Source organism: Paralichthys olivaceus, chromosome 14 (assembly GCF_024713975.1).
Source record: "Paralichthys olivaceus isolate ysfri-2021 chromosome 14, ASM2471397v2, whole genome shotgun sequence".
Classification (NCBI taxonomy): domain Eukaryota; kingdom Metazoa; phylum Chordata; class Actinopteri; order Pleuronectiformes; family Paralichthyidae; genus Paralichthys; species Paralichthys olivaceus.
The window spans coordinates 1,276,333-1,563,535 of record NC_091106.1 but is presented as its reverse complement, the minus strand read 5'-3'; the positions used below and the strand labels follow the sequence as shown (position 1 = coordinate 1,563,535).

At 40.6% G+C, this 287,203-nt stretch overlaps 17 protein-coding genes across 29 annotated transcripts in view; 3 read left to right on the top strand and 14 right to left on the bottom strand.

The window, feature by feature from the left end:
- Positions 1-27,997, bottom strand: part of piezo1 (piezo type mechanosensitive ion channel component 1 (Er blood group)) — a 76,283-nt gene extending 48,286 nt beyond the window's left edge. The window contains exons 1-2 of the mRNA XM_020103574.2: positions 27,614-27,997; positions 7,005-7,100 (exon numbers count right to left, since the gene is read on the bottom strand). Of these exons, the coding sequence (XP_019959133.2) occupies positions 7,005-7,100; positions 27,614-27,677 (160 nt within the window). The 5' untranslated portion in view covers positions 27,678-27,997. The remainder of the gene's footprint in view (positions 1-7,004; positions 7,101-27,613) is intronic.
- A 1,863-nt stretch (positions 27,998-29,860) lies between these two features.
- Positions 29,861-35,770, top strand: cdt1 (chromatin licensing and DNA replication factor 1). Of its 2 annotated transcripts, none has more exons than XM_020103576.2 (10): positions 29,861-30,479; positions 30,888-31,010; positions 32,396-32,688; positions 32,838-33,032; positions 33,555-33,700; positions 33,911-34,011; positions 34,133-34,321; positions 34,512-34,655; positions 34,857-35,058; positions 35,200-35,770. In XM_020103576.2, exons 1-10 carry the CDS (start codon positions 30,021-30,023, stop codon positions 35,361-35,363), a joined length of 2,016 nt encoding a protein of 671 aa, XP_019959135.2. In that variant the 5' UTR covers positions 29,861-30,020; the 3' UTR covers positions 35,364-35,770. The 2 variants fall into 2 exon arrangements, with proteins under 2 accessions (XP_019959135.2, XP_019959134.2); XM_020103575.2 differs by having other exon boundaries at positions 29,885-30,479; positions 30,885-31,010.
- Positions 35,771-37,585: 1,815 nt separating this feature from the next.
- aprt (adenine phosphoribosyltransferase) lies at positions 37,586-53,094 on the bottom strand. Its single transcript, XM_020103526.2, has 5 exons — positions 52,935-53,094; positions 51,343-51,446; positions 46,556-46,689; positions 39,955-40,033; positions 37,586-38,529 (listed from the first exon to the last, which is right to left on the bottom strand). The coding sequence occupies exons 1-5, from the start codon at positions 53,021-53,023 to the stop codon at positions 38,390-38,392; spliced, it is 546 nt and encodes a 181-aa protein (XP_019959085.1). The 5' UTR covers positions 53,024-53,094; the 3' UTR covers positions 37,586-38,389.
- A 1,399-nt stretch (positions 53,095-54,493) lies between these two features.
- On the top strand, positions 54,494-61,462 carry tk2 (thymidine kinase 2). Of its 3 annotated transcripts, XM_069539062.1 has the most exons (11): positions 54,543-54,855; positions 54,944-55,459; positions 55,983-56,098; positions 56,327-56,401; positions 56,705-56,758; positions 57,367-57,456; positions 57,607-57,680; positions 58,315-58,403; positions 58,713-58,792; positions 58,893-58,973; positions 60,373-61,462. In XM_069539062.1, exons 3-11 carry the CDS (start codon positions 56,042-56,044, stop codon positions 60,457-60,459), a joined length of 687 nt encoding a protein of 228 aa, XP_069395163.1. In that variant the 5' UTR covers positions 54,543-54,855; positions 54,944-55,459; positions 55,983-56,041; the 3' UTR covers positions 60,460-61,462. The 3 variants fall into 3 exon arrangements, with proteins under 3 accessions (XP_019959137.2, XP_019959138.1, XP_069395163.1); XM_020103578.2 differs by lacking the exon at positions 54,944-55,459 and having other exon boundaries at positions 54,494-54,855; positions 56,061-56,098; XM_020103579.2 differs by lacking the exon at positions 54,944-55,459 and having other exon boundaries at positions 54,511-54,855.
- A 1,442-nt stretch (positions 61,463-62,904) lies between these two features.
- LOC109639855 (uncharacterized) lies at positions 62,905-68,571 on the bottom strand. Its single transcript, XM_020103535.2, has 6 exons — positions 67,108-68,571; positions 66,225-66,334; positions 65,998-66,124; positions 65,390-65,512; positions 64,751-65,261; positions 62,905-63,935 (listed from the first exon to the last, which is right to left on the bottom strand). The coding sequence occupies exons 1-6, from the start codon at positions 67,642-67,644 to the stop codon at positions 63,502-63,504; spliced, it is 1,842 nt and encodes a 613-aa protein (XP_019959094.2). The 5' UTR covers positions 67,645-68,571; the 3' UTR covers positions 62,905-63,501.
- Positions 68,572-68,998: 427 nt separating this feature from the next.
- Positions 68,999-88,678, top strand: nvl (nuclear VCP like). Of its 3 annotated transcripts, none has more exons than XM_069539061.1 (24): positions 68,999-69,142; positions 69,940-70,014; positions 71,105-71,175; positions 71,432-71,484; positions 71,762-71,852; positions 72,460-72,520; positions 73,168-73,413; positions 73,650-73,755; positions 74,185-74,261; positions 74,807-74,941; positions 76,296-76,397; positions 76,582-76,699; positions 77,256-77,400; positions 78,691-79,000; positions 79,714-79,935; positions 80,754-80,858; positions 81,261-81,323; positions 81,604-81,723; positions 82,359-82,458; positions 84,196-84,302; positions 85,247-85,323; positions 85,496-85,587; positions 87,184-87,281; positions 88,498-88,678. In XM_069539061.1, the coding sequence occupies exons 2-24, from the start codon at positions 69,958-69,960 to the stop codon at positions 88,540-88,542; spliced, it is 2,601 nt and encodes an 866-aa protein (XP_069395162.1). In that variant the 5' UTR covers positions 68,999-69,142; positions 69,940-69,957; the 3' UTR covers positions 88,543-88,678. The 3 variants fall into 3 exon arrangements, with proteins under 3 accessions (XP_069395162.1, XP_069395161.1, XP_069395160.1); XM_069539060.1 differs by having other exon boundaries at positions 69,010-69,142; positions 73,653-73,755; XM_069539059.1 differs by having other exon boundaries at positions 69,010-69,142; positions 79,717-79,935.
- A 1,226-nt stretch (positions 88,679-89,904) lies between these two features.
- On the bottom strand, positions 89,905-96,774 carry degs1 (delta(4)-desaturase, sphingolipid 1). Its single transcript, XM_020103564.2, has 3 exons — positions 96,423-96,774; positions 92,011-92,753; positions 89,905-91,384 (listed from the first exon to the last, which is right to left on the bottom strand). The coding sequence occupies exons 1-3, from the start codon at positions 96,502-96,504 to the stop codon at positions 91,238-91,240; spliced, it is 972 nt and encodes a 323-aa protein (XP_019959123.1). The 5' UTR covers positions 96,505-96,774; the 3' UTR covers positions 89,905-91,237.
- A 3,582-nt stretch (positions 96,775-100,356) lies between these two features.
- Positions 100,357-109,540, bottom strand: fbxo28 (F-box protein 28). Its single transcript, XM_020103570.2, has 5 exons — positions 109,329-109,540; positions 105,848-105,957; positions 104,136-104,274; positions 103,116-103,311; positions 100,357-102,490 (listed from the first exon to the last, which is right to left on the bottom strand). Exons 1-5 carry the CDS (start codon positions 109,515-109,517, stop codon positions 101,985-101,987), a joined length of 1,140 nt encoding a protein of 379 aa, XP_019959129.1. The 5' UTR covers positions 109,518-109,540; the 3' UTR covers positions 100,357-101,984.
- Positions 109,541-111,145: 1,605 nt separating this feature from the next.
- On the bottom strand, positions 111,146-117,954 carry polr1c (RNA polymerase I and III subunit C). The gene is made up of 9 exons (XM_020103527.2): positions 117,800-117,954; positions 117,413-117,484; positions 115,626-115,733; positions 115,082-115,214; positions 114,054-114,185; positions 113,762-113,914; positions 113,258-113,407; positions 112,074-112,190; positions 111,146-111,680 (listed from the first exon to the last, which is right to left on the bottom strand). Exons 1-9 carry the CDS (start codon positions 117,869-117,871, stop codon positions 111,562-111,564), a joined length of 1,056 nt encoding a protein of 351 aa, XP_019959086.1. The 5' UTR covers positions 117,872-117,954; the 3' UTR covers positions 111,146-111,561.
- A 763-nt stretch (positions 117,955-118,717) lies between these two features.
- LOC138413676 (uncharacterized) lies at positions 118,718-128,525 on the bottom strand. 2 transcript variants are annotated; one of them, XM_069539035.1, is made up of 3 exons: positions 128,328-128,525; positions 127,880-128,203; positions 118,718-124,236 (listed from the first exon to the last, which is right to left on the bottom strand). In XM_069539035.1, the coding sequence occupies exons 2-3, from the start codon at positions 127,927-127,929 to the stop codon at positions 122,664-122,666; spliced, it is 1,623 nt and encodes a 540-aa protein (XP_069395136.1). In that variant the 5' UTR covers positions 127,930-128,203; positions 128,328-128,525; the 3' UTR covers positions 118,718-122,663. The 2 variants fall into 2 exon arrangements, with proteins under 2 accessions (XP_069395136.1, XP_069395135.1); XM_069539034.1 differs by having other exon boundaries at positions 127,880-128,525.
- A 3,219-nt stretch (positions 128,526-131,744) lies between these two features.
- ndst2a (N-deacetylase/N-sulfotransferase (heparan glucosaminyl) 2a) lies at positions 131,745-153,285 on the bottom strand. Its single transcript, XM_020103556.2, has 15 exons — positions 152,929-153,285; positions 150,244-150,301; positions 145,137-146,783; positions 144,925-145,012; positions 143,688-143,842; positions 143,117-143,302; positions 141,719-141,847; positions 139,070-139,252; positions 138,444-138,540; positions 138,234-138,357; positions 137,575-137,749; positions 137,251-137,421; positions 134,503-134,612; positions 134,260-134,362; positions 131,745-133,743 (listed from the first exon to the last, which is right to left on the bottom strand). Exons 3-15 carry the CDS (start codon positions 146,208-146,210, stop codon positions 133,618-133,620), a joined length of 2,721 nt encoding a protein of 906 aa, XP_019959115.1. The 5' UTR covers positions 146,211-146,783; positions 150,244-150,301; positions 152,929-153,285; the 3' UTR covers positions 131,745-133,617.
- A 3,725-nt stretch (positions 153,286-157,010) lies between these two features.
- On the bottom strand, positions 157,011-187,877 carry zswim8 (zinc finger, SWIM-type containing 8). Of its 4 annotated transcripts, none has more exons than XM_020103549.2 (26): positions 186,226-187,877; positions 178,293-178,446; positions 175,590-175,684; positions 175,101-175,273; positions 174,504-174,611; positions 174,309-174,390; positions 173,963-174,083; positions 173,338-173,539; positions 172,494-172,669; positions 170,943-172,281; positions 169,882-170,013; positions 169,438-169,617; positions 168,524-168,707; positions 168,086-168,184; positions 167,767-167,891; positions 166,946-167,267; positions 166,495-166,650; positions 166,043-166,265; positions 165,070-165,359; positions 164,720-164,943; positions 163,850-164,347; positions 163,092-163,320; positions 162,766-162,930; positions 162,543-162,662; positions 160,628-160,806; positions 157,011-159,095 (listed from the first exon to the last, which is right to left on the bottom strand). In XM_020103549.2, exons 1-26 carry the CDS (start codon positions 186,401-186,403, stop codon positions 158,892-158,894), a joined length of 5,958 nt encoding a protein of 1,985 aa, XP_019959108.2. In that variant the 5' UTR covers positions 186,404-187,877; the 3' UTR covers positions 157,011-158,891. The 4 variants fall into 4 exon arrangements, with proteins under 4 accessions (XP_019959108.2, XP_019959110.2, XP_069395148.1 ...); XM_020103551.2 differs by having other exon boundaries at positions 163,092-163,269; XM_069539047.1 differs by having other exon boundaries at positions 168,086-168,194; positions 168,525-168,707.
- A 2,428-nt stretch (positions 187,878-190,305) lies between these two features.
- LOC109639869 (neurotrypsin) lies at positions 190,306-209,382 on the bottom strand. 2 transcript variants are annotated; one of them, XM_069539049.1, is made up of 14 exons: positions 209,161-209,382; positions 203,288-203,327; positions 201,463-201,705; positions 199,991-200,129; positions 198,824-198,999; positions 198,149-198,296; positions 196,947-197,122; positions 196,390-196,531; positions 194,362-194,576; positions 194,081-194,222; positions 193,579-193,857; positions 193,303-193,425; positions 192,600-192,880; positions 190,306-192,201 (listed from the first exon to the last, which is right to left on the bottom strand). In XM_069539049.1, the coding sequence occupies exons 1-14, from the start codon at positions 209,230-209,232 to the stop codon at positions 191,882-191,884; spliced, it is 2,496 nt and encodes an 831-aa protein (XP_069395150.1). In that variant the 5' UTR covers positions 209,233-209,382; the 3' UTR covers positions 190,306-191,881. The 2 variants fall into 2 exon arrangements, with proteins under 2 accessions (XP_069395150.1, XP_069395151.1); XM_069539050.1 differs by lacking the exon at positions 209,161-209,382 and adding an exon at positions 208,944-209,059.
- A 5,410-nt stretch (positions 209,383-214,792) lies between these two features.
- On the bottom strand, positions 214,793-219,445 carry chchd1 (coiled-coil-helix-coiled-coil-helix domain containing 1). The gene is made up of 3 exons (XM_020103553.2): positions 219,056-219,445; positions 217,816-217,934; positions 214,793-215,075 (listed from the first exon to the last, which is right to left on the bottom strand). Exons 1-3 carry the CDS (start codon positions 219,192-219,194, stop codon positions 214,965-214,967), a joined length of 369 nt encoding a protein of 122 aa, XP_019959112.1. The 5' UTR covers positions 219,195-219,445; the 3' UTR covers positions 214,793-214,964.
- A 2,313-nt stretch (positions 219,446-221,758) lies between these two features.
- cdk1 (cyclin dependent kinase 1) lies at positions 221,759-228,178 on the bottom strand. The gene is made up of 8 exons (XM_069539046.1): positions 228,063-228,178; positions 227,507-227,549; positions 227,157-227,313; positions 225,465-225,588; positions 224,534-224,704; positions 224,173-224,336; positions 223,286-223,427; positions 221,759-222,176 (listed from the first exon to the last, which is right to left on the bottom strand). The coding sequence occupies exons 2-8, from the start codon at positions 227,541-227,543 to the stop codon at positions 222,060-222,062; spliced, it is 912 nt and encodes a 303-aa protein (XP_069395147.1). The 5' UTR covers positions 227,544-227,549; positions 228,063-228,178; the 3' UTR covers positions 221,759-222,059.
- Positions 228,179-230,065: 1,887 nt separating this feature from the next.
- On the bottom strand, positions 230,066-269,109 carry LOC109639848 (heterogeneous nuclear ribonucleoprotein L-like). Its single transcript, XM_020103525.2, has 14 exons — positions 268,736-269,109; positions 258,754-258,872; positions 255,608-255,717; positions 255,141-255,268; positions 254,518-254,603; positions 254,325-254,421; positions 251,323-251,395; positions 243,208-243,279; positions 240,704-240,918; positions 238,492-238,613; positions 236,909-237,110; positions 235,197-235,254; positions 234,961-235,059; positions 230,066-233,674 (listed from the first exon to the last, which is right to left on the bottom strand). Exons 1-14 carry the CDS (start codon positions 268,940-268,942, stop codon positions 233,619-233,621), a joined length of 1,644 nt encoding a protein of 547 aa, XP_019959084.1. The 5' UTR covers positions 268,943-269,109; the 3' UTR covers positions 230,066-233,618.
- A 3,637-nt stretch (positions 269,110-272,746) lies between these two features.
- galm (galactose mutarotase) lies at positions 272,747-285,369 on the bottom strand. Of its 3 annotated transcripts, none has more exons than XM_069538983.1 (9): positions 285,256-285,369; positions 283,903-284,101; positions 283,239-283,393; positions 281,946-282,059; positions 281,582-281,674; positions 280,171-280,252; positions 274,066-274,216; positions 273,775-273,949; positions 272,747-273,195 (listed from the first exon to the last, which is right to left on the bottom strand). In XM_069538983.1, the coding sequence occupies exons 1-9, from the start codon at positions 285,328-285,330 to the stop codon at positions 273,118-273,120; spliced, it is 1,122 nt and encodes a 373-aa protein (XP_069395084.1). In that variant the 5' UTR covers positions 285,331-285,369; the 3' UTR covers positions 272,747-273,117. The 3 variants fall into 3 exon arrangements, with proteins under 3 accessions (XP_069395084.1, XP_019959106.2, XP_069395086.1); XM_020103547.2 differs by having other exon boundaries at positions 283,903-284,096; positions 285,255-285,350; XM_069538985.1 differs by having other exon boundaries at positions 283,903-284,096; positions 284,326-285,286.
- Positions 285,370-287,203: the final 1,834 nt, after the last annotated feature.

Here is a 287,203-nt window from a genome sequence, read left to right as displayed (position 1 = left end):
TGAAAGAGGTGCTCAGAATTAACATGTAGGGCACCACTTGACTGAGGACAGAGTATGTCTGGTCACAGTGGTGCAGTCACAGCAGCTTCCCCTGCTGCTGTTTGTATTTCCAGCCCCGGCCCTCTGGGTGGAAAACACCCCCACACCAAGTTACAACCATTCTTTTATGTGTGTGTGTGTGTGTGTGTGTGTGACTCAGTGTTACTAAACAGGACTGTAGCTTTAATAGTTTCCTCAGGAGGCAACATATAGTATTGGCTTATAGTCTGTGTGGTCCTTTTTTATTGTATCTATGTCTCTACCTTTGCATATTACTCATATATATCTCTTATCCTTAAAAACTGACAGAGCAGTGTGACTCAAATCTGTAGAAAAAAACAACACGTATACGACAAGTATATGACATCACTTTTTCCTTACCTTGTAAGTCAGTAGGCATTTAGTGCAGCAGGCAGAGCTGAGCTGCCACAAGCACAGCTGACTGTCATAAACTAAGACAATCGAAGCCATCACAGCTCAACAATAGAGATCTCCTAACTTCTCGTGGGAAACATGATTACATTCAGTTCATCACGTTCAGTTCATCATGTTCATCTCTGGCACACTATTGCAAAAAAGAAAAAAATGAAAATCTGTTTACTGTGTATGTGTGACAAAGAGAGAGGCATTTCCTTTCAGTCTAGTCTCCCTAAAGCACAAATGATTTAGGAAGTTGCAGACAACATGAGATTGGCGACCCATTCTCCATCCATTAGCTCCTGTATATCCTGTTATCCTCTGAAGGCTCACAGCTGGAGCTCGGATGAGTCACAGGACACAGAACACAGAGATAAAGTATTTATGCTCACAACAATGGGCTGTTTAGAGTCTCTAATTTAGCAGAGTTAAATGTCTATAGAGTGGGAGAGTGTACCACACAAACAAAAGCAGAACATATGGACACAGATATTAAGAACTCAGAACCTTCCTGCTGTGAAGCCATGATGTGGCCCTACACGTGTTCTCCTGTGCTTCTATACTTATTCACAATTTTTTAAGGACTAAATGCAAAAACCTTCAGACACCAACAAACTGAATAGATATGAAAACTGGAAGATCACTCACTATATACTGTAAATGCATGTCCCATTTTTGGAACAATAACTAGTTCTATGCATGACAGGACTGAGACAGAGACAGAGCCAGAGCGGACAGAGAGACCAGGAACAGTTATACACCATCAGGTTTTAACTCTGATTAATGAATTATCAATTAATCCCATAGGGCTGAACAAGGTGTGACATTCTCTGTCCTTAACCCTCAACAAGAGTGAGGAAACACTACCCAAAAAAACCTTACAGGGGGCGAAGAAACTTCACATGTGAGGGATCCCTTATTCCTCCAACTTCCCAGATAAATGTTCTCATAAATTTCATCTTTTATTAGGTATGATGTTTAGATTTCTATGGTCTATTTTACACAAACCATGGACTGTTTCCAAAACAAGCAGCGAGAGTCTTGATCTTCTATCACCCTGTAAAGTGTTAGCAGACACAGAGCAGAAACCTGCACTGAGCTTCTATTAACAATGACTGAGTCTTAAAACACTTGAGCAGTCTTCTTCCAGTTGGCCTTGAATCTTATTTAGACTAGCTTCCATATGAAACACAATTGGAACCACAACATGGCAGCATGCCCCACTATCTCAGTTATCATCAACATAGCTGACAATTCTTTATCTTGTTGTCTGAAGGTACACACAGTCTGTTACATTACTGTATTACAGCAGTGTTTGGTCATGACTCTCCTATAATGACTTCCAAAGGTTTCAGAGTGGCAGAGAAAGTGTGGAGACACAGGGGTCTGTCAGTGTGTCTGAGCTGTGACAGCAGAGGGGGGAGAGGGTTGATCTCACTGAGGCAGAACGAGACATGCATTTTATTTGTGTTACTCTGACAGCATTATGTTAGACAAAAGTCAAGTTGAAGCATTAGAGAGTTGCTGCATGTCTGACCTGCTCAGACTGCTTTTGTAACTTCTATGATGAGACCAACATGTTAAACTGACATTATATTTATGAGGTGCATGCTGGTTAAAGAAGACACATATGGTGCACCATGATATCATGACATGTCTTCATCGACCTAAAGAGCTGTCATATCTCCTGTCCACTTATGGCTTTATGTTACCAGTTCTTGTTATTTTTTATGTTTGCTGATATGGTATGCAATGTGTATGAAACATGTTATATCTCTTGTCTTTTTCTTTATGTGAAGTGTTCCTATAGACCAAGTGGACTGACACTATACATTTTATTGTATCATGATACAATGACAATAAAAGCATTCTATTCTATTCACAATCCATTTAATGGTGGAGCTATACCGTTAGCTAGACGGTGGACATACACTATTTCACACAACTAGAGATACAGCACTGCAGATGTATGATTTCACCAACCAGTGCAGCTTCCGTCGAAATACATTTTTCCAGATTAATATCAGGTCACTGTGACTTTGACCTTTGATCACCGAAATCTGATAAGTCAATCTTTGAGTACAAGTGACAACTGATCAAAGACTGAAAAAAATTCCCTCAATCACATTCAAGAGGCCTAAAAACATGTTTTGTGAGGCCACCATGACCTTGACCTTTGACCACAAAATTCTAAGCAGTTAATCCATGAGATCACAAAAATGTTTGTGCCAAATTTGGAAAGGATTCCCTAAAGGCATTGGGGAGATATCGTGTCGGAAATGCAGAAATGTGCTTTTCGAGATCACAGGACCATAAAATCTAGTGTTCTGGAGATATCATGTTCACCACAATGGGATAAACGGACAGACGGACAACCTGAATACTCACATAAAACCTTCTGCCACTGGATCTCGCTGGCGTGGAGGCATAATAAATACAGGTTGACAGCAGCACGAGAGAAAGCCAGCCTGCTATGAACATTCGTCATGTGCATTATCCCTCCTGTCAAACTGCCAGACACTCGCTCTGTCTGTATGTTCCATCAAAGTCTACTCTACCCACTTTTTTCCACTCATCTGATCTTCATCTGCCCACACTCAACCTCACCTCTACTGTACTTCTTCATTATGTACCTGCTAACTTCCATTAGTTCTCTGTCATGTTGCCTACTATGCATAGCATCTTAGCATTCTGTTTTACCTGCCTGTTGTGTCAATTTGCCAGACACATTTATGGGAGTGTGTCCTACCTTAAAAACAAGGGAACATATGGATGGATGTAGCCTTAGTGTCAGTGCCTTTACAGCAGGGTTTAACATTAACCACTTAATGCTAATTATTTAACCCTCCGATGATTTCAAAAGATACATTCATACTAACATGGTTGAGTTTAAAAACAGCTGCAACACTTTGTATTCACCACTGTTGAGTCGTGACTGATAAGACCCAATCAGGGAGACAACATGGGTGTCAGCATCATCGTTTTCTGTACGTCCAGACTAAAACACAACTTTTCAAACTAAAACAGGGTCAGCAGCATTTCCACAGCTCTACATTTTAGGAGCTGGAAAACTGTGCGGGAAACCAGATGTAAACGTAGTAACAGTGATGATTTTTAAAACAAACATTTATCAATGCGGACGTAGCCAGACATTTCTTTCTCACCCAACTTTGTCACCTAACTCTGATCATCAGCAGGAGATCAAAGTATCTTTTAATGCAACCTTCCAAGTTTACAAAGTGGTAAACTCACTTCACACAGTATGACTTATTACAATTCAGGGACCTGATGATCTAATAAGAACTTTTTTTGATGTAACTATTTATTCAGTGATGCTGCTTTGTAAATAGCCCCACACATGTGCATATAATTACGCCTATTCAGTCACTGAAACTCTATTTGGAAGTCAGAGGCAGCCACTCATGACTAAACTGCAGTGATGTATAATGGAAACCTGGCAGGGAGTGAGATTTTAGCACAAGTACACAACACTGGGGCCAAGGATTTTTTTTTTGGGTGCGTCAGGGGTTTAACCCAACAAATATGAAAATGTTAGTGTCGTATTTTCACACTGAAAAATGAATTTTAATGTGATGGTGGCATAAAAGGAAAAATCAAGGGCTCCTAGAATTTTTCCTAGGACCATGACTCTATGAACAATGTGACCAGGAGCTACAGAGATTTATGTTCTGCTAAACAAAAATTATCAACCCCCTTCTTAAAGTATAACCATAGAGGGATAGGGGTCTTTTACATGCTGCATAACACTATGATTGAATACTTGACATCATGCCAGTTGTTGAGTAATCTGTAACTCTAAAAACTGTCTCTTAATTCTCCTCAGAGCCCAAAGCTGCTGCTTCCAATTAGTTGCTTGAATTTTTCCCCCCGCTCAATTTATACATCTGTGTGTGTGTGTGTGTGTGTGTGTGTTTGCGCACGTGTCAGTGTCTTGGCAGGCCAGAGGGTTTTCCATTTGGGGATCTCCCCTCTGCCCCCCACCCCCACCCCTGCACACCTTTAACTTTACCCACTCTCCCACCAAAATAAAAGCCTCTCCACACATTTTGATCATTGGATCATAAAAAGTGTCATTAACAGAGACAGAGGAGAGGACTAGTAAAGAGGGCTAATTACTTTTGTCCTACTACTAACTAGGACTAAAGATCAGGATTTTTCTTGTCAGCATCGAGGTAATTATTAATGGAAACTTTGGAACTTTGTTGGAACAAGAAGAGGCAGTGTGACCACTTGCACGAACTTAAGCAAACAGCTGTAAACACACAGTTTCCTCTCCGGGTGGTACAAACTAATGCAAAAATAGGTCTCTATTAATAGAGAGTGTTTTAACAGTAGTGAAAAAGAATCCCATCTTGTTTGACCCCCAGTTATGTACTGAGGCATATTCAAGAATAACTCACACACGTCTGTACATCTATCTCTGTGAAAACACTAATTGGCATAACGCATTCCCTAGCCCCTTACCCTAACCTTAACCCTAACCTTAACCATGCAAACTAAACTTAACCCTCAAACAGCCCTTTGAAAAAGTCAGACAGCCCAAAATGTTGTCACTCAGTAAAGTGTCTATGCTTAAAATGGTCCTCTATAAGTAGAGGAAAACACACACTTTCATTAGCTGTTTGTGGCTAAAAGAACAGACAGAAAACATAAAATAAAATGTGACTAAATGTACAATAAGCAGTACAAGATGGAGCGCGTGGGCCCTTGGACACACCATAGTGTGGCTATGGCTGCTAGCTTAACCACTTCCTATGGACTTTTAGGCTTAAAACACAGTGTGAATGATTTTGAGTTGAATACGAATGGCGGGGCTTGCAGACACAGCACAGGAGCAGTATGGAGGTGTTGTGTTTTTGTGTTGTTTTATTACGTCTGAAGGACACACCATTGACTTCAACTGTATTGGATTCTGCTGCAACAAAGTGTTTTGTGGAATCAAACACTTCACCCACCCCTCCACTGGCATAATGAGTGAAATTTCATTCTTCAGTGAACTATCCCTTTAATGTCTGATGTATTTTGACACAGCTATAGGTTCTTACAGTTGATGTCACAGCCCATTACATCCCATGTAGACAGGTATAAAATATTCTCTGTCCTGGTTACCAGATACACCAATACTGACTGTTGAGGTAGGTTCACGTGAGACAATCCACAGTTACACTTCCTTTTCATCCCTTCATTTTTACATTTCATACTTAAGACACACCCTCCTTGAGAGACAGAATTTTGGATTTGTTGAAAGATCCAGCCATTACATACATTATGATCAATCATAACATCGGTAATATACATTTATATTGGTTTTGTTTAGGTGGGTACGGTGTCAGATTATCAATAATTAGTCTCCTACCAGCATCAAAGCCCAGGGTCCCATCATCTGTCTATGAGCATTGAAGCTCTGACCTTTCAGATGCCGTGCAGGCTATTTATGTTTCTATGAGTAAGTATTTATATAACGTATCCATTGCTGAGTACATATCCACCCGGAACAGAGAACTGCTGGGATCATTCCATTTCTTCCATGTAAAACATTTAATCTGGACAAAAACATGGTGAACTAACAATCACATACTCTGCAAACTGTCTGACAGTGTTTCCAGTGATTGGATGTAACAAAGCACTTTTCACTTTTACTTCACTACATCTATCAGCAAATGTTTGCACAATCTAATCCACTACATTTTTTTCACTGCATTGCAACAAATGTTCAAATTGTTTTAACATTTTTTAATGTAATCAATAACGAGAGGGGAATTGGTCCACTGATTCAGTCAGAGCAGGCGCCGCAGTAGTAAACTGCAGTAGCAGCAGTAGCCCGCATGGTGAAGAAGAAACACATAGAATGGATTTGGAAGAGGCCACTCCCGAGACTCAGCCATGAAGATGTAGTATTCTCATTAGGAAAAATGCTATACTCTGAAAACACTTTTACTTGTGTCTTAAAACTTGATGTGGTACTTTTACTTGAGTAAACACTTTGAGTACTTCCTCCACCACTGGGTGTTACAGTCACACTTAAAATTAAACCTCTTAATTTCCATTCAAAGCTATTACTAATGTTCCCCAATCACCACCCACTGTTGAACTCACCCCTTTCATTTTCCCTGATAAAATGAAATGTAACCTTAATCCCATTGAAAATCTTCAAAGAGCAGATATATGACAACTGCTGCTGGTGGATGAACGCCATCACTGAATATTCACTTCTCCTGTCAGCTACAGAGGTAGAACTACAACGCAGAGTACCTCCTGCCCAGTGGAAAATGTTCTCTTTGCTACCTTAAACTCATATCACCTTTTAAGGTCTTGGCCTTCTATGAAAAGTGCCTTGAGATAATGTATATTATGATTTGGCGCTATACAAATAAAATTGAATTGAATTATATATGTACAGTTGATTACAGGACACAGGAGAGAAATTGCCCCCAGGACTATTATAACCAATAATTTGAAAACCCTGCAGTCCAAGGAAGACAAATGGGTGTAAAATGCCATAACAATACATAGACAGATGGGCTTACCTCGGATTGTGTGTTTATTAGGACACAGGAACCACGGCAGCAACAGCAGGTAGAGGAAATACACCAGAGACAGGATGTTGTAGCGAAAAAGAGAAGCTGCAAGACAACAAACAATCGAATCAAAGCACAGCAATTATTCAGACATAAATTCACACATGTATCTGCGTCTGCATGTATGACAAGTGGCGTCTTAATAATCCTGATCTTAAGAGAAACATGTATTTGAGGTATGAACCAGTCATGAGCTTATAAATATACAACTGGAGACTGAAAAAAGACCAGATTTGTTGTTTTGGAATGAGAACATTTTGAATAACAGCAATGAATGTATTCTATTTAATTGATGTCAAATATTATATGGTTTGTTTTGATCTGGTATCGTTATTTGTTGGTGTTTTTTATCATTCATAATTGTATATATAATTTATGATTATGTGATCATGATAATTGATAAAGTTGATGTTACGTGGGTGGTGCTTTTTTTGTTTTTTTTAATTGAAAAATACCAGGCATTACAATTGCAATTGCACACATTTTCTTACAACATTCCATATCCAGCATTTTGCATTTTTAAACAAAACCGAACTGGGAAGCTTGTTACCTGTTATCTTCCCAGCAACACATACAATATGAGTGAGGGAAAGATGTATGAGTTAGAGACCCATAGATAAAACTAAAGTAAATGAAATTAAAACAAATGTCTAAAAAGGACACTGGGGCAAAATATCATTACCAAATCATATGAAGTCCGATCGTACAGCTTTTACATACTCAGTCCATTTTGACCAGATCTGATAAAGTTATCTTTTCGCAATTTGAGGGAGAAAGACAACTTTTCCATATTCTAGATCTCATAGACCACATCTATCCATTCCTCAATAGTGGGAGGCTCTGCTTTTAACCATTTTTTTTGTTATTACTTTTTTACTAGCTACAAGTTGACCCTTTTTTAACAATAAAATTATTTTTACTTAGTTTGGATCTCAGTAAAGCTCTCTGGATGCATCAGACAAAGTAAAACAACCCGACCTCAGGGATCTTTATGTTTTGTTTCCTAAAGTGTCTACTGAGTGTGAGCAGGTTATTCAGACTGTGTAAGAAATACCCAGAGAGACTAAATGTAAATCTTAACTATTCTTAACGTGAACAACATCTCACTCTACTTTCTCCTGCTGCTCAATCTCTAATCTACTCCCTACCATGTATGTCCTTCTTGCTGCTGTTGAATACTGTGTCTACACTGGCAGCATAATGACAGCAACAGCTGCAGTGCTCTGTCATTGTTTATACAGGATACCAAGAACAGAATTGATTATACTGTAGGTCACTTGTGCATTGGCAGCGCCAAGAGCCCAACACATGGTTATGGCAGTTTCGCTCATTAAGAAAATAGACTTGAGGGACTTTTCATACTGATACAGAAACGCAGCAGTGCACCTATGAACTTTTCTTCCCGAGCACTGAGGTTATTTCCTGGACTGCCCCGGTTCTGTATTTTGGTGATTTGCCACTGGCCCAAGAGAGAGTAAAGCTACAGTAGAGGGTGTGGGGGATGTGAATGCACACTCTAATTCTGTGTTTTTGCATGGTCTGCTGCTCACCAGCATTTATTATAGTATTTTGGTCATTTTATTCTTTGAAATTAAACATACATTTCTTTTAACTCATGCAGCCTATTTATTGATGTTTTCCTCATCTTTCTACTTTAGGTAACATCTATCACTCAAAAGAGTAAAAATGGTAGTTGTGCCTGTGGCAGTTTTGACAAATAGACCTCAAAAAAAATAATGCTCCTCAACACATCCAGATGACAGAGTGACAAGTATCACATCAAGTGTTTGTTCAACAGAGCAATCCTGGATAGGATCTCTGTCACAGAGTGTAGCAGCTGTAACCTGCACCTTCTTCCTCATGGTAAAACCTCATATTCACTAGAGAAAGGATGTGACACATCACTGAGGACTTGCTGCACATTCCTTTTCTTTGTATTCCACTTAAGACATCAATGTTTCCAATGATGACCTTTACTCTGATGCATCTTCTTACAGCCATGTGAAGGTCTGTTCTATCTGCTGTCTGACAGGAGAGGTCATACGTATGGTCAGACCACAATTACACATGGCATAGCCACTGGTTCCATCCTGCGCCCCCAGCAGCAGACATCTGAATAATGAACATCAACATTTTAAATAAATATTCCTAGGTTTTTACTATATACTTTGTAATTGTATAATAAATATGTTGACAGTCCAAATAGCCTCATCTTTTCTTTCTATAAGTGTTTTTGTATTTTGTTTAAGCAGATTACTTCACATTTAGTTTTTTGCATCCTGTCCACACATTTTTATTAACTTCCTCATCTGGACTCTTATCATCTCTTCAGAATATTTTTTTAGATTCATAATTATCCCACAAAAAGTTTGAAAATTGCAGATTCCGATTTAGTCACTAGATAAATCCTCAGATATCCAAGGTTGGACAGATGTGATCCATTTCCTTTTCTACAAAGTGTATTTGTTGCTGCACTTCAGTTAAATAGAGACAGGTTTGTTTCTGGGGACGGAAGGGTTGATGCAGAGTTCTCATCTAAGAACAGATGTTATTCTCCTGCACGTACAGTACAACAAGAGGGTTTTTATGAGGTGCTGCTGGCTTGAAGGAATTAAGACAATCTGGCAATATTAAGACCAGTGAAGTCTTATTTCCTCCTGTTAAACACATGCAGTGATCATTATTAGCTCACCAAGGATAAAGGAGTAGATTCACCTCAGCCTACTTAGATCTCAGTTTGTGCAAAGAAGGTTAACAACACAAGTTGCCACCTGGCCCAACTTGGGTTTATTTGAAATGCACATCACCCAAAGAATCTCTGTTCACCTTACAGGATAAAACATAACCCTGGTCACATCACAAAACTATGAGGACACACACACACACACTCAACTGTATATAAACCATAGACTAGACTCTAGTCTATGGTTCATCGTCCATCTTTATATACTCTAGTCACTAGAGTATATAAAGATGGACGATGAATCTCCACTTCCTCCACTATTCACAAATTAAGCCAAAGTATCAGGGATCTGAACGCAACCATCACAATTGGAGTCACAGTCTGCGCAGTAGCTATCAGGGTATGAAGGTCCCCCAATACACACACTCTTTCACCACAATTCAATTGCAGATATGTTGATTTATAATTCACACTAGTCGTAAGGATAACTAGTCATATTGTATTAGTAGATGACCAAAATGTAATTACAGATGGTTAAGTGAAATGTATCATATGTTAAAAGGGCTTGCCATAAATAATGGCAATATTAAGCATCTCATCATGTAAAATACAATGTAAGCCTCCAAGCTGTAGCTACATTAACACAATGCACAGCAGCAGCACTGTGCTTATTTCACTGAAGCGTCATTTAAAAATAGCAAAGACTGATGATGGTGGATTACATTTGCTCCTGATATATGTAAACAACCACAAGATGATGCTGTTATTTGCTGCTATATTTGGGTTTCCCTGAAGATGATTCATACTGACTTGGGTGACATCACTCAACTTGAATGTCAATGTCAGCTAACAATTTGGCATCAACCCAAACTGTTACTCGTGACAATAAATATTCTTTTTAGATTTTGAACTTTCCTGGATCCTCAAAGGATGTCATCTGACCTTGAAGTGAGCTTTTTTGAATGCCAACATCAGGCGGGTATCTTCATTTATACACATAATGACTGAATAACTGAACAGGCTGACTGCTCAACCCATTTGTGTTGAAGTTGAAATATTTGGACGGGACAAACCTTATATTTGGAGCTCCATTGCTTTTAAAGCCTATAGCAGTTTTATGTGCTCTGCAGTCTGTATAGTCTGTACAAGATCTGTGGACCTTTTCATTTGATCCACTTATTCTATTGAATAATTCAGGTAAGCTTTAAAAGAAGGGTCAACATCAGTTGAGCTCCAGCTCATTCTCCCTCTTGTCCCTTTCTCTCTGAATAACTTTATAGCAGAGTCATCATGTGACAGACAACGAATCAGACACACAAGCACACTGTTATTTCCTCTGGTTGCTACAGCATAAACCATATTGTGTTCCTTCCTGTCTTCAGGACTGCATGAGATCAAACCAGCAGCAGACTGTAACCATCATGTTTCCTACCTGAAAAATCAGTGTGTGTTAAGTTTTTTCTCCTTTTTTTCCACCGAGAACCCAAACTGACACCAGTCAAGACATTTTAAAAGCTGAGGACAATAAGATACATATTAAGATACACTATTGTTGAGTGTCCATCTAACAGTAATTCTCTTGATGAAGTCATTTATTATGGCCAACGGTTGTTCTGTTGCCATCTGTAGAACAACACTAACCAAACAAACCCAACCCTGAAAACCACAAATGAAACTGCAGGATGGCACAGCTACTGTTCCTGCTCCTGCTCTGAGTCCACTGTCTCTGACTCATTCCACTCTCTTTGTTTCTCCTTTGTTTCCTGTTCCCACCAGATTTAAACTTGCATTCAAACATATTTTTACTGATAGTGAAAACAGGGCAAATTAAACCAAATATTGACTTCAATAAAACAATGTCCTGACATTTTTCCACAACTTTCTGTCTGACTGCCCTGCAGCAGCACAGTTTCCTCTCATGTGTAACCTGCTACACTTACACTCTTTAAAACTAAACACTTGATTTATTCTGCCAGGTTCTTAAGAAATCTGGGATATGTGACTACAAACATTTACAAATTTAGTTTTATTTAAATCTGCTTTTCAACAACATTACTACAATTCATTACAAAAAACACATCCTATTTGATAAAATGTCACTGGAGAATGAATTCATCTTATCAGATACTAATTCATGAAAATATTCATTGATTTTCTTCATTATAGAGACCATTCGAGAATTCAGGGAAACCCCTGTAAATCCTCTTAAGCTGAAGCATTGAACTGTGTTTAATGTGAAATGCCTTCACAGGGAGAAAGCATTTCCTCTCTTCTATATGTGACTCATGGTTTCGGTCATCTGACATCTGAGTGAAATTCCAAGTCACTCACGCCATTTATGCCGCATGTATGTTGCAGGCTGTGAGCCTCTTCAACAACAGTCACAGCCAAGAAGCTCAAACAGCCCATTGTTCTCCTGTGCAATGATGTCATACCTTAGCTCTTGGTGCATTCTAGACATACATGTGAGAAGTTTGCAGCGGAAAGATGAGAATGTGAATGACAGTATTAAACCAGATGAAGTTGTAAAACTGACATCTGCTATAGTAGTGCTGCAGTAACAACTTAATCAATTTTTATGCAGTGGCCCAGGACGTAGTTCCTCCAGTCCCCAGGCCAAAGTGTCCTTGGAAAAGACACTGAACCCTAAATTGCCCTAAATTGCCCCTGATGACTATTCCGTCGGTGTGCATGAGTATTTGTTTATCAACACTCCACAAGTAATTTAGAATAATAGTTAAAGATAATAGTTACAAACGATCTAACCAGTGTGTGGTTTGCAGGTTTTACATAACTTCTACTGAAGTTGTGTTCCAGGCCTGACCCTGCAGATTGACTTATTCAATTGTCATGGGAGGACATTATTGTCCTTAACTACAATGTCAGTTCCCACACTCAGTACAAGCTGAAACTAAAGGCGCTCCGCCCTGCTGTTAATCATCAAACACACCCAAAAAGATGTCTATGGACAAACATGATAACACCGTCCATTAACCACAGCACCTACTGTATCTCTCCACACCACTCTGCCCTGTCTGTATCTTATGTCCCATCTGCAGCTCTAACATTCAGATGCTATTTTTAATGGCATGCTGGTTTGCTTTGTTTTTCTACATGTCTTCAGTGGCACACAGTGGTAGGAGATGTTGCACCACTTTATTTCAGATCTCCGTCTCACTTCCTCTAAGCATGTTCCTTCCGTCGCTGTCATTTACGGCGAATGCTTCTTGATAATGGTGTCACATATCAATCTGAGAGTACTTGATTCAGTCTGCTCACCGGTCAATGCGCTCTGCACTGAACAAAACTTCAGACATGACCTGCAGACTTCGGGATAATTGGGTCTGGACTTTCACACATGCACAACAGCGGGAGGTTCTCTGTCTGGGTTCTCTGCATGATTCAGTTGGGGCAGGATGTAAGTTATTAATTCCACTGTCACGTGTTTGTGTCCGCCCACCCCCCCACTTGCTCACAGGGAACTCAGCAGAGGACTTACTGGAGAATATCCAGAGGATGTCAGGAGTTCAGTCCATGTCTGAAAGCAGCTTAAGATCATAACATATTTCTGTGAATTAATGCACAGTTATTCTCTTCAATTCAATAGACGTGACTAAAAGAATAGTTTATGAGTTAATATGAGTCCCATCAGAACAGTGACAGCTTATCATATTTAACTAGTGTACATTTGATTGATCTTTACTAATTTGCCACTAAGATTCACACAAAAGACTTTTCTTATAGGATGTAACAGGAAGGTCCACTGGATCCTGGATGAAGTTAATTTGCAAAATGTGGATTTATTGTTGTGTTTAGTTTTATTTTTGCAGCCCATAAACCAAATGCACCTTTGGACATGTTCTACTCTTAAAGAAAAGTGAAAGCTATTGAAAAAAGCTTGAGTTCAAACAGAAGACACAGACAAAAATCTCAAGAGACGCCTGTGTCAATGTGTTCTCAACAAAAACATTTGATCTCTGCACATCCTTGTTTTTTATACTAAATGTGGATTATGTAACAGATTGTTAAGTGAATGGAAACTACTTTTTTTAATATTTCAATTGCATTTGATGATCTGATGAATTTGACTGATTCAGTCATGTATCACTTAAGGTCCACTACTGTCACTTCCTGTCCTCTGTGAGGTTCTGGCATGATAAAAGAGGTGTTTGTTGATAACCAGATCATTTCAGATTGAGGTGACATATGAGTTTCAGTTCACAAGCAGTTCCATGCTATCACTGATGTGTTTGGACTTCAGCATGTAAGGTGGACTGATGTGTTTTCAGACATGATGTCTAAACACACAGAGCCTGAGACTGTAACAGGTGTCAACTACACATATACGCTATCGCTGTATATATTTACTTTTGGTTATCTATTAATAGAAAACCAAATAACCACATTTCCCTACAATACAATTAACACCGGAGTGTGTGTGTGTGTGGGTGGGTGTGTGTGTGTGTGTGTGTTTGGGAACCTTTTTATGGTGGTTTAGTGGAGTTACAATAGATCAGGGGTCACCAACCTTTTTGAAACTCAGAGCTACTTCATGGGTACTGAGTCAAATGAAGGGCTACCAGTTTGATACACTCTTCTAAAATAATACATTTGCTCAGTTTGCCTTTAGTTATATATTATTATTAATGATAACTGATACTCAGGTTTGTGAAGACACTGATCACATTAATGATTTCTCACAATAATTAACTTAAGTTAAGTCATTCACTTCCCTTAAGGTGGTGAACAGATTATATCAATATTCAACCCCCGATTTTTATTAATCTCAGCAATTCAGATCAATTCTACAACATTTCATAAGAAAAATGTCCCATTTTCACTAGCCACTGACCAACCCTTTTAACAAATCATAGTCAATAGTCAACTTCAATATGAGAATACAAATTTGACAGTATAAAAAATAAATAATTTGATTTAATTAGAAACGCATATCACATTTTAGATGCAGCTCACTGGTGAGTATTTTTAGAACAGGCCTGTGGGCAACTCATGTGGTCCTTGGGGGCGACCTGGTGCCTGCATGCACCGTGTTGGATACCCCTGCACTAGAACTACCATTCGATGTGATGCAGCACCTCATCAAAATGGGGACACATGGACTTTCCCTTTTAACAGCCATACAGCTGTTCCTAAAATGTGAGATGCTGTAACCTAGGGCAACAGTGGGCTGTGCGCGTAGCCATGTTGGTTTGTGACATGATGGAAGAAACGGCTTAATTATTCTGTGTATGTTTCAAATTATGGTCCAAATAAGATAGAACTGTGACAACGAGATTAGCTCTGTTTAAAAGAGAAAATAAAAAAGTGGCAAAACAAATGCCACAGTTGAGAGTTTACACCCTTGAACATATGGACTCAGCAGGTCAGAGATACAGTTTTGGGTAAAGTGCATTAGAGGTTGAATGCCTCTCATAAACCATAACTGATGTGGAATAGAGCCTCTGCCCTGCTAGATCAATGTCATGCTGCATTCAGGGTCACTGAAGAATGAACAGAGTTTTGTTAGAGTTTGTTACCAGCTGATTTATACAACAGCTGATCACAACTAAAAACTTTCATTCCACACACATTCCACTGTCCTGCTGTACCTCACTGCAACACCACCATGACCAACAGCTACTGTATATTTAGGCTTTATAGAGACTGGAAGTGTGTGTGTGTGTGTGTGTGTGCGTGCCGTGCGTGCCGTGCGTGCGTGCGTGTGTGCGCGTGTGCCTCCGTTCCTCCTCTCTACTCCCAGTCTGTAATCAGAGTGGATCAGTTACGTTGCTCTCTAACATTCAACCTCCCAGTTTGGTTCATGAGTGTTTAATGCTGTTCCAGGACTTTTCAAACTGACCTCGATACATCTTGTCTCCTGCCTGCTTTTCTCGTCGTCGTTTCTCCTGATTGTAACAGTATTTTTGAATGTTTACCATGGCTCCAGGTCTCAACTGTGAGCAGATATTTCAGCCCGACACATCAGCTCCACAGTCTGTCTGGCTGTCTGCCACTTCTTGCAGTCAGCACCATAAAAACATTGGGCATCTCAACATACCACGAAGAAAACGGAATCTGAGGACACAATAATATTTTACGAGGCTGACTTAATGTAAAAATGGAGCCATTTGTGTTCAAGTTGTAAAACTAGTTACACATTCACATTTTTAAAAAGTGCTCCTGCTATAAGTACACAGAAAGAATTACAGTCACAGTGATCACCCAACCCAGGTGGGTGATAGCATGACTACATGGTAATTATGGGGGAAACGCTAATATGAGGCTCAAGGCAAATCAAGTGAGGATCTTCCACAGATCGTGTTTTGTTTAAAAGAAAAAAACCTCTTGTGTTAACAGACAGCGTTTTATGGCAAGCTTTGTTCTGTTGTAGGTGAACTGTCTCAAAGTCTCTTTACCTTTGGGTTCATGTTACCTTCAAAACGAATTAGTGAACCCAACCACAGGAGGGAGCACTACAGGAATCAGCCTACAACACAAAACCAGGAGAAAACAATACATACACCAGTGAAGAGGACGACCGCTGTACCCCTCAGCCACAGCTGCCCGTACCCTTTGAGATACTCACTCAACTGGGCTGACTGGTATTGAGTGCAATGTGGTACATTTAACAAGGAGCAGAAGGGCTAATTGCAATGACCAATCAGAATTTCAAGGTACATAGGCTATTTGTGTATTGTAATGAGAAAAATGTCAAATTCATTGGCTGAGGTTTAGGGTGTCCGATGATAATTGTTTCAGCTCCATTTGTGTTGGTGTGCTGCTGGGCTAAACAAGCTGGGCAGCTGTGGCTCAGGCTCAGCAACTTGTTCACAAACCAGTCACATAGGTTGGTGGTTCAATCCCCAGCTCCCCTGCAGGATAAATTGTCCTTGGGCAAGACATTAAACCTTAAATGATCCCTAACATCTGTCAGAGTGAATTATGTGTCTTTACAAAAGGTGCAACATGTAGAGAGCCTGTATTAATGTGTGAGTGAAAGTGACTTGTGGCGTAAAGTGCTTTTAAGTGATTGTTCCCTATTGTTCCCTTAAATACTGAATATGCTTCTCTGGATCCTGCAGAGAAGATTGAAAATATATAACTACAACACGTCGTGAACTGGCTGGAAAATGTGGATTTCACATTCCTCTGGTCCTTAGCCTGTATGATGAATATGTGCAGGGCAATGCCCAGGCATGCTGAAATGTAATCTGAGCCTTGGTTGGCAAAATAACAGTAACAGCAGTCGTATCAGAGAGACTAGTGTATCTATCATCTCTGTTCAAGAGAGACATTTTACCTCTAATTATTTATCACTTATAATTAAACTTATACTGCAGTCAGTTCTAGTTCATTTCTGTTTCGTTCCACACTCCACATGCACTGGAAAAACCAACAGGTCAGCTGTGGAACTCATCACAAATGAGAAGAGAGGCTACATGTGATGAAGGTGCTTTTTTGGAATGGAACATTTTCTCTCTCTCTCGCGCTGTGTATTTTCATTTAAGTGCATTCAGTCCAGCTTTCCTGTTTTTGTGGAAAGAAAATGGGCAAACAGACATGAGTATTTTACACTCATTCTACCTCTCTCTCTCTCTCTCTCAAACACACACACAGAGAAAGAGAGAGACAGAGAGCCGATCACACAGTGTGTCATGGCGCTGCTGAGGATAATTTATGGCTAGTTGATGTTAAAATAATTTGCCCCCTGTGTGCATGTTAACACTGAACTGCAGGGTTCCCACCGTGGCCCCTGTGTTCATTTCCACAGCTTCCATGACAGTAAAAACAAACACACCACATGCGTATGTGATGATTACAGAGGCCTCAGCTCACTGACAGTGATCACAGAGAAATCTGAACTGCAGAGCAACTGAAAATTCCAAAGGGAAAATGTCTACATTTGCAGCCAACTGTCACTATGTTCACGAAGAGCATGTTGTCCAAAAGGAAGGTCATCAAATAATATAATTGGCCTGAAACAACAGCATTACTTACATTGCATGGGTGTTCATTCTTTAGAAATGTTTATGTCATTTATATTGTAAATACAGATGTTTTTAATTGTATAAGTAATGTATTCTGGGAAGACCATTTGTAAGGCTATACCCTCATGCTGGATAGGAAAGTGGTAGGGTGTTCTATATATGTTTTCCCATTACAATAAAAAACTAACAAATGGAACAAATCATATTGTCCGTGTTGAAGATGCAGTGCATACACACATGCCACAAATCTAAAGGGAGCTGATGTTGAACAGGATTTGAACCACCCCATGTTTGCTGTTTGTATCTTATAATAACTATAATTGTCCAACGAAGGCAAAAAGGCCAACATCTAAACAAAGATGACCAAAGTAAATTATAGAAATAGTGATCATTTGGTGAAGTCAATTATACGTTACATTACTTCTGTCATAATTCTTCTTTATCTCATGTTGTAAATGATAACATTATAAGGTAAAACGTTTGCACCACACAGATCAGATCTAGAACTTGTGCTATGAGCTGTCACTATATAAATAAAACTGATTTGATTGCATTTGCAAAAAAAAGATAAAATACAAATTTTGCTAGAAAAGATAAGAAGGACGCCATGAATCACAGGACTAAAAAACTCAGGTATTCTCATGTCTTTCAAAAACCACAGCCAATCAAAGTCGGTCAAAGAAGAGAACACAGGTTTAATGCAGAACAAGTTAAAGAGGGAGTACGATAATAAGCAGAGTGAGCACAGTGAAGCAGTGAAGTCTGACTCGCGCCAAAATTGTTTCTCGTTTCTCATACATCTGTGAATCAACGATTCTGAAACTGAGACTACAACTGTGATACAAATATCGGTAACACTTTATATAAGGGAACACACAAAGTGAACATATCCAAGCACTTGATTGTAATTCATGTACAACAACTTCCTTACTTACCATCAATAAGCAGTAATTAGGAGGTTATTAAGGGAAAACTGTTAATCAATGGAGTAGTTGCAGAATAAGGTCATTCAGAATAAGGCATTAATAAGTGCTTTATAATGACTAATAAAGAGCCAACATTCCTCTAATACCCATGCTAATAAGTAACTAGTTAATGGTTGATATTTGTTCCCTAATATGAAGTGTTACCCAAATATCTATTGATACACAAAATTATAATTTTACTAAGCTTTGCAACAGACAGCAATCTGTACCCTGCCTCTCGCCCAGTATCAGCTGAGATTGGCTTCTGCCCCTGATGACCATTAAAGAACAAGCAGCATAGTATAGTATGCTTCTGTAAAATGGGTGTGGTTTGGTTATTAAAGTCTGACACAGACCAGAGAACTGTACTTTGCACCCAACAGACTCAAAAAAACACTAAACCTAATATACCACCTACACATAAATGTGCAAGTCACATGAGAAACACTTCAGTACCAGCGAGTCCTTGCAGTAAATCGCAAACTCAGACGTGACAAGAGACTTTTACCTGAGAAACAAAATATTTGTTAGTTTATTTGTTATTTTGCACAAATCTCCATGAGATTTGTGCAAAATAACAAATGTAAATTCGCTGGAGTTAGCTGGAATGCTCATTTACATTTACCCTTTTCCTCATGCAGGTAGAAAACAAATAGATAACATGAGAGAATGCTGTTTAAGTAACAATTACAGGCACCAGTATACAAATACACAAATAGAAAACAGGACAAAACACATCACACTCAAGTCCCATTAGACAAAGAGGACATAAGATGGAGAGAGACAGCTGCTGTTACAACAGAGCTGACGTCCATGCTTTTCACACGTCTGAGACATTCTCTCTGATAGCTGAAGCAGGACTCCTGTCCACTCCGTATATATTATATGGCTAGTGTCAGCAAACAAAAACCCAGTGAAGTCTATTGCAACTTGGATTTTGGAAGCAGAGTACAGTACAATAGATGGCATTCTTTATCGAAGGATGTTTGTGTCCACTTCGGATCCATAGATTTAATCTCATACTGAACAACTACTAAGAGAAACCTGCTGACCTGTGATAATTGTTCATACTTACCTCAGTATAGAGGACAACTAAACAACTTTTGTCCTGGTTGGTATTTAAATGTCATCTCCATTTCCCAGAGTCAGTTTTATGGTCAGATATTCCATGAGTTAATGCTCCATGACATACAGGCCAGTCAGAGCCTTGGGGCAGACACTGTCCTGGCTCTGAACTCATCAAACATGCCACATTCTCTGCATGCTGGCTCAAATATGCACCAGTATCTCTTTAACAAAAACTGCAGAGGAAAAAGAAGCCAGCACGTAGGAAAATCTGATTTAGCTCTGCAAAGCCAAGAAAGTCTGTACTGTTTACTATGGATGGAAGAACCTTGAGAGGAGCTTAAAGTCATTCTTCTGATGATGTTGATATGAAACACCAAACTGCCCTGCCCTCTGTCTGAACAGAGAAAAAACGTCTCATCCTCCTCCTCCTCTCTCTGGCTGCCTCCCACACCCCACAGCTCACACACACTCTGAGTATTTCTCACTGAGCCATGAAGTCTTGTTAAACTGCTCTGCTGTGCAATGGCTCTGACTCACTGGCTTAGCAACTCTCACACACAACACACACAACTGTCTTTAACAGGCCAGTTATTATTTCTTACTAGATATGAGTGATTCACATCCACATCTCTCTCTCCTGATACACAAAGAACAGGCTACACTGTGTCTTTGTACAACTCCCTTTTATGTCTCCTTCAAATCTATGAACCCCACTGAGGTGAAATGATTCTTCTGTGTGTAAGCTACATCACTTCTTAGTTCTTACAGTCATAACATTGTTCTCAAGCCTGTGTAAATGTCACTTGGTTGTCCTACAGGCCTTGTAAAGTCAGGTGGCACAATTTGAAAATTATTGTGGCTAAGAAACAGGATAACCACCATCATTGAAGTTGTCCATCACCAGCAATACCGATCCACTACATTATGTCACTACATCTATACTAGATGACAAGTGGAATTTAAGAAGCCTTCATTGTGGCGGCATCTCAATGGAAAAACCACAGTCCCACTGTAATGTTTGCATGTATGGGAGATTACATTGGAACTACTTTGCTTTATCTACAAAGATACAATCATCATAATATCACTTATGTAAAGTCTAAAAACGATCGACAGATTTATAGATAGCAAAATATCTTCGCTATTCAGCTACTCAATCAATAAACCTCAACATTGGAAAAACTACACTAAAACCAAATATAAAATGCCACAGCCACAAGTCCTGAGGCGTTGCTCCACTCTGAGCACCCAGAACAGCTGCTGTGCTCCTTGTAATAGTCACATTTTGCTTATATAGCCCAACATAAATCACAGATATTCCTCAGGGGGAATTGTCGTTGAAGTGTGTTGGACTGTACTGGAGGAATGACCAGTATTCTCTCAAAACATATTCTCCCACAGGTTCAAAATCTCCCAAAGTTCAGCTGGGTTTAGATGTGAAGACTTCAAATATTATTTACATCATTTTCATGAACTCATGAAACCATTCAGTGGACCCTTGTGTCCTATGTGAAGATTTTCTGGAATTTGGCATGTGTATTCAAAGACTCTGGGTTTGCATTATTTATATATATTATTATAATTTTGCACAAAGAAAATGATTCTAGAGAATATCGATAATGAAGCCACAGATGAAATGAGTCCGCCAACAATTGAACAGCCATATTTTCAAACACAAAGCATAGGGCACAGTTTGAGTACAGATGAGCGTGAGCTGTGTCTGCCCAAGATCAAAGCTCAGATCTATTTTCCAGACTGCTCCCTCTAACCACAGCCGCTAGCTACGTACTTAGTCTGTAACCACACCCAACACATGCTGGTATAGTAACACAAGGGAGAGTTAAATGTACATTTGTTACCATGAAGGGAACTATTCTGTCTATAAAGCTCACCTTCCTGTTGCAGTATCAACCTCCTGATGAGGGCAGAGTTGGGGCTTTCTATCATTTTTTAAAAAGGGACCAGATTTGCCTCTACATCTTGACCTGGACAAATCAAATGGAGCTCAGTGCTAAAACTTTTAGATCACTGCCTGCTTACATGGTCTATGGAGGCCATGCCTCTAAAGGATGCAGCCCCTGAATTAGGACACACCTTACACCAGTTATAACAACCATTATCTATTGACATTACAGATAACGGAAGGATTCATTCACTGTGACTGTTGACAAACCTGCAACTTCTAGCCACTGTTTGAACAAACTGACAGCTCTCTGGTTCACTTGCTGATGCTAAGAGGCTAATCACCAAGCCTGTTAGCTGCTCAATATTATAACACTACTGTAAATAATCAATCAAATATCAATCAATCAATCAATCAAATGTATTTGTGTAACTCTGAATTTGTCTCACAGGGCTTAACAAGGTGCAACATCCTCTGTCCTTAAAGCTCAACAAGAGTAAGGAACAAACTACCCAAAAAACACTATGAACAGGGAACAAAAACATAGAAACCTCAGGGAGAGCCATATGTGAGTGATCCCTCTAGGACGAACAGAAGTGCAAACAATGCAGTGTGAAGCTAAACACATCAACAAAATTACAATATACCGAATTGATTTAAAAGTTTAATTTTTTTATTATACTTTTAACCCTGCATTTTTCAATTAAATTCATTAATTAAGTTAATGCTCAAAATTCTAAATTGGCACTGCAACCTATGGTCAATTCCTTTTTTTCATCACTTCTAAAACCAAAACTATACCTCACAGTGCCACCTCCCATAAAGCAAATATTTGGATGAATCATCTCAAGGTCAAATTCATTCATTGTTCATATTTAGATTACCACTGAAGAACTCAGATATCATCTAACTGTCCCACAGTGAAATATTCGTAAGTCAAAAATCAGAGGTGGGAAGTAACAAAGTACATTGTTACTGTACTTAAAGGTTCAGTGTGTAAGATTTAGGTGAAAGGAATTTACATGGAGGAGGGTCCTCTCTGTGGAGGCCACCATTTTTTTACTGTGATCCAAACTGGACAAACTAAAACCTTTTGAGTTTTCATGGCAAGTGAAGTTCACCACAGGTTCTCTTTCATGTTAGGAAGGGGAGGGTGAGCTGAGGAGTATTTAACTGCAACATGCAACTTCACCTCTAAATGTCACTAAATTCTACACATTGAACCTTTAAGTAAAGAATGTGAGTACACTTGCCAACTCTGTCTAAAATATACACATCTTTAAACTGATTCACAGTTAACTACAGTAGTTATATGTATTAGGTCAAGTCAACACAACCATTGATTAATACAGTGGTTGGGGGGTGACATGTAAAAGTGTGCAGGAAAAGGCTCCAGCGCTATAATTCTTAACAGGATGAGTTGTTTAAGGAAATGGGCGAATAGATACAAAGATGGAGTTTGATAGCAATATAAACTTTCTATTTACAAAGCAAATACAGAGTTTGTCCCATCTAATGTCATACAAGTGTAATATTCAGGTTTTTAACTGCCAGGAACAAATGGTCACAAAGGCAAAGCTTTACAGGCATTCATTTAAAAAAGTGTTTCCACTATTACAACACTGTGAAGTGAAATATGACATAATTTATTAAAATGTTTCGGTATATTTTACTTCCGTTAACTTAGTGAAAACTCGTGAACTGTTGAAGGAACACTGCAAGTTCTAGCTAGTGTCATCCTGTCACGAGAGTCTCTCTCTCCCTCTCTCTCCCTATCTCTCAAAATTCATGTCTCATGACAATCACCAAAACCTACAGACTGGTGTGTAGAGATAAACCCACAGCCAAGACAGGTTAAACTGCTTGTGTTTTTAATGGAAGCTATACACCCACCCTGTAGTGTGTGTGTGTGTGTGTGTGTGTGTGTGTGTGTGTGTGTGTGTGTGTGTGCGTGTGTGTGAGTGTTTGTGCATGTGTGTGTGTTTGTGTGTTTGTGTCCCTAATTGGGAAAAAGATGGCTTTTTTCATCTGTGGTTTATGTTAGGGAAAGGTTAAGCAGTCGTTATGGTTAGAGAAAGTTTCCAGGAAATGAATTCAAGTCTGTGTGTGCCCTCTTATCTTTGTGCTTAACATAGGCTTTGCAGTATAATGAAGCTGGATTACTTTTACTCAGTGTAACCTATGTTGCATTGCTGCACACTCTTCCTGCTCCAGAGCAGCTTAGAGGTTCAGATGAAAGAATTCCTGCAGACCACTTAAATCACTGGAAAATAAACTCAAAAAAATATTTTCTAGCAGAACCATTTGTTCATTCCAAAAATGACTTCTAACATCTGGAAGAAAAGTTGACATTGTTTGAGTGCTGCATTTCTCACAACACCAACAGTTTTTCTTAAAGTGATTCATACAGTGTTTCCTACACAGCAGTTATTCCCGTCAGAACATCGGAAACTGTCAAAACACAATGCTATTGAAAAAGTAGCTTCCAAACTGAGAGTGACAAGCGCTCAACACCATCTACACCAATTCACTGCTGGGTGTGTCAATGGCTTTTTAGTGAGAACTGCTAGAAACAACCTGTGTAAAGAAACAACCCACCACTTAATTTGTGTTTCCAATAAGTTTTCCCCCATAGACTGTATATAAAGAGGTTTCCCCCCTACCTTATCTTTAACAAAAAAACTTTTTAATTATCTCAATCAGAGAAGGGGGGGAACAGCAGGAAAAAGAAAATATCTACGGGGTTACAGAATTTGACACAGCAGCTTGTTGTTTTCACTTGAGTGAATTCACTTGCTAGCTGACATTAATTCAATCCATCCAGTGTCAAAATGATTATTTCAATTTAGCTTGCATAACCTCATTCAGATGAGTAATCTGTGAAGATGCCTAGTTGCTGCTATGGGGCAGCTGGGACTACACAACAGATTGCTGATATGACACAAGACATTTTTCTCTCTGTGACCTGATGAAAAGACAGTTACAACAAATACAAACCAATGGAGTTTGATGTGAGGGAGGAGTTTCTGAGTTTATAAGGTGATGTTAGTTGTTCTGAACAACACAGATGAAGCCATGATTGGCCATCAAAGGGGGTCAACTGCACCGGTCTAAACACAAATAATTGTAAGTCTTAATACAAGTCATTACACTGTAAGCCACTGCCAGACATCAAGAAAGCACAACATAACTTTCATCATGTACAGGACAGATATCTGGTTTAACATTTTAGTTGCATTTTAGAGTCAGGCAAATATGCTAACATGGTTTTTAAAACTAGGAATATGTGTAGACTTTCTTCTGTCCTGATGTTAATGGGGAGCTCGTTCCATCATTTAGGAGCCAGGACAGCAATCAGATTTTGTTTAGTGGTTAGCTCACAGTGACGGAGCAACAAGCTGATTGGCAGGTGCAGAGCGGAGTGGACAGGCTGGGGTGTAAGGTTAAACCATGTCCAGGATGTAAACTGGGCCTGATTCGTTCACAGCACGGTACGCAAGTACTAGTGTCTTGAAGTGGATGTGGGCAGCCACTGGTAACAAGCGAAGGGAGCGGAGGAGCAGAGTAGTGTGAGTGAACTAAGGCAGGTTGAAGACCAGTCGAGCTGCTGCATTTTGGATGAGCTGCAGAGGTTGGATAGCACTATGCAGCCAGGAGGGAGTTGCAGTAGTCTAGGCGTGAGATGACCAGAGCCTGGACTAGAACCTGTGCCGCCGAGTGAGAAGGGGACATATTATGCTGATGTTGTGCAGCATTTATCTACGCGAGCGCCGAGCGGGTTGTTGCAGCAGTGTTGGCGGTAAGGAAGAGTTGACTCGAGTGTTGCACCCAGGTTCCTTTCGGTCTGGGTGGGGGCTGAGGAAGTGAAATAATTAATGGAGACAAAGAGGAAACCTGTCACGGAACTCAGTGAGGGCAAGTGGTTGTGTGGTTTGGCTTTCATGGTGGATATTACCAAGCACCTCTCAGAGCTGAATTTCATGTCCTGAGGCCCCAACAAGCATCTCAGCCCTCTTCTTTCAATAGGGCAAACATTTGAAGGTGTGGAAGGTGCAACTGGGAAGGGTTTACACAGACCATTTCTTACTCTGTATGAACAAAAGCCTGCTGTGACATTGGATTATACTAGTGAGTTTGAAAAACACCTTCAGGCACTCTGGGAGACGTTTCAGGACATGAAAAGTAAACAAACCTAATTCTAAGCTGTTTAATGTGGAACCAGCTGATTTTCTGACAACATGAAATCAAGCTGCAAAGCAACAACAAGCTTAAAGCTGCGGACAACGACCTCCCTCTGCTCAAGTTCTACAAGGTCTTTATTTCTTAAACATAGAGTGGATCATTGCCACAATTAACTTGATTATGTTGGTTTACTGCTTGACAGATCTTTAATGCTACTGCCCACTGACATGGTTTTCATGTTGGACCCCCCTGAATGTCTTACAATGCCTGGGACTTTTAGCTTGGTTTTTGGAGCCTTTTTCTATAACCCTGTCCACATCTATAACGGTGGCATTGCAACAAAGTAACTCATAGGAGTTTTTTTCCTGATAGAAGGTCATCATAATCATAATAATTTGTAAAATATAGGGTGAATTTGGGTAATCTGGGACATTAGGTAATGTGGGACACCTAAACTAGTATTTCTGTGAATTACTGAATAAATAAACTGTTATTGTTATTTCTGCTTGCTGTTGATTGATTTGTATTAGATTTAGATTGTGTTTTTTTTTAATGGGATACACCTTTAATAGAATGTTTTAAATAAATTGTATAGTTTCCTTATGAAAAGAAATATGACCTTTACATGTTAATATGAATTAATGCATTTTTATGAATCATATTTTCTTATTCAATTTCTCAGTCATTTTTTCATAATGCTTTCAAAAGATTAGTAATATTGAGCTTGTCGTGCATAAAGCAAGGTGACTGTGTGTCCCAGATAGCTCTATTCTTTCTTCTGGTGCTGTTAGAAAACGTCTGAGGAATACAGAAAGTTATAATGTGTAGTCGTAAAATTCAAAATTGCAACAAAAATGTCCCACATTAGCTGAATTCACCCTAAGTCAAATATGACACAAGGTCACTTATTGACCTGAGAGACATGTTCTGGCCCTTCCACCATAGAACCTGAAGCTAACCCCGGTGTGACGGAACCTTTGATTCTACATTGTGATTTCAGTCATTATTAGATAATTACATAATTCAGCTGGAAATAATACACACAAATAATAACAGGCAGTCAAGAGTGTGGCTGTGCCTGTAATTACCTTGATTCATTCTTGTGTTTATCTAGAGTTATATGAAGAATGAAGCTTTCAGAGAAACAGTGTCGAGTTGGCAGGACTAATATTCAGAGTAATCTGAGTGTCAGCACACTTTACTCTGAACACTCGTTTGTATCAACGTAGAAAACATCTTGGAGTGGAAGCATTTGAACTTGTTTGCGTTATTTGAGGCGAGGCTCAAGTAATCCCCACCAAACCTCATTAAGCTATCAGTCCGTTTAGGGTTTCTCTGCTCGTCAGTTTAGGCAAAACACGTGGTGGAGAATAACTTCAGACCTGTGGATTCAGTTCGGAGTAACACGTCATTCGGCTGATTCTCCAACCGCAGATCAGTGATCTATCGCATTTCACAACATGACACCAACATCGTCTCCACACAGGACTGAGATTTACAATGCGACAGCAGCAGTTTATGTCAGTCTGTAAATGCTGGTGTCCTGGGTGTGATCTGCCTCTATCACGTCAGCCACACACCAGAGACACATTCCAGCTGTTGTTTTTTTTACACTTTTCCTTCCAGCTGTTTCAGCAGTTACCACCCAGTGCGCGCACGGCGTGCACAGGGCGCCTCAGTGTAAATTGGAGTTGGTCAAAGTGAAGCTTCGTTGTGTCACATGCTCCTATCAACACTTTCGTGTTTGAAGCAATCAAAGAGTAAGTTACCTGTTAACAGCGCGATGGGCACCAGGAAGCAGTAGAAGAGCCACACGATCACCTGGAGATCCATGTCAGTGGGACGAATACTCTCCAGCGATCACCAAGCGCACATCAGTAACTACCACCGATCACGTCGGCTGACTCAATCGGCTCCATTCAGGCTTGTTGATTAAATGAGATCGAAGAATGAATATGCCATTAGGTCGATGTGCGCTCATGGTGTCTCGTGAAAAAGACAAAAACAAACTTCAGAGGACCAAAGTTTCCATTAGTCCATCGTGTCTCTGAGCGGACCGGGCAGCTCCTCTCTGGAACTGTGAGGGAGAAAAGTTCAGTGCGTGTGTTCCCTCGGAGGGGCCCAGTGTGTTGTAGGTGGAAAATGTGATTCACAGGCAAGTGAGTGTGAAGGGCGTTCATAGAGGAGCTATTCTCCACCGAGCTGCTCTGTGAGAGTCACCTCCCTGCTGCTGCTCACAGGCTGTCAGCTGCTCACTGCAGACATGCGTATGCAGCTATACTTCACTGCTGCTGCTCTTTTGGTATAAACTCAAATAAACTCTGCTTGTTTAAACACTGACACCTGAGACAAGACCCCTTCAGTCAGTAATGGTACTAGAATGGGGTCTTGGAGCCCCGGTAAGCAGACACTACCTGGCACCCCAAGAAGTTGCATTCTGTGTTTGAGTGACGTCCCCTAGTGGACAAAGAAACTCTGTAAAACATGGTGCCTGAGTTTGTGGAGGTGGAAAGTCAATAGGAGGGAGTCAACACATTTCTTTTATGTTTGAATGTGCCTTTCATATTAACCATCAGAAAATGGTGAAGACATTTTAATCCTGTCATACTCTCACACTCACTGTATAATGGTGCCCGACGACTAATCTACCAGAGCAGGAGGAAACCTGAGGGAGTTGAAGTGATGATTATCATTGAGTACTGATGAAAATGGGGATATTTCTGTGTTAATGAGGAACTTGAATCTTGTGGGTGCTCCAGTTAATCCATTTGACTACGATCAAACGAATGTTGGCTGGGTGTATCAATGTATGATAATCTGCTCATATTCTTTGTCTCGAAATAATATGTAAAATAAATCGACACTTTCTTCTGTCCACAAAGGACACATTTTATTTTCGGACATCAATGCACATGTAAATAAGGCAGAGCCAAGGACACAACAGTAGAAAACTGAGTGTGTTACAATGAAAGGAATTTAAAAATAATAACAGCTTGTTGACAGCTTGTTGTGCCTGGAGAGATAACTGCAGTATTCCTGAGCTGAGCCATTGATCATGACCTGTGAGGGAATGTGATGATCATCAAAAAGGATTAATCATCTCCTTCTTTTGGGGCCATTCACTTTCAACCTATAGCTGTTGGACCAGGATAGAATTCATTTCAAATGTCATGTTAATTTGAAACAAAGCTAATATGTTTGCTCAGGTGACATGCTCTCTAAGATTTTGGGTAAAATATAGATTAGGTACAATGTCAATATTTGATCACACATTCTCAGTTGCAGAGGCTGAATTGAAGAGTTTCTAATGTGCTTTCAGGGCCCAGTCTGTTGCCCTTCATTCATGTTTCCACATCCTTAGCTTTAGAACAGTGTCATGCTTAGTCAACGCTCTCTAAAATATTCTGTTGTTCTTTAAAATGACTAGTTTAGATTATAGGGCTCTATAACGCTCTCTATAATCCCACGATGACTGAGTTTACAGAGGGTATGAAGGTGCTGTGACCCAGTTTTTAAGAGAAGCAAATGACATAATTTTCAAGCCTGATGTAAATAAGTAGAGGAATAATCCTCTTCAGTGTCAGAACAGATGAATCCCTTTCAACAACAGACTGCTCATCCATTATATCGTCCATCATGTCTCACAGTCACCTGTGGGTGTCAGCCTGTCATATTGTTACTATACATTGTATAGTGTGGGAATGATGCATGTATTATGCATTGATAGTTGACTTAAAGGTCCAGTGTGTAAGATTTAAGGGAAAGATAAGTATAGGCAGAAATTCAATGTAGAATAATCCTCATGATGTTTTGTGTTTCACCAGTGCATTTCATCTAAATTGTATAAATTGTTGTTTTCTTTACCCTAGAATGGGCTTTTATATTTAAATACTTTATATTTGCATTGAGGGAGTCTTTAATATCTTTAACACTATTTAAGATAAATCCATGTTACAAATAACTGACTCATCATTACGTCCCATCCTGTTGCTCGGAACATGTTCCGGAAGAGGTGTGGCTTTATTGATTTCGCGCGAAACTTAGTTTCTCCTTCCTGTGAAGTGTGGGTACTTCCGGTTTTCTTGACCCATTGTTGACGCTCGGTATTTATATCTCTGCAGGTTGCGTTGTGAGTAGAGTTCCTCAGTTTGATATCGCTCCTGCAGTGGAACCAGCATGTCTCAGGCCCGGGTCACGGACTTCTTCTCCCAGAGAAAGAGCGGCACCGCTCACCCGGGGAAAGCCGCCAAGCCACGCAGCCGAGGCTCCTGTGCTCTCAACACCGGCGTCACCAGCAAACGCACAAGGTCTGTGAAAAATAAAGAAGCGCCTCTCTGTTCCTCCTCTGTCCACGAAGAGTTTGTCCGAGTTATCGACGAGGCAGCGGGGCTGAACGATGGGGAGTCTACCGGCAGCAACGCCGCGACGCGTCCCCCCTCCAGTCCCCGGACACCGAAGAGGACCTCGGCCGACGCACAGTTTGACCTCGGGGCTGCGGTGTTGTCTGCCACCGCCGATCACAGCACGGCCAAGAAGAAACGACAAGAGCAGGCCGTCAGAGAGGCTGCGGTCCCGGAGAGAACCAAGAGGAGGACGGCCAGGAAGAAGCTGGTTCTGCCTCAGGACTCACCACAGGTAAGATCAAGTGTTGCTGTTTCTGTGAAGGCTTGTCTTTAAAGTTGAATTGACACAAAGATGGCAGCTGAAACAAACAGTCCACCTACTTTAATGTGAATGTGTAATGTGAAGTATCAAGAAAACACGAACCCCACACCCTCTGTAACTTTTAATGCATTTCAAAGTTACAAGTGCTGATAAATTCGTGTTTAGGCTGAGATGTGCCTGTACATGTTACCTGTACACCTACTAAACTCAAAATCTAATTAACCCTGGTTCTAATTTGCAAACCTACTCAATGAGTAATGCTCACAGTATGGACAGGAGCAATACAATGATTTGTGCTAATCATAATTCAAACGTCTATGTAAATGAAGACCCGTCCAAAGACTTTACTTAGTTCTGTGTGTTGTGTATTTCAAGAAGGCAGCTCAGCCCCCGGCCAGTGAGGTGACCCCACAGCCCTCGTCTCCAGCAGCCTCCGTGTCAGGACACAGTGCTGAGAAGCACACAGTCAGCTGTGGGAACACTGGGGGACAGACCAGCAAGGTAACATCCAGTTTGTTTGGACTGATGAGTGTGCTCTGTGGGTCGCCGACCCAAGCAGAGTGTTGTTGTCACATGCAAGGCTGCAGCATGTTGTGGTAATACTAAATAATTATATTAGAAACTGAAGAAACTACACTAGTATAGTTGAGTGCCATCTCCCATCCCCTTAAAATCCAAGCGAACTTGGTAGATTGCTCTTGTGTGTGTATACATCATGTATCCACCTACATGCACCTCTCTGTATGTGGAATGCATATCCTGAAAACTGTTCATCTTTATCGGCTTCACAATATCAGTGGTGCAGACGAGCAGCACTCTGTAGCAGTCAGTGGGGGGGTGGCAGCATGCTAACAGATAGTCTGAGGACTGAGTTGTGAATCCTGTAGAGGATCCCCTACTATGTTCTCACATCAGCTCCTCCAGAATTTCTGCATACTTTATATTAACCAGGGGTTCAGAAAGAGAAAGTCTGCTCTCTGAGGGGGGTGCATTCACACATACAGCCCCTCCAGAGAAAGTGCAGAGGATCTCTGGGGTTCATTCCATGTATAAAAACAGATATACAATCTCTTCCTCCATATCAAGTTGTCTTAAAAGTACAAGAATAATGTCCTTTTTGCTGCTGTAAAGCTTTAAATTGAGCAGAGCTTTTATTTTGTGAAGTTGGTTGTGAAATTTGCTTAACAGACATCTGAAATAGCTGATATGAAATGTATTTGTATAAAACAAATTTAGTAAATCATTTAAGCTTATATATAAACCACACATTAACAGTAATGAAGCAGTTCAGTTTAATTTTATGAAAAGCATTGGTTGCAAAGTCTTCATTGCTGGATTTCTGTTTTCCAACTTCACACATAATATACTGTTTATAAAATGCTTTCCACACAAACAATAAAAAGGTGACAGTATATTATAGACCTGTTTAAGGAGGAGTCACTACTCAAAGACAGGTTTAGAATGGGAACTGCACCAGTCTTGTTACTGAGCTTACATTTACAGTGAAATACTCAGGTACTGGTTTCAGATCAGGCTTGTGTTGCTTATTCTCTTCCTACTGCAGCAAGATATCAGTGGACCAACATTGCTGGGAAGCTGATGTATTTTAAGCGATTCATTTGTTGTGTGTTATTCTGTATTTCTCATACTATCACTAAACCCAATGTGTTAGTCTAAACAGCTACAATGACATCTTACAAATGGTTTTTGAACAAAATGAGGCTCTGTGGCGCTGAGAAACGAGAAATCAGACATTACTTGTTGGCGGGATCCATTTCTTCCAGGTTTTACTCTGTACAAGGGATTGATTAACAGGAGAGATTATCAAAGAAGATTATCCTTCCAGTCATTAATTCATCAGCATGTCAATACCCTCTTTCTGTCAGGCTCTTTCTAAAGAAGATATTGCGGCCCTCAAGTCTCGCATTCAGAAGATCAAGAAACATGCAGAGGAAATAACCAGAACAGCTTCAGTTTCCAATTCCTCGTCTCCAGCTGGCCCAGCACCCAACTGTACGAAACCCATTGACCCCAAAACCACTACGTCCCCCATCACTGATGCAAAGACCGTTGAGCTCACTGTTGCACGAGTCAAACAGCTTGCAGCTAAAGCGCAGAGAAGAAAGGGGGAGAGAGAGGCAGAGGAGAGCGAACAGAGTGAGACAGTAACCCAGGGCAGGTGAGCGCATATACACACATGCAAGATAAAGCTTTAAACAATACCAATTTTCACTGTGCAGATGGCACGTTACATCTCCTCTAATGTCACAATCTAGTGTCTAAATCCAAATCCGGGACCAAAGTGTTTTTGCCTCTCTCGTCCCTCAGTGCTGAGCAGCCAGCGTACCAGCGGTACCACACCCTTGCCCAGGCAGCCCCCCCAGGCCTCACCCTGCCATACCAATACAAGGTGCTGGCTGAGATGTTCAGGAGCATGGACACTGTGGTTGCCATGCTGCACAACCGCTGTGAGACGGTAACCTTTGCCAAGGTCAAACAAGGAGTTCAGGACATGATGCACAAGTAAGTGGAGGATGAAGAGATGGTCTTGTTGTACTCCTCAGGCTTAAAAGAGGTTGAGTGTTTCTGTTAACTGAAAATCAGTTAACTCTGTGAGTCACAAGGAGTCAGAATTCACACGAGGCAAATAAAAACGGGATATTTTACAATTGATGTGCAAAGGAACAGTGGAATTTGCTTGCCGAGATAGGTCTACACCCCGACTAACCACCTCATTCCGAGAAATCCTAAAATGTGTTGACTTCACTGGTGTTTCTGTGTCCTGTTGTTTGTCAACGGAAATGTCTGAGATTTTGGAGCAATTAGAAACTGGCAGGGAAGAAAAACTACATTGTTAAGCCATTTTAGAGAACTTGTTAAAACATTCTGCTGACAACATCAGAAGTGAATTCTTTCAACTTAATTGTCTTCTATTCAGTGGCCATGAGACAGACACACGCACACACACCGCTGCTCATGTCTGAGCAGTAAACACTGCTTTATTAACCCAGAAACTAATGTTTGCATCCTGTCTTTCTTCTTTAGGAGGTTTGAGGAGAGCCACGTTGGTCAAATAAAGACAGTGGTTCCTGAAGCCTACACATTCAGACAAGAGAAGAACATCCCAACCTTCAACAGCAGCATTAAGAAGGGCAGCTACCAGCTCACTGTGGAGCCTGTCATTCTCTCTGGTTAGACAAAGCTTTCAGTCTTTCTCCTGCTCAAAATATTATGTTCACTTGTTTCATTTATTTTAAGTAAGAGCTCATCTTCTAATTGGTAAATAAAATGAGAAATGTATAAACTAAATGCAGCTGCCTTTCATTGGTGCACTTGATTATGTGTCCATTGCCCTTGTGTTTATTTTCATCTATTTATGCATGTGTGTATGTCTTTCTCAGATCAAAATGAAGCGCGTCCTGTCCTGTCAGCCTCTCGTCTCCTGGAGAGAAGACACATTTTCCACTGGAATCTGGTTGACATTGTCAAACAGCACCACAAGGTCAGCAGTTCCCCCATTACAGCTTTCAGTTGGACTCATCAAAGTCATTGTAAAACTTGTGTTGTAAGAGCTAAGTTGGCTGTCCTCACTGACACATGGGGAAACGTTGTGGTGTGTGCAGGAGTTCCTGTCTTCGATTGTACCTCCAGTGTCTGTCCCAGAAGACAAACTGACCCGCTGGCACCCTCGCTTCAATGTGGACACTGTCCCAGCCATCCTAACGAGCGCTCTGCCTCAGCCTCCTCATACCGAGAGACTAGCCACAGCTCAGGAGGTGCTGGATAAGGCCCGCTCACTCATCACACCCAAGGTACTGTCTACTTTAAGTTGACATATGACAGCTGTTTTAAAGGTGTTTTTTTATTTTGTCTGATATGAACGTGCTTCATTTTATACTTTGTGTGATGCACAAAGTAACTGGGTAAATACCTGGAGGCTCAGAGGTTTTCAGCACTAATTTATCCGGGTCAAATGGAATTTTTCTTTTGTCCTTTGTTCAGATGGAGAAGGCTCTAGTATCTCTCTCTCTGAAGACAGAAGATAAAGCTGTAGAGAAAGACCCAGCACCCCCTCCGACACCAGCTCCATCTGCTGCTCAGGTCCCAACTGCCCTGAAAGGAGTGTCTCAGTCCCTGCTGGACAGGGTAGGTACAGAATGACAAGGTGGAGGAGTTAGACCAGTTGTCATGGGGATCAGGGGTTGTCTATAACTACTGGGATGGAGTTGACTGTGCTTTATGGGTATTATAAGCATGGTTGAACCAGCCTTTGCCAAATGAGATCAGAAATCCCTGTTGTGGTTTTTCATACTCTTGCTTTGTGTGAATTATTTTTCGGTGTTTTAGATTCGAGCAAAGGAGGCCCAGAAACTCCAAGCAACCATGACCCGAAACCCTTCCCAGGAGGAGCGTCTGGTGATGATGTCACGCCTCGGGGAGCTGGCAAGGCTTCTGCGGATGGTTTTCGTGTCAGAGAAGAAACAGGCTTTAATCATGGAGGTGGCCTGTAATAGGATGGTGGCCAGCTACAGGTCAGCTCTCAGCACAGGTGGGTTCAAACAAAGGAGGTAACAGTAGAGCTGGATATGTGATTTAACTGTAGCTCATTATTTTGTTGTTTCGAAATTAGTTGCTGTTGTTGATAAAATTACTGTTATCTGATCGGCTGCTGCTCCTCTCTAATTAACAGGTGAAATGGAGAAGCATATTCGTCTGCTGGCAGAAGTTGCTGCTGATTGGCTGACTATCCATCCAATCAGGAAGGACTTCTACCTGAAGTTGAACAAGAACATGGAGCTCAGCTTGGTTCTGGACAAACTGAACAGAAGACTGAGAGAGGAGGAGAGACTCTGAGAGACTTCACATTCGGGCTGAAGTGTTGTGAGCCAACTACTTTCATGTGCCAGGTGATTAACATGTTCTGCAGTGTGTTTTGTGCTGATTTCAGGCTGTTGGTATAAAAAGATTCAGAGTGCTCTATGCAAAGTTCACCAGTGCTTCCTAATAACCTGGAGTCACACTGGACTGACCAGACTTGGTCTTTGTATACTCTATAAGCTCCTGTGTTGTAAACAGGCTGTTTTAACCACACTTGTGTTTTTTTGTTTTGGTTTTTTTCTTGATGAAAGTATAATATCAATGCGCACAGATCTGCATCCAGTCTTTGTTGGGATCAGTTTTCTAGAAAGAACAACTGAGTGTTTACATTTTTAAATTGCTGTTTGATAATGTTGAAATAATACAAGCGTTTGTCAAAATTGTACTGTCTCCAATTATTTTTCATGAATGCAATTAATTAAATAGAACAGTCTGTAAAACAAAGGCAAAATTGCATTTATTATCTGGATTGGATGGTTAGTTTAGTTTAAATTTAAATTGAATTTCATAGAATCACATAAAAACAAACCAAATATGGACCAATCACATCACCGGAAAACAAGAGCCATCATTCTACATGATCTTGACAAATATGTTACAAATTGAGAGTTGCAGATAAATTTACTGGCCCAATGCTAAACTGCTGCTGTGGCCTGGACCGCTGGTGTTTTGTTACCCTTGTCACCAGGAATAAAAAAATAACTCTTCTGGGGTTTAACGTGGAGCTTGAAACATGTAAAAACAAACAGGAAGGATGCTGTTCTTTTCTTCACTGCACCTAATCCCAGTTTGTAGGCTGCAGCTGACTATTTTTCTCACTGTATAGAGCATTTAGTTCTGTTCAATGCCTCCTGCGAGTTATGCTGAAAGAACTGACCTGTGAATGGGCCGACAAAGCAGAATCAACCATAGCTTTTGAACCTTCATACTCTGTAAGGGTGCTGAACATAATACCCAGGCACCTCCACCTACAGTGTGCATTGAACTATTGTGGTTTTCCACAGTGTTTCAAAATTAAGGAATAGTTATCTGCCATGAAATGAAGTAAATGAGCCTTAGCAACCCTCTGAGGTATCTTAAAGGTGATATTCCACCTGGCTGCCCCCTTCTGACTGCATCAAAAAGAATGAGGGGAAAAAAGATGGCCCACCATCCTCTTAACCCACGATATTGAATCACAGGTGACGAAACACATTCCCAACGAGGAGAGTCTGAAACCTGTTCAGCACCTGGTGGGGGACACAGTTGTAGAGTGCTGCCTGTTGTCAATTCAATAACATTTTATTTGTATAGAACCAAATCATAAGGTTGAGACCTGAGAAAAAAAAACTCATTAACTAGAAGAAACCTCCTGCAGAACCAGACCCAATGTGGGCAGCCAACTTGATGATTTACAAGGTCAACAGTTTCCATTCACCAAGTGACGAACACATTGTTGGACAGACAGAAGTGGAGGCCTCAGAAGAAGCTCTATTATGTCTGAGAAAATGACCAATAATGTGAGAGTGATCTCTTCAGAGTTCAACATTTATGACAGAAAGCTGTTACAAATAGGGTCTAATGAAAAGACATGATTAAGTTACATGAATAGAAGAGTTAGGGTAAAGCTGTGGCTGAGGGTAGAGCGGTCATCCTCTAACCAGAAAGTCGGCAGTTTGATCCCAGTCTTCCCCATCTGCATGCTGAAGTGTCCTTGGGCAAGATACTGAACCCTAAATTGCCTCTCGTAGAAAGGGTGCTGAACGTTTGTGAATGGAAATAGACAGTATCTTTGGGAAAGTGCTATTTCAATACAGACCATTTAGAGGACAGTGTTTTTTTTTAAACCAACACTAGACTGAACTCACTATGATTTGGCATCTTTATGATTTGGTGCTATCCTGGCAATGGAGAGTGGTTTGTTTTTTCAAGAAAAATACTCATCTGTAAATTGTCTAGCCACAGCTGTGGGGAGAGAAAATGTTCAGTATAAATATATGCACATATAAATATACTGGAAACGAGTAAAGCCTAGGAAACAGGCTATGCAAATTTTAGTAAACAGGGCTGAATACAGCAATTATGGTAAATTCTAAAACGTTACATGAGAAGTAGCACAAGCGATTATTCAGAATGAACAAATTGAGTGAGTCAGTTAAGTTTGTTCATAGTCAACATCATCATATATCCATATAATTAAAGCTCATGGTAAACAACAATCTGGACCAAATATATTTAATATATCTGCAAATAAGAGACAAAGCTTGTAAAGCTTCAAAGCTGGTATTGATCAGAAAATGCATCCAATAATACTACAGACACAACCCAAAGCTTGCATAGATTAAAAATAATTTATGATCATATAGCAGGAATGACATTGTCATGTTGTCAGTCTTATAATGCGTTCACCTTTGCACATGCAGGGTAAGCATTGCACCTCCTTTGCTTATCAATATACATTTTATTCTGTCATGGAATCAGTTTGTGATGAAAACATACAAACAGAAAAATAACAAGGACAAAGCTGAACACAGGAAGGTGCACCAGTAGAGAGAACACTGGTCATAGGTCAACTGTCAGCAAACAATGGATTTAAATACAACAACCTGAGATCTTATTATTTACCATTAACTTTCATTTCCCTTTTTCCTAAATTGAAATGTACCATTTTTTTCAGCACCAGTAAGTGATATCAGTGATATAATTAAATATACTGGAATAATTGTCGTAAACCGGTGGTCATTTAATATGCCACAGAGAATGGTTAACCTTTCTATCAGTCCCTCCCTTCAGCCACAAAGCTTCCATTTTTGGCACACAGGGGAACAGGGCGTGATCCCAGAGAGGAACAGGAAATTTAAGACATTCCCCAAAGCATGCATGTTACATCTCTGACAAAAATAGAAAAACATACTGTATAAGTATGAAGTAAAACCTGTAAAAGTGTAAGTGAACTGCAGATGCTGTTTTACAACTGGTGACACTATGACTGGCTTGTTTCCAGCGAGGCAGCGGAAGTGTCCTCAGTATTGAACCAGGGAGAACACACTGTGAGGTTTGAGCTTGTCAATGCCGTTGAGCTCTTTGAGCTCGATGACCACCATGCAGCCCACAACTTCAGCCTGCTGCTTCCTCATCAGCTGAATGGCTGCATACATTGTCCCTGCCACACAGAAATAAAAACAACTTGACATCACTCAGCCATGTGCTTCCATGACACTTAAAGGTCCACTGTGTAGATTTAGGTGAAAGTGGTCTATCGGCACAAATTGAATATAAAATAATCCTCATGATGTTTTCACTTGTTCCTTTCATCAAAATTGTATAAATTTTTGTTTTCTTTACCCAAGAACATGCCCTTTATATTTCAATAATTAAATATTTACATCAGGAGGGGGTCCTCTCTACTGAGACCGCTATGTTTTTTACAGTAGTCCAGACTGGAAAAACGAAACACCTTTTGAGTTTTTATGACAACTGAAGGTTTCCACAGGTTCTTTTTCATGTTTGGAAGGGGAGGGTGAGGTGAGGGGTGTTCAATGTTCACCACTAGCTGTCACTAAATTCTACACACTTACCTTCAAACACTTTGATCAGGCTGAAAGTGGCGTCTATCTTCAGCATGAATCTAAAAACACACTTTAATTCTTGGTGGTCTAACGCCACACAACTCTCATCAATACATCAGAGTTACTACTGCTGCTCTGTAGATTGAGCTATATTTCACACTGATTTGTCTTTTAATTTTACGGAAGGCTGAACTGGGTAAATGCACAAGAATTATAAAATTCACAATATTTACGTCTCTACTTGTAGGCATCTCTCAGGTGATGTTTTAAAGTAAAGTTTGGTCATCGAACTAACAGGAAGAAATCATCTAAAAATCAAAGTGTCCTTTTCTTAATGACATCAATGTTGAAGGGATCCCTCTATATCTGAAAATGCACATTGCAAACTGCTTAAACTGCATTGACCTTAAATACAAGCTGCTTCTCATCAATAACCTCCAGCTCCCTCTTTATCACATCATTGTTGCCGCTCTCTGGAGAATCTACCTGTGGCTGCAATGTTCCATATCCTCACCCCTCTCCTGCAGAGAAGTAATCTGCTCGATTGTCTGGTCAGACGTGTTCACAACAGAAACATTTCCAAAACATTACTTATAAATTCTGCTGTGGAAAGCTAAGTGTTTTTGTGTAGGGCACAATGACACCGGCCCTTATCACCAAAAACTCGATCTCGTTGTCTTTCCAAGTTTACGGCTTTGTCAGTGTAAACGTATGGCTTCTCTTTGTCACCCTTTGTATATATATATATTCTTTTAGTTTTATTCAGTTTTGCCTGGTAGAAAAGTCATCAATGCGCCAACTTTTTGGGACAGTTTGTGGACATTTGACTAGGGGGCTGACAGGAAAAGATCCATAAAATGTCTTTGGTACATGACTTGGACATTTGCATAACATACAGGCCATCCAGATAATTTCAGGCCAATGTTCATCCATTCTCACAGTTTTGTGTTTAGTTTATAGAAATGTTCTGCAGTCAGACTGTGTGTAGTGATTTCAGAGCAGATCTCATCAGATAATACCTCCAGTTGCAAGAAGGTCATCGATGAGCAGAACCTTCTGTCCTGGAGCCACTGCATCCTCCTGGACCTCTGCCTCTGCCTGGAAAAACAAAAATTAAATTTACAGAAAAATGTTGGTGAAGCAGCAACACACTGAAGGAACAATTCAACAGCACAAACTGAGGTAACACTAGAGCAGTGCTCTCCCAGAAGATTAATATTAAGATTCTCCTTTATGGTCCCACACACAGCATGCAACATGCAAACATGGGGAAATTTGACCTCTGTATTTAACCCATCCGTGTGAACGGAGCACACACGGAACACACGGACCACAATCCACACAGTGACCACACACGGAACAGTGGGCAACTGGGGGGTTCGGGGGGTTCCTTGCTCAAGGGCACCTCGGCAGTGCCCAGGAGGTGAACTGGCACCTCTCCAACTTCTGTCCATGCTGGACTTGAACTGGCCACCCTCCAGTTCCCAAGCCAAGTCACTATGGACTGAGCTACTGCCTTCCCCTTACTTGTCCCTAAAGTCTTTAAAGTAGAGTAGGAGCCAGAGCTGTAAGCTGTCAAGCTCCTCTCCTGTTGGATCATCTCCCAGTTTCAGTTCAGGAGGCAGACACCCTCTCTACGTTTAAGAGTAGGCTTAAACCTTCCTTTAAGATAAAGCTTATAGTTAGAGCTGGTCCAGGCTTGTCTTAGACCTGCTTAATTATGCTGATATAGGTCTAGAATGTCAGGGGACACATAACACATGGAGGTTCTCTTTCCTCTTCTCCCTCCTTATCACATCAAATTAATTATTGTCTCATCAATACATGTTACCGACTTGACTTCTTCCCCGGAGTCCCTGTGCTCTATCGTTTGTGGATCCAGGGCCGCAGCTGCAGCCACATGTGGATTATGATGGTGGATCGCAAATCAGAGATCGTGATGGTAATGGTGGATCCTGTATCATGCTGGCATCAGATCATAGTGGTGGACCCTGATCAAGGTGACAGCTGATGGTGGATCCTGATGGCGGCAGTGGATCATGATGATGGATTGTGGACTATGGTGCCTTTCGATCATGATGGTGGCAGTGGATCATGATGGATTATGAAGGTGTATCCTAATCGTGGTGGCTGCTGATCGTGGACTGATGATTACAACAAGACTGCTTGACATACAATATGTCTACTCAGATACTCTACCATTACTGACAATAATTCCTCAATTCATTTACCTTCCATTGTGTTACAAACTGTTTACTCTAACCAATGCTGTAAGTACTCTTATTTTTCTGACGTTCTCCATTACATGTGGCATCTATTGCACTTCTATCCGTCCTGGGAGAGGGATCCCTCACATGTGGCTCTCTCTGAGGTTTCCAAGTTCTTTTCCCTGTTAAAAGGGTTTTTTGGGGTAGTTTTTCTTTATTCTTGTTGAGGGTTAAGCACAGAGGATGTCACACCTTGTTAAAGCCCTATGAGACAAATTGTGGTTTGTGAATATGGGCTAGACAAAACAAATCAGATTGATTTCCTTCAACCGTAAGAAATATATTTTAAATATAAATATATTTTAAAACCTGCTTGACATTATGTTGGATTAAAACGTGGTTCACCTGTTGGTAACTCGAGAATGACGACTCGTGAGTGGTGTGTTGCAGCCATGGTAAAGGCTACAATCGTATCAAAAAGCCAATGTTTATAAGAAGATTTTCCAAGACTTTAACCTGTCTTAAGAGACACCATTGGAAGCATTGTGCTGAAGTTCAAAAGAAATAAATCAATTAATTTGCTTTGGTTAGAATAAACAGTTTGAAGTATGATGGAAGGTAAATTAATTGAGGAGTTATTGTCAATCATGGTAGAATATCTGAGGAGACATATTGTATGTCAAGCAGTCTTGTTGTAATCAAAGTCCACGATCAGCTGCCACCACGATTAGGATACAACATTATAATCCATCATCATGATCCACTGCTGCCATTATGATCCACCATCAGCTGCCACAAACCTGCCTGTCTGTGTGAAAAGGCCCAAAATTAGCCATCTCATCAGGAAAACATAAAGAAACCCATGTGTTGGTGTAAAGATTCATAGAAATATCAAGCCATTTTACAGAGGAATTTTATGTGATGAACATTTGTACACACTGTATTCTGCAGGAAGTAGATGATCCCAAGCACACTTCCATGTGAACCATAGCTTGGTTAAGGAATCATTCCAGGAATGTCCTGGAGGTTGGTGACTGGTGGTGGTCCACTGTCTCTGGGTTTAAAGCCCATCAAAAACTTCGGTTGGATTTAAAGAAAGTAGTTACAGCCATGAAACCTCAAAGAACCAGAAGCTTTTGCACAAGAAGAATGGGTGGGATGAAGGAGATCACCGGCTTCCAGAGGAGAGGTGGGGGAGCAGCTGGGAATGAACGACGTGCGAATAGGTTCAATAGGTTCAACTCCAACCCCCCCACCCCCAGCGGACCCTCCACTGCCTCTACGACTGCCTCTACTGCTTCTCCGAGCAAAACCCCTCCACCTCCCCCCATCATCCTCTGCCCCACACCACACCCGTCACCATCTCCCCCCACCCCTCCGCTGGCTTTCACCACAGACTTTTTCACACCTCCCACCCCCAGGACATCCTCACATCACCCACAGCCCCCCACCACCACCACCTCCTGCAACACACACCTCTCTGCACCACCCTCAAACCCACCACTGACATCCCCTACCCTCCAGTCTGGACTACACATCACAGCCAGCCAGGTGAGGAGAGAGCTGGAGAGGCTCAAACAGAGGAAAGCTGCTGGACCGGACCGCATCAGCCCTCGTGTGCTGGAGGCATGTTCCAGCCAGCTCTGTGGAGTTCTCCAGCACCTCTTCAACCTGAGCCTACACCTTCAGAGAGTGCCAGTGCTCTGGAAAACATCCTGCCTGGTCCCAGTGTCCAAAAAAGGACGTCCTGCTGCACTGGAGGACTACAGGCCGGTGGCACTGACCTCTCATATCATGAAGGTCATGGAGAGACTGGTATTGGCACACCTCAGACCGCTGGTGTGCCCATCACAAGACCCCCTGCAGTTTGCATATCAGCCCCATGGGGGTTGATGATGCAATCATCTACCTGCTGCAAAAGGCTTACTCCTCCCTGGACAGACCCAACACCTCAGTCCGGATCATGTTTTTCGATTTCTCCAGCGCCTTCAACACCATCCAGCCCAGACTGCTGAAGGCCAAACTGGAGGGCACGCGGTTGATTGCTCCCCTCATCACTTGGGTCGATGACTATCTGACGGGCAGACCACAGTTTGTGAGATTACAGAACTGTGTGTCTGATCATCTGATCAGTAATATCAGGGCCCCCCAGGGAACTGTACTGTCCCCCCTCCTCTTCACCACATACACTGCTGACTTTAAGTACTGCACTGAGTCGTGTCATCTGCAGAAGTTCTCTGATGACACGGCCATTGTGGGGTGTGTTGAGGGCGGGGGGGAGGCTGAGTACAGGGACCTGGTCGACCGCTTTGTGAAGTGGTGTGGGGAGAACCGCCTGCAGCTCAACGTGGCGAAGACGAAGGAGATGGTGGTGGATTTCAGGAGGAACAAGCCCCTGCCCTCTCCTGTCTGCATCGGCGGGACGGATGTGGAGGTGGTACCTGCATACAAGTACCTGGGTATCACACTGGACAATAAACTGGACTGGTCCACCAACACAGAGGCCGTCTACAAGAAGGGCCTGAGCCGGCTTTACTTCCTGAGGAGGCTCGGGTCCTTCAATGTCTGCAACAAGATGCTGCAGATGTTCTATCAGTCTGTTGTGGCGAGCACCATCTTCTTTGCTGTGGTGTCCTGGGGTGCGGGCATCAAGACAAAGGATGCCAACAGACTGAACAAAATCATCAAGAAAGCCGAGTCTGTGGTTGGCTCTAAGCTTGTCACCCTGGGGGAGGTGGTGGAGGACAGGATGCTGGCAAAACTGCTGGCAATCATGGACAATCACTCTCACCCCCTCAACAAAACACTGGACAAACTAAAGAGCAGCTTCAGCCACAGGCTCATCCAACGATAAAGGAAATCGTTCCTCCGAACTGCAATAAGACTCTATAACTCATCTACCTCTGTCAGAGCCATCATCACAGAACTGCACTAAATATACCTGTCACCTTTGCACCATGTACCCTGTACTACACTACGCCCCATATACTGGAACATTTACCTCTGTGATATGTGTTAATTAAACCATATTGATATTACAGATCATTTTATACAATAATATTGTCTTTTTGCACACTCTGTCTACATATTCTGACACTCATAGTATATTATATTATCTATTGTATAGTCAAGTACTTATATTTATACTATATATCATATCATATTATATCATACTCTGTATATTCTTTGTATATTCTTCGTATATATAAGTCTATATACACATATTTATACATGTGTACATGTTATTATCATTATATTATTACTACCACTACTATTATTATTATTATATATACTGTTGCTGCCATTATTACTATATACTGCTATTATATTGGTATAATTACTATCTATATAAATATATATTATGTTATATGATATACTATATATATAATGTTATATAATATACTATATATATATATACTGTACTACTATTTTTATATACTGTCTAACAATAACATTACCATCATATCATCAGTACTATTACCATCATATTGCCACTGCACGTTATCTTATCTACCTGTTCATCTTGTGTTTCTGTTTTTATTCTTTCTACCTCAATATTTTATTTTATTCTATTGTATTGTATTTTACTGTATTCAAATATACCAGCTGCTATGACGACTTAATTTTCCTTCGGGGATGAATAAAGTAATCTATCTATCTATCTATCTAAACACAATAATGAGGTCAAATGAATCCCTGTGATTCTCTGAACAATCGGTGCCACTGCTCTTCACAAGGTCCTCCTCTCAAATCACAGCTCCTTCAGTCTACTTGAGGCTACTGTTACTGCTCCAGCAGACATAACCTGTGGTGGAGAATAACATTTAACCGTTGTCTTTTGTTTTGACAGCTGACGTTTTCCACTTCAGTCTGCATTGTACTGCATTTCCCACTACTATCAGGGGCATAAATAGAAACATTTTACACGTGAATTGTGATCACAGATACAATTCACAGTTATCTGACACAATAAGCTGATAATATATGTAATCATTCTTGCTGTGGATGTAACTACTCTCATACTCATAACAGATTCAGGTTCTATCAATCAATATGTTTTGTTACTTAGTTTCAGTTACTAGTCCCTTCACAGTTTGCTCTCAGAGGCTCCACACCTGTAAGAGGCTGATGCTGAGCCTACAGGCTCTGGGTACAGGGCCCCACAGCCAGTCAGCAGAAAGTAGGCTTTAAAAGGCCACACCCGTGTGTGCAGTGCATCAATTCAATTAAAATTCAAAAGACTTTATTGTCATTGCATAGTCGTACTTCGTACACTAGCACAACAAAATTGTAGCACAGTCCTCCTCCTCGATGCCATACAATTAACAAGACACAATCCACTACACAAATTGAAATAAAAATAAGGGGATTCAAGGACCGAAGACAATTAAAGATGCGGGAATACTATACAAATAAATAATTGTACCGATAATGTACTGATACATACAGGTAATATGCATAAGTGTTATGTTGCACCGTTATAAAAAGATATTACACTAAGTGTTTTATTTTGAGGAAGTGGCAAACTGTACAGAATGAATACTATATACCGATAGTGTACTGATATATCTGGATAATATACAAAAGTGTTTTATTGCACCAATGATGCACAGGAAAGAAAAGGATTAAAAGTCCCACAGTGTTATTGCACCTGGCCTGCAGCTGAAATTACACATGATTGAGTCAGATATTTACATTTGCATTTAACATTGCTACCGCCCTGTTGTAAAAACTGTCTCTCAGTCTGATGGCTGCATTGTTTAAAGCAGCTGCATCTCGCGGGCTTCTGTTCACATAGGAGAGTGTATCTGCAGAAGAATTGCAAAGTGGGTTTCTGGTATGACTTCTGTATTTCCTCAAATAAAAGTAGCCCTATGTACTCAACTAAATGCCTGGACACTATGCTATGATGCCATGAATCTTCCCTGTCCTACAAAAACAATACAAATCTTGTTAAAACAAATGGAGATTCCATAAATAGAAATACTAGAGGTCACTTACATGGTTAACAGAAGGTCTGTATTTTCTAGTCTTGATGACCACTCAAAGTGGTACAGTTTTGCCATTCACAATTCATACAGTGCATTAACGTGCAGCACTTTCTATCATACATCACTCACACACTGCCAACTCAGCCATCATGGACAACTTGTGGTTCAGTATCTTGCTCAAGGACTCTTCAGCATGTGAAACAGAGGAGACTGGGATTGAACCACCAACCCTCTGAATAATGAATGGTACAGGAAGTATTGCAAATATTTATAGTATGTTTGTGACATCCAACGATTGACATAGAAATGTATTGAAGTATCATTTTGTGTATTTCACTGTGAACCATGCACGGTCAGCAGAGAAAATAGGTGAGACTCTGTAGAGGAGCAGCACGGCTTAGTATGTGTGTTGTGTTCTTCACCTTGCCATACTCCAAATCATACGACACAGATGTAGTGGTCCCGGGCAGTTTGCCTGTCTTTCTGATCGGGACGAAGCCAACACCCAGCCGCTGGGCGAGCAGGGGCCCGAACAGGAAACCACGTGCATCTAAACCTGCGCATGCACCACACACACACACACACACACACACACACACACACACACACACACACACACACACACACACACACACACACACACACACACACACACACACACACACACACACACACACACACACACACACACACACACACACACACACACACACCAGAAAGAAAGGTGGCATCAGACAAAGGTCCATTAGAAATACACATCTGGAGAAGATATAGTACAGTAGTATAAATAATAAATACAGGTACTTTTCCATAACATAAACTGCATAAAATCTGCTTCGTCAGTGTGACACTTTTTGGAATAGAGCTGACTTATATTGGATCTTCCAGGTGCAAGAGTATTGTAACATTTGTAATTTTCTTTTTATTGGCTTTCAGAGAGAGAAAAGAAGAGAAAAAAAATCAAAAAGACATAAATGCATGACAACCAATACCTTTTGCCATAAATCAAAACACAAAGACAGGACAGAGACAGGACACAAGGACTGAGGCAATACAACATAAGCCAAGGGTTAAATTAATATATATATATATATATATACCTATGCATGCATATAGATGTAGGCTAATACCTCAAATTAAAAGGAAGGGCTTTAAAATGATCGCACTGAAATTGTTGATGAAACGGTTGACGTTGGCTGCATTGCTCATGTTCTGAGCAGAAAGCAGAGGAAACAACATCCCCAAGGGACAACCTTCTATTACCATCATCTCTATACCATCTGGGCTACTTAAGGCACAATATGTAATTTGTAATCATACAAAAACTGTAAAAAGGAAACTATTTTGTAGTTGAAAAGTAACTATACCTGTCTGAGACTTTTATGACCTGTATGGTTTGTGACCTGAAACCTTTATTACCTTTTTATTACTTATTGACTGTCCAAGGGATTATACCTAATCTTCAAAGGAAACATTTGCAAATAAGTTTCCTGTGTCTAAATTCCTGTCTGAAACTGTGCCTACAGAACCAGTCTGAACTGGCTCAGTCAAACAGCCTTAGTTCTCCTGATGCTTGCATTTGACTGTTCTCCATCAACACTCTGAGATCCCTGTGACTCTCTGTGTTGATCCTTTCTGCAGAAAGCCCCTAATAAATACACAAAGACAAAGTTGGTAATCCAGCCTCTTGTATTTTCAGATTTCCATCACACCAACATGGGTCTTTAACTGATAACTTCTGATCCAGATGTTCAAGAGTTTTTTAATGAAGTCTCTTCTACAGAACAAACAGACCCAGTGAGAAAACTGATAACAAAATACTGAACAAAGTACATGAAAGAGAACAAGCTGCTGCTCTTGTCACTCTGAGGACTGAGATAAAGAGACATGCTATCTAATGCACGGTAATCAGGGAGGGAGCATCTTTCTGTTCAAGCGCAGGCATACCTACCGAATCTCACAGGCACACACCTGTACCTAAACACCAACTTTTCCTTCCCCAGTCTTACATAAATATGTTTTACAGCACTTTTTGTTTGGATCTGCACCAACTTGTGCAAACTCATAAATATCAGCACAGCTTCCCTAGACATTAAGTCAAGACCCATGAATTATTCTCTGAGAAATCAACAAAAATGTTGAGACACACACTATCTGACAATGTTAGAGAAAGTGAAAAAAAAAATCCTTATCAGCCCAAATATTGTACGGGTTCTTACTGGGGCCCTTCCAAAGATCAGTTACATAGTTTTTGCATAGTCCTACTCTCAAACAAAGCCACTGCCATGACCCAACAGTCTCTTTATGAAACCACATTAAGATTCACTAACTGCACAAAATTTAAAAAACTCACAAATATCAGTCCCCTAAACAGGCCTGATTTTTTTCATCAAGATCCATGAATTATTGTCTGAGAAACTAATGCAAATTTTACAAACAAATAATATTTTACAATTTTAAAAAATCCTACATCTGCCCCCTGATCTTTGTCTGCAGCCACATTTATTTTCTCTTAAAACCCATATCACAGTTTTCAACTTAGTTTTATGGCAATCCATCCAGGACATTTTGCTTAATCCTGCAAAGAGACAGACAAAAAAAGTTTTTCTCCTTAGTGAAAGTGAAAACATAAAATAAAGGACAGACATGACTGTGTGGATTGAAAACACATGGGGGAGCCATGACTCCACCTATTGGGCAGTGGGCCCATCTGTCTGAAGCGGAGCAGAGGGTGCATTGTAGCGACACAACCTGGTTTGCCCGGGGCTGCAGCAGAACAACCTCTGGCTCTGCTGGTAAACCAAGCCCAAATGTGTCGGGGCCTGTGGAGTGTCAGATTGGGTAATAAAGTCTGTAACCGGCAGTTACAGCCTCCAGTGAGCATCCACTGCGCCCTGTTTTAACAGGACATTGCAGTTGCATACTCAGACTGAACATGCTAATGTTCCGAAGAAAGTAATCACTACTAAAAAAAACAAAGAGGAAAGGCAGGTGGCAGCACCAAAGCAGAGTCAGAACAGTTTCTATTATACATGAGATATTTCTGACTACTACTGTGTGTTAACAAGTGCAAGGGCCTCCCCTACACGTGTATATGATGGTAAACCACTGGCTGTCGAGGTGGCGTCCTGCAAACGTTGTGTGCTTTGTAGACAATTGGCAAACTTTTTGGAGGAAACCTGGTCTCGTGAGGAGAGACAGCGTTCATCCCACTTGGAGTGGCTCTCTTATCTAGGAGTACAACTCAGTTTATAAACCCAAAATGACCACCCAGAGTTGGGACCAGGATGCAGAGCTGCAGTTCTACAAACTTCTCTGCACTCCCTTTGGATCAGTCACACAACCACAACCCCATAGAGACTGTGTTTTCTCATGGTCACTTTAAATCATTTAAATTAAACACTAACAGAGGGACAATTAAATGTGGACTCTTAAACATAAGATCATTGTCATCAAAGGCTATTTTAGTAAATGAACTAGTCTCAGATAACAATATTGATTTATAGTGTCCCTCACTGAGACCAGTCTGCATCCTGAAGAATGTGTCAGCCTGAATGTATCAACATGTACCCCCCCAGTCATATAAATACACAAACTCCCCGTGATTCTGGCCGAGGAGGTGGAGTTGCTGCTATTTTTAACTCCAGTCTATCAATTAATCCTAAACCCAAACTAAGCTACAACTCATTTGAAAGTCTTGTTCTTAGTCTTCCACACCCATCCAAGAAATCACAACAGCCAATCATATTTGCTGTAGTTTACCGTGCTCCTGCGGCTTATTCTGAATATTCAACAGAATTCCCTCAGTTTTTAATAAAACAGATAAAGTTATTATTGTCAGTGACTTTAATATTCATGTCGACACTCATAACGATAGCCTTAGGGTTGCATTCATTTCAGTATTAAACTCAACTGGTTTCCGTCAGTGTGTACACCAACCTACTCATTGTTGTAACCATAAACTTGACCTTGTAATATCTTACAGTGTCAAAAGTGAACATCTAATAGAACTTCTACATAATCCAATTCTATCAGACCTTAATTTAATAACCTTTGATTTCTCATTATCAGATTACATGCCATTAATGAAAAACTCATGTTCTACATGTCTACCTGATAGAGCTGTAGCTACATTTAAGGAAAGAATTACATTTAACTCTGTATTATACAGCGACGTAACCAACAAATTCTGTAATAACTCAAGCACCACTCAAATTTACCATCTTGTCGATAGCTCTGTAAACTCATTACAACTAACATTAGACTCCAAAGTGCCTCTAAAAAAAGAAGCGTGTAAAAGAAAATAATTTAGCTCCCTGTTATAAATCAAACACACATGAATTAAAACAAGCATCATGAAAACTAGAAAGGAAGTGATGTTCCAACAACTGTGTTGAAAATCACTTCTGTCTGTCCTGGAAGAGGGATCTCTAAGGTTTCTTTTTTCCCTGTTAAAAGGCTTTTTCTGAAGTTTTTCCTTACTCTTGTTGAGGATTAAGGGCATACACCTTGTATGCTCTATGAGACAAATTGTGATTTGTGAATATGGACTTTACAAATAAAATTTGATTGATTGATTGATCAATGGAATACACTGTGCACTTGGTATAACAAGATATCTTTCATAAAGTTTCCACTAGCTACATGAGATGAGGCTGAGTTAAAAGTATTTCATACAAATGCATACATATTTAGTTAAGCCCATTGAGATGCAAACATTCAATATCTTCTTGAGCAGATGCAGCACAGACTAAAGTTTGTATTACCAAAGGGAAGAGTAAAGGGCAGGGCAGCCGTGCTTCTTCTCACTAGATAAGAGACTAAGGTAGAGGCCAGGCCTGAGAGGGGAGTTGTATAAAGCTGTCCTACCCCAGCCTCAAATCATAGGGCCACAGTCAAACATGTCATGTAAACAGATCAGGCCATTTGACAGTATCACAGGGTTTTGCTGATTGAAATGATACAGTGGATACTAAGTAAAATTAGGAAGTTTGGCCAAGCCTATTATTAGAAGCAAGCTGACCTGTTGTGCAACCAACTTGGTTTAAATGGATAATTAACAGCACTATGTTCTCAATGCATGTCGATGAATACTATTTTAAAGGTGCTGTTACCATTCTACAAGCTTGTTTTTTGCATTCTTACTACCTAAGAGTAAACAATTCAATATGAAGATATTTATTAAAGAGCCTTTGCTTTGTTTTCTTACCTACAATCAAATCAACGTGTTTGTAATTGTTCCTCACATGTTCTTCGAACAGGTCAATCACTGCTGTCAGAGCAGCTGGATCCTTCAGAAGGGGACAGATGTCTCTGCAGGACACACACACAACATACATCAGCATCTAGTCATTTCAAGTAGATATCAATGTAAAGCATTTCATGGGGAGTTGTTTGTGAACATGAACATATTCTTCCAGCAGCAAAGCTACAGTCACTACAAGCATCCGATGATGTCATAGTGTTTCATTTACAAGCAGAAGTAGATGAATACCATATAATGCAGCTCTGGAAACGTCACACTTCTCTGAAACCTGCTAAAGTGGTCAGACTGTGGAGTTTGATACTTGACCCCTGGTGAACTCATGCAAAAACTGTAAACATTAGCAGAGTCACCACAATCACACATCTCTGCAGATAAGCTGCGGAGTATAACTACATAAACTCAGCCTATAAGAATATGGAACAGTGTTTCCCATCTGAGCTTGATGGTTGACGGATCTGAACCAACTAGCACAAACTCATAGATGTCACCCCTAGACATACCTGATATATTTTTTTATCAAGATCCACGAATTGTTCTCTGAGAAATCAAGGATAAAGGCCCTGGAAAATGTCTACAAAGGGGACCTTGTGCCAACAAATTCATTTTCGGTAACACTTTATATTAGGGAACACATCTCAACCATTAACTACTTGCATGGGTATTAGAGGCATGTTGGCTCTTTATTTGTCATTATAAAGCACTTATTAATGCCTTATTCTTAATGACCTTATTCTGCAACTACTCCATTGATTAACAGTTTTCCCTTAATAACCTCCTAATTACTGCTTATTGATGGTAAGTAAGGAAATACATGAATTACAATCAAGTGCTTGTGTAGGCTTCTGTACGATTTCAGAGTGAGACTGAGTCAGTCATATTCTGAATTATCATTATTATGAATCATATTCTACAGCCTTCACATTGAACACCTATGAGAGATTTGGGCCCGATGTGATAAACAGCTGTCTACACCACCACCATCATCTAGAAGTTTGTGGTGGTGGAGCACCTCATGTTATATCATTTCAATATGTCATCCTGTTGGTTTTGTGTTTGACCGCTGGTTAAATGTTCCTTCTATATACACTGAAAACAGCCTTTCTTGGGAGTTGTAATTCTGTTTGTAATTCATTTTTTTGAATGGAGAATTAACACATTGTCTTTTTGATAAAAAAGGAAAGATTGTATTTGTTACTGTACTATATTTGGATTTGTGTTTTTTTGTTTAGCAAGTAACCCAAACAAATGAATGGTATAGTACTGCTTTGTTTTAGGAGGACAGTAACCAGACAAACTATTTTCATGCACAGGAAGTGTTCAGATCATAGATTTGTATGTTCAGATACATGTTGGAAAATAAATGTGCAAATATGTTTGCAGTGAGCTTTTCTCTTCCAGAGCAGCTGACTACATGTGCAGCTCCTGCAGCGGCTCAGAGCGAGGGAGGACAGGGACCATGTGGGGAGCTTCACAGCAGCTGGAGCCGCGGACAGGACTGTGACACACGGCGTGGATGTCAGGGAGGAGTCGCTCACCTGAACAGGATGCCTTTCTTCGGGAAGTCTGGAAAAGCTCGGATGAGAGTGTAAACCAGCTGCAGTTTGGTCTCTGAGGATTCTGCCATAACTCCCCACTGCTGCTACTTCTTCCTCTTCACTGAAGCTCATCGGCAGCTGGCAAACAGCAAAATGGTGCTACACTACCACCAACTGGTCTGGAGGGTGAATCCGATTAAAGATCCTCTTACAGTTTTTTTGTAACCGCTATGACCCGTTGTTCGATACTTTTAACGCTTTTTCAAAACTCTTCACATAGTTACCACAACATCAGCTTGTGTGGGCTATACAATTAACACAATTCTTCTTCTGTTGACACAAAATACACATTTTACACGTTTAGAATGAGTTTTAACTCCTTTTACACACAAGCTCAAACAAGACCGAAACAGTAGATGTTAACTGGTGAATTTTCAATTGCTTTCACACGGTTTGTCAAAACACAAAACCTCATGATCAAAACTAATGGATTGAAGACTACATTGATTACAGCTGATCCCCGTCTCACAGAGCTGAGGTGCTGGGCTTTTTACAATCACATCACCAATCAGATCACCTATATTTATAGGCGTATCTTGATTAGCTTATTAGATTAGCTTTTTTATCTTCCTCTTTTACAGTGGTTTCTTCTGCTCCTTTTTCTTTTTGCGTATTTGACAATACAGTAATGAATGACTGCTACATTTTTTGCAGATTTTTTTTCCCTCTTTACTCTACTGTAAGTCATTTTCATTTGCAATACAGTAAAGTGTTTACTGCAAATCCTGTCATTTACTGTCTTCTTCTTTCATAAACATTCTGCAAAGCTGCTCTGACATGGGTTGTTCACTTTTTGTACTGAGTGTTGTACAAAAAAAGGAACAAAATTCATGCCCAACAAATGAAAAATTTAGATCATCATCACAAACATTAATTTCCATGTATGATTAATACAATAATCTGTTGATTGTAAAAGAAAAAGGAAAAAAGTAGATTTGACACATGCAAAGTGATTCAGTTTGTGTTATTCCATCAGTTGTCAGTGTTTTTCATGACACTGTGCTGTGACTGACTAAATGTTTCTGTTGGAAGACAACCTGTGTCAGTGCTTTGGTAGAGTTGGTGAATTGTGTTAGTGTATTATTGTATTTTGGAAGTGTGTGTCTGTGTTTAGTTACACTGCGTGGTTTTGAGCATGAAATTAACTGTTTGGGGATTTGTGTGCGTTAACAGTTTTGAAAAAGTGTTTAAGGTTCTGACAAACGGGTCATAGCGGTTGTAAAAAACTGTAATCAAATTCTTAAACACTGAAATAGATTTCCACAACATGAGTGAATTTGAGTTCTTTTGTAGGATATCCATTAACCAAAGGTTAGTATGTTTTAATTCAGATGTCTTCAGTATCTAATAAACAAATGAGGCAAGACATTTGAAAATAAAAGTGGAAATAGTAAGTTGAAAATAGCTGTATCAATTGGAAACATACTTTTTTAGGAGTTGTCACACACACACACACACACACACACACACACACACACTCACACGCGCGCGCGCGCGCAGTACTCAGTTGATCAGTGTCACATCCGTACACACTCCTGTACAGTAGGTGGCAGTGTGCGCCTCTAATGTTACTACCGGTATGTTACTCAATGTAGCTGAGAAGAAGTCTTGTATTTCCTTCCTTTGTGACGGAGTGTGTTATTAAACCGCACGTTAAACAACATGTGCGGTTGATCAGTGAGTCCGGTGTCGTGTGAGATGCGGCTGGCTGCTGTCGGTGTGTCACTGAGGAGTGTTCGAGTCCTGTCTGCTCACTGGGCTGTGGTCTCGTCGTGTCTTAGCGCGACAGGATGTAACAGAGGCCTGAAGCTCGGTGCAGGAGGCGTCAGTGTGATCCAGAGCAGAACGCACAGCAGCGCAGGTCAGTGGTACCTGTTCAAACACCCGAGAAAGTGTCTAGACGTATTTATTGTATACATTTAAAAACGTATTTCGTCTGTGCCTAACAGCGGCAGCCTTCACTCCACTGTCAAACTCTGGCTCCATTGAAGCAACTGCGCATCACACCACAGACTGCGCATGCGCCTGCCGATGTAAACAGTAGTTGGTTGGTTAGTTAGTTACACTATGAAGGGGGAGGAGCATCGCTGAGAAATGGTCGTGCACTGTGTCAAACATCCTGTTTCCCAGGAAGAGCCTTTTCATCAGGTGCCAGAGAGGAGCTCATGATTCACTTTGGTGCACATCATAGCTGCGTCTGAATGACAGATTTGTCCAGTTAAACTTTCTTAGTTCTCACTTCAACGCACGGACATTTCACCAAACGGGAAGAAAAACACGGCTGACAAGCTGGTGTATCTTGAGACAGTGAGTCATCTGTCAGCAGAGACTGTTCGCTCCAACCAGCTGCCTCATAACACTGCGATCAAAAAACCAGAGCAGACGTGGCTGATAAGTTGTTCACATCTACTCAAACACTTTCCCCTTTACTTTGACCAACCGATCTACCGTGTCCACTGCAGTCTGTAAGTACTATGTCATTGTGCTGTCTCTGTACTTCAGCAAAGTGACATGGAGTGATAATGATAGTGTTGAAGCAACCTTATGCAACTGGCTTACCTTAAAATAGCAGCTTCAAAATCTTCATAGTGATGTTGGTGATCATGATACCATACTGACTTTGATGGGGAGAATGGTGCCTCTTTTATTCCCACCCTGTGACCCGTATGCACAATCTCCTGTGAGAAGTGCCATGCTGAATTGTAGATGAGTTACAAAGACGTACAAGTCATTTAAGACCAGGGTCTCTGATTTAAATTGAGTAAAGAAATGACCAACAAGTTATATATTTAAGTTTAAGTTGTTTAATTTAAATTGTACATCATATTTGTGGGTGTAAATACTCTCAATGTAAAGCACTTGGAGAGTTTCATTTCAAATCCAATGTCCTATAGTACAGAGCCACAACAACTCTAGACATGTACTTACACACTGTACAGTACCTGTTGTGCATTTCAACATCTTTCTGTCCCTCTGACCTCGCTTTAGCCTGCTGACCTGAGTGGGGCCAGTTCTAGGAGTTGTGGGAAGTGAAGTCTTGTCTCACTATGTTGTCTCCCTTCCAAGGAAAGCTTGTGCGGAATGGAGAGGATAAGAAAGCAGTGGTGAGTATCCACCATATGGTCCGTAGTCTGAAATTTCATTTCCCTGCATTAATCCTCCAAGTGACACTCATTACGTTGGCTGTGTGGGGTGCTTTTTCCATTGTTATTATTATAACCCATTTGACAGTGAATAAATCCTAATCCACACACTTGACAAACTAACATACATTTTCTTAATTTGTCTGTGTACAGGCCTGTCAATGAATGTCTCTTTGTCACTGTTTTCAGATCTGTGTTGAGGGCAACATTGCAAGTGGGAAGACAACATGTCTGGAGTATTTCAGCAAGACCAGCAATATAGAGGTATAATAAAACAAAGTCCTTCTCCATCAAGTTTGTGCTTACTTAAGAGTTGTGTGCATGCACTCCCCCAGGAAATTCTACTGTTGTTGTTTCACAACTTGAGGCTTGATTTATTATAAAAGATAGGAAATGTTTTGTTTAGCTTTTACACACTGTGTTTCCCTCAGCTTGAACATTTGAGTCCCATTCTCCCTGTTGACATTTTCTGGCTGTCAGGAAATATTAGTATTCAGAGAAAGACTGTAGCCCTTGAAGTCAGAAAGGTGATAAATGTATTCTTTTCCCCTGTCTTATTTATACCAGGTCCTTACAGAACCAGTCGCTAAATGGAGGAATGTCCGTGGACACAATCCTCTGGTACCGTGCATGACTCCATTGTTATTTATATAGCTCCCTGGATCAATCCTTGATATGGTTACTGTTGATTGACTTAAAATTTTAGTCAACAATTAAAGTTCTATGTGATGGCTGCACTTAATCTATCTTTCACCTGTTTAATTTGCTTAGTTTAGGTTACATTATGCACACACTTAAAACGCACACACATACAGGACCCATTGTAGGACCTAAAAATAGTTTCAGCAAAGATTCTGATAGAATAATATTGAGGTTGTTAATAATATTAATTCATGTTTTAATGGAAAAAAAAACAATTAATGTTAAGACCCAATAGAGGCCTACAGAGTCTGAAGTGTTTCTTTTCCACTAACTGGAAAGTTGGTTTTCATTTCCGGCTTCTCCATTTCACATATTGAAGTGTCCTTCGGCAAGGCATAGAAGTCCAAACAACCCCAGAGAGTGTGTAAATAATAGAGTACATGGGATATATGAATAAGAAAGAAGTACTGCACTCACACACACATATATATGGATTATTTTCATGTTACCCTATAGAATAGTGTCGAGTAGTTATGGTAGCAGGTCAGTTGATTGTCTGCCACACTGGGTTGTTTGTGTCCCTGCAGGCTCTGATGTACCAGGATCCTGAGCGCTGGGGCATCACCCTGCAGACCTACATTCAACTTACCATGTTGGATCGTCACTTGTCATCCATAGTAAGTGTACTGTTTACTTGGAACACACACATTTTATTGTACTCTAGCTAGGAAAGGCTGTGTTAACCTGCACTTCTGGCATACACAGTGAAATGTCGAACCTGGTCAGGAAATTAGCTCTATGAGCTAAAATATTGTTGTTGGTTCCAGGCGGCTCCTGTCAGGATGATGGAGCGTTCCCTCTTCAGTGCCAAGTACATCTTTGTGGAGAATCTCTTCAGAAGGTACAGTCATCTGTGACTTGAGAACTCTTAGTGCCTGGATTACACCAAGAGACTAGTTGAATAAATCCATACCATGCACAGTCTGAGCCAAATGGCTATTGTCATGGAATCTGCTGCATATGTTCAGGCTGTTATGCCAAGGACACACTGGCTGCGTGAGTGGCATGTCTCAGGCCTGTGAGCCGCGCTGCCCTTGGAGTCTCACCTATGGTTCACAGCAAAATAGACAGTAAAATGATCTTTCACCATAGTTTCAATTTCTATTTGTTAAATACGTCATTTAACATTTCCTGTACCTGTGTCAAAGTAAAAGCCCACTCTTGTTTCTGTTGACTGAATCCATTCATTTGTTTCAACAAAGTATAGATTGATAGACAGATGTTCTCTCTAAAAATGAGACCACGCTCACAACATAGCGTCGATACCTTTAAGAGTTTGCTTACTTTAAATTCCAGTAAACAGTAAATACAAAGTAATACAAAGAGTACAGGGAAACTCTTTAAGGAAAGGAACCTTAAATAGTGTAGAAAATCTGTTATGATCTTCTCAGGGTTTATATTATTATTAAATCATAAATTAACAGCATAATGATGGATAAATGCTCATGTCCCATCCCTTGATTTCTTTTTTTCAGTGGGAAGATGCCAGAGGTGGACTATGCTGTTCTCAGCGAGTGGTTTGATTGGATCACAACTAACATTTCCATTCCTGTTGATCTGATTGGTGAGAATTACACAAACTATATATTTAATGATAAAAAACACAGTCATAGCAGTGTTATTTTTTACTGATATTTTATTATACTATGAAGACTGGAAACTAAAATGATGATAATTAGTGTCTGTCTGTATGGTAGAGGGTAGAAATATGTCAGATGTCAGATTTGTCTTGTTTCATCTGTCAAGACCTTCAGCCCCCTTCACTAAGACAAACCCCCATATTCCACCGCTCAGGCATCAAAGTTTAATAGTGTCTCACTCTCAGCTTTGTTTGATAATTACATTGTTATAAGACTTTTTCCTTTGGCTCTAGTCTACCTGCAGACGTCTCCTGAGACCTGCCACGAGAGGTTGAAGCAGAGATGCAGAGAGGAGGAAAAAGTCATTCCACTGGTGCGCAGGCAAACTCAAAGCATATTGTTTCACTTTAAAGAATAGGGAGATTCTGTGAAGAGGTCACAAGTGAGCTCTGTTATCTGTGTGCGTCCACCAGGAATATCTGGAGTCTATCCACCAGCTATATGAAGACTGGCTCATCAAGGGGACCTCCTCCCTTCTTACTGCTCCTGTTTTAGTGAGTGACTCATCCTTGCTTTGGATTGTGTTGATATTTTACCTTGAGCATGTACATCCTGGTAGTTTCAGGTAGCCACGAAGGACCATTCAGATGACCCTTTTCCATTGACTTAGCACACTTTGGTGCACTGTGGTGTGCTTCCACTCCATCTCTCTGACTTTATTTGATTATGTTTTATGTCCGGGTGTCACACCTTGTTCTCAGTCATGAACTCCAGAGAATATCTGCACAATTGTTTCTGGACATTCTCTGGAGTTTGCCTTTCACACTGAATAACGCAGCAGGAAATTCTCCGCTCAGCCGCGTTCACAGCAACACAGTAATATCTGGAGTGGGGTGATGCAGCAGGCAGAGGCACAACGTAACATATTGCTTCTGCTGCAGAGATCGCATGTTTTTGTTAACACCACATCGAGACTAGTGTCCGCCCTTATCACCACAAGCTCTCTTGACCTCTTTGTCAGCATCTCTTTTGCCTGATAAAAACGTCATCAACAAACCCACTTCCTTGCAGTGAATCATCCGAAGGATCTACTGCTGTGTTCTCATATGAGCTTATTCAGACAATCTCTGGATTGATTACAATATTGAGTTATTGTCCCTCATTGAGACCTGCCTGCATCCTGAAGAATATGTCAGCCTAAATGAATCTACTCCCCCTAGTCATATAAATACACATATTCCAAGATGCTTTGCCCGAGGAGGTGGAGTTGCAGCTATTTTAAACTCCAGTTTATCAATAATTCCAAACCTAAATGTATCTATAACTCATTTGAGAGCCTTGTTCTAAGTTGATCACACCCATCCTGGAAAACACAGCAGCCAATTCTATTTGTTGAGGTTTACCATGCTTCTGGGGCTTATTCTGAATTTCTTTTTTTTTTTTTAGTTTTTATCAAGCCTATTCCATAAAGCAGTAATTATTATAGGTCATTTTAATATTCAGTTGGACATTGATAATCATTGTCTTAGTGGTGCATGTACTTCAATATTAGACACAGCTGGTTTCAGTCGGTGTGGAGATCAACCTTCTCATTGTTTTAACCAAATACTTAACCTTGATCTAACATATGGTGTCAAATTTACATTTAATATTCCTTCCACACAATCCTGTTCTATCAGACTATAACTTAATAAACTTTGATTATTATTATTGAACTGCAAAAAACGTTTTTTTCGAGATAACTTATCTGATAGTGATTTTAGATAATTTTAGGAAATAATTCCATTGACAACTCAGTACTAAGCTCCACTTTAACAGAGGGGTCCTTTAAAAACTTAAGTTAGTGATGCCCCATTAATTGTGATGACCTTGTAAGTGTAGTGTATTTTTATTTCTTGCAGCTGTTGTCTGCCTGTTCTTCTGATCTGTTTGTAAAAAAAACTCTGTGTGCAGGTGATCCCTGCTGACCACGATCTCCAGAAGATGCTGCAACAGTATGAAGAAAACCGTGACAAGATCCTCTCTGCTAGTTGCATCTGATTCCCAATCATACAATTATACAGACTAAACCATAGTTACAGCTCTGATCTGTTACATTTATTTAGGTTTTCACAACAATAGCATCTTATTTAAGAATCAGATTTTCAACTATCAGCTATGTAAAACCTTCTCTCCAGTCTCCACAACATTCAAACCTTTTTGTTGTGGCTGATGGGTGTGTACTGTAGGTGACAATTTTTTCTCACTAACAGGTTGGAGAAGCTTCATAAACGGAACTAACTTCAGTGCAAGGGAAACATTCCACTGAATATCAGTATGTGAATAAAACATTCCGTGTTGTGTCCAGGAATACACATTTATTAATATATATATTAATAGTAAAAAGTAAAATCTGCAATCACAAGTTTGATTGTTTATGTGTTTTGCTCTTTTATGTAGGACTTAATGAAGGACATAATGAGTTGCCACTGTTTGTAAAAACAAAGTGACAACTCATATATTCTGTTTGTATTCAATTCTAAATTGAATTAAAGTTAAAATAAATAAATAATATAATTGGTAAATAAAACAATGAAATCTTAGCTATTTATATAGCTCCCTGGATCAACCTTGTTATGGTTACTGTTGATTGACTTAAAAGTTTAGTCAACAATTAAAGTTCTATGTGATGGCTGCACTTAATCTTTCGTTCACCTGTTTAATTTGCTTGGTTTAGGTTACATTATACACACACACACACACACACACACACCACACACACACACACACACTGGACCCATTGATTTCGGTTTCATACAACATACTTCATCAATGTATTTCTTTTTTTGGTAAGAATTTATCAGGTTTTCTTGAGTTACCAGTTCCTGAGCGTTGCTGCTGCTGGAGTCTACTGGCTGACCATCAAAAGGAGAATAGTTAATATTAGATGACATTATGCTGGCATGTTCATGTCTCAGTCAGAAGGTCAGTTTGTGCTGTTAACTTGTCTTCAGTTTTATTTTTGCCTTTTTGTTAATAAAGACAAAAACTTTTTTTTTAACTACCTATGTCTCTCTACTCTACCTGCTCAGCCCCTGACAGTCCTCCATTCCAATCAAAATGTAATGTCTCTCTAAATTCTTTCTCTCTGCATTTTTGACATTTGTGTGAATTGATCAGCTGCTCTGACATGCAGGGATGAGACCCGGTCACGCTTTGACTATCACAAGTGTGGTGAGATACATTGTAAGTGGATGATTAATCAAAATAAATTGACAAGAAGTTTGGGGAGAAAACTCTGACAGATCTTAATTAATTAACTAATTAAAGATTTGTACATTTTAGAAGCTAAAATGGTTGCAATCATCAAATTAAACCTCTAAAAAAGTGAAGTATTCTAAAAGCTGGTTATATTATCCATTATGTCAAATCTTCACCTTAAATGTAAATAGTGATTGAACAGGTCAGATTTGTCGGATAAAGTAGTATCAGTTGAGTAAAATGATCTAACCTTTTCTTTCTAAAACAACCCTGTGCTTGTGTAGTATTATATGCAGTTCATGCAGTGTCCATATAATTCATTAGGTAAACTGTCAATGTGAGATCAAATGTAATTACTTTATTACATCAATCATAAAACATATTTTTAGTTGCCAATACATTGATTGTAATTGATAAAAGCTTTAGGTACATTCAAAATCCAAATGGCTTAACGGATTAACGAAATTCTTTACAGTCAAAAAGAGTGATGTCAAATAAATGAGCAGGCAAAGTGATAAGTAAGAAGACATATTAGGGCTGGTTGAGATAGACAAAGTCAAATATCACAATCCACAACCAAATACCTCAATATAGTCATTTTAGGAATATGCACTGTTTACAAACAGCCACTGAACGAACTCAGCAGCCATTGAAACCAGAAATAGGCACTTTGGCTATATCACAACATTACAATATCTAAACCAGAGGCCAACAGAGAGAACGTCTTTACCTTGTATAGACTTGTGTCTGCAGCAGCTCCTCTGTGGTTGGAGGTAAAACACCCCTCTGGCTGATGTGTTGTGGCTTTGGAGGATGGCAATCCATTTGTCAAAATTCAAAATTCCCTGGAAGTTTAGTTGTGAATTTCTTTTGTATTTTGTCCATGGATCCAGTTGTATACTGGCTCAAGACAATAAATCTTTTCTCGTGTCTGTTGATTTATACCTTTACTTAAGCTATGTCAGAATTCCCACATTAAGTCCTGTATGAATAATCCTACAGAACCTGCATTTTAGCAGAAACTGCTGTGAACTGTAGTATGGAGTATTAGAGTAAAAGTACTGGTTTGGTCCCTCTGACTGATTATGAAATATGACACTGTTAGATAATGAACACTGCAGCATGTCAGGAATTCTTCACTGTTGTTGCATCTGGAGTTAATTTGAACTATTTCATCTTATAAACAGAGACACCAGACAAATCTGAATGATCATCAGATCAAAACAAAGCTTTGATACACAGATATGTTTTCTGTTTTTTCTTTATTTCTGAATTAAAATAAGATTGTAGAATTTTAAAGTGAGAAAATCAGTATTTGTTCGAGCTGTTAAAACAGCTCATGAACATCTGAAATCAACTCAAAATGAATACCTGAGGAAATGCATGAACTGCATTGCATTTATGTTGTGGTCAACACAAGTCTGTCCATAACACCAGTAAAGGTAGATATAACTATCTTTAGTTAAATAGCCCATATTCACAAATCACAATTTGTCTCAGGGCTTAACAAGGTACAACATTCTCTGTCCTTAATCCTCAATAAAAAACTACCAGAAAACCCTTTTATCAGGAGAAAAAACGCCTCAGAGAGAGTAGCATGTGTGGGATCCTTCTCCTAGTATGGACAGAGGTGCAATAGGTGTCACGTGTTACAGAGCACATCAACCAAATAACAATGTTTACAACATTTACGGGATTGAAGAGCCAAATGTGAGTGTGCACTGGTGAGGCCTCTCTCTAACAACTGCACCCAAAGCAGCTGAGGAAAGTCCTGAGGGTGGCAGAGCAGATCTTTGTAATAAACAAATATGCAAATGAACCTTGAGGGGATTTCATTCCTTTTCACAGCTCCACAATGACAAAGTTCTGCTCCTCCTCTCCACTGATTTCTGCTTCTTCTGTTTCTTTTTCTTGTCCTTCTGAACAGTGACACATGGCGGTCTGCTTCTGCTCTTTCATCCATGCAGGACCAGGCTGAGAGGTTCTGGTGATTCTACCTGCATCATAGCTCAGTGCTTGACCTGTCTCCACCACTGGTTTCATGAGGTCCTGCTCCTCTACCTCCCCCTCTGTGCTTATCTTTCTTTTATTCTTCCTCCCTTCTTTATTTGTGTTATCTCCTCTTTTGTTGTCTTCTTTTCTAATCACCTCCTCATTGGTTTCCTGCACATGGAGCTGGACCCTCATCCTCTCTGCTAGCTCCATCAACTCCTGCTCCTCATCCATGGAGCTCAGAGAAGCAGTATGTGGTCTGGACAGTCTCTTTTTTTGTGTGCCTGTTAGAATCAGATGAAAACTGGGTGTTATTTATTTCCAGTACAGCAAGAAGCAAGTATCTTGATTTGTCCAGAATCTAATTTGCTAATATGGCACAAACATTCCTGTCATGCTGTTTTATTCATGAAGTCTTTGCCAATTAATTCTTAATACAGTTGCATATATTGTAATATAGGATTTAAGCCAACTAGCCAATTAGATGTTTTGTACATAGACATGTTATGGTGTATTGATTTATTTATTTTATTGATTGTCACAGTAGATTACTGTCTACACATACAATGCACTGGGCTTTGAAAAGCAATTATATCCATCAAAGCAGAATTTATTGGCCTTGCAATGTCTTCGGAACATCATCACACAGCATCTGCTGTGACTCAGTGAAACAGATGTGAGGAGCTTTTGACTCCTCATATCTACCTGTGTTCTGTAAAAACACAAAGCTATGGAGGCAACTGTAAACTGTTTACTGGTGTTTACAGCTGCCTAGTGTGTCCTGCACCCATGGCAGAGTTAACAGTAACCATCAGCTCAACAAGGAAATACATGACAACAGCCTGCTCTCTGTTGTCGAGAGATAAAAAATGGTCAGCATAGGTCATTCAAATAGCAGAATTTATACTCAACTCTTGAAACCATTTTACAAGAAGAGAAAAGACAGATTTAGACGTAAAGACACTATTATTTAATTTTTGAGATGTGCATGTGTTACATGTGTGTGTGTGTGTGTGTTACGTGTGTGTGTGTCTGTGTGTGTGTGTGTGTGTGTTTGTGTGTATGTGTGTGTGTGTGTGTGTGTGTGTGTGTATGTTACCTGCGGCTGAGGGATCTACTGTGGGCGAGCTCTCTCCAGGCTTCAGGTCCTGCTCTCCTGTGATTACAGGTCTTAATGTGACGTGAAGGGAAATGTCTCTGTTTCCATCAGTGTCTCTGCAGCTGCTGCAGGTGGTGTTTCCAGGGGGGTTATCATCACAACCATTACTTCTGCCATCATCACTCAACATGTTATCAGCTTTGCCTTCATCATTTTTACTAGAGATAATTGTAGAAGTAGTACTGATGTCTTTGATACCATCTCTTTTGGGGATCTCAGGAACTTTACTGCTATCGCTGCCATGACCACTGGCAGTATGAATAACTTTATTGCTGCTTCGGCTGCGTTTTGCTGGCTGAGGTTTGTCTGGTACCAGAAGGCGGCCTCTGAAGGCCAGATCAGGGTAAGTTCTCTGCATCTCCAAAATAGACCGGTCTGCATTGATAAGACGCTGGTGTCGAGGCATGCCCCTGGGTCTCACTGGAGGCCTGGGGCCTGAATTCACAGGTACCTGAAAAAGCAAAACACCTGAGTTCAGTACATACTGCAGCTGATATTGTTATTGATTTCTCTGTTGGTCTCAGCTCCTTCTCTGTCTTTCATCCACACAGTTTACCAGCTCTCTGCACTCTGCCCTACCTCTTTTCCATCTCCTTCTTCCTTCTTTTTCTCCTCCTCCTTTTGCCCCATTGGTGTCTCCTTTCCTGTGGTTTCCTCCACTTTTGTAGGCCCCACTCTTCTCTGGAGAACCTCCAGCCACTCCTGCAACGTGGGATTGTAACTGTCATGTGTAGTGTTACTGTGTCCATATTACATGGTAATGAGCTACATTCACACTGTAGTTCAATATGAATGTTTAATATCATGAGGATCATAATTTATTTGTATCTTTTTTCAACCCATTCCTTTTCTGAAAGCCAACTGCTGTCATAGTTGTATTCTGCTCAATGCAGCCTGGAACTATATTTATCCTTTGACTTTCTTTTATTGCACTTAATTATTGATTCTTAGTTTGTCTCCAAATGATGCATCTTACTTTTTTTCATCCCGATAAAAGCCATCCTGCGATGGATTTGGGTAAATTTGGCAGAAAAGAAATGTCCAGCCCTTGGATTGGATACATCACAATAGGTTTTAATTACATAAGAATTCCCACTGGTACTTTAAATTAAGCAGAATTCTACATAACTGTAATATATTGGACAATAGTATTGAAAATATGAAACATGCTTTAATAATGATCTTACCTTTGGTCCTAGCTGATCCTTCTCCAGGAGCTCCAGGAGGTGGTAACACTCCAACCTGGCCAGCAGGAGCTCGAAGCCCATCAGTATGGCTCTGTCTGGGTTAGCATCCTCACAGAGTCTGAACTCACTGACATCCATAAACAGTAAAGAGGAAAACAAAAAACACGGTGAGTGATCCAAAATGCTCAGGACATTTGTCTCGTCCTGATTCTTCTCCTTGTTCATACCTTTGTGGGCTGTCAGTGTGCGGCAGGTAGCCAATAGAAGCCAGTACTGACTGAATGGTAGAACTGCTGAGAACTGGTAGAAGACAGTAAACAAATGGACCAGTGAAAGTCTAAAAAAGACACAGACACAGTTTCATATATTATGAGATTGTCTTAATTATTTGTCATTGGTCATTAAAGAAATATGTCCAAGTTACATATCAAGAATGGAATTCTTTCCCAGTGCCTGTAGGTGGCACTAGAGAAAGCATTATCCTCTGGGGACCGTGATCACACATTCCACAGAAAACTATTATGAAATATTTGAGTAATATATCAATAGATTGAAAGCTTGCTTCAAAGTGCTGATAAGGAAATACATACGACTGATATTGCCGTCAACCAACTGTCTAAGTTTGCAACATCAAAAACACTTAATGATCCCACTAACATATAAAAGCTATATATGCTGAATTTTGTTAAATCATTCACTTCCAGCAAAGCTTCTGGAGTACACTAACGACATAAATGAACTACAAACTCTTTATAAAGTCTTCAACTGTCAGAAAAATGAATAGGGTTTTATGACACTCATATTCTAATCTCCTAAATGTGTCATTACTTGTTCGCTGGGTCATTCCCTCATTGTCTCGTTCTTTTAGGTGTTTCCTCTTTCTACCACATCTACAGAACCAGGAACTGGGACAACTCATCAAACTTTTTGGAAACATTACTCAAGTTTAATTCCAAAAGAAAAACCTTGTGTGAAAGTACAAAATTCTAATATATTAAACTATGAATTAGTTGTCATGAATGAAAGGGAGAAAGAAAGACAGAAAGAATGAAAGAACTAAAGAATGAAAGGGAGAAAGGCAGAAAGGCAGAAAGAAAGAAAAGGCCTTACCTTCAGTGTCTTAAATTCCTTCCTCCATGGTTGCAGGAAGAGGTTGACACAGAGGGTCTCCAGCAGCTCAGTGGCTCTGATGAAGGCTGTCAGGTGTTTCCTGCAGTCGGTGCTCACAGGGCCACATGCCTCTGCTACAGCCTGGTAGAACGGGAACACAGTGAAAGTTCCTGGAGGTGTCGGTTCCCTGAGCAGATACTGAGCCACCTTCTTCTGCAGCTGCACATCATGGCAAGGCTGAACCTCCGGACACGTGTCACTGTAACACTTCACATAATCCTCATAAAGCTCCAGGCGAGAAGCCTCGGCCTGTTCTCCTGCTCCTTTGCCGTCCTGCATTACTTCCACACAGACAGTAAGACGGAGAGAGAGAGAGAGAGACAGAGAGACAGAGGGAGAGAGAGAGAGAGACAGAGAGAGAGAGAGAATGAGGAAGTACAGGCTGCCAAACAACCGAATGAGGAAATGAAAGTGAGAGCAAAGGCCTGGTTCACTGAAATGAATTAAGAAAACCTTGAGATAAACTGGGCTTCTCATCCATTAACTGAGATGAGTCTGAGAATGTAAATCATTCAACCAATAACATTTTATTTGTATAGCCCATACTGACAAATCACAATTTGTCTCCCCAAATCACAATCCTCCATTCAGCCACAGCTGCGATCCTGGATCTGTAAACAATACAGCACAAGGACTCCAGTGGAGAAGTGTAGTCAGAAACATGTATCAATGTGATGAAGAAGGAGAGTGGGAAAGAGAAGCTCTATGTGTCATGATGCGTCCCCTAGACGTATAGTAGCATAACTAAGAGCAAGCCTGGACCAGCTCTAACTATAAGCTTTATCAAAAAAGAAGGTTTTAAGCCTACTCTTAAACGTAGAGAGGGTGTCTGTCTCCCGAACTGAAACTGGGAGATAGAATTTAAGGAAAAATAAGCCTGAATTCTGGGAGCTCAGTACTCTAGTAGGGTGATATGGACGGTAATATGAGCTCTTTAAGGTATGATGCGGACATATTATTAAGGACCTTCTAGGCGAGGAGGATAACTTTAAATCCTTTTCTAAATTTAACAGGAAGCCTAGAGAAACTAATAAAGGAGAAATGTGGTCTCTTTTCCTGGTTCTTGTCAGGACACGTGCTGCAGCATTTTGGAAAAGCTGCAGAGTCTTTTATGACTTACTGCTGGAGCCTGATAATAAGGAATTTTAATAATCAAGTCTGGATGTGACAAAGGCATGGACTAGTTTTTCTGCATATTTTTGAAACAGGACGTGTCTGATCAGATAAGAATAAACCCTAAAGGTGCAACTGAAATAATTCTTCCTCCTTTGATGCCCAACATAAGTTTAAGTGTGTAAGATTTCAGTCTGTCCATCTATTGGACTAATGGACCCATGACACATAATTTTTTCATTCTCTCTGAATATGTACCAACAGGTTAGTTAGCTCTAATAAAACTGTTGCTCTTGGAATTGCGTTCATGTGAATTTTCTTCCAGTGGATTATTCCTGTAGTGCATTTAGGCTCCTTAAATGCAAACAGTGAGTTCTCCTCCACATCTTTTCTGGACCTCCGCACATTGTCCATCGAGGTGAAGGACAATAGTAAAGAGAGGACAGGCAGGGTTGGCTCCAAGACAGCTCTGACTCCACTAACAAAAGGCCAACTTTTCCCACAAATTACAAAAATCTATGTTTTTGTCCATGATCATTGTAGTCTCTTTAAATTCACTCCCTCTGTGTTTTGGTGATCCATCTGAAATAATATCATAATGAATTAGAGCTCAAAGATCGTAAGTTTGGATGTTTGACTGACACAGTTCGTCATGAATGACTGACTTGATGCATGCTGGTTGCCATGTGCAGTTTAACCGCGGTTTTAATTTGAAAATCCTCCACCGGATACACTACTGTTCTCTTCCGGGTTGAGCGGCGTGTGTGCATGTGTGTGTGTTTACGGTCACGTTGCCGGATACCGAACTGTTTTCAGACACTTCAACACAGAAGTTGTGGACGAAGGTGATGGTGGTGTTGAGGTAAGCAGCCCCCCCCCCATCCTCATCCTCTGTGTCTCTCTCTCTCTCTCTCTCTCTCTCTGTCTCACCCTCTGTCTTTCTCTCTCTCTCCGTATGTTTGTGTGCGTGTGTGTGTCCCTGTTTCTCTCTGTCTCACCCTCTGTCTTTCTCTCTCTCTCTCTCTCTCTCACTCTCTCTCTCACTCTCTCTGTCTCTGTCTCTCTCTCTCTCTCTCTCTCTCTCTGTGTGTGTGTGTGTGTGTCTGTCTGTCTCTCTCTCTCTGTTTCTCTCTGTCTCACCCTCTGTGGGTGTGTGTGTAGCTAACAAATGTTCTGAGAACAAACTATCATCACACTGTGAAAGGAAAACACTAAGACAAAGTCTGTCAAAATATTTCTTTACATTTCACATCCCAGGATTCCACAGTTCATTGTGCTTTTATAAACAGACCTTACAGTGGTTCTGACATTTTCTTTTTCTCTGTGCACTCTCCTGATTGGTTGTTTTGTATTTTTTGTTGTTGTTTTACTCCAATTGATACTAAAACTGTATATATGACCTCGTTGATAAAGTACTCTCATAATGTATAGAAGACTTGTTAAGTGTGAAATAACATAATTAAGGGTATCATTTAATTCTATGCATTGGGCTGTTGTGCAGTTGTATGTGGAAGTGATCGTTCACTACTTCTTCTGCAATTACACTGTTTGCAGATGAAGCCAGCAGCAGTTTTGTGAAGCAGTGATTTAAAGTAGAACTTTATTTTACAGCGTGTGAAGCGCTCATGATGTCATGTGTTGTGATTATGTGTCCTGCAGACTGAGAGAAGCACAGACATGAAGAACAGAGGTGGTGGTTTGGTGGACAGTCGGCTCAGACAGAGAGTGGAGCAGGTAAAGTTTATATCCTCACTATCCCACGGCTCCATTTGCAGCATAGATAGAACTGTTTACGTTATCTGAGTTTAGTAAAAGCAGAGAAGTAGTATTCTTACACACACACACCTGATCATCTGTTTTTTAGAGAAATTAATAAACATTCATTTATCATTCAATGCAATTGTCTAAAGGATAACAAGACCAACAAGTATTTGTCTTCCAAGGTGAATTTTCATCACAGTGATGTCTGAATGGAGACGCTCTGTCAACAGACACTATAGCACATGAATGCATCAACAGGAAAAATTCACAGATCAATCTGCCTTTTTAACAATATTTGAAGGTCCAGTGTGTAAGATTTAGGTGAAAGGGAACTATTGGCAGATATTTAATGTACAAATAATCCTCATGATGTTTTCACTAGTTCGTTTCATCTAAATTGTATGAATTATAGTTTTCTTTAACCCAGAAAAGACCCTTTATATTCAAATACTTTATATTTACATCGAGGGGGGTCCTCTCTACGGAGGCTTCCATGTTTTTTTACATTAGTCCAGACTGGACAAACTAAACACCTTTTGAGTTTTTATGACAACTGAAGCTACCACAGGCTCTCTGTCATTTTTGGAAGGAGAGGGTGAGATGAGAGGTATTCAGCTGCAAGATGCAATTTCAACACTAGATATCACAAAATTCTACACACTGTACCTTTAACCTCCTACACTAACTGGTACGAATGTGTGCTAAGATGCATCTGGTACTTTATATTGAAGAAGTCACACTGCAAATGAACTAAAACCAATGAGAAGGAAAAACAAAGGAATTACTGATGCAAACCCAAAACACTATAAAATGGTCTTTGATGATGATCAGAGTGACCAGAGACTGAATCTTTTAGTTTTTGTCTGTATTAATAAGACAGTGTACGCATGAAGTGAGGAAGACTGGTGCAGCAAAGGTTGGAACCAAACTTGAGGCTGGTGCAGGAGGGCTCAAGCCTCCTCCATTTGTGCGGCACCCACTTTACAAAGTGCTAGCCTTAGTAGGAGTATGTGATGTCAGTCTCGGCCATCTGGCCCAGTTTTATGGTGCTTTGTATTTTCAGTATCTGGCGTCCAGCGACCGTGAATATGTGGACCTTTCAGCCATGGCCCTTGAACTTCAGAAGTTACACAGGTAAGTTCTACAGAACACTTACCAAAGCTTACCTATGTCTGTTCAGGAAAATATCCATTAAATCAACACCTCTACCATCATTGACATGCATCAGGCTAAACCCCTCTCCGTATAAAATAATTTTTAAACCTCACAAACTACAGACCTCAAAATGAGAATAAAGTGACCACTGTACACCTCTCTTATGAATTTAGTTAGTTTGTAATGATGTGAATGTAATTTTGGTGCTAAAGATACTATGGTGTGTGTATTATAGAATGGAGTACGGCAGAAGAAACAAGACAGCTTTCAGGATCCAAATAGAGAAAGGTAAGAGGCTCTAGAACAGATTCTTTGAACTGTAAGTTCAAATTGGAAAGAATAGGACTGCAGGTTTTAGTTTTTTAATCATAATGAAATATTCATCATGTCATTACAAGAGGTAAGACCTTATAAGAAATATTCTGTAACTCAGAGAAAACAAATAATGAGACACATGGTCTCCGCTGCTCTCTGTATAGACCAGTACCTTACAGTTTTATGATCAAACTCTTCTTTTGGATAATGTAGTGTGATCCGATCTGTCTTTTCCATCTATGTCTCCTAGTGTATGAAGCAATCATGAAGGAATCTGGGCTGAATTATCTGGAGAGCAAGCACTTGTCTAAGAGAGCCAAGCACAGCCGCAACGACAATGGGTAAAGCATCCCTGCTTACCAGCAAAACTATAGCTGTTTTCAGACATGAACTCCGGAGAATGTCCACACAAGTGGGTCCGGACTCTCTCCAGAGTTTGCCTTTCACACATGAACAACAAAGCGTAACGTGTTAATTCCTCTGCAGAGATCACATGTTTTTGTTTACAGCACATCGACACCGATGTTGCCAAAACTCTGTGGACATCTTCAGTGGTATTTTCCTGAGATATTTGTATTGTTTTGTTTTTTTTTTTTTTTCATGTTAGCGTTTGTTGCATGTTAGATGCTTACCCAACACACTCACTCGCAGTGAATCCTCAGATGGATCTCCATCTGAATTCTTACATAGTCTCTCTCTGACATTCTCCTGAGTTTTATCAGGTGGCTGACAGAAGAAACTGTGGAGAAAGTCCAGAACCTCTCACTTGGACATTTGCTTTCTCACATTTAGCCCCTCTGGAGAATGTCAGGATATTCTCCGGAGTTCAGTGCAGGTCTGAAAGCAGCTCATGTCCTTGACCTCAGGTGTTTAACCAGTCCTCTCTCCTGTGCTGGTTCTGTCCCTTTAAATACACAACTAATGCTTTACAAATGTGTGTGTTCACAGTGAAGGCAGCAGCAGCAGCTCAGCGGAGTCGTCTGACACTGAACATATTCAGGAAAACACTGTAAGAAATAATGTGAAGGTTAGATCACCTCCGAATTTGGTCTGATTGATCCAATCTCAAATGTATTCTCAACATGTGTTGGGTGTGTTCATGCCTGTGCTTAGAGCTAACCATTTGTGATTGGATCACTCAGTACGGATGTCAGGTGTGAACAGGGCCTCAGCTCCACCAACCCTGCACAAAGCGTTAAATACAGAATTTAAATCTGAGTCCGGTTCTGGATTTTTGTTTGAATACACACAATGATTAAACTAAAGGGAAGTACGATTCTGTCTGTAAATAAGACAAAATTGCCAGAACTTTCACAAATGAATTTCAGATTATTTTTGCTGCTTAATTTAGTTTAATGCAAGTTAAATAAAAAATATTTTGGCAATTAGAACACTAACAAAATCTAACTCTTGCGCTTGAATTTCCGGGTCTTGATAGAGGTAGACTTGCAGTTAATTTCTCTTCCTAGTTTTCGTGACTCAGGCTAAACACATCTTGGACCTATCCATGCACTGAGATAAAATGCATATCCAGTCGTCTGACTCAGGGATAGATGGAAAACATGCACATTTCCCAATTGTTGGACTGTTGTTGGCACAGCACCTTTTGACAATGAGCTCTAACTGTTCCATACTACTCCTTTTTGCTGTCCACAGCCCATCAACCACATGAACAGCTCTGTTACATCTCTGTATCGGAAGGGAAACCCTGACTCCATTACCTGCTCACCCAGGAGAGATCAGCCTTCTGCAAGCAGTGATGTCAGCACAGCCACCCCCCCTCCCAGTGCAGGCACTGTGGTTTCCACAGGAGGCTGGTTCATTGATAAAGGGAGGGGCCCAGAGAAAAGCAACATCCTCATTGACCTGTGTGATGAGGAGCCAAAAAGTGGAGCAACAAATGTATGTACCCAATGAGAGAAAGTCTGTGTACTTATATCGAGGATCTTCAGACAGTTCTAAATAAGTGTTAACTATGTTCTTGTCATCAGCTTTTAGAAATGTCACAAAAATATTAGTTTTTTAGATTGTATCTTCTTGAATTCCTTTCTTGAACATCTGAATGTAAACATAGTAAGCTGTTATTTTGCATGGGAAGAAATCTCAGAGGCTCAACTGCTGTGTGCTTTTGTCACCAGCAGACAGACGTGTCCATGCTGGAGCCTGAGAAATCTCACAGGAAGTCTAAAAAAAGGGCAAAGAGCTCAACTGAGACAGCCGAGCCTCAAACCTTGGCCAAAAAAGGTAAAGTTGTCTTGTGTAACTATAAAATATTCTTAACGTAGTATTAAACACCACAATAAAACTGAATCTTTACTGAGCTTTGAATGGAAAGGCCACATTGAAGGACTGCTTATTCGAAGGATGTCTTCGATGGTTTTGTCATAAGGAAATATGTTCTCAATTCACCTAAGATGACTTTGTCTGTAACATCAGATTTTTTACATCCGCCCTTACATCCAATTCTAGTGAACACAATATCTCAACAACACCTTGAGGGAATTTCAATTTCAATTTAACTGTCACGTTGCCTCAAATTTGAACTTGGACACAAGTGAAGGTCACGGTGACCTCATATGAGTCTGAAACTCATAACTGAAACTGCGCTGGTTGGCAGAGTCTTATAACCATAGGGCAGTAATTTTAGTTTTTCTGATGATTTTTTTCCCCCAGCTAAATCCAAGTTACCTGAGCTGCAGTATCCGACTCTGAAGTTTGACGATGTAGGAGGTAATGAAGACACATTAACGGTTAGTAACCTTCAATCTTCCTGCTTGGTTTGTAGTTGTAACAAGTTTTCTTTTGTGGTAAAAGGCAGAGGTTTTTAAAGCCTGCAAATCATAATATCACTTGAGCACCATCAGGTATCAGTTCTGACTAGTTCTAATGTAAACAATAACAGTGTAAAGAAGTTAGTCATTATTAATGATAGCAGCAACAATTTATATAATAATTAATTACTAATAAGTATTGTTGTTGTAATAATAATAATAGTTCTCCTGCAGTTCTGGAGTCAGAGATATCTGCAATGAGAGAGAGAAAGACAGAGAGGGACTATGGGAGAAAAAAGAAACATAGTTATTGACATGTATTAAAATAAACAGCAACAAATCGCTATATGCAGGCGGACACATCAGCTCTTATAACCACAAGCTCTCTTGACGTCTGTGTCTTCTACGTGTGTCAGCGCTTTTTCACCAGGAGATATCCCTTTTTCTATTCAATTGAATTCAGAAGTGTTTTTGCATGAGTTATGCACTTGTAATTTTCACTTTATTATTTCACATTACTGCAGGAGGTGTGTAAGCTGCTGATCCACATGCGTCACCCAGAGGTGTACCAACATCTGGGAATGGTTCCTCCAAGGGGCTTCCTCCTCCATGGACCTCCTGGCTGTGGAAAGACATTGCTAGCCCAGGCTGTGGCTGGTGTAAGTACTGTTCCTCTGTGCAGCTTTATTCAGCAACACAATGAGTAGACATGAACCTGTGATAACACATAATTGACTGATTCTTTGTTACCTAGATTTGGTTGGTTATTTGGATTTGTATAGCCCATATTCACCAATCACAAATTGTCTCATCGGGCTTAACAATGTGCCACTGCCTCTGTCCTTAAATGGTTTGGTTTTGTATTTATATAGCGCTTTTTTAACCCATTCACACAAACATTCATACAGTGCATCTATTAGCAGCAGTTTTTGTTCTATGAGGGGCAAACTACCAAAAAACAGGGGAAAAAAATGTGGAAACCTCAGAGAGCCACATGTGAGGGATCCCTTTCCCAGGACGGACAAAAGTGCAATAAATGCCTTGTGTAGCTGAACACATCAAAAAATTTACAATATTTACAACATTGATTAGAAGAAACATTTTTTAGCATAATGGAAAGGTCTGTAAATATTTATCTATCAATCAATTTTATTTGTATGGCCTATATTCACAAATCACAATTTGACTCATAGGGCTTAAATGGTAAATGGTCTGTATTTATATAGAAAGGACACTTTGGCATGCAGACTAGGGAAGAGTGGGATCAAACTACCAACCTTCTGGTTAGAGTACGACTGCTCTAACCCCTCAGCCACAGCCACCCTTAAATGGATATTTTGAAAAATCAAAATTCACTCATTATCTACTCACCACTGTGTCGATGGAGGGTTGGTTGAAGTGTTTGAGTCCAAAAAACACTTATGGAGTTTTTGGGGTAAACAGCATTATAGCCAAATCCAATGCAATTGAAGTAAATCATGACCACCTCTTCAAATGTATATAACAATAGAAAGAAAGATTAAATGTCTCCATACTGCTCCTGTGATGTCATCCAAGTGTCCATAAGCCCTGCTATTCAAATTCACCTCGAAACGCGTTATTTACAGCATGTTTTTAGCCTAAAAGTCATCTGTTATCCCCCTCTAGAGCTGCATTCACGTTTGCAAACACACACCGCCTACAGACTCTCCCCCAAGGGTACGTGCAGGGTGTGCAGTAGCATCGCTACGATCAGCTGCCGCCATGATCACAATCACAATCTCTGATTAGCCATCCAACATCATGATCCATCAGTCAAAGTGTTGTGGTGTATTTGTAGGAGGAAGAGCACAGTATGCATCATGTTGAATGAAGAAGCTAAGGAGGAGGAGTGAGGAGATGTGTTGCATATTAACTGAGATTTGCTGTTTGTTTCATGTTTATTACCATCGCATCACAGTAAGAAGGGTATCAGAAAAGCTTGTGTGTATTTTGTGTGCTTGTTTGATGAAGTGATGTGATTGTGTTTTTCAGGAGCTGCAGCTGCCCTTGCTAAAGGTGTCGGCTCCGGAGCTGGTGTCTGGAGTGTCCGGAGAATCTGAACAGAAACTCAGAGAGCTGTTCGACTTGGCTGTGGTCAGTAGTGCTCTTCATCTATTCATCATTCTAGAGGTCTCAACAAAACAGTAGCGACTAGAGGAGGTGAAGCAAGCACAGGGACTGGTATTGCTGTTTCAGTAGAAGTGGTATTACTGATTTGACAAATCATGTTGACCATCTCCTACCCTCTGAACATCATTGGCTCTTTTCTCCCTTGCAGAGCTCCTCTCCATGCATCCTGTTCATAGATGAAATAGACGCCATCACCCCTAAGAGAGAGGTGGCCTCTAAAGACATGGAGAGGAGGATTGTAGCCCAGCTGCTAACCTGCATGGATGGTATGCTACACTGCCGTCACAGTCACATGAAGAAGTGTCTCGATACTGCCACTTATTATCATATTATTAACTAGTAACCATGTTAAATATATCAGTTACTGCGAGCGGACATTGACTAATCAGCAGAGGTCAGACTGATGGCCCAAACAGAGCAACCCTTTGTTTGTGAGAGAAAAACGAGAGAAAAACATTTAAAGTCTTAGATTCCTTCTCTTCTGGATCGTAGCTGAACATAGGTTGTCAGTTGGTCTAAATATACTTTTGGACATTTTAAATAACCTTTCCATGAAATTAGTTTTAAGATTAGATTTTAATTAATATACGGAACTTGTGTGATAAAGTTCTTCTATGGGACTTTAATTATTGACTCTGTAAAATGTTCTCTCACATTCATTATCTTTATCTCATCAACTGTATGTTTCCCCAGTGCAGATCTTAGTTGTACTGTAACACAGAGTCGTTCCACTTACAGTCTCACTCTCACTTACGCCAAATCTGATACCACTAATGAAATGATTGAGGATATGACATATTACTGTTGCTTGTGTTCTGGCAGACTTGAACAGTCTGACCGTGACAGCTCAGATCCTGGTCATCGGCGCCACCAACAGGCCAGACTCCCTGGACCCTGCCCTCCGCAGAGCTGGACGCTTTGATAGAGAGATCTGCCTGGGGATCCCTGATGAAGCAGCTCGTCTCAGGTCAGCCATAGATTATCATAGAGAAAGGCATCATGATGGTAAATGTTGCCCTTGTGGTAATTAATCAATAGATTCAGTCATGTTTATTTTGGAATCAAGAGCACAATGAGTATGAGGTGGACTGCAGATTCCTAAGGGCAAGTAGTACAATTGTAACATTGGGTTTTCCGCAATGTTTACCAAACCAAATATATGAATGAATAGAATCAAGGGACTTAAAGAAAGATTTAGAGATGAAAAGCGAGACCACTAAAAATGGTACGAAGGTGTTTGTTTTGTTGCTGCATTCTTTATATCAAGCTGAATTGTAGAGCTTTTACTTTGAAAAGTTGTGAAGTTAGGTCTGAAGATTTTGTCGATTGCTTAACAGACCTCTGAAATAGCTGACATTAAAGAGAGTTTTTCTCTCCAGAGTCACCAAAGTGCTGCTCATTGTGGGAGCTGTTGGGTTTCTCTGTATTAATACAATTTTAAGGTCTTGACCTTCTATGTGAAGTGCCTTGAGATAATGTTTATTATGAGTTGGCGCTATACAAATAAAATAAAATTGAATTAAATAACAGCAGTTATTAATATTTAGTTTAGTAATTATTCAAACTTATACTGTATACAAACCCCACAAAATTCAGTTTATTTAAAGAACAACATTAACTATAAAATCTCCACTGCATATAAACCAGGTAGGATAAACACAAGGTTTTCTAACTTCACTCTGAAACATAGATTGTTTATAAAAAGCTCTCATAAAAAGTGACAGTATATTGTAGCCCTGTTTGAGGTAAACTCACTCATGACCAGGAATAATTCAGAAGTAGACTCCAGAGCATTACCACAGGCCAAGAAAACAGCCCATTCCAAACAGGCATTATTATTACAGCCACAGCAGTAGTTTGACCAACGATGAAGAGTGGTGACAGGAACAGGTTTTTAAATTCCCATTTACACAGACATTCGTGAGAGCGGAATTCCTCACTTGTGACTCTCCCTGAAGTTTATGCATTTTAGTTTTTCTTCCTCACTCGAGTCGAGGGTTAAGGACAGAGGATGTTGCACTTCGTAGAGATTAAGACCTATAAGGCAAATTGATTGAACAGTTTTTATTATACATTTTTCATTGGATAGTATAGCTGACAATGGAAACGATGATGACTTTATTCATTATATATACAAACAGCTGCATATTTCATAACCAAATATTCCAGTAGATTCTTCCGTCTTTGAAAGTGGAGGGATCTGTGAAAATTGCTGGGAATTAATTGTGTTTAAACAGAATGCATTATGCTTTGTCAGGATCTTGAAGACTTTGTGTCGAAAGCTGAAGCTGCCGGAGGACTTTGACTACCAGCTGCTGGCCCGCCTCACCCCAGGATACGTTGGGGCTGACCTCATGGCTCTGTGCCGCGAAGCTGCCATGACTGCTGTAAACAGGGCTCTGCTGGAAATGAGAGGGTGGCCTCAGAGCGAGAACCAAATTGCTACTACTGCATTGTTAACAACCAAAGTTCACACTGAGGCTGCTGTGACAGAAGGAGCAGTCAGAGAGCAGACAACAGACATGAATCAAGTACCTCAGGAAGAGTCAGGACAAAGTCAGCTGCAGGTATGAGGAACTTCATCAACACCTAAAACTCCCTTTTCAGTAGGAAACGTTGAGATGTTCATATCACGATGACAGTAACATAAATTATCAGTATCATCACAGTGTTAAGATATGCTTAAATGTTCAGCATGTACTGATACACATGTATTATCAGATGTACACGCACACATTTCGTTTAGCACATGAACACACTCTAGTCCTCTTTGAAAGCTAAAACATCACTGGAGCACTGTCACTGCCTTCTGCCATGTTGTGGTTGATTCATTGATGGACTGTTGTTAATACTAATGCTTGATGCTGAGCAGTATTTACTGTAATTTATAATACATGATAATATAAGTCTTTTGCCCTTCTGTTTTATTCTCATTGGTAAACTTTCAAAACATTATATTAGGGGCATTGATGAAAGAAAAATATATAATATATTAGTAAAAAATATCTTTTACAAATATTGGTAACAGCAGCAATTAAATGCATCACAATCAAGTGGTTAAAACCTGACTCCCCGACATATCATATGTGGACTGATACAGTGAAGGGAAATAAAAATTAAACTTTAAAAAAAAAACAAAAAAACATTATCTTAGCACCTGCCAGTTAGCTTGTGATAACAATAACCAGTTCTGTTTTTGAAATTTTAGTGGCCTTTAAATGACTTTCCTTTTTATTTTCTGTTTCCATGTATTGTCCTGATGCATTGTGTGCTGGTTCAGCAGGGGGAGTTGTGTCACCTCCTGCACCTGCTAAAGTCCACTGACACACTGTCAGAGGAAGAGCTGGACAGCCTGTCCATCCTTATGTCAGACTTCCAGGCCTCCTTGTCCAGTATCCAGCCCTCAGCCAAGAGGGAGGGCTTCGCCACTGTGCCTGACGTCACCTGGGAGAATGTGGGGGCCCTGCAGGATATCAGAGAGGAGCTCACGATGGCCATACTGGTAAACAGCAGGCTTCTTCACATTTAACATCCATCACCTAGACCCTGTTCACACAAGTGGATAGCTCTAAGTACATGTGCATGTGACCACATTCTTTTCGCTGTGTGAATGCAAATGCTTCCTCGGCCACATATTAAAAATCTCCTTATCAATTGATGTGCTCTGACACGCCACAATTGTATAATGAGCCAAAAATATTTGGACACTTCTCAGTGTCCACCACATAATGATTAATATTTTTATTGTCGAAGTGGTTAAATCTTAATCCAGAGCAGACATTTTTAAAGCACAATGTTTCTTTCAGCCCCTTCTGACCCTACTATCTCTCTCTCTCTTTGTGTTGCTCTCTCACAAACACAGTGACTCGTGTGTAAACTCAGACTGGGTAAAAACAACATTTGGTCTTTGCAAACACATGATGTAAGTGATTATTCACATATAGAACAGGGAAGTGAGTTTCAATCACGAGTGGTCACAGGAGATGCGTTCTGGACATATTTGAATGTCAGGTGTAAAAAGATGACCAGCTTTTTATCTCACATGAGCTGGGACCATTGAGTCTTGCAGGTCAAATTTGGGGGCCCTCTGTGTTTCAGAATTAGTAACAGGTTTTTAGTTGATAAACATTGTTAGTCTATCCATCGATAGACTGCTTGCTCATTGTGCGAACTGTTGGATAATGTATATTATGATTTGGCGCTATACAAATAAAATTGAATTGAATCGATTGTTCCAATAGGTTTTCTGCACATGTTGTTTGATACTTACTATTAGTTTGTACTGACTGTGATGATATTCACCGTGTGTGTGTCCTGCAGGCGCCTGTGCGTTCTCCTGAGCAATTCAAAGCACTGGGTCTCAGTGCTCCATCTGGAGTTTTGCTGGCTGGACCTCCAGGATGTGGAAAAACACTGCTTGCCAAGGTTGACACTGCTTTTTGAACAGTTCTAATGCCATCTACAATATTTTACAGTATCTAGTCTTATATGACTGATCAACTTACTAAACTTTTTACAGGATTGAAAATGGTTCCTAAATGTATTTAGTATTTTGGTTCTTTTGGAGTTTGTTTTTTGTAATTCACAGAGCTGCCTCCTGTATCTATCAAGCATCTCCCAATCAGACTGAGTAGTGGCTCTGAAAATTTGATTAATAGGACAAGAGAGCTGAGAATAGATAGATAGAAAGACATACTTTTGTCATCATACTTTATAATGTAAAAATTACATATTGTGATTTTAGGCTGTGTGCAGCTCGAGTATTTTCATAACAGTGAAGTTGTCACTGTGGCTCCTCTTTTGTCTCACTGTGTTGTCTCCCGACAGGCAGTGGCCAATGAGTCAGGCCTCAACTTCATCTCTGTGAAGGGACCAGAGCTGCTCAATATGGTGAGTCAGTGAGCTGCAGGAACATGATGTAGAAGAGGCTGTCTGTGCATTGAATTGTACTGCTCTTGTCACATCATTGTGCTAGTAGCTGGTGTTTCTCTATTCCCTGCCATTCAGTTCCTTTTTTCAAACGCCACAACCTGTTTTCATTGTTCTCATCACACACTTTCACCAAATATTGTAAAAACAACAAGTCTGCCCTGTTTGAGCACTCTGTGAATAACAGGTGGCTGTTGTGAACCAGTTATTTGCTCTAACTCGTGGCCCTGTGTTTATACAGTATGTTGGAGAGAGTGAACGAGCTGTCAGACAGGTCTTCCAGAGGGGACGCAACTCTGCTCCATGTGTCATCTTCTTTGACGAGATTGATGCTTTGTGTCCTCGTCGCTCAGGCCATGAGGTGAGGGGGATGGACTTCCTAACAGAACAATCTCTATACAAAAACACGTGTTTGGTTGTATCAATGGTCGTCATGCATCACCAGTGTGTACATACTAACAGTATTTTAGTGTACAGTACAATTTCTTTACATATTTGTGTCATATACCTCTTCAGTCCATCTCTTCCCTTTCATATCCCTTACTTTACATCTTTTGTTTATAAAAAAATGTGTGTTAATACTAAATGACGAATGTCATCTGTTAAATGATCAGTTTTTGTAACAGTGTCAGTAGTAGGATAAACTTTGACTGAATTTCTGAGTTGGCAGCCATGTTAGAAGACATTGTTCCATTTTATATCTGTATTTATTTAATCATTCATTGTTTCATTCATAGTAGGTTTTCAAAATTTGACTAAGCAGTACAATGAAAAACTATTTTATTCTCCACAGCAGAACATCCTGTTTGCATGTCGAACTGTGCTCTGTTAGTGAATCACTGTATGTATAGCGCAATGAATGTGAGTGTGAATGGATGAATGAATGTGGCCTGTAGTGTAAAGCTTTTGTATAGTGGTAGTTAAGCTATACAAATAATACAGTCCATTTACCATTAAGTATCGCTTATGATATACTCTCTGTGTGCGTGTGTGCAGTCAGGAGCCAGTGTGCGGGTGGTCAACCAGCTGCTCACAGAGATGGACGGCTTAGAGAGTCGACGACAGGTCTTCATAATGGCTGCTACAAACAGACCAGGTACAGATCCACCGTCAGTCTGACTTAATGCCCTCTGGGTTACCAGAGACCCGCTGAAAGCTGAACTTCTCTGAGGGTCAAGCTTCCAGGGTTCTTCGGGCATGCACTAAACTCCAGAGATCTGCAACTTAAAGGGATAGTTCACCCAGAACTGAAAATTCATTCATTATCTACTCACCACTATGTTGATGAAGGGGTGGGTGAAGTGTTTCAGTTCACAAAACAGTCTCAGGTATAAACAGTGTTAAAGCAAAATCTAATACGACTGACCAAATCTTCAGACATAATAAAACAGAAAAAACAAAACATGCCTCCATACTGCTCATGTTGTGTCATCTAAGTTTCCGTAAGCCTCGACAGTCATATCCGACTTGAAAAGGCCTCATTCACACCATGTTTTAAGCCTAAAAGTCCATAAGAAGTTGCTAAGCTAGTGGACGTTGGCACGTTCGATGGTCCCTGAACACACCTTGTCGGAAGATATGAGCGGACATTTGGGCTTAAAACATGGTATAAATGACTTAACGATGATGTTTCATTTCCAATATGAATGAAGGGGCACGAGACACTTGGATGACACCGCTCGAACAGTATGGAGGCATATAGTGTTTGATTACGTCTGAAGATTTCAGTTTTATTGGATTCTGCTCTAACACTGTTTACCCCCGAGACACCCACCCCTCCATCGGCATAGTGGTGAGTAGATAAGCAGTGATTTATCATTTCTGGGGAAACTATCCCTTTAAGTAACCAATCCATGTGGGTGGGGATGGGAGCCAGGGGCGGGGTTGAATTGGCATATTTATAGATCCTCGTCATGCAATGAGGAAAGAAGGCATAGAGTTGCATTTAAGCTATTTTTAGGCCTTTTTTTCTTGACAAACCGATGTCCAACATTATTTCATTTTGATGATCAAAGAAGAGATTTAGGGGGTGTAATAAGCTACTGGAGTGGGACTTGTGAAAACATACTACAGTGCATTATTAAACATGAAGGATTTTCTGACCTCTATACAGTAGTAAGAGTTAAAGGTCCAGTGTTTAAGATTTGGGTGAAATGGATCTATTGGCTGAAATTGAATGTAAAATAATCCTTGTGATGTTTTCACTAGTGTGTTTCTTCTAAATTGTATGAACTGTAGTTTTCTTTACCCTAGAATGAGCCGTTTATATTTAAATACTTTATGTTTACATCGAGGGGACCCTCTCTACGGAGGCCGCCATGTTTTTTACATTAGTCCAGACTGAACAAACTAAACACCTTTTGAGTTTTTATGACAACCGAAGTCTTCCCCACTAGATATCACTAAATCTTACACACTGAACCTTTAAGTGTCTAGTTGTCAATAATGCTCAATGTGCAGTTTATATTTAACCACTCCACCAAACTGTATAGAAACTGTATATTCACTGTAAAGTAATTAAAACTATCTCCGCCTGCAGCAGTAAAAGGCTGATACATAAGTATTAATTCATTAATAAGTCGTATATATAGTCAGTCAGTGTTTTTTTTTAATCTGTGGAGTACTTTAACTCTTGATTTTTCAAGATGATTTTACTGGTAATACTAATGAATGTTTCTTTGTAGTAGTTTTACATTTTAATTTTATTTATTAGTAGTTGTAAAGAAGGACATGATCTTTTTTTTTTTTACCTCTATCAAGGATTTGTAACTAAAACCATAATTCAATGATCTTCTAAACACTCAATGACTGTTGCTGCTTTGTCTCTTTCCAGATATTATTGACCCTGCCATTCTGAGGCCAGGTCGCTTAGATAAAACCCTGTATGTGGGCCTGCCACCTCCAACAGATCGCCATGCCATCCTGCTTACTATTACTAAGGTGAATACAGTTACCACATTGAGGAAACACTTTATTGACCATGGAGGGGAAAAAAAGTCTGCCACAACCGGCACTTTACATTGTAAGGTCGAGACTTTATAGAGAATTATAGAGAAAACAACAGTTCTCACAATGAACAAGCACTTTGGCGACTGTGGAGAAAAAACTCCCTCATTAACTGGAAGACACCTCTAGCAGAACCAGACTCAATGCCCTGCCTGGTGGGGTGACTGGAGAAAAAGGGGTAAGAGATAATTGTTCAGATTTATATCCCAGTAAGATTACTTTGAAATGCCTGCAAAAAGGAACTGACCTTACTATGTAAAGTGCCTTGAGATAATGTATGTTATGATTTGGCACTATACAAATAAAACTGAATTGAATTAATGTTTCATCACCAAAGAAAGTTAATTCAAAACCAGTTTTGTTTGGAATAAAACGCGAGTCATACACTGGCCATGTTGTCAGTTTGTCAGGCAGCTTTTTGAACTAGTTTTCTAGTAAGTGATGTCTCTATCCACTGATCAGCCTCTTTTAGAAACTTAATCCATGTTACCTCTTACAGCTTCTGGTGGAATTTCATGTGATGTTTAATTTCACCTCTTTGTTGTGTAAGAGGGATCACCCCATCTACTACAGGGTTTGAAATACCACATGGAAATAGTTTTTCTGAAATTTGATAGTAACTGAGGAGACTTAGACCTGATGCCAGTGTTTTGATTGACATAATAAACGGCCATGCAGCAGTCAACTAGAAAAACAACTCTACAACAAGCTTGTGTTACTAGGATGTATTAAGGTATTGCTTTTTTAAATGGCTAGGCTAGTTATTTCCCCTTGCATTCAGTCTTTGTGCTAAGCTAAACTAACCCCACCACAGACCATCTTTGAATGCTGACCTTCTCCAATGAGTCAGAACTGAGAGATGTTGATGATTGTTGCAGGGGGGGACCAAACCTCAACTGGAGCAGGATGTCAGTCTTGAAGAGATCTCCTTTGATAAGCGCTGTGATTGCTTTACGTAAGTCCCAGCTGGAAACACCGACTGACACTTGCATGTATTTATACTTAAACTGGACTCTCAAGTTGCAGTGTCAGTTCTCTTGCCAACATTGAAAATGATGAAACATTGAGACATTGATCCATGAGTGTGATCCAGAGTGTAAATATGTGTTTCTGTGTGTTTGATCCAGTGGGGCTGACCTGACTGCATTAGTGAGAGAAGCATCTGTTAATGCCCTGAGGGCCTACCTCAAGTGCCAGAATCCTCTAGCTTCCTCCTCTGGTAACCTGACTCTTACCTCTGCATACCTGCACTATGTTGATGTTTAACGATGGGACTGAACTGTCATGTGGGACTAAAATCAGTGATCAGCAAGAATTCCCATGGTTTCACTTCACTGTTGAGCTCTGCTGATGTTAGAGGCGCAGTTTGACACGTGGGATTACAATGTTGTGAATGGTTCATGATTAATACATTAATGCTTATTTTCATATAAGTCATTTTGGTGTACAACACAAAACAAATCAATTGTGTGCACTGGGGGTTGGGTTGATTCTTTTTATTCACAGAACGCAGAGTTGCCTGTTATATAACTTCTGGCTTATAGGAATATGTCCCAAAGACACTAAAAATTAGAGCATATTAAAAGCTTAATACTCATGCACAGTGTTACACCATCAAGTCTGATATTAATGTGCGTGTGCATAAATGTTTAAATGTGGAGTGTTTAGTGGTTACATGAACAAGATCCTAGGAGTTCAGGCAGACAGTCCTGGACAGAAACACTAAGGTCTGTTTGTGCGTGTGAAACGTGTGCAAACTTGATTTCACTCGCCAAAAACTATGCAGGCTGATCTAACAGTGCGCACTGTTCATTTAGTACATTTGCCGTAATGAATATGCAATGCTCTCCCATATCGTGTTTCTCTGAGTTATATTTATATTTCTTTGCTGTAGCTCAACAACATGTTTGTTTGCCTCTTCCATTGATCCTATGCACTTGCGGTGCATGGGATCTCTGCTCTCCATAATGTTCCATGACGGAAACCAGTAACACACGCAAAACACTAATTTAAATACTGTTGCCTCTACCATGTTTGCATCTGTTATCATTCGAGCAATCATTTTTAGTATATCATCAGCAAAATGCCCACCAACCAAACATGCAATCTTTTATAATGCACACGCAATTTGGGATCTTAGTAGATCAGGCCCTCAGTCTTCAGATGGGATGATACAGTATATTTAGTTTACGGCTTAAACATGTAGACAAACAAGCAGACCTTAAATCTTAAACCTTAAATTGAATGTCTGAACGCGGTGTGTCTTAGTGACTGTCTGCATTATTCAACACTGGATTCATTCTTTGTACATCTAACTGCCTCACTCTTGGATCAGCTGGAGCCATGCAATGCTTCCTTCTCCCCTTTGGACGTCGTGGTCTCAGTTTGGAGCGGACTGCAGAACTGACAGCAACACTGGGCAGGAACACCAGCTCAGATCCTTGAGTGTGACAGACTAGACTAGTCTGAGAGTATGGAAACAATGTTTAAGCTCAAGAATGCACTTAGCCACTGCAGGCATCTATAAAATTGTCCAACAAATTAGAAGTGTTTACCTCATCCAGACTCGTGTAGCCAGACTCCCAGCCCCAACTAAAGATGCACCACAGCCCCTGCATGCACTTGATTTGACTCCAACTTAAGTTTAGAATAGTAGTTTCTTCTGTGGGCTGACAGCCCGATAGAAAACCATTTATTGAGGAAACTGGAAACTCTCACATGACATGAAAGCATCATACCATTTATAGGATGGTGTTTCACGCTAACTTGACATAGTTGCATCCAGTGATTTCATTTTGTTCATTGTTTCACACAGGTCACACATGCTCCGCTGGGTCTGTCGCTCACATCAGAGTCAGTAAACAGAACTTTGAGGATGCCTTCAAGAAAGTTAGACCATCTGTGTCCAAAAAGGTGAGAAAATGATCAGTCAGCGATTCCTGTAACACCTGAATTAATTTTCACTGAAGTAAATATCAACAGAATTGGATTTGTTTTGTTTAAGTTATTATATCTAATCTGTGTCTTGTATTTTAAGCCTTCCTCACTAGTTTAAATCACTAAACAAGTTGCAGATATGAGTTGTGACTCAGAGCTCTGAGCCCCCACCAGATCTTCTCTGGAGTCAGATGGTCACTAGATGAGACTCATTGATTTATCACAACTGAACGATCCAAAGTGAATGTTTCTTTTTCTGGAGCATAGCACATCACATCACCTACAGCTGCGAAGCTGTACAGAAACTCTGAAATCCTGTGCTGTCCAGCTCCTTTCATGGGGGATAGTTGATCCTGTACAAATTAAATAGTGCACGCTGCAAGGCCATCAACAGTAATCAACAGGCCAACTAGATGAGGTTTGATAAGGTTCGGCAGTGTTTGATATTTTAGATATTTGTTTTGACTATTTACTGTATTGTACACAGTTCACCACATTACTTAGAAATATATACAAGTTCAAACTAAGTCTCGAAAAATGTCCAAACAGAAGTTTTACACTTCTAAAACTCATTTGGATGAAGAATCAGAGCAGACATTTGATGCCAGGTTTTGAAACATTTGAGTTCGTACCTTAAAACTGTTGAAGTTCAGTCAGCAGCTCCATTCTCCTGTCAGAACTCACATCATGGATTTACATGTTTATAGAACAGTTGTGTGGTTGTTTTGTTGTACAGGAACACCTCACAGTGGAATGCAGTGGCTCATTGTGTGTCCATTAATCTGGCACCTTTCCACATGCTGCGGGAAATGAGACTTGACTTGGCTACAGGCAGCTCTGTGCTATATTGTCTATCAGATCACAGTCCCCATATCCTCATTATCAAGTTGCCTGGAGAACCAGTCCAACTCGTCTCCACACAGAACAGTGACATTAAACAGAGGGTTGCTCTTCATGCTACCAGAAGATAATCATTTAAGTTCCAGGAATAAGACTTAAACAGCAGCACTGTGGACTGTTGGCAGACAGGCGGAGTCAGGTGGACACGTCACCTGTAACACTCTGCTGCATTGTGAGGGCTTTAGGGGGAGGCACGTCCCTCTTTAGTTCTCTATGAAGCTGCTCACCTTTTGTTTGTGTGGGAGAACCAGAAACATGCAGTGATTCTGCCTTTGCTTTGTTTCTTGTGTAGGATCAACGGACATATGAGGAGCTCAGAGAGTCCCTCAGCAGATAACTACAGCTGACTTCACCAGCAGTTCCCCTTTTAATTCTCCATAATTATGCTAGTAGTCATATACACATTTTCTATAGTTGAATACTGCTTTCTTCTTTAATAATAAAAAAGTGTGTGGAAAACGAAAATAAATAAATCTGGTGTGTTTTCTGATAAAATATTCAGTTCTTATCACGAGCTACTGTAGTGCCATCAGACTGCCTGACTCACCCTAAGTTCATTCAATGACTGCACAAATGCTGTAATAAATACACACTGCATTTTATTTTCACTTCTGTTATGAGACACGTGCTTGTCATTGTCATTATCCAGCTTGTGTCTCCCATGGCTCACCTGTAGACAATGTAACCTGTCCATCTTTATCAACCTTGTTTGCTGCTGTAAGAATCGCAATGAGAAGAGAACATTGTATTTTTGAGATGCACACAACTTATTACTCTAGTCCTAACAGAAGAACTTCCAACTTGTCAAATTTCATATTGTGAAATACTCTATCCTTCTAAAGCTCCATGACTCGACTGTTTCAGTGGCGCAATTGAAGGAAGGTGTTGGTGACAGATGCATCATGGTAAATGGTCTGCATCAGATCTGCAGGAGGTGTCTGTGGAACCTATGAGCCTCACAACGAGTTCAACTTATATTGCAGATAATGTACAGGTGTTAGTGATACCAGCCAGTGACTCACCATGCCTTTGACTTTGATTATGTAATTCAATTAAACTTAGACTAAAGATTACAAATGCATTACACACAGAAAGGCCACAGTAACATTGGATAGAGGAGTTTAAAACGTGGGTCATATTGTGTTGAAAACCAATCTGCAGATTGTAGAAGTTGAATCTGAAGAAATATCCCAGCATACACAGCAGGAACATAAACTGAACATAATCATGGTGCTGGTTACACTAAAGTTTCAAGTAGGTCTAAAAACTAAACCTAAAAATGACATGTGATGTGATCCAGAATTGAGAACCAATCCTTGGTTGAGTAAGATCTATTCTTAACCTACGTCTTATTTATACATTTGGCTATGGCGTCCTCTCCAAGCAGAACATACAGCATGATGTAGTTTTAAGGCAGATCAACAGGAGTGATAATAACATGACCTTGATACTTGAGACAGTGATTGATGGTTCAAATTTGGTTTAGGCTTAGAACTAGGTCAGGAATTGACATGGCTAAGGTCAGTCTAAGGACTGAAGAAATGGATAATGTCCATAAGTGTCCTGTATTAATGCTTTCTTTGTTAGCTGGAGCCGGTACATGGTCATTTACTAAGGCTGTTCTGTATTGATGCTGATGGTGATTTGCTCCTTCACACAGGTGTGTGTACATTATGTGGATAAAAAACATCTCTCAGTCTTACTTGGAGTATTTTATTAGGTGACCTTTTGTTCAATTCAGTTTTGAAATTCAATGAATATCTTTAAAAAGGACTATATTGTGTATAAATGTGGAAAGAAATTTTATATTTACTGTGAAGTGCAGCTACATGACACCAATTGGTGCTTTTCTAAAGCGCTCAGAGGTTAACTTGGAGGACAGACAGTTTGGAGGGGGTGAACCACTGATAAGCAGCTGTTTGCTGAATCTTCCAAAAACCTCTGGTTCCTCTTCATGACACACAGAGGACATGACTTCAGGTGCCCTGAACCTCCTCATAAGAAAACAGGATGACGTGGGAAAAAAGAGATAAAGCCCAGCAATTTTAACATTAAATACTTCTTGGCATACAAATTTTCATCAACATGAATTAATTCATAAAATGGAAATTAAGACAAACAAAGCTCTGAGGCACTAATGATAACACACTGTCATCTCATATGCAAATACAACCTCAAACTGTCTCTTCTCCTGACCGTTTCATTCACAAGTTGCATGGACGAATGACAGGTTATATCATGTTGTGGTGCATTAAAATGTTGCAGGTTAAAAAGTAGGGAAATTGGGGGGTGGGGGGGCTCAAAACACAAACAAGAAATAAAACAGCAGAATTCTGTGACAGATCAATTCAAAAGGGGGGGTAGTTCAACTTTGGTCCAAAATAGGAAGAAGGTATCCTGGGTCATTTGATTTTATACAATTCATGTTTGTTGCACAACGTTGAACGTAGAAACCATTGGGAGTGGTTTGTCACCTTGTATGTAAATGGTACAATAATGTGTGAGTTTATCATTGACTGTTTGTCGATCTTAATGTTCAGGGGCTGGGTGCACAAAGACTTCTAAGTTCGGCCAGCCTACGTCCACTGCAAATGCTGACTAGTGGTTACTCACTGGCATGCAGTGAGTAATGAGGTTTTAGGATCCAGTTACACCTTTGACAAACTTTTTCCTACTGTTTCACTAATGAGACAAATTTCGGTTTCAATACATTTTTGGTTAATTGCCTAGCCCTTATATATGTACGGTTAATAAGATTAAATAAGTCTATTTTAAGGTGAAGTCTTTGTGCAGTCAGTCCCCCCTTTTACATTTTTAATCTCACACCACTTCTCTTGGTTTTTTTCTTACCTGGATAACAAATGCCTGAAACCATTGCCCATTCCTCTGGAGCAAACACACACGCCAAGACTCATGTATACAATAGCCACCATGATTTCACATGTTGAATGTATTAATCCGCAGAAGCTGTTAAGTTAATAGGACGGTGAGCTGTGCTGGTGTCATGGTGGAAACTGCTGCTTTCAGGGAAGTTACTCCTGTTTGACGTCACCCTTCAGCTTCCTCTTGACTCGAGAGTACGGGCTCAATGCGTCGTCCATGATGAAGTCGTACAGGACCTTCACCCATGATGTGTACTGAGGCAGGTCGTCATAATACTCAGCTGCTATTTTCTTCACCTAGAAACCAAAAAGGAGTACAAACATTACAGAATGCTGCCTTCACATGACACTGTAAACAGCCTGTGAATGCTTTTCATCACACGCTGCTGATCTGGTTCTGACTGACCTGTCTCCAGGAAATCTCTGAGCACTTCGCCTTACCAAATGCACTTTCTTTGATAATGACTTAAAAACGTATGCTGGTCTTGTTTGACACTTACTGCAACTAATTTTCTTTATTAGCTCAATATTACAACCTATAGCTCCCTTTGTCTTAGTGGATGGGCTTCTACAAGTCTTTGTCTTGTTTGTCTTGTCTGTTGATGTTAAGAAGACAAAGACAATTTCCACATTGTGGACAGTGATTAATTAATAACTACTAACCTAATTAAAGTAACCATTTTAACAGCAACACAGTTAGTTCAATTAAGTTAACATATAACACACATTTGTGTGAAACGTCATTATCACACAGAAACATGCTTGCACATACTGTATCTGACATACATAAGCTGCCTACCTAGACAGACTTGTTTCCACCCCACTGATTTCTTCCTTTCTTAGCTCATGGAAATGCAGTTGAAATTGTGGTCTGATTGAAAAGTGTGCGAACTGTGGCTGACAGAGTCACCCAATGTACTAACCATAGGCAGTCTGCATCCTGGGATGCTGGGAAAGTCATGGTGCTCATTGTGGTAGCCCACGTTGAAGGTGAGCAGGTTGAGGGATCCATAGTAGGAGTAGGTCTCATGGCCCTTGAGGAACATGTAGTGCTCAGCAATGAAGTGACCGGAGATGGGGTGCAACCCCATCCCCAACAAGGAACCAGCCATCATGTAGACCACAGGCTTGGCCCCCCACACCCAGTAGAGCAGGATGTTAAAGGTGAGCTGGATTGCCAGGTTGGTCACTTCCAGCTGAGTGATGGGTTTGGGGTTGATGCAGAGAGGCCGGACGGCATAGAAAAGTGGCTGCAGAATAATCCAGATGAACTTGCGGAAGCGTGTGCAGAAGAACCAGCCTTCAAACTCAGTAGGGATGTCTACATCTACACCGTCTCCACCAAGGTAGCGATGATGGTCCAGATGATAGCGTTTGAAGGAGGCAGAGTAGGGCAGGCCGATGGGCAGGTTGGCAAACATGGCAAAGTAGCGATTCCACGTAGCCTTGTTGTTTCCAAAGGCCGTGTTGTGGGAGATTTCATGAATAGCAAGGGTCATTGAATGATTGATACAGCTGCCAAAGGCATATGTCCAAAACAAAACCCATTTCCAGTCCAGGTCTTTGACCAGGTAGAAAGCTAAAAACTGTATCACCACCATCATGCACACAATCCATTTCAGCCTCGGGTCAGGACCCATCAACGACTTGATTTCTGGATATTTAGCTGTCAAAAAAAACAAGAATGCAAAACTTAGTAACCAGTAACACACATTTACATGAAGGAGTTCAATGAATGTTTCCATTAAACATGGTAATGTAAAATCAACACAGAAAATGGGTTGATGCACCTACATTGTTTATTAAACATGTATTTTTTGGGGTGAAACATTGGTGGTACAAGGCTTATGTAACTAGATGTGTCCATTAAATATGTCCCTCGCTCCCTTATGGTTAAGAGTCTATTCTGAAAACTCACCTATCCTCTCCTAAATTTCAAGAGCCACAAGCTGCTTAAACTTAACCGCCTTGGAATATAACAGAGAATCAAAGAGAAACCAAGTCCCTGACCATGAGACCGATAATGACTCTCACCTATAGACTGAAACTATCCAGTAAATCCTTTTATCAAATGTTTGTTATCTTAATCACTGGTTGGAAGCTATCACGTGTAAGTACATTTCAGGTGACTAGCTAAAGAAGTCAAATAGCTCCAGGTCTTTTCCACATGCTAAGGTAAGCCAACACACTGGTAAGGTAAAAGATTTAAAGGCTTTTGTAAATAATTTCTTAACCAGTGTGAACTGTATCCCACAGAATTCTAATTCCTCTGTGTGAGTGGCAGCCAGGTGGAAAACGTTTTAATGGTGCTTCTTTGTGTCAGGCCAATATCTAAACCAGTGAACATGTGAAGCCACTGGTTCAGCCTTGATTCTTCATAGATCAGGATTCTGTCAAACATTTCCAGCAGTAACAGGCATGTTTTACACTGCTGTTGCAAGGCCTTGCTTTCGTACACAAGTCCATGCAAGCAAGCCGTGAGTTTGTTTGTTTGTTTATTGAGCAAGTCATTGGGAAAGCAGGTTCCAGGTTGAGAGCAAACAGCTGACCTTCAACATAGCTCTAACATCATTCTCATGTTAGCCTCTCTGCATTAGCCTTTCATTGAATACAGACCTGCACCTTCTTCTGACTGCACACAGGCAGTCAGCAGTCAGAGCTGAATTAGATATTTCAACATGTACTAAACTCTGCATCACACCAGGGGTCATATGTTCTTACTGCGCCTTGATCCAAGCTGAATTCCAGAGGAAACTACACAGCTGCTAGGAAACAAACTCTAATCTCCACTGGAACTTTCTTACATGATCTTGAAATACAACTCTTTATCTTGTTTTTTTATTGATTCAGTTTCATGTGTTATGTCCTATACACCACTGTATTTTTTTAGAAATGAGTATTGTCTCTTATTTGTCAAAACAATTACATTTCAATTCAATAGGTTCCAATTTGACTTATTTTACACATTTATTTGATTTGGTTGAATATTACCAACACAATGCATGCAGCTGAGGCTCAGGAAGAAGAGCATGTTGTCCACTAATGCTCCAGTCAGTGTATCTCTGTGTGTTAGGGTAATATACTGATACTTTCAACTGTGTGTGAGAATGCGTGATTCATTAATATAGACATTCAGTCCATTTACCAATGTGTAAACTATGGCTGGCTGTTTAAACAGTCAGGCGTTGATAAGACATCAGCTGATAAGTTGGTTTGTTTAAAGTCCCTGATCATGGTCAAATCACTGACCTTTACACTGGATGTCATTAACATTGGAGGAGAAGGGAGGGAGATGCACACGGTTCTTGAACTCCTTCATTCAAAATGAAACGGCTGAACAACCATCATTGATTCCCAACATGTAAAATGCAGAATGTTCAAATGTCCAATTTGGATTGTCACTGGTAGTTATATGGATATTGAAATAATCATTTTTGTCAGACCAGTATGAAACTTGTGAAAAAGGAAGGATTTGTTTTTGGATTAATCAAAACAAGGAAATTAATTGTAACTTGAAGTAGCATAGTATTTCAAGCAACCAGTGTAGTAAAACCTGGCCTTGATATATAACTTTTTCTCTCTGTGACTACGTCAGGGCTCAATATTAAGCTGCTCAGCCAATTCAAAATGAATTGGCTTTCAGAAAATATGAAGTGTTCCTGACAACATAAATGTGTCTGCCTAAAATGTAGGAAGACAATAGAAGTGTCGCCCACCCCCACCTTTGTAATCGTAGGCCTCAGTGAGTGCCCTGAGGCATGTGACTGCACACAACTAAACTCTTTACAAACACTGGGCAAGCGTAAAAGAGTAAAACAAACAAAATATGAGATCTTGAACAAGTTAAGTTTGGCAGTTTTCATGCTCAGCAGTATATAAACTCAGTTTCTGAATTTTCAGATAGTTTGTTCAAACTCTGTAGAAACAACAGCCGTACTAATCAGTGGTGTAGCCATCACCGAGTCTTACTGATACTGAATAATTCAAACTGCTCTGAGGTCAGTGGGTATCTTCACCCATGGCTCTGGTCTCATTCTCAATACATCAACTGTACTTTGTGCTGACTAGTACGAAGACAGCGGAGGCACAAAAGCTTTAGCCTACAGACTTTAACATCCTCAACCATCCCAAACTAGATCCAGGCTCAAGGCGCCTGAGGCAGAAAAGGCCACTTTAGAGACAAAGGAGGCCTTTAGTGTTTGCCTCAACAAAAGGAGCATAATATGCTGCCACTTAAATTCAGAATCATGCTTCACAGAGCCACAAGGCAAATGTCACATTTCAATCATCAAATGTCCATGTTACATTACCTGTGGTCCATGTTAAAGGTCCAGTGTGTAAAATATAGGTAAGAGGGAACTATTGGCAGAAATGTAATGTAGAATAATCCTCATGATGTTTTCACTTGTTCATTTCATCTAAATTGTATGAATTGTAGTTTTCTTGACCCCAGACAAAGCCCTTTATATTTAATACGTAAATGTTTACATCGAGGGGACCCTCTCTACGGAGGCCATGTTTTTTACATTAGTCCAGACTGGACAAACTAAACACCTTTTGAGTTTTTATGACAATTTGAGTCTACCACTGGTTCTTTTTCATGTTTGGAAGCAGAGGGTGAGGTGAGGGGTGTTCAGCTGCAACATGTAATTTCAACACTAACAAAATTCTACACACTGAACCTTTAATGTCCATTAATCAATATAGATTAAGAGCTGACAGTGACGTTTAGTGGAAGTCTTCAGGTTACTGAAGAAGGTAAAGATGTTGGGCTGTATATTACACATGTTGTTGTGGATGCAATTAAGGACTACTGTCATTATCTGCTGATTAATCAATCAATCCATTGGTTAGTAGTTGGGCCTATGTAGAACACCAAGAGTTCAAATGACTGGTTGAATAACTCAGCTCCCGGTCCTATTGGTGACGGTGTTAATCTGAGTCCATAGAGAACAGGACGTGAACCGTTACCGGAACTTTCCTGTTGTGCCATGTCGGGGAGTGGCGATGCCCTGCTAACGTTGTTAGCGTGTAACACTGAACTAATACAACAGCCGACTGGTTAACAGCCATTATGCACATTTCACGTGATACTGAGGCCGTAAACTGCTCACAGCGGCCAGAGAGCGGGGACTGTGGCGGACACACAGGCGGATATGGAACCGTTAGCTTGGTTACAAAAGTAAACCGGTCTGCTGAACACCACGGACACCGACACATGTTTAACTCGTGCACACGTAGTAAACGTAACCACTCGGATACATTAGCTCCGTTGATTCGAAATGAAACTAACGACGTGTTAATCCAAAAGTAGCTAAAGAACAAGCTAACTCACCCAGGATCGCTTTCCTCCTGTCGGCATGGGGCTGGTCCGTATACACCCATTCGTAGTCCTCACGGGCGACCCGGTTGCCCATCTTTACTGTTCGATGGCTGTTTGAAAGTGTACACTTTAAGAAACAAGTATATAAGAATCACAAGGTCGCTTGAGAAAACAAACTGTGTGTATGTTCTGCGCCTCCTCCCTCTTCACATGAGACCGCGGCCCTGGCTGGTAGACCTGCCCAGGCATCAGGGAGCTCAGCCCCCGGGGCGCAGCTCCTCCTCCCGCTAGGCCAGGCCCATCAACCGCACAGTGTTAGGTAACGTCCGTCCTTCTTTTCACCCCTACGAGTTCATACTATTGCTCCAAAGTGACAACTAAATGCAACGTCTGGTTTTAATGCCAACCTTACTGTTCCAAACGATCATTATATAGATACTATATTGTATCATATCTATATTGCCTTTATTACGTCTAGGCTACACTACTGCAACTCTTTATTATCAGGGTGTCCCAGCAGATCCTTAAGAACCCTTCGGCTAGTGCAGAACGCTGCTGCAAGAGTACTGACAGGAAACAGAAGAGGGGATCACATTACTCATGTCTTAGCTTCACTTCACTGGTTCCCTGTTCAACAGAGGATAGATTTAAAAATCCTCCTACTGACTTACAAGGCCCTCAACAATCAGGCCCCATCATATATTAAAGAGCTCTTAACCCCTTAGAGCCCCCACAGACCACAAACTCTGGACTCCTTGTGGTGCCTAGAGTAGAATGGGTGGTCGAACTTTTAGTCACCAAGGAGGGTCACGCAACCACCAGCACTCTCACCTGAGGACCTCCCACCTGTGGAGCCATGGGTCCTACTACTGCGCATGTTGGACCATGAGGGAGGCAGGAGTGCCCGGGGGGACCACCGCACCCTTGGAAGACCATGCGAACGTCCATGTGGAGATTCCCGGGCTGGATTCAAGCCCTTGACCTGACACTGTGACTCAACCCCACCCCCTTTATTTCCTTTTGTTCCCCTATATTACTTGTTCTTTCTCCATCACCCCAACCAGTCCTGGCAGAGGCCAGATGCTGAACCCTGAATGGCCCCTCATAGATGTTGACTGCAATAATTGAAAGTCACTTTTGATAAAAGCATCTTTGCACTACCTGTATATGAAAGGTGCTTTATAAATAAAACTGTATACTTGTAAATGCACAGAGGTTGCAAGTGTCATCAGAGGGAGAGTGACATGCAACAGCCTGAGAATATTCATCAACAACAACCCCAAGCTGTATGTTCAACAAAGGATTATATTGTCTCTGCAAATGAGGCTCTGAGGGATCTCATCAAGCCTAACTGGCACAACTGGGAGTTTGTGATATGGAAAACAAAGACAATTACTGTCAAAGGAATTCACTGTTAGTCTCAAAGTACAGAAATCCACAATTTTAGTCTAGAAAAAGGAAAAAATTGTGAGCAAAATTTGGGTAAACTCCATATTTAATTCAACCCCTGCACCAAAGGAACCAACGCTTAATTCAAATGTAAATGCAAGATGTTTTTGATTTCATCATTATGCGCAAAATCTTTCTCCTTGTAACTCCATTAGCTCCTTCGGCCTCCATTAGCGAAAAATCATAATATACATTATCTCAAGGCACTTTACATAGAATGAAGACCTTAAAATCTTATTAATATAGAGAAACCCAACAGTTCCCACAATGAGCAGCACTTTGGCAACTGGAGAGGAAAAACTCCCTTGTTGGCTTGTTAGGCAGGTCAAGAATTAAGAAGTTTTAGTCAATGACAAACTCTGATTCTTCAAACCTTGTGGTAACACTCCATGGCTCCTCTAATTCTCTAACGGAGGATCTGAAAATAATGCTAATTGATGTCAGAAAGCATAGTGGGGGGTTGGAGGTAAAAAAATAACAAGTAGTTTAATGATAATCCATATAGTAGTTTTTGCATAATCTTGCAGACAGACACAGACAATAAAGTAACCATTAATGTTGAAATAACAATAATTAAAATAATATCATCTGGTGGCGATTTTAACTTGGGGCTTTCTCCTAGTTGCTGACCATTGCCTTAGTTTATCAGAGGATGTACATGTTCAACTTGGTCCACAGACTGAAGGCACACTGCCCCCCCTGCACACTGTTCGCTGGGTTTTTATAGGGGACACAATATGTAGTCGCTACTCCCTGTTCAGGCCATGAGTGCAGATGTCTCAGGTTGCAGAGCAATTCATAGTAAAACCTGTTAGGGGTTGGAACACATATGAAATAGAATGTATTTTAACGGCATGTGAAGATGGGGTTACGTTCTTTCATTGCTGTTCCTGAAACACTAAATGTATGTTGAAGAATATTCTCACACACTGGAATGCAGACAATGTGAACTTGGAAGGAAGGGTGCTATCTGTGGATTGTGCCTTACACTCATTCTAGTTTTTAATTCAGTGTTCCTCTTTGTTTTAGCTAGAACAAGTGACACAGGAAATAAGATTTAAGAAGTGATGTGCTTACAGCTAGTTGACCCTGAAGTGTCAAAATATCTAGCACAAAAAAGCTGCCTGGTACACACCAAGTAGAGTTTGGAAGATCTGTGTGGTTACCAGGGAGGGAGAATCTATTGCAACATTGTCATCCTATGGAATGAATGGTAGAGATTTGAATGTGGAACAGGTCAATTAATATGGTTAGTCCCTCTGCATCACATTAACATTTAGCTAAAAGCAACAGCAGTCTCATGTTGCTGCTGGCGTGGCTTTAGACAGTCCTGCTGTAAAGTGCAGTTCCAAAGTCACTTCAAACCGAAATTGCAAAAAAGTTAAATCAAATACTACATTCTAAATGAAACCATGATGTGACGCAGAACATTACCCATAAAAGTAGAGCTTGTGATTGGTGTAAACACTTGGATAAGTTGATAAGCTGAGTTTTAATAGGTTTGAATTGTACATTTGTAACAGTAATGTTTACAACAAAACTGTAGTTAGCACCAAGTTGGCCAACTCAAAAGATTGTTTTCTTTGTATACATACATGAAATAATCCACATCTACACTTTTAAGTACATGAAAGATTACAGTACAATTTTCTAAACTGAGACGTAGTCTCAAATTAAGCCACTAGATTACACCTTTTGTTGTGTTTTGCTGCCGAGTGTCATAATACCCCCAAGATGTGACCTGCATTTCCAAAGGTTCATGCCATGAGGGTTTCAGGCCATCCAAACAACAGAAAAGCTTCAAACAAAGAAGAGGAAAGTGAAGCCACAATATGGGCTCACAGCTAATTTAACCTCACAAGGCAATAGCCAAGTTTGTACAGGAGAGGGGAAGAGTGCCACTGCCAGGGCACTAAGACAATGTTTCCTTAACCACTTAGGAAACTCGTTACTCTGAGCTATTCTGCTGTGCACAAGCAAGCCTCATCTGTAACTGCAAACCAGTCATAGGTTCATTTACACTGATAACAAAAGGACGATTTCAACCTTCAGTTTCAAAGTACGTGTTACAATGTAACTTAAAATATATATACTGCTTAAAGATTCGGTGTTTAGGAAATCTAGCGGTGAATATGTATATTGCATTCAACTTACTACCCCTCCTTCCAATTGTGTAGAAGAACCTATGGTGCCCTCCAGGCAACACAAATAGACTTATTTGTTAAGTTTGTCCACTCCAGGCTACTGCAGAAACATGGCTGTGGAAAAAGGGTAGTATATGTTCATTTCAAGGATAGTTGGTACAGAATCAGCTATGATTGTGCAACTACAGGGTCAAAAAGGGGACAAATTTGATTAGTTTTGACCACCTGTCCGTTTTTTTTACAGTTTGAAAAACTTAAGGCAAGTCATGGGATGCAAGTTTCTGCAGTGAAATCAGTAGAAATCAACAGCTTGGAAAGTAGAAAGACCACATTCAAAAAAACAGTAACACTCCTTGTTCTTTGCAAAATGTTAAGCTGTATTGAGCAGTACAATAATTGCAGAATATGGGATGAAATACGTAAAAACACCGGTATGATCCTTAAAGGACAGATGCTAAACATTATGTTGCCATTGGACTGTAGTCATATAGTTTCTTTCTCCACATACAGTAACTTCTAATGAGAAAGTGAAGCTAAAGGGTCTGCTCTCGCTGTACATCTTTTGAAGAAACTATTCTCACACAAAGCAGAGCCACAGCTACATTTCAAACAATGATATCTTGGAAATGCAATCCCCTTATAAAGAACATTTACCTCTCTGTTAGGCCCTGCAAAGCAGAGAGGGCTTCAGTCGACAGGTGACACTGACTAATGCTACCTGAACGCTGCCTTTTCCTTCTGTAAGACCACATCCTTCCTTGAAGGGGGATTCATAAACTGATCAGATTGAATTGGAAAGGTCTGAGCAGCAATTTTGAATAGAATAGTGAAGCAACTGGAAAGGAATATAACTACATACTATTTAGATGATTGTTATTGCACATATTCAAGTCAGGAAAAAGCAAATGTGAATGAAATAAATGTTTATGGATGCAGACTTCCTCATGAGAAAATGAAAGGGACATCAATTATTACCTATAATCACTTCAATTTGGTTCCAGCATTATAAGTAGTATTTTGGATTATTCATGCACATTGTCACTTGTGTTTTTTCACAGAACATCTGAATTTCTGCTCTGTAATACCAGAACATAAACATACAAGCTTCTTGGAAAAGCATCTACAATTAAAATCTGTGCAGTAATTTCAATGTGATCTTCAATAGACAGTCTTGCTGCGTAGGCCTACTTCCTGCCCACCCCCTGATATAGCTGAGACTAACAAATGGTTTGTATTTATGAGCGCTTTTCTAGTCTTGATGACAACTCAAACAATCCTTGTAAGTTTGGAGATATTCTCAACTCCCATGTTTAGACTGAAAAAAACGCTGAACTGATCCTACTAACAACTACTGTATGTGTCTAAAGCATGATACATCATAATCCTCTGTGCCCTAAAAACAAAAGATAGCCACATTGCTGCATTGGGTCACATGTTCCTTCATTACTATCATCTAACTCTCACACCATTTGCTCCTGTTTGTTTGATAAATACTACAGCGTGCAGCTGTGTTTGGAACTTTTTAAATTGACTATATATTTATGAGATTCACGTCTTCAGTATGAACCAATGGGCTCGGAGCTGAAAGCCACAGGTGGAAGGGGAAATCAGAAAGTGTTGAAGGACACATCAACCTGTTGCTGTGGGGGTTTTCATGCAATGTGTTAACAAGAGAAATATAGAAAAACAAAAGACAGTAACAGTAAATTAAAATTTAATGTTGACCCTGTCAACGGTGTGCAAAGTCGTGATGAAGCTGTGGGCTCATTGTTTTAAGCAACGTATTTAACACTATTCTCAAATCCAATACCACAAAAAAGAGATAACACTGGTAAAGCATACAGGGATATTTCTATTTGTGACTCATCTGACAGGCCGAACAGGTAATGACTGTTGGTGACGCAAGGGATTGGGAATAAGGTGTGATCAGTCAGATGTTGAAACCAAAAACAAAACTTAACTAAATGACACACATAGTCTCTTATTTCTTGCTGCGCAGCCGTTTCGACTGCCGTGGAAGGTCCAGGTTCTTTCTGGTGCGTTTGAGTGATGACCCTCCCTGACCCTCTGGCTCTACTGGTATCGAGACTGCAGCCACGCTGCCACTTGCCGGCAGAGTACCAGACGTACTGGCAACAGTTGAAGACACGCTGCTAGATGTGGAGGGGACGGCTGTGTTGGGCCTGGGTCCTCCAATTGCAGCGGCGCTACTGTCCATCAGTTCACGGAGCTTGTGCTCCAGCTCCGCAAGCCGGGCGTTCTGTTCACCAATCACCTGGGTCTGTTCCAGCAGCTTCTGCTCCTGGTCCTGCAGCTGCTTCTGCTGCTCCAGCTGTTTGACACGAATTTCTTGCATCTCCCTCCGCATTACTGTCATGGACGCCCCATTCACCTTCACCTGCTGCTGCACCTTGGTCATCTCAGAGCGGGATGGTGTGTTCTTGGCCAGCAGGGACATGGTGGTCAGGGAGGTAGATGGACCTGCCACTGATGGAAAAGGACAGTGTCAGGGGTATTTTACTGATGCACAAAAAAGATAAAACAAGGCTCCACTCAGGAGAAAAACTCTGAAGACGGATGTGAGAGAAAATCCCAGATCAGCAGTTTCAGAAACACTCAAAAAGTCCGACAGCAACAACGTCTCAGTCAAAAATCACTAAGGCCACATTTTATCTCCTTTCTTAAGTTTTAGGTGAACATGAAGCTCACCACACACCTTCAGGTCAGTGGACAACCCTCTCTACCGTGTAAGTCACAGCCACCCCTGCAGGTCTACATGTACATGAGTATCGGGGATGCAAGCATTCAGGCAACTCTGTCTTTTAAGTGAGAAATACTCCAAACAATCAACCAACTCCTCATTTTAGTTGGAAATTTCATTGGTACCTGGACATTAACGCTATAGTCATTCATATTGGTACTAATGTCAAATGTACACCCAGTGCGGTGTACTGAGACACAAGTGTTTAAATCTGTATTTCCAGGTATTCTGGTTTGACAATGTTCTGCCACAATAGAATGAAGTGACTTGAAATTGTCATATTATCACATACCACTGTGTTTAAATATTGAGGCCTACGTTAATGAGCCAGGAGAAACACATGTTTGTTACCTGGTGTAGACCCGATGAGACGGCCAGACAGATCAGCACCTGGCAGCTTCTTCTTCAGGATGGGGACGATCTTCTCATCAAAGTACTCCATGGCCATGGAGGAGATATCCCTCAGCTCCTGAAGAACCTCATGAGCTCGCTGGGGGGCACGAGTGGAGTTCACATAGCGTAGCACACGATAAATCTCATCTATCACCTGATAACACACAACACATGATGAGCAAATAATTCAAGAAATCAGAAAAAGTATACACTGAAACAATTTGTACAGCCCTGGTAATCTGACTGGGCCCTCTGCTGACCATGTATGGGAGCTACAGCCAATAAGAAATAACCAGTGAGGAGGAGTTTTCCTTCCATGATTGATCACCCTGCACACTGTAGTGACGCTAACTGCTGACTCTGTCTTTGTGTGTCAGTACACCCTGGAGAAGGCATAAGCTCATATAAATAAAGGCCTTTTACATTTTTCAAACCACTGTATGAGTGGCTGGACCTGGATTCTTCATGCCATTATTCTCTGGACAGATGTTATCCTAAAAGTTTTTTTATTTTACGTATATTCCTTATCATGAGCACCAATAGTCTGAGGGACACCAGTAGCTCTCATGCCACCTTTTCCTTCTTACATATTGATTGTTGATTTTATATTTAATCATCAAAACACATTGAACCAGTTTTAGGTCTGAAGTACATGGAAGGTGGTTTCTATAATAGATGATCAGATTACTATGGAGAGCTGGAGGGAAACATGAACTTGCAGGGGCAGGTGGAAATGGAAAGATGGAACATCGCCCCAACATCTGACAAATGAAACCTCACGCAACATAATTTTGGGAAAGATCACAATTTAGACAGGTACAACACTTAAAGTACAAGCTGAATATTTAAAGAAGACAGCACATCAAGGCATAAATCCAAACAGGGATTAGCGTGAGGAAGCCTATTAATTTGGTATTCATACGGGCCCTCTCTTTACAGAATGTTGCTGCTGTTTTGTGGACAGTCAGCTGAGCTAACCTTTCCAGGGATGAAGCAGCAGAGGTTGGAGTCGACATATTTCATGAAGGTCATGTTGAGCAGAGAGAGGCGCGTTTCCACGGCAGCCAGGATATCAGCATGACGGGCCAGTGAATGGTTTCTCCTCTCTGACTCTCGCCTGCAGACAATTCATTATAAACACTATGGTGAAGACAAGACAATTGACCAAACATGATCAAAAGGTATGATAGAACCTGACTACAGAGCTTTAGCTGACCATACTGTGAGTTCAACCTTTGCACAATTAGAAATCCAAGAACACATATATATTATATATATTATATTTAACACAGTCGGGGCTTGTTGAGATGAGTAAAAGTTAAAATGTTATATGGTCTGTTTTTATATAGCATTTTGCTAGTCTTGATGAGCCCTCAGAGAGCTTTTACAGTACAGTCCTTGCCATTCAGTCGCTTACATTTACACACAGACACACACAGTCAGGTAATGTGAGGTCAGGTATCTTGCTCAAGAACACTTTGGCATGCGGAATGTGAGAGACTGGGATCAAGCTGCTCTACCTCCTGATCGAGAGCACCAGTGCAGTTTTTATTCTTAGCCATTTAGACAGTTGATAGTGAAAACATATTATCTTTATAATTTAGTCATGCACATTTAAAATATTCTTTAAAGTTTCTGAAGAGCCTCACATTAAGTGAACTTCTGTCAGTTTAGTGGAATCAATCAGTTGGAGCTGGTTTTGGGTTGAAAAGGTTATATGTTGAGGCTCTAGTTTTGCAGACATCCCCTGAACCAGTGTATCTGAATCTTTTTGGAGAGTCACACCACTCATGATTAGCTTTCAGTGGCCTGTCTTGTGTATGTCCGATGAAATAGGTACAGCTTCACTGTCATTTGGCACAGCTGCTACACAGGCTAAATTTCAACTTTGCTCTACTCATGTAAGTTTGAAAGCAGTATTGGGCTGTTAGCTCTGAGCCTTAAAGTGTGTGTAGAATTTAGTGATATCTAGTGTTGAAATTGCATGTTGCAGCTGAACTCCCCTCACCCTCTCCTTCCAAACATGAAAAAGATACTGTGGTAGCCTTCAGTTGTCATAAAAACTCAAAAGGTGTTTAGTTTGTCCAGTCTGGACTAATGTTAAAAACATGGCGGCTTCTGTAGAGAGGACCCCCTCAATGTAAATATAAAGTATTTAAATATAAAGGACCTTTTCTGGGTTAAAGAAAACTACAATGCATACAATTTAGATGAAATGAACTAGTGAAAACATCATGAGAATTATTCTACATTAAGTTTCTGACAATAGATTCTTTCACCTAAATCTTACAAACTGGACCTTTAAAGTCTGTGCTCTGAGCAGTGCTGTGGCTGGAATGAGTCTAGAGGACTGGGGCTGCTGCTGCTGTTCTGCTGCTGACTCACACTCTTACTACACAGCCTACGCACACAAGATGCAAACCCAGTGCCAGGCTGTCTGTCTGTATCATTCAATTCATGTAGTAATCTCATTTTGAATACTTTAATAAGCAGGTACATTTCCTTCATATTATCAACCTTTATCAAAACATTCTTCCATCACCATCACTAACAACAAGGGGGCCGAAGACTGACACCAGACTTTAAATTGTCCCTTCCGAGACAAATTATGTTATTTCACAGTGAGTGTGGCTAAAACAAGACTTAACAATTGTTGTTATCTGCAGAGCTCATGCTGGTGTAACACTGACCTGGGTAGTTGGGCTTTAACTTGCCTCTGACACAGACTGTGGTAACGCTCCACCTTTAGGAAGCCCTGATTGAGAACACGCTGGCAGATCATGTCCATGCGCTTACACACCTGGAGAAGACAGATAAGAGAAAGTGAATTGAAAGTAATTTGCTGAACCTGGTTAAACAGTAGCGATGGCGACGGTGTGAGCAGTAAAGCAAACACGCCTGTAATGAGGGAGTGATGATGTCATTGGTCAACAACATTGCTGGCATTCTATTAGTTGGAGAAGTTTGACAGGGTCATTTCACAAAATCTAAGAGAAAGAGCAGAAATGAGAGCAGAAGTCTGGAAAGCACAGAGGCAGTTTGTGCAGCAATAGTAAATCTGAGAGCAAACAAACAGATTAGAGCAGGAACAGAGAGAATCTGCATGACAGGGACCAGAGGACAGAGAACAGAGGGAAATACTGCACTTAAGATATGAGAGACACCCCATACTACACCATCGCACCAAAACTATCCTCCCATCAGCTCTAGCAGGAACAAAACGTCTTCACCTTCTAACTGATCATTAAAAACAAGGGTTACATGAAAGGCACAGACAGAAGCTGAGAGCTTTGCATTGCACCAAACTGTGAGCAAGAGCCCAGCTACTCCAACAAGGTCCATGTGAGCCTGTGTGACGATCACACTGTGAGTGTGCATGTAGCAGACTGAAGTGAAGGGTGTGCTGGAGGAGCTGCAGAGACAGAGCAGTGAATCCCTTCCAGCTAAACACAGCAAGTGACACATGGCACAGGAGCAGTGGAGAGAAGTGAAGCCCAGCTCTGTTCTCTACATGTCCCTGCTGTCTTTCTCTCAGCTCTGTTCTCTACATGTCCCTGCTGTCTGTCTTTCTCTCAGCTCTGTTCTCTACATGTCCCTGCTGTCTGTCTGTCTCTCAGCTCTGTTCTCTACATGTCCCTGCTGTCTTTCTCTCAGCTCTGTTCTCTACATGTCCCTGCTGTCTGTCTTTCTCTCAGCTCTGTTCTCTACATGTCCCTGCTGTCTTTCTCTCAGCTCTGTTCTCTACATGTCCCTGCTGTCTGTCTTTCTCTCAGCTCTGTTCTCTACATGTCCCTGCTGTCTGTCTGTCTCTCAGCTCTGTTCTCTACATGTCCCTGCTGTCTTTCTCTCAGCTCTGTTCTCTACATGTCCCTGCTGTCTGTCTTTCTCTCAGCTCTGTTCTCTACATGTCCCTGCTGTCTTTCTCTCAGCTCTGTTCTCTACATGTCCCTGCTGTCTGTCTTTCTCTCAGCTCTGTTCTCTACATGTCCCTGCTGTCTGTCTTTCTCTCAGCTCTGTTCTCTACATGTCCCTGCTGTCTTTCTCTCAGCTCTGTTCTCTACATGTCCCTGCTGTCTTTCTCCCAGCTCTGTTCTCTACATGACCCTGCTGCTGCCTGTCTCTCTCTCTCAGCTGTTCTCTACGTGTTCTGCTGCTGTCTGTCTCTCAGCTCTGTTCTCTTCATGTCCCTGCTGTCTGTCTGTCTCTCAGCTCTGTTCTCTACATGTTCCTGCTGTCTGTCTGTCTCTCAGCTCTGTTCTCTACATGTCCCTGCTGTCTGTCTCTCAGCTCTGTTCTCTATATGTCCCTGCTGTCTGTCTCTCAGCTCTGTTCTCTACATGTCCCTGCTGCTGTCTGTCCCTCTCTCAGCTGTTCTCTACATGTCCCTGCTGCTGTCTGTCCCTCTCTCAGCTGTTCTCTACATGTCCCTGCTGCTGTCTGTCTGTCAGCTCTGTTCTCTACATGTCCCTGCTGTCTGTCTCTCAGCTCTGTTCTCTACATGTCCCTGCTGTCTGTCTCTCAGCTCTGTTCTCTACATGTCCCTGCTGCTGTCTGTCCCTCTCTCAGCTGTTCTCTACATGTCCCTGCTGCTGTCTGTCTCTCAGCTCTGTTCTCTACGTGTCCCTGGGGCTGTCTGTCTCTCAGCTCTGTTTTCTACATGTTCCTGCTGCTGTCTGTCTCTCAGCTCTGTTCTCTACATGTCCCCGCTGCTGTCTGTCTCTCAGCTCTGTTCTCTACATGTCCCTGCCGCTGTCGGTCTCTCTCAGCTGTTCTCTACATGTCCCTGCTGTCTGTCTCTCAGCTCTGTTCTCTACATGTCCCTGCTGTCTGTCTTTCTCTCAGCTCTGTTCTCTACATGTCCCTGCCGCTGTCGGTCTCTCTCTCAGCTCTGTTCTCTACATGTCCCTGCTGTCTGTCTCTCAGCTCTGTTCTCTACATGTCCCTGCTGCTGTCTGTCGCTCTCTCAGCTGTTCTCTACATGTCCCTGCTGTCTGTCTCTCAGCTCTGTTCTCTACATGTCCCTGCTGTCTGTCTCTCAGCTGTTCTCTACATGTCCCTGCTGCTGTCTGTCTGTCTCTCAGCTCTGTTCTCTACATGTCCCTGCTGTCTTTCTCTCAGCTCTGTTCTCTACATGTCCCTGCTGTCTGTCTTTCTCTCAGCTCTGTTCTCTACATGTCCCTGCTGTCTTTCTCTCAGCTCTGTTCTCTACATGTCCCTGCTGTCTTTCTCCCAGCTCTGTTCTCTACATGACCCTGCTGCTGCCTGTCTCTCTCTCTCAGCTGTTCTCTACGTGTTCTGCTGCTGTCTGTCTCTCAGCTCTGTTCTCTTCATGTCCCTGCTGTCTGTCTGTCTCTCAGCTCTGTTCTCTACATGTTCCTGCTGTCTGTCTGTCTCTCAGCTCTGTTCTCTACATGTCCCTGCTGTCTGTCTCTCAGCTCTGTTCTCTATATGTCCCTGCTGTCTGTCTCTCAGCTCTGTTTTTGACACGTCCTTGCTGCTGTCTGTCTCTCAGCTCTGTTCTCTACATGTCCTTGCTGTCTCTGTCTAACTCTCAGCTCTGTTCTCTACATGTCCCCACTGCTGTCTGTCTCTCAGCTCTGTTCTCTGCATTTCCCTGCTGCTGTCTGTCTGTCTCTCAGCTCTGTTCTCAGCATTTCCCTGCTGTCTGTCTCTCAGCTCTGTTCTCTACATGTCCCTGCTGTCTGTCTCTCAGCTCTGTTCTCTACATGTCCCTGCTGTCTGTCTCTCAGCTCTGTTCTCTGCATTTCCCTGCTGTCTGTCTCTCAGCTCTGTTCTCTGCATTTCCCTGCTGTCTGTCTGTCTCTCAGCTCTGTTCTTTACATGTCCCTGCTGTCTGCCTGTCTCTCAGCTCTGTTTTCTACATGTCCCTGCTGTCTGTCTGTCTCTCAGCTCTGTTTTCTACATGTCCCTGCTGTCTGTCTGTCTGTCTCTCAGCTCTGTGCTAACCATGTAGCAGCACAATGAGCACTGCGGGCAGCGGCTGCTCGAATTACACCGCTAATCCCACGTTAAACTCGGGCTCTCAGTGAGACGCCGCCCCGACACTGTGTCCACACACATGTCTCGGAGGCATCCTGCAGAAAGAGACAGTGCATGAGACTAACTGTGGCTTTGTTCTCCTTCCAGCTGGCTTGTTTTTGTTCTGCTTACCGAGCGGAGCAGGCTGATTTCATCGTAGGACAAGAAATTGAGGATAGTCTCAATGGCCACGATGGGCAGTCCTAACAGCGGGTTGTTCTGGTGCGGCTGGTCCGGTGGAGGAGTGGATTGTCTCGGTGACACCGCGTCTGAGTCCAAGGACCCAACACATCCGTCGACCCTCTCAACGACGGCCGCCATCTTGCTTTGCCAATGAGGAGGCGGAAGTGACGTATAGAAAGGAAGCTAGGGTGCCATTTTCCCCAAGTGATTTAAAAAACGTTCCCATTAAAAAGAAAATCATGTTTACTGGGTTGCTCCTTATGGAGGAAACATGTCAATGTTTTCCTGATCTTTTTATTTACTGTCTATGGTGCAGAGGGAAGTTAGAAAACTTTGTGTTTATCCTGCCTGGTTTATCTGTAATGAAGATTTTATAGGGAACGTTATTCATAAAATGATATATGTATACATTGCATGTCAGCAACAAAGCGAGCGTGCTTCTACTTTGAGATAAAGAACTAATAGACATCAATTTGTTTAGCAAGTTTTGAAATCCTGTTCATATTTTAAAATTACCATTAGATGAGTTTGATGTCTCTATCTGGCCAAGTACCAAGGTTATAAAATAAATGTGGTCAAAACATGTGTGCAATAGAATTCTACAAATGGTTTAAATCCAGAGTGGGTCTTAATTGGAATACAGATGGCCTTAGATAGGATGTTAGAATCCCCACATTGGTAAAACAAGGCAGGTTAGATGTTGCAAATTCCAAAAGTACAATCCAACATATTTGTAAAGATATAGACTGATCAGTGCAACCCCTTCTCTCCATTAGGTTGTATCAATAGCATTCATGTCAATTGTAAGCCTCTTTGGTATTGTACATACACATATGGCAAAGAAAGGAACTAAGACTTTGACTAATTACAGCCATTTTAAGAGTAGCGCTCAAAATGCCAAATCTGAGATATTATGTTCACACAGTTATAAATCTTACAAGTACCATTCAGATTGGCAAATGTAATCTGGATTTATCTTTACATACTCAATAAGGATCACAGCGTTAAATATTTTATGTCAATACTTACTGATTTGTTCAGACAAACTTCAAGCTTTCTAACAAAACATTAAGAATAGAATGGTGTGTTATATATATCACTCCAGTTGATGAGTTCTTTATAAAAACTACAGCTCTGTAATGGATTACAGGCCATTTGTTTACTAAATATTAGAAAACTAAAATCAATACAAACATACCACATGTCATGGTGGAAGAAATATGCACTGAAGCAGATCTATTAACAAACACCTGAAGGGAATTCAAATGGAAGGTATTAAAAGATTTTCAGACACCAGAAATAGGGACTAAAATCGACCAAATACATGTTGAAATTTGGATAGAAAATTAGTTATCATACACATTTACTATGGTGCAAATTGAGGAGATTTTGGAAGGACATTTCACTGAAATTTCACAAAGGAGCCAAGGTGGCGCTACTGGACTGCTACTGGACCACTACTGGAGGCACGAGAGAGATATTTAACAGAAGGTGGAACTCTGCCATAGATATACTGATACAATAAAGTAATCCAAAGCCACATTCTGAATCATACATGAATCGATGTCTACCCATTCCACTACCAGCTCTTGTTTAGGATTGTAACAAATTCATAAACAAATACTCTTAAGTCCCATAAGTTGTTCATTCAAGTATTAAATCATTTATGTGCAGTGTTTCTCATTGTGATGTGCTGTTGAAATGAAGATGTGATATAACAGGGAAACATATCTATGGGTTATTAGGATACGTGACAGTAATCGACATTATTAGTATGCGCTTTAATGAACACCTGACAGGATGCTGTTAGATTACAAACTTACTGGAGAAATACATCAAGTATATAGACTCTGCTCATCCTGTAATAACTGCTTTCCTTTCTGTTTTACTACATATTTTACTTTTCTTTTAGCAGGTTATGCACACATCCATACAGAAAATTGTGCAGTGTGTCTGGGCATTTAGATATATCAGCATGTTTATATAATGTCAACTGACTTCATCAATAAATCAAAACTGGTAGCAAAACTATACACAGTAGTATATACATATTTAATAGCAAGTCTATCAACCATGAAAACAAAGTTTATTGCCAATCCACTGAAAGCGGCGCATCAAAGTCCAAGCCTTGGTCGACTGTGGTGTATTTCAACAAAAGGTCTCAGCACACAAAGTCATCATTTTACTCCATGTCAGTAGAGTCCAGTTCACTGAGAAACCTCTGACACTTGGTCATGAGGACTTTGACAGCCTCCGTGACCAGGACGTCTGGAGCCAATATGCCTGTCGACTCCACAGTAACTGTGAGAAAACAAGACAAACCGTGTAAATAAAGTTATACAACCTGATGGCTTGACATGCTGCATGCAGGACAGGAGCAGTCTTAAGAGTCTCATGAAAACAGCAATATTGATTTCTTCTTCCTCTTTCTAAAAGGTTTTGTTTCCTTCAAACAGAACCAGAAAAATGGTTCCTCTCACCTTCTTTATGGTAAGTTTCAAATCATTGTACAGCCATGACAGAGGCCTGATATCCTCATTTTACACATTACACTCTTGGAAATAGGAACATTTGTTGTTAAAAATATCCAACCGTTTCTTAATGAGCCCCCAAGTTTAGTTATTTTCTTTTACTGGGACTGCTGCACAGTCTGAACAACCTCTTTAAAATGCACATGAACTGTATTGAACGTACAGATGAAATGGTCTCGCACTCTTCCGAGTTTCACCAGATTCTTCAGGTCATCATGTCGGAGGACTTCCCTGCTGCATGTATCCAGGCGACTGTTCACTACTTTGGCAACCTTTCTCCCTGAGGTGGACAACACAGGGAGACAGATTAATACATTTAAGCTGCTTTCATACACTGGACTCCTGAGAACCTCCAGACTTTCTCCAACTGTATGCAGAACGCAAATGTCCAAGTGATCCATGGGCCACACTGGCTGCGTGTGCAACACTTGACAATGCGGATTTGCTGAGTCTCACAGGCATTTGTTGTTCACACAGGCACAATGTCTGCAGTGTGTCTGCAGTGGAGGAGCTGCTGTGTGAGTTTCTGGTATGACCACTGTATTTCCTCGAATCAAAGTAGCCTGTGTGCTCAAGTAAATGCCGGTACAGTACACTATGAAGCTGTGCATCTTCCGGTCCTACAATAATAAAAACGAAACGATGGACTCTTTCAACAGATATGTTAAAGTTCTTTTACTTTGAATTAACAGGTACAGGAAGTGTTGCAAATATTTATGTTTGTGATATATTCAACAGATATTTGAAATAAATACTTACATTGAAAAATATTGTTTTCACTGTATATTTTGCTGTAAATCATGCACAAAGAAAATAGGTAGGAACCCCACTCTTTAGAAGAACAGTGCAGCTCACATGCCTGAGACTTGTGTCTAACGCAGGCAGTGTGGCCGCTGTAACCTGATATCATGGGCGCCTAAATGAAAGCCCCTGCGTGCTGTGCCACCCCTCACCTGGACTCTGGACCATATTGTGCAGACATTCTTCAGTGTGTCTGATATGTCTGAAAATGCCTTTAGAAATATTCTTCTTTTACTCCTATGCCATCCTAAAATATTCCCATCCTTGCTTTAGCACAGCTAGTGCCTATAAAACAACAGAAATCCTCATTATATAAAAGATGAAATGGTGAGAAGCTTGTATGATGTACCATTCCTTGATGTACTATGTTTCAAGCAGTCGTTATATTAAAAAGGTGGAGTTATATTCACCTCATCTTTATTCACCACAATGCATTGTGTGTATCCACAAACGTGTGAGAAACAAAGAAAAACAGAGATCTACTTGTTGACAAACAGCTCTACAGTGCTACTGAACTACAGATCAGGCAGGTCAGCTCTTTCTTACCATGAATTTCCTCCAGGTCAATTACTCCTCGAGAGAAGCAGCGCTTTAAACGCTCGGCCATCTCTCCCTCCACCAGCTCCAGGAGAGTGATCTCTGGCAGAAGGCGGTAACTGGCGGTGGCCACCGGAGAAAACTTTGCATGGTCCTTACCTGAGCACAGAACAGACAGCATAGTTCAGAATCAGGCAGCAGAAAATGCAAGACAAGTAAATACGACAGTGTCTGGACTGAAAAAGGTGATAAAGTAACGAAGCTGTGTGGAAGCATGCAGCCTATAAAAAGTTTGCCACTATTTTTACTGATGATTTAACTAAAGAAAAATGAATAACCCCATCTGTTTGCTGAAAGCTATGGAAGATGCCGTGAGTCCCCCACACAGATCTCAGGGCAATGCACTTCCATGCTTAAGGTTTTAAATACATATATACCATAATTAAATAGTATAATTATTTCTATATCTTCTCTAAGGAGTTGCATTTGATCTAGACACTTAACAGCTCTTACCAATTCCTTTGACGCAGTGCATAACAATGTCCAGCTCCTGTCCTGGTCGTAGCTGAGCAATCAGGATGTCTTCATGTACAGGTCCAATGCTGGAGTCTGCAAAGACGTCTGCTTGGTTTCCAATAGGAGCCCACTTTATGTCCCTGGAATAAACTGAAACAAGTCCGCATGTGACAGAGGAGAGAAAAAAATCATATTAATTAATAAGACAAAAAAAGTTGTCTGGTCACAGGTGCTGCTGGGTGTCTGTATCTAAAACAATATGATTCTTGTGGTGTCATCTGAAACCTACCCATGTGATTCAGATACAGCTCTCGTGGATCAGAGGAGTCTTTGCTGGCTCTGGGGTTTCTGCTGCATTTAATCTTAAGCTGCAGTTGAATTGTGTCTATTTCTGATCCTTCTTCCTCTGCTGTCTCCTCACCTGGAATTTACAACATTTTAAAACATCGTGTTCACCAGTGACTCTATCTTACAAACTCATGTTAAACCACAGTTCAAGGACAGGTTTGAGAATAAGTATAAAATTAGTTGATGGAAACATGATATCTGTGGATTTGGAGCTTTCATTGTAAGCACTGAAAGAGCATGCATGCACTATTAAGTATACTGTACTGTTCTACAGAGAAGGGTTCGAATTTCTAAACTGATATCTGTGAAAATTACTCAGCAGATGTTGGTCCATCGTGCACGCACACAAGCTCTCCTGACATATTTTTCTGTGTCATCTGCATTGGCACTGCTTTTTCATCCTAAAGTATTTGTATTCTTTTTGATTTTGTCTTTTGAGTCTGTCGCATGTTAGAAAATTCATCAACAAACCTAACCCGCTAACTCACAGTGAATCCTGCAGAGGATCTGATATTATCCAGAGTTCAGTGCATGTGTGAAAGCAGCTTATGATGGTCAGCCTGATCTGAGCTCCAGAGATGAAGTCCGTTTTTTCCTGCTCTAAACAAAACTTCTGGAGCCCATTAACATCTCAGGATAATGAATGAACAAACGCAAACCCCAAATATACACGTGTCTTTTAAGCTGCTTTCATGCACTAAACTCCAGAGAACTTATGTGTGTTATGTGCTGCCTCTGCCTTTTGCACCACCCCTCACCTGAATGCTCTTGAGATTTCTGCGTTGTTGTGAACATGTCTGAGTGGAACACCTGCTGCTCTGTTCGTGTGTAAAAGGAAACCTCTGGAGAAACTCCAGACCAAATTCTCTGGAGCTCCTCCAGAGGTCATGTCTGCAAACTGCAGGAGAATAAAATGGGAGCACTGTGTTCTAGTCTCATCAGTAGGAGTGCTTTGTGGTGTTGTTTTACCAGTGTTCCTGTACTCAAACAGGCGGGGGTCAGCTTTGATGGGTATGAGACCTAATCTGTGGGCCAGGACTTCATCCTGGACAATAGATGTGTTGTTGTAGATAAACACCTTCTCTATAGCCATGGTAGGCACCTAGAAGCAAAAATAATGCACAGCTTTAACAACATATTTCCATAAATTTAAGAAAAATCAAGAAATCGGATGCACAAAATTAATGTTTTTCATACTTTTTTAGGCTATTTAGAAACCAAACACAAATCCTATTGTTAAACCAATGACACTATGGTGGCCTGTAAGGACAAGACACATGCAAGAGAAAACAATTAATGAAATTCAATCCAATTACAAAAAGTTTAAAGCTTAAAATATGATAAAAACAAACAAACAGGGGGAATAGAGCAGACACTGAGTCCAAACCTCCCTGAGCTCTTCTGGAGTAGGAATTCTCTTAGTTTCTCTTAATGTTTTTTTTCTTTTCTATGTCCGTCCTTAGTGGCCAATGAATGACACAGATGACAAAACAGGAATGAATGGGAATCCCACCTCTGCTAGTAAGATCCTTCTGAAAGCATTGGCAATGGCTGCATCGATGCCCACCATGTCAAACTCCATGCTGTTCTCATCCCAATGCACTACATCAATTCTGAAGTTCTGAAAACAGACAAGAGATCTTCACGTAACAGGAGTGATGTCATACATTCATAAAATGACTGGAAATAAAGATGGAGGACATGACAGTCCTGAAAATGGAAACCCGGATCGCACCCTGTTCTTATCACACTGATGTTCAAGCAGTCATGTGTCTGATGAGTTTGGTTGAATTCGTTTTTTTGAATGCTATAACAACATGGTTGAACGTTGTGATTGGCTGCTGAGACTACATGTGTATCAGCCAGACCTCCATACCAGAGAGTCACTCCACTATCACTACTGCACAGACTTCCAATGACATCACCACTGCAAGGTGGCACTGCCTATACCAGATATCCTTTGGCTTCATTTTTGTACAGTCGGAGGAAGTTGTAATGTGTAGTCATCTTTTGATATTATTCATATACAGATTGTCTTTATATACAGTCAGTGATCATCTTTATACAGTCAGTGATCATCTTTATACAGTCAGTGATCATCTTTTATAGAGTCAGTGATCATCTTTATATACAGTCAGTGATCATCTTTTATAGAGTCAGTGATCATCTTTATATACAGTCAGTGATCATCTTTTATAGAGTCAGTGATCATCTTTATATACAGTCAGTGATCATCTTTATATACAGTCAGTGATCATCTTTTATAGAGTCAGTGATCATCTTTATATACAGTCAGTGATCATCTTTGTATACAGTCAGTGATCATATTTATATACAGTCAGTGATCATCTTTATAGAGTCAGTGATCGATCATTATATACAGTCAGTGATCATTATATACAGTCAGTGATCATCTTTATATACAGTCATTGATCATTATAAACAGTCAATGATCATATTTATATACTGTCATTGATAAGCTTTATATACAGACAGTGATCATCTTTATATAAGTCAGTGATCATCTTTTATAGAGTCAGTGATCATCTTTATATAAGTCAGTGATCATCTTTTATATAAGTCAGTGATCATCTTTATATATTTCAGTGATCATCTTTTATAGAGTCAGTGATCATCTTTATATAAGTCAGTGATCATCTTTATATAAGTCAGTGATCATCTTTTATATAAGTCAGTGATCATCTTTATATATTTCAGTGATCATCTTTTATAGAGTCAGTGACCATCTTTATATACAGTCAGTGATCATCTTTATATAAGTCAGTGATCATCTTTTATAGAGTCAGTGATCATCTTTATATACAGTCAGTGATCATCTTTATATAAGTCAGTGATCATCTTTTATAGAGTCAGTGATCATCTTTATATACAGTCAGTGATCATCTTTATATAAGTCAGTGACCATCTTTTATAGAGTAAGTGATCATCTTTATAGAGTCAGTGATCAATCATTATATACAGTCAGTGATCATCTTTATAGAGTCAGTGATCATCCTCATAGAGTCAGTGATCATCTGTATATACATTCAGTGATAATCTTTATAGAGTCAGTGATCATCTTTATATAAAGTCAGTGATAATCTTTACATACAATCCAACAATACAAAGTGATAAAACCATATATTCTGGCATAAAATTATGTTTCAGTTTCCCATTCCTCTCTTCTAATAGAGAAATATTGCCTATACACCTAACTGACACATTTTCAATCACACATGGTGACGTAAGAGTGTCAGTTCTTCTCTGCCAATTTCAGTCCCAAAAATATGACCAACTCACCTTTTGAAACTTTTTAATGTCCCACGTGTCATCATAGCCGGGGTAGTTTCCTGGGAAATCTGTTGTATGAACCTTAAACACACCAAATGAATAATATGAATAATTACAAGAACAAACGGTAAACAAACAGCAAACATTTTGATCCTGACGTTGCTTTATGGTTTTTTCTGCACTGCTTCTCTACCTGTTTTATAATCATACATGTTAGTGACACTGACGTGGTTTACATGGAAGCAGTATGTTCTGCTGGACACTGTGTGTACATGAACTAACACTGTTGAGCCGTATTGATCAGCACGTGCGGCTCAGTCCCACAGAACCTGAGGGTCACCACATCTGGCTCCTGTGATAAAAACAACAACACCACCTGTCACATCCTTCACTTACATTCTTGATTCCAAATTCCCCGAGAATTACTCGATTCCGAATCTCTTCCACGTTTGTCATGGTCGCAGCCATTTTGGAAAATAACTGTATTTGCTCCGCCCACACTTCCGCTCCAGGTCACTTACGTCACTATGTCAGTCTGCAGTGATGTAAAAATCGACATCTGGCCGACTTGTGGCAACATAAAATAGAGTACATCTCAACAAGGTAACATGTTGGGAAATTAAACATTGCTTTTCTTTATATGCTATTGATATATTAATCCCTAAACTGTCCAATAAAACTGATATTCAATGTGTTGCACATACTGCAATTTTTTTTACGTTCTCAGTTACAAGTGGCATCTATTGCACTTCTGTCCGTCCTGGGATGGGGTTTTTTGGTAGTTTTTCCTTACACTTGTTGAGGGTCAGACGATGAGACCAATTGAGATTTGTGATTATGGGCTATACAAATACATTTTGATTGATTGATTGATTTAATAGCTTCATCTGCTGAGGAACATCATGATCAAAAGTTCCAAAAAACTATAAGGAGGAACTTAAAGTGAGATTGTTAATGACTGTTTTCAGTTTTTTTTTCTACAGACTTAATATTCATAATGCAGACAAAGCAGCAGCAAAGAGGAGCACTTTTAATGATCGTCAGAAGATCATTTTGTGGGTTGTGTGGGCACCTCAGTGGTTTTAAATAAACTCAGTTGCAGGTTTCCATACACATTATGAAACAATTTACTGTCATAGTGAAGCTGTGACCTGCAGTTGCTGAAGCTTAGAGTCATGAAATCTTTCAACTGCTCTCAACTTCTTTTGAAATTTTGTGCACTTAACCATTACGTTTCATTAATTGTTGGCTTTGCAAGGTTCTGAGAGGGAATGTTTGAGAGCCTTTTCAACATTGACTGAGACAATCACCATATAAAGTTTCTGGGATTTTATTGCTTGCCTCAATGTTTGGGCACATTCCTCTTGGATATGTACCATTAGAACAACATTTTAACAACGCCTTCAACTAACAAACACTCAATCTACATTAATCCCGGTGTGAAACCTGAAATATGACAATATAGGGCTCTACACAAACATTCACTGATAGTTATTTTCAAAAGTAGCCATACAAAGAATACTGTTATTAGGAGCCTCACATTAAAAACAACAGCAGGATTAATGACTTCATGTATTTTCTGCATTTGAATATAACGCCACACAAGTTGAAACAGACAGAGAAGAAACATGAACAACATAGCTGTAAATTACTGAAGAAAACAGGAATACATTCAGTGTCCTTTCACACAGCATTAAATAAATACAGTATACATACATATATATATATATATATATATATATATATATACTGTACCATCATATATAATGAAATAAAAAATAAATACAATTATCAATAAAATTTTTACACTGAATAAACTGATAACTGAAGCTCCACATGTTGAGTGAATTCATGGCTTCAGACTCATATGTTATTAGCTTTAAACCTGAAGATGAAACATTAAGTCTTCATGATTGATTTTCACTCAGCAGCAGGGAGGCAGGATGCGCTGATGTCTCGTTGTTCCTTCAGCTGTCAGCTTATGTTTACCAGTTGGAATACGACCCTCTGGAGCCACAATGAATAACCATGTTTGATCCTCAATTTCTGCTTCATTCATACATCAGTGAATCCCACAGTGGTTTCCTTGCTGCGACTGTCTCGCCTCTGTAACCAGCCGATGTAAAGATGAGAAGCAAAGCATGAATGAACACATTTCCACAGCATACTAAAAAGTTTGATTTACTTGTTTTGTATTTATTAATTCATATATGTTCTTCAATCACTACTGTCCTTAGTGCTTCAGTAAGCAGTTTAGATGCTGATTTTTTCTGCATGACATTACCATCATGTACACAGATGTCTTAATAAAGTAGGTGTGAAAGTATCGCAACGATAAAAACCTGAAACGGAGGGATGTATTCAATTGAGTATGCAATAATATTATGATTTGATGTTTTCTTACATCATCACATTCATCATTTATATTTTCAGCACAAATAACTTTCCCTCGTGTAAATATTACATCACGGATAACAAATTAAACCTCTGCTAGTGCCCTCTAGAGGCTGCAATGTTCTTTTGCCCACACATTAAATGGTGAGGTGTCGGGCTGACACCAGCAGATCATGATGCAGCTGTAGAGTCATTTCTTTTCCTGAGGCTGATTCTAATGGGAACACTGTTGATTTAATAAAATACAGCAGCCCTGACACTGAAAGGCAATGGTTCTTATAGACACATGATACTGCTGTGGGTCCCTTTAAAAAGGTCATCTGTGAACCCAGGTATCCCTGTCATACTAACACACGTGTTTGGTGTCTTGATTTTTTGCTGATGTTCAACTCATACATGACAAGTCAAAGCAGATCGATGCCACTGTCTAATAAAATGTTAACTGTTATATGGTGCATTTAATTTCTCACTTCAAAGTACCATTTGTTTTTGGAGTATAGATAATATTAATGGTTCCATTTGCCCAAGGCTTTACCTGCTATTCTATCCATCTACAGCCAATACCTTAGCACTTGCTCAGCAACCAGAACATCTCTTTTGTGATTGTTGCTAACAAGAAGGTATAACAAAAATATTTTACACTGTATCTCAAGGGAAAGCTATACCTGGCAAAATCATTAGCATTCAACAGAAAAAAGTTTTATCTAGTGAAGTCTGTCAGAACAGGAATGTGACCAACATCAGGGAAAACAAGGATCAACATAAGCTGATGTCAATATTACACCTTATTTCAGAAAAAGTCAGACCCATGTCCACACTTTGTTCTAGTAGCATGTCAGAGCTGGAGAGTCAAATACAGTTCATAGTAAATCTATAATAACATCAACATGATGCTGGTCAATCAGGTTAAAGGGATAGTTCACCCAAAAATAAAAATTCAATCATTATCTACTCACCACAATGCCGATGGAGGGGTGGTCTGAAGTGTCCAAAAAACACATATGGAGTTTCAGGGGAAAACACCGTTGCAGCCAAATCCAATACAATTAAAGTCAATGGTGGCCGATTCTTCAAATATAAAAAAAAACAACAGAAAAAACCCCCCATAAAATGCCTCCATAGTGCTCCTGTGGTGTCATGTAAGCGTCTGTAGGCCCCGGCATTCAAATTCAATGAAACAGGATTATTTACACCATGTTTTAGCCTAAATGTCCTCTGATATCCTCTTCTTCATTTGTTATTCTTTATTCTTTATTTTAATTATGTTTATTTTTCATTCTACTTATAGATTTTGCATTGCATATGCACTTTATATTTTATATTTTGTATTTTATATATATTTCTTTTTTATATTAGTAAGCATAGTTCTTTGGTCAGGTAGTTGCAAAATAAGAATTTCATTACCCAATAATAACCGCTGTGTCTGTTATTGTGTATATGACAAATAAACACCTTGAATCTTGAATCTTCTGGAGCTGTGTTTGCACGTGGATCACAGCAGACATTAATGCTGAAACCATGGGGTAAATGACGCCGCTTCGAGTCGAATTGGAATTGAATTTTCATTTTTGGGTGAACTATCCCTTCAAGTCTTGTAAAGTGTGGACGGCTATCAGTAGTTTTTATTATCCCTGTCACTCTCTTTGCCATCCCTCACTGTTTGCCAGTTAAGGTTCTGCATGTGTGAGTACCAGGTCGTGACACTGTGACCGAGAATTCTGCCATCATCCTCTCATCTGCAGAGTCAATTATTACCATTCAAAAACTCAACACATTCTAGTGGTGATAGAAAGGTACACTGGGAATGCCATGTCTTTCTCAGTCTGAGCATCACGTCACTGTTTTGGACGAAGCTTGTTTGAGCCTGCCTTTGGGTGTAAGGAATGTGATAATGATCTACAGCTCATGTAACAGCCAGCGGTGTCATTAACGGTTTTCTGAGCGTTACACATAAAACATTTAAAATGTTCCAGTGTTGTTCGGCTGCTGTATATTTGAAAAAAAAAAAAAAAATAGCTGAAGATTGATTATGCCCCTGTATGTTCATACAGAAAAGACATCCAAAACGCTGATAATGAAAATCATTGTATTGCTGCACCAAGCCTAGAGGGTTGAAATCATGCTTGTGAAATACAATCATATGTAAATACGCCATCATGTTTCCATGGTCTGCCAACATAGATTCTTTTATCCCTTACTTTTACTTTTTTCCTTTCTTGTTATTTTCTTTGTCTGTGCTTGTAACGTTTATGTTGTGACTGTGTGTAGTTGTAGACTGGGGGTATGAGGGATTAGTGTTAGGTTTAGCTAAGAAATTGTTAATGGCTCCTCTTGCTCGGTGTCTACTGACGTGTCACTGCCTGTCACTCAAGAACCGAACCACCATGGGGAGCGCCGCTCAGCAGGGGGAGGTGCACCAAAACCCAAAGTATCCTGAATTGTATCACTGTAAAACATATTATTTCCCAACCCATATATTGATAATGAACTTTGTTGTATTTAATGCAGGACTGTTGCATCAGATTGCTTTGCACTGTACAGGTGTTTTTTCTAATACCAATCCCCTTGAGGTCATTTAGCGGTGTTGAACATAGAACCATAGACAACAAATGATGGTTAATTAGTTAGTTCCCTCAGAACCTCTTCTTCTGATTTCACTGAATAGAATAATAATACAAATATCAGACACTATTAAATGTGGAGCTTCTTCACTGATGCAGGTCACTCTCGTAAGTATGCAGATCCTTCCATCTTCCATACACCTTCAGATCAGATGAATGACACTTGAGGCTGAGGCTATGAGTAGCCATACAGACCACTAAACACAGTGTTCAGGTACTGTCCCATCCATCACTAAGCTAGTTAGTCAGTCGACAGCTGTAGTGGTGCGAGTACAGCAGGTTCGAATGGAGCCTATCATTCTGCTCCTCTTTCTCTGACAGCCGGTGGCCCCACTCTGCCGGGAGGTGTTAGTATTTTGGCGCGACAGCTTGGCAGCACGACTCGCTGTCTCCTTGATCTGCAGCTCCAGGTGTTTCTGGATGGCAAGACCCAGCTCCTCAGGGTCCACGGAGGCTCCATACACCTCCCATGTCATCCCCTCTGCATCCCACTTCACCTCCTTCACTGGGGACTTGGGAGCACCATCTGTTTTCCTGCCTGCATCACTGTCAGTGTTTGTCAGTGATGGAGTCTTGCTGCTGGAAGTCTCACATCTGCTCTCCTCTGCCAAACAGATTTGGGGGAACACATGAGCCGTGACAGGCTGTCCTGTCTGCACCCCAACATCCCTCAGCTCTGTAGGGGTTGTCAGTGTCCCGATGTCTCGGGTCATGGTTCTCACATGGCCAATGGGACTGCTGCAGCAATCCTCTCCCCTGAAGTGTTTTTGGGATTGGGGCCCAGCACCAGGAGGGAATGAGCTGATCCAAGAACAGTTGAGGTCGCAGCATCGCAGCAGATGTTTGGCATCCAGGCCTGTCTCACTGACAGAGGAGATGAGGCGAGTCAGGGCAAGGTGGTTCGTCACTGAGGGAGGTGCTGTGGCTCGCTGCATGTCACTGCTTGGCTCTACGCCTGTCAAGTGTGGCAGCAGCTGGGAGGGGGCTGGGATGGGCTTGGAATGGCAGTAGGCAGCAAATGTGTCTTCAAAATTGGCATGATGGATGTAGGAGCCATAACAGAGTTCCTTGTCACATTTGGGGAGAAGATGGCACTTTTCTTCATGGCCCTCCATGTTGACTTCTGACTTAGTGGATAAGACAAACTTGCTCTTCGGCTGCTGAACATCACTCTCTCCACAACTGGTCCCTCTGCAAACAGTGGTGACAATGTTGCACTGTTGCAGCTGCATGGGTTGCTTACAGGCTAATGTGCGATGACTCTCAACCTCTTGAATACACTTATTTTCTCCGTGGTAAACAAGTCTACAAATGTCACTATCTGGCACCTGGGCAGGTACTGCCACTTTAACCAGAGGGAAAGAATCAGAGTGACTCCTGTGAACAGGCAAAGAGGCTGGCTTTATGCTCTGTGGAGTCCTGTTGGCTGGACGTGGGTCATCAGTTGTATTCCCTGTTAGCGTGTGGTGATATGAAGGTGTATATTTGTCAGCCACATTATGAGGACATGCTGAATCCCAGGGGGACACACAGTATTTGGAGGGGTTTTGTTCCTGTTGATCTCTGCTGACCTTCACACTGCTGCAGTTAGTTTCTCTGATCGCAGGAGTTGCTGGAGAGATCTCACTGAAAGCCCCCTGTGGCTCCTCCCGGCAGACATGGTGTGGCTGCCCAGCTTGTGTGGAGGGTTTTATTGACTGTGAGGAGTTCTTGGAGGAATCAAAGAGGGTCTGACCAGAGAGAGGTGATTCCAAAGAAACACTTCCCCCTTGTTGGTACTGCTCCAACACAGGACGCCCGGCCTCTGCCATTAAAGACCTTTAAGAAGAAATAAAACAAAATTTGTGAATGATTTACACTTGATCCGCTCAGACAAATAACACACACAACACAGATAATCCCAAGACAACGCTTGACTCCTAACTTCTAAATAACTACAGCTTTGCACATCTCAAGACTAAACATAATTGAAATATATTTCATTGTGTCCACTCAGGCTGCTCGTTTATAAACTGTGCTCCTGTGGAATATGGTTCAATAAACAAGATGGGGGCCCCAGGGCTAAAATGAGTGACTGGCCTCCATTCTGCCCACTCCCTTTGCACCATTTATAACTGTCCTCTGCTGGTTTATTCTTCAGGCCCAGGCTTGTTGAGTGTTTGGTTGATTAAACACAGATGAATACTGATGTGTGTCTGATGATGTCCCATTATTCACCAAATGCTAAACAAAGTATACAATCAACACGAGCTGGCAGGACAGGTCAGATTATTAGACTGGCTGAACTTTAAATCATGTGACTATACACAAACAAATCTGTGATTTGAGGCTCGGAATTCTATTGGTATTTATCTTTTTATCACAATCCCACAGCTATACTACGAGACTTGCATCCATCAATAATAACACTTGTGCTTATTGAGGGTCGCAAGGAAACTGGAGCCAATTTCAGCTGACTTTGGTCGAGAGACGACAGGTCTAAGATATTTCTTGAACTTTATTTATTAACGCAGATTAAACATGCTGTCTCTTTTGTGTCACATAGCTTGTGAAGTTCTCAAAGTGTCAAGGTCTCAGGAGGTAGAGCGGGTTGTCCACTAACTAGAAGGTTGGTGGTGTGTCTCCCCCAAGTGTGCTTAACAAGATACTGAACCCCAAAAGAGCTGCACACAGATGCACGTGTGTGTGAATGGGTGAATGTACATGTGCTTGTACTTTAAAGTGCTACTGTTCATCAAGACTAAAAAGGCGCTATATAATAGAGACCTTCTACTATAACTAATAATAACAATTATATAATAACAACAAAATGTCAACCTAACAAAACTTTACTCAGACACCAACTGAAGACAAGTTAACAGCACGAACTGACCTTCTGACTGAGACACAGGGGAAACATGTATAGTGGCTGATCAGGCCACTCAAACACAAAGGGGGATAGACTAGACCTTTTGGAACTGGTAACTCAAGAAAACTTGATTCATTCTCACCCAAAAAATAAATAAATTGATGAAGTATGTTTTAAACCAAAACCAAAATCTATGTGTCCAGTTATTTATCTGTTTGGTGTGTGTGTGTGCATTTTAAGTGTGTGTAAACAGATGAAAGCTGCTGGTACGACCATCTCACGCACACATATATATATTATATATTTATACTATATATATATATACTATATATATATATATGTACTATATATATAGCATAAATCCATGTGTAGAATTGACTTGTTGATATGCAAGAGACCTAATAATCCTCTTTAATGTATGTTTCTTAACTTTCTTCAATTAGAAAAAGACTAAATTACTCTAAGTTTGCACCCCTAACCCAATGCATCAGTGAGCTTTAATCTAATATAAATTAAATAAATGGTAAGTATTTATATAGAGAGCTTTTCTAGTCTTGATGACCACTCAAAGCTCTTTATAGTATAGTTTTACATTCACCCATTCACACACACATCCATACAGTGCATCTATGTGCAGCACTTTTCTCTATGAGGAGGGGCCATTTGGACACTTCAGCATGCAGACCTGGAAAGACTGTGATTGAACAGCTGACCTTCTGATTAGAGGACGACCGACTAACCCCTGAGCCACAGCCCCCCCGCCTCAGCACCTCATGTTTACGAGCTCTGAAGCAGCTCAGAGGAGAAGTTCAGGAACACTGTCCAAGTTGGCCTGATTTAAATGAGCAAACTAATCCAATACCACTGAGTTCATGATGAAAGATGAGTAAAGTAATGAAAGGGTAAATTTGTGCTGGCATGCATGTGCACCTCAGAGTCCTTTTCCAATTAAAGGTACAGTGTGTAGAATTTTGTGATATCTAGTGTTGAAATTGCATGAAGCAGCTGAACACCCCTCGTCGTCTCCTTCCAAACATGAAAAAGAAACTGTGGTAGCTTCAGTTGTCATAAAAACTCAAAAGGTGTTTAGTTTGTCCAGTCTGGACTAATGTAAAAAACATGTTGGCCTCCGTAGAGAGGGTCCCCTCGATGTAAATATAAAGTATTTAAATATAAAGGGACTTTTCTTGGCTAAAGAAAACTACAATTCATACAATTTAGATGAAACGAACTAGTGAAAACATCATGAGGATTATTCTACATTAAATTTCTGCCAATAGATCCCTTTCAACTAAATCTTACACACTGGACCTTTAAGATTAAGAATGAAGTCTGAAACCGTGAGGCTGATGTGTATGTCAGCCCTGTGTTAAGTGTGACAGACTGGTGACCTGTCCAGGGTGCACCACGCCTCTTTCCATAACGTCAGCTTGGCTTCAGTCCCCCCATAGCATAAAAGAATAAGCAGTATACGATGAATGGATGGACTGAAGCCTACATGGATGTCCTGGGTTTTCCTGCCCAAATCACTTTTATTTGATGAGAAAAGTAAAATAATTGAAGCCTATGTGTTTGGATGATTATGTAATGCTGAGGACTGCCATATGCACTCAAACTAAAGCTGCCTTCTCCAAACCACATTAATGTTGCTGCAGCTGTTAACAGATCAGACATGGGGCAGAATGTTATCAGAGTAATGTTGCATTATGCAAAATGTGCAAACACAATAAATCTGTCAGAGAAAGAGGATCTGAATCACCTGCAACAACACCCCCCACCCCACCCCCCGCAGAGCCCCAGTGACATAGTCCAAACTCATCGAAGCATCTTTCAATTCAATTCTTTTTTATTTGTATACATTATCTCAAGGCACTTTACATAGAAGGTCAAGAGGGGGAGAGAGAGACCAAGAACACATGAGCACAGACAGGTCTCAGCTCTGGCCAGTTCTGATGAAAACAATGTAAAGAGTGTAAAGAAAACACACTGACTGTATCTGCTGGGTTTCAATCCAATTTAAAGGAATAGTTCACATTTTTTGGAATTGATTTGATTCATTGTTATATCAGTCTTGATGTAGTTTACCTAGCATAGCATAGACCGGAAACAATGGCTCTATCAGTTCATATACACACTTATCAAAACCTCTAAGGCTGACTAATGAACATACTGCGTCTCATCACAGTGTGGTCCAGTCTGCCCTGAAAACATAACACTGCTCAGAGGACGTGTTATAACCTCTTATCCTGTAAACACAATGATGGACATTGAGCAACAGCTGGTTGTTTGGAGGCAGAGGAAACTTAGAGTTTTTTTTAGATTTACCTAAACCAGAGCTGTGGGGCATTATCAGGTTCTGGCTCATTCCAAAAAAACAGCGTCTGTTGCTGCTAAATTTACCCCAGTGAGGTGGGTGAACCTCCTTAAACCAAACTACATCACACCCCTCTGCACACTACTGTCACAATCAGATTCTACCTCTGGACATAAACCAGACACACACCCACCAGGCGACAACAAGCAGATGCAATAAGAACTGCATACATTCACACATATATAGGACAAGATGAGTGTATTTGTCAGGAGAAAAAGAGGATTTGAATATTACCTTACCTTTCACAGTGCTCTCCTCGCTGCTGACGCTCAGTCCTCCCCTCTTTCATCTCCCTTGCAGATGAGTGAAGTGAAAGATGCAGTTCCTCAGAAAGCCTTCATCACCCTCCTCCTCCTCTCTTCCACAGGTGACCTCTCCCTCCCGCTCTGTCTTTAACTCCACAGCATTCAGCGAGCTGCCTGTGATCCCTCCTCCAAAGCCTCCTCTACTTTCCCTCCTTTGTCTCAGCAGCCCCCGGCTGTGCACAAGATGGAGGAAACCTTGAGATAATCCTCTTCTACGTCAGATTACAAATGTGAGGATGCAATCTTCAAATCCCCGTTCTGTAAGAGATAGACAAGCTGGTTATTGGTTGGCTTATCCAGCTGTAGTGGGAGACGGATGAAGGGGGAGGGGTAATGATGATGAAAGGAGATAGTGAGGCAGCAAGCGTCATTGTCCCCCCACCTGGTGAGAGGAGAGCAGGGCTGATGCATGAATGAATGAGTGGAGTAGAAATAAAATGAAGAAAACATCTCTGTTTCTGTGTCTTTGGCTCTGGTCTCCATTCCTTCTGTTTTTCCATCACTCACACACTCACGCAGCTCCCATCTGACCTCGGTTACTGCTTTACTTTCACACTCTGTGTCGTTCTCTCGCTCAACCTCCCTGCCACCCTCCCACAACACTAACCCACTCTCCATCATTATTACTGTTGCTATGGAAACCGCAATACTCAGCGGGCCAGTGTATTTTTCAGGAGCGGTGAGACAACACACAACCAAAACAAATCAGCTGGGACATGTTTGTGGTTGACTCACTGCTTCTCCTTTCTGCTTACTGTGGGTCAGGAATCATGGAGGACATGACAATGACATGTTAACAGATGCACGATGATGCCTGGACATTAGGTTTAACACCAGCTGCTTCACTGGAGCAGGGGAAATCTCAGAGTGGTCAAATTGGAGAAAGGTTGAAAACCTGCAGGTGTCCTCAGATCAATTCTTTGTAACAGCCTTGGCTCACAAGGATTCGCTGATTGTCTTTAAGCTTTGTGCCATAGTGCAAATAACACTTCATGTCAGTATGGAGCAGGTCACACACTGACACAGAGCTCTCCACTGTCCATCAGCGCTGAGAGAGGAGCGACCACTCATTCAGGAAATTGATTAATTTTTAAAAAAGCAGAACAATGAGAAGGAGAAGGTGTAAGGACAGAGACAGATTTGATGACATTTGAAAGTCTCATTAAAATATTTGTGGACAGCTGTTGTCACCATGTTAGCTCCTGCAGTTCTCTCCACAGGTGTCACAACAGTACTGCTCTGACATTTAAACAACTGATAGAACTCTAGAAGTATGATAACTCTTTGTCATACACTCAGATCATGTTGACTGTTCAAAACTTTGGTAACAACACAGTTTCCTTGCAAGAATCTTGGTTTGTGTTTGGATCTTTGGTCTGAGTTTGATAAACCAACATGGCTCCAAAGTGACTTTTGGACTAATAATGCAGAAATTGTGCAAAAAATGATTTTAAGATTTCCATTGAACATGTAAACATTGCTATTCCAGCTTTGACTTATCCTGGTTTTAATCATATTCAGCATATGACAGGCATGAGATGTGAAACCTGGTTATTTAGCTCCTTGCAAACATGATTCGTGAATCATCTGAACCAATGTAGCGCCGTCTTCTTGGTGGTGTGTGACGTGAAACTTGTAGAAAATGCTCACATGCCACAACTTTTTTTAGAACCAGATGGATGCTCATCTGCATAATTGTATTTACACAAACAGTGTATAAGTAGAACACGTGTTACCTCCTCAGGTCAGGGAGAAAAATGCTGAGCTGATCACTCTGCTGATGAGAGATCCTTTTTAAAACCAGCTCAAAGGTGAGCAGGAAGATATTTCACAGTGGAACCTGCGAGTAGGAGATACTATGGCTTTTTGAAAGTATGTGAAAGTCTTGTATGTAAGTGTAGACATTTTTATTTTAATTGTTACCTCCACCAAAGAGACTATGTTTTCACTCACATCTTTATTTTGGTTTGTTTTTCAGCAGATTTCCACAAAACTACTGAACAGATTTCCTGGTGGAGGGATGGGATTTGAGCCGGGGAAGAACACATTTAATTTTGTAATTTTGGTCCAGATGTTTAATGATGAATGTATCATTTAAATGATAAGACCGCCTCCTTCTTCTTCTCCTATATCTCGACTACAAGAAATAAACAATCAAATGTAGTATTGTTTACCCTTGACCTCAGAGGTATGTGCCTCTGCTGTGTTCTATTCTACTTCTCTTATTATCTAATGAAAATGAATAAAACCCTTGATTAATGTTTGTCACTGATTTCCAGGTTATATTGACTGCTGAACAATTGTTGCATTTTTAAACTGATTAGTAACAGCAACCTCCTCCAACACAGAGCTGTAAGTCAGGAGCTCCACCAGTGGCTCCTTTATATGACCTGAGGCTAAACACAACTTTGGGCTGATGTGCGATGTGTACATATCCGCCTCTTTTTTCTGTGTTAGATGTTTGCAAAGAGAGCGTTGGACCCAAGAAGGAACATCACCAGCATCCACTCATTAAGAGTAAAAAGCCAGAGTGGGTACCTGGCTGTAACCCCTGACTTCATCTTCCATTTATCAGGATTGGAGATTATTGACCACCAATGTCTGCAGGGATTTGTGCACTTATGTTTAAGACACTTTTCACAGTGAAACACTATCCATGACCCCAGTGACACCAGAGGAGATTAGTTGTGTGGTACTGATATGTGCGTTTGTGAAGTGATATAATGAATTCATCTTACCGTTTCTGAGAATGTGTGTGTATGTGTTGGGTGAGGTTTGGCTGACAGCTGCACACAGATTAAGGCCAAGATTTTCTTGGAGCATCTCTGTACAACACTAGAACAAACATGAATTGCAAGCAACCAAGTATTTAAGTATTTAAACAGTGCTGTGATCGCTGCTGTGTTTCAGATTTGCTGCAGCAGGCTCTGATGTTGTGTGGGCATTTCATGCTCATAGCCACAGTGTGATGAATCAACCTCTTAGCCCACACTATGACCAGCATTGTGCTCCCTGCAAAACCCAGAGTCCATCCACCCATTAAATGGATGAGGTTCACGGGGGGGTTGGAGTCAATCCAAGCTGAGAGAGAGTGAAGCAAAATACAGTTATCCTTTCATCTCCGACCCACACGCTGACAATTTAGGAAGTTGCAAACTGTCCACAAGGAGGAGCCATTCAGTTGTTATTGGATCAGACTGTTATAAACTTTAGGAGGGAAAGTAACAGCAGCAGTGTAAACCTTCATATAAGGTGATTCCCTTATATGAAAAATGGCAAATTTAATGATAAATTGGTGGTGTGCACAGTCTCCACAATGGACTGTGTGATGAAGATTTTCTTCAAAACACCATGCTTGTGGTACAGATGAGACTGCAGAGGCTGAATATTTCTACATTTACGTATATGAGGATTCAAAACAGCAGCAGCAATCATTTCCAACATCTCAGTGTTTATTAGAGACGATACTGTGTTGGTCTTTTTGACATTCATATAAAACAAACAGGAAAAAAGACTGCAGCTTCTGATTAGTCTCTATACCAGCTCTGATGCATGTTCTCTTGTCCTGTGACATTCGTAACATCCTGTCCTCGGATGTAGACGGTTGTGAGAGCGTGTGGGATGAAGTGTGTTTAGAATTCTTTTGTTTTATTAGATGATATCTGAAATGTGATGTTTTATACCAAGGGTGTCGCTCCTCCTGACTGAGAGGCTTCTTTTACACACACAGTCAAACAACCCAAATTAGGTTTTAGAGCTCTGGTCCCGAGCTGTGCCTCATGATCAGATCATAACACAATCAATGTCAACAGCTGTAACTGTTTATTTGGACAACACTGTCCAAGTAGGTTACCATCATCCATAATTTGACATGTACAAATAACTGCATTGGTTGTGGTTAGTGTGTTAGTTGAATTATGCAGAAAATTTGTCAAGTCTGGGAAAATAACCGTCATGGTGTAATAACACGGTAATCTCAGTTTGAAGACTATATACAGAAAATTGGACTCATTCATTTGAGAGTGTAGCTACTTATTAGGCAGAAAATGTCCAGAAATAAGATGCATCAAGGGCAATGAAGAACTTAGTGTATTTGAGCTTTTTGAGATAACTCAGCCTTTGCTGCTTCATTTTGACCAATTTTAAATCAGTTCGTCTCTTGTGAGTCCCTTAACAACCAGAATAGCAAACAGGTAACCTTGGTCTCTAAAAGTTTAATTTCCATGAAATGGATAATTTCTATTGATTAATATTGGTCCTCATCAGTAAAAACATGGATCGAAAGGAAAATTCATCCACACATAAGCTGTGTAAATACTTATAATATCTTTGTGTCTGATTGATCTTGTCCCCTCAGCTTGGTGTGTGTAATGACTCGTAAAATTGCAGTACCCATGAGCATCAGCAGTCATTGTAAGGGAGAAGTCTCTAGTCAGAGCCATGAAATTAGAGGACAGAGCACTGCTGAAAGATTTATCCTGACACTGTATACTCAACGTAAATAAAACATCTTTTTCACAGAAGCCATTCTGACCTGAAATGGTAGGTGTTACTAATCACATTAAATAAGACTATCTAACTAAAACAGTCTTCATTAATATGCTGAGTAACATTGTGTTTATCTGCACTTTCAAGTCAAAATAGCTTCTGTAAAAAAAGGTCTATACCTCTCACTACATAATAAAGAGCTGAGGTCAAACCTGAACTTTCACTCTGGTCCTGAAGTATGAAAACGTCAACCATAATCCCACTGAAAAAACTCAAGTAACTGACAAGTTCTACGATAACATATACTCAGCACAGTATGCTGTGTACTTCACTCGTTTTATTAAAAAATGGATGGTATCTAGGTTAAAAGCAAGAATGTAAGCGATCTTAAATTAAAGCTGGAGAATGTCACATTGCTACGGTGAAGTAGAGTGTAGAAGTTGCTCACTGACAGATGATAGTGAGGGCACAGCCTGAACCGAATATGGGCTTCACATCTGTACCGAACCGAAAACTGGTATTTACATTGCCCTGTCATAGCAACTTAACCATTTTAATATGTCTCACACTGAAACGGTGAGGATAGAAGGACACAGCAGACAGACTGTCTGTCACTTTTCCGCCTTTCCTCCAAACCAAACATATACAATTGAGATTGAAAATGAACTGCTTTACAATCATTCTCTTGGAGAAATGAGACGTGCGCGTGTCTGTGTGTTTGTGCATGTTAGTCCTGCGTCCTCTCATACACTCCACATTTGCATGGTCTCACTCTGTGAGTTTCTATCCTCACATTAAGGCGATCTAATCTGTTGATTATGCCTCCAAACCTTCTGGCCATCAAGTCCTCTGGATCCACAGAAAACTGATGTGTGCAATGTCAGCCCTCACTCTTCCCACGCACAACATGAGGTTGACCGCTGCCTAGTGCTCGCACAAGGTTGGCAACAAATCAGGAGTTGGGGGTTGGGAGTCCAATGGGATCCTTCTCCAACAGGGACCAACACTTTCGTGGTGCACACAGGAGCATCAGAAACATCAGCTAAAACCTTGCAGCTCTTTTAGTGTGTGCGGCTGTAGATTCCAGATTAGGTAGTCCAGTCTAATCCAGAGCCAAGTGTTGGCTCATCCACAGACTCTAGTCCCGGTTTCTGTGCGATGTGTCTGTCTGCGAGCTCCTGGCCTCAGCTCCAGCTGGTGCTCTGGAGTTCTTGGCGGAGCCAGGACGGCAGCGGTTGGCCCAGTCGATTCAGCAGGCGTAGCAGCTCCATGTTATGCTCTCGATAGTACTCTGCCAAAAAGGCACGTGACTGTGCACGTGCACACACACACAGATAGATATAAAGGTCAGATGAGGAGAACTTTACGTAAAATAATCTGATAAAATGTAAAGATGTGCAATGATTGTGTTGTTGATGTGAGCAGTGTTTCTTCTAATTACTCATCTCATCAAATCCAGCAGTTCCCTATTGACGATGTGAACATTTAATAAAGCCTTACAGATGTATACTGTAGTTTCATTCAAAATTGCTGGATGATATCACTTTAACTTAAAAAATTGTTAACAGGAAGAAGTAGAGCGTGCAGTGGTGCCCCACTTAAAGTGGTGCTGCAGCAACATTTGTTTGAACATTTTATATCATAAACTATTAACTCACTCTAATCACAATTAGTGTTGGTGACACCATTGAAGTCACTGTATTCCTATATCTCAGCTATTCAATTGGCATGTATGATGTATGATGTTACTGACAGAGCAGGTGGCAAGAGCTGATGTGTAAAGAGAGAGTGAGGCACTGTGATGAGAGTATGAAGTGTAGACACACCTCAGAACTCATCTCTGGGTATTTCCTGCCTTTACTCTTCCCCAGACATTTGGCTCGACCTCCTTCCACCCTCTGACACCAGAAACCTTTGCTGTCATCATACCTGCAGACACAAAGTATGTTACAGGCCAACACTTCTTGCGCCTGGTACATGGAAACAATGCTGGGTTGCTTTCTCTGTTACGCTTTTTTCTGCTCTTAACATATTCTCTACGTAAGCATTTGTGTGAGTGTGTTACTAACATTAGAGCCTGGGTGTAGTTGAAGATGGGAGTGACACCAAGGAATCTCTGGATTCCCTCCATCACTAGTGCTGGGTTGGACCGCAGGAGGGCCCCATCCACGATGTGCACCTAATACACAACACACAAACAAACAAACACACAGTCATCCATGAATCAAAACTGATCATATCAGTCAGCCTCTTCTCTGTGGCAACATCAACAGGAAGTGAATCCATTATAGGTTTCTCTGAGTCATTGAACTGACACACATTCTGCAGGTCCCTGTACTTCATGACGAACATGAGCTAGTTTTAGTACAAAGATGTTTGGTGTGAACGCAGCACGACTGTGCTGAATGGTGTCTACCAGAGGTCATGAATGTAAAACATTCTGGTTCATCAGAAAAGCAGCCCACAATAGCTGCTTTCAGATATGCACTGTACTCCGGAGATTCTCCACATATTTCGCTGGAGGTGGTGTATGCCAAACACAAATGTCCGAAAGAGAGCCTCCAGACCTGCTGTGGATTTTCTCCGCCTGGCCCACTAATCTACAGAAAGTCTGCATAAGTCGATGTGAGAACACACAAGGGGATTCCCTGCTGGATTCGCCCCAAACAAAGTGGGGGGTTGATGACACCTCTATCACGTGGCATGACAGACACAAAAAAATGAATATACAAAAATAATATAAATATCTCAGATGAAGATGCTGATAAGAGCTGACGCGAGTATAATAAATACGGAATAAATACAAGTTCCTGCCTCTGTGTGCTGCACCATCACTCGCCTGAATCATGCAGTTAATTTGTTGCTGTTGTGAACACGTCATTATGCATGTGTGATAGGAAAACTGTGGATAAAGTCTGGAACCCAATTCTCCAAATGTCATGTCTGAAAAAGGCTTGTCTCATCTGGACTGTTACATCTCTAACTGGACATTAGAGAGCCACAACAGATATATGAAGTCATAAATGTAAAGTTCTAGTTCTTGCACAGGTATGTTATAATTAAGAGAAATTTCAGTTTGTCAACTCTTAGTTTAAACATGTTGCAGTACAGACTGATTTATTGTCAGCAGTATGATGACTTATTTCCGAAGGATAATTAGTGAGGAGAGATCAATATCATAGCAGTGTTTCCCCTACGTGCATTCAGTGTGCCGCTGCTGAATTATGACCGCCACTGCTGAGCACCCTTTTTTTTTCATTTTGATAAATTGCGCATTGTGTTTCCATGCGTGTTAATTTACATAAGAATGTCACAGATATTTAGAGAGTTCTGCCACTTCTCTCTGTGTATGAGAGCGAGTCAGAATTTGCACTCACAGTAAAGTGAAAGTGCAAAACATTTTGGGTTTAAACTGGATGAAAGAGAAGAACGCACACACATTTTATGTTGAGACTGTTTACTGTACACTATAACTAATAACAGTTACTAATGACAGTATAAGTGTTAAAACTGTCCAAGTCTGGAGGGAAGAGTCCACTCCACTGCTGCAGGACTGTTTTGAAAACACAAACTGGGACTTGTTTGCGCAGTGCACAGACCCGGAGGAATACAGTTCATCTGTCCTGGCTTACATAGCCTTCTGTACTGAGACCGTGCTCACCACCAAAACCATCAAGGTGTTCCCAAACCAGAAACCATGGCTGGACAGGAATGTACGGACTCAGCTAAGAGCACAAGATGCTGCCTACAGGTCAGGACTCAGGAGACAGTCTGGCTTACAGTAATGCCCACAGAGAACTAAAGAAGGGCATCAAAGAGGCCAAAAGCAGATACCAGCAGTGTATCGAAAACAACGACACCCACAGCATGTGGAGAGGCATTAAAGTCTTGACGGAATACAAGAACATCACCTCACAGACCAGCCATGACACCAAGCATCCTAATGTCCTGAACCAGTTCTATGCTCGTTTTAAAACAAACTTTCAGAAACCTGACGACTATCACCTACCGGGGAAACAGATCTACAGAGGATGCTGTCTCAATAGCAGTTCATACATCCCTGTCCCATCTGGAGCATTCCAATACATACGCCATGAGTTATTTGGTGATTTTAGCTCCGCATTCAACACAATAGTCCGCCACAAACTGGTCAACTCAACTCAAAAACCTTGGACTATCCACCACACTCTGCTCATGGATTATGGACTTCCTCACAAACAGACCACAAACCGTCAGAATGGGCAACCACACATCCTCCACCATCATCCTGAACACAGGAGCAACACAGGAGCACCGCAGTGCTGTGTGCTCAGTCCTGCTCTCTTCACCCTGTTCACTCATGACTGTACACCCATCCACTCCTCTAACACCATAGTGAAGTTTGCTGATGACACCACTATAGTAGGACTGATCTCAGACAATGAGGAGGTGCACTACAGAGAGGAAGTACAACATCTGGTTGAGTGGTGCACTGAAAATAACCTGGTCCTCAACACTTCAAAAAGAGAGATCATCATGGATTTTAGGAGAACCAGGAAGACCACACCTCCCCCTCTCCACATAAACGGTGAGGAGAGACTTAGCCCGAATATTCAAGACAGCATAGAGGATTGTGGGAACCAAGCTACCGACTCTGGACACAGTATATGCTAGCCGTCTACACACAAAGGCTAGCAAATTCAGCAAGGACCCAACCCACTCAGGCCACAGTCTGTTTGTCCCCCTGCCATCGGGGAGAAGGTACACATACGTGCATCAATGCATTCGACTGCATATCAATCAGTCCGCGCATTGTGTTAAGAGCTGTGGTGTGTTACCTGGTTGGGTTGATAGTGTTGCAGCCAGCGCTCCAGGTGAGTAGCATAGGCCCCAGGGTTAAGGCAGCGTCTCTGAAGGGCCAGCAGATCCTTAGGGGCCGAGGGGCTTGCTGTCACCACTAAATGGAAAGTGTTGTTGAGGGCTGCAGGGTCCTGGTGGGCCCTCTGGTGCTGTGGTCATTAAAACACGAAGACATACACAATCCTGATAGTTAAGATGGTTGTAACTGCCACAAGGAAGTCACATGGTGTGTCCTGTATGTGTGCACAGTTTTGCCAGCACTGGATAATGTTACAGCGATGTGCTGTGTGATAGTTTCTCACCTGGTACCAGGAGTAAGCCCTGTCTGATGGGTTGATGAGCACGGACAGAATTTTGGCTCTGGGTAGCAGGGCAGCAGCTCTCTTAGGAGCCACGTCTGTGTCAAAGTAATTAGCACTCTTCTCAAACATGAAATCTGTGCTGACATTAGAAGGGAATGGGAAGAAGTCCATGTACCTGAGAAGAAGGGAAATGAAACAAGTAGTTTTTAGCTCATGTCTAAAAAGTGTTCACATCCCTGAACTCTTTTATTATATGTATTATGCTCCCATTATAATCCTAATCAATTTGTTAACTCATTGATGAAAGAGATGACATCTCTGAGCTGGTAAAACCCGGCACAAGTATATGGATGCATATGTAAAGTCTGCATGTGGTAAAGACCTTGGGCAGCAGCAATAGCTCAGCTCAGGCTTTGAAAAACATATTGACACAGATTCTGGATTTCAGTCCTGAATCCTCCCTTAAGCTTTCTCATTGCAGTTGTTTTTTTTCATTTTCAGTCATCAGTGGTTATTTTTGTCCTGTCAGTCACATGTAAGAATGTTTCTGTTGTTGAGTCCCTATACACCTAATGCCCCTACTCTTCACACTTCTAGTGTGACTGAATGTTGAAGCCTTCCTGAAAGCAGTGCACAGAATTTGGCTGTGTAGTCTTTACCAGTCAATCCCGTTGTCATAATTTGCTCCACTGAAGAACTGGATCTCCTCGTAGGTGGTGGGACTTGGGAAGGAACTAGTGATAGCTGGGTGGAGGCTTAGGAATGAATGAAGCGCTGTAGTGCCTTTGAATAAAGACAACACATTTATACTAGAGAGAGACATATACAGACAAAAATTAAGAGGAAAACTGAGGAAGAGAGAGAGGTACCTGTTTTTTGTGGTCCAATGACAAGGAACTTGGGGAGTCGGTCACAGGTCTTCTCTTTAGACCAGATATCTTTGTGTCTCTTGTCATGACAAGGGTTCTAAAAACAGGAGAGCAAAATTTTCAACACTTCCAGAGCTTTTCATAAACTTGCAGCGGGCAAATAGCTGAGTACACATTGAAGTATAACTTTAATAGCATATTTCCTCAAATAATGAAAAGGGCCTTTATTTAGTTCAACTAAAGAAGGTAAGCTGGTATTGGAGAAAAAACGTTATTACTAAAGCCCTGTGTCCCAAGAAGATAAATCAAAGGTCTCTGTCTGTAGTCTAACTGATTATGTTTATTTTTGTAACTTATACTGCATTAGTCAAACAAGCCTATCCCTCTACACTCGCTTTACCCACAAATAAGATGCTTTCAGACATCTACTGAACTGAAGGAGGTGTATGGGTGAACGCAAATGTCAGAGCCTCTGGAGTTGAAGGGGGATGGGGGTTGTTCACCAGAGTGTGACGGATGAATAGACAACCTGAAAACAAAATGCCTCTGGCCACAGTTGTTGCATGCATAACAACTGTACACATGCACCTGCCTGAAAAATATGATCAGTAAATCGGTATACCAACCTGCCAGAGTGGATCTCTCTCCTCAGGAAAGATCTGAAAGTATTTTTCAGCGAGCTGGACGGGAGGCAGTGTCTGCAGCTTGAGGTTAGTCCAACACTGGACAAACTTTACTAAAGACTCAAAGGTGTAGAGACCCAGTCGGTCATTGCCATAATTAGACAGGTGGGTCATGAAGATACTGATCTGGAATGAGAGGGCACAATGTTCTTACAAAGTTAGTTTCAACTTAAAACAATTAAATAATAATAATTAAAACAAGCAGTTACGAAATGATAGAGGGTATTAGATTTACAAGCTGTAAAGCTGTGAGGGGGCTTGGTGGGCCTATCAAAAGGGCAAGGGTATTCTCACAGCTAATAATAATGACTGTATTTGTATAGCACTTATCTAAACAAAGTGACAAAGTGCTTCACAAGAAAAATAATAAAATCCATGTTTAGAAGAAGAATAAATTATAATAGTTATTCAATTTAGTTAATTTTTTTGGGCCAGCAGTTTAATCATCACATTTGAGCTCTGTAAGACTGTTTGTTGTAATGTAAATAATATCTTCAATTGTAGATTGGTGTCATCAAGTGTTTTAGCCTATTAATCACAATAACGTTGAGAGAGGCTAAAGGTAAATCTGGCTACTGGCTTGTATGGCAGTGCTTTGAAAGCCATGTGGCCCGCTCAGTAGATCAGACGTCATTACCTCTGTACCTTTTTTATTCTATTTATTTATGTATTTATTTTTAAACTAGATTCAACTAAATACCTACTCTCATAGGTGGCAGAGTCAGAAGCTGTCATATTAAACCCAACAATTCCCACAATGAGCAAGCCCTTTGGCTACTGTGGAGAGGAAAAACTCCCTCTTTAACTGGGAGAAACCTCAGGCAGAACCAGATTCAGTGTGGGCGTCCATCTGCCTCGACTGGTTGGGGTGAGCGGAGAAAAATGGGGAAAGAGAAGGTGGGTGGCAATGAGGGAGAAGAATAGAGGGAGAGATGGGGTGGTGGGGTCAGGAGAAGGGAGAGGGACCTCAAGAACATCATACATGAACTCTATAAGTCTGATTATTCTAGTGAAAGTAATTACAGGTCACATGTTAGGAATGCTTTCCTGTAAAAATACATTTTGAGCAGTGATTTAAAGATCAGTAGTGAGTTTGTGAGCCTAATCTCATCCGGCAGGGAGTTCCAGAGCCTCAGGGCCCTGACAGAAAACGCCCGGTCACCTTAGGTGGCCAGCCTTGACCTGGGGACAGCCAACAGGGACAGGCTGGCTGATCTCAGGTTATGACCCGGATTATAATGAGTCAAGATCTGCGAAATGGAGGTTGGGGCCAGTCCATGTTGGGCTTTAGAAGTTATTAAAAGAATCTTAAACTCAATCCTGAATTTAAATGGTAACCGATGAAGGGATGCAAGAACTGGTGTGATATGAGCCCTCTAGTTTGTATTTGTTAAAATATGAGCAGCAGTGTTTTGAACAAGCTGCAAACTAGTTACCAGGGTTTGGCTGAGGCATGTATACAGGGTGTTGCAATAATCCAGGTGGGAGAAAACAAAGGCATGTATTACCTTTTCTAAATCAGAGAGGGATAGAACCGATTTGATTTTAGAAATGTTTCGTAGATGGAAGTAGCAAGATTTAATGATTTTATTAAAGTGTTTTGAAGTTTAGATGGGATTGAATGTGACGCCCAGGTTTTTAGCTGTTATGTATATACATTTTATTATTCTCACACACATCTAGCAGTTGGGTCAGAACCACCTTTTCAAGGATTTGGGATATGAAAGGAGGTTTTGAAATGGGCCTTTCACAGTTGGTATGTAGAGTGGCCAGAAGGGCAGAAGGAGCAGGGTTTATAAGTCTATTGATGGTTTTAAAAAGAAATCTGGAAAATATGGTGATTACTAGTGATTAGTTTGGAGAAATAGTTAGCTCTTGCAGTTTTACTTTTGTTATTATAAGAAGTTAAGAGGTCTTTCATATGTAAGTAGTGGACAGAGTTTTGTCTTTTTCCACTTCCTTGGTTTTTCTGCACAGCCTTCTAAGTTCTCTTAGCCTGTCATCAACCCATGGAGAGGTGTTAACAGGGGATTTCATTCTTGTTTTAATGGGGGCTATAATATCCAGTGTGATTTGACAGGTATTATTGAAGCCATTAAGTAGAATATTTGGATCTGATGACTCGTAAGGTCAAGAAGACCAGTGGAAAAGTAAGATGAGAATTTTGAGGCACAATGTTCATTTAAAATGCATGAGCTTTTAGTGGATTTAGATTAATAATAATTATGCACTCAAACATCCACTGTAAGAAAGAGTAAATGCTCACCTGCTGTTTCCCTCCTCTGGTGAAAATCAAGTTGTTAAACATAGCATACCCCCTATTTGCCTGTTATATTATAAGACATATTTTGAGCAACAAGCTGCTGGAATGACACTTTAATAAATAATTGCCTGAAAATATCTACCAGGATTTATTTCCAAAAATCTATTTTTTTGTTCCAATAGGGGGTCTTACAGTAAAGTAACACCACATTTTTATAACAATTAAAAAACAGTCGAAATTTAACTTTAAACCACCAGCACACAGATCAGTTCAGCATGTTGATGGTTTTTAATGTGTTTGTGTGTATGAATAGGGAGTAGTGTTCTTACAGGGTTCAGGAGGACAGTGAGGAAGAGTTCCCCTCCTCTGATGCTCTTGTCCAGCTCCTTCGAGCCACCTGGATATTCATTATAGAAAATCGTATGGGTGAACAGCCCACAGGTCTGCCTGGGCAATACCTAAAACACACAAAATTAATTTTCAGTTTTTGGCATATTTTTTAGTGTGTAAATATTCTTCACCACAGAGCACCACAGGAAGTCATTCCTGCCTGTGGCCATTCAATTATACAACTCCTCCCTCTTAAAAACTGAGTCGACAGACTGAAGTCATTACGATGCATATCCATTTGCACTAAATATTCAATGTACAGTACGCACATATTGTATATATTTCATATTTAATCTGATATGCTTATATTTCTACCGATTACCTGGAGCAATTGTAACAACACAATTTCCCCCTGGGATCAATAAAGTATTTCTGATTTCTGATTCAGTCTCTGTCTTCTTGACATTTTTAATAACTTGTAACATTTTAGCCACATTCTACAATCATGGCTTAGGCAGCAGTGAGGCATGAGTCAGTAGTTAACTTGGGTTACGACAGTACAATACTGAACCAGGGATGTCTCATGCTGATCTAAAAGGATCAGAACAGTGACACACATTATTTTATCGATTGGTAGAGCTGCATCAAGCCTTATCAAAGTTTGATCAAGCAGTAGGATATCCTCCACTCAGACACATTTACAACGCAGAAATCCGAGTGTTCAGGCAAGGGGTGGCAATGCATGCAGAGGTAGGATGTTGCGCATAAATTCTGCAGCAGAGATCACATGTTTTTGTCTACAGCAAATCGGCACTGGCGTCAGCCCATATAACTTAAAACTCTTGACATCTTCGTCGGTGAAGTGTATATATATTATATTTTGCTTTTTCATCTGAAGATATTTGGTTACTTTTTGTTTGGGCCTTCATTAGAAATGCCATCAACACCCCCACTCGCTCACAGTTAGACATTTCTAGTACAGTGGAAACCGCTTACATTTCTAAAGGAGCTCGTAAAAACTGTAAATTATAACTTTTTGTTTATGCTCCAACCATGTATAAAAAGACCCAAAATAAACACTGTAAGCGGACTTAGTGGAGCTCCGCATGGCTCCATGGATGTCTGCTTGGGCTGTAGCCGGGCTCTGCGCACTCTGGCCTTGGCAGTGGAACTGTCGAGGGTCCCTGGGTCTGTTCCCCGGCTCCGTTCTCTCATCTAAGTACCACCCCCGCCTAATTTCTGGCCAGGAAAAACCCTGAATACAGCCCCACTAGAGAATGCCTTGAGAAAATGAATTTCTGTTTTCATTTATCATATTACATGTGATACTAATACCTATAAGAAAAGTTAACCCATGGTGTCATTACTGATGAGCATGTACTGAACAGCATACTGACCTTGATTCCATTATGGATGAAGCCACGGCGGTATCGAGCTGGCCTAAGATGGGGGTATTCCTCTGTACTGGTCACCTTAATGCTCCACACAGACTTCCAAGCCTCGTAGAGCTGACTGTGAACTGGGTAAACCCCTGAATGGTGTGGAGCCACGGCATAGCCCATATCTGTTGGGATACCATGCTCCTACAGAGGGAGGTGTGGAATGAGGATAGAATGTGGGCCAATGAGGGGGTAGAAAGAGGAACAGGCAAGAAGGAAAAAGAATACATATTATCAGAAGGAAAAGAGTAGAAAGGAACTGCTGGTATAAATAACAAACAGTGTTGTCTATGACCTGAGAGTATATGAAGAAATGGAGAAGACCTAAACACTCTTTAAAACTGACATTACTGTCATTCCAGTACATAGCATTGCAGTTCCACATGCCTTCAACTATTTCTATCAACCACACACACACTGTAACTACAAACTAATTTACTTAATAATGTAGCAAGAACAATTACATTCTCCTCTCTCTACCCTTCACACTGCAACAGTGTCCAAATCTGTGTGTATCAGTGCTGCTAACCTGAGCGAAGATCTTGTTGAGCCTCATCTGCTCAGCCAAGACACTGACATTGTGAAAAAGGTGAGGCTGCATGTGGCTCCACATGTGAGGAAACCACCAGAAGTCCATCCTGTGCTGCAGCAGCATGTCATCACCCCGATCCTCCTCATCAGTACCTAGATGCACAAACACACACAGTTAAAAAATAATTAATGTGGTCTGACACGAGATCCAATCACAAGTGAACATCTCATTGAGGCTATATCAACACTGACTGACCGATAATTATTTTATTTTTTAATTGGGAAAAATCTTAAACGTGTCCTTGATGCATTCACACCTGCACTTAGTGGGGTCCATTCGTGTACGGATCATTAAGGACTGTTGTTAATAACAGAAATGTCTGAACAGGGTCAGTGTCAGTATAAAACCATGTTCTTCTACTATCAGTTACAATCACCCCGTCTTAACCTCCAAAGTAACCTTAGGTATCATGTTGAGGTACATTTGATTTTGAAGAGTGAAACCAGCACTGCTGCTGGCAGATACCCTGAGCTGACATATCAAAATCACTCTTAGTAACAATTACACCATAGCTTTCATACATGTATGTTGTTAGTCCCACTGTTAACATGTTTTATTAAAGAAAGGTTTTATTGAAGTAGTTAATATGAGGTGATGGTAAATATTCCTGTATTAGCCAAGAGTCCAGTTAATGCTATGCTAACTACGCGCACGCGCGCGCACGCACGCACGCACGCACGCACGCACAGTACATAAATCTTTCACTGCTTACGCTACAGCCAGGCATTCTTCCTCCTGTTTCTTACATTTCCAACTCCTAATACCCCTTCAACTGCTTCTTCATTAACATTCAAGGCAGCATTGCAGGTTTGCTTAAATTTTTCCAGAAGCCAACAATCCCACTAGCTTCTAGCTAGCAAGCTTCTACAGGTTATGTCTACAACCCTACCCACGTTATTTCCTGTCCGCCTCTTGCTTTTGGCCAGACCAAATGAGCACATTTCTCCCAGCAGATTTTGGTTTTCGTGAGAGGGAGGGATTGGATTAGTGGGGTGATTTGATTCAAATTCTCATGTTAGAGCTGGATTGATCTGGAGAACTGGCATATTGTGTCTTAAAATAAATAAAAAAATAATGTTTTACACTCTACAGATACAAAGACACACAGGGGTCTTATAAGAGGATGTTTCAAACAGAAAGCTTTGTTTATACAGTAACATCTGATATTGCATACCTGTGTGATAAAACTTTCCAGAAAAACCCAAGTTGAAAGTAAAATTAGGAACCAGTGCTCTCAGTTTGTTTTGAGTGTTGAGTAACGCCTGTGAAGAAAACACAATGACAACATGAGGTGTTTGCTTAGTTATTTATAAAAGCTTAATAAATGATATTATAGTTTTTTTCTATTCTATCTAAATATTATTAAGGTTGACAAGGTTCACCCACCTCCACATCTGACACCTTCATACGGGTTCCCTCCTTGCCGACAAAGATATCATCCACATCCACCAAGATGTGGCGGTCCAAAGACAAACATAGTCTCTTCCCTGTCAGGTAGGCGATGGCATCTACAAACACGAGCTTGTGGAGCCAATAGTTGAGATTGTTCCCGAAGAGAACTCTTTGAATGCCATCATGTAGCCCTAAGTCCTGGACCACTGTCGCATGGAGGGCCCGCAGGTGGCTGGGTCCAAAATTTGCCATGGCCTCAGAGGACTTGGTGCTGGCCAGAAGTACTGGTTCATAAGTAGAGTGGTTGGACTGGAAAATTGTCCAGTCATCTCCTGGTAAAGAGCCCTGCTCCATCTGATTTGGCTTGGTAATGTAGAGTAGAGGAGCACTGGGATTGATGCGGTAGTCCCTGAGTCCAAGATGCGAGTGTAGAAAGAGGGGAAACCCTTTAAGCTGTGCACTGAGAAGAGAGTTTTCATTAGCTTTGAAGAAGCCAATGACACCTACTCCATACTCAGCACAATACTTGTCCAGTAAGTCACGGTTCCATGCATCCAGATTGACATATTTCAACACGTTTTCATAGATGATAAGTGTGTAACGTCCACGGTTATGCTCTGTCAATGTGGGCATGTCACCTTTACCAGGAGCAATCTCTGTCCGGTAGTGGAAGCGGCTGGACTCTAATATGGCTACAATCTCCTGGCCAAGCTGAGAGTAGATGCTCTCTACAAAGACCAGAACAACAGGCTCTGTCCTGGAATTGTCCACTGCTTTCACCTGTCGCAGTCGGCCCTGATGCACAGGGATGAAAAGTGGTGCCCTCTGCACACCTGGCCCTCCTTCATCAGCCCCAGTACTAGTTCCTGGTGACATCCCTCCTTCTCCACCACAATCACTAAAGGGTAAAGGGGGAGCTTCCTTGATTTTGGGGCTGTTTGAGACATAATAAGCTAAGAAGGCCATGGACAGCAAGCAGAAGATGATTAGTGCCAGGATGAGGCGGTGAAGCTCCAGCTGGCGGACTCCTCGCATTAATTTCCACACACCCAAGCCTGCACCTACCATGATGTTGGAAAGGGGAGGCAGGACAGGGCAGCAAGCAGCAGCGGAGAACAGGCAAAGAGGGCAGAGAGGTGGAGTAGGGGTGAGAGGAAGGGGGAGTGGAGCAGGAAGATCGAGCTGTAGATACTGGCACTAAGCTGTGCTGGGGAATAGCCATTTACACTAGGTCACCATGGCCAGCATCATCCATTACCTGCTCTACACTTCAAGCTCTGCAAGACTAAAACACTCATGGATGACTGAAAGGAAGAAGGGAGAAGACAGGTGATTATATGATGGACGGAATAACAAATATTGGGAGATCCAAGAGGGAGAAATAGAATTTGATGAATAGTGAACACCAACACAGGAGATCTCTGTCTTGAATATCTATCGAGTTTAGCCCAAGGTTTTTGTTCCTGGGTCAGTCCCCCCTTCAAACAGTTGTGCAGGTGACTCTACATGCGGGTGCATCTCTCTGTAGAGTAGTTTGTAGCTTGTGTAGTGTCTCAGCAGAGGATGTGTCTGTGCTGGCGGTCAGTGCATCGGGGTGGGACCCCATTATGCCACCTTGCCTGAACATCCCAGAAGAAACTCCTAGAGGAGAGGAGAGGAGTGGAGAAGGGCAAGGTGAAGGGACAGAAGGACAAGAGGGAAGAAATAAGTTTTCCATCCACATACATTTCTCATAGCATCTGTAAACTTGTGACCCGTCCAGTCAAGGGAATATTCTACAAAAACCCACAAACAAAAGACAAACAAACAAACAAACAAACATCAGACTTGTGCTTTTGGAGAAAGAACCAATTCATTTAGGTAATGGACTAAATCTTGTTGTAGATCATACACTTGTTGAAGATATACTTGTTTATACAGTTTGAGCAAAAAATTATTTAACTCATTTACACTAGTTTTTAAGTTATTTGTCGTTAACAAAAAATCAAATTCAGATATTTACTATACAGAGGACAAAGTATTCACAGTGTGGTCCAGCATTTAACTAACTAAATTTATAAAACATGTAAGGAAACATAATAAAAGGCAATATGGCAACACAAAGAATGCGATCTAAAATTACTATTACCACTATCTACAGAGAACATAAATTCAGCTTTAACTGAATCAGACATCTAAGTGTACTTTATTACAGGATCTTTATCGGACAAGGTTCTCTGATCAGATGTGTTCACACCAGCAACAAATCCTTTGCAGGATTCAGGTAAGGGGTGGAGCAGCAGGCGTAGGCAGGACGTAACATATTAATTCCGCTGCAGAGATCAAATTACTTTGTTTACAACACATCATCACCGGCGTCATGTGTGTCACCGCATTTTCATCTGGAGATATTTCTTCTTTTTGTTAATTTGATTTTTGTGTCTGTTGCATGTTGCAAGCTTAATCAACCCCCCACTCACAGTGAACCCAGTGGGGGATCTCCTACTGTGTTCTTAAATCAACTTCTACTCACTTTAGGGGGCCAGGCAGACAAAGTCCGCAGTAAACTTCAGGGGCTCTCACTCAGAAATTATTATTATTCTGCTAGAGGTTTCTCCCTGTTAATGAGGGAGTTTTTTTCTCTTCACAGTCGCCAAAGTGCTGCTCATTGTGGGAACTGTTGGGTTTCTCTCAAATGTTAAGGTCTCTACCTTCTTTCTAAAGCGCCTTGAGATAATGTATATTATGATTTGTCACTATATACATAAAATTGAATTTCACTATAAAAGGACAACAGAATTGCAATACACCAATCTGCTACCACCACTGCAAGTGCAGCCTGTTGAGCTGTCATTACTTAACTTATGTAACAAAACTAATGTTTCATTGTATAGTTATCACTATAACACATGTGAATCAAATTATGCCCCCCTCCCTTCCTGGCAAATTCACATTCAGTCAGCTGCACGGGGGGGAAAAAACAAGGTATGGTATTAACCATGGATTTGTAGAATTATGACTCCCCTACTTAAAACACAGCCACTGTGTGAAACAACACAAAATTATGGAAAAGTATTATAATAGACAAACCGCTTTGGAAACACAACTAATCATGGAAAATGTCCCTAAGTCATGACAGTCTACAGCCTCAAAATGACCAGTCAACAATCTAACTTTTCCAAAAGCTGATTTTTCAAACATCGCAGTTGGCACTTATTTTTGCAGGGCTGTAACAATAGACTGTTCTTATCATTTTACCCAGGTTCTGTGCATGAGAAGATTCTCTGACACACAGCATCCAAACACCACGAAGAGTACCAAGTAGAACATTTTAATATACACCCAGCCACTCCCTGTCTGAGGATTACTAGTGCTGCATAATGAAATTCCATACAGAGACAGTCAGATGGCTTGAAGGTGAGGTAGATGAGGGGGAGGAACAGATAATACATTTATTGTGGGAGGCTGAAAAAGCAGTGTGGGGAGTCTGTGGTCATAATGAGCAGTTGCTGTTTAATGGATTGCTGATTCAAGCTGAACACTCCATTGGGATCCCCAAAGACCAGTCAGCAGCATAAACCCTGGGAACCACTACAGAGCAGGCAGTTCAGAGGTCTTGAACAGCCACAGTTTTATGGAGACCTGGACATTAGTTATAGTGAATACCAAGTGGAGCAAAATGGGTAGATCCTATAGGGAGCATTAATTGTTAATCAATTATCATGGTAAACACTGTATTAGCATACACTGTGTGATGTAATAATGAAAACAGGGATCTGAGGGTTGAAAGGTTAAAGAAGCATCACAGTCACGCTGCATAGCTTCATCTCTGCCTGTAGTCAAAGTTTCAGTAGAGCTGGACGGTGCGGCTTCACAAGACAAATGAAAGAAAACGAGTCTAGTAACACCTTTGTTGCATTAGCTTATTAGACAGTGTTCAGGTAGGCGGGTGGGCTAATATCACTGGTGTTAAATGATTTTTAAGAACCAATACAAGTCTTTGTCTTTCACTCCAACATTCTGTGGGAATTTAGAACTTTTCAGACTTTCACAATTCTTTTACCCTTGACATCATAAACTGAGAATATGTTAAGTGTAAAATGTAAGAGAAACAGACGCCTTCCTTGTTATCTAGTAAATGCAGTGTTCCCCATTAATTACCTAGACAGTGGCAGCCCACTTAGTCTAATTTGTCCAACCATAGCTTCATAATGAACCAAAAATGTTAACACACCTCATATAATAACATATAAGCTCTCCAACTTTGCGGTTTGTGCAGTCTAACCTGTCACTCGCCTTTATTTGACAGGAGAGAGTAGCAAAGGGCCAAATTGGAACTGAACTTGCAGCCACTTCTGGGGGACTCAAACATATTTCATTAAAAAAATTATTCATTTAACAAAATATTGTCGCCATTATCTCAAGCAACACCAATACTTTAACAATGTTGCAATGGTTTACTGAGTTTTCTGCACCACAGAAACAGTGAGACATTGGAGGAGGGAAGGGTAATGTCCACTTGTCTGGCCACTGAGACATGGACTAGACATGCTACCTAGTGGACCAATCAAAATGTTGCCATTGGCGTTAGCACAGCCTAAGTTACATGTCTACAGAGGTGCACGTCAGACTACAGCATAGAGGACAAGTCTACGCCCAACCTACACCATACATACTGTGTCGATTTAACACAGATGTATAGACTGGCTTCAGGTTAAATTGACAAGTGTTTCTATGAACTTTGTGATTAATTAGCTGTGCTTGTCTGCAATAATGAGCAAAAATACACACTAGTCAAGTGACAGTAAGCTTTCTGCAGCTGAGCCATTTTTTAAGTATATAAGAAACTTGGTTTCTCTGATTTGGATAGGGGATAAGAAACCTCACTTGGGTTTCTTGTGTGTATATAATGAAAGCTAATATCACCCCACAAATAAAGGGACTAACATATTTAACACAATCTAATGTATGAACGGACTTCCATTTCACCAGGACATCCAGAACACAAATTTTACTTAGAAATTGTTTCTGCCATGATGTGGTTAAAAGTTAACCCCCTTAGATGTCTGATTGCATTTAATTATGTGTAAAGTCAATGAAAGAGATAAATGTGTGGACTCACCTGGTCGGGCTTTCACTCTACTGTCACTGCACCTTCAGCTCAACATTGCTGGTAACACCTGAGAAATGAAAAGAATATAAAGAACCAGTGGTTTAGCAAACTAGATAGATGGTTGCCTAGGTTGAACAAGACACCAATATCCCCTGGTTTGGCACTACCAACACTGAAGAGCACTACTCACAGTTTCTACTCCATTGAAAGCTTTGACTCTTTTGGAACCGTTTTGAGTACTATAAAGCCATCAGACATTTCCTGCAGAGGATTTCGGAAGCATTGGGTCTGGACAAAGTACTTGCTCATTGTGGGAACTGTTGGGTTTCTCTATATTAATATGATTTTAACGTCTTGACTTTCTATGTAAAGTGCCTTGAGATAATGTATATTATGATTTGGCGCTATACAAATAAAAATGAATTGAATTAAACTTTCTCCACAGTTTGGCTTTGACACATGCACAACGCAGCAGTTGATTCTATGATCAGATGTGTTCACACCAGCAACAAATCCTTTGCAGGATTCAGGTAAGGGGTGGAGCAGCAGGCGGAGGCAGGACGTAACATATTAATTCTGCTGCAGAGATCAAATGATTTTGTTTACAACACATCATCACCGGCGTCAGCATTTATGACCACAAACTCTCTTTTGACATCTTCATTAGTGTGTTCTATGTGTGTCACTGCATTTTCATCTGGAGATATTTCTTCTTTTTGTTAATTTGATTTTTGTGTCTGTTGCATGTTAGAAGCGTAAATAACCCCCCACTCACGGTGAACCCAGTGGGGGATCTCCTACTGTGTTCTTAAATCAACTTCTACTCACTTTAGGGGGCCAGGCAGACAAAGTCTGCAGTAAACTTCAGGGGCTCTCAATTTATTAGAAATTAGCGTTCACATATATACAAATACAGGCTCTCTTGTGGTTCCAAGAGTCTTTAGGAGTAGAACAGGAGGTAAAGCATTCAGCTACCAGGTTCCTCTCCTGTGGAACCAGCTCCCACTCTGGGTTCAGGAGGCAGACACCATCTCTGCATATAAAGTTAAACTTAAAATGTTCCTTTATGATAAAGCCTATAGTTAGTTCTGGATCAGGTGAGTCCTGAACCATCCCTTAGTTATGCAGCTATAGGTCTAGACTGCTGGGGGAACTCCCATCATGCACTGAGCACTGGGCACTCCACTTCTCTCTGTCTCTCGGCCACCCCACATTCATTTATATATTTTTATACATGTCAATACCTATGTTTCTTTTTCTCATAGTCCCTTTCTCTCTCTCATTGCAGGTATCTCTGACTCCAGAACTGCAGGAGAACAACTATTATTATTAGTATTATTATTATTAACAACAATACTTATTAAGAAGTTAGTTATTATTAATGATAGCAGCAACAATTCATATAATTATTAATTACTATCATTAATAATAACTAACTACTTTACACTGTTATTGTTTTCATTTGAACTAATCAGAGCTGATACCTGATGGTGCACAAGTGTTCCCGGTCTCTCTCACCTCTCTCCCACTCCCCACTATCTCTCTCTTCTCTCCCCTCTTTTCCACCCATCTCTCCTCTCCTCCCCATTTTTCTCTGCTCACACCAACCGGTCGAGGCAGATGATCGCCCACATTGAGCCTGGTTCTAGAGGTTTCTCCCTGTTATTGAGGGAGTTTTTCTCTCCACAGTCACCAAAGTGCTGCTCATTGTGGGAACTGTTGGGTTTCTCTGTATTAATAAGATTTTAAGGTCTTGACCTTCTATGTAAAGTGCCTAGAGATAATGTATATTATGATTTAGCAATATACAAATAAAATTGATGTGAATATACACCTCCTCCAGAGAGGATCTCCAGAGTTCAGTACATGTCTGAAAGGAGTTAGATAGAGTCAGAGAGATATATATACATAAGAATAGACCATCGTGAGAAAATCAATGTGGTGATTAGTGTTAATATTGGAGCCTCAAATAAAATGATGTATGTAAAACACTGAGTCCTTCAATGTAGTTAACACCAGGTGTGAACAGAGCGTCAGATGCTGTCTAGTCGACATATTCATTAGTGTGTGTGTGCTTGAGTGTGTGTGTAAGAGAGAGTGAGAGCAGCATCAAGGTCATGTCTGACAACAGCTTTTATGACTACTCTTTGGTGACTTTACACAATAAATATATTTGTGAATGCAATCAAGGCTTTTTAGATAAAAACCTTAGTAAGGTGAGACTTTGTTCAGCTCCAGCAGGTAAGATTTATGAAACACTTTTTGTTTAATCAGCTCTGTACAGCCAAGAAGCCGTGACTCCAGCCTGTGGCCACAACACACAACCCACAGCCCGACTAGCAGCTCATCGACACAGCTCCCAGACTGTGATACCAAAACATAACCTCAGGTTAACAACCCCACTAGTGAATACGTCGACAATCCCACTGGCGAATACAGGCGACACGGCTGCACACATGAAACACAATAATCAAACCAACGTGTCATTAGAAGAAGAAGAAGAGTAAGACTTCACAGCAGCCTATATTAAATGGGCTTAACTTATACACAGCCAGCAATGGGCTGCAGTTAGTTAGCTAACGCTAGCTGAGGAGCAACATTCTCAGTAGATTGTCGCTAACATTAGCATAGCTAACAGCAGCTGGCAGAGGCTCGTTGTGTAGCTCTAGTTTTTACGTGTACCTGTGGACATACCTGCGGCCTCAGCCTTCTCTCCGTCGTGCTCTGCTGGCCCTGTGGTGCTGGCACATCCGTGTGATGATGATTCCTAGGACAGACGTCAGTCCACCAACCACCGGGATAGCGCTACAGCTAGCAGCTGGGGCTACCACGGCTACTCTCTGAGGAGAAGCTTCAGCTCCAGGACACTGTCACAACATGAGGGCTCTGCCAGTGACCTCAGGCTCACCGGTGTTACTCCTCGGCTGGCAGCTGTCCGCACAGAGGCAGGGAGCACTTCAAGCCTCAATGTTTAGAGTTAAAAGTCAACTTCGGCGAGTCGCTGCTCCCTCCGCCATCTTGGTTCTGCTGAAACCCCGGACTCAACCAACTGAGGCAATTTATCGGGGGAGGGTTTAAAATGTAACCCCACGATCCACTTCTGTTTTCACAGGCCTGAGTCAACAAGGCGACAGAATGTTGTCTGTTGTTCATGTTACTGACCGCTGTGAGGGTGCGTGTGCGCGCGCGTGTGTACACAGATGTGTAGTGCAGCAAAAGTTCATTCATCTCTAGCTGATCATTGTTAGGGGATGGACTTTATTACTATTGTTGAACTTAATGCTTCATAGATATCCAGCCCACACCAATTATTAACAATAACGGCCATTACAAATAATTTGCATTGTAATATATTTCCTTTCATTCACACAAAAGTAAAGTGTCATCTGTTGGACACCAGTAACACCACCATACTGGAATGCTTGGAACTATACAACATCAACAGGACACTAAGAGCCTTCATCAAGAACTCAATGGGCCTGTGGAAAACAACTCTAGAGGTCAAAGCCCATCACACAAGTTACCATCAAGTGCAGCATATACCTAGGAGATGCTCTGTCCCCACTGCTGTTCTGCATACGCCTGAACCCATTGAGCCAGATCATCACAAAGAGTGGATACGGATACCGATTCCGAAGTGGAGAAAAGATGAGCCATCAATACATATGCCCTACCAGTCATCAGATACACAGCTGGTGTAATAACCTGGCCAAAGGAGGAGATACAGGCCACTGATATCAAGACAAGGAAGCTTCTCACTATGCATGGAGGGTTTCACTCCAAGATCCAGCAGCCTGAAGCTGTACACTGAGCGAAAGGAGGGAGGCTGAGGACTGGTGAGTGTCAAAGCCAATATACAAGATGCGGCAATGAATATCAAGGACTACATCAGGAAGATGGCCACAGGTGACAAGCTGCTAAGTGAATATCTTAGACAGCAGAAACCCAAAGATGATGATGATGAGGAGGAGGAGGAGGAAGAGGAAGATGAACCATCATGAAAGGACAATCCCCTGTACGGCATGTACCACCCACAAATAGAGGAAGTAGCTGATATCAAGAGATCCTACCAGTGGCTGGAAAAGGAGGCACTAATCATGGCAGACCAAGAACAGGCCCTAAGCAGAAGATCCATAGAGGCTACTGTCTACCACAGCAGACAGACCCAAGGTTATAAATATTATTACCCACGTTCTTATGAACACGATATATCAGGAATGCCCAAAGGGAATTTCATTACAACTGACACAATTCAATTGGACTCAAAGATGAACTGACTAGATTTCAGTGTTCGAAGCTCACAGTGACCATATATGAATCTGGAAAACAAATTTATGTAGAAAGAACTTCTTTCTGTCCTGGGAAAGGAATCCCTGCAGTTGGGGTTCTCCCTAAATTTCTGCATATTTCCACTGTTAAACGAGGTGAGCTGTTACAAAGACTATTATCCAAATTGATCCCGGGAGGCAGACATTTAAGGTTAGACTCCTTTGATAAAGCCTATAGTTTGGACAGGCTCAGTTGAGACCTGAACCTTCACTTAGTTATACCGCTTTAGGCCCTGACTTCTTCCCTCTTTTAAAAGAGAATGTTTTTCTCTCCACTCTTACAGAGTGTTTGCTGATTGTGGGAACTTTTGTGTTGCTTTGTGAGGTCTCCACCATTCTATAAAAAATGGCTTGAGATAGTTTTGAACAATTGCGCACAACCTTTAAGTTGTCTAGCTCAGATTTCCTAAGATATTATCAGCCACGTGATTTTGCTAGGACTTACTCCTCCCAGTTCCCTCAAATTCCACTTCCAAATGGTGCGGATCTAATACTCAAAGCTAAAACTCTTCCCAAGGGCCATATCTCTTATTTGTATAAACTCCTTTCTCCATCTATAGACTCCGTGGTTAACAAAATTAGGGTCAGCTGGGAGAATGAATTGCAGATTACTTTGTTGGATGATTTCTGGGAAAAAGCCTTTTGAGCGGTCTATTCTTCCTCCAGTTGCGCTATACTTAGCCTAAAACAATTCAAGGTAGTACATAGAATTCACTACAGTAAGGCTGAACTTGCCAAGATCTACTCGGGCAGATTAGATGAGGGATGCAATAGATGTTCTCAGACCCCTTGTGACTTGACCTATATGTTCTGGTAATGCCCCAAATTGTTCAACTTCTGGCAGTCTTTTTCTGATACAATCTTAAGGGTTTTGGGGTTGAGGATCACTCTGTTCCCTCAAATAGCTATTTTTGGCAGACCCCCAGACAAAATCAAAGCAACGGCGACTCAGGCTAATGTCATTGCTTTTACTTCTCAGATTGCCCGTCGGAAGATTCTGTGTTTGTGGAAATCGCCCTTACCACCCTCATTAAAGGCCTGGCTGTGCAATACTCTTTTCCTCTTAAAACTTGAGAAAATAAAGTTCACGCTCAGAGGATAAATTTGATTCTCACTGGAAGCCACTGATCAGTTATGTTAACCAGCTTTCCCCTGGAGAAATGTCACTGTAGTCGTTCTTTTTTATTCTATTTTTTATTTAGCACATGTCTGCTTTGGGTGCTTTCCTCACCATACCTCACTGTCTGCCACACGAACAAACACACGGTAGGGGCATCTATGCTCTAACCCCCGTGACTACTATTAGTTAACGATACTCAACTCCTGCTGCAATGTCCTAGGTGTCAGCAACTACTAACCCTTCTTTTAACTGATTAATCGTCTCCCTCTCTTTTTGGTTGTTTTTGTTTTATGTCTGTTCTGTTTTGTTTGTTGTTTTTTTAATTCTTTTTTTAATTTTCTTATTTTAATTTTTCTTTTGTTTTGATTCTGCTATGTTAATTTAATTTCTTTGACATTATTGGTTAACTGTATGTGTTGAGCCAAATATGCTGATCAATCAATCGAAAATAAAGAATACAGTCCAATGGGGCAAACAAATACAGAAATTCCCAGGCAGTAATCAAAGTCAAGTAAACAAGTGAAAAGTACAGGCAGGCAGACAGGATACAGCAAAAACAGCAAGACATCTGGAAGATAGAAAGGAAGAGAAATGATTTATGTATAGTGCATCATAGAGGGGCAGTGGTTTGTACTGTTCCCTCACAGCAATAAGGTTCCGGTTTGAATCCTGGCTTAATATCACTGCTTTTCTTTCAAAACATCATGCCAATGTTGCAGGAACCTTTCCACTCATCATGTATAATCTCCACAAAGGTTATGTCTTTTTGTTGGTTGATTGATTTGCTTGTTTGTCTGTCAGCTTCTGCTGAGTGCCATTCAAGTTATTAAATCATTAGTTGATTTCCTTTAATACTATACTATAAATCTAACAGTCATTACTAAGATATCCATTTACAGCTGCAGCTAAATCATTTGGTGTATAGCAGTGGTGAATAACATGGTCTCAAAGCCAATGGCAATAAAAAGAGAGGAGCCATGTCCTTCACATCTGGATTACTGTTTGAGTTTGCTTTGGTAACTGATTATTTCCCATGATGCTGAATTTCTACATGCACAATTAATCTACATGGAGCTGATAAGGAAATAGCTGCATATTAAAGGTAGCACAGATACTGAGAAAATAACAGAAAGCAGACTTATATAGGTTTTATAAATGGTCCTGCTGCTCCCTCTTGTGGTCACTGCTGATAATCTGCATGTAGTCCAAGGAGCAAAACGTCGGTTGACTTTAAGAAAATAATTACACCCTTAATGAACCCCACATATTCAGTCACAGTAAAAGAGAGTTTTAATTGTCTTTATTAAGTAAATCCTACACATTCAGTATTGCTTTAATATTTTTATTTATTCTTTTCACACTAATTTAGAACCTTTTGCAATCAGTACATATAGAACTTTTCAATCAAGCTACACTTTTTTAGGAATACAAAAATATCACAGTACATTTTCTACTAAGTCACCTTCACCTGTGAGGCCCAGAGCTGATCAAAGAGGCACGTTCAGAACCACAGCAGGTGCCTGGACAAAGATGGAAAGTAACAGCACCATGGTCTACAAGCTAAGCACACAGATCCAGGTGAGTGGAATTGTGTGAAGCAGGACTTTCCACAGCCAGACCACTGTGTCTCCTTTTTAATACATGAACACATTATTGAAGTGTGAACTTTGAAGGAGATGGCTGAAAATGAGACAAAGTCACTGTCTATCCACTGTGGGACAACCCCACATGCTTCCCTGTGAGATGCCAAACTAAATGCTCTCCCTTGTAAAAACCAGACCACTCTGAAAAATCATGGATCCTAGTTGTGTGGTTCAGTGGGTTTGTTACTACTCCCAATGGGGGAAAACTTAGTTTTGCAAATCAAAGTCTGTTTAACTTCAAAATCCAGTAAGAATCAGTGCACTGCTGCTTCCCCACACTTGATGGGGAAGTATGTGGGACTGTCATCTTCACCAGCTACTCCTGTCTGTGTTTGAACCTGTCAATCACTTGAATGCTGAAAAGAAGGGTCAGGTATAGCATCCTATTACTTTAGGAATTTTACTGATTATCAAAAACTGGTGGCATTGAATACTTCCTATCTATGTCATGTAAACTCTTCCTTTCACTTCATGTGAATCCCAATTTTCTTTTGATATAATTTAAATCAGCATTATAGATTTGGACAAATTTGTAAAGATTTCAAGAAATCTCTGAAGATTGATCCTGATACATGTGGAGCGCTTAACAGGACAGGAGCATCGATGTGTTGCCTTTAAGACCTCCAACAATTTGATATAATCATAAAAAAAGTCAAACGATATTCAGCCCAACTGATGATGTTCTAACACAGAGTAAGAGTGTCCATGGAGAAGGCCCTCAGTGGCCCTGCGTGGCCTCAGGTTTTGGTCTGGAGCTGAGTTCACATTGCTCCTCAGGCGCACTGAAATGCAAATGTGGATCCCACACAACAAAACCACCTTTAATATTCTGTCTCTTCCCATTCCTCTCTCCATACATATCAGATTCTATACAAAATATCAAAAAAGATTAAACAAAATACAGAAAAATCCTCACCTGTACTGACAATATAATTTCTCATATTAAACCTTTTTTCCCTGTTACCTTCCTTTTCTCCCAATCTGCAAAGATTCAGATCCATAGTGACAAACATTTAGTGAATGAGGCCTCACAGCATCTACCACTCTGGACAGGAATGTTGCAGCAAGAAATTGACTCACACTCAGTGGTTTCATTCAAAACAAAACTCAACTACGAAACAGTGGAACTTAAGTGAGGATGGAGGGTGACAGATCCCCTTCAAATGTCTTCAGTGTAGGGGAAATGGAAAAGATGACTTAGCTGCAGAAAGGAAGGAGTACACTTTAATTCCACGGTTAAACAAACATAAACTATGATAAAACAAGAGTGAGGAGTCAGTCAAGACCACAGGAGAGCAAGGAGGTGACCTGGCTTCTCCTCTCGGTGGACACACCCATAAAAAAGGAAGTCCCTGTGGGTCAGGGTTACAGGAGCTGATTGTCCTGCCTGTGTGCTGTGTTTGCTGAGTCCACATCTCAGGGAACAGGATCCCCGACAGAACCAGACAGAATGTGGCCAGCTCAGTGCAGCGGCAGTAGCAGTGTTAGAGGCTGAGGGGGCGCTAGGTGGGACTTGTCAAGCTTGGCTCAGGCCCAGGCCCAGCACACCCTTGCTCAGTGTGCTGCTTAAGGGGAGAAGGTCGCCATCTCCAGGGAAATGCGCTGCCACAGCTCCTTAGTCTGCTTGCCTCTCTTCAGGTTCTGCAGCACATCGTTAAACTGCATCATACCCACAGGGGTCAGGCAGAAAGCACCTCGAGCGCTGCGGATGATGTTGACAAAGTCATCATAGTCAGCAGGTGTCAGGTGGATGAGCCGGTGGTGGATGTACTGCAGAGAATGAGGCAGAAAGAGGCAGGTGTGATTCTACAGGCGGCTAGGACAGACATGGACAATATCATGTCATAGCATATCAAAGATGTGCTATAACATGGAGAAAAAAGATGTTTGGATTTGTGTGACACAATTCTCATCGCCTCTTTTTCTATTTCTTACTGCAGAACAGATTTTTCAGACGCCTGAACCACATCCCTGAACGTTTCATGGCGTACCAAGTTTTCATGAAACACACCGACAAACACACACACCGACACAACACTCAGACAGCAGGGCCGATGTTAAGCTATGGTCTGTCTGCATGTTGAGAACTGTATGCTTGCTTGTTGTCTAGCAAAATGGACATAACATTTTTTTAAAAATGTTTTAACGGGCCACCAATGTGGGTGGGATTTCTCCCAGTGCTGCCAATGGTCAGTCACTTTGACTGACAGGTCTAAAGTCTAAAGAAGAACTGATGAAACACTGCAGTGATGACATCAACAGACCACTTAGAGGTCTGAAATAGGGCTGCAACTGCCAACAATTTTGATAATCGATTATTGATCGGATAAAGCTACATTATAAGCCATCCAGCAGTTTATTTAAAAAGCAACATGTTTGACAGATACCTACAACTTAATTCTGATTTATTCTTTCAGTTTCAGATATCATAAAGGTAAATCTGAACACTTTACATTAAAGGCTCAAAGTAAATCTGTGCAAAGCTGATTTCACAAGTCTCTGCAGCACAGCTTCAATGTGGCATTAACCCTAAAGTTGCTAAAACTCCAATCCACCAGAAGAAGAAGATGAATAGCTCCAACATGTTTTCTCTTCAGGAGCTCCCACAGTGATGTGCTGCTGTACCATGTGAAACCTGCTTAGCACATTAGCAGCAAATGAAGGCTTGAGGGTAAAGTGTTCCCACAGTTTTGATGACTTTTCTCCTCTGTATCGTTAGCAGCGTTTGCCTTCACAATTTTTCAAATACTTACTCTAGAGAGCAGACGGCAGAGAAAATCAATGACTTCATTGTGACGTCACTTTGAAGGCAGAACATTTCATCATACAGTGTAGTAATGCATTAATCCGGCAATGAATGAGATTAAAAACATGACCTGCTTAGAATAACAAACAATTTGTCATCAAAACTAAGAATAAAGTTGCGTTATTACAATATAAATATATGCATGATTGGGCTGTATACATGATATGATGTTATAAAAACGAGACTGAAGCGCTATTGATGGAGTGTGTGTGTATTGGCGCAGACTCTCTCCAAATGACGTCCTCAGTGCAATATGGCAGCGTTCATATCCATCTTTATTTAGAGTTTGTGAGTATGAGCAAGGTATGCATTGCAATGTGGACATAAAAATGACCCTGTCTGCTCACAATAGCTCTGGAATGCCTTCACAATGATGCTTTCAACCTAATTAAAAGACATCTGTGGTTTATTGACATATCAGACTGCACTAGAATCTGTCCATCTACTCCACTATGAATGTACGCAGGGCTGCAGCATGGGCGGAGACGCATCGTACCTGCAGGTAGGCCTGTTGGCAGCGCTGGACGAGCTGATGGAAAGCAGGTGTTCGGAGATGAGCATGGATGTGGGCTGGGTTCAGCCTCTGCAGAGCCTCCATGATGATCTCCTGCAGGACAAATGGACTGAGGACACCTTTTGCTGCTCCAACACAGAACTGGTACACGTAGTTGACTCCTGACAAGATGGATAGGCAGAGAGAAGGAAGAGAAAGGAGACTGTTGAGTCAGAGAACACAGACCCTTAATTGTATTTTATGCATGTCAATTAAACTTGCAGCCAATCATATATCAAGGACCACCTACACACCTGACATGCTCTGACATGCTACAGTTTCACAATGAATCAAATGTATTTTTACGCTTCAGTGCCAAGATATTGATTTGTTTGTGGCCACCACCACATAATGATTTCCATTGTTTTTTTTCAAATTGGTAAAATCTTTATTCATAGCAGAGCTGATTGATCATTGATAAATGTCACACATCCACACACTGTTAAATACATCCTGTACCTAGAATGGCACTCAGTAGAGTGCATACGTCTGCCAAGATCCAACAGTCCCCTCATGAAACCACATTTAAATTCACTAGATCCAGATTTTTATTTGGATCTGCACCAAATTTCACAGTCATAAAGATCAGCCCCCTAAATATGGTTGACTTTTTCATCAAGATCTGTTCTCTCTTTGTCACTTCTTCTCGTGTTGAGTTTTGCGCACACTTATAACATCTTCAATTAAACAGCATATCATCAAAAACAATGAAATAAACGGACAATTCAGTGCTAAACAAACTGTCTCTTTGACAGCATCAGTATTTATCATATTTTTAGTTATCGACCCCGGTGCTGGTATCTTAAATTAATTAACTGTGCCCAGGACCAGCACATTATTGTGCAGTGTGACTTAGGGCTGTCAACGAATATTAAAAATTTGAATATTAAAATAAAACGGAGATTCGATTGTGAAAGTTAATATTCGACTGTGGAAAAAAACACATCAGCGGGTGCTTTGCGAGTGGGGCGCACTGCATGACGGGTAAGGGACAGGCCACAGGAGTTGCACTTGCACAGTGTCACTCACTGTTGAAAGTGAGACGCGGCCAGGGTTGCCAGACGGGTTAAAAAATTTGGGCTGGTTTCTGATCGGTTCGGCGGAGTTTTGTAGCCGAAACACGGGCACATCATATCCTTCTTCCTGCGACCCTCTGTTCAGCAGGCAGCAGTCTCACTCACTCATTCACTCACATACACACTCACTACAGCTCTGGCTGACGTGCCCCCTAAACTCGCAGCATACACTCCCACTACCTTCAGCTCACATAACCCACAGATACCTGTTATTACCGACCGTTATTAACAAATTGTTTATTTAAATCAGTATGCGCATTATGCATAGAGAGAGAGTGAAGGGGGCGAGTGACGGTCTAAGTTTTACGGTTAGGTCATTTACTTATTTTGTAATGTGTAGGTTTGTTTTATGTTAAAACTGAAATAAAAATACCCATACAAGTAGTTATGTCTCCTTGTTTTAGTTTGTCCTCCTGTTATTGACATAATGCGCATGCGCATATACTCGAATGGTTCGAACCTATGTGTTTTTTTAGAGCGAATATTCGAACGTCATTTTGGAGCAATTTTGACAGCCCTAGTGTGACTGCAGACTCTTGCAGCCTTCCCCAGAGCTATGCCTTGACAGTTCCATCTCTGAGCTCTACAGCCAGCTCCATCAACATCATGTCTTGGTTTTTGCTCTGATTTACATTGTTGTGGACAACCATCAGTGACTTTCAGTGAATATATTCATTTTTTCTGTTTTTCTGGGTACAATAATTGAGAGAAAAATTCATCTGAATGATTTTAGCATGAGCCTGCAACTTTCCTAAAATGTAAAATAATCAGTGCAGACTCACCTAGTCTTGCAGCCAGTCCCAGCAGCCATTTGACATCCTCAGTATAAGGTGGACTCCTGGAGAAGTTGTTGGGATGATCATTGTGAGCCCTCCTGCCCAGCATTTCCAATGCTAGCATACCTTCACACAGGTGAACAGAAGAGATCACATTGTTCAGTTAACCTTCTTTACTATTTGCATTCTGCTTAAAGGAAGATATAATCACAGCTCACACACTCCTCACCAACTCTGTAGGCAGAGTGAAGGTAGTGCAGACCCTGCTGGCTGATTGGCTGTTCGTCCTCTGTTGGGAAAGGAGGGCTGACCAATGAGCCTGGCTGAGAAGAGAGAGAGGGTAAGGATGCTCCCTGGATGGTCTGTATGGTGGGGCCCGCGTGGAGGCTGCCAACTGTAAAACATGGCACATCATACTGTTGATCACAGTTGAACAACCGCATCCCATGGTAACATTAACCAATGTACTTTATCTAAGATGACCTACATTTAAAGAACATTGATCATTGTTTGGTTTAAAACAGACTAAAAACACAAATAGCGTGTCTTCCTTACCTGCTACAGTGGTGCTAAGGGGCAGGCCGGTCTCAGCGTGGTAGGGGTGGACGGCGATCTGAGTCATGGACGGTACGGGGACACCAGGGAAAGTCACAGCTGTGGCTGCCATAGGTGGCTGGGGGCCAGCGGCCACTGAGAAAGGGAACTGGGCCCCAATAAAGGCTGGGTGCATTCCCTGGAGAGGTACACACGTGTACACACACTCATTTGTGCTGACAGTTCTGCACTGCATTGTGTCATGGACCAGTGGAAAAAAAACACATCAAGAACAGTTTTGACTTCAAAGTCACCATTGTTACTTATTAAATTAGGTTCTAAGTCAGCTTCAAGACACCATCCAGATAATCTGGGGTAGTAATGTAGTAGTTGAATAACAGTTCGTAATATTAACTCATTGAATCTCTGAGTTTTTCAAGCATCATGATCAAACCTTCTCCAGGATTAAGGGTTTTTTAAAGTGAATCTTTTTCATCTTAATCTCTTGGAAACCAGAGTTATACTAACCAATCAACTGCTTTTAATCAATTACATAATCATCAGATTAACTTTGATAATGATTAGCATCCCTTGATATTTTGTAAACATGCACATGGCTTAGTGAATGTGTCAGGTTATGTAGATCGACACCCTGTCTTTGTAAGATATGAACACATCATCTAATCTGTACTTTCCATCTGTGGACACCATTTCAGCTTTATCTTAATACAAAGAAAATTCCACAAAAGCCCTGTTATGGAATCAAGAGAACCTCTGACCTGTGGATATGCAGCCCCAGACACAGGGAAGACGGTGGGTCGGGGGACATGCTGCAGAGGATGTCCCAGGTACTGGGGAGTGCAGACCGTGGGGAGATGGGCCTGGATGGTGGTGTAGGGGTGGAGGCCTTGGCTGTGGGGGTGAGCCATAGCCTGCCCGGGCATGGCATGGGACTGGTAGATGGTGGAGCCCACGGAGATGACGGGTACGACGGCTGCTGCAGTGACTGAGGCTGTGACAGTTGCCACCCCCGGAGACTCCATGCTAGCCCCGCTGTCAAGGACACCACAGCTGGATTCCAGGGGCCTTCTGCCCGAGCCCCCGTTTGCCCCACAGCGCCCAGAGGCCTCCCGCTGCTGACCTGAGCCCCCACCCACTGACTGCTCATACAGCCAGTACCACTGGTGAGCGACCTCAAACAGAACCTCAGGATACACACCTCCACCCTTGGCTGCTTCCTCTACTGCCATGCAGGCCTTCTCCAGCATCACATTGTCCTGGAGGGACACAGAGACAGGCAGGGACAAATTGAAATATGTCTATCAATCAATATCATATTACCTGATTTACCACAACAAATCATGAATTATGTGTCTTGTTTGGTTTTTCAATGTTATTTTCCAGTCAGAGGTGCTTGGAGTTCAGTCCATGAACAAGATACTGGCAGTGTGTGAAAGGTGTGTCAGAGAAAGAGTTCTCCGTACAGAAGCATTGTAGAATGTGTGTGTGTGTGTGTGTGTGTGTGTGTGTGTGTGTGTGTGTGTGTGTGTGTGTGTGTGTGTAAAGTGTTTTGGGTGGTCAATAAGACTGGATTTAATGCTTTATACAGTAAATACAGTTAATTTACCATTAACCCACTCCCACATTACCTGCTCTTTGCATTGCACCAGGGCTCTCTGTATTTCATTAGGATTTAGGGCATGAGCATGTGGCAAGCAGCTTAGGGCCAGCTCCGCTGCTGCACGAACCATGTTGAGGTCCCTGGCCCGCGATGCTCGGTCTGCTAGGGATGCCACCTCTGGAGGGGTAAGATGACCATCCCAGCACTCCACCAAAATATTGAGAGCAGCACTACCAATCTCCATGGCCTGGCCTGAGAGATGAAAACACACTGGATCAGAAAATCTTGGTCTTCTTGTTTCTGTCTATCTCCATATTTTTTTACTCTCTCTCTCTCTCTCTCACTCACTCACTCAACTCACTCAACTCACTCACTCACCAGTTATCCAAGACACATGTGAGGAGTAGGTCCTGGACAGCCAGTTGGGTGAGACAAAGTTGTGGAGGCCAAGCGCATACAGGCCAATCTCAAAGGCACACAGGTGCAGGTTCCTATGGGGCCCCTGGTGGCCACCACTGGCTGAGGGTTGGGTGAAAATGGAAGTGGAAGAGTTTCCTCCAGCTTTGATCAGAACTGTCTTGGCGAGTTCAAAGTAAAAATGAGCTGCTGCCTCCGATGGCTGGTTGGGCACATGGGGGGCGTGGCACTCTGGGCGTCGTCCTTTGTACCTGATCACAGGGAAAAGTAAAACAGTATAGTCTTCAGAAAAACCTGCTTGTTTCCCATGAACCATTCCCACAACATCAGTGACAACTCTTACTAGGTTACTGTGTGTGTGTATAGCTGTGTGTATATACCTTGAGTGCACTGAATGCAAGTATAAATGATCATCCATTTTCTATTTGCACTGTAGGATCTGTTTGATTCATATTTGCACGTTCCATTTTTAAGCTGCTGTCTATTTATTCTTCTTCATGCATCAGTTCTATTCTCGTTTGCACTGTAGGGCCTGTTTTCATTTCCTTCCTGCATATCCTAGCTGGCTGTTTATTTATTGGTGTGTGTGTGTGTGTGTGTTTGCATGTGTGGGTGCACTGCACTAATGTGAATGTAAATATTACTTTTGGGCTTCTTTGGTGGTGGATCAACTATCCTTTGAAACACTTTCTGGAGCTGCACCTTAACGACAATAAAGTTTCTTCTATTCTATTCTATTCTTATGAGTCCTAACAAGTCAATATAACAGTGAACACAACTAAAGTTATCTTTACTGTTTACAACTGATAAGGAATAAGTCACAACCGCCTTTAACAGACATCATTGTTTTACACAATTATTGTTAAAGGTTGTCCCCGTGACCCTAGTAATGTGCTATTACTTGTGACCTGATGAGGAAGAAGTGTGTGCTTACCTGCTGGTGTCATTGCTCTTGGCCCTGGCTCCACCCCCGGCCCTACGAGAGCCACTGGAGGAGGAAGAGCCCAATGAATCAGATGACGAACTGCTGATGCTGTCACTGTCCTGGCCCCGCCCCCAAGATGTTGCTGCCCAGCCGCCCCGGAGCGGTCGGCGGCTAAGCGTGGGGGAACTGTCTGAGGTCGTCTCTGGAGCACTGCTATCAATACTCGCCATGCCTGAGCAAAAACCATGCACATAAAATCATGTTAATTCACATTAATGTTGATGAGGCTTTTTCAGTATGTGGGATATAATGTATAAACTGTATGTGGAGAAATACCACATATATGACCCAGGTTAAAAGCGTCACTGCCAGTCTGATCCTAGTGACAGTTTCAATTCTTTCTTTTCTTTAATGCTCTACCAGCTAGAAGGCTAAAAAATACAGATATATATAATGTGTACCAGTGTGTTTCTTCTTCTGACGGACTGGTGAACCCCAGCAGCGTTGGCTGTAACCACAGCGCGCCCCAAGTGCCAACCGACTGGGCACGGTGGCCTCCAGCTTAAACGGAGCTGTTTCACCCTGCTGGTCATTCGATGGAGGAGGCCCATCTGATACTGTAAGGACAGAAAACAAACACAGGTCTATCTCTGTAAAAGACAACTGTGTTACCTTATTGTGACTTCCATAATACATGGAAGCACAAGAATTGGTTTTCAGACCATGTCAGGAGCCCCACTTACACTAAAAGGATTTCCAAAAATGTTGTGTTGAAATGTATACTGTAGTACTGCCACACTATGTATACAACTAACAGAGACCTATTACTGTATAACATAGATGTTTAATAACTAATTAAAACATAAAGCTCTTGATTGTGGCACCTAAAGTAGTGGTCAAGGGTGTTCTCACCATGCTCCCGGGTCTCAGCAGTACTCTCCCCTGCTGCACTGCTCGGAACAGTGTTGAGTTCTGCCTGATGAGGCACCTCTTCTCCAGCTAGTGTCACAGCAGACGTAGAGCTGGAGGAAGAGGCTGCCACAGTGGTCGCAGAGGAAGATGAGGGGGCATGTTTAGATGCACCCCCTGTGGCTCCGCTCACTCCACTGTGGCCAGAAGCAGTGTGTTTGGATGGGCTGCGCTGGCTACCAGCTGCTGGTTTGCTGGAGTAGAATGAGCTTAAAGTCTGAGGCTTGTGGGTCTGACTCTCCCTGTCCAACAACTTATCCAGTATCTGCAAATGGGAGGAGAGACAGAGGAGAGAGAGAAACAGGAAAAAGGGGTTAGAGAGGGCACGTGTACAAGACCTCAAGAGTGGTGAGATAGAATTCCTCAGTTACTGTTTTTATTTATATTTATTTATATTTGTATTCTTAGTGAGAAACATACAGGGGGAGTGTTGGATAGTGTGTGGACTATCTCATGTTTGTTGTATGTGCACGTTTGCACTGTGGCCAAAGACAAAAACCATGATCATCATGATGTGTCATTACTGTTTAATACATCTCCAGTACACCACTACAATAATACCACTCTAAGCATTCCCTATCTTTCTATCCCATTTCCACAGACAATGAATACCTCTACCTCTGCGAGAGGAAACCTCTGAAAATGTTTTTCTCTGTTTGGCTTACTGGCAGAAGACATCTCAGTTTTCAGTCACAGCAGTAATACATGAAATATTTTCAATAACAATAACAGATGTTCAGAATGATTAAAGTAGTGATGGTTACCTTCTTAAGCTTGCTCTGGTCATCCTTGTAAGTGATCATGAGAGCCAGAGCCAAGTCACCTTTCACTCGTCTAGTTCCTTCACATAATAGAGGATGCTCTGCCTCACTGACTGTGGTCTTCATACCTGCAGACAAACAGAGACAAGAAGGATTACAGTACAAAGTGCTAGGGGAGACAGGATAAGGCCCAGTGCAGATGAAGACATGGACAAAGTACAGCACAGACAAGGATAGGGGATGTGGGAAAGGAGGAAAAAGACACTGAGAAAGAAAATCTAATCCAGACAGAACTGAAAGAGATAGAAAATGGTATTTTTACCAAGTGCAGCAACAGCAGCCTCAAAGCCCAGCTCCTCATCACCTGGCATCTCATTGTTACGGTTGCGACTAGGTGGACGGGAACCTGTTGGGGACACGACTGCACAAACAATATGGAGAAGAGTGAAAGATATGTTAATTCATATATCCATTTAAAATGTCTTAATTTAGGCCTAAAGAATAAAACAATATTTCTTATTTGTCACTGGTTCAAAATCACACTTGCAATATACTAAACTACTATCTATGTAACCAACAGACTACACTAACACACATCAGGTAATAAATAAAGCAGCTATATTTGAATTTAAGATGTTTAAATCTTCCTCAACATAATCTACAAAGAGAAGATTAGATGGCTTTGGATATTACAAGAATAAAATTATGTATATTTAAATCAAACAAGGAAAAACTAAATCAGACAATAATTGGTGCTTACCTGGGGTACACAGTACATCAAAGATGAAGCTGGCCAACATGAGAGGCAGCACAGGTCTGTAATCACAGAAGTTTCCGTCTCTGAGCTGCTCTGCTCTCTCTCTGATCACCGACATCTCCACCAGGCCCAGAGGAATCTTCTTCAATAGAGCCACCACCTCCGACTCCTGGTACGCCAGCTTCACCTGGTCAGCACACACACACGCATTGTGCTACAATTTCATGCTTTCACAGTGAATACTAATTGATTGGATATACTACGTATAAACTGTACATCACATAATTCATAATATGAGGTCACCATGACAAGTGGTGAAAATGTGAAGAAATTCTCTATGAGGAGACTTGAAATGACATGTACAACAGGCCAAAAACATGTTTCGTGAGGCCAGCGCAGACATGATCGGTGGGAAAAATCTGGAGAATTGGCTTGAGTTTGCCTGCAGTCTGCCAAGCTCACCATTATTGTTTATTGCAGATATGATTCAGGTTGTGGGTCCAGAATTCCATAAAAATTGGCCATGTCATCATGCACAGTACATGATGCTATAGCCTGTATGCCATGATTACATGGCATTTTCGGCAATTAACTTTCTTTCAAATTGTTTTGGACATTTAATAAGCTAACAATTATTTAAAAGTAGTCGGCCAATTAATTGATATTAGATTATTAATTGTTGGTTAAATCTCTACATAAAATGACAGTAAATTATTGATCCTGGCTCATGATGTTTCTGAGGTCATAAACCCTCTCAGCAAATGACCAATCCCTGTACAGCAGCCAGCAGATCCCGCCTTACAAAGCTCAAATTCATGATTTTAATAACATTCATGAACACTTCTGCATTAACAGGAAGTCATTAGATGATACTGAACGCATTAAAAACGAGTTATTCAGTTGATGACAGATCAAACCTCCAGAGCTTTGGTAGAAGCCGGTGGTCTCTGGAGCTCCAGGGAGAACATGCCGGTGCTGAAGGCCAGGTTGTGGAGCTCCAGTCGTTCACTGAGAACAGTGAGGAGGAAGGAAGTTTTCGACAGTGTGTTGGTGGCTATCTGCGTCTGACGGCTGGTCGACACCTTGCTCTTCTTACCCTTGATCCAACAAAAACAAAATTCTGATTAGTGGGTTCACACCTTGAAATAACTTTCTTTATAGTAAATATTTACTTACATATTCCAATAAAAACAGATATTAGAAGAATCTGGTGCCTTTCCTTCACTAAGAAAGACTCAATATATCACTACACAGTTCAAGATGCTAACTGAGGATTAAGACTGTACAGTGGAAGGAGAAAAGTGAGTTCAAAGGTCATAGAGAATGTGATCCACACTGCTGGGACATGTGACTGTATCTACCTTAGTCTGTGGCTGCTCCACTTTCAGGTCTGGAGGGTTGGCTAACAGGTCTCTGGCCAGCTCCACAGCCAGCCGGCAGGCCTCATTACTGTAACCATGAGCATATAGGGCCTCGGCACATGCAAACAGCACCTGCAGAGAGAGAGAGAGAGAGAGGGAGACGGAGACGGAGACGGAGAGGGAGAGGGAGAGAGAGAGAGAGAGAGAGAGAGAGAGAGAGAGAAAGAATTCAGGTCAGGAAGAAGAGCAGTCTTCACTTTGCTTGTAGATCTGCAATAAGTATTCCATACTCTACTAAGTAGCTCATGTCTCAAGGAAACATCCTTTCATGTAAAAAATTTAAAATTGTCCACTTTATGCACTTTTTACAACTTGGATCTTTATTGTGAAGTTTTGTTAATCATGCCAAACGTCTTATATAATGCTCGACTCTCAAGCTTTCCTGTAAGAAGAGGTAACAGAACTAAAGGGTAGCAACTGCCTTAAAATTACTGAAGTGAGAGAGTGCCATGCTAATAAGATGGGGAGGCCTAAATTCTTCTAATGTGTTGTGGCAAGTGACCAGACTCAAAAGTCACATTTCACCAACAGACCTGTGACCTCAGCATTCTGTATTGTGTGGTTTGTGTACATTCATGGGGGAATGGTTGGATGACAAGTAATTTTGGTCTTTATTGGTGCCTGCCCACATCAACACTGGATTGCACCACTCAAACAGTATTGATATGTTGCCAAAAATCATGCCCATTGGAGAACACTAATGTAAGAGCAATGTAACAAATTACTTAGTTAAAATTATTAATCTTCTTTAGGTAATTTCAGTTTTGATGATTGTGTGTGAAGCGGTGGTATCCATAGTTAATATAATCAGAAAACATATTTTATGTTCACATCTATTGCACTTTTCTAGTCTGAATGACCACTTAGTTCTAAGAGGAAAACCCTTTAAGTGCAAGCTTAATTGGTTAAGAACCAATGTATTGAAATGTCTACATCCATATCTGTAATCCCACCTGTTAACAATTTAACTAGAAGCATTACTTCATGTCTTCCTTCCTTACCTCCATGCGTCCCTCCTGCTCCAGCGGTTTGATTCCTGCAAAGATGTCTGGCTCCTCCTCCTGATGGTTGTCAGTCAGCTGTCTGTCTGCTCCCTCTTCTGAGGCAGCACTCAGATAGTATGCCTGATAGTCATCCTCACCCACAGGTTCTCCTCCAGCAGCTGCACCTGGTACCTCTGCTCCTTGGTTAGCTGGTCCACCTGCAGCTGCTGTCCCGCTCCCTGCTCCTGCTGCTGCTGCTCCAGCAGACACTGCATCTCTGTGGTCCCGCTGGGCCTTGGCTGATGTTTGAGTTGTGCCTGATTTCGTTGTAGTGGTGGAGGTAGAGGGTTGATTACTGCCCGCTGAGTCTACATCTTCATCTCTGTTCTGGACAGATTCCTCCTTTAGCTCTGCTTCCTTTTCTGCAGCACTGGGCGTGTCCATAACAACTACCACTGTCTCTTTGGAAGGGAAGCAGGGTGGAGCTGTCTCTGCAGCAGGAAGTGCCGCAGAGTTAAGGCCAACACGTTTTGTTTCAAACATCTTGTTTCCTCCGTTGGTGCTGCTGTAAATGCGTGAGTCTCTGAGCAGTGGGCTTGGAGACGGCAGCATTTCTGGTGCTGGGGGGAGAAACTCAAAAGTGTTGCTGGCCTCAGCCCCCAGAGCCAGACTACAGCCATCATCCAGGCTGAGCTCAGCCAAGTCTGGCTCCAGGGAGCTGTCCTCACTGCTGGTTCTCCGCTTGGCACTGGCATGCTTTCCCCCTCCTAACCCTCCACTTCCTCCAGGTCCTCCTACTGATGCCCCCTTTCCACCTCCCTGTGTCAGTTTCAGCTTCCCTCCAGAGGAGGAGGAGCCTGGACCTTTGTACATGCACTTTCCACCTCCGTCTTCCAGGGAAAGAGAAACACTCCCTCCCAAACGGACCAGCATCCCTCCCCCTCCACTCACTGACAGACCCTTCCTCTTGGTTAGAATGGTCTCTTTGGGTCGAACTGCCAATTCTTGTTGAGACAAGTGACCACCCCCTCTTCCCTTATAATCTCCCAAAGCTCCACCCTCAGCTCTGCCCCCTCCCCCTGGTTCAGGAGGTTCTCCAACCCCTCCTGCGGCAGCTTTGACTCCTCTCTGGTGCTGCACTGCCCTAGACCAGCAAAATGTGGCGCTCTTCTTATCTGCACTGCAGTAGGTTATTCCATCCAGTGGGTAGGCCACTTCCCAGTTAAAGTAGCAGGACTCTACAGCAGACTTGAAGCCTTGGAACAGTTTATCCAGGGACTTGCGATGTTGCCCCCGCTTCACAATTTCAATAACCTTTAGATGCCACTGCTTAAGCTGGCCTGCCAGTTCCAGACGCCTAGAGTAGAACATACACAGCCTTAATTATTGATTGGAGTCCATAATTAATATTTACTACAACCATAAAAAAAGAATGTGATCAATAAATTACAAATGTGCTGATATTGCATTATTTTCCAATGGGATCTCTATTTCTTGACCAAATTCTGTGACAGTTTAAAAAGTACAAAGGAAGTGTGTAGCCTGGTGTCAGTGGCCTAATGGTCTGACCTGCAAGGGCTCATCGTTGGGTCAAGCACAGCGAGCCTCCAGAGCACCACCATCTCATCACACATGCTGGCACAGGCATGAGCTGCCACCTCTGACTGGCCATTGCTGCGCCCAGTGTGACCACTGGCACTGCTGTGGGACGCTGATGTTCGAACACTGTACCACCAGCTGATGATCTGAACACACAAGTCAGACAATTCAGTGAGTGGTGTGTGTGTGTGTGTGTGTGTGTGTGTGTGTGTGTGTGTGTGTGTGTGTGTGTGTGTGTGTGTGCGTGTGTGCGTGTGTGCGTGTGTGCGTGTGTGCGTTCTGGGTATAACTCAGGTTGTGGGCCCCTAAATCTATTTAGATGTGACAAAAAACAAGTTAATTAATCTTTCTCCTCTTGTCAAACTCTCCTGTCACCCTCTACCCGCTACTTTCAGGTTAGATTTCTGCTTAACTAAGGGGAGTCCTGACTAGTAGATGACTTGCTCTACCAGCTGAGCCAGAGCTGAGCCTCCCCAATTCATATGAGTGTATGGTACATGCACAGATGAGGTGGATGATGGTGAGAGTAACATGTAAAGACAGAATGTTAATAACTCAAATTAAAATCAGCAGGAAAAGGGTTATTTTGATATCTCTGGATTAGTCTGTATTCAATATTTTCTTACAGCCTTGAGATTTTAAGATTTAACCTCAATTTAACAATTCTCAATCTGAGCATTATTCGAAATGTGCTTGGTACTTTCCAGAGTGCTGTCAACTTCTACATTAAGAGCAACCTGCATGTCTGCTGACTCTAAATCTTTCCAGTGTTTTACTTTCAGCAGCAAGAGCTCATGTCACATTGAGGATGTACCTGTTCGTAAGTGAGGCACTGCTCAGTGAGAATCTCCAGCAGTGGAGCTGCATTGCTGTCTCGTCTCTTGAACATCTCCCTGACAATGGATAAAAGGTTCCAAATGCCTTCTGGCTCTCTGCCCCTCAGAGGTCGCAGCAGACATGCCCACTCAGCAGCAGCTGGCGGCTCCGTGGAGGACAAATACATGGAGTTTACATCACTGTGAATACAATACACAAAATAAAGAGGTAAATTAAACAATGCAGGTCAAAATCAATCAATCAATCAAATTTTATTTGTTTAGCCCATATCCACAAATCACACTTTGTCTCATAGTGCAAAATATTAAAAGAAGAGTGTAAGGGTAATTGCTATTTTTGTATTTTAAGTAGTTTTTGGACAACACTGGAGCTCTTTGGCACACTAAACACACTATATTATGCTTTGTGTAAACTTTATTAGGATAAAAGTATTCCTTTAGGCGCTGGGGATTTTACAGTCATTACAACCTGCATTATCATAATCTTTATTTCTGTCTCCAGAGACATGCATATTTACTCAGGGTTCGAGTTTAGGTCTGACGTTAAGTATAGCTCTATGGGTGATGTGTTAGGGAGTATTATGTGAGTCAAGTAGTGGGTACCTGAAGACAACAGGTGAAGGCCCACAGAACTTGTGCAGAGTCTTTTTGATGTTGTCACTGAGAGTTGACTCATCCAAATACCATGTGCTCTGGTCAGAAGCTGAGGGTCCTGCTGTCGGGTCTATATGCACACAAACACACATATTGTTATCTTTTTTTTAAAGGACTTTTCTATCCACACTCCACACCATACAGTAAACATCACTGCCATCTAGCTGTAGCAACATCTAATAATATTGTCTGAAACTGATCCACTTGAATAAAATCATCAATAGTTCCCCTCTAGTTGTAAAGTTGTTTATCATGTCAGTTCTCTCAGTATGCCAGAATCAAACTGCTACTGTACCTGGAGCTCCACACACTGTGTTGATGGCAGTAGACTGAGAAGAGAGCAACTCATCAAGTAGCCGTTGGGCTGTGGGCAGGATCTGAAGATGCAAAAATTAAAGAAAATCAAACTTCCTTGACAGTTATATAACATTCATAGATTCTGTATTTATTGAATTTTCATCAACAGCTTGGTTCAGAAAGAGGATTTTACCTGCTGAGGCAGCTCACTGATGAGGTACTGGGCAAACTTTTGCAGCTGGTCCCTCTGCAGCCTTGACAGAGACTCAGAGACTGGAGCCCTCAGACAAACTGCTGATGCCTACACACACACACACACACACACACACACACACACACACACACACACACACACACACACACACACACACACACAAGGTAAGTATGTAGCACTCCAACATATGACCCATATTTACATAATGTACGTTTATTGATTTTGATATGTTTTTCTTATAGTTTTTGAGTTTCTTAATGAAAAATAGACTGAAGAGTCCTATTGCTAATCAGCATCTCGGCCATACAAACTTTATGGGGAGATATGGGTGCTCTTCAAAATAAAGGACAAATTTCACACTCTAAGGCAAAGCATACAGAAAGTATTTCAGGCTCAGGTCAATCAGAGGGCAAACCCCCTTGTGGGACTGCGACAGTCTTTTACTTTAATTGTTCATTAGTGCATTAAATATTTATTTTACAAAAGAGTGCCTTTCATACAGTTGAAGTGAGATCATTTGATTTAATTAAAATAATAGACAGTTTGAGGGATTCCTTTGTGTAGACGCAAACTCACATTATGGATCCGGAACAGGCACAGTGCCACCACATGGGCACACCATTTGGCCCCCGCGCCGCAGGTGCAGCTACAGGAAGTGATGCGGCAGCGATCAAACATGACTGCCACATTGTATGCTCCCTTAGACTGACCGGCCTGACTGGAAACTACTGTAGCACTGAGATGGAAGCCTGATGTACATGTACAAACACAGAATTGAAGAAGTGTCATGGAACAGGCTGAACAAAGAAATAACAACATTAGTATATTAGTTCTACACTGTATTTAGTGTATTTTATAACTTAAAGGTGCTGCTTTTGAATGAATCTCTGATGTACAGATGGCTGATTTATAGACAGAGTGGACATGAGTGTTATTATAAGTTTAAGCCTAGTTGTGTTGTATGCCATAATAACGTAATATAAACTATTAAGTTTAAAGTTACAGTTTGAAAAGTAACAGAAATGAAAAGATCCTATGTATGGTAAGAGTGAATACTCAACCCACCGATCTGCAGGGGGTCTTTGACTGCTCTGATCCTGTAGAGTTGCTCTCCACGTTGGAATTCATCTGGACTCCCATTAGCCAGACAGGAATATAACCTGAGAAAGGAAAAGCAAAGCGATAGAATCACAAGTGTTTTTACACTGGTGAGCCCGGTTTATTCATCATGTCTAATTTCTAAACCCAGGACAGATGTATATGTCCTCGTAGAAAAAAGTATTTTATATACATATATATATACATATATACAATCACCGGCCACTTTATGAGGCACACCTGTTCAATTGCTAGTTAGTACAAATAGCTAATCACATGGCAGCAACTCAATGCATTTAGTCATCTAGACGTGGTGATGACAACTTGCTGAAGTTCAAACTGAGCATCAGAATGGGGAAGAAAGGGGATTTAAGTGACTTTGAATGTGGCATGGTTGTTGGTGCCAGACGGGCTGATCTGAGTATTTCAAAAACTGCTGATCTACTGGGATTTTCACGCACAACCTTCTCTAGGGTTTACAGAGAATGGTCCGGAAAAGAGAAAATATCCAGTGAGCAGCTGTTGTGTGGACGAAAATGCCTTGTTGATGTCAGAGGTCAGAGGAGAATGGGCAGAGTGGTTCGAGATGATAGAAAGGCAACAGTCAAACTCAAATAACCACTCGTTACAACCAAGGTATTAGGGCTGTCAACGAATATTCTAAATTCGAATATATATATTCGAATATTATTAAAAACAGATATTCGATTGTGACATTAATATTCGACTGTGGAAAAAAACACATCAGCGGCTGCTTTGCGAGTGGGCGCACTGCATGACGGGACAGGCCACAGGAGTTGCACTTGCACAGCGTCACTCACTGCTGAAAGTGAGACACGACCAGGGTTGTCAGGCGGGTGGATAAAAATTTGGGCTGGTTTCGGATTGCTTCGGCGGGGTTTTGTAGCCGAAACAAGGGCACTTCAAATCCTTCTCCCTGCGACCCTCTGTTCAGCAGGCAGCAGTCTCACTCACTCACATACACACCCACTACAGCTCTGGCTGATGTGCCCCCTAAACTCCCACTACCTTCAGCTCACATAACCCACAGAGACCCGTTATTACCGACCGTTGTTAACAAATTGTTTATTTAAATCAGTATGCGCATTGTGCATAGAGAGAGAGAGGGGGGCGAACGAGAGAGCTGACTTTTTTTACAGTCTAAGTTTTACGGTTAGTTCATTTACTTATTTTGTAATGTGTAGGTTTGTTTTATGTTAAAACTGAATAAAAATACCTATACAAGTAGTTATGTCTCGTTGTTTTAGTTTGTCCTCCTGTTATTGACACAACGTATGGCATTGCGCATGCGCATATATTCAAATGGTTCAAACCTGTGTTTTTTTAGAGAGAATATTCGAACGTCATTTTGGAGCAATTTTGACAGCCCTACAAGGTATGCAGAATACCATCTCTGAACGCACAACACGTTGAACATTGAAGCAGATGGGCTACAGCAGCAGAAGACCAAACCAGGTGCCACTCCTGTCAGCTAAGAACAGGAAACTGAGGTTACAATTCGCACAGGCTCACCAAAACTGGACAATAGAAGATTGGAAAAATGTTGCCTGGTCTGATGAGTCTCAATTTCAGCTGAGACATTCAGATGGTAGGGTCAGAATTTGGTGTAAACAACATGAAAGCATGGATCCATCCTGCCTTGTATCAACGGTTCAGGCTTCTGTTGGTGTAATGGCGTGGGGGATATTTTCGTGGCACACTTTGGGCCCCTTAGTACCAATTGAGCATCGTTTTAATGCCACAGCATACCTGAGTATTGTTGCTAACCATGTCCATCCCTTTATGACCACAGTGTACCCATCTTCTGATGGCTACTTCCAGCAGGATAATGCAACATGTCACAAAGCTCACATCATCTCAAACTGGTTTCTTGAACATGACAATGAGTTCACTGTACTCCAATGGCCTCCACAGTCACCAGATCTCAATTCAATAAAGCACCTCTGGATGTGGTGGAACGGGAGATTCGCATCATGCAGCCGACTAATCTGCAGCAACTGCATGATGCTATCTTGTCAATATGCACCAAAATGTGTGAGGAATGTTTCCAACACCTTATTGAATCTATGCTATGAAGAATCAAGGCAGTTCTGAAAGCAAAAAGGGTTCCAGCCCATGTACTAGCAAGGTGTACCTAATAAAGTGGCCGGTGAGTGTATATATGTATACGCAACGCTGAATCTCTCGAATCTTCAAAAAACTCGTCAAGCACCACCTTTTCACTCCACCTCTTTAGGAAGTCATTATATATACAAAAATTCAGTGTAGAACTGAAGAAATTCATAGAACTGATTCAGCGAGACTTTTCCAGGGACCATAAAGACCACTTCTTATAATGCATGGATTAGTTAGGTGCTGCTACTCATCAACATTAATATCATTATGTCCAATGTAACCTCTGAGCAGCCTAATTAACAAGACAGACAATGAAAGAAGAGCTTCGGATAATTTATATTTTAAGCATTCCATATTTTAGTTGCAACTTTAAGAAATGTAGCTGTGACTTACTACACTGTAAGGTAATAATAAGCACCTAACGTACAGGTCAAAGCTATTGTGAAAACAGTATTGTTGCAGCTGTTCATAGGACTGCTATCATATACTTAATCAGAGGTGAGAAAGAAATATCCAGGTTATCAGTAATCTTACCTGATGTCTTCCTCATTTTCAGGGAAGCTCCAGTAGGCAATGCGAAGCTGGAGCTGTTCTGGGACAGGGGGGTAGACCTTCTCCACCACCTCAAACGGGATGTGGAATGCTACCTGCTTTGCTGACAGCTCTACCAGTGGAATCACCTGACCATCTGAGGAAGAGAGGAAGATTAGCTGGACGAGAGAGGAAATACTGAAGGTAGGGTGTTCATTTCGGTTCTTTCGCACAGCCACATTAAAGAAAGCTGCAGGTTGAATAACCTTATCTTCCTGGAAGGACAGATTAAAGAGTAACTACACATTGACATCTCAGCTCAGAGCCAGTATCACTGCTTGATGTGGTTGAGTGAGATCAGTACTGTACTCCTCCACCTCTAACATGAAAAATTAAGGACATTACCATGTACTGACTAGGGCTGTCAATCTTCCACTAGAATCCCATTCTAATGCAATTATTTTATCTTATCTTTTTTATTCTAAATCTTTTAATGAAGTTGTGTATAATTAGATGTGCCTGAGACAGGCTGCTTCTCTTGAGGTTTTGGGTCTTGTCTAGTTGCTCCAAGAGCCATGATCGGTTCACAGTAAATAAGCAAAAATACACCTTTCACAAGAGTTCGAATATCTGTAGAAAATGTAACAGAGACATGAAATCATCAGAAGGGCAGTTTTCTGGTACATGCTCTCTTTTCCTCTGTGTGTGTGCGTGTATGTTTCACTGCAGCAGGTACACTCCATGTGTGGATAACACACGCACAAGCCATAGTAGACAAATAAAAATACACATTTGAATAGTAATTATAATATTCATTAGTATAGATTTTTAAATAATCAATTCCCGTAATTCGCTCCAACAGCCCTAGTAGTGACAGCGACCACTGGAGGTTAGCAAAAACAAAATTTACAGCTGCAGCAAGAATGTTTTTAATCTAAAGAGCAGCTTTTTAATGTAAGAGTTTAACTAAACGAACAGTTTCAGAGGTTAAGCTCTTTCTATTTTGGCTACTACATGTGCCACCAACCCACACCAAAATATAAACTCTGCACCCAAGATTTCTGCCACTGACAGACAGCTTGCTAAGGAGAATGGAATATCTATGTATCAATATGCCTAAGAACTGAGTGAATATATGTGGATCTATTAGCTGTGATCACATGATGCATCCTCCACTACGGGAGAATAATGAATTTTATAAGGACAATTTGTGATCTGGGCCTCAACCTATTCTGCTGTTCTACTTCTCAGCTGATTTTTTATTGGTTGAGCATCACTCTGCTCACAATGTGGCTTTTTTCACAAACTAGATTGAGAGTCTGTTAGTATAGTTCTGTCAAGAACTGATTTCAACATGATCCATTTTTGTTGATAATGAAAGAATGATGTCTGGGTATGTAGTTCCAAAGCCTTCAAACTGTTTTTATTGTGCTGATAGAGTGTGTGTGTGTGTGTGTGTGTGTGTGTGTGTGTGTGTGTGTGTGTGTGTGTGTTAAAAAAGCAGCATAAGCACAATCACAGGACCGAGTGAGTTGTAGGATTTAGTGGTCTGCCACTAAGAGAAGAAAAAGTGAAAGGGTCTCAGATTACAGACCCCATTTCCAAGCCACTACTTGTGCTGCTGTTTACCATATATGGAGGAAAGAGCTGTGTTCATGTAATGCCATCATTGGCATAGAGGCTCAGGGGCTGGTGGTTACAGGTCATGGGAAACCTATCAAGGCATCACTCACATGTTATATGTGTGTACAATCAGTGAGCTAAACTGTAATGTAACAAAAAGCAGGTGCTTGCTTTAAGTAACCTCATGATGGCAAATTCATTTGTTGCAGAATACAAAAGGAGTTCATGCAGAAATGTGCCCCCTTCCTTCAGCACTATCTCAGTGGTCTTGACAGAGCAGACTCCTGTGAGCAGACAGAGGGACGGACAGCTCTACAGCAGCTACTTCTGCAGTCAGTAGATTAACTCTTCCAACAACTTGTGACAGATTAAACTTTTAAGAGTTGCAAGCAAAACTATCCTATCCTACATATATCACTCACCACAATATTTGTTTATATACTTGTATACATGTTTTAGTTACATTTCTGCTGACAATATGAACTAAATACAAAATTGAATAAATTATCTTCAATTGCTTTGTGCACACACATATTAAATGACATACGTTACTAGAACTGTAGTGATTTATCAAATTTGTTGATTGACTTGATCCATTGAAATTAATGGTTAATTGGTTGAAGCTCTACATGTTACAGTGGGTTCTTTACGCAGTCCTGTTATTGGTGTTTTACCTCAAAGCAGTAGAGTATCTTTACTTGTATTGGAAACGTTAGAGCCTCAAAATAATCAGTGCTACATCCCTCTATTGCCGAAGTAGTTACTATGTTAGTAATTCAAGAAATACATGTTACCAATAAAATCAACCTTAATATAAAATATACCTTTTTTATTATACTCAGTAACATATTCTCAAGCCTGCAACTACCACTGACTTTTGCTACTTCTGCTTTCACTATGAGGCTACTCCTGAAGGATGAGGGATCGCCGAAGGATGCCTTCTCAGCTGACATCCTTTGACATGTTTCATAATGCCATAATAAAGCCTGTCTACCCTCTCTCGCCTCCCTAACAACTGTCATCATACATACTCACCTCTGGTCTGGTTCCCTCATCTTTCAAATCAGCTGCAATAACTCCTATACTTAAGAAACATGGTTCAGACCACAACAATTTCAATAACTTCCGTCCTATTTCTAACTTCCCTCTCTGACTGCCTACAGGAAAATCAAGTCCTGGTTCTCCTGCAATTACCTAAAACTCAATAGTGATAAAACCGAAGTTCTCCTTATTGGCACCAAATCACCTTATCAAAATCAGACAATCTATCCTTCAATATTGACAACTCTTTAGTTTCTCCCTCCCCTCAGGTTAAGAGTCTGGGTGTCATCCTTGACAGCACTCAATCTTTCCAAGCTCACATCAATAATGTTAACTACATACTTTCACCTATGCAACATTAATCGTCTCCATCCATTCTTCACACCCAACACCACCACCATCCTTGTCCATACCCTGGTTACATCCCATATTGATTACTGTAATTCTCTTTGGGCTCCCTAATAAATGCTTTCAAAAACTTAAATTTGTCCAGAACCCCCTCCTACAATCACATCACTCGTGTCCTTCAGCAGCTTCATTGGCTCCCGGTCAAATTCTGAATTGTTTTTAAGATTCTGCTCCTCACCTTCAAGGCCCTCCACAATCTTGCTCCACCATACCTTTCTGAACTCTTGCACGTTGGCACACCCTCCCATAACCTCAGATCTTCTTCTTCCATTCACCTCACTGTACCGCCCGTTTGACCACCATGGGATCTAAAGCCTTCAGCCGCTCTGTCCGCTGCCTCTGGAACTTCCTACCGCTAGACATTCACAACACCGACTCTGTCCAATTTTAAATCACATGTAAAAAATCATCTTTTTAAGCAGGCTTTTTCCATTTGATTGTCTTTGTGCCTTGTCTATTTTTATTCACTGTTCATTTCATTTTATTAATGTTTTTAATACATTGTTTTCTTATGTTGTTTTGCCCCAGGAGGGCATACACTCTCACTCTCTCAGATAGACAGAGAGACAGACACAAACAGACAACAGGCACATTTGTATTGTTTTGCATAATACTAAAACTGAAATTATGTTTATTAGCATATTAAACAAAGAAGTGAGATCCAAAATAACAAAAGAAGATTCATTGAGGACGCACTCTATGGCCATGTGTGAACAGACGTACTTAGAGCAGTTCACTCGTGATTGGATCTCTCGAAAGGATGTTGATACCAGGTCTGAACAATGCACACACATCAGCCATTCACTGAACAGCCACTGAACAATACGTACTAACTTTGGAAAATACCAAAAAAAGACAATTTATAAAATAATCTCAATAATGAGTAGTAAACTAAGAAATATCTAGGACTGCATTTGAGTCACTTCCTGAAATCTCTGAAATCTGTGACAGTATTGTAAAACTTCAAGTTGACTAATAAAAAATCTGTGTATTTAAAACAGATGAATGTGCTCACAACATTTTTATTTTATGTACATACATGTGGCATCTATTGCACTTCTGTCTGTTCTAGGAGAGGGATCCCTCCTCACTTGTGGCTCTCTCTCTGAGGTTTCTATGTTTCTTCCCCCTGTTAATAGGTTTTTTGGTAGTTTTTCCTTACTCTTGTTGAGGGTTAAGGACAGAAGATGTCACACCTCGTTAAGCCTGTGATTTGTGAATATGTCCCATACAAATAAAATGTGATTGATTGATACATTATTATATAACTGTCTAACAGTGCAAAGCTAAACCCTGAAGAGAAGAGGCTGGGTAGTAACAGTGTTCATGTGACCAGCCTATGATTGGCTGTTGCAGTTGAATGGCAGTTAGCTATCAACAAATCAGCTCTCAGCACAGAGGGACATCATTACAAAAGCTTATCCTTTGTAGCTGCCCCAGTGAAGAGCTAAGGACCCCTCACTCTTTTCCCTGGATCACTAGCTCTGTCACTGCCTTCCTCATTTTCTCCCCATCCATGTCTCTCCACAGGGTGTGCTCCATTAGTACGCTGAAGTACACCTGTGGTGCACTGCCGACATAATTACATCATCCTCTGCTCTGTCTTACTGGCATGTAAGTTAAGTTTGACCACTCAGCTGTGTGCTGATCTTCAAAACCATATAAATATCTACCTACTAATTCCACAAACGTCTGTCTGTCTATCTTTCTGTCTGTGGAACTCACATCACAAACGGTTAATCTAACCTGCTTTAAACTTGGTATGTCAATTTTAAATTGCTAGAGGAAGTGTTGCAATTCAGACACAAGATACTTTCAATCTTAATAAAAATTGATTAAAAACAGAAAACAAGTGCTCTGTAGCAGTCAGTGAGTGTATGGCAGTGTGCCTTCAGTTTGTGGACTGAAGTCTTTTTCTAAGTCCCTCAGATAAACAGCGGTCGGCAACTGGGTCAAATCAAAGATCAAAATCACCACCAGATGATCTTTATTTCACCATATCGACAGAGACCCAGATGGACTGACCTGTGATGGATTCAGATCTCTGTCATTATAACAGCATTCACAGAATCACTTCCTGTTTCGCAAAACAAAAAAGCATGTTTCGTTTTGTTGCCGAGATTCTTTATATGACCTATGAAATGGCCGACATGCAAATGTAGGAAAAAATACCAGCATTTCAGTCAATCAATCATTATATATAAACCAAATACATGAACAGTAATATAGCAAATTCTGTTTCATTTTATGAAAAGCATTGATTATAAAATCTTCATTAAAGATTAATATTAAAGGCTCAGTGTGCAAAATTTAGTGACATCTAGTGGTGAAGTTTCATGTCGCAGCTGAAGAGCCTCCACCTCACCCTCCCCTTCCAAGCATGACAGAGAACTGGTGGTAGCCTTCAGTTGTCATAAAAAACTAAAAAAGATATAGTTTGTCCAGTCTGGGCTCCTGTAAAAAACATGGCGGCCTCCCTAAAGAGGACCCTCTCCCGAGGTAAATATAAAGTATTTGAATATAAAGGGCTCATTCTAGGGTAAAGAAAAAAAACAATTCTAACAATTTAGATGAAACACACTAGTAAAAACATCACTAGGATTGTTTTATATTCAATTTCTGCCAATAGATCCTTTCACCTAAATCTTACACACTGAGCCTTTAAGTTTTCTAACTTCACTCTGCACCATAGTCTGTATATAAAACATATGACAGTATATTGCAGAACTTTCTGAAGATGATTCACTCTTGTCAAGGAATGGTAAATGTTTGTATTTATATATAAAGCTTTTCTAGTCTTGATGAACGCTCAAATGACGTTACAGTACAGTTTTGCCATTCACCCATTCATACAGTGCATCTATTAGCAGCACTGTTTGTTCTGTGAGGAACAATTCTGTAGTAGCTACTGTATGTAGCAGTCTAGAAAGGGCATTGCACTAGTACTATGAATTACTGACAGATCCACTTTTACTATGGTTTCTAAGTTAAGTAAATCAATGAATAAAACTGGGATATTTGTGTCAGTTGTGAAGCTACCACTAACAATTACTGCCACAAGTAGCTAACTCCTTCAATATAGCACACATTTCACCTGCTGAAAACACACAGTGCATACCTGCCGATACCATACTTGTAACCATTACCCTGCCTCCGAGTTTTTCTTCTCTGCTGTTGAGAAGGTGATACATCACTTCTACTTGGCATAGAAAAATAGTCAGTTCTGCTTTCCAAACTTAAAATGCCCATTCCAATTCAAGGGTTTTCTACTAGTGCCTACAATGTCCAGTGGGGTGAAAACAGTAGTCAGCTATGGACCTGCTATTACCCAAGTTGTCATATGTATTGTTCCTTTCTTTCATTTTTCTATTTCATGTGGCTCAGAGGTTTAAGCGGTCACCTCTAGCATCATAGTTCTTCTTTCCTGAGACACTAAGAAATAGCGTGGATTTCTTACTTCTTTGACAGCAAAACATGGTAAATCAGCCTTCAGAGACTCCTTCAGAATAAACTGGGCAACCATGATAAAATCTGAGAGACTAACTTATAACACACTCCAAAACTATCACATTGACCCATAAATATAAATTAGACTGGAATGCAATACTTTGTAAAAGACTGGTACTCTCACCATTAAAAAAGGATTTCTGTGAATTTCTGTTGTAATGAAGAGACACCTAACTGCCCAGTCCTCATGGCTAGCCAATTTTAACTACTAATTTCTAATGTCTGTTCATGGATGAAAAAAAGACATCCTAAGATGTCTTTTGAATATATATATATATATATTAGATATAACTATTTTAATATCTATTTGCTTCACCAGACAGAGAGAGTATGACATGAAGCCGGTGACTGAAGCAGACGCTAAGACGTTAGCAGTATGGCTGTGAACAAGCAGTGAAATGTGCAGTTTAAGCGATACGACTCCTCAAGAACAAAGACAGGTTCCAGTACTCAGCAGATTTCCTCTCACTTACTCTGGTCCATAATCAACAAACTGAGAAATATAGCTGCAACAGTTACATGACACAACAATGTAATTCACTCACAACTGCTACTTTATAACCCACAGGATTAAAGAAGTACTGGATTGACCTCTGGTCTGCCTCACTTCTGTGAGATGCTTCCTTTCAGCTGACCTGGTCCACCTCACAATCAAGACAAACTATTCTGTCAAGACCTGATAACACCAACTTGATGTGTCATATTTATTTAATCTACAGCTGAATCATGCATTAGGGTGGTGCTTTGTTGGGGTAAATGCTTTAGCATCGCTACAACCAAGCTACATGGAGCAGTTGGCGTGCTGAACCTTTTGAAGTGAGCTGAAAAATGTTTTTGCTGCAGGCTTAAAACACATCTCTTCTGACTACACCTTGGCTAAGAAGATGGTCAACTGGTACCTATATGGCACTTGCATGTAGCACTTTGCAGTTTGTCTTTATTAAAGCTAAAGTACTTCTGTGATTCTTGCTGTATTGGGTTTGTTCTCTTATGGTTAAATTCATTTATTGGAAGTGGCTTTGGATAAAAGAGTAAATAAAAGCAGCTACAGCCACGGGGTTAACATTACCAAATAGCAAAACCGCTACAAATAAATAATTTATTAGTTATTATTATTTATCAAAGCTTAAAAAATGTGTTTATCTGCTGTATCACTCCAAAAGCACAATAACAAACACTATGTTTCACAATAAGATCAAATATATGATAGGTTTCCCAGTAACAGTTATATATGATAATGTCTTTTAAACTCTTGGGCAATGGATTTTAGCTGAGCCTTTCACACAATTGACAAACATTGATTTATTTCAAGTGAAATCAGAATGAATGGAAGTGTATGTGTGAGTACTTCTCCAACCTTTAATTTTGACAGTAGGGGAGTTGGGTCCAGCAGACTGCTTCCTCCATCCTCTCCAGTTCTGACACAGGCTCTCGGCCTCTGAGATGAAGGAGCACAGAGAGTCTTCTTCGAACCGGTCCGAGTCTTCGAAGGAGAACCTCTCCCCGTCCTCCCACTCGGCGAACATCAGTTCCATTACATCCAATGTTTAACTGCTCCGGAGTCCAGAGGACTGCGACTTGAGACCAGTGCTTTTCTTCAGTCTAAAACTCAAGTGTAAACCCTGAGAACAGCGTCCGACAGCCGGAGAGAATCGAGAGTCTCAAGACTGGGGGAGGGGAGGACAGAGGCAACCAAAACACAGCTGAGAAGAGGCTTCCCCCTGGGCCCACAGGCTATATGATCCAAACTCTGACAAGGACTGGACTTCTTTAAATAGTCCAACGGAAGAGCCGAACACCTACGCTGCGATTACTGAGTGTCCACACGCCACTTTTCGAATGTTTTAGATGTTGTTCTATATTCAAATTAAACTAATAGATCGGTGTAACTACCCCCTCCATGCTGCCGGGCTGAGCTGTGACTCTCTTTGCAGACCCTCCTCTCAGTTTGACTGCTAACGCTGAGAGGACACACGAGCTAAGACCGTCACTGTTACACAGACCGCGAATAAAACGAAATGTCCCTCTCGTGAAGTGAGGCTACGATCATGAACACAGCACCGAGCAGTGCATGCACGCGGACTCGGGGAAAGGACGCGATCGGATCTTTAAGAAGTCATGAAGTTGTTTTCCTTCATCCCGACGTCCTCCTGTTTTCAGCCAATCAGCTGGACGACGCTGGGATCTACAGATGATCTATAGTAGCATTACACCAGTTCTACAAGTGTTTTATCGCTGTCTCAGTTGGATGTAATGAACGAGGTGAAAAGCACACGTAGCACCAACAAATACCAGATGTCTTCTTTGTTTGCACATTTGCTGTGCCAGTTATAATGATATTATACTACACTGCTAGCGCAAATACCATTTAGCCGACGTTAGCCTACATGCTAATTGTGCTAATAACAACATACTGACATTATAGAAAATGCTGTCATCCACTAATAACAATCCATTGAGACAAAATATTGGTTTCTGTCCTAAACCAGGGTGGTTCGGTTCGGATTGTCCTAAGTTTGCTTTTGTCCTACTACCTGACGCTAGCTGTAGAAAGCTAACCCCTCAATCGGCTAACTTCAGCTAGCTTGTATAGCTGTTTGTTTACATGTACTGGTGACGCTCAACACCTCTCATACTGCAAGGACTCCGTGTGTATCTAAATCACCTACCTTCTGGAATTTATTTAAGGCTATATTCGGATCTGATTCCGATATTAATCCCCGCTCCCAGCTCAATGTTGTCCGTTCTTTGTATTGGACTCTTGTGTCTGACGTTAAAAGCTGGTATATTCCTTCGTCAGCACTGGTGGAAACATTCTCATGAGTCCTCCGGACCTCTTCCTTTCAGGCTTTCACCAGTTGCCTTGTCGTCTTCCAGTCGTCGCTGCCTCCAAATGACACCGGGCTCCTCAGATTAATCCTCTATTCTTCTTGGCCAGGCTCTCCCGAAGTGAATCAATCTGCCGGGGGAAGATGGCTCACCTCTCCTGCGGCTCCTCCTCCATCAGCTGATCACAGCTTCCGGCTGCCAGCTCCACACAGGCAGCACAGCAGATGCCTCACATCTCAGCTGGAGCTAGTGCCGTGAGGTGTACACAAACTAAAGACATCATCTTGAACATACTGTAGAGTGCACTGAGAGCTGTTTAGAGCAAAGTGAAGCAGCATGACTATATTGTTAAGCAGAGCACTGCTAAGTCAGGAATGAACGATGAAGAGGAGCAAGAAACAGAAACATATAGCAGTTTGTGCAAATTGTCAAATCTGTAACATCCTTTACCACTTGCTGTATGCAGATCACTTGTTTACTGTTTGTTCATATGGCCACATGTACACAAACCAAAGACATCATATTGAACATACTGCAGAGTGCATTCATCGTTCAAACCTGACAATGGGCATGGCATCTTACCCTACTCCATTAATGAGTCACAACCTTGCATCAAAAGTCTCTCTTGTTTTGACGAATTTCTTGTTCAGCTGATGTGGTTTGTGGCACACATTTTTTTTGGTCATATCAGCAGTCACACTCTGCTAAAAACCAATAACCATTGGTTGGAAAACATAAGACTAACAAACCTACCCTAATCAATTAATGAGTCACAACCTTGCATCAAAAGTCTATCTTGTTTTGACAATTTCATCAATCCAAGAACATAAAATTGTTTGCTAGTCTTATGTTTTCAGACAAATGGTTGTTGGTTTTTAGCAGTGTGACTGCTGATATGACCAAAAAAAAGTGTGCCACAAACCACAGCTCCTCGAATGGCAAACAAGTCTCTACAAACTGTCTCTATAGCTAATTCCCCCTTTAATGACAAGAGCGCAGGGGAAATATTTTAATATCACACATATCTAATACTAAATGCGTACTTGAGGGAGTGGCCACTTTGAGTAACAGAATGAGTGGAAGCCAGTGGCAACATGAACACAGAACTGAACACATATATCAATATCTCAGCTCTGCTGTGAGCCCTGGGAGAGTCACCACTTCATTCAAACACAAAATGGATACTTTGATAAAACTAAAACAAACAGGATTGTAGATGGGGGAGGTTTGATGATATTGAATATGCTTGTTCGGTCTGGGTGCAACTTATTATGTTTCACACTAAATGTTGTGCTACAAGAAATAATGGGACACTTTTTTTCTTTCAATTTTATGGTCTCGGGGAGACAAGATGCACTGAAGCCCCTTTCATAAGCATTCTGAGAATTCAACCAGGTGTTATCATGTGTTATCAGGTGTTACCACTTTGACTGTGGCCAATATCTATAGAGCACAAACCTCTTTTATAAATAATAGCCAGTTTATCTGCAATAATGTCATATTTTTATGGTTCTTGTCATTTTTACAAGGGAAGGATATGCCCAAAGGACACCACCATAATCACCATTTTATTTTTGTCCAAGGGCAAATGTGAAAAATGATGACACTGGGTTCTTTTTTATGGTTCTAACATGATAGTGTTGGAAACATTACATACATTTTGTTTAAGTGTTCTTAAAACATACAAAACAACCTTTAAATTTGTAACTTTTAATATTGTTGTTTTCATGAATGAAAGATTTGACTTAAATTTGATAAACTGTTTCTTGTGTAATGATAATCAATCCGATTAAATATAATGTGAAATGCACATTATTAAATGTCATTCATCAGTTTTATATTATTGGACATATAGGTGATCTTAACTCTAACAAAATATAATAGCAAATTGTTTGAAATTAATTTTCTTTTATATGAACCACATTTTAAATAGATACAAATTTAGCTGATAGGTAATTCTTTGTTCTCCACTTGAAATTGATTTGTTTGGCTCTGCACACAATGTTCTGACAACTTTTTTTCGAACAGCAAACATAAGGCCCTCTCCAAAACCTCTTCCAGCTCTGTTGCTATGTGTATGTCTTATCCAAAGGTTGAAAGTGAAAATACTCCTGGACACAGAAATAGACTCATTTTGTGGAGTATTTTCAATTTCTCCTTAAACTTTACTTCTGTTCCTCTGCAAAATAGTTGAGTATAAATGCTTAATATTTATCTGTATTTGAACAGGTTACTTGTTCTTTCACTTGACATTTAGATATAACCCCGAAATCTAACATTATCAGTCAGTATAAATGACAAAAGTAATATTTATATACATTATTTTTGAAGTGTAAACCAGAAGTTACTTTAGATTTACACAAAACACAAAAGAAATTATTGTTAAAAATTAAAATTTAAAACAAACACACCTAGGCAAATATCAACATGGGTCTGTGAAGTGCTTACTGCTCTGTAAAGCATTGTCCCACAGTCCAACAGGTTGCCTCAGGGACTTTTTGTGAAAAATTTGTGGAATGATTTGTATAGTTAAGATATATCTGTAAGGGATAGTAGAGAATTTGATGTATTGTATGGATAGTTTCTGCAAAAAGAACAAAGGCTCAAGTTAGAATAGAGACTAAGCAGCTTTTACATTTCCTGTGGCTACAACACATAATATGTACATTATTAATAAATACCCCAGCAGCATAATCAACGACAGCAATGTTTCAATTTCTCTATTGTCTCATATTTAAATGTCAACATTGATGGTTTTTCCAAATAAATTAATATGATAAGAAAAATGAAAATTGGATTTGCCAATGCAAATCAACACATAACTGAAAGATAGCACAGTTGTTCCTGTGCATTGCATACAGTATTTCAAAATAAATACAGATGAATCCAACATTATCGCAAGTAGGCACAATATGAGCTGAATGTTATAGGTTTTACACAGGGTCTTTGTCTAGACATCGCCGCAGATCAGGTGATGAAGCCTAAAGGTGGGTCCTTTAGGCCCTTACCATATCACTCGATAATATACATATTCCCATATCCCCAAATACAGCAAAAGTTGACCCCAAACAAATTACCACAAACAAATTAACAGTCAATTTAAGGCTTTGGTGGGTTTGTGAGATCAAGGGCCCAAGGACAGTTTCATATTTTACAGTCACTCCTCTCTAAACCATGTGTGAACAGCATATCAATGGGCTACTACTATACACTACAAACACTTTGTACTGTTTAGTAGTCGACACCAAACTAATTCGATAGACTGTAATTAATGGCGAATAACAGTGAAAAAATGAATAATGATTTGAAATGTGTAGGTTCAGGTACATACACATGGAATGTTATGAATCTTAAATAAATATAATCTGTCTGAAAATATCTGTTTGCACAAATTCATTCCAATACTATTCTAGACACTTTTCACAGGCATTTGTGTTTTCTCTATTTCTGTCTTTCCTTCACTGGCTCTGGCCATTAACATTTAACCCAATGTGCAATGTTATTCAAAATTTTACATGACAGGCTTAGTGGATCACAATTTATCAGAGTCATATATACCCAGTAAAGGTATTCATGGGTCCAGTTGGCTCTTAGTAACCAGCTTACAATTCAATAGGCACATATCGCAGGTCTGTATGATAAATGTCCTGTCCTAATCTGGTTTGTCAGATATAAATTAATTTTGATAAATTTAAATGTATTAGTGCACACTGAACTCAGGCACGTTTCTCCCCTGGTCTAAAAGGTCTAAAATTCTAGACTAGTGCTGTGTTTTCTAGTCATGAACATACACATTTCCACTTAACAATAGGAACTGCTGTTGAGAGCAAAGTGAGGCAGTATGACTATATTGGTTAGCAGAGCACTGCTAAATCAGGAATGAACGATGAAGAGGAGCAAGAAACAGAAACATATAGCAGTTTCTGCAAATTCTCAAATCATCCTTTACCACTTGCTGTATGCACTGGTTTACTGTTTATATACTGTATCTGGCACCAAGTTACACTGTGTGTATCATATGCAATGTTATTTACATGCTTTTTGAAGTAATGTTGCTTAGCGTAGAAGTTCGGGAGGCACAACACAGGGGCAATTATCAGTAGGCTGCATCCTTACCAATAAAGACCATCTGCTACAATGAAGCCACTTGATAACACTAGGTAACCAATTGTTATTCTCCATCATTAAGTCTTGAAGGGTTTGTTGATGACTCTGTCAATCCATCTCAGGAACCTACTAACACGAGTGTACACCCCAGGGAAGGAGGGATTACCACAGCCGTGGCCCCAGGAGATGACACCTGTTAGCACCCAACGGCCTCCCTCCCCCTGGCAAACCAGAGGACCCCCACTGTCACCCTGGCAACTGTCCACACGATGGCGCTCTGACAGGCTCCCAGCACACAGCATTCGGCTGGTAAAGCGATCACCATATCGCTTCTTACACTTCCACGCTGGAAGCATGGGTACCCAAGCCTGGAGCAGGGTCCGGGAGTAGTCTGAGTCTGAAAATAGGAAGCAGATAGAAGTTTACTATCAAGGCTGTTACTTATATGCACACCTTTTAAGTTAAACATTAAGTTTAAGTTCTTTTTTATGTTTTATTATGAAGAACACACTTTCCTGATTATGACCATTTGTTTTGAACTGTTTAAAATCAATTTGCTGTTGGAAATCAGTATATTAATGAATATGAATGAATATTTCTAGATGACATGGTTGGTAAGACCTATTCTATCTGTTTGTACTGGATGAATATAATAAAGTGTTCATTAAGCTGTTCATCTGACCCTGGGCTTTACTGTAAGAAATATAAGTATTAGTTAACATATTTTTTGTTGCTCTATGATGAAATCCTCATGAAAGACTAATAGATGGAAAGTCACTCTATGGATGCACTTACCTGTGATGCCCCACCCCGTGATCACACAGGCAGCAGGCCTCTTCTCCCACTTGTTACCTGGCTCTGGCAGACACACTGCACTAGTGTGAGGGTTGAATGCCACACAGTTGCCCTCTGTGCCTTTGAGCCTCAGCAGGGCAATGTCATACTCCCAGTCCTGACTGTGATACTTTCTGTGGATGACAATGCGTTCAGGGGACAAGGTCCGTTCAAAGTCATCCTGTTCCTCAGTGTGGTAGTCACCCAAGCGTAACACGTAGCGGGTTGGATCTTTGCCAAATCTGAAGGGGCAAAGAAAAAATGTATTGTCAATGAATATCCATCATTTAATGTACAATACTAGAATATAGGCATAAACCATAAACGGATTTACTACAGAGACATGCTCCCTCCCCAGCTTGACTGTGACTACTGGTCAGGTGAAGAGAGAGTGCAATTTACATTATATATACAGTATAATGTACATTCACCTGACACATTGCACTCAGTAATTCAATAAAAACCTGAATTTGACTTTTCACACTTGGTCTTACATGAAAGTTACCTGGAAAACATCAACTTTATGAATGAGTTCTAATAAATGTCATGTTGAAATTCTAATTTCAAAACTTTACAAACATTACATTTTGTATGTATTGATGGAAAAGGACTGTTTTAAGCTCTGTAATGTTTCCATCTTTCAGTAGAGGGAGCTGTCTCCTACCTCTTGAAGCAGTGGGCAGCAGTCACCACCCAGCAGGCGTTGATGAGTGATGCTCCACACAGAGGGTGATTACCTTTAGACTGAGACCGGAGCCACAGAGATACCTGCCATGGCCATTCACCCCTGAAATCACATACACACAAAACAAAGTTTGTCTGTTATAAGAGTTAATACTGACTGATGACACATATGAGACATAGAAGACATTCAATCTAATTCACTCACATTTGTAAATGATTGTGGATCTATGTGCATGCCACTGGAGTGTGTGCTAACCTCAGTGCCTTATCTCCTCCTATGATTCTGCGTCGACGACGCTGATTATTGAGTCTCAGGCCACAGGTTTGTATTGCCTCAGCACCATCTCCCACAGGATCCAAGGTGTAGTCACAAATGACGCCTGCATCCTCACTGTGGCGACAGTCATGGCTATCTTGACCCACAGCTGTACACTGCTCTAAGGAAGTTTCAGTGCCAGAGCATCGAACATTATCCAGATGGATAGGACCTTGACCCTCACCAAAGTATGCCATGGATCGCGCCTTAGTTTTGCCCCTGACAACACACAAAGACAAACAGTATCATTATTATTTGTTTCTTTTTGTTTAATAAATACATTTTTTTAAATCCTGTGCGTGTATTTTATTTTGTCTGCTGTGACTGTACAAACCAGGGTGGTTTCTGGACATTTTGTTGTTTTTGTACTCTGGCTGGGGTGTTATTGATGAGACTAAAATAGTATAACTTTCCTAGGCAAGATATAAGTGTTCATACTAACGTGAATCCTAGCTGTCTGCAAACAACAGCTGCACTGACATCATTCCAGTCATCATCACACACGCTTCCCCACTGGTTATTAAGGAAGACCTCCACTCTACCCTCCTTCCTGCTCTCTCCACCAACCAAACGCACCAGTGGACCTGAAATCAAACATTACAGGAAAAATGCGACACTACTGCCATGAGATTTTCAGATGCTTGCAGGTCTTGTCTTAGTGTGAATTGTACTTCATCAGGGAATATACAAATATCATATGCGAGTAGCTATGCGTGCACTTACCACCAGGAGGCAATGTGCCAGGTATGTCATTGGCATCACCCCCTATTTCACAGCACACCCCTACATCTTCACTGTGGGAGCAGTCATGCTGGCCCAACTCAGAGTGGGTACATGCCAGTAAAGTTGCCTCTGATCCCTGACACCGCACATCGTCCAGCAGGATCAGCCCGTGACCTTCTTCATACACCTCGTCAGGGGCCACTTCCCCTGGGCCCCTGCAGACATGAACATATTAATATTCATATTGGTGGTGAAGAACCACTGAAAACCAGTTTTGAACTTTGATGGAAACCCTGCAGCATTACTGTTTTACAGGCTCGGTGCATAAAGTAGGTGGCTATGTAACAAAATTAGTGATTTTTAAAATCATTTTTGTTAAGCTACACTCATGGGTCACAATTTGATCTATGTTCCTCATCATAGGTTCATTCAGGAATACTGTCTTTATGACCCATTCATTCATCATTGTCTGTCTGCCTTTTCCAATGAGCTGACTATGGATGTTTATGGTAATCCAATCAGATTTGCCACAATCTCACTCAGCCAATCAGGGTCCATAATGTCAAATATAAAATCTGTTCTCCCCTCTCTCACTGTGATCAATCATTTCAGTGATTTGTTGTGATCCTCCTCCTCCCCAGTCACCATCGGTCTCCATATCCAGCAGCCATTTTTGAGCCCAAAAGAATCCACACATCTCATTCAGATCCTCTGCATTCTCTGCATCCCATCAACCATCACCAGTTTTTATAACCTGGGGGGCGTTCCAAAACTGTTCACAGCCTCACCCCCTTTCAATAACGACATCATGAGGTGACTAAGTGCCAAATAGACCCTCATTTATATCACATCAATTTCTTCTTTTTGTGCAGGGCAATTATTATTTTGTAAATGTTTCAACTGAAGTCCCTCCAGATTGATTTTGAGCAGACATTACATTCTCTCGCAGGGTTTATTACATAAAATCTCAGACATCCTGAAAGTTTAGTAAGTGGGAAGCAGAAAAGACAAGAATCCTGTGCAGACTATAACGGTTTATACGACAGTAAATCCCATGTACTAGAGTGTTGAGAACTTTTTGACTATCCTCACACATAACTGTATATGCCACTATATAATGTGTTATGTATATAATGTATGTTACACCATATCTGTACAGGAGAATAGTGCCTGTCTAATTCCACTCACTTCTCTCTCTAAGCAGTGCCAAAGGTCAGGTTTATAGATAAAGGATCAACCAACAGTGTATTCTAGTGTCTATGCTTAGAGACTTTCATATCTAACTCGGATGCCCCAGACAAAGAGGCACCAACTTCAACTCTCATCAACTTGAACTCTTTTGTGTATTTCACCAGTGGCAAGACGTAACACAATGTGGTTTAGGAATACATTTAGACTTAAATATCCAACAGGACCTACATGTAACATAGAGTGACAGCAGTTCCAGCCATTCATTAATGTGCTGTTAGAATTGGTGACGCAAGTAGAGGGAGATATATAGGCACGCTGTAGGAGACATCTTGTTACTCCAAATGGTTTGTATTTATATATAAAGCTTTTCTAGTCTTGACCACCCAAAGCTGTTTGCAGTACAGTTTTGCCATTCACCCATTCACACACACATTCATACAGTGCATCTATTAGCAGCACCTTTTGTTTTTATGAGGGGCAATTCGGGGTTCAGCATCTTGCCCAAGGACATTTCAGCATGCAGATGGGGAAGACTGGGGATCGAACTGCCGACCTCAGCCACAGCCGCCCACTTTGTTAGTGTTTGTATATTGTTCCACCTTCTGGTCTTCGTGATGCATCAAGTATAAGTTTAAAATCTTCTGCATAAGACAGCTGCTGCCTGAGTTCTCCTGTCACCAGTTTCCAGGAAACTTCCATAACATAGATTATATTGGATTTTGTGGCTGGGAGAACTCCAATGCTGTCACCAGAACCAAGATACTGAGAAGAAAATATTCAGTCATTTTGAATTAAGGCAAAAACATGTTGTGACTCAGGACATATTGATGCACTGACCTGAAGCCCAGCTGTCTACACACTACATGGGCGTTGAGCTCGCTCCAGTTGTCATCACATACAGAGCCCCATACTCCCTGATGGTAAATCTCCACACGACCCTTCCAGTGTTTGTCTCCTCCCACCAGTCGGACTGCACCATCTGCAACCACACAGGTTAACAAACAGTAATAAACAAACAGCAAAAAGTGCATGCATGGCCCAACACAGACTGGTTGAGTCCTCAGGTAATTTTTGAGGACAGAAGAATACAAATGAAGACAGATGATTTGAAAGAGTAATGGAGGTCTCAGGTCAGCCATGTCATACTGTACAAACACACATGCAATTGGCTGCACAATGCTAGATGCGGATGTAATGAATGCACAGCAAGTCAAACTGCCTTTGACTTAGCATGCCTAGATATCACAGCGACACTGGTTCTTAAAGGATGTCTGCAAAAATAACTAAAGTTCTTTATCACATTGGTTTAAGTATAGGTCAGTTAATTCCCACAGTTATGACTACAGTGTTGTCTTATATGAATGTGTGAGTTAGTGTGTTTTGCTGGCTCTGACCTGTGTATGGGTTGCAGGTCACCCCTGCAACTTCCATGTGGTCACAGTTTTGTTGCTCCCAGTTGTGAGGACACTCCTCCAGAGAAAGTTCATTACCTGTGCACTGGACCTCACTGAGCAAGACGGGCTCAAACTTCTGGTCAAAGTGGGGCAATGTCCGTGCTTTGGCCACACCACTTTATGTCAGGACAAAAAAACCAATTTTATTTATCAAACATGACAATTAATGCTATTTGTGCCAACATATATAACACATATAAAGATTTTCAATATTATAATATCCTGGTGGACCTATAGTTTGTATAGTGTGTATATTGAAAAAAATCTATCAAAGAACATTTGAATGACATAATGAATGATTACTGCTTGGTTTGGTAGTTTAAAAAGTAAATATTTCACCCTCTTAGATTTGGGTGTTTGAAAGAGGAAACAGGATTTAGGATGAAATCATTTTCTGGGAATACACCTCACAATCGCTTGAGGTGATGGTTCATGTCAGTCACATTCATTTATTTTTTAATGCCGGACAATGTCAAAGAAAGTAATGACGTAAAACCAACTTCAAAATCCACATGACCTCCACTTGACATTCACTGAATATATGTAGACTTGTTTTAAACATTCTGTGTGCGATAGAAAGACTGAAATATCCCAGAACTTTAAGTGATCTGCAGGAAGAGTAGAGCATCAAAATGTTTCCCATCTCACAGTACATAAAATGGACTCTTCTGCATAACGACTACTACTTTTAATATCCCAGTAATTGCTCATATAGTCATTCTGTTTTACCTAAGTACAATTTTGAGTGGACAAATGCTTTGCTTATAATAAAGCTCAACACTCTATATGTAGTATATTATTGTGGTAACCTGGTGGGCTAACAAGAACCCCTGCCAGATAAAGAAAATACTCAGTGACTGAATAACCATTGCTTTCCTAAAGAGCTGAATGTCAGACACTACTTTTTGAAATCCAGTATTAATCTGGCCTTTAATTCCAATTACCTATCTGATTTGTATGGCCATATTTTATAACAAAGCCTTGTGTCCTTTTTTTAACGTATATCGCAAAACAGATATACCAATATGTCTGTAATATATCAGGTTCTTTTTTAGATTTACACACTGAAAGCGATTAGAGAAGATGCCAGGAGTTTGATCTGATATTTTTTGTGTAGCAGTTGAACAGCAGTTATTTCTTACCCCATGTTCAACTGTCTGCACACCACCTCAGCATCAGGGTCATCCCAATGGTGATCACAAATAGTTCCCCATATGCCATCATGATACACTTCGACACGGCCCTCATAGTCCTCCAGGCCTCCAACCAGCCTCAAATGGATGCCAGTTCCTGAGAAACAAAGGGTATAATATTAACCAAGCTATATGAAACACATGTTTAAATATGGTGTTGTTTATGGAAGGATTTTAGTGCCTGAGTCCCTGGCATGTATTTGTCTTTGCATTTTAGTCTGCTACAGCACTGTGGAGTGGTTTGAGGCACCTGTTGTGATGTTTTGCTTCTTGTCAATTACACAGTCCATCAGGGTACAACCTGATAACAGGCGCACCGAGGAGAACTGTCATGTTTTAAAGGCAAAAGGTGGTCACAGCAAATAATGATCTGGTTTGAATTTATTATAAGAAAAATCCTAGTTGTCTGTCCTCATATCTGTTTAGAAGTGTGTGCATGATGTACGATGATGACAACAGTGAGTTCTCAGCAGTGAACTGTTAAGATGTGCTGCTGTACTGGAATATGTTAACTCTTGAAACTAAATCCTAGTACTATGTTTGCATACGGCAAACAAAGCAATTACTGTACATGCCATGTGACGTGTTCATATTAGTTTATAGAGTCTGGGACAGTAGTCTCACCCTCAGGTTCAGCACAGACCACCCCTGCCTCACTGCCACGTGTGCAGTCACTGGTGCCAAACTTCCTGCTCCGGCACTCCAGTAGGGAATTCTCATTACCACGGCAACCCAGACGCTCATAATGGAAAACCGATCCTGGACCAAAGTAGGAGTCCTGCAGGGCTGTACCAATTTCACTGCATGAACAGCAAGCACACAGAGATGCTTCTTTTAAACACACTGCCAGGCTTCTACCAGAGCAAACATCATGATGAAACACCAATGAAAGATGACAACAAATTGCAATGAAAAATATAAAAAGCACTCGTATCTCACTGACAGGAATAACTAGTAACTTTTATAATCTCAAAGTTACAGCCTATTGGTGTTGCAATTGGAATGCAAATTTCATGAACATCTAACAAATGAGAGTCAATATTATAAATTAAAAATGTATTTATACACAAATCCTATCAGCACAAACACACACTGTGCCAGCGCCCGCCTCATGATCCCAAGATTGGGCTGGTTTTGGTGTGGACAAAAACTATTCAATTATTTGTGTCTTATTTGTTCTCCTATATTAGTTAGAAGCAGGTAGCCTATACTGTATTGAGTGGCTCTATGCTTTGCCTCTGCAGCTACACCTCACTGATGTCACAGACTGGTAATGAGAGGGATTCAGGGTTCTATTCTGTTTGGGACATGGAGAAAATATAGTTCTATGTGATGTACTCAATTATAGGCTGATCTTGTGCTTATATCTATTTATGTCTATAGCTGTCCGACAAACATAGAGGAGTCAAATGTAAGCCTACAATCTTTCCATTTGAAAGTAGAAACCAAAGAAACCGATTACAAGTAGCTCAAAAGTATATCTGTATTCAAGTACTAGTATTGTACGCAGTTACATTTTAAAAGATTAGTTTGTGGAACTTGGTCAGATCAGTAACTAATACCCTCATATTTAGTGCTAGGTCAATCAGAAAAGTTGTCTGTAACCTACCACAACATTTTAAATAACAACCTGTCTGGACAAAAAACAAACAACAAGGCACCCACATGAACATATGTTTACAAGAGTATTTCAAAAGCTTGCAAAACAACCCAATCGCAAAGGAGAGACAGAAGCCTGTCTGGCTCACTGAGACTGCCCTCACCCTCTTTATATACAGTCTATGCCCTCACCTCAGTCCCAGCTGTCTGCATATGACACTGGCATCATGGTTGGTCCAATGTGTGTCACATACTGCCCCCCACTGGCCATTCAGGTAGACCTCCAAACGCCCATTGTTGCTTGATGATCCCCCGACCAATCTGGCTGCACCTGTAGATAACACAGGAAAAATCTCTGCATGTAACCCTGTTTCAAAACAGAGATAAAATCATAGTAAAGATAATATTTTATTTTGGTAATTTTTTAAATGATGGTCATTTAAGCTGGCAGAAATGGCAGAGTGATGTATACGGCATCTCTGACAGAGCCACAACACAATGTAGCCATGCCAAGAGAAAACTGTGGGTTCTCGAAGGTAACTAAAGGAGTGTGACGGCTCTAGAACTCTGGTGCTGTATGTGTGTGCGTGTCCTGGTACAGTGTATGTGTTAAGTCCAGCATTACCACTTATAAATATGTTTAAGTATAATTATAAGTTGCCTGCTTTAACCTCCTCACCTGCTTGCTATCACTAACAGGGCAGGGGCTGAGCTTCATTGCACATCAGTACACACTGACATAATTAAAAGTAAAAGTAAAAAGAACAAAACAAGCAATAATAAAAGTAAAATTTAAGGAAATAAAACCAGTCTTCCAAAAAGTAATAAACTATTTTCTGCTACCAGATCACATGCCAGTAACGACAAGACAGAAAAAGAAAACCCAAAATACTGTATATCAATCTACTTGATATAGATTGATATACAGTTGTCGGTATATCCTACAGACAACCAGCCACCTTCAACCCTTCAGGGTAAAAGGTCAGTTGTTCCTGCCCTGTCTTTCCTGTATGCTAGAATGGATTGAGGTAGGAATCAGCTGCACTCAACCAACCTGAATCAACATTATAACCTGCCCTCTACAGGTGCAGTAGCCCTGAATCTACAGAGCTCACTAACTGGTGCACCTTCCCTTATTTTACACAGTGCCACTTCCACACTATAGTGTTTCAAATAGGAGTGAAACTGCAATTGGTCCAGATCACTCAGTCAGGCATAATTCAGGTAGCTCTGTTGCTGTTGTGTCTTGGGTCCTGGGTCGTTGGCTGTGGTTGGCACATTTTGGAATCCTCATTCTGAGATGAGACATCAGCTGTTTCACTATAGTCATGTGTTTAGTTCAATAGGACATACAAGACGTAATTTTCCGACTTCCTCATGACGTCATTGAACATATGACATCATGGTAACCTTCTGATTAGTGGACGACCCACTCTACCTCCTGAGCCACAGCCACCCAATCATCATCATATGGGGAATCATTTTCTGATCAATTTAAGCTTTTTAAATTCTCTCTCTATATATCTTGGAAATTGTGTTTTTCAGACTCTGTTTCTGTTGACCTTGATTTTGACTTTAACCATTGTGCTCCAATAGGTAATCATCTGGAGATAGACAACAGCATTTATCCATCCACAGATACCTGGAGCCCTTCCTCAGCTCACCCTGATGGCAGTCACAGTAAGCCCAGCCAATGGCACCAGAGCTCTGTCTGAAGAAACACCAGGGGTTGGGCTCTTGGTCTGGGTTCCGACATAAATTGTGGTCTCCCAGGCCTCGGTTCGGGTACTGGTGCATGTAGTCTGGGAAGTCTGTCCACTTCAGACAGGGGGAGCCCGAGTCAGTGTGGGATACTGAACCATTGTAGTATCCCAGTTCTTCAAAGCCTTGTGAACAGGAGAGTGGTGCTGCAGAAAAAGACCATCACACAGTCATAAAGTCTTTATTTACTTTATCACACTCCAAAAAGAGTAACTAAAGAATAAGCTTTAAGTTACAAAAAGAGAATTAATTAAAAATAAACAAGACAAATCTAGATACCTGATGCCCAAAGGAAAAACAGAATGATGTTATTGATGGAATAAGAGTAATTAATATAGTATGTTTGTTAGGAGCTCTGTTTTAAAACCAGAGGGAACACATGGAAAGTCAAGAGCAGCACAACCATTCAACTGACCTATACAAATATAATCTATTTCTTCTATTATTTGTCATGGACTCTTCTGTTCCTGTCAGGATCCTTTACAATGATTCTAGAGATCTGAGTGGTCTAGTTAGTCTACTCATTCCTTTCATTCATTCAAGCGATTTGTTTGTGCATAAATCCTAATCCTGCCCTCAATTCTGAGTTTGCTACTCACACCTACCTGGATTTCCTACCTTTGTCCCAATGACCCACTCACCTTTGTGTTAAGGGCTAATTTTTGTTGTGCTGCGTAAAAAAAGAGACACACATAGTGTCTCATATTGGATTATCAACTAAAAAATTCCTTTCAAATCTCATAGCAGGCCTCTCTTGGAAAGTAATTCTTCACCTTCCATCATTAATGATATCCTGTGATGTACAATAATGAAATGTTCTGAATAGGGTTATTCTAATGAATTCCTATTTTGCTTTTGATATTACATTTTGGTGATGATACCAAGCACATTTTTAGTGCATGACATATGACACTTAAAACCTGTTTTTTTTTTTTTACTATTGCTGGAATTTAAGTTTAACTGTGTAGTTAAAAGTGTTTGGTAAAACAAGTTCTGGAGCTGAAGTACATATAAACTTCATCTGGTTGGCAGATGGTGGTTTAACAAGACAGTTATGGAGCTGAAATGCAGGGAAGACACATAATAGCAACCAGAAGTACTGCAAACTGTAAAACTGATCTATAAAACTGTTTCCTGGGAATGTGACTGTCTTACACACAAAAAACTACTTTGATGTACACAGAATCAAACACTCAGTTACTCAACATAATCATGTTTGGATTCTTGCCAACACTTTTGCCAAGCAGGAAAGTACTCAGTGAAATCATCCATTCTTCAGGCACTAAAGAGGAGACCATAGTCGTGAAGCCTCATTGCCATAAGACATGAGGGAGGAAAAGCAGTTACTCTACAGGGTTTCACTGCTGTGCTATAGGTGTGCAAAGATTTACAGGGTCCTGCTGGTGGTGGGGGTAGAAAAGTAAACCACACTGGATCACATGATGTGGCTGAAGGGGGAGAGAGCAGGAAGCGTGAATGTGAGCCTGCAGGCTGCAAACTGGATTAGACATTCTGATTAAGTTATAGGATATTAGTATTTATGGATTGACAGGTGGAATAATAGGAACACTCTCACTGTTAGTATCCAAAATACCTCTCAACCAGTGACAAACATATTCACAGGTTTGTCTAAATGCAAACCTATTAAATGGTTCGCAACATTCAATCTAATTGACGTAGTAATGACACACACAGGCACAGAGTTAAAGATTTTGCGATAACCCATACCTGCACGCTGGATAAAGTTCAAGAATCCCTCATCAGAGACCTGTTGAATAAATCAAACATCATGGTATTAATATAGTTTGAAGACAGGCTTCATAATAAGAATGCAGAGGAGTTATCAAACGATACACACGCACCAGCACTGCAATGCTTTTACGTTGTCTTTATCCCCCATCACACCTCCTTTGAATGTTTAGCTGTAAAACTCACAGGCCCCAAACCCACTATCATTGTGATCATCTATAGGCCACCAAAACCCTCTGCTGTTTTTCCTCACAGAATTCTCATCACTACTAACATCTGTATGTGCAATGTCCCCCACTGTTATCCTCCTTTGCGATTTCAACATCCACATTGACAACCCATCCAGTATCTTTGCTAAAGACTTCATATCACTCCTGGACTGTCTTGGTATCACACAACATGTCAACCTCCCAACCCATAACAAAGGTCATATACTGGACTTAATCTGCTGTACTGACATCACTCCCACTAACCTTGATGTCACTGATTACCCAATCTCTGACCACAAAGCTGTACTATTTGACATTCACATCCAACTACACAAAGCCAGAGAACAACGGACCATCTCCTTCAGAAACATCAAACATATCAACACCACAGATCTCTCCACCCTGATCAGCTCCTACCCCAGCCCTCCCCCAGCATCCTCCCCGGCTGACCTGGTGACTTACTATAATAACTGCCTCTCCTCTTCCCTTACCACCCTGGCCCCCCTGAAAACCCGCTCAGTCTCATTTACTCACATTGCTCCCTGGTTCACCCCTGAGCTCTGCCAGCTCAAAGCCACTGGCCGTTGACTGGAGCAACTCTACAAAAAGACTGGACTCACTGTACACAGCCAAATGTACTCGGACCACCTCCATCAATACAAGAATGCCTTCACCACTGCCAAATCTTCATACTTCTCCAACCTCATCAACACTGGTACATGTAACAACAGAGTCCTCTTCTCAACAGTTAGCCACATACTTCAGCCCCCTAAAAACCTCCCTTCAGGCATTTCTACCGATCAGTGCACTGCCTTCCTGGACTTCCTCAGCTCTAAAATCAACACCATTCACCAACAACTGGCCTCATCTTGCACCTCCTCAAACGACCCACCCTGTACAATAACCATTGGCCAACCTCTCATCAGCTCCCTCTCTGACTTCACCCCAGTATCAGAGCACACCATCTCGGAACTCATCCTTAAAGCCAAAACCACCACCTGTCAGCTCTATCCTATTCCCACCTCCCTTGTCAAAACCTGTCTGCCGTCCATTTCCCCCATGATCACCAACATAATTAACTCCTCCCTCATCACTGGTACTGTACCCCCCACTCTCAAACTGGCTGCCATCACACCCATCCTGAAAAAACCCAGTGCTGACCCAGCTGTCCTTAACCATACCAGCCCATCTCCAATCTCCCCTTCATCTCCAAAACACTTTAAAAGGGTGGTTGCCGCACAATTACAGTCCCACCTCGACACAAACAACCTCAATGAACCCTTCCAATCCGGCTTCTGTCCAAAACATAGCACTGAAACAGCCCTGGTCACCAACTACCTCCTCTGTGCAGCTGACTCTGGACTACTCACTATTCTCATCCTCCTCGACCTCAGCGCAGCGTTCGACACCATCTCCCAACCTCTGCTCCTGGACCGCCTGGCTGGCATTGGGATCACTGGTGCTGCACTCTCCTGGTTCACATCTCACCTTACTGACCGCCAACAATTCGTGCAACTAAGGAACCACAAGTCTGGGTGTTCAGGTGTTTCACTGGGTGTCCCCCAGGGGTCAGTCTTGGGTCCACTTCTTTTCACCATCTACCTCCTCCCCCTGGGCTCACTCCTTCGTCACCATGGGGTCCATTTTCACTGCTACGCCGATGACACACAGGTCTACGTCTCTTCCAAACCCACTGCTGCCATCCCTCACACCTCCCTCATCACTTGCCTTGATGACATCCGGAGCTGGATGACCAGAAACTTTCTGAAACTGAACAGCAATAAAACCGAGGCCCTGCTCATCGGCTCCCAATCCATCCTCACCAAATCACAACGCACCCCAGCTCTACCCATCATCGTTGACGGATTCCCTGTACCCTTCTCCCCCCAAGTCAAGAGCCTCTGCGTCATTCTGGACCCCACCCTTTCATTTGCACCCCATATTCAAAACATCACTCGGACTGCATTTTTCCACCTCCGCAACATTTCCAGACTCCGCCCATCACTGAGCCAATCCAGCACCGAAATCCTGGTTCACTCATTTGTCACATCCCGCATCGATTACTGCATTGCCCTCCTCACCGGACTCCCCACCAAACTCATCAACAGACTACAAATCATTCAGAACTCGGCCACCCGGATCATCACCGGTACCAAATCATGGGACCACATCACCCCTGTTCTCATCCAACTCCACTGGCTCCCTGTACAATACCGCATCCACTACAAAAACCTTCTCCTCACCTACAAAGCTCCCCACAACCTAGCCCCCACTTACTCTGTGACCTCCTTCATGAATATACTCCCTCCCGGACCCTCCGCTCAACCTCTGCTGGACTGCTAACCGTCCCCAGGTCAAAACTCAGTACCATGGGTGCCAGAGCCTTCAGCTGCTTAGCACCCAGGCTCTGGAACTCCCTCCCCCACACATAACACAGTCAGACTCCATCACATCATTCAAGTCCCAACTCAAAACGCACCTGTTTAAACTGGCATACTCCCTATAACCGGACACTGTGCAAAACACTTGTTTTTATGTTGATGTTTTCTTTTTAACGTTGTTTATGATCATTTAATCTTTAATTTTCTTTGTAAGGCAACCTTGGGTGACTTGAAAGGCGCCTCCAAATAAAATTTATTATTATGCCATTAACCCAACTTTCATCTAAGGAACTCAGGAACAAAGAGCCCATATCATATAAGTTTACCTCCTCTTAAATGTGTTAATCTGCTGATGTGAGCTACTCCTGAACTATATTCCGTTTCTTTCACAAAGCTGATTTGCCAGTCCTCAATGCTCTCTTCACTCTTTTTATATTTATCTATTTGTAGGAATCCATTCATTAACCACTGCCAGGCCAGAGGATGTATAGAGTCTCTCCAGTGTGTTTTCAGTCGGCCCATGGGGCTGTTAAGAGAGAGAGCTGTTAAACTGTGGTGATTCACTTTCACACTTATCTACAGTGACGATATAAATTAAAATGAAAGCAGACTTTGACCTGCTGATACGCAAACAGACCTGGACATTGTGTTTTCTTTGTACTGCAGCACCTTGGATAAAGGAACCATGACTCTGAGCTTTACTTTGAATTTGTTGAATTTAATGCTTTTCCTTCCAGCACTGTGATGTATTTCTTGAGAGGGTTCAGACTCTATGACATAAGTAGCAATCTTAAGTTCCTGTCCTATCAAACTATCTTAGAGAATCTTCTTAGTAATTCGCTACAGTTTTAAGTATTGTATGGTAATTTGACAACACAGTTAAAGTCTTAGCTTGTACGCCTGACTCAAACGGTCATGAAGATCATAGGAAAAAGAGATCAGCTCTATCTTCAATCATTATATAAAAAATCTGTGCTTAGAGAGGCACATAAGATTCTGAGAGATCCCACACACACACCCTGTACATAGAATATAAGATGTTGCCCTCAGGCCGATGGTTCAGGATGCCACACTGCAGACTCAACCCGTACAAGAATTATTTTATTCCATCCTCCATCAAGATACTAAATAACAAGTAGGTGTACTTTGGGATGTATTTATCTCTATCCATTTATGTACCTATGTTTTTATATTGACTACTGTCCTCATATTATATGGTCTAACCACTGAGACCACTAACTACACCCAACGTGTAAATGTAAGCATGTTTTACACGTCTGATGTAGGATGTACTGTATGTGTAGGGTGCTACAGTTACGATGTATGTACTTCTGTATGTGTATCGGACACATACATACACACATACATACATACACTCATACTCTAACTTGAGGGTGATTTATATATATTTTAAAGTATAAATTGAAAATCACAGGTTGATCCAAATTGCGTGAATTTCATCACCGCAACTCATATTTGACTCAGTAGTGTATATGGCCTCCTTATGCCTGTATGCACTTCCAACAATGTCTGTGCATGCTCCTGATGAGTCGGCGGATAGTGTCCTGGGGGATCTCCCCTCCCAGACTTGGATCAGGGCATCAGTGAGTTTCTGGACAGTCTGTGGAGGTACTTGGCAGAAAGAGGGTCCAGGGCCCACTGCACCAGTGTAAGATCTGACAATCGCTCATCCTGGTAACAGCAGTCAGGGTACTGTTGGCTATGACATGGAGGTCTTTGCAAACCTTCAAGGATCTGCCTCCTCAGACCATCACCCAGAACCAAACCAGTCAAGCTGGATGATGTTACAGGCAGCATAACATTCACCACAGCTTCTCCAGACTCGTTAACACCTGTCACATGTGCTCAGTGTGAACCTGCTCTCATCTGTGAAGAGAATGGGGCACCAATTCTGGTGTTATCTGGTGAATGTCAGTCAAACTGCATGGTGCTGGGCTGTGAGCACAGGTCCCACTAGAAGACGTCAGGCCCTGATGGAGTCTTCTTCTGACAGTTTGGTCAGAAACATGCACACCAGTAGCCTGCTGGAGTTCATTATTTAAGGCTCTGGTAGTGCTCCTCCTGTTCCTCCTCACACAAAGGAGCAGATACCAGTCCTGCAGCTGGGTTGATGTCCTTCTACAGTCCTGTCCAGCTCTCCTTGTGTAACAGCCAGTCTCCTGGTATCTCCTCCATGCCATTGAGGCTGTGCTGGGAGACACAGCAAAGGAGCTGGACTACCTGTGCAACCTGATTGGGCTGCAGGTCCCGCCTCTTGCTACCAGTAGTGACAAGAACACTGGCAGAACACAAAACTAAGGAAGAATCAGTCAGGAAGGATAAGGAGAGAGCAATTGTCTGTGGCCACCACATACAAAACCATTTCCTTGTTAGGGGTTGTCATGCTTTTGCTTCTCCATTGCACCTATGGACAGACTGATATCCCTGAAGTTTAACTGACTTGGTGTTATACTGAGATGATTAAGTGTTCCCTTATCAAATATTCTGAAATATTTTAATTAGTGTGTTTTTGCTCAGCACAGGTTGTTCGGCAAACTCTAAGGTGATCCATTTTCATTTGTGGTAAATGATTTGGTAAAATAATTTCATCAAGGAGATAAAGGTCAAGGGCGAGATGACACAATTGTTCTAAGCATTCCTAATGTTCCGTCCTTCTTTATTAGGCTATAGCTGCAATAGCTTAGGTCTAAAGTTCCCACATCTTTTCTTTGACTGCAATGTCTAAACAGACATGCACTTTTCTATATACAGGATCCTGGAAAGAAGCAGTCTGGTAAAATGGAGACAGTGCGAAGCACCGACTGAAATACCTTATAGTCCTGGAGTGTACAGCAGCTCTGTTGAACATGTACAGCTGTGAAATGATTATATATATATATATCTGTGTATGTGTGTGTGTGTGTGTGTGTGTGTCTTTTCTTATGATGTCTGTTCAGTAATTGCTGAACTCGGCTGGCTTAACGTCTCTGGAAATCAACAGTGCTTCTAAACAACTACTTAACACAAAGTATGTGAGAGAATTACCTCTTTTCACTGTTTCCAATGAGACGGCTCCTAGTGTTAATGTCAGCAGAAAGGTTGAGACATTCGAGTCACACGCTTCTCCAGTTCACTACAGAACTAAAGCACATGGGCGCAGATTCTCCGTGACAGACAAACGTGACCGAGCCCGATCCAGGCTAAATGACTTATCGTAAACAACAGCTGTATATAGGCCGGTGGGCGGCAGCAGTCTGCTTACCTCTACAGACACAGACAGGAGCAGGAACAGACAGCAGGGGACAACCCCGGGCACGACTTTCCTCCGGTTCATCCTGCAGAAGGAACCATCTCCTCCACACCTTCCACACACACCTTCAGCTCCTCTACCCGCCCTCTGCTCTGAAAAGCTCTCCGCTGCGGCGATAACAAAGTGGAAACACTCAGAGACAGTGTCGGAGATTCAGTCTAAATCCAGCTCCAGACACCCAACCCGAGCTAAATATGACGCGCTGCCGCCTCTCTCCCTCTCCTCTCTCTAAGTATCTTCCCTTCTCTCTCTCTGTCTCTGTCTGTCTGTCTCTCTCCCTGTCTTTTGACGCGCGCGCACACACACACACACACACACACACACACACACACACAACCTTAGATGCCTCATTAGGCATTTGCTCATTTACCGTCTGCTGGTCCTGAGAAGACCTGTGATTACGCCAGAAAAAAGTCCTTACGAGATAACAAAAACACACACACACACACACACTCACAATACTTAGCCGTAATGATTTGCATTAGATGCCTTATTTAGGTGTAAATAATTCAACATTTACATCTTACGAGAGTCCATCTTAAAGTGCCAATAAAATAAGAGTAAAACATAGTTTGGCTGTTTGAGTACAGAAAAGAATTTAGACTGGAGTGGACAAGATGAGACAACCTTAACAAGAACTACAACTCTCAACTTGACTTTAACTGTATCATCCATGACTCATGACATCAATTATACTTCTGAATTGAACAGACATGACATCCTGCCAGAGCCCAGACATTCAAACACGTCAAACCGAATAAAGTCAGGATCTGCCGATTGATGCTAGTACATCAACGATGTTAGTACGTAAACCTGGCTAGAACTAAATCGGTTACGTTTGATGTTCAAAAAGGACTGGACCCACAATGCAGACACAGAACACAGAAGAAAGGTTTAACCGTTTATTGTACAGTTTGCAGGTAAATGGTTGAGCAGGGGACTGTGGCTAGTGAGTGGCTGAGCAAAGGGCATCTTCCAGCCTAAGTGCTCAATTCAGATTTTTTTCAAGATCCAATTTTTATGTAGCTGTTCACATTATCTTAAAATGTGGCCAGTATCAGACTCCAGTGATAACTGGTCATGGCCCTTATGTGGTCCACATGTGAACCACATGTGAACCACATGTGGACCACATCAAGGTAATGAACATAGAGGTCACAGATGTGAGCATTTGCAGTTACATTTTTCACTTGATATGATTTCAAACAGACCAGATTCCATGTGATTTGTGCTGTTCACGCTGTCATTAAACAATCAGATCTGGGTCATATAGAGGGAAGATTCATGTGAACGTAGTCTAGGTCAGTCACGCACCAGCCTGAAACACACAACTAAATGAAGGACAGAAGGGGAAAACACAGGAGAAAACAAAGGGATATAGACAGAGTACTTCAAACCCTAACAGAATCCTCTCTCATTAGGTGCCACTTTGTATTAAATCTATTTTTGAGAGTGTTTGTTCAACTGTGGGGAGGAAGATGTGGTTTGTTACTGTTGTATTTATAATCCTCAAGCCAGATACATCGACCAAGAACATTTTTGGGGCTTTTCTTTATTTTTGGAGAGGACAGAGAGCAAGCTGTGAAAGGGGGAAAACAGAGAGTGGGGGAAGATATGCAGAAAGTGCTGCAGGCCAGATTTGAACCCAGGCCGCTACGGGTGAGGCATAGCCCGGTGAGCTATACGCCTCACCATAAAGCTTAATCGTAATTGTAACACTGGGGAAGAAGCCTCAGATGTTTAAAGCATTTTATCCAGATCCCAAAGAAACAGCTGACAAATTTCCTGAATGAAATCTCATGGATTAGGACAAAAAAAAAAAAGAGCGCATCTCCAGGATCTGAGATGATTTTTAAAAGCAGTCACTGCAACTTCTTGATTTGTTGCCTCCCCAAGGAAATTATGTATTTGTTAGTTAGCAGGATTACTCACAATTTCCATAAAACTTTGTGGAGCGTGACAAAAGGAAGAACCCTTAAACTGAATATGGATAAACGGGCAGGTTCAGGAATGTTTTTCCACCTACTTTAACATGGCGTGATAGGGCGTTAGCATTGGTTTGAGGAATGTGCTTTTCCAGTTTTTTGGAAATCAATCTTACTACTAATGAAGTTTATAATTGAAGTTAGGTTCAGGAACAGGACCACGCCTTGATCACTCCTCAAATTATCCTTCAACCCTTTTTACGTGGTCAGCCTACATCCCTTTATCCTTCCTTTCCTCATCCCTTCTAGTGCATATTTCTCTCATGTCTCTCCTTAGGTTTTGTCTGGTGCCCAACATCTGCTTGGGCAGAAATTTGCCTGAGACAGACACTGAGTCTCCATCCATCTATTCCACATTAAATCCTCCCAGAGCAGCCTAACAGAGACATTCATTATCTATCTTCATCCTTGCACTTCACGTCCATTCATTCATCCACAAAATCCAATACAGCCTGAAATTCTCTTTAAAAGATTCAAACGATAGATCTTCATGGTGTATAGTCCATGCTGGTGACCTCAACAACAAGAGTCAGAGAATGTGTCATGGTGCAATGTCAATACTGATCTAAAAATGTAGATGTAGATTGCAGCTCCATGGTCAGTGTTTAGAGTAAATCCCTGCAGCCCTACTGTGTTTACAGCGTCATAACATGGAACACACAATAGATCAATGGTGTTGTACTCTTATGTTTTGCATCTGTATTGGTATACCCGATGTGACCTAGTTCCTTTTATTAAAGGGTGGCCTTGAGATAGTGATATACATTCCCCATATTGAAAGTCAACAGCATGTCAATAGACCTTACTTGCCCCTTAAATAGCCTCACCACCAGTCTGTTAAAAAAAGAAGACAGAGCCTCAGAAGAATGTTTTCATAGGGTTCTACAACACCCCTAATTAACAACTTGTTAGGTGGAAAGGAAAATGGATTCAGTATTATCTGCTTGATTAATTAAGTATTCTGTCACATTAAATACCCCTAACCAAAATTAAAGGCAGTTTCTTTAACTACTATAAATAAGATCAATGGCTGACAGGAGCTCTCGAGGAAAGGGTGTGTGACATAATAATGTCATGATGTTGCACAACTGGCCAACATGTCCGATGATGTAGAGACTTGCACAGAACCCAGGTTACTGTTTGCCAAGGATGTTTCACAGATAAAAAAAAAACATATCAGTATAACTTTCTCAGGATTGATATCACATTGCTTTTCTCACATTCATGGCATCTGAGTGTGTACTTCTTTAAAGGTTTGGTGTGTCCATGTTGGGTTGGAGGAGTGGGAGGTTTGGGACTATAAGCCATGTGTGGGATTTTTACATGGTATCAGTTTTATTATTTGGTGCAAAAAAGTTTTAATATTTACATAACATTTTTCATATGTGCAGCACCATGGTCTTTCCTTTGATGCAAACCTCAGGCCGGACTCATAGAAATAATATGATTGTTGTCTCTCAAATTTCATCCACATATTTTTCAAGGGTAGAGTGGATTTAAATGTATCATTCTGTGAGATAATAATCAGCTACTGTTATCTCATACCTATATATATCAGCTTAATATGCAGGCTGAGGATGTATGCATGTAAGAGTAAGTGGTTGAGTGATTGTTCCGGGCTATGGAGCAGTTTCGTCTGTGGTCTAGACATTTGGGACAAGGTGATAAGCAGGGTAGGAAATGGTTCTGTAATGAAGGGCAGATAAATGGGGGCACAACAAAAACAAAAACATTGTACAAAACCCTTCCTGTGCTTCAGACAAAACATGAAACCGAAGAGACAAACTATGTCCTGAAAAGATAGTGTGAAACTGGGAAACACAGGAAAGAATTAGAAAGGGAAGGTTGTTAAAAAAAGCATGAAACATCAAAGCAACAGTTCAACTTCAAACAAGCTTGTTTCTAGTCTAAGATAAGTGATATGGTGTTTTATCTAAGTATGTGAGATTTAACCAATTTCAGAACAGAGAATGGAAGTGGGGGAAAGTTTTGCTCAGCTCTTTCAAAAAGTTAATCAATCACACATGACCTAAACACAATTAGCAACCTATCATGACGTCACCCATTGGTTTGTCAACTGCCATTTTGAAGCCGACTTTTTAATTTGATCAGCGCCATGGAGGTGGAAACATATATTTTTGTGAATAAAAAAACAACTGCCTGACCATATATGGAAAATGTCCAAATAAGTGATGTAGCTTTACTGTTCCAGGATATATGTATGTGTATATATATACACTAATAATGTAGTTACAATAGAAAAATGTCAACATCTTTTATTTACATTTATTTTTAGAGACTCCGTCTCAGATAAAAGGTTTGCCTCATTCCACTGCTTTAGATGACAATACCTCAGCCTGTGAAATGATTTATATAACTGCTTGTGAACGAGTTTTGTCATGTATTAGATGTGGCTCAGGGGCAGGTTGTAGGTTGCCCACTATGCACAGGGTTGGTGCTTCTGACGGATCCACAGCTCTTCATTTCAAGAAATGTCCTGATGGCAGGTATAACAACCATGGTGCCTGTGTCTTGGTGTGATAAGGAGACTTCTTGCATTGAAGCTGCAGCTGTTTGACAATAGCTGCCAAGTCTCATATATAATAGATACCCATCAACGAAATAATAAATCAATTGACACTTTTGAATGACAAAGACAAAAGTGATGCACTGTGCAATGTCCAGAAATGCTGGTATTACGGTGAGTACAGATTAAGGCTTGTTATCTAACCATGAACCACATTCATAGGGAATTGTCACTGACAATTTGTTTAATATAATTAATACTTTTACTCTGATCATTTATTTTGCTGTTAACACCTCCTTCTTTGCAGATTGCATAATGGGAAATAGTGTACAGAAAAATCTGCAGTCATAAGCTGCTTTCAGACATGCACAACTCTGGAGAATCTCAGGACTTTCTCCAGCCAGCCGCCTTGTTAGAACTCCATGTAAGAAAAGCAAACTAGAGTTTGTGTCTGAAAACAGCTATACTTAGTTTTTGGAGACTACCTTATTTTGTCACATGCATGTGACCACACCACAGACTCAAAAAGTAGGCTTGACGTTATTGCATATATGACATGGCCCTGGGAAACAGGCAGAGAAAAAAAAGACACAGATTTATGGTTTGATCAAAAACTGTTCCACATCATCTACGCTAAGCTTTGCTTACAGGTAACTGTCTGTGTAACACTGTCTGACTGATAGGCTCATTTTAGGTCAGCATCTGTTTACCAGCAGTCTCAGTTTCCACAAGAGCAATGGGGCATTTAAGTGTTCAGTGATAAGTTCCCGGCTAAGAGCCATGAAACTGAAGAAGAATAATTGCATCACATCCACTAATCACATCTCTGCACCGAATGAGATCATTCAGGTAAATTGGGTTGAGTCAAGATGGCATCATTTTCATCAATGTCAATAAAGGACACAAGAGAAAGTCACATTATATTTCAAACCTGTGCGTTGTGAATACAAAAGCTGTACCAGAAAACTGGAAGATAATAATTGAATATAAAATAATCCAATAATTGAATAACCTTAAAAAAAATCAAATCCTAAAAGAGAGTTGCAGTGAGTTTGTGATGAAATCACCCTGGTCTGCTTCATGCAATATTTATTCGATAAATGATTATAACATTACTTGTTCGAACAATGATAACTCTGAACACTTGAACACGGTGAAGTCCAGTTTGAGGACTCAGTCCAGTGGGCTGTTTCAACCTGCACAGTAAGTCCACATAATACAATAAATGCTTCGGAGCTGGTTTTCTAGATCTCAGTACGGATGTTAGGATATCTCTTCAACAAGCTTGTGGCTAGTTTTGGATGCAGACGTCCTCCCTGGGTGCTGTTCTGCTCCGATTTATTCTTCGCAGCTGCCTGTGAAGGAGGAAGATCATTTATTACCAGAGCTTTTCAATGAGACACGTGTTTATTACCTCAGTGGGGAAGCACTCAGAGTGGCGGCGATGATGAGGTAAGAGGCAGACATTCTTGTCTGGCTTTTTCAGTGTTGAGCAAATAATGATTTAGCACAATAGAGGGGGGCAGTAGCTCAGTCCATAGCGACTTGGCTTGGGAACCGGAGGGTGGCCTGTTCAAATCCAGCATGGACGGAAGTTGGAGAGGTGCCAGTTCACCTCCTGGGTACTGCCGAGGTGCCCTTGAGCATGGCACCGAACTCCCCAATTGCTCCCCGGGCGCCTTCATGGCTGCCCACTGTTCCGTGTGTGGTCACTGTGTGGATTTGGTTCCGTGTGTTCCGTGTGTGCTCCGTTCACAAGGATGGGTTAAATACAGAGATCAAATTTCCCCATGTTTGCATGTTGCATGCTGTGTGTGGGACCATAAAGAGGAATCTTAATCTTCGAGCGAGGTTTCCACAAAAACAATCAGTGATACCTGCTGACCAATTGGACCAAAGGGGGACTTAACATAAAACATAAGACAATGACGACAAGGTAAATGGCTTTTAGCAATTTAAGTAACCTGTTGGAAATACCCGGCAGTGAGAGTCAGTCATTTTTATGGTAAATGGTCTGTAATTATATATACTATATTATATATATATATATTCTATATATACAATACTTCTTGTCTATACTTCTTGTCTATACTTCTAGTCTATACTTCTAGTCTATGCTTCTAGTCTATGCTTCTAGTCTGTGCTTCTAGTCTTGATGACCACTCAAAGTGCACACACACATTCACACAGTGCATCAATGGGCAGTACAGTTTTTTTCTATGAGAGCCATCCAGGTTTCATTATCTTTCCCAACGACACTTCGGCATGCAGAAGACTGGGATCGAGCCGCTGACTTTCTGGTTGTACGACGACCGCCTTACCCCTCGGCCACAGCCACCTTAAGGGAACACTTTTTATTTACCCAACGAAACAACCCTGAGTCTGACTGATGAGTAGGGCTGGTTACTCTATCAGCCATGTTCATAAAATATTCAAGAACTGATGAGTTTGAACAACATATGAGTTTACACAAATATGTGAAATTTGATCTTGCAGATCAAAGTTAATCCGTGTATCATACGCTCTTTTCATGATCAATTAGAAAACCAAAATGGATTTTTTTTGCTCAGATCAAAAGTAGGAAATGAAAAACGGGTCACAGGCTGAATTTGATTCTGATATTCAGATATTTAGAGTATCAGCGTGGATAACTCATCTAGCATACCAGTAACACACCAGACCCCCTTTTCCTTCCACCGCCCACCCTTACCTCATATGTTTGAGATCAGAGCTCGTTCGTGAAGCTGCAGGTCAGACTTAGTTGAAGAACAGTGAAACACAGAGTTTCTCTGGTCACAGCTGCTCAGTGATAAGCTGCTTCATGATCAGAGCAGAAGCTGCAGTTGGTTTGTATCAAGCTGGAGTTTCTGTTTCCTCCTCCACTCTGACCTGCTCTCACTTTAACTAATAAACACTCATCACTAGTTATCAGGACCTGATGAAGTAAATCAGTGTTTGTTTGATTCGCTCCAGAGTTTATGAGACTGCATTTAAACATCATGAAAAAAAACTTACCACATGATCGTAAGTTGGTCATCCCAATTAAAAACTGAACTATGAACGTGCACTAGTTAATTTTCCTCTGCATGAACTGAACTTTGAACTAGTTCTTTTAAGTGTGACAACACTGTCCAGCGATGCTCTGAAATGAGTGTTAGAAGATTCTGTGTTAAGCACGACCTTAAACGAAAAAGACATCTATCAGACACAGAACTGGAGCGGGCTGTGATTTCACATATGGGTTAGGGTGGGCGTTGGAAGGAAAAGCAGGTCTGGTGTGTTACTGGCATGCTAGATGAGTTATCCACGCTGATACTAAATATTAAATATCAAAATCAAGTTCGGCCTGTGATCCATTTTTTCATTTCCTATTTTTAATCTGAGCAAAAAACAAACCACTATTTGTTTTTTGGTATCATACATAAATGAATAACGAAATAATTACATAATTAAATTTATTTTCTGATTTTGTTTTTCTAATTGAATATAAAAAGACTGAACGATACACAGATTGAAGTTGAAATCCTTCTGTCATTAGTTCAAAAGCTAACCTTGAACTCTGTGAGACTATGATGAGCATTTTAAATTTCTTCTGATGTTGACCAGGCCAAATAGTTAACGGAGAAAATAATGGGCAGAATAATCAGTTGTGAAATGAGAGTATCTTGCAGCCCTAGATATGTTACTTTATGTGGAGATGGAAAAGCAGAGGGTGGTTGTTGTGTGTACCCTCAGAAAATAGCTTGACTCTGTTATATGATATTTGACCTAATACAGTCTGTTGCAAAGTCATCTCAATTGTAAACAGACTAAGAAATGGATGTGTAGCGTATGCAGTTTTCAATGAGTTAACAAAGCATTGTACTTAAAGTTGCATGCTGAGATCTGATTTGATTTTTTGTGTGCCATATTGTCATATTAAGTGTAGAGATGCAAGTATATCAAGTTTAATATTGTTATCATTTTGTAACCAATTATCACCCTAATATGTAAAGATATGAGTTAATGTGCTTATAAAGTGATGCTCCCTGTAAATGAGTCATTTCCCAGCTCTCATTGGAAACAAAGGTCACTTCAGGGCCTATGTGAACATACCTGAGCCTCCTTCACACAGGCATAGAATGTGTTGATCTCATTAGAGCACAGACCGTCCACAAAGGTGTTCTGCTTCCAACAAGCCATCAGCACTGACATCTCTGTGATACAGGAGGCCTCTGTGGAGAGAAAACATTACACTTAATCAAACTTGATATAGAACTTCCATGATTAGCAGTGTCTTAACATGATGTACAAGGAACTGTATTTGTTGCTAATCATTCAGCTGTATTTAACCAACAAAGAGACACACCACTCTGTCACTTGATGTTTAGGTAAATGCATGTGAAGCTCACCCAAATGTGCTTTAGGGACTACTTTTCAGAGCAAACATCTGCGTATCAGTTGTCAGGTGCCACCAGTTTGTAATTCAATCAGTCTTCAATAAAAAGACCCGATTTAAATTCATGATTATATACAAATAGTAATACTGCTGTGTGAGGTCAGGTTTTGCCATCAATGTTATATCTTAGGAAATGTGAGCTTATTGATTATTTTCCTCTTTGGAAAACTGACTGGTGTTTGACTCACTGGTTTGAATACTGAGAGGTACTCAAAAACAAACCACAGTTCTTTGGAACAACTGCTCCCAACTGGCTTGGAGAAGGGAGATCAGAAGGATCCAGGCTGAAACCTTAAACACATGGGTTTCTATTCACGTTGAATTAACAGACCAGTAGTAACAGTGATGAACACACTACACATGTAGGCCTGCAGTGAAAGTTACAGAGCATTATCAGTATTTAAGTGCAATAAAACTCTCCAAGGCTGCTTTCAGACATGCACTGAACTCAGTCTTCAGAGGGGCTTTCTGTACATGAACACAAATGAGTGGGAGGCTCTCGCTCCGCCGTTTCTGCAGACTTTATCCGCCTGACCTCCTCATGTGGAGATCCAGGTCGATGTGTGAACCCCGCAGGTGAGCTCATGTGAGAACACAGCGTCATTTGGAGGATTCACCGCCAGCGAGTGGCTGTCGGTGACGTTTCTAAGACGCAACAGACGCAAAACTGAAATAAATAAATAATAATTATAATACAGATATATTAGGATGAAAAGGCGGAGCCATTTATATACAAGACTATCAAAAGTGCTTTAGGTGAAACGAGCCGTCGCCGGTGTTGATGTTAATACTTTACATCCACAATAATAATAAGACGCCAATAAACCATATACACTACGTCATTCGATCAGCTGTATCTGCTGCTGCGTGGTGTCTCGGAGGGCCTCGGACTCTTACCTCCTTTCTGAAGTTTACGGTTGGCTACAGCATCTCTCAGAGCCAAAGTCCTGTTGGGCTTCAGCACCGGCTTCCCCTTGTGTCTGCTGAGCAGCCTGCTGACCTTCTCCTGGAACTGAATGCCTCCCTGCGCCGCCATGGCGTCTCCTGATGGCTGGTCCTCACCACCTGGACCTGAACGCAGCGGAGAATGCTTGTGGAGAGGAAGGAGGGAGAAGGCGACAGGCTTCACCGAGGGCTGCCGAAATAATCTGTTCCGTCTCTCAGTCCTTCAGACAGCTCATCTGTGGGACGCCATGCTCCACCGTAAAGCACAGTTCACTTGTTGACTGTCGTAAAACTGACGTGCAGACAGACGTCCAGCAACCGCTGCCGCATTCAAGGGCGTTCGTAGTTCTGAGCACTGGTTAAACTACAAGCAGCTGATGCAGGCAGATGAGGTTAGTATCCGATTCGTAGCTTCCGGTTGGGCAGTTAAGTAGAAAGTTAAGGGAAACTTACTGAGTGACTGATTGTCTGTCTTTTAAAGCTCTTCTTACGTTTCTTTGCAGCTTAAACTGCACTGCATTTTAAATAATAAAATACAGATAACCAGATAAAAGATACAAAATAAATATACAGCAATCACATTAAATGTGTATTTACAAAATAAATACATAATAATCAAATACTCAATACAATAAGTAATAATAACAACAAATGGATATATAGCACGTAAAAACTGTGAAGGCTGAATACTACACTGTTACATGTTTACACTGTGTGTGTGTATAGTTCAGTACAGCTCACACCTGGTGATGGTGTGCATCACCCCCCCGGTCCATGCTCGTGCAGTTGCTGTAGCAGATGGTGAAGCAGGAGGCTCCCTGTGGTGCCTCGGACTAAAATGGCAACTGTCCAGGAACATTGGGTGGAAGATGGCATCACAGTTCAGACTAGCTGTAGTTTAAATTGGATAAAACAGGGATATGTCCCTTTTTTTCCAATGTGCTTAAGTAAACCAAAAACAAAATTCATGTTCTCTCTCATTTATCATCTTGAATGTATTTTTACTTGAAATTAAAAGTAAGCTTTTATTTGTATTCTTTTTTATATTTTTTAAAATAATTTACATGAAAAATAAATGTATGTTTTTTAAATTACAGATATGAACTTTATAAACAGAGCATAGAATTGATGATGTATATTAGTATTTTACTAATTAAGCATTAACTTTAATTGGAACAAGACACATCCCTTTAAAAAAAAAAAGCTGAGCAGAGCATATGGTACTGCAACAGACATTAATCCTACACAATTACCCTACACATAGCCTAAAGAAAATGGATTCAAGTGCAGAAAAAAACAATATTATTGCAATACATTAATCAAAATGAAGAAAGGAAGGAAGCAAGCAAGCACCTAGAAGGGGTGTGATATATCATCACCTACCAGTGAGAGTGATACAAAAGGGTTGCATAGTTTCCTGTGGAAAAACTCCTCTTTACTGAGTTCTTCTGACACCTGGCCTATGGCGACATGACATTTAAGGAGAATGCAGGGCAAGTCCTAACATCAGCCTGATATCAGTCTGAGGGAATGTTCAGTGTGGATGCAGCATCAGCATGTATTAGTTAATACCATGTCAGTTGAGATCACATTCAACTTTATAACAGCCTTCAGAGGAAAGGACACAGACACACACTGACAGTGTGGTACTTACATATCAAATTTGATCTTTTTACCTATTCATTGTTACACTGATTTTAACCACTTAATATTTTAAAAAAATATTTTATTTTTTTCAGATGGAAACAGTTGTGTTCTGTCAAGCAGATTCCAGAGGTTATCACATTCCTGCCACTATGGTATTCTATGTCTCTGCAAACTCTTAACCTAGAGGAACTTTTCACAGCTGCCTCTCCCCTAAAAAATAAAAGGGATTCATTGTGTGACTTCAGCTACCAAAACTACAGGCTCACTTGTGATTGGTAGTTTGTAGTAGAATGGGAGGTAGAGCCTGCAGCTACCAGGCTCCTCTCCTGTGGAACCCGTTCCCACTTTAGGTTGGGGAGGCAGACACCATCTCGACATTTAAGGTTAGACTTAAAACATTCCTCTTTGGGGCTGGATCAGATGAGCCCTGAACCATCCCTTAATTATGCTGCTATAGGTCTAGACTGCTGCAGGAACTCCCTTTATGCAGTGCACTCATCTCTTCATTTTTCCATCACAGTGCCCCGACCTTATTTATGGTACTACACATCACTAACATTGTCCTTTTTGTCTCCCATAGTTAATTATGTTTCTCTCTCTCTGTCCACAGACACATCTTTAGGTGTACGCCAAGCAATGGAAGACATTTGTTATTTACAGTAGTCAAACGTGCTGATAGTATCACACAGCGGAGTTGACAGTAACTTATAGCTCAACATGGAAAGTTATGACAGCCTGTTGTTGATAACCTTTCTCCACCACCTTAACCTGGAGATTTATACGACTAATCAGTCAGTGTAGGTCCCTGTCTACCATTCGAATGAAGTCACTGTGAGGGAGTCAAAAAGCGAGTCATATCATTGGAAACAGAATAACCTGAGAGCAGGGTGCATCATCAACCAGTGACAAGACAACACAGATTCAGATGTATAAATATTATATTGTGGGGTTTTTCAGGAGTTATTTGGCAAATAAAAGATAAATGAGCAATTAACATAGACACAGGACTAAAACTGGAAAGATTTGTTTTTAATGATTTTTTTAAGCCTTTATGTTGTAAAACATTTTAGAAATTCATATATTTCAACTCCATCATGCCCTTTATTTTGGGGCAAATGTTAAGAAACCCCCCCCCCCAGAATTTAAGTTTAAAGTTAAAGGAAAAACAGAAAGTGCAGTTTAATTGAAAAGACATTGCTGGCAGACAAAACTTTACTAAAGGTCTACAAGTTTCCACACAGAAGTATTTACAGAATGATAATTCACAATGAGTATAAATGTAGTTGTGTGTAAGTGGTCTGTAGGTGCCTCAGGCTTTGTTGATGCTGGCAGCAGGCAAGGTGGATTTGTCCAAGTCATCAAAGTATGGGTGAGTCATGGCCTCCCGCGCTGAGATCCTCTGAGGAGGATTGTAGATCAACATTTTCTACAGAAGAGAAACAAGACACGTTGAGGCTTTGTGTCCTTGGCAGGAAGGTAGATATATATATATACCTTAATATCAATTCATCAGTTATGAAACTATTTTTGATCAACTGATCATCAATTAATGGTTTTAGTTGTTTTTCCAAGTAAAAGTGGAAAAATATTTTCTGGTTCCAGCTTCTTTAGCGTGAAGATCTAAGAGTTCTCTTTATCATACATAGACATTTTATAGACTAAACAACCATCTTATTGACAGCACCGTAGAAATTCCATTCAACAATGATAAAAGAACACCTACTTTTAATTCAATTTTGGTGGCAGAGAATAATCCACTGATTATTTTACTTTTAACTTAATGTAAGCCAGTTTTATTAAATTACTCTGAAAATCCACAACTTCTATGGTAATTAGTCAATCCCATCCATGCTGAGCTTTTTATTATTATTTTTTTTTTTACAGTGAGCCAAACTTAACCTTTTGAGTTTTTATGACAACTGAAGGTTTCCACAGGTTCTCTTTCATGTTTGGAAGGGGGGGCATGAAACTTCACCACTAGATGTCACTAGATTCCACACACTGAACTTCTAAATACAGGTTCGACAATGACTATATATATATTTATTAGTTAATTTTGTATTCCTTAATACACATCATTCTCAGTCAGAGGAGGTCAAAGGCAAAAGGTCTAACTTCACACAAGTGCAAATCTGTGGAATCTCCCTCTATATGTAGTTTTACATAATCAGGTGTGACTAACCAGCAATTAGTCATGACCAATTAACGACTTCAGTAGGTAGCTATTATTAATAAACTTAGACAGAAAGTATTTGAAAGTCAGGTTTTTTTTAATTCATAAAATATAGCATGTAAACCACTGATCTTACTAAACTAAGATCATTTCAGTATTTTCCTCAAAAGATTAAGTAAACTTATGTTATATATACTTTCGACAATGACTTTTATCTGACTGGCTGGTTTGGAGAGAAAGAAACCTTCAAGGTCCAGTGTTAACCTCACGTGGTAAGAGTACAAACCGAAACATTTTATGCAATATTTTCCTAAATAACTACAATTTAACTCCTTCCAATACAGTTCAGCTGCATTCCTTACCGCCAGAAGGTCAAGCCCATTCTTATCCAGAGTTTTCACCATTGATGAGAGGTTACCAGCCTTCCATTTAGGGAAGGTGTTTTTGTAGTCTGGTAGACTCTCTACATCCGGCCATACATCATTGTTTGGGGTTCCCAGAGTCCTGCACATGACAAACAGAAGTATTTGAGGAGGGCCCAGCAGTGTAAATTACAGTTTTGTGGTTTTCAACCAAAGAAAAAATGATGTATTTATTTGCACTGTGATTGTGGGAGAATGTACTTTTTAAATGAGATTGTCAATAACGTTTCCTAACAGGGCGTTTCCACCCGACAAGCCTCAGGGCTCGAACCTACTGATTGGTGTTGACTTCTGTACCGCATCATCAAAAAAGAAGCTTACCACGTTATATCATTATTACTATACGGTTGATGTTGAGACATTTCTTGCCATTTACTCAACTTAGCAAGTTAGTTTTGTTGTTGGCCACTCTAAACTTGTGGAAATGAAGAGTGACAGGGAGACAAAGTGGTGACAGAGAAAAGAGTGAACCTGAGAAATGGAACTTTGCTGACATGGTAGTTACGCTAATAAAACAAATATGAATAACAATCAAACTCTGCTGAAATCACTATAGAATCATCTGTCCCACTTCTACGATATCCTGTTTTTTTAATTGATTACATTAATACACACATGATGAAAATGTGTTGTTGCCTTGTGTGCACAAGAAGGGCATAAAACACCACCATAGTTTTTAAATCCACACTGGGATTAATTTGCTTTATGTACACAATTCTTGGATACACTGGAACATAAAGAAAAAAATACTTTTCAGTTTCAGTTCTTAGGTTTTCATAGTTCTGGGAGTTATTCATTTTACATCAATTCAAGTGTAGTACATTTACCTGAAGATCCTGAAGAGCTGGTCTATTTCTGAGTCTCCGTGGAACAGAGGCTTCTTTGTGGCAAGTTCAGCAAAGATGGTTCCAGTGCTCCAAACGTCAACAGGGGTTGAATAACGGGGTGAACCCAGGAGGACTTCTGGGGCCCGGTACCAAAGAGTTACAACCTAAGAACACAAACACAGGTTGTGTTTGTCACTTTAGAGGCTTACTGTTGTGGTGATGATGATGCTGCTGCTAAGCATGCATCTGCTTATACAGCTGTAGAAAAAAAAAAAAAAAAAAGCTCTACATCTCTGACCGCAATCTTCATGTAGTTTTACTCCATGAATCACAGTGAAGTGTGAATGGATTGGATTCTCACCTCATGGGTGTAGACCCTGACAGGAACACCAAAAGCCCGAGCAAGGCCAAAGTCTGCCAGTTTGATAACCCCCTTGTTGTCGATCAGTAGGTTTTGGGGTTTCAAGTCCCGGTGAAGGACTCGATGACAGTGACAGAAATAAATTCCCTCCAAGATCTGGTACAGGTAGCTCTGAAAGGAGATGATGGGTGGGGGGGGAAGAGGAGGAGCATGAACATGCAGCTGGATACAGAACATACAGTATACAACCAAATTATGTTTGTTTCAGGTCTACTTCAAATCATGTTCGGTTGTTATTTATGAAAATCAGTGTCAGCCCTAATTGACAGGATGAACAAACTTCCAGCTTTCAAAAATGTATTTAATGCATTTAAGATGCCAAAAATATCTATTTCTTTGATAGAGAAGAGAATTTATTTATAAGCTTAATCAGAATAACAACGGGATTGAACCTGAAGAACTGGACTTGCAAGACTAAAACCTTACCACTGAGCTATGAATATGCTCAGTTTGAATGTGTGTGAGTAGATAAACCCCATGGGCTCCAATTTGAAAACGCAAACATCTTGCCAACAGCTCTCAGCTATCCACGTATGCAGTGATAACAAACCTTGCAAATTTATTGACGCAATCTAGCATAAATCAGTTGAGTAATTACTCGCACTTTTTGGCATCTAGAGGATTATTATTAAGCCATTACTATTACAGTTAAGTTATTGTATTAACTTGTATTTTTATTGTTTTAACCATATCCTTAACTGTAACAAAACTGTACCAAATCAGCCAAAAGTTCATTTAAAATTGAAGAAGATGAGACAAGAGAATGTCATATTGTCAACTGCAATAATGAATGTGTCTACTCTTGTACAAACAGTTCATATGAAAACCCCTTAAATGAACAGCTATTTATTAAACACTAGGACATGATTACCTTGACCAGCATAGGGTCCATGTACTGGCCGGAGGGGATTGAATCCAGGTACTTCTTCAGGTCCATGGACAGGAACTCAAAGATGAGGTAGAGACGAGACTCCTGCATCAGGACATCTAGGAGTCTGGGAAATAAACAACACTGGCTTAGTTCATACTATATTGTTGTTATAAGTCTTCGGACACCTTCACTTAACAAAGACAAATCTGAGATATCACATTGACATAAGAATTCAGAGACTTTAAGTTTAACTCAGGTCTGTCATTCCTTTTTTTTGGGGGATGTCTACACCTTGGTTGGAGTCCACCTCTGACAAATTCAGTTTATTGGACATGATTTGAAAAGACGTGCACCATCTGGGGTTTCAGCTGACAATGTACATCAGAGCAAAAACCAAGACATGCGGTTGAAAGAGCTCAGAGATGGGATTGTGTTGAGACACAGATCTGCAGTGTCACTGAACTGAAGGTAAAACCAAAATCTCATATCCTGACATAAGTTACTTCAGACACACACACACACACTCACAGACACACACACATGAAGTGCCAACTGTGTTTGTATGTATGTGATAAGAAACAAATAACGCCTACAACTCGCCTGTAGAGTCGAGGCAAATTTGTTGCCACACACCTAGGGGGCACTTCCAAAGGTGGAACAAATACATTTTGGTACTGATTTGAATCAGTGGACAGATCCAGGTAATTTTTTTCCCCACTTTCCTGAACATTGTGAGATGAATTTCCCCCCCAAATTTTTATTTTTCAGAAAATAATTAATGGATCTTGAGAGAAAAAACAAACACACTCATGTTTAGGGGACTGATATTCAGTGTGTGCAATTTGGTGTAAAAACTCAAATAAAAATCTAGATCTAGTTTCTTAAGAGGGTGGTTGGGCCTTGGCAGAGGTATGCACTCTACTGATTGCCATTCTAGTTCTATATGTTCTTTAAAAAGAAACCTGTCTCTGTTTTCTACATGAACGTATATTATTTTATATGGTATGTTTATGTATGTCCTCAAAGAGCCTCTGTATGTATGTATGTATGTATGTTGTAATTTGTTATTCAATAAAGGAAGTCAGATATAAAACTAAAGGATTAAAAAAAAAAAATACAAAAAAAATACAACCTTAAAACTGTTTAAACTCTGACGTTAACAGTTTTTACAGATTTCTCGTGGAAAATTATAACTAATGTGTAATGGCCATGTGTAAATAACTAACTAACTAACCACCAGAGGGAGATCGAATACATGACATTCTCTTTGGAGAGAAATAAACAGAGCTGACAATGATCTACATTTCACAGAATAAAAACATATGACACATCACACATGTCAGTGAAGCCTTTAGCCAATTAGGGAAAAGTGTTCTGAAGCCATTTTAAGTGTCATGCTCCTACAATGTTTCAGTGTCATGTGACATGGTGATGTTCTACAGTCCTGGGAAGAGTCAAAATTTCAAACCAGCATGCATCACATTATGTCGGCACTGCTCTGAGCCACATATGTTCGAATGTATCCAATGATTTAGTTTCATCGACCTGACCGTGCCCATAACATTATAAAACAGAAGGATGCAGCTGTTCTTTACAGCAGATACCATTTCATAAGATGGAAAATCTTATTTGACTTTTAAAACCCTTTAACCTGCTAGACTTTGCTCCCTTTACTCCACAAAGTGAGCATACCGTACAACGTTGGGATGCTTGAGCTCTTGTAGCAGGGAGACCTCTCTGACAGCAGTGCTGGGCACCCCCTCCTCCTCACTCTCCAAACGGATCTTCTTCATGGCCACAACCTGCCCTGTAGCCTTGTGCCGGCCCTTATACACAACCCCATAGGTACCTGCAAGAACACAACGGAACTCTCATCAAATGAAGCAGAACCAATGTGACAATTACATTTAGTCATGACATTGGTAATTAAAAGACGTAAACAACTATTCAAAGTAAATGTACCTTCATAATGCCAAGCTTATCAACATAACATATGTAACATTTTGTATAACAGATGAAGACAAGGAAACATTTAGACCAACCTTCTCCAATTTTCTCTATTTTCAAGTAGTCTTCCATTACTGCCTAGAAGGGGAAAAAAAGAACATGTCACATTTCAACAACCATCATGACTTCACAAACTTTCATTCCACACTCAGAGAGTATTCCTGGGACATATCAGCTGGTGACACTGGGCTGAGCTCACCCTCTGACTTCCAGTGTGGCCTAACAACTAACAAGACTGCAAGGGGGGTAACGTTTCTAGAATCACAATCAACAGCCTGAATTGGTTACATCGTGTGGGTAATTACACCACAGGCTCGTCCAGAGACGGCCACTGATTCAGATTCAAGCACATTTATCAATCTTCTACAATATTCGTTACTCTGTTGAAGTTGGCTGCCGTTAACGTCTATCGTCTGCTTCCTGCTAAGCGAGCTAGAAAAGGTCACCAACGTTAGCTTAGCTCATACTACGTGGCTGGACGGTATTTTCTCGCGGATCCACGGGTTCCTCGTGTCCACGTCTGTTCCTGACCTCATAGATCGCGCTGCCCTCGTCTTGACGTGGCTGAAGGAGAATAATAAGGAGTCTTACCTGAACGTGCCTGGCTCGCCAGTGTGTAATGTAAAACGACTGCCGCTGAAATGGTCTCACACACACTCTTTTGAAAAGCCCACACTGCTGCAGTGGTTCAAAACCGTCCAATGAGGCGAGGCGGAATATTTCAAAAGCACCAATCAGGGAAGGGGGCGCTGTCACGTGAGCTGAGCGGGAGAGAACGCGCCGACGTACGTTGCACATTGTTTGCCCCGAATCTCGTCTTCCAGGCAGGAAACATTTACTGTCCACGCACGAGTTGTTTATTCTGTCGACAGGGTTTAGCTGTAGAACTAAAGAATGGTATGTCGCCAGCTAGTTTTCACTTCTATTTGTCAGAATATAGGATCCACAGTCACACGAGGGTCGCGATTTGTTTTTGGCATAAGAGTAGTTTTGTCTAGTGCAGTAATCAGATGGATTTTACATAGTGCTGTTAGAGTATAGCAAAAACACATCGAAGGCAAAGGAACATCCTGTTGTGGGACTGTGCCTCTAGATCTGGACAGCACATCATCATCATGGATTCAAATGATTTCCAGTGGACTGAGAAACTAGTGACGATTTACTGTTCACACTGAGTTCGGTCAAGACCACAGGGTCAAGACTGATGATCATTTGATCGATTGCACTGACTCAAAGAGTCCACCAGATAGAGCTGTTTAACATGGTGAGATTTAATAAAAGTTCAGAATCCTGAGTTGCTCAAATGTTGCAACTAATCCACACTGACCTGAGAGGAATTTAAGATATTAAAGACCCTTCATTTTTGTCATGAATTATTAAAATAAGCAATTGTCTGTCTTTGAAATTTGTTTGCATGCTTAGCGAGGTAGGTTATGATGGAGGCTGTGTAAAGAGTGACCCCTAAGTTTTGAAGCTGGTGGAGGAAAAAGATGGAGGGGGCCAAAATATTTTTCTATGGCAACCTCTTCAAATTTCTCTATGTAAAATTTTGTAAGGTGGACCTCCTTTCTCCAGCACATCATAACCTTATAGGACCCAGAGCAGAAGGGAGCTGTAACACAGTCAGTTGATTATGTATAAGCCCCAGTTTCCTTTATGCAATACATTTGTTAAAACATTTTCTTTTCATTTTCATGTGTGAAATTTCTGTCATTTGAAACAATATTATACCAATATGTGAATTAATTTGCCCTTCCCTTTAATTGGCTATACTTCTCAGAATTTAACAAAGGAAAAGGGACCATATACAAACATCAGCATAGAGGTGAGAAATAAAAAGTGTATTTCTTTATGACATTCCTGAAGTTGAACTTAGTGATTAGATTCATCTGGCCTCATAGATAAGTACAGCTGTGTATCATCTGTGTAACAATAGAAATGTATGTGGTTGATAATATTGCCTAAAAGAAACATATGTATAAAGTAAAAAGTATCGGCCCGTTACAGAATATTCAGGAACTGCATGAATAACTTTTGTCTGCATGGAAAAGTCATGGTTAACATAAACACATTACCTGATAAGTGTGATTTAAACCCACCTAATGCTGAATTGCTAGTCCATACATGTTGTTCCAGTCTCTGTAACAGAATCTCATAACCCATGGAGTATAGAGACAAGTCCAGTATCTGAGGCCATGATAAGGTCATTAGTAACTTTTAACTGAGATGTCTCTGTGCTGTGATGGATCCTAAATTCTGACTGAAAGTCTGCAAACAAATATTCCTGTGCAAGTAGTCACATAATTGGTTAGCAACAGTTTTTTCAAGGATAGAAATAAATGGGAGGTTGGATGTGGGTCTATAAGTTTAATGATTTTTTTGTTGTTATAGGTGAACATTGTCCTTGTTTTATCTGTGCCTTGCTGCAAATCAAATTTGCCTCAGCAGGACAATAAAGTACCAGCCGAACTGAACTGAGGAATCTCTTATGATGTATGACATTTTATTCTGTTGACGAGTGCTGTAAAATTGAACAATATCTTATACAACATGAATTGAAGTCACATGGAAAAAAGCAGATTTGAGTTGTGACCTTGCAGCCAAAGACTTTGATTTATTCACTTTATACATTTACACCACATTCTTAAATGAATGGCACAATATACTTCTATTTTTCTACATGTCTTGTCTGTGATTACACACAATGGACAACATTAAACCTTTATAGCCTAAAATAACGAGATAGTGCCCATTCATCTAACTCCCTTAAAGGCTTAAAAAATGAATAAATAAATAAATAAAACCTCATTAGAAATACACTTAGGATCAAGTGATTTAAGACAATCAAATATAAGATATATAAACGTTTTTGTCCATTAAATGAAACTGTTGCACAACATCTAAGGGGGCTTTTATTTAAGAGCAGAATTTGTGGGAATCATCATTCAGGTCTAAAGTTTTCACACCGTTAACTTATCAATACATAAGAATGGAAGCATACCTTCATTCTGATTCATCCTGCTGAACTAAAAGTAAAGCTTGGTGCAGTGAATTCTGCAAGTCCAAGAGTTACTAGGCGAACAATCTGCTGTTTGTACTCAACTTCACCAAAGAACTGGTCTCAAAGAAGCTAAGTGTGTCCATCCAATCCAGCACCATCCAATAAGTCATTCAGGACATGAACAGGGAACATGGGTGTGTGGGCGCAGACAGGTTAACAGGCCTTCAATCGTCCGAAAGCCGTTTTGCATCATCATTTTATATCATTTAACTGACCACTATGACTTTTAAGCTACAAATAACAACAAGTCAGTTAATACAGAGGCTCTTGCCCAGGGACAATCAGACCTTTCAGGGCCTTGGGCCCAGTCTGTGATCCATATATGCTGATCTTATCTTGACCCCCATTTACTCACACATTTCAAGCAAAGTAAAAAAAAAATGCATTACATAGTAAAAAAAAAAAAAAAAATTAGGAAAAAACTGAATATGCTTTTTATATGAAACAGCAACATTTCCTTTATATTGTATAATTCCAAAGTTTGGATGGAAGTTTAGCCTCCTTTCCTTGTTCTACTTTGACAGACTAGTCAACACTGCATTTTCAGATATTTCAAGGTGAATTCACTCTTATGTTAAGGGATCAAAATTAACTTTTTCAAACCCGACTTGTGTTCAGTGGTGCCATACCCTCAAAGATGGTACTTGCTGGGTAAGTCAATTATGTATTGGTTTATAGTGAATTACTTGAGTGTTAGCTGTTTCAAGGGAAATGCATTACAATAAGGAAAGAAGCTCTCCTGGAGCCAGACCTGGGAGCAGAGCTCGCCAGCGAGCATCTAGAGTCTGGGCAAAGCCCAAAAAAGTAGATAAACCATCGCACTCATAACTACAAGCAATTTAGAGATGCAAGTTAACCTAACCCGCAACCGCCTGATTAAATCCAAGCAAGCACGGCCAAAACATGCAAACTTTACACAGATTCATCATTTTGATCGGCTCCATCTTTTTGTTTTGTTAACTGTGTCTTGACATCATTCTATTCTGAGCTGCCGATAAAATATTGTGCCTCTGCTGTCAAACAAGAAAGCTGTAATTTCATTGCACATAATTAGAAAGACTGAACTATTTTTACAGCCTCACCAGAGGTGGTGCTGGAAATAGGATTTGTCATGGAAGTGGTACTAGAGAAAATAAGTATTAAATTCCAAAGGGTTCATCTCTTTGTAAACATGACTGATTAGGAAACTAATGGATCATCTGGTATCTTAAATTAATGTTCATATTTTGGGTGACACTAATGTAAAAATAATGGATTATCCAAAATGCAAAGAGGTGGATGTCTGAGCAGAATCAATGGGCCTCATGCAAGAACTGCTCATATGGACTTCTTGTTCTTAGGTAGTACTTAGTGATTTACGAGGACTTGCAGCATTCACCAATTTTCCCATATTTTGCAGATATGAAGGAGTGACATGATAATTCACATTTAAATGTACAAATCACACATCAAATTTGTGTTATTCTTTTTATTCTCTTTAATTTTGCAATTTGAAATATAATATTTCATAATTTATTAATGTTCCTGATAAATGCTGTTGCGCAATGGCCAGGGGAGCACACAACTCCTTTGTGCTGCAAAATGTGCAATTGGAGCAGCTGGGAAGCGTCTTGTGCAAGGCATGCTTAGAGATGGCTTGTTTAAGTGACTTGTCATTTGTTACTTGACGCCATGAAGATATTTTAAGATAATTTAACTAAAGTTCACTATTTTCTCCAGGTGATAAAGGTAATGCTAAAACCTCCTTGTTCATGATACCTCTTGTCAACCTGAATACTAGCCAGGAGTGCTCATATAACAACCTTGATAGAGTGCACAGTTGATTGATGTGCCTTGACACAGTTTGTGGCCAGAGATGTGAAATTATTTTGGCTTGCTGCGTATTGTACAATATTGCAATTAACATAGGTCTACTGATCCAGCACAAGCAAAAACATGCCAGTGTAACATCACCTTTTATGCCACATATTGGTTCATCTATATCAGTGATATAAACTTTTTCTATTTGTTTACCATAGTGAAGCCTTTTTAAGCCGTTTTCATGTTGGAACATGTTTTCTTTATTTCAGTGCAACTCACAGGTGACACAGCATCAACAGCACTGCAGGTCCTGAGTGTTGTTATGCTGTTAACTGGACAGGACTTCAATACATGGACTTGTTAAGTTCTTCTTTTTTTTGTTCTTAATGTCCAATTCTGGGGGAAATATTCTTGCATGAGGCCAAAATGGGCTCAATGAATTGCTCAGTGTTGTGCTCTGAGGTTTGTGATGGAGGAAAAGTTGAAGAAGCCTTTTCAAAACAACCATCTGGAAAACATTGATATTAATTTGAAATTGAATGCCTTTAATTTCCCATATACCTTGTCACACAACATACTGCTGACTGACCTTATGCTGGTGGTATGGGAAAAGCCATGTAAGAGGGTCACTTCCTCTGAGGACCACGAACATTTACAGCAAACTCAACAACTGGCCAGATATCTAACTCTAAAGTGACTGAACTAAACAGTGAAGCGACATCTAATGAACCTTATATGAGAACTTGTGTTAAAATTATATTCATATTCACTACATATACTCAATGACAATTCAAGGCAATACACTGTTTTGTTCAGTTTTAAACATTAAAATAAGCTTTAGTCACCATCTGCCATGAGCACTGATTCTGATTTTAGATCCTTATGTGTGACCAACGATGTATAGATTCCTTAGAGACAGCCTCTGTTTGTCTAGGTCCACACTTCAAGACACTTTTACCATGCAGTGAAGACTTCTGGGACTAAAACATGATCAGTTTCCTCCAGACGTCCCACGAGACAATATGAAGACATTATTAGAATATTACAGACAGTCGATAGTCTGTCAGCTTTAAAGTTATGGCTGGATGGTGAGATGATACAATAGAGATGGTGAGTGTCTTCACTTCATCATCTTGGTCTCCATCTCTCTCTCATTCTCTTCTTTCGTGAATATTATCACTCATTATCTCTCATCCACTCTTCTATGTGTCTGTCCCATGGTCCCTCCCCCACGTCAGAGGTCAGACATCAACTCTCAGCAAACTCTTCTGGTGCTCTGCAGCTTTTTATAGATGTGACGAGGTGGAGAAACACAGTTTCAGTGTGTATGGGTTGGACCCATCTGAAACCACACACACACACACACAGAAAAAGATTTTGCGATAACCCATACTTGCACACTACACAACATTCAAGAAAAGTGAATCTTAATACCAGGTCTGAACAGGGTTTTTTAGTCAAGCAGTCTACCAATAGTCTTAGAGTTCCACAGATTAAACTGGTCAGATTTGATATATGACGTTTTGCCTTTACAATTACTGTAGACATGTAATTATGATGAACATAGCATTTGCTCAGGCAGGCTGCAAAGTCAAGCTCAGCCACAAGCCAGTACATCAGCTGGGAGCAGCAGACCTCTGTGTCAGCCCACATCAGCCAATAGCTCAGCTGATCCCTTTAGGCATTAAAAGTGCAAAGCTTTATTTTCCCACTCTTCCTGCTTCCACTGCAATTACTGAAATCAAATTAGTTTTGATGAAAGTGAACCTGACTACAACATGGCCGCAAGGGACAAAAACATCCAGCAACCAAATCCAGGAGTCCATCACAAAGTGAGCTGATGATTCTGATATTTGACTATTTCATTTTTATTTTCAATATTTAACACATTCAAATTGTTCAATATTGCTTCATTGAGGAGTTGTGTGAATCACAATGACACCAACCTGCGTCAAATCAGTGAGGGTTTTTTATTGAATCCCTCCTCCACTATGAGCACAGCCTCAGGTATTCAGAGAGAGCTCTGCTGATTGTTCCTGAATCCTACATCAGGAGTAAGGATGATGAACTTTTTTGGTCAGGGCCCCTGAGCTCTGGAACTCCCTGCTTGATGATCTGAGGCTTGGAGAATCTGTGACTTCTTTAAAATCACTTTTCAAAACAAATCTTTTTACGAAAGCCTTTAATTCCTTTTAGCACACGTTCTTTTTACAAGCATCTCTTAGTTGCTTTTCATTTTGTAGCATTTGTCTTCATTGTTGGGGTTTTTGTCACTTTTTATTCTATTCAATGTATTCTTTGTATTTGAATAACTTGATTTTATTGAGTTCAATCGTTTTTATCCGGTTTTAGACTTGTACAAAACTTTGTAACTTTGTTTTGAAAAGTGGTACACAAATACCTTTTATTATTATTGAGCAATGGAGCTGGATATATTGTTTTCTGTTTGCCACAAAGTAATATCAATATAATGTCAGCGTTATTATGGTTTTACATCTCTAGTATTATTATTTAATAAATACTTTTCAGTGCATATATTTTACTTGCCGATGTAAATATATTCATGCTGCATGAGACTGACAAATTTGACATTTATTATACAAGTGTTACTAGGGTATATAGGCTTACTGGGTATCCTGATCTGGTAATGGTTGAGAACAGTAAGAACCTCCACAGCATCTGTCTTATTTTCAAATTCCAACAAGCCAGAGATGGTCTTGGAGGAGGCTAAAAGAAAAATATAGAATGTGAGATTAAAAAAATTTAACCACCAGTTCACACACAAGTGAGAGAATCATTTTTTTCACATGCTGACGACAAAAGGAGAATATGTACTTCATAAACTAGAAGAAAAAAATACTCACGTTTGGCATCAAACATCTTGAATTTGACAAAGACAGGCACATCATGCTCCGTACACAGCTGCCAAAAAACACACAACAGCTAATGAATGTGTAAAGTTGAAACATGACTGTTGCATACATATAAAAGGTGGTGTGAAAGCTCCATATGCCCCTTTCCACGCAAAAGTGGGATCTATATAAACTAATTTGATGGAATAATGAGCACATCTGTACGGACATTTTGGAGATTGGCAATTGGCATCACCGATGAGAGGTGGTGATTTGCAGACAGATTTGTCATGAACTTTGTCACACATTAAACCTGCAGTGTTATTTGTGCTCCAATAAGCACCTTCAATTGAAAAAGATATAATTAAACCTCAAGCAAATTACACTCAGATACCATACAACGGCATTACAGAGTTGCAGAATTTTTGCAATAGTGTGAAGTTATCAGTCTGAACAAAATACTGCTGTGACGCTCAATACTGTATGATGGATGCACTGGCACTGATGAGGGAATACGTAAATTGAAGGATTAGAAGGGAATGAGTGTTCAGGGACCACACATATTTCTTGTAATGATGATGACTGGCTAATCAGATTCCCTATAGACGTCCTGGATCCATGTGCTGAACTGGGTGCAGTATTGGACAGAATCAGTGACATCTTTTAAAGGTGGGTTTGATCCTTTAAAAGATGTCACTGATTCTGATGAGAATCTGCCAACAGATATGTGTTTGATACTTTTAACACTATATAATGATTACCTTCCCATTTTGGGAATAACATAAGTAAGTTCAATTCTATAGGTTGGGGATAACACAACCATCAGGTTAATAATGCCTACAGTTTTGGACACACATTGCTACTTGGTGTATTTTCTTTTATGTGTGATACCACTGCCTGTGGTCATTGAACTATTTGTCTTTGATCACTTTAGAAGCACCTCACTTTCAGTGACCAAAATGTTGTGCCTCTTCTCACTTGTTGCCATCCTTCACCATAAAAAACATTGATCAACTGGGTTATCCAACATGAGGTGCGCTGCATTGACCCTTTACAGTTGAATGGATATGTGTAGAGGGCAGGATATGAAGCTGATCCAGATACACACATTTCCAGACTGTGATTTATAAATGAGGCCCTTGGTCTCAATCTGTCTACAGCAAGCAGTTACATTTAAATACATTTACACACTGCTCCTCCCTGCATCAATATAATTCTCTCTCTTCTGTATGGTTTTATGATGAAACTGCTAGAACAAGCAGAGTTGGGATAACTAAATCCAAAGACTCTTAAAATGTCTGTGAAATATAATATGTGATAACATGTGTTGCATATATATTTACATACTTAATATCTACATGGGATTATCCAATATCTGCTGTTCACATAATATCACAAACATCATGGATCCAACCCTGGATTGGTAAAGCATGTTTTTCCTATCTTTTTTCAAGAATGTGGTCTTTCAGTTTGATAGCATGACTTGTTGAATTTATGTAAATTCAACAAATCACGCTCTTGAATAAAGATAGGAAAAAAGCTCTATAGATTGGCAAATACATCTACAACAAATGTCTTGTGCAATAGACACTGTTAAGTCTACAACTTCAGCAAAACCAGATCACTTGTGTCAAAAGACAGAGGGACAGGGAGAGCAGTACTTAAAGGGTATTTAGAACAATTTAATAATAACACAGGACATTTATCAGATAGAATAACCTTACCCTCAGTAAATGGTCCTGTGATATGCATGGAGGCACGTTGTAATAGTGCAGGACAGCAGATGGAGGCTGGATGATGTTTTTGGAGGCCTGTCCAGCGCTGCTGAAGCGATTGTTCCTGGTCATGGCAAAGTCCTTATAACTGCTGCTGCCATCCTCTAACTCAAAGACCTGACTGGGGATCACTGCATGCTGCTTAGACACACTGCACACAAAATCAGATTTTTGTGTAACCTACAGTGTATCGATGCATGTTGTATTTGCCATGTATGTAAAAGCAAAAATAATGTTAATATATCAAAGTCATGTCAATAGGACAACTGATTGACCTACAGATATCCACAGTAGGAGATATGGCTATTACCGTACGTCTATGATCTGATTGCTTAGATCTTTTTTTTTACTCGTTTATTTAGTCCATAGATGTTAAAATAATTCTTGATTGAAGTCAATTTATTCATGAATCTACAAAATCCATTCAAGTTTTACAAAATGGTCTCAATTATTGTCATTTATCAAGCATAAAAGCTATTTTTAGGACAAGTGCCTTGAGATGATGTATATTATTATTTGGTCTTGTACAAATAAAATTGAATTGAAAATCCAAGAAAAGCCAATGATATGTTGGTCAGATAAAATATCTGATGGCATCACCTTGTACTTTTTTTTTTAAATAGTAGGCATCTACACCCAAATCACCTTCAGTTACTGTATATGTTTGAGCATCTTCAAAGAGGACGAAACAGATGGAAACATTTTCCTGTTGGGGCATGGGTCAAGATGTGGACCCCGAGCAGTACTGTCTGTCTACATTGTTCAGGTATAGTCAAACATTTCTGGAGGGCTGTGTCTACTACCAAGGTCTACGTGGCTCTCATCTCAGGTTGGCATTTTATAGTGGACAATCAGACTGTGGGTTCTCATCCTTTGGTGAGCCGTTTTCTTAAGGGTGTTTTCCAGTTGCAGCCTCAATATTCTGTGCAAGTGCATTTGCCCTGTCCATTGTTGGAACTGATGGTCCCCCCGGGGGTTACCATTTGGCCAAACCCCTCTTTTCTTCCAAGGAGGCTTTCAGTTTTTCATATTAATCAGGATTAAACAGTTTGGCTATTTTTACCTCGGGCCGGGAATGGATAACCTGTACACTGAGGCCAGACTGCTTTGCCCCGGGCTCTGTGGCAGTACAAAGATTTGTCTGCTGGCTTCTGTCAGTCAGATGCTCTATTTCTTTGCTATGGTGGGCACATTTGTTGGTATCATGTCTCGACCTCATGCGCATGTGCAAAATGCATATCCAGGGTTTGCCTACTGTCTCTGGTGGTCATTCAAAAAAACGTACTTATGTACTCTTACATCTGTATCTCTTGTTTCTATGAGGTGGGATTTTTAGTAACCCCCCTACTTTTAAAACTTTAAGAAAGGTGACACATTTTAAATCTTTAATTTAGCAATATTACATTTGACTAATGTTTGAATGTAGATCCAGTCTGTGCTGCTGTTATAGCAGTTATAGCAGCACAGACTGTTAAAGATATGAATGAGTAAAATAATATAAATGTACGTGTGTCTATTGATCTACTTCTCACCAGACGTTGAGTCTCTTGCCAAAAACCTTGATACTGTTGAGGTGTGTGATGGCTCTGTCAACAGCATACTCATCTCCCATCTCAACCAATGCTGTACCAGGAACACTCTTCATAAACTTCACCTGCATCCACACACACACACACACACACACACATAGTTAACAGCTGTCATTAGGATATTGATTTGCATGTTTTTGCAAGTATTTTTTTAAACAGTAGACATATGAAAACAGTGAAAGATATGGGTTTACATTCTGAAGTAAATCGAAAACCAATTACCTGAGTCCATTTGTTTCTTGGTTGGTTGGTTTGGTGTACGCAAGTTTACTCAAAAACCAAATGAATGGATTTCTAGGACATGATCCAAGAAAGCCCATTACATTTTTGTGTGGATCTGAATCGGATCTGGGTTTCAACTTTTCATTGATTTGTCAAAGAATAATTCATGGGGACTGATATTTATGAGTGCATTAAAAAAATAAAAATCAGTGAATTTAAATGTAAGGCACTGTGCACTCTACTGCGTGCCATTCCAGTTAAAGAGGGAGTTTTTCCTCTCCACAGTCGCCAAATGGCTTGCTCAATGTGGGAACTGTTGGGTTTAATATGACAGCTTCTGACTCTGCCATCTATGAGAGTAGGTATTTAGTTAAATTTAGTTTAAAAATATAAAATAAATAAATAGAATAAAAAAGGTACAGAGGTAATGACGTCTGATCTACTGAGCGGGCCACGTGGCTTTCATAGCACTGCCATTCAAGCCAGTAGCCAGTCAGATTTACCTTTAGCCTCTCTTAACATTATTGTGATTGATAGGGTGAAACACTTGATGACACCAACGTACAATTGAAGTTATTATTTAAATTTTGGATTTAATACCTTTTTATTATAATTTATTCTTCTTCTAGCCATGGATTTTATTATTTTTCTTGTGAAGCACTTTTTAACCCTGTTTAGATAAGTGCTATATAAATACAATTTTTGTTATTCAAGTTTAAATTTGTTTTTACCAATGAATTGAGGAGGTAATTTGCACATAAAACGTAACAGTACAGAAGAGCAGTATTGAGGTTGTTTGAGTGAGGGCAAGCAATTCAGGCAGTACTTGACCTGTTAAATCTAAAAATAGACATTAAGTAAGAAGGAATATCTCTCCTTATATCTGATCCCATATCATCACAGTGTCTCATAAAGGATCTGATGTTGCCTGCTTGCATTAATTTTTAATTTATGCCCTCTTGTGGTGGCAGCAGAATATTATCTCAGGATGTAAGTGTGTATAACTATGACAACAGGTGTCTCATCTCGCCAGGCTCCTTAAATTTATGTTATGTTTTATTATTCATCTGTGTTTTCCTGTTTAATTTTGGTAACTTGTGTCTTGTCTCTCATTTCAGATCGCATGTCCTATCAAGTTTCCCTCCTGTGTGATCACCTGCTCGCTCGAATCTGTTTCACTTGTGCTTGAATGTCCTCCATGTGTGCAATTCTCTAGACAAGTCTTTCCTGCCCTTGTGTGGATTTAGTTTGTGTGCTACCCTCCGTTGTTGCCAGAGAGTTGTATCCTCTTGTGTTTTCCAGCAGTTTTTCCTGCTGTTCTTGTAGAGCACCTGTCTTTTGATCACTTGTTTAGCCATAGTTTACTACCTTGGATACCTTCGCCTGTGTTTGGCCTTGTTTTTCGAATAAAGGAATTTGCCTTTTGAACTTTCTTCATCTGAGTTTAGCTATTTAGTCCTGTCTTGTGGAGCCATCTTTAACATCTGGATGTGTAATTAGCTCATCACTACTGCTATCTTTCCACCCACAGGATGAAAAGACTAATTATGCACCACCGTCACTCACTGGTCTGTGTCACTTCTGTGAAATGCCACTGTCAGTAACATTGCACTCAGATGCACTGGACCACCTCACACACTACTCACGAAGGCAGATACAGGTGTTTCGTGGGAGTCAGCTGGATTGAAATTAGACAGGAGAGTGGATAATATATACTGTATAGGTGTATTCAAGAAATGATACCAATAGTGAAGAAACAAATAATCTATAGATAAGATTAAAAACTGATAAGATAAATTAACAGAACAAACTTAAGGTGCATTGCCTGTAGCACTATGATAGTGTAAAACCACATTTACAACATACATTTGTTTGTTTCTATACATGAAGCAGCAAAATTCAAAGAACAACTTAAGGATATACAAACAACTACCTTCTCAATGTTGCCATAAAGGCAGAAGAGGTTGAAGATGCGGGTGCAGTTCATTTTGGATGGATGGAGGCCGCTCACCATGGCAACAGAGCTAGGGGCGTGGCCAGAGTATGAGGAAGATGATTGGGGCAGAGGGTAGGACACCATGTCTGGAACATCCACTGTGAGCTTATACCTGCTGTTACCAGGCAGAGGTAGCAGGGGGCAGGGTGGACCTAAGGAGGCAGAGAGAGTAGGATTCTCAGCACAGTTCAATAAAGTTTAGTAACATTTAATTGCTATCAACAAGGGCCTGTACTAATAAGTAAACTCTACATAACATGGATATCTTTCCATAATCTGGCTCGATTTCAACTAACAGTCAGGGTAAACGGTCACACAGCACTGGTTATCAACTTGTTAAGTCAACCCAGGCTTTCCTCGTTTAGATATGAGCCTGTGCACATAAAAGGGACAGGGTTTTAAGGCATATGACCATTCACCAACACGGACCGGTTTGACTGGCAGCAGAGCCGCATATTTCACAAACAAAGAAAAAAAACTATTGTATTAGAAAAATACACATCCAGGCGAAAAGAAGCAAAGTTACAGCTGCTAAATGGAGGAAGGACAGCTGGTAAAAAATCACTGATCTTGTGAATGTGGAAGTAAAGCCCGGTGAAATTTGGGTTGGGACTTAACCAACCAGACATGGTTTTATACTTTTATCCCTTATTCTTGCCTTTAAGGAGAGTCCAAAAACAGTGTAGTGTCATTTTGGTAAGGGCTGACTGCGCGAGTCTCGGAGAGAGAGACCTACTTAAAAGGAAGACTAAATGTATTATGCTATGTCTCGTTATCCTGAGGCTAACAAAGCTAGTATACCAATATAAGTAACTCCAACAAGCAAAGGAACATGTGAGCACATGTTAGGTTGGTTATGTTCGGCAGTTGACAAGTTATTACTCCCTCTGATAAAGATACTCATAAAGATACTCATCAAAGTAGGGAAAATTATTTCTCTGAAGACCCATGTCCTCCTCAGAGACCCTCAAACAATCTGCGCACGAGCACCACAGGATCCTTTTTTCTTTTTTTTTCCACAGGATCCTCTAAGAATGTTGATGTCTTGTTTCAAACCAATTGATTGGTCAGGGAGCAGTACTTTAATACTGCTCGATGTATAATCTGCAACATATCTTGCAGTAGCTCAGTCCATAGCGACTTGGCTTGGGAACTGGAGGGTGGCCGGTTCAAGTTCAGCATGGACAAAAGTTGGAGAGGTGCCAGTTCACCTCCTGGGCACTGCCGAGGTGCCCTTGAGCAAGGCACTGAACCCCCCAATTGCTGCCCACTGTTCCGTGTGTGGTCACTGTGTGGATTGTGTTCTGTGTGTTCCGTGTGTGCTCCATTCACATGGATGGGTTAAATACAGAGGTCAAATTTCTAATTTCCCATTTATAATTGAAACTTTATTGATCCCTTAAGGGGAAATTCTTTTTACACTCATTTTCATTTTTTATACATGCAGTTTAACCCACAATCCCACACACATACAAGGGGCTCAAAGACATGCAAATTTGGAGAGAGATGGTAGAGTGATGGGCAGCCCTGGAGAAGCACCCTGCGAGCAATTGGGGGGTACGGTGCCTTGCTCAAGTGCACCTCAGCAGTGCCCAGGAGGTGAACTGACACCTCTCCAGCTACCAGTCCACCTTCCATACTTCCATGCTGGACTTGAACTGGCCACCCTCCGGTTCCCAAGCCAAATCTCTATGGAATGAGCTACTGCTGCCCCTTTTGACTTGATTAAAATGCCTCCTGTCTAGCAGACAACATGCTTTGTACAAGTTACAGTCCAATAAGAATCATATATGTTAATCACTCAAAAAGCTAAAACCAATTTACAAATTTTAATTTTGAAAGTGTTGTTTTATGTTGGAATTATACAAGTCTCTCATAAAATGTTTTTTAAAGCTGTGATTCCTCTGCATTTAATACATAACAAAATACAAACATTTTACAATCACAATATCCTCAATTTAGACTCAATTTAGCTTCACCTTAATTTTATAATGCATCTTTATACAGAACAAAGACATTGGATCTGATCCTCTATTTCTCAGCACAGTCGGGGGATCACAGCCTTTAAGAACCTCTAAACATAAACAGTACATTACAATTGGTAAAAATGAACAAGCACTGCACAAAATCTTGTGCAGCATCATCGCATGTATGCGATATTCTGATAACTCTTATCACTGTGTGTGTGTGTGTGTTGAGAAACTGCTATAAGACAGTGTAGCTGGCAAGTATCTGTTTTCATCCGGGTAAAGTTATACGTTCTGCTGAACCTCTAACAATTACACATGACTGGCAATCTAAACCTACCCCATGTGACTGTGAGTGTGTGTGTGTGTAGAAGAGCTTCAAGTTTCTCCTCTGATGATGTTGGAGGATGTTGATTCAGTTATACATACCACTTTAATTCCAAGTGTATGTGTGTGCATGTGTCTTAGTCTTACCATAGCCATTCTCACTGTAGGATGATGGGTGTTCTCCTAAAATTGCTTGCCTCTGTCTGCCCTTTCCACGCTCTGAAAAACACACACAAACACACACACACACACACAGTTTGTTGAATAATTTTACATTTGTCACAATTGTCACATTTGTTCTCTCCGTGTCTTGATTCACTCTGGTGAATTGTTTATAACCTGTATGTTTGTCTGACTACTTATGTGTATTCATCAAGTGGACTTATCTTTAGTGGTGTTATAATCTGCCACTACAACCAGCCACCCGGTTGGCTAGTCACCAGCCAGCTTCAGCTACCACAAGACCTATTACTCTCCAGTGAGTTTCCACTGTGGGTAGCAGTGGATCCAGAGCCTTCCAGCCTGTTTGTACATTTGCCATCAGTAGGGATGGGCAGGATTTACTATTTATGTACTTGAAAAACAAAATAGTATTTTGTAAATGTAATTTGATAGGTTTGATAGAAATGGATTCATATTTTGTGTCAAAATACTTTAGTGTTTTGTATTTTTGTACGATAAAAAAAATTCTATAAAATTATTTCTGCAAAACATCTATGTGATGACATGTGCAGCCTGTGAATTGCATCTACTCAGTAATTTGCCCAGGCTTGTTGAGATCATAACATTGAGGTTCAGAAAATTGATGATCCACCACGAAGCGAGACCCTTTTATGTTTTGGTGTTTGTTTAAGTATCCTAGGCTAAATCAAATGTAAGGAGTGTTCTAGCTAACTATTTAACCCAAGTTCCATTAGCAGCCCTCACAATTAATGTTAGCTTGCTACTTTCAGCCTATATAAAGTTTTCTTTGGTTGTGCACAGGAAAAAAACTATGAATTGTTTCAGAGATGTTGTATAACATAACTTTACAATGCCACAAGATGATGTAACTTGTTTTGTGCCTTATTGCCATTAACAACATTGTACTGCAATGCCATAAAACAACAGGTTTTTATCTCATCCTAGTGTTGTAGCTCATCACCTCTCTAAGTCTGTAGACTGGTTGCATCATTGGACAGCCATAAATCTGGCATACAACTTAGAGACAGTGAACTGCTAAAGAGATAAATCATATAGGCTGAAATATAAACTGCTCAAAAAACACTTAATCGCCACAGTATAACACCAAGTCAGTAAAATTTGCCTTGCAACACCACCTGCTTTGGTGCAAATGAAAGTGACAACCGGTGCAATGGAGAGGCAAAAGCAAGACAACCTCCAAAACGAGAATGGTTTTGCATGTGGTGGCCACAAGACAGTTTCTTTCTCCTTAACCTTCTGACTGTCCTGCCAGGGTTCTTGACACTACTGGTAGCATGAGGCGGGACCTGCAGCCCAATCAGGTTGCACAGGTGGTCCAGCTCCTTCAGGCACACATACATGCAGTCACAAGAAGGTTTGCTGTGTCTCCCAGCACAGTGTCAAGAGGATGGAGGAGAAACCAGGAGACTGGCGGTTAAACAAGGAGAGCTGGACAGGGCTGTAGAAGGACATCAACCCAGCTGCAGGACTGGTATCTGAACCTTTGTGTACTGAGGAACAGGAGGAGCACTACCAGAGCCTTAAATAATGACCTCCAGCAGGCTACTGGTGTGCATGGTTCTGACCAAACTGTCAGAAAAAGACTCCATCAGGGCCTGACGTCTTCTAGTGGGACCTGTGCTCACAGCCCAGCACCATGCAGCTCGACTGACATTCACCAGAGACCACCAGAATTGGTGCCCCATTCAAACACACATTCATACTCTGCATCTATTAGCACTTTTTTTTCTATGAGGGGAAATTCAGGGTTCTGCATCTTGACTGGGATCGGGCCGCCAACCTTCTGGTTGGATGATGACCACTCAACCCCTCAGCCACAGCCACTCCCCGTGTCTGTGGAGGCATATTCTTTGAGGGTGGCAATCAGGAGAACCCTGACTGCTGTTAGGTACTGAAATCCGCAGAGCGATTGTCAGACCTTAAGCTTGTGCAGTGGGCCCTGGGTTCCTCCTGGTGCAGGACAATGCTTGGCCTCATGTGGCCAGATTGTGTAGACAGTTCCTGGATGATGAAGTCATTGATGCCACTGACTGGCCCTTACGTTCCCCTGAACTACGTAAATCCAAATGAGCACCGATGGGATGTTATGTATTTTGTACATGCAAAATACAGCCACAAACTGTCTAGAAGCTCAGTGATTTGTTGTTCTCAACAAATTATACAATGTAAATCAATAAATAATCCTTCATCGCTACTGTTGCCACTAGGAGGCTCAGCTGACACACCAAGTTGCCAGTCGTTAAGACACCCAGTTGCCCATCCAGCCCAAATCAAAAGCCAATCCACACCTCAGTTCCAGGTTCCCAGCTATTATCACATACCTCAACCTCAGATTTCAAGGCTGATCTGATTTCCAGTCAGTAGTCGGCCAATTTCTGTTCCTTGTTTCCAGTCACCTGCCCGGCTGACATTGGCTCATCATTTGAGTTTGGATTACTCCTGCTTCTTGTACCCTTGTCAACACCTGCTCCTGTTCTGTCATCAGTAGTATAGCAAAAGTGTGGTCCTGATCCTTTATTGGTAGTCCAGCCAACACCTGTTGCTGATTTGCAGTCCTGTCAACATCTGCTCCCAATGCCATCCCAAGGTGGCACTCTGGCCGCCATCAGCTACCAATCCCCAGCTGGTGGCTACCAGCTCAAAAGTGTGATCTGGCCAGCACCACCTCCTGATATCCAGTCTCATAACAGCTCCTGGTTCCTTGTCAGCATCCTACTTTCCCACCAGCAGGTAGCCACTGCCAAAATGTAACCTGCAATTTAACAGTCTGTACTGCCAGCCTTTACGTCAGACCTTCAGTCTCCAAGTCATCCAGCAGAGGCCCACTGTCTGTCCTTCCAGCTCTGCCTATTGAGGGGTTCTACTTGGACCAGCCTCTAGGTTTACTCCTAAGGGTACCCACTTATGCCTTAAGCGTTCCTCTCGAATGTAGAAACCCAGCTTTCACCTTCAGCCTCATGCATGTGTCTGAGCTCCTCACCTGTCTCTAATAGAGAGAACAGCACCACCACAAATGAAACAAATTTCCCATGCTTGCATCCACAATGGTAAATGGTCTGTATCTATATTGCGCTTTTCTAGTCTTGCTTTTCTAGCCTTGATGACCACTCAAAGCGCTTTACAGTATAGTTTGCCATTCACCCATTCACACACACATTCATACAGTGCATCTATTAGCAGCACTCTATGAGGGGCAATTCAGGGTTCAGCTTCTTGCCCAAGGACACTTTGGCATGCAAATGAGGAAGACAGGGATCATACTGCCGACCTTCTGGTTGGAGAATGACCACTCTTCCCCTAATCCACAGCCTCCCCTGAGAGCAATGGCAATGACTGGTCACTACCTAAAGCCCATAATCACAAGTAAAGGTTGGAATGTGAATCAAGTGGTCAAAGTACACCTTTGTCTTCAGAAGAAATCCCTCTTCTGTTGTGACAACCACATCACTGCCTAAGCTGTTTGTTGACACTGTATTACTCAGCAACTGAGATCCTCTCTACTCGTACAGAGTACCACCAACATCGAAGTCTTAGAAGTCTTGGCAATTCACACTTGCCAGCAAGCCGTCCCAATATGTAGGAGTTGATAAAGTCAGAAGAATCACATAATCTGCAAAAAAAATTATGGATTACAAAAGACATTCTACAGTGCCTGCTGTACCTCAGGAGTCTGTTCATGAAATTGAACATGAAACAGCCTTGGTAGAATCCAGTGGGCACTGCAAATGCTTTTCTCAAGTAATAGCCGAGATCTGCTTGAGTGCATCAACTCTCATCCATTTTAAACATGTCCAAGTTTGAAGGAATAAGAATTGGCAGTGAAGAATGATGCAGCAGGAATGGTTTGAAAGGTTTTCATGGATGTTTTCATTATCCAAACAATTCTCTGTATTGTCCATGGTTTTCAGTCACTGGAGGGGTACTTCGTTTTGTAATTTTGTAAGACATTTTAACAACAATTAATATTGTTAGTTTAAATATTAACACATTCATGTTAACTCAATGAAAAGATGTGACTTTTATGCAATTTGTTATTTTGGTCTCAGTGCTGCAAACTGTCATTCAAAGATTAGAATTACAAAATCAAGGCAATAAGGCACAAGCTTTTTTTCCAGCAGTGTGTGGTAAGAAAGTCAGATACAAGGGCACCTGCTTAATCAACAAACACTCCTCAGTCCTACAAATCAGTTGTGTGTCAATATGAATTTGTGTTAAAGTTAATTAATTTCTATAAACCACAATTGGCAATGCTTCTACAGATAACTAAAACCTCAGTACGTTTTACTGTAATGGTGAAGGTGGGCAAATAAGAAATAAACAGCTTTAAGGTAGTTTTATTCAGAGGGAGGCAGTTATATTGATACAGAGGTCACATAAACAAAGATATGAAAGAGACAGTACCTGTGAGGCATCAAGCTTTCCCTTTTTTCTCCCACAGCACGAAAGAACATCAACCTGCATTACATTATTATCATAATGATAAAAATATTACCATCATCACTGTGTTTGTCAAACACACACACAAACTGTCTCATCCACAACACGTGAATGCTATGCATACAGCAGTATAAAAGTGATATTCAAACTATATATTACATTTGAGGCCCATTGAAATGACACAGACTTTTTTCTCTGAGAATCTGCTTGATCACATGCCATGACTACTGATTGCATCAGCCACCATCTTTATGTGATGTGGCCATTTGATTTTTACTTTAAAGCAAAGAAAATGGCCAAAACACTAAGACTAAAAACTGTCATTGCCATTTATTTTAGGTTGATTAATATGAATAGGCAACAGTAGTATTTGTGTGGCATGTGCAGTCTCCAATACAAGTAGTGTCATATTTTGCCATTGTAATAAGATGTCAATGTTATAGATTACTGCTGTGCATAACTTCATTTTTAAACTGGTAGTTTGTTGATTCCATGGTTCTCATTCATGCTTCATTACCCTATGTGCAACAAATACTTGTTGCACTCCTGTCTGTGTGAGTGCGTGTGTGAGCACAACAACTTGCATGGATAGATTTTCACCAAATTTGGTGTGAATGTTACTTGGGACAGGAGATGATTACATTTTTGAGCTGACTGGTCGGAGCAGGGGTGTGGGGAACACCCCTGCAGTAAAGACCTGTATGCTTGTTATGTGAATGCACACAGCAAAAGCAGTATCTACCAAGTTTATGCTAAATCCCTTCCGAAGACAGTAAAATCTTTATGGATGGCGAATGACAACCTCCCATCAACGCAGGTAGCATTTCTCCCACCGCTGCTGATGGTCAATCAGTCTGCTATACAGTAGCAAAAGACAAACATTTACCTGTACGTAACTACATAAGTATCTAGAGTACTGAGTAGCTCACTGTCAATCTATGTCACACAGTTATAGTAGGAGCACTTACATTTGAAATCTTATCTAAAAACTGATCTTTTTAAACAGGCATATTTAGTTTGATCGTCTTCCATTTTGCACTTGTATTGCACTTTTACAACACTGTCAAATGCCTTGTTGGAGATAATTTACCTCAGACCTGTGGGAGAGGTAGCAGTGGGTGACTGAGGTTTAATGTACTCACTTCACAACCCTGTTTTTTTCCTCAAACATGTAGTCTTCAGAACCAACTCACAGACTTAGGTAGCATCACTTGAAGACATTTATCAAACTTAAAAGACACAGCTCCCTTCACAGACATTTAAGGCTTTATTCTACTGTTGTCATATATGCAGGACCACTTCCCAACACTAGGAAGCATGCTTGTTGGAAACCTGGTGGATTGCCTCCTTAAATAAAGTTTGATCCTGGTGCTGTGGTGATTTGTCCCAGTCTGTGTCCTTGCAATGAGCCTCCAATGAAAACAAACAACATACTACCATGGATTTATTTAGTGAATATTTCATAAATAACAATAGTTTTGAACCAATCCTCAATGGCACTTGGGGAAAGGTAATCTCACTTTGTGAACTGAATTAATTAAGAATAAACAGACCTCAACATTAATCTTAGCACAAAAACATTAAACATAAGAATGAATCATCGGCTACACATATGCAGTATAAAGAATGTACCATTTTTAAAAGTTCCCTGTACACACTGCCATGCATGGATAACATAGAATAGACAACTACGATTAAAGTAGGACAGTTGTTTGGCCATGTTTTTTGTAAGTCACTGATTCAATCTAATCTTTTCTATTAAAAATCTACTAATCAACATTCTCAGGACTGGTTTACAAAAGCCACATCCATGCACACGTCTTAATATACAGTGACTGTAAACAAGGCATTCAGATTAGTGGGGGTCAAGATATACTGTTTTTCACTATATAACAGTATTTACATATGTTATTAAGAAATAAATTGTCATTTAATTTAACAGTAACCTTACATTAAATTTCTGCAGATAAGCTGACTTTTAAAACTTTCATTTCTCTCAAAAATCAATCCATTCTCATGCATAGTTCACTCATTCAGACACACACACACATACAAACAAACTATTCTAATTGTTTATTCAGTCTATATACAGTGTTGTTTATATTATTGTTTTCAGCAGTACTCTACAAAAGACGATCTTTTGAGTTTGGCAATGAAATGCTAACCGATATCTTAAAGGATAATTTTAATATTTTTAATTTTGGTGTATTTCCAATATATGTATATATTATATATTATAGTATATATAATTTTGAGTGCTTGTCAACATTGTCATCTCATCTTCATCTCCCTAAAACTGACAAATAAAAATACTCAGCTGACCTAGAGAGAAGCAATTACAACAAAGTGGGGAATTATAATATGTGAGGTCCACCTGCAATAAACCATAGCATCTGGTTATATTCATGTTATAAAGGGTGATTATGTCAGCCAGCAAGTTGACCTGAATGTAGATGCCAATAAGTTAGCATCATGGCCGTTCCTGCCAGATACATTCTTTATTTTTACTTTCAGTCAGACTCAGAGACAAATGTTTGAAATAAATAATTAGAAAATCATGTTTATGTAGAAGGCTTCCAGAGACTCACACTGATTGCCCCAATATTTCGCTCCTTTAAATGAACATCTTCAATAATGTTTCAATGTTGATTCTTAATATTATATATATTATATTATATTCCAATGATACAATTATTTGAATATTTTCTGCCACTGAAATTCTAATGACATTTTTATATTGGGACGGCCCTTAATGAAGTAAACTGAAAGAGAGCAAAGATTAAGACAGACATTCCATCCTGTAGATTCAAATATCCAGACTCTAGATTAACAACATGTATGTCTGGTCCACACTATGAAGTGTAAACTAATGAAAAAGGGCAGTTTAGGGTATAGATCCATCAAAGAACCATTGAGAGTAAAATCTAGAATCTACAGGCCTTGAAGTGTTTATCACAATGTGTGAACCAAACATCAGGTTATGCAAGTGGAATAGATAGAAGGAAGTAATACTGGAGTCCAGCATACAGAGATGGGGCTGAGGTCTCCTGGGCATGTTGAAGCAGCAGCTGCATGGTGGTCAGCAGGAGTGAAATCCATCTCTTTTTCTCCCTCCCTCTCTCTCTTTTTGCTGGGTTGCAGAGGGTGCAGATGAAAGAAAGATGCTGTGCATGGTCAGCCTGACGTCCATCCCTCTTTCTCTGTTTTTCTCTCTCCCTCAATGATTCTCTCTCTCTCCCCATGGTAAGCGCAGATGCAGGCTTGTGAGACGCCGGTATGAGAGTGTTAAGATTGGAGATGCACAGACAGTAGGTAGACGAGTCTTGGCGTGATGAGGTATAGGGTCCAGTCTGTTTATGACTACTCTTAATCCGCGGTCAAAGACTGACCCGTAATGAATGAAGATCTGGATACAGTTTCCCTCATGACTATTAAAAATAAGATATATTTACTGGTGTAAAATGAATCAAGAGAGGCTACAGTGGAGGGAAATGTGCCACCAGTGAGTCCTACCTTCAACATCACAGGTTTGACTACCCTAAACAATCCAGTGTAGTCTGATTTAAGTGGAAAAATGAGAAAAATAAAAAAAGAGAGACAGGGAGACGGCACGTGTCTTACCTCGTCTGACCAAATACGGTTTAGTGTAGTCCCAGCTCTCGTTGTCGTTCTTAATCACATTCAGACGCGTTGGCTGTTGACACAAAGATTAAAGAATTGTTCAGGATCCAGTTCAGTGTATCAGATATACAGGTGCTGCACTCATGCTCCACCTGTATTCACCGCATACATAAGTAATATCATCTCTGCCATGCTTTATTGTTAAGTACTATTTGATGCACATATACTCAAATCAAATCCTCCACCATCATCCCCATCCCAAAACACCAAGGACCACAGGACTTAATGACTACAGACCTATGCCCTGACTTCTGTGGTAATGAAGTCTTTTGAACGCCTTGTTCTGTCCCACCTCAAGGACATCACCAACCCTAGACCCTATAGAGTTTGCTTACAGAGCCCACAAATCTGTGGATGATGCAGTAATATGGCTCTCCACCTCATCCTCCAGCATCTGGACTCCTAGGAACCTCAGCTAGGATCCTGTTTGTGCTCTTCAGCTCTGCATTTAACAATACAATCTCTGCTCTGCTTCAAGACAAGCTCTCCCAGCTGAGCGTGGCAGCGTGTAAAACTGAAAAAACATGTCTCTGACCCCCATATCATTAGCACCGGATCCCCCCAAGTAAAGTGAGCACAGGTCAGCAGGAGTGTGAAAGGATTACACCCAGACAGAGACTCTGACATGGTACAAACCAACTGCTGCTTCTGCTGCTTCTGCTCTGATCCTGAAGCAGTGACTGATCGTTCTGCGATTCACACTTTTTGTCGCTGCTTCACTGTCTGTTACTCCCTGAGTAAGTGAGTGGGGGCGGGGCCCGTGAGTGTAAACTCAGCAATACAACTCGCTGAAATCCACATAGACACACCAGCTCAATGTAAGGCGCACCACTGCAGCAAAGGAAGTCACACTTCACAGATTTGGACCATATAAATAAAATACCTCTGCAAGAATGATCTCTTACCTTCTTGGAAAAGAAACAATGGTTTGGGGAGACAAACCAGGGTTTAGACCAGTGGTTCGCAAACTTTTTCTGACATGCCCCCCTTTGGAGGAAGAAGAATCTCTCCCCCTGTCTCTCCGTGTCTCTCTCTCTCTGTCTCTCCGTCTCTCTCTCTCTGTCTCTCTCTCAATGTGAAAAATGAGTCCAGGTAAAACATTAGGTTTACCGCGAAAAAAAACAACAAAGAACAGGAGCGGTCATGCTGTCAGGGGGGCGCGCCACACAGTGTGAGAATAACTGGTTTAGACTATATGTTCAGCTAGCTGGTGGCTCGTAGCTCAGTATGAAGACTAATGGTATGTGGCCAGTGTAACTCGGTGAAATAACAATAATCCTTTTTGCAAGAACAGCTCAGATTTCTTGATGGCAATGAAAATACTACCAAAAAACACCTTTTAACAGGGAAAAAGAACGAAGAAACCTCACTTGTGAGGAATCCCTCTCCCAGGACAGAAAGAAGTGCAATAGATGCCATGTGTAATGAAAAATAAGAGCCCTGGTTGACAAAAATATCTTCTAAAATAACATTTTTACCCTGTATGGCTGCATAGGAAGGGTATTGTTTTCACCCTTGTTACAGCTGTGGTTCTCATTCTCTGTCCCTCATGTAATTAACCTTTGTTGTTTTTGCATGTGTCATGGTCTGTACCCTGGCTGCTCCTCCCTCCTCTGTGAAAAAGTGTGTGAAGTCATGTATTCTGATTGATGTGGCAGACTTGGTCATTCTCCTCTACAGGTTCCTGGCATATCTGCAGCTGATTCTCACTAATCACTCGAAGCAGTCCAAGAAAATGGCACTAACAAAATAAGTTGTAAGGTTGATTTTGATGTCTTTAGAATACAACAAGTAAAAGCTTTTCTTCAATTTCTCCTATATCTGTATTGCTGACATGGACAAGTGTACTGGAAGTAGAACCACATGTGTACAAACACATTATCCAGACTAAAAGAAACAATTCGTTTTCAAACACAGGAAGGACAGCTAGTGAAAGCTCACAGATTGTTTGAAGCGTAGAAATTTAACAGTTAAACTGTCCTATCATAATAGGGCAAGAGTAGATCTGACTATAATTTTGTCTTTGTTTCTATTTCATTAATGTGTAATTTACATATATTCTCATGGTGTGTATAACAGTTTTAGCATTATTATTTCAGGTGCGACTTTGGGGGTTCAAGCTCACCTGAGAGAAAATAAAAAATGAACATAGAGGTAAGTAGACTGATTTTCATATTGTTAGAATACAACAGGTACAACGATTTTATTCAAGTCCTCCTGTATAGTGATCTCAGCATACAATTGCACAATGACGTTTGTAAACAATCCAGATTCTAAACTAAGCAACCAAAAAGAATAATATTTATATATCTGTGTAGGTTAAAGGATATTGTTGGTCTCTAATGACAATGACAATGTTTGTGGGCGTATGTCGATGTGTGTGTGTGTGTGTGTCAGTCCAAGCAAGAAAGCGAAAAATGATATCAAGATATCCGAGTAAGGAGGAGCTGAATGAGTGAATGAACACACAAAGCTATGTAGAAAGATTTGACCAATTTAAGAAAACTGTCAATCATTATGTGGTGGTTCATATCAACATTAAGTCATGTTCATGGCACTGAATCCTCTTTCACACTGGGGTGTTGGGTGTACAGACAGCTGTGAGCACCTTGACACCATTTATGATTTGTGTGTTGTTTCTCTCATGTTGCAGTGCTTTACTCAGATATGTATTATTTATTGTATATGGGACACCCCCAAAACCAATCCGGCAAATATACCAGCATCTTATACCAAAAGGGCATTGCTACATTCCTGTGAAAAAACATTTCATTTTGTTATAAGGACTTACCCTGATTACTCTAATGTACCACTCACAGACATTATTAAGAATCTACAATTAATTTTGTCTGCCTCCCTGGAGAAAACCTTGCAACTGTGCAAATATCAACATCAGAGAATACATCAGGCTTATGACTACTAATGTGTTTTGCATTTCTTACCCTTGCGTATTCAATCTTGAGTGTACAGCAACCAGCGTAGATGTCAGCTCCGTTCAGTGCAGCTTTGGCCTTCTGAGCACACTGAACTGACTCAAACCTGGCAGAGTAGCATTAAGGAGATGACACTACACATTCCAACACACAAATCTACGCAAAATGTAAAGCCATGCATTCCCACTTTCACAAAGGATATTCCACCATGGCCTGGATTCCATTCCGTTTAAAGATAACGATCCTCAGCACACTGCCAATGGGATTACACACAGTGTACAGAACATCCTGGAACAAAATGGAACGAAAATAAAGAAATTAACAATTTTGGCAATCTGAAGGTTTTTCAAAGCTGCATGTTGGACAGGTAGCATGATGCACAGGCTCAGGCTGCTGTGCATTTTATGAATACCACAAAGATATCTCGCAATGTCTAAGAAAGAAAACATCCTGATCCTGGATCTGGCCCCTGATCTTGATCAAGTTCCCTAGTACCCAGTCCAGACGTTTTAGAGTAATCCTGCTTACAAACTGACGAAAACATTATGTAAGGATACTGATTCTGATCAGACACTAGAATTGCTGGGTCATTTAACCTTTAGACTTTCATTTAGCCTTACAATTAGGGCCTTGTGCTGGAAAAATGAAGTCAAAAGAATACAAATTTGAAGGGTTATAGGAAAGCACATACCTCTGTTAAGGCTATCAACTTATTTTGCCATGTTAAGAAAGTGAAAAAATATCCTGGATACCCTTTTCATCTGGATCCACTCCCCAATATCTAATATTGATATGAGAGAAATAAGTCCACAAGTGTGTGTTTACCGTGGTTATGGGGTAGAGGGGATTCTGTATGGACAGCAGGAGGACCTTGTTGCCACTGTTGGGATTGTCAGCATTGGTCGGCCTGGTGATTCTCTTGGATGTGGAGTAATTGAAGTAAGCTTGTTGGCCTGATGAACATATGAACATATACAGGATGCTACACATAAGCACATATAACTCATCAGCAAGTTTGAACAATGAAAGCCTGTGGGCTCTATTTTAATGTTTTTTTAAAGTGCATTTACGATGTGCCCACATGCACTATAGCTATTTCAACAGTGAACTAGACTTACCACACTGCCGATGTATGCCTCTGCCAACCAGTGCATTTTCTGTGAACATATTTCTACATACTTTACTTGGCCAACTGAAGCACAGTAACATGAGGTCATTGTGACCTTGACCTTGAAAGAATTCCCTGAAGTCGTTTCAGAGATATTGCATTCACAAATGAAGAAGAATCAAACCTGCGATGTATACAGGCTCCTTGGCTCCACACGACACACAGCGATCGGCACTCTCCACTGCAGAGAACTCCACCAGGGCCTGACGCTTGAATGGCATCATCATCACATAACTGAGAACACACACACAAACACTACATATAACAGGATATACACATATTGTTCATTCAAATCTTTTCCACCTAGACTCCTCCCCTGCTAGCCGTACTGCAGCTCTTCCACTCTTTGTCAACAGGTCTTTTAAGATTATAAGGTCTTGACCTCAATATGTGCCTCTAGATTATGTGTGATGTGATTTTGCAGTATAAAATAAAATCGCCTCTTTCTCCCCCTCCCCAACATCTCTCTCTCTTCTCTCCCCTCTTCTCCCCATTTTTCTTTGCTCACCCCAACCAGTAGAGGCAGATGATCGCCCATATTGAGCTTGGTTCTAGAGGTTTCTCCCTCTTAATGAGGGAGTTTTTCTCTCCACAGTCACCAAAGTGCTGCTCATTGTGGGAACTGTTGGGTTTCTCTATATTAATACGATTTTAAGGACTTGACCTTCTATGTAAAGTGCCTTGATATAATGTATATTATGGTTTGGCGCTATACAAATAAAATTGAATTGGATTGATTTTTAATCCTTAGTACTCAATTCTTCTCAGATCTTGATAGCTATTAGTCATTTTTATGCTGCTGTAAACACTGAACCTAGGAAATTGGTCTTACCAAGCACATAAAGGCAATACAACAGAATAATGAAAGATGAATTCATGTGTGTGAAAAGACCTTTAAAGAACCTCTGCATGTATGTGTTTGTATGTGTGTCTTTCCCTGTATGCTTTTCTCTGAAGCTCCCTTCAGGAGAGTGAGAGGTTAATGAATACTGCAGGGAGTGTTAATAATGGAGAAGGAGTCATTTCAAGTTGAAACTGCAGTATCACTGTGTTTTCTGTTTTTACTTGGTGCATCTTCTATAAACATTTGTGCCTGCTCAAATGTTTCTCTTAAAAAAGGTTTATATATTTCAGCATTCTTTATATTATGAAAAAGAAGCAAACTAATAGATTTAAGCTGATCACTGTCTCAGCTGTAACCCACGTTAGGTGAACTGGCAACTCCAAAACTGTCCTATTTGGGGCCGTACAGTATGACTAAAATCTCATATCCCAAAAATAAATAATTTCATATCCAGATAACTCTCTGTGGAGAGGAAAAACTCCCAAAGTTGGTAGTATGGAAATTACAAATAAAAAAAGAAATTTAATTGGACTTGTATTTCATTGCAGACAGTATGAACATAAGATATTTTAAGTTTTTGTCTGCTCAACTTCATTTTATCTGTAAATATACATCCAGTCCTGCCAGTCAGACCTTCAACACATTTCAAAAAAAGTTGGGACAGGGACAATTTAGGGCTAGTGATGAGGTAGATTGATTAAAAGATGAAGTTATTTGAATAGGTGATGTCAACAGATGACTGTAATCATGCCTTGTTACAAAAGCAGCATCCAGGAAAGGCCTAGTCCTTTAGGAGCAAAGATGGGCCGAGGATCGCCAGTTTGCCAACAATGTGTGAGAAAATTATTGAAATGTTTAAAACAGTGTTCCTCAAAGAAAGACAGGAAGGGATTTGGATGTTTCATCCTCTATGGTGAATAACATTATTAAAAGATTCAAGGAATCTGGAGGAATTTCAGTGCATAAAGGGCTCAAGCCTAAGCTGAATAACCGTGCTCTCCGATCCCTCGGACGACATTGCATCAAGAACCCTCATTCATCTATAATTGAAACCACATCGGCTCAGGATTACTTTGACAAACCTTTGTCAAGCACTACATTACATAGTCCAAAAATCCCAGTTAAAACTTTACTGTGCCAAAAGGCAGCCTTATGTTAACCGTGTCCAGAAGCACCGTCGACTTCTCTGGACTCAAAGGCAACTGGGATGAACCATGACACGGTGGAAACGTGTATTGTTGTCAGACGAGTCAGTTTTTCACATTGTTTTTAGAAGAAATTGACGCCCTGTGCTCCAGATCAAAAATGAATAGGACCATCCAGACTAAGGGTGCAGCGATTGCAATTTTCTGGCCGATCACCGGTTTTTAAAAAGCCTGACCTACCGATTACGATTTTGGCCGATACCGATTTTTTTTATAACTGACAGCATATGCCTTCAATGTTTGACAGGGTTACACTGCAGACCTGTTTTGAGCCTCTTACCAAAATAAAGTGCACAGCAGTATTTTGCTTTTACAAATGAAGGAAATCACAAGGTTTGAGTTAGTTAATAAAATATTAAACTTAAAATAAATTACAACAATTTACAGGACAAACTATAAAAACAACTTCAACCACCAAAAAAGTGTCCTGAGTTTTTGGTTTCCTTGTAGTGCAAAAAGAAAAAATGCCCAAATGCAGCAGCTTTGTGGTTATTTATTTATTATTTTATTTATTGATCGGTGCACCCCTAATACCAGCAACAAGTCCAAAAGTCAGGGTCTGTCATGGTGTGGGGTTGTGTCTGTACTGTGCCTGTACTTGCACACCTTAAGGCTTAAAGGACTTAGACAAAATGACTCCTGAAGCGCTTCATCACTTGGTGTCTTGAGTCCCTAAATGTCTTTTAAGTGTCGTGAAAAGGAATGGCAACATAACAAAGTGGGAAATGCTTTACTGTCCCAACGTTTTTTGAAATATATTGCAAGAATCAAAATTGAAATAGTTGTTTATTTTGAAAAACTATACAATTCATGATGTCAAACATCAAATAATGTGCTTTTGTATTGTTTTTACTGTAATACAGGTCAAAGATCATTTATAAATCACTGTTCTCAGTTTTAAATGTAACATACCGTCCCAACTTTTTCTGATTGGGGTTGTATACCATTAGTCATCACTCAGCATTTTCTGGACAGTATCATGCTGAAAAATATTCCAGTGAAGTGTGAATAGAGTGAAAGTAGCAGTGAAAGTGAAAGTAGCAATAAAGACTAACAAGAACAGATATTTTTACCATGGGGGTCCATCATCAAATCTATGCTAGTGTTCATGTATGGTAGGTTCCAGACCCCCACAATTCATAAAACAGGATACATTGTTTGATAAACAGATACAACTTTCTCTTTTGCTCACACACACAAACACGCTGGTTGTTGTCTCACCATATGGCTCCAAACTTCTCAAGGGCATCTATCAGATCTGCTTCCACAACAGCCTCGCAGAGACCCCTGACATGGACCACAGGACTGGGAGATATACGATGCGAGTCCTCGCTATTATTCTGCAACACACAGTTAACTAAAGTTACACACATTAAACATCAGGCTGATCTGCAGCTTGCAGCGTCTACACAGAGGTCTCTGGCCTAGAGTGCCTGGCACAAGTTGTACAGTCCTAGTTAAGGATGTCACAATATGAAATTTTGGTACCACGATACCCCTGAGACTCCAGAAGTGTTTTGTGGACTCAAACACTTCACCCACTCCTCAGTGACAGAGAGAGAGAAAGATGGGGAGGGAGGGGGGCTTTCACTAGGTAAATCTGTAAACTGTCTATCCCCCATTCCAAATGAATTTGTCCAGTTATTCCACCACTAACACACCTAGTACATCAATATCAGTAACTCCCACAAGCTGCTGACAGACTGGAGGTGTGGCTTCGAACAGCCCATCTGGGTTGATGGGGGCATCTAGGAGCCCTTTCTTCATTGCATTGGAGATGGATGAGACAGACGTTCGGGTGGGTCATTGTCTGCCATGCTGTGATGCGGGCGGTGGTGACAGCGACAGATGCGCAGAGGATGAGGATTGTGCCGGAGGCATTACTCTGCCCGTTTGGGTGGTAGGAGCTCAGTCTGGATGGCTAGCTGATGAGACCGGTCGGAGAGTCTCTCTCTGTCATCTGGTCTGTAGGGTTAGTAGGACGCTGTCCTCTGAGCATGTTTCCTCTGACCCTAAACACTGCAGACAGGCTCGTTTCCATGGGGGGTATTTTTTAGGGAAAATCTTTTACAGTCCTATTTCTCTCCAAAATAAAATTAATCCAAGGTTTTTTTTCCATTCAAGTAAAAGCGATATATCAATCTACATTAAGCTGTCGAACAAAAAAAATGAAAACGAAAGTAAAATTCAAGCAACTTTCTTGAGGAATATCAAAACACGTGTAAATTCAATTTTAGCAGTCTATTAAAAAATAATCTTGAAGCACCCTAGTAGTTGTCTCAACGTATGAAGTCAAAAACTGACTGTCAAATGAACTAAAGTAAGTACAATTCAATAGTATTTGACACTGAATTGGAGGGTACTCCAAATAATAAAATAAATCATCTTTTCTCTATTCAAGTTTCAAATAAGGTTTGCATTTAAAAACAAAATAAAGAGCTTTTGAAAAAGGCATCTTAAAATAAAGTGTTTTGCGTTCCCCATGTTTTCTAAATATATAACTACATTGTACATAGAAACAATTTCATCAAATATCGAAAACTAAACAGCTTTAACACCTTTTCTCTTTGTTCCCAATTTTCACTTTTTCAGCGAGAGAAGTAAACTCTACAGTGCGCTGCCAGGATTTACTGCTAAAGACAGAAAAAGCAGCGCAGGTTAAAATAAGACTACCATAAATGCAAGAAAAGTGCCAAGGTTAAAATAGAAACAGTCTGTCAGAATCTAAAAAACTTATTTTTAGACTGGGTCTGTATAAAACAGCTTCTGCAGTGTTGTGCCGATTCAAACTTAAAAAGAACTAGTTCAAAGTTAAGTTCATGTCAATGAAAATAAACTAGTTCACATTCATAGTTCATTTTTTTACATTTTGAATTAAGTCCACGGTTCCAAAAATGAACTAGTTCACATTCATTTGTTCCATTATTTATAGGGATGATTTAGGTGACAAATGATCATGTGTTTAGTTATTAATCGATGGTGTCGGATCATGAATCTGTGTCGTTCTGGTCATTTTAACACTGAGTCCTGACTGTACGTCACGTCTCGTGTTGTACTGAGCGCACACATTATGTGGATGACTTATTGTCATGATGTTTAAATGCAGTCTCATAAACTGTGGAGCGAATCAAAGAAACACTGAGTTACGTCATGTACTGATCAGGTCCTGATAACTAGTGATGAGTGTTTATTAGTTATAGTGAGAGCAGCTCAGAGTGGACAAGGAAACAGAAACTCCCGCTCGATACAAACCATCTGCAGCTTCTGCTTTGATCATTGAGCAGCTGCACTGACATCAATTCAAACCAAATTCACACAGCACTTCCCTGGGCCTCTAACAATAAACCACGGAGTGGTGGTTAACAGTGTGGCGATAGAGTCGAGGTATGCATTCCACAAACATTTCTGGATTTGGTAGATAGATTATGTAATAGATTATACAGTTTCTTTTTCTTCCACATTTCCATGTTCAAACCCAGCAGTGCAGTCTGAAAATATCATCTCTCCCTCTGTGCTGCAGCCTACAGAACACCCACATCCACCATTTTCTCAATTCACTAAGTCTAAAATGAAGTCATGCACATCAGCTCACACAAACACAAACTGCTGACACTTTAATACCTCTGGCTACAGGAATAAAAGAGCTTCTGGCTAGAGTTTAGAATAGAGTTGCTATAGATATGAGGACTGGAAAGCCTGCTTTCTCACTAATAATAAAAAGAGGGGTCCCCTTCTGACTTCTTCAAAATAAAACCTTTAAGAAAACTGTGCCACAATGCATGCTTCTGGTGAGGTATACCATGACCAAGAATTTTCAAGTTTTTATTAATACACAACTGTTGCAGTGCATGTGTCTTGGCTATAATGCCATGCCAGTCAATCAGAAGTACAATCATATGATCAGTATTTCAATCAAATGATTACCATGGTAATAACAATTTTGACTCTGAGAGAGGGAGGGTGAACTGGGACCTTCTGGCTAAGGCCCATTTCTGTGAGAATTTCGTGTGCATGCCAAAGGGAATTTTGGGAAATTGAGTCCAATTGGGCAGTAGGGGATCAGCACTGATCACTGCATGATGATTGATACTTTTCTTAAATTAGTAAAATCTTAACTGCTTGGACTGATTTTCTTATTCATCCCCTCCTGAATCCACTTCCTGTCATCCTCTGTCTTACTCTCGTGCTGACACGCAGACAAACACACACACACACACAGTGTCATTGTAGACATGTGAAACTCAAATATTTTTGTGAACACAAATATATAGATCTTCCATAACTGCCATAGTGGCATGTTTTCCTGAGCTTGCGCACAAGCAAATATCAGTCAGCGGTTCTTTGGGTGACGGGGCTCAACCCTAGAATTTTCAATATTTCTGTAATTTTTCAAGAAAAATTATAAGTTTGTTCAATCAAAGAATCATTGAAGTATATTTCAAATATGACATCCCTGTATTACATTACATGGGGGTGCAATGTAGTTATCATTGGGCCGTCACTGATATGGATAAAATAAATACGGTATGTGCAATAAATTTGTTCTTCAACAGGTTCAGTGCACAGCCCTCATCTGCTGATTTTTCCAGTGCGTTCAACACCATCCAGACAGTTCTTATGAGGGAGAAGATGCGAGCGTTGGGGGTAGGCACATCCACCGTCTCCTGGATACTGATTATCTGACAGGCAGACCTCAGTTTGTCCAGCTGGGCAGTGTTCTGTCTGAAGTGGTGGTGAGTTCTACAGGAGCTCCACACTTTCTCCAACAGACTGGTTCAGCTTGGCTGCCGCAAGGACAGATACAGGAAATCTTTCCTGCCCACAGCAATAAGAACAATTCCCACCTCTTAGAGTACTTACAAGTAATTTACTGCTGCAATAATACATTAAATACATTAAATGTTAATACATTTTTTATTTTGCACATTTTATATTTATATTAATTTTTACTGCATATAGTCATATTTATTACCCCAGTCATGTTCAAAAAAATTACAATTTTGCACCTTGTCTCTTCCAAACTAATACTGCAATTTTGCATCTTGTGTCTTTGTAGTCTCTTGTATTTAGCTTTTTGTTCTTACTCTTTGTGAATGTCTTTGACCTGCTGCTGTGATACAACAATTTCCCAATTGAGATCAATAAAGTAAATCTATCTATGTATCTATCTAATAATGAGTGACGTTACACTGGCATGTTTTCTCCTGGTGCTAGATCAAGCAATGGAACACCTATGTTCATTGCAATATTATACAATATAAAGCAAGCTAAAATAATTTGACTTATTTTCTTTTGCATGTAGAGCACACCAATTGTGCACTCAAGGCAGGGGTGCAAATGGCGCTGATTGAATGGACATTCCTGTCTTATACGTAGGTTGAGTAGAGGTGTTGTGAGGCAAGACTAAAAGCAAAATTAACATTTTAACTGACCGCTAAGTTTTGAGTTTATGCAGTTTGTTAAAGTGGTGATCTATTATTTGTGTTGGGTATATTTTGTCATATTCTCCTGAGTAAGATATTTGTTATTTAAATTAGTAAATTGTTGTCCTTTTAATTTGGCGACTCACCCCTCATAATTGCCTGTAGCTTTTGCAGAGGGGGCAGATAATATTGCATGAGAAATTACTCGCTCGGGTTTATTCGAGACCATAATGGATTGAAACAATATTAAACTAATATATTACAATTAGTATGGTAATTTTTAAATCCTAATCAATGGAGAAAATGCTACATTTGTGTGTCTCTCTCCCAGATTGCCGGGGATTTGCAAGGAATTCAGGGAAATTCTCGTAGCCCCCGGTTTTAAGTGTGGGTCTGAAAATCTCAGTTTGGAGGGCTGTACAGCCCTAACACTCGGCCCTACCCCTCTTTCCCAACAAGAATTGAGAAAGCCTACTCCTACACACGAACATGCAAAACGGGAAGGGCTAAGGGGGGATGGGTGAAATGGGATCCTTCCTGTTTGAGTTTGATAAAACACTTGCTGCACATCGGCATCTTGAGGATTGCAGCTGTATGGCGATTCCCAAAACAAAGAGATGAATTTGAGAAGCAGACTACATTGTTTTACCACCCCTTGGTGAACAGAATGAGGTTATGAAGCAGTTTAATTCCCTTCGTGACAGGTAGTGTGGGGTGGGAGTCGCTCATTCACAGTTGCTCATTCTCAGCTGTTTACATTGATGACTATTTGCCTTATTTGCTCCAGCCCCAGCACCATCAAGCGGTCCATAGCACTCAAGGTGAGGGAGACATATTGTTTTTTGTGGAGATTACTTTGCTGTGGGAAAGCATTTTTGAGGACCTTAGGATGCTTAAGAAACTTAACTTAAGACTAGCTTAAACCTTGTTTTTAACAACCTGTCTCCTTTTCAGACAATGTTGTGTCAGACTTTTTATTATTGTATTTTACAGGATCCAGTATATCCAGCACCAACACTTGTTCTGAGTAACTGCATGAACCAATTCCCTCCTGGAGAGTCGGCCATCACTGTGAAGGTGGATGGTGATTAGATGCTTCTTGATGATGGCAGCGTGGACATCTCCCTTGCCCTGGCAGCTGCCTTTACATCAAATCTTCAATGTTGAGTACCCCAAAAACTTGAGAAAGACCAGGTCCTGTCTAGATACCTTGTGGTGTCCTGGATGGTTACTTAGATGTTCAACTTTACATGTTTAACTTGACAGGCCAGACAGTATGATGCTTCTACATATGTTGTGATGAAAGCTAAAACTGTTTTCTGATCGCCTATACACTGTAAACCTGAATGCTCAAATTAATTAATTGGATTAAAATTAGTTTAAGTAAGTTCTACTTACTTAAACATATTGAGTACCAGTGCGATACTCTCATTTCAGTGTAAGTTTAACTCGTAATTTTTGATTCATATAAACTCTTTTTACAGATTGTGTAAGCACTACTTCAAATTATAAATTCATTGGTTCCCATAAATCTACAGTTTCAACATCATATACAGAATAAGTAAATAGTGCATGGTAAATTTAACAAATAGCAGAGGCAGACTTAACCATTAGGCAAAGGTCGGCAATTGCCTTGGGCCCCGAACTACCAGGGGCCCCATAAAGAACCTAATAAACTTATGGTAAAGATTTTTTTTTACTTTTTCGTTTATTAATAATCAAGATCAAGATCAATTAATCATTATATAAATCAAATTCTTCTTTCTCGTGTTTTCAGGTGGCTGCCCCTAATATGACTTGACACTGTAAGTTGTGTTCAGCCTATTTCACCACCAGGGCACTTTATGTAAAAGCAACCACTTTTCAAGAGTTAGCCCACTATCATGCCTCCATGATGATTGCTTGTGCACATTTTACACACTCAGTGCAATGGGAACTCATTTTTATTTTATTTATATTTATTTAGAACTACACATCAATTCAATTTCGATAAAGGTGCCAGTGTGTTTTTGCTTTATGGTGTTTCAGTGGATGTGATTAGTGTATGATCTCTCTCCCTCTCTAATTCTTTCAGGATGATTTGGATGAGGCCAATATTGAGGATGCATCAGTGGCTCTCCTTACAGCCATCAGCAGCAATGGCATCAGTCCAGTTCACTACCACCTAGTGAAAAGCTCCCAACCTCCCAAAACTTGCTGAAGACTTCCTGCTAATGTTCAGCCTGATCTATGAGCTACATCTCAGCTATCCCAAAGGACGCTACAGGCTTTAAGCCACATTGCACAAAGTACACACTGTCTTTGTACTTGTAATTGTATATTTTAAACTAAAACATTGCCAGTACTTATGTAGATGTTCAGTCAGTAAAAAAGCGAAGAGCAAAAAGAGCAATACATTCCTCAGTGCTGCTATACTAATCAAGAAAGAAGGAACCATTTGTTCTTCCACTCACAGAGCCATGCAGGCAGTGCTGACATGTATCAAGATGCATTGCACTTTTTTGAATGCCAACATCATCACTGTGATATCACTGATGCTGGAAGAACAGATTTTCCAGCAGGAGATCACATCTTTCTTGGTTGGTATGGCACACACTGAGGAATTTATTGAATCAATTAACTACATTTACCATCAGCACTGATTGGAGATCCAGTGGCAAAGTTCCTCTTCAATTCTATGTGATATGTAGTGTTAAATTAAAGGGATAGTTCCCTGGAAATAAAAATGCACTCATTATTTATAGGTTTAAATGTATGTTAATTGATTGCCTAAATTTTTTGGAGTACTGCTTACTTATTTGGGTTTATAGTGTACTAATTAAAATGTTACTCTTAACAATAAAACACTGCACTGAATTGATTTGTTCAAATAATTTAATAATACATTTCATCACTTATGTGCTGTTGCATTTCTGAGGGAAAAACATGAAGGGTTTTCTTGAGGACGAAGAATTTTGTTTAAGCAGGTAGAGTTTTAGTTTTCTAAAAAAAAAACACAATTCAAGATTTTTACTTAAAGATTTTTACTCTTAATGAAAAGTTCCTGATTATGTATGGATGGATAGATGGAGAGATACTTTATTGATCCCGAGGGAAATTTAGTTTAAGAACCTCTTGGTTTTCTAAAGCACCCAATTGAACTGGTTCTTCAGGGAACCCATTAAAAAAAACAGTTCTTTGTGGAACCTTAAATTGTTGTTTTTTCAGCTTTTTGAAAAATGGTTGTCAAACTTTTTACATCATGTACCACCTCAGAAAATATTAGGCTCCCCAAGTACCACTGTTATGACCAACATTAAAATACAGTAGCGTGGGCCTAACCTATTTGGCTACAGGCAGTTCACGCAAGAGGAAGGTTTATTCCTAATGAGAAAATTATTAATTGTGGACTGTTGTCAGCCACAGCACAAAGGTGTAGGACTAGAACTGGCACTTAATTATTCCACACACACTGGTGTATAGACACGGCTCCGTCCAATCTTGACTCGCCTCCTCCAACTAAACTCTACTGTGGAAACTTTATAGTGATCACGTTTGTCCTGAGTTAAATTCATCATTTGATTATATAAAAGAATTGTGAAGCTTATTTATGATCCCAGAACCAGAGGGAAAAGTGACAGCACACACACAGTCTCTGTCTCTCTCTCTCAGCTGAAGCGTCATGGCTCGCTACAGTTTAAACGTTGATTTATTTGTTTCCACAATATCAACACTGATCATCACATAATGATCGATACTTTTATTAATGAGTTAAATCTTCATTCAGAGCAGCGTGCACATACATCAGCCGTCAGGCTAGCTCTTTTCCTCTCTCTCTCTTCCACACACGCACACACAAGTGTGATCGGACACGTGTGTGGAGGAATTTTTCAGTATCCTCACACTTTACTGTATATGCCACTATATATTATGTATATTACGTTATATATGTACGGAGAATAGTGCCTGTCTAATTCCACAGATATTCACTTCTCTCTCTTAGCAGTACCAAAGGTCAGGTTTATAGATAAAGGATCAACCAACAGTGCATTCTAGTGTCTATGCTTAGAGACTTTCATATCTAACTCAGATGCCCCAGACAAAGAGGCACCAACTTCAACTCTCATCAACTTGAACTCTTTTGTGTATTTCACCAGTGGCAAGACGTAAGGACACAATGTGGTTTAGGAATGCATATTAAGACTTAACAATCCAATAGGATGAGAACACCTACATGTAACATAGAGAGTGACAGCAGTTCTAGCCATTCATTGATGTGCTGTTAGAATGGGTGACACAAGTAGAGGGAGATATATGGGGATGCTGTAGGAGACATCTTCAGACTATTTGTTGTTGTTTGTATGTTGTTTCACCTTGTGGTCTCCTTGATGCATCAAGTCTATACATTAAAATCTTCTGCATAAGACATTAGCTGCTGCCTGAGTTCTCCTTTCAACAACTTCCAGAAAACTTCCATAACAACGTGTATAAACTCAGTCTGGGTTGAAAAACAACAGACTTTGAAAACTTAGTAAATGTATGTAGAGCTGGAGGTGATTGGGGACGCACTCCGTTTTGTTTGACACAGTTGACCCAGGACACAGCGCGAATGACAGAGACACGAGAAGAGGTAAATGACTGACAGAACCTGTAAAAAAAATTACTTTTCATGGTCCAAACATGTATAAAGAGACCCCAAATTAACACTGTAAGCGGACATAGTGGAGCAGTGCATGGCTCCCTCCATGATCTCTGTGTCCGTAGCCAGGGACTGTTTACATTTATTTCAGGGAAGTCATATCATCATCCCAATCACAACACTATTGCATGTTTTCGTAATATTGTGCAGCCCTAATGCGATGGTTTCATGGATTCATTGCTGAGAACATCGCCACATACCACACACTGTGGCCTGGGCTCTTCCTCCCTTCCACTCCAACTGAATCCATATTAACTTCTGTCATATCTCCTTACTGTTTTGCGCCATTTGCTGCTAGCAGGTGCTGTGGAGTTGTAGCTCCTAGCACTTGCGCTCGGTTTACTGTTGGTACACGTACCATAGTTTGAGAACCACTGCCCTATGGTATCGCAGTGGAGAACCACTCTTGGTTCTAAATTGAACCTTTTTTTTAAGGTTGTATCTCCAAGATTACTGAATACGATGAAACAGACTTCCACTAGATTTTGTGGAGGGGTGAGGCATGGCCCAACAAAGAAAACCTTTTAATAACATGAAGTGATTAAGTGTGTGTGTGATCGTTTATTAATCATGTTAGAGGGCCAGAAACGGGACTTGTCTTCCATGGGGACAAGAAACAAGTCACCATGAGGTGTAGACATGCTTTAAGATGAGATAAGGTTAGGTTTATGTTAAATGTTAAATTATCCGTATTTCTGTGAAGCATTTCTGGTCTTGATGACCACGCAAAGCGCTTTACAGTAGAGCATTGCCATTTGTCTATCCACCCACACACATCCACACCGACTTTATGAGCAGCACAACCATACAACACAAACACACTGTCGGCTCAGCCATTAGGGGCAATTTGGGGGGTCAGTATCTTGCGTAAGGAAAATATGGCACGCTGAGTGGGGGAGATCGACCGCCCCCATCTTGAGGAATAGGGCAGGCAAAAAGTAATCATGGTTAAGGTTACGGTCCGGTTATTATTACGCGTGTGTGCGTCTCGTGACAGGGAGGAGGTTGCTCGCTCCCTCCCAGAATGACAGCAGCAGTAAACAGCGCCCTCCGTGATGCTGTGCGTCAGGGTATCACCATATTCTATTGTTGCGCTCCTTACCCTCCGTCCTGCCCCGTATTCGATGCAGTTCCACCGGGCCCGGGTTTCCACCACTGAATCTGCGTTACCAGGCAGCGAGCCGGAGTCCGAATCCTCCCCCTCCTCCAGCTCATCTTCCCCCTCCTCCCTCTCCTCCGTTTTCAGCCGCTTTGCCGCCCTTCCGTACTCCCCTTCCTCATCCTGGCCGGCTCCTTCTACCGTCGACATGTTAGCGGCTGCGGTGGATCTGTTGGAGAACGGGGCTGGAGCTGGTCAGGCTGATGCGTCCATGTCAAATGCAATGTCGTTGAGTGCCTTCGTGTCTCTGTTTGATTGCACCTGTCCCCGTCCTTGCTGGCGTCCTCCCACACCACTGATTTTCTGAGCAGAGGTGTGAGTGGATAAATCCCACCCCGTGCTGTTCTCTTATTGGTCCGTGTGGCCCTTTACCTTGGATGTATGACGTGCGATTGGCCGGTGTGGATGTGCGCTCTGCAGAGGAGTGCGCAGAGAGGGGAAGCAGAGAAGGGAATGGAGGGCTAGAAAAACGGAGGAGACTCTTAAAATTGTTGGGCATTGGAAAAAAAACATGGCAAAAGAGACAGTGTTGGTATAACCGTTAATTCGCAAGCATATCAAGAGACAATTCACCTTGTTATCACATCAGATCATTGTTAGGCCTTATTACAGACGCCAAATCTACTGAAAGATTGCAGAACAGAGTTCTAATTTAAAGTTCACAGTGGCCACTGCAAGAGGCGGAATGCGCACGTTTACACGTCATTGAGCAGATTCTATTTTTGCAATTGAAGCATGTGTTCTTGCTAGTCCGGCAGTAACTTCTGCAAATACTAAACCAGACAATACAACCAAACAGCACTGTAAATACACACAACCAAATACAAAACATGCTGAAAACGTATACAAACAACCATACTGTAAATACAAAAGCTGAGTTTATTGGCTGATATTTGTCTGTCACAGATATATCGTATCAGCATAAACAATACATGTCTGTGTCCAATATTTGTCAAGACATAATGTAGAAAAGATGCTTAGGTCTAATTTTGACTTCATTTGCATTTCATTGGCCAGAGAAATTTGAACAGGGCCAATGAAACAAATCAAAATATACAATCTCCACTACAAATACATACAATAATAAAACACATATGTTGCAAATAGCACAAACCACAGAAACTAAAAGAGTCGAAAAGGATTTCAGCTTGTTAGGGACCAAACAGTAAAAGCAGTGACAAAAAAATTATTTAGCCAAATCAATCTTTCAATCAAATAAACAAAAAAGAATTGGGAATGTTAAAAATACTTAAGATAAGATAAGAGAGTAACTGAATAAAAACAGCTCCCACTGACCAATCATCACCGCTCATAGAGGATCCCATGGAGCTCAGTGCATGGATTGTTAAAAGGTCTCTGCGGAGGCCTAAAAAGCAATGCATGCAAAAAACGTTTTACATTTCACATGCATTTTTACAAGTTATAAGCCATGGGCCTCATTCAATCTTAAATTTGTTCTTAAGAAGTATCCTAAAAAATAATGACGCGTTCTTAAACTGCAGAATTGTTTGCATATGTGTTCTTATATTGATGAATACCAGGTCTTTGCCAGTTTTTTTTAGCATAGCTAAACACCAAATCAGTGTCACCATCAGTGTCCATTAAAGGGCATGAAACTGCAGTGCTGTGTGCACCCCGTACAGTGTATGGTTCACACACAGAAATCACAAAAACTGAAAAGAACATTTCTGAAGCCAGGAGTGATTGAACCAAAATCTAAGCACAGCGTCTCAGTCTCAGTGCTATGAGATTGTCAGTGCTATGTCAGATTGAAATTCCTCAAATATCTGGTTGTTGTTTATAAAAGAAACCAATTGAAATGCTTTCCAAATTTTCGATAAAAAAGCAAGCTTGGAGATGGATTTAAAATTCCTAAAAAAGAGGGGTCTAGAGAGACAACAGAGAGCTCATGGAAGTATATGTATTTAGACAGAAATAACTTATATTGAATGCATTGTATGAGTAAATTATTATGTAATTAAATTATGTTTGATATTTTTTTCATTCAGGCTTTTTTGTCTCAGGCTGCTGGAGGGGTTGGCCAGCACCACCTATTAAGCAGCAGTCACTATCCCCTTCTATACCTGGAAAAGTGTAATGAAATCTTGGCTACACCATACCCCCCAATTGCTCACAGGGCACTTCTCCTGGGGCTGCCCATCACTATACCATCTCTCTCCAAAATGTGCATGTGTGTGTGTGTGTTTGTGTGTGTGTGTGTGTGTGTGTGTGTGTGTGTGTGTGTGTGTGTGTGTGTGGGATTGTGGGTTAAATTGCATGTATAATGAAAAATGAGTGTAAAAAGAATTTCCCCCTGTAGGATCAATAAAGGAAGTTTAAGTTTAAGACTGAAGAAGAGTTAATGACAACCTTGAAGAATGGAACAGCAAGAGACTGGTGGGATGTGGTTTGTTTAAACACCCATACCTGGTCAGAGTTTCAGAAAGAGTTCTGTGTTGCCTTTCTGTCTGAGGACTATGAAGATGAACTGGCAGAGAGAGTAAGAACAAAGGTGCAATGTGATGGCGAAAGCTTCCACGATTTTGTCTTGATGGACCTCTCCTTGTGTCAGAGGTGGGAGCCTGATGTTCAGGAATCCACTGTACTGAAACTGATCTTCAGGAACATCAATCCCCATTTGGTCTACACTGGTTGGTTAGCCCGCTCATTACACTACAAGCAAGTCAGTCACAATATGATCAAAGAGGAAAACAAAAGGAGATAGAGAAAATGGATCTACCAACGACCCTCCTTTTTGAGCCCCCCTCCACAGAATAATCCTGAAGGCAGTCCAGGAGTCTCACCCGGAGGAACATTTGAAACCTCAGTTAAGCACCCAGCTACTCAACAACACTGATATGTATACAACAAAAGTAGGACGTACTGAGTTACTGAAGCATCAGATCTTCCTCACCAATCCACTGGAAGTCTATCTCCGACGTCAGAGATTATGCATCCACTCCCAAGCGGGCAACAACCCACGGATTTAACAACACGCATCCCAATAAATAACCAGATTATCCTTATTAAGTGGGGTTGTGGTCTGGTGTTGTGATTGGATTATTGAATGATTGTGGGTGTGACTGTGTAAAATGGGAATTAACTCTACGTTATGCTGCTATAGGACTATACTACTGGGGGAACTCCTATCATGCCCTGAGCACTTCTCTCTCTTCCTCTCTCTGTGCCCCCTCAAAACTTTGTTTTTTCCCTTCACATAATTTGTACCATCTACTATCTCTACTCTCTTTCCCAATTTTTCTCCACTTACCCCATCTAGTCGGGGCAAATTGCTGGAGCCCACATTGAGTGCATTAAAATGCCTTGAGATAATGTATGCTGTGATCTGGCGGCAATCAAATAAAATTGAATTGATATATTGAGGACCTGCTCTGAAAGACTTATGTGGCACAAGTCATTTTATGAATCAAGAACTCTGTGGTAACATTACAGTCCTCAAACAGCAAGAACCAGAAACTACAAAAGAAGAGCCAGTTTTGGAGATGTTGTGGGAGATACCAGTTTTCTGTGAATCAGAGCTCACACCTCTTTTCATGCAATTCAGCTTTACGGGGGTTCATGATGTTGTCTGTGAAGACTGCCTCACACTATGCTCCCTGCAGTCACATGTGGAATGTTAGTAGGCCACACAGCCACTGTTTTATGATTGCCTTCTCTCCTCTATGGCTCTTGGGCAGTGAGGCTGACAACTTCTATCACACTTTATAAAATCCCAGCCGTTAAAAGCCTCCTTGATTGATGGATGATGGGTACCATAGCAACACAGCATCTCTCTAAAAGGATGTTGAATACACATAGGTGAAGACCCACAGAGCTATGTTACCACATGAATAATGTGTACAGCCTCAGTCTGACTGTTCTCCAATTTTTAATACTATACAATTAGTACAGATGGACCACAACAATTGAATAAACAGGGACCAATATGACACATTCAGTTCAATTCAATTTTATTTGTATAGCGCCAAATCATAATATACATTATCTCAAGGCACTTTACATAGAAGGTCAGGGCCTTAAAATCAACAACAATTCCCACAATGAGCTAGCACTTTGGCAACTGTGGAGAGGAAAAAGTCATTATAACAAACAACGATGACTTGCATGAGTGAGTAAGTTTTTTTTTACTTTTTTGAGTAATGTAAGGATGCAATGTATCATCACATCGTCAGGTTGGTCAAGTTGCACTATGAGCATCATGTCACTGCCTCACACCTAATATGTACAGGATTAATTCTTTGTTCTGCCTGTAAAGACCATTGGAGGATTGGCAGACCTATGCCCATAGAGGTCTGAAGGTCAGATCAGGCAGTGGTGAAGGTGAAGTGAGTGACATGTCGGTATTCTTCACCAGGATGCAGAAGACAATCAGGAAATGAAGCCTGAAGAAAGAAAGACAGAAAGACAGACAGAAAGACAGACAGACAGACAGATTATGTACAATGAATTAATGGATTTCACATTGCTAACTCGCCTCAGATGGCTTTACAATCTGTACAACATATAGCAGGGTTTATCCTTGAACCCTTGAATCTCCAAATAACATTATATGTTACAAACGCATACAAATATTTAGAAAAACATACACCATAAAATATAGAAAACTAAGCTTTATTTACTTCCATGTTTATTCTAGAGCTTCAGCCATATCCAACAAGACTTTTTCAGCATGTGTAAGTAAACATTGTGATTCAAATATTTCATAATCATGCAATATACTTTCTGTGAAAACCAAGGCATTGACTAGAAAACAACACCTGGTCACACGCAAACAACTAACTATGGTAGTGCATTAAGGTTCCCTTTATAAAGTTGTTGCTAATGGCTTGATAATTGACTACTAAATCACTTATTAATGCTTTTAGTGTATTATTAGTTATTGTTTGAACGTCAAAAAACAAAATTTGAAGGGAAGCAGATCATACCAAACAACTTTGTATGACATTCCATAATCATCATACCTGGTTAACAGCATCAGGCCAATTCTGTGTCTCCAGACAGAAGGAGCTGTGCTTCCCATATCTAGCCCCACCCTTTCCTGTCATAGAGCCATCCAAGAAGTTGGCAGTGTAGAATTGGACACCAGGCTGGCTGGTAGATACCTCCAGGACACGACCGCTGGCCGGGTGATGCACTCTGAGGTGAACAAACAAGTTTTTCAAACAGACTTTACGAAAGACATGGGCACGTGTTATTGTGTGTGACTGTGTGTAGTGTGTTTTAGTTCATGTGTGTGAGAAAAGGCAGCAAACCTGGCAGCATGTCTCTCAGCATAGGTGTCTCCAGGAAATGAAAGACAGAAGTTGTGGTCGAAACCTGAACCTGGAACTTCCTTCAGCCGAGGTCCAATGAGAACAGGCTCTATGAGATCAAAGAGTGTGCCCGCCACTGCTCTGATCTCTCCTGTGGATACATTAGGTTTCAGATTGGTATTGAGAGTCATACAAAATGTGAGTACTTAACAGAGCCAATGGTTAAGGGGAAATGTTCTGGAGGACACATCTGGCATTCATAATTCATAAACCCAGGCTTGAAGAAATGTGATAAAGAATGCTTTTGTCACAGCAAGTAAATAAAAGCACAAACTGGTTATCTGGTTAACTGAATATACTCTCTTTCCTATCCCTCTAGAATGAAGGAATTTACAGTACTAAGAAGATATTTTAACATGACATGAACTCTAACATCAACTTTACTGAGGCTTCATTTTATTCTGAGAGTCAAAGGTCCATATAAGATATCAGATGTTTGAGATGCAGTTGAAATCTCAACATAGACTGGAAGAAGTGTGGGTGGGGAAGTGAATGAACAACACTACTCCATGGCTGTGGCATTGAGCAAGACACCCTAATGGAGAAATGCCATAGAAGGCATTTACTTCTATGTAAAGTGCCTTGAGATGATGTATATTAAGATTTGACACTATACAATTAAAATTGAAAATAAATTGAACGCCCAATTGCTCCCTCTGCGTGGCACAGGTGTGGCCTACTGCTCTGGGTGTGCATGCTCAAACAGTGTGTGTGTGTGTGTGTGTGTGTGTGTGGTTGTACATATGTATTTGTGAGGACCACTTTGAGCCTAAAACTTACAAAATGAAGACAGTTAGAGAAAGCAAGGACGTTTTGGTTGATCATCACGTTCTGACCCACCTTCAATGAGGGTAATGACTTGATTTTAGGTTTATGATAAGGGTTATGCATTTATTTGTAATGGTTAAGGTTCGGGTAAGGGAATGCATTATGTTGATTGGTGTCCTCACTACGATAGAATTACAAAAATGTGTGCATGTGTGTGCGTAGTATGCATGGATGGTTAAGATGTGGAGGTCAAAATGATTGCGCTATTACATTGAATTAAAACTTCTTTGAACACAAGCCTTCTAATTAATATTTAGACACTTACATTGCTCTGGCTTCTGATGTAACTTATATGGCTGGGGATCACAACAATAATGCTCATTTCTGGGCATTTTGCTGGGGAAAAGTCTTTCATTCCAAAAGAGCTCTCCATGGCATAAGAGCATTGCTCTCATTTTATTATGGCCTAAAGACTTCACTGACAGTGTGTTAAATCGTATGTATTTATGTGGTGCTGTTCTAGTCCTAATTACACTCAAAGCACTTGGTATTGTGACAGCTATGTTCCAATGCAAACCTTGAGGTGGTTTTTCATTGCAACATGGAGTCTGTGATATAAATACGTTCTCTTGTCTCCAGGGGGAAACCAAAGATAATTGCAGAGTAATAAGAATGTTGTTAATGACAGAGGAGGAAGAAACACCATCCAACCCAAAAATATAAGAGCTATTGCTTGTGCACTTCTTTTTACAGTGGTATGATGGCAAATGAATAGTTAATAGAAGAATGAAGGAGGAGCGAATAAAAACAAAAGAAATGGTAAAAGTAGTCATATAAACTGTAGTGTTGTATTTATTGATTCACAACATCAACTCATGCACCGACAAACACAGAGGAAAAAGGTGCCAATAGCCATCATAGTGTCACAGCAGCACAGTGATGAAAATCTGAGCATTTACAAGTAAAGATAAAAAGGCAGAGATTGTTCATCTGATAGTTTCAATATCTGTGATGCATTTACAAATAAACAATACAATGCCAACCAATTAGATGTGGACAGCATCACAATGCTACTGGGCATGAAAGCTGATGATTTGGTCATACATTTTGAAATGAGCCACAAATTGAGAGTCATTGGTTCACTTGGTGATTAGGTGATTAAACAAACAGTACTATACCTCTGTTCTGATTCATTTGTACAGTCTAGACTGTGTGGGAAGTTTCACAGTTTTGGGAACCCTAAACTTCTTCTCAGCTTAAAATGACAGACAGCCTAGGAAACATTTAGTTGCCAATCAGTGTGCGAAATATAATAACTACACAGTGGCAATCGGGAGTTAAGGCTTGTATTCTGTTGTTTCTTATATTGTTGTTTTATGTACATAAGTAGTGCACCAATGACACCAAGGCAATTTCCTGTATGTGCAAACATACCTGGCAAATAAAAGAATTCTGATTCTGATTCTGATTCTGTATGGTGAAAAACTCTGATTATAGCCTTACAGTTAAAGGGTGTCCCCGCTGGTCAACAAGAGGCTCTGCTCCTCTGCTCTTTTCTAATCACTCACACAGCTGATCTGCATAATAACCTGCTGAATTCATATTTAAGTTCATGGATAAACGGGGTATTGCTTTTTCTGCAACAATGAAGTTAAAACATAATCAAAACATATAATAATAATATAATAATAAAAACATAATCTGCAGAAAGAACTTTACTCCTTTCTGGCGACAAAAACAATACAGACATGTTTGATAACCTGGCCTGACGACCTTTACATGACAAAATCCACCATAATTATATCACCCCCTACTAGCTAACTAACTGACATTGAATTTACATTGTGCAAACGCAATACCAACCTCTAGCAACAACACTGCAGCTGTAGCACAGCCCAATAGGCATGGACTGTGAGGGCCTGACCATCGCTGGTTGCAGCTTTAATTTAATTTGCTAAAGCTCATAGGCTTAAAAACAAATAATGTTGAACTGTCCAAATAATTTGGGTCTGGAATGAAGAATGGCCACGGTCGAGATGTGCACCACCAACATAAGAAACTACGTGACACTAATGAAATAATTCCAATATAATTACACTGATAGACCACCGGTAGAAAAACCTTTGTCACTGAGAGGACCGGAGTGGTCAAGTAAAATTATTGATTATATTGTAATTTCCCATTATGATGTTTACAGATAAAATGTTTAATGGAGCAATGCTTGTAAGCTAATTCAGACAGCCGAAAATTCCACAGATACGTTAGCTTGTCATTCAAAGCCAGTAATCCCAACATTGGTCGTCCCAAAGGCAAAGTTCCAGCAAAGAAGCCAGAATTTAATCTTTAGGACAGCATCTCTGGAAAGGCTGTGGCTGAAGTGGGTAGAGATCTCTTCCTCTAACCTGAAGGATGGTGGTTCGACCCAGTCATCCCCATGCTGGAGTGTCCTTGGGCAAGATACTGAACCCAAAAATGACAGATTCTCATAGGGAAAGTGCTGCACATAGATGCATTATATGTGTGGATGTGAATGGCAATAAACTTTACTTTAAACTGCTTTGAGTGGTTATTAAGACCACTAGAAAAACGCTATAAAAATATATTTTAAATTTTTCAGTTTACTCATCAGCAGCTAATTATTGACCCATATCAATATTTTTAATTTTTCAGTTTACTCATCAGCACGTGATGTAAACAACAATCAATCAATCAATCAAATTTTATTTGTATAGCCGATCACAATTTGTCTCATAGGGCTTTAACAAGCTGTGACATCCTCTGTCCTTAACACTCAACAAGAGTAAGAAAAAACTACCAAAAACCATATTAACAGGGAGAAAAATAACGGAGAAACCTCAGGGAGTGCCACATGTGAGGGATCCCTCTCCCAGGATGGACAGAAGTGCAATAGATGCACTTCTGTCCAACAGTGGACCATCAACTGCCCCTGTTGAGCTGCTTCAAGCTTCAGCATTTTCAGAGTTCCAGCAAAAGGGCGGACTGAGCTAAATGGATAATTTTACCAGTCCAGTCATGCCAAAACAACAAAAAAAGGCAGAAATGGAACCAAAAACTCTGATATAAGATGCAAAGATCTCTGAAATCAACAGATCATAACTATGTGAAGGATGGAAAGTGGTGGTGAAAAAAGAAGTCTTGATGAGATGAATATATGGACACTGTGTACCCCATGTTGAGAAATTAGGAGAATAAGACTCAATTCATAAAACATGAACACAGGGACGCCATTTAGAAAGTGACCAAGTAGTTACAGGTTTATATATATATATATATTATATATATATATATAGGATCCCCTAACCCCTGACCAAAGAAGACAAACTGGTAGACCACTGAACTTTGAGCAAGAGAAAAAACGGCATATTACCACAGGGCCTTGGGCTTCCTAAATGGCCATGCATTCATGCTAAATAGTTTGAGTCATATACTCGTGCTTTTAAACATACATCATGATAAGAAAGAAAGAAGCGATTCACCAATCAAGATGATTTTCTCACAGTTTGATAAATTACAAGAAAGCACTCCAATATGCCAGAACCTCTTATTATTCATCATTAATAGAAGAAAATAAGAACAGCCCCAGGATCCACTTCAGCACTGTAGCCAGGCTGACAGAGAGTCAGAGCTGTACTGAACTATTTATTCCTGCAACTCTGAGTAGTACTGATTTCATGAGCTTCTTAAAAAACAGAAATGTAACCATCAGGAAAAGAATTCACCATCTCCTCCCCATGTCTAGTACAGAACAAACTATAGCACCAGAGTTATATTTAGACCACTATTCTTCCATAGATCTTTCTGAGCTGACTTCACAAGTCTTCGTTTATAATCTTTATAATCAACTTGTCTATTAGACCCATCCCAAGTACACTTATTAAGGTCAAAAGGTTTTTTCTGCTAATCATCTGTAATTAAACCTCTACCACTCTTGACCCAGGTGTTTTAGCTAATTATAGACCCATATCAAACCTTCCATTAGTTTCCAAAATCTTGGAATAAATTAAAGAGCTCAAAGCCCTGTATTATACAAATATATCACTTTGCTCCAAAAACATAGGCTCTCTTGTGGTTCCAAGAGTCTGTAAACGGTAGAATGGGAGGTAGAACCTTCATCTAAAAGGCTCCTCTCCTGTGCAACCAGATCCCACTGTTGAGTTGTTGTTTCTTAAACAGCAGTGTCTTTTTGTTGCTTAATTTATGGTTACTATCTTTTGAAATGGTAAAATATGTTTCAAATGTGTTGAGTGCTCCACTAACCGATTACTGTGTAATAGACCATATTCTGAATCCAGAGAGCAGTACTAGGTTCTAGGAAATTAAATGGAGACCTTTTAAATGTTAAAACTGTCAAAGAGTAAAAATATATAATATAATATCAACTGTTTACATGGATCAAAAAGCTTGACACAGAATCGTTCCTATACAAATGCTGCTTTTCAACAGACAATGGATGAAATTGGTTGATTTGACATATGGTATTTTCTTAGCTTATGACATGATAATTAGGGCTATACCACAATGATTGTAATCAAGGGTATGTGAACTTATTCTGTGGCTACCCCACAAGAGCCTCTATTAAGTATTAATGCTCATAAATAGATAATGAATGCAACAGCACATTCTTAAGGACTACCATCACCTCCATTTTCTTCCCTTCACCCTTGAAAAGGAAACATATATTTCAAGAATACGCCAGCAGTTTTATAATTAAGATGAGAACCAGATACCTTTCCTTTCCAATATCACGTAAGATGAAGGAAGTTAATTTTGAAATAATGAAAGAAATTTTCCAATATTGCTGTAGTGTAATTCAAACCTTTTGGAATGCTTTCCAGGACTAGTTAAATTTTTTTTGTTGAGTTTGGGAAAAATAATTTAATCATTTTAGCAAGTATTTCTTCACGTAACTATGCACCTTAATTCCAGATTGACCACTTGTGTGTTTTGTATAATATATTCTATTCTTTCCTGTTGTTGCCAATTGCTCTTTATTGTGTTAAATTTCATCATGTTTATGATATGCCTTATTGTTTGTAATATATTTGAATTTGAATTAAAAAAAATAGGTGCATTCGAGTTGGACTTTATCTGACTGTGGTAGACTTGAGCTACCGGTAAATGCAGGATGGAGTTAAAAAGGTAGCCATCAAGTCAATGCAGAAATAATCAAATATTATTTATACCATTCTGTATGGGTAACTGGTAAACTGGATCATTGCTTGATAAAAGAGAGGATGTATGATGTAAATGTTGTACCTGTAGGAATTGATGTGTCATCCACTGGCAGGTAGGACTGAGCACTGATGGACACTCGGTGGTCATAGATATCTGCTGCACCCTGCCAAAACAAGCACACATAAGCACGTACACAAACACGCACATGCACGCACACAACACAAACACATGACATGCTGCATCCTAACTAGGCTTTAACCAGTATAGCTGTGGCCAATGCAGCAGCAAGAGATGGTCAGGAGGTGATAGCAGCTTAAAGGAGGCCAACATTCTGCTGAGCCAGCCAGGACAAAGGAAACAGGAGAAATTGACAGCAAACACCAACATTTTCACACACCTCATACTTACTCGTCCTCAAAAATCAATCCATCCATTTTCAATTTTTTTCAGCCGAATCATAAGACTTTGTTCATGTTGAAATGAGGAAGGGTTTTTTTTATTAAACAGGAAGTACTTTATAACTGGCCTGTTATTGGTCAAATCTCCAAATTTTGTGTGTCAATAAGGGTCTTGGCCTGACCACCCCCAAGCGAATCTTGTGAAGTTTCCAAGTTTTCAGCAAATGGGGTTTTGATGCTGATGCAAATAATGCATCGCTATGGCGACTGTGTTTCTTGAAGAAAAAAACAACTCAGGAACTTCTCAATATTCGCACAAGATCTTATTGGTTACCTGACTAAAATTTAGTAAGCACTGAATAAACTGCTAAAGGTTATATGTACCAGTATACAGACAAGTGACAACAGTAAACATTTTCATGGTGAAGGATTGAAATTCACCCACACCACTTTGGTAACACCATTTGGTAATAAGTCACTATTCACAATTAGAGATCATTAACGTCTTAAAGCTTTACTGACCAGAGGGGAAGTAGATATGATCCAATTGACTAGGAGCATGATGTCAAGGTGTAAAAGCAGTAACTTCCTGTTGCCACTGGGTTGCTCTGTCACTTAGACTGAATAATGGCATGCAGTGTTCAGACATACATATTGGACCATGCACAGGTCAGTTATAAAGTACTTTTGTTTCATGAAAAAACAAACAATTCCACCAAACTAAAAACCATACGCAAGGATTTAAGATTAGACTGAAAAAGTTCATCAGGTGAATGCCCTAGGACGAGTTTGTCAAAGTGTGACTTGTGGAAATGGCAATTAAATGCAGCAAATTTGACCAATACATTTGAAATGGCAGATTTCTATGGATTTAGGGTATGACTCCAGGAGGCCAACTAGATGTCCTGCCAATGGTAGGTGGTAATGCGGTAATGGTAGGCCAACTGCTCCTCCCCCTCCCCAAAACATGCATAAAGGTGCAAAGGCCCTTCGGTATTGCTTGTAGCTTTAATTCAATTTCCTCTTCCACCTTCCCTATAGCAAATACATCTATGACATTTAAGATAATTGTACAGCTGATCATATGCCCTTACCTGTCCAGCCAGGTTGAAGTAGGAGTGGTTGGTGAGGTTGATGGGGGTGGTTTTAGTTGATCTGGCTTGGTAGTCAGCAGTTAGTGTTTCCCCCTGTATGAACAACCTAGATCTTACTAACTCAGATCTGCAAGTCATTAATCTATATGAAAAATGTATTAAATTTATGTGAGATAGATTGTTGCAACAAAGTAGGTGAGAACACACCATTTGTTCCCTCTTCATAAATTGTTTGTTCATAAAACTATGCCTGATAATTGTTTGTTCAAATTGGCTGAAGTACAACAAGATGTCCTTGAGTGACACACATTATTTTCTATAGGATCTGCCACAAAGTTGAACAGTTAGGACCAGGTATGTTTACCTGTAGCATGTAGGTCACAGAAACCTGAACCTCCCCAGGATAACCCTGGTCTCCATCTGGACTGGTAAGACTCAGCTGTACCCCATCTTCCACTGCTGTAGCAAGCCAGATTGCCTGACAAACACATACAAATCTGTTTTAATTTGCATTCTTCCATACACATACGTCCAACACATGCAGTGTAGTTAAAGTACCCAGAAGATGCACTTAAAATGGTGAAAAGTTGAGTCTTAAACAACCAACACTTTTTATGCTCAATATCTGGAACACACACAAGAAAGTAAAAGATTGAGTGAGAAAGCAAATGACAGATACTTTGGTGGGTGCCAATCATGGTCACATGCCCTGTTTGATTTGGGACAACACTTCCCTGTTACAATTCATGCACTATGCCAATGAGTATACTGTGTACACAGCATACTAGATGAGAGTGTACTGACTGAAGTATCTCAATTTAGATACATTATGTATTATGAATATATAATACATGCAGAATAATAAAGTGGAGATGTTTTAGTTATTAAATGTATGAATACGGGCAATACAAAAAAAATCAAATACAAAACTTTAAATTTGATTGATGATTGAAGTGAGTTTTAGATTGCATCACCATGACACTTTTACTATGTTTATGTCTGGCATCTACACCACTTCAGTCTTCCAGCCCCGAAAATAAAGTCTTTCAGAAACACTGCTGGTCAAGCTTTAATTTGAAAAGTGCAAAGTATTATAGGCATTAAGGAGAAAATGATGTCTGGCCATTCATCAGACTCACTAATCCTGGCATAACAAAATGATGTGTATGGTCAGATGCTTATTTCATTAACTCAATTCCTTTATGTGTTCATACTGGCATGAACATTAACGATGGAAAATTACAGGCACGAGCATGTTCATCATTTAGAACAGAATGCCTTGTCTCAACACATTACATTGACACCAGGAACACTGCCTGCAATGCTTGTTAGCAACGTCCTCATGGCAACTTCCTGGCTGAACTGCAAAGGCTCACTCCTGTGGCACACAGGCAGTGAAGCAATTTTAACATGTTTACCTGTGTGCGGAAATGAAAACAAGATGTTACACATATATAATGCATGCAGTGTCCCTGGCCTATGATACTTGAGTCTGTAGCAAGCCATATTAAGACTTAATCCAGACATCCTTACCGACAATTTTTAAGTGAAACCTGTGTGAGACAATTACGAAAAGAGAAAACAAATTTTCATTCATCAAATGGCATAAATTGTTAAAAGCATTCTACGCAATCAAAAAACAAACATTAAAACAAACCTTATTGAAACCCTGCAGCCCTCCATGCAGTGCATTAGGCCCATTGTTGATATCGAGTTGGTACTCTTTTCCGTCCACTACAAAGCATCCCCCTGCGATCCTGTTGGCCACACGTCCTACTACAGCTCCCAGGTATCGCTTATCTGACACGTAACCTGGGAACATAACACAACACAGGTTACCCTAGTTCAACACTGAATCTATTCTCCCTCAGCTTTGGATGTATCTCTCAATGTTGTTCTTTGAAATACAACCTCAAGAGGGATTACTACAAAGATTACGTTGATCAGAATTTATGCGGTGTACAATGTTTGTTCAGGTACTGCCTATATATTGAAGAAAAAAACAGCAAAACAAGCAAAGTTTTTTTGGCATAAGCAGTTTAAACTAAAGGGTAAATGCTGAAAATACACACTGATGTGCTTAGTTGGACAGGTACTGTTTTAGAGTTATTGCCTACTATTAGAATTTGGGGTTTTCATTAGCTGTAAGCCATAATCATCAAAATTAAAATAAATAAACGCTTGAAATATTTCACTCTGTGTGTAATGAATCTATATAATATATGCATTTCACTTTTTGAATTGAGTTATCGAACTTTTCCATGATATTCAAATTTATTGAGATGCACCTGTTTATGCACCTAGTTGTATTCCCCTCCTACCTTCCAGGTTATCATAGCCCAAGACTACGTCCTTCATCTGACCATCCTTCCCTCTGCTGAACACAGATCTAATGATTGCACCCAGGGTGAGGACCTCCACCCGCAACAGGTTAGATTTGAGGACCCACAGGTCCACACTGCCTAGGCTGGACACCTCTCCCCACTGCTGATGGCTCACTTCAGTCATCTTGGACCTTCCAACAAACAGGGCAGTACAGAACAGCACATCACTTCACCATCACAATTTAAAGATTCACAAACACTGTCAGAAAGTATTCAGGCAGTCACAAGTTTGCATGCTAATTGTTGTGCCTTTAATTTAAAATATTTGCATATTTATCAAAAATGAAAAGCTGAAATCTGTCAATACACAACTATTCACTTAATTCAGTACTTTGAAGATGAGATGCTCCTTTGACTTACGCAATGCTTCTTAGGGAAGGCGTTTATATGTGGGGTTTGACTAGGCCACTCAAGGACTGTCAGACACCTGTCTTGAAGACACGATGCTGCACCGGCTGATTGATTCGGGTCACCGTTGTGTTTAGTTTGGATGTAGTCCAGAGCAGGTTCCTGTTCTCCCTAATTTCTCTCACCCTTGGTCAAGACAGATGCCCGTCCTCACCTCACTCTATGTCTGGTTTGCTCATTGTGGGAACTGATGGTACTTCTAGCAGGTTCTCCATCCTCTGCACTTTTGATTATTGGTCTCTTAGTCTTATCAAATTACCTGATTGGGCTGCATAGCCAACTGTAAGAACAGTCCCAAATGGCTTTATATTCTATTCCTTTGCAACTGTTTTATCATAGAAGTTTCTTTGGACTTACTGGCTCATTTTTTGTCCAGACATGCAGTGGGGACCTTAACAATAGGTGTAAGTCTTTCTAAACTATGTCCAATCAAGTCCTTAACCCATCTCAGCCATGAAAGTAAACACTCTTACTCTCACAGAATTTAGACCAAAGGGCAAAGGGTGTTGAAGAAAAATTGCAAATGAGGATTTAAACATAAATTAATTTGTGCCAATTCTAAAACAGGTTTATACTTAGTCATTATATACAGATACTGAAGGTGTCTGGATACTCTCTGAAGCCACTGTGTATTTTGAATGAAATAATAACAGTTCTTAGCTCAGCCAATTATTCAGAATGTGGGAGATATACATGTATGTTACATATATGTATGAACAATGAAGTCATGTTCCTAACAGTGAAACATGCCTGAGCGTCTGTAGCCCCCCTCTCACAGCACAGTGTGACCTGTCTGCTGCCCGAGCCACAAACAAAACTTCTTTACAATCAGATTCTGTGACAGTCTGCAGACATCAGTGTTTCACTGAGTTATCTCTCACCTCCAAACACAAAAAGTCGAAAGACGAGCGTCGACGTGTTTATATCTGACTTCCTGTAACGATGACGCGTCGGCATAGAGTGCCACACATAATCCCTGAGTACAGACTGACAGGCAGCTAGGCAGACTTATGACCAGGACCAATGGCTGTTGACTAAAACGCCTGAACGACTGAGGAAGTCACATAAGCACATTTCTCAATGGTTTCTTCCCCTGCTGCAGCTCAGGGATATTTACTGGACACCACTGTCAATGTCTGTGTCAATGTCAATTGTATATTTACCGCACATTTAAAGGTCCAGTGTGTAAGATTTAGGTGAAAGGGATCTATTGGCAGATATTTAATGTCGAATAATCCTCATGATGTTTTCACTAGTTCATTTCATCTAAATTGTATGAATTGTAGTTCTCTTTTAGCCCAGAAAAGACCCTTTATATTTAAATACTTCATCGAGGGCGTCCTCATACGGAGGCCGCCATGTTTTTAACATTAGTCCAGACTGGACAAACTAAACACCTTTTGAGTTTTTAACCAAAGCTACCACAGATTATTTTCACTTTTGGAAGGGGAGGGTGAGGTGAAGGGTGTTCAGCTGCAACATGCAATTTCCACACAAATTCTACAATGTAGCCTACCTTACAAAAAACTTGGTTGACCAGAGTGGTTCACAAGGCACAAGGTACAAAAAAAGGACAGTAACACACACTACATTAGAATACTAATAGTAAAAATAAAACAAGATAAAAGAGAGTAGAATAATTTAAATCACAATATAATAAAATATACAATGAAATCAAATCTGCTGGGATAAAAAAGGTCTCAACTCGAGAAGAGATGTGTTTTTAACAATGATGTGAAGTGTTCTAGAGAGGGGGCAGATCTAATATGGGGTGGTAAGCTGTTCCACAAGTTTGGGGCGGCTACTGCAGCTGAGTGGCTGATCTCAGCTTTCTTACTGGAGTGTGAATATGAAGAAGTTCAGCTAGGTACGGCGGTGCCAGTTCATAATGAGATTTAAAAGTTAACTAAAGATTTTTAAAATCAATCCTGTGACGAACAGGAAGCCAGTGGAGGGAGCTCAATACACATGTAATATGGTCCGTCTTCTCCTTCTTCCTGTCAGGAGGCTGCAGCAGCATTTTGGATGAGCTGTTGAATAGATGACTGGTCTAAGCCCACATACAGGGAATTGCAGTAGTCAAGTCGAGAGGTTATGAAGGCATGGATCATGGTCCGCAAAGCAGTGAAAAGAGACATCATATTTTTCAAAACATTTTTTTGCTAGGGGCAGCATATATAGGGAGAATAGGACAGGGCTTAGAATGGATCCAGTGCCATGGTTTAAAACCAGACTGGAACTTTTCATACATATTATTATTGAGTAGAAATGTTTGCAGCTGGGTGAGAACTACCTTCTCTAGGACAAAAAAAGCAGTTTAGAAATGGGCCTGAAGAAAGAACAGAGGGATCAGGACTTTTTTATTTTAACAAGGGCATGTTTAAAGGCAGCTCAGACAGAACCAGAGAGAATACAAGTATTTCTCAGGTATTTATCAGAATGGATGGGCCAATAATGTCAGAGACTTCCTTTAGAAGACAAGCAGGGATGCTATCAGATGGGCAATTTGTGGGCTGCAGATGATGGACCACCTCAGATAGGGAGGAGATTGATATGGGCTCAAACTGATCCAATACAGCTGGGCACATACTGGGGGGTCATGGTCAGTGCTTGTAGTTAAAAAGGATCTAAGAACAGAAATATTTTCAACAAAGAATTTAAGAAAATAATCCCAGACAACAGATGTAGGTAGAATAGGAGTAGAGTAACAGGGTTTGTGAGAGTAGTATATTTGTGAGAGTAAATATTTTAAAAACATTAAAAAAGTCTCCCTTTATTTCTAAATATTTTGAATTTATATTTCTAATCTAATCTTAACTGTTCATTTATA

What these genes read in the sequence shown, in the direction of transcription:
- chchd1 (XM_020103553.2), bottom strand. Translation starts at nt 219,194, where the DNA reads ATGGCGGCGCAGGGAGGCATTCAGTTCCAGGAGAAGGTCAGCAGGCTG. An exon ending in CCGTAAACTTCAGAAAGGAG is followed by an intron (nt 217,935 to 219,055) that starts GTAAGAGTCCGA and finishes TTCTCTCCACAG; the next exon opens with AGGCCTCCTGTATCACAGAG. An exon ending in CCTGTGTGAAGGAGGCTCAG is followed by an intron (nt 215,076 to 217,815) that starts GTATGTTCACAT and finishes CCTCCTTCACAG; the next exon opens with GCAGCTGCGAAGAATAAATC.
- polr1c (XM_020103527.2), bottom strand. Translation starts at nt 117,871, where the DNA reads ATGGCTGCGACCATGACAAACGTGGAAGAGATTCGGAATCGAGTAATT. An exon ending in GAAGGATCTTACTAGCAGAG is followed by an intron (nt 115,215 to 115,625) that starts GTGGGATTCCCA and finishes TTTTGCTTCTAG; the next exon opens with GTGCCTACCATGGCTATAGA. An exon ending in GCACTGCGTCAAAGGAATTG is followed by an intron (nt 113,408 to 113,761) that starts GTAAGAGCTGTT and finishes TTCTGTGCTCAG; the next exon opens with GTAAGGACCATGCAAAGTTT.
- tk2 (XM_020103578.2), top strand. Translation starts at nt 54,693, where the DNA reads ATGCGGCTGGCTGCTGTCGGTGTGTCACTGAGGAGTGTTCGAGTCCTG. An exon ending in GCAAGACCAGCAATATAGAG is followed by an intron (nt 56,402 to 56,704) that starts GTATAATAAAAC and finishes TATTTATACCAG; the next exon opens with GTCCTTACAGAACCAGTCGC. An exon ending in TTCTTACTGCTCCTGTTTTA is followed by an intron (nt 58,974 to 60,372) that starts GTGAGTGACTCA and finishes CTCTGTGTGCAG; the next exon opens with GTGATCCCTGCTGACCACGA.
- ndst2a (XM_020103556.2), bottom strand. Translation starts at nt 146,210, where the DNA reads ATGGTAGGTGCAGGCTTGGGTGTGTGGAAATTAATGCGAGGAGTCCGC. An exon ending in GGGCTTACTCCTGGTACCAG is followed by an intron (nt 137,422 to 137,574) that starts GTGAGAAACTAT and finishes TAATGACCACAG; the next exon opens with CACCAGAGGGCCCACCAGGA. An exon ending in ACCCAGAGATGAGTTCTGAG is followed by an intron (nt 133,744 to 134,259) that starts GTGTGTCTACAC and finishes GCACGTGCACAG; the next exon opens with TCACGTGCCTTTTTGGCAGA.
- LOC138413676 (XM_069539034.1), bottom strand. Translation starts at nt 127,929, where the DNA reads ATGAAAGAGGGGAGGACTGAGCGTCAGCAGCGAGGAGAGCACTGTGAA. An exon ending in CGAGGAGAGCACTGTGAAAG is followed by an intron (nt 124,237 to 127,879) that starts GTAAGGTAATAT and finishes TTCTTCTTAAAG; the next exon opens with GTCTTTAATGGCAGAGGCCG.
- cdk1 (XM_069539046.1), bottom strand. Translation starts at nt 227,543, where the DNA reads ATGGAAGACTACTTGAAAATAGAGAAAATTGGAGAAG. An exon ending in AATAGAGAAAATTGGAGAAG is followed by an intron (nt 227,314 to 227,506) that starts GTTGGTCTAAAT and finishes GTGTTCTTGCAG; the next exon opens with GTACCTATGGGGTTGTGTAT. An exon ending in AAGCATCCCAACGTTGTACG is followed by an intron (nt 225,589 to 227,156) that starts GTATGCTCACTT and finishes TTTATTTCCCAG; the next exon opens with ACTCCTAGATGTCCTGATGC.
- nvl (XM_069539061.1), top strand. Translation starts at nt 69,958, where the DNA reads ATGAAGAACAGAGGTGGTGGTTTGGTGGACAGTCGGCTCAGACAGAGA. An exon ending in AGCTGTTCGACTTGGCTGTG is followed by an intron (nt 76,398 to 76,581) that starts GTCAGTAGTGCT and finishes TCTCCCTTGCAG; the next exon opens with AGCTCCTCTCCATGCATCCT. An exon ending in GACCATCTGTGTCCAAAAAG is followed by an intron (nt 87,282 to 88,497) that starts GTGAGAAAATGA and finishes TTTCTTGTGTAG; the next exon opens with GATCAACGGACATATGAGGA.
- galm (XM_069538983.1), bottom strand. Translation starts at nt 285,330, where the DNA reads ATGCCGACGCGTCATCGTTACAGGAAGTCAGATATAAACACGTCGACG. An exon ending in GGGCTATGATAACCTGGAAG is followed by an intron (nt 283,394 to 283,902) that starts GTAGGAGGGGAA and finishes TTATGTTCCCAG; the next exon opens with GTTACGTGTCAGATAAGCGA. An exon ending in CTGTGACCTACATGCTACAG is followed by an intron (nt 281,675 to 281,945) that starts GTAAACATACCT and finishes TTGTTCATACAG; the next exon opens with GGGGAAACACTAACTGCTGA.
- zswim8 (XM_069539047.1), bottom strand. Translation starts at nt 186,403, where the DNA reads ATGGAACTGATGTTCGCCGAGTGGGAGGACGGGGAGAGGTTCTCCTTC. An exon ending in GAAAATGAGGAAGACATCAG is followed by an intron (nt 175,685 to 178,292) that starts GTAAGATTACTG and finishes TTCCTTTCTCAG; the next exon opens with GTTATATTCCTGTCTGGCTA. An exon ending in CAAAGACCCCCTGCAGATCG is followed by an intron (nt 175,274 to 175,589) that starts GTGGGTTGAGTA and finishes CATGTACATCAG; the next exon opens with GCTTCCATCTCAGTGCTACA.
- cdt1 (XM_020103575.2), top strand. Translation starts at nt 30,021, where the DNA reads ATGTCTCAGGCCCGGGTCACGGACTTCTTCTCCCAGAGAAAGAGCGGC. An exon ending in GGAGCCTGTCATTCTCTCTG is followed by an intron (nt 33,701 to 33,910) that starts GTTAGACAAAGC and finishes TGTCTTTCTCAG; the next exon opens with ATCAAAATGAAGCGCGTCCT. An exon ending in TTGTCAAACAGCACCACAAG is followed by an intron (nt 34,012 to 34,132) that starts GTCAGCAGTTCC and finishes TGGTGTGTGCAG; the next exon opens with GAGTTCCTGTCTTCGATTGT.
- LOC109639869 (XM_069539049.1), bottom strand. Translation starts at nt 209,232, where the DNA reads ATGAACCGGAGGAAAGTCGTGCCCGGGGTTGTCCCCTGCTGTCTGTTC. An exon ending in GACCTGCAACCCATACACAG is followed by an intron (nt 196,532 to 196,946) that starts GTCAGAGCCAGC and finishes GTGTGGTTGCAG; the next exon opens with ATGGTGCAGTCCGACTGGTG. An exon ending in CACGGGGTGGGGCATCACAG is followed by an intron (nt 192,202 to 192,599) that starts GTAAGTGCATCC and finishes TCCTATTTTCAG; the next exon opens with ACTCAGACTACTCCCGGACC.
- LOC109639855 (XM_020103535.2), bottom strand. Translation starts at nt 67,644, where the DNA reads ATGAGAAGCCCAGTTTATCTCAAGGTTTTCTTAATTCATTTCAGTGAA. An exon ending in AGGAATTTAAGACACTGAAG is followed by an intron (nt 66,335 to 67,107) that starts GTAAGGCCTTTT and finishes TGTCTTTTTTAG; the next exon opens with ACTTTCACTGGTCCATTTGT. An exon ending in CACACTGACAGCCCACAAAG is followed by an intron (nt 66,125 to 66,224) that starts GTATGAACAAGG and finishes TATGGATGTCAG; the next exon opens with TGAGTTCAGACTCTGTGAGG.
- aprt (XM_020103526.2), bottom strand. Translation starts at nt 53,023, where the DNA reads ATGGCAGAATCCTCAGAGACCAAACTGCAGCTGGTTTACACTCTCATC. An exon ending in ACACGTTGATTTGATTGTAG is followed by an intron (nt 46,690 to 51,342) that starts GTAAGAAAACAA and finishes GTGCATGCGCAG; the next exon opens with GTTTAGATGCACGTGGTTTC. An exon ending in ATGATTTGGAGTATGGCAAG is followed by an intron (nt 40,034 to 46,555) that starts GTGAAGAACACA and finishes TTGTTTTTCCAG; the next exon opens with GCAGAGGCAGAGGTCCAGGA.
- fbxo28 (XM_020103570.2), bottom strand. Translation starts at nt 109,517, where the DNA reads ATGGCGGCCGTCGTTGAGAGGGTCGACGGATGTGTTGGGTCCTTGGAC. An exon ending in GTTAAAGCCCAACTACCCAG is followed by an intron (nt 104,275 to 105,847) that starts GTCAGTGTTACA and finishes AATTGTCTGCAG; the next exon opens with GCGAGAGTCAGAGAGGAGAA. An exon ending in GCTGCTTCATCCCTGGAAAG is followed by an intron (nt 103,312 to 104,135) that starts GTTAGCTCAGCT and finishes GTGTGTTATCAG; the next exon opens with GTGATAGATGAGATTTATCG.
- degs1 (XM_020103564.2), bottom strand. Translation starts at nt 96,504, where the DNA reads ATGGGCAACCGGGTCGCCCGTGAGGACTACGAATGGGTGTATACGGAC. An exon ending in CAGGAGGAAAGCGATCCTGG is followed by an intron (nt 92,754 to 96,422) that starts GTGAGTTAGCTT and finishes TTTTTTTGACAG; the next exon opens with CTAAATATCCAGAAATCAAG. An exon ending in CAGGATGCAGACTGCCTATG is followed by an intron (nt 91,385 to 92,010) that starts GTTAGTACATTG and finishes TTTGGTTTCTAG; the next exon opens with GTGAAGAAAATAGCAGCTGA.
- LOC109639848 (XM_020103525.2), bottom strand. Translation starts at nt 268,942, where the DNA reads ATGTCGACGGTAGAAGGAGCCGGCCAGGATGAGGAAGGGGAGTACGGA. An exon ending in TCAAGATTGAATACGCAAGG is followed by an intron (nt 251,396 to 254,324) that starts GTAAGAAATGCA and finishes TTGTGTCAACAG; the next exon opens with CCAACGCGTCTGAATGTGAT. An exon ending in ACCGTATTTGGTCAGACGAG is followed by an intron (nt 243,280 to 251,322) that starts GTAAGACACGTG and finishes TGTGTTTTTCAG; the next exon opens with AGCGTGGAAAGGGCAGACAG.